The sequence below is a fragment of the Oryzias latipes genome, chromosome 13, assembly GCF_002234675.1.
Source record: "Oryzias latipes chromosome 13, ASM223467v1".
NCBI lineage: Eukaryota > Metazoa > Chordata > Actinopteri > Beloniformes > Adrianichthyidae > Oryzias > Oryzias latipes.
Window position 1 is genome coordinate 6,059,223 of NC_019871.2, and position 281,766 is coordinate 6,340,988.

At 38.7% G+C, this 281,766-nt stretch overlaps 1 protein-coding gene across 2 annotated transcripts; it reads left to right on the forward strand.

Annotated features, from left to right (window-relative positions):
• The first annotated feature begins 57,789 nt into the window (after positions 1–57,789).
• cntn5 (contactin 5) lies at positions 57,790–236,579 on the forward strand. 2 transcript variants are annotated; one of them, XM_023961649.1, is made up of 24 exons: positions 57,790–58,147; positions 102,442–102,560; positions 130,108–130,317; positions 137,620–137,743; positions 137,846–138,021; positions 157,455–157,550; positions 163,502–163,705; positions 175,700–175,802; positions 185,543–185,724; positions 189,925–190,061; positions 190,188–190,317; positions 194,353–194,497; positions 204,176–204,303; positions 204,666–204,853; positions 211,453–211,573; positions 215,087–215,245; positions 219,269–219,418; positions 219,848–219,918; positions 233,047–233,281; positions 233,513–233,622; positions 233,743–233,929; positions 234,014–234,126; positions 235,059–235,227; positions 235,655–236,579. In XM_023961649.1, exons 2-24 carry the CDS (start codon positions 102,506–102,508, stop codon positions 235,744–235,746), a joined length of 3,285 nt encoding a protein of 1,094 aa, XP_023817417.1. In that variant the 5' UTR covers positions 57,790–58,147; positions 102,442–102,505; the 3' UTR covers positions 235,747–236,579. The 2 variants fall into 2 exon arrangements, with proteins under 2 accessions (XP_023817417.1, XP_023817418.1); XM_023961650.1 differs by lacking the exon at positions 130,108–130,317.
• The last annotated feature ends 45,187 nt before the right edge of the window (positions 236,580–281,766 follow it).

Consider the following 281,766-nt stretch of genomic DNA (forward strand, 5'->3'; position numbering starts at 1 on the left):
CTCTGTGCCATTGCTGCCCAGAAAGATTTCCAATAAGCAATTACCTTCAACAACGCACTAACGTTACCCTGTTTGGATAAAATAGAGGAACATTGTAACACATTCTTGGTACATTTGATTTACCCTCCTTTACATAAACCCACATTTAAAACATTGACAGGATGTATTCTGATAGGTTAAAATAATTTCATAAAATGAAATAAAAACTACAAATCATACTAGATATACCGGTATGTAAAAAACAAAAATATTTTAATATGGGCGGGGGGCATTTATTCAAGATAAATCTGAAAAAGTGTTAAAACAAACTTTCACATAGTTGCAAATGTGGCTGTCACTGTCATTTCTATAAATCACTTAAAAATTAAATACATAGATATTACTTTAAAATTGAAAACAAAAAAGCAAAAATCAAAGTAGTTAAAATTCAAATTCAATTCATCGACTCTTTATAATCGATGTCCTAAACTATTAATGTAATTTTTTTTATATATTTCGTGTACGTAGGGAGGATGATGTCGTCTGATGCAAAGATCGACAAGGAAATTGACTGCAGGCTAGCAAAGGCAATTAGCTCTTTTGGTCGCCTGTACGAGCAGGTGTGGAACAACAAACATCTAAAAACAATTATGAAGGTCAGTGTCTATCGAGCAGATGTCTTCCCCACTCTTCTCTATGGCTCACAACCTACCAAAACACCAATAAGACATTTTTTTATGACATATGGATACCTAGCGCAGTCCCTTACGACTACTTGAACGCTGCTTAGAAATGCAGCATGCATCATTACCATCAGTGCTATTCGACGTACACATAAATGACTCATATTACTAATTTAGTAACTGTCCTTTCTGACGTGGAAAAATTGTTTTGCTACTACCTGGAAATAACCATGTATTTGATAACAAACTCAGGAAAATTAAATTGGACCTCTCCAAAATACGTTTGCACAAAGGTTGCCCTCTGACTTAAATGGCTCATTCCTCATCCTAGTAAATGTTACATGAGTGTCTGGGTGAACATTATGGTTATTGATGGCTTTGATGGGGGTCATTATACGTGCTGTGGGCAGCATATGCTCTTCCACTGCTCTTGAACGTCCCCAGGGTTCCAAGTGGAAAAAAAGAACATAACGGAACAGCTTATCAAAGGACATGCAAGTCTTAATCTCAGCAACAACTTTGAATCAATAAGTGCATAATTGCTTTTAAGCAAAGTGAAAAATAAGCATTTCTTTGCTTTTCCTTCGGCATTGAGATGTTTACGTTCAGAAATCTTACAAATATAAAAGACCCAATCTGATGAAAATAATGTTTTCGGTGTTTTTAACATGTTTTTGTGGCATTTTGATGATGGAGGACAAATGTAAAGAAAATTAAGCTTAAAATTGCATTTCTGAGTATTTCGTAAATTGAAAAATGGCAAATTAGGATCATACAAAAAAATGCTTATTAAAACCGATTGTATTTGTGACAGAAAATACGCAGGATGGGCCACAAGCTCCCTGTGTGACAGATTAGAGTTCAAGAACCCAGATACAGAGAAAGGCTTGGACGCAAAGGGACAAGTTGAAGATTGTTTAATGACAGCAACAAAGAATCACCTTACAAGAGGGGAAAAAGGGACAAGGTCAATAAATCAAAACTAAGAAGCAGTGTGTGCAACATGAAATGATAACCAAACAGAATGGAAAGGGCTCCAACACTGAGAAATAAAACAAGGTGACTTAAAAAGGGGCAGACAACTTAATCAACTATTACAGTGCAGCTGTGAACTCCAGCAGGAAGCACAGATGAGTGGGTGAAGCAGCAAGGAGCAGCCTTAGCAGACCTACACAAGATCAGGAAGTGAAAACCAAGAGCAAAACAAGCAGAACGTGTCACCCTGCTCCACGCTATTGTGACGCATCTGCTTGCAGACAAATAGATTAATGTACGTCTTTGTTTAAAAGAAAAAAAAAGTTGTTAGCACGGTGTCCAAATTGCTTTTATTTGTAAATCCAGTGAACTGGATAGTAGTTTGGGATCAGGGGGGAAATTTGGACACATGGTATGTTCTCGAAAACAACCGAGTTTTCTTTTTTTTTCATTTTGATGAAAAACTACACAATCAAAGACCACTGGGGACGTTTTTGAAATAGATCCAAAGATGATTGGAATCGGATTTGAATCTTAAAAAAAGGTGCTGCAGGATAGTCAAATGTGGTGTTAAACACTTCTGAATCAACGAAGCAAAGAAGAGGTTTAGTAACAAGAGCTGGACATTTGTTTGAATAGTTTTATTTTTGGCACATCATTAGCTGCGCTTTCATTACACGTGTGTGCAAAACTTTGTCGAAATTCTAGAATTGTCCAAAAAAAAAAAATGTACAAATAAATCATAATTATGTGAATAAACACCAACTAACTGACACAATAAGTCATTCAAAAATATTGTGACAGATGTGAACAATACTTTGATCAGAAGTATGTATGTACAGTATATATGCATTCTGTGTCATTCAGTGTTACTGAGGCAAAAAATACTATGATAGAGCCCCCTGGTGGCTTGGAGGTCCTGTAACACATGATCACAATACAACAAGTGTTCTGGCCTTTGGTCACTGTTGCATGTTATTTGATTACAGTCAGAATTCAAAAATGTCACATTTGTGTATTCTTTGATATGCAGTACTGCAGCAGCAGAGCTAAAGTTCCATATCACCACACAGGAGAATGAATTCTTCTCTTGTCAGGAAAATGCCCCCTATCCTCTTAGCTGTGTTTGAAAGTCATGACGACTGTCAGTTATTAATGCCTAGAATGTGTGTATCTATTTTCATGGCTGGTGATTTCCAAACACTTGTTCCGTTGGGGAGGAGACAAAGCAATTTCAAGCTACGTTTGTCGCACGCAGTCTTAAAAAAAGCTGTGATCTTGTCAATATGGATGACGGAACACATAAAGTCTCTGGTGAGCCGCAAGCGATTATTTCATCCGTCTTTTGGAAGAACATCCTTAACTTTGATAAAGATGCCTGATGTGAGCAAACCATGACAGCCAGAGTTATGAGCTTTTCAGGCCTGTACTACAAGACAGGAAGAGTGGGACGCATGAGTAGTCCTAAACTTTTCTGGGTGATGGTGTGTTCCCCTATTAAAATTAGCCACATGCTGCTGGATTTTTTGTATGCATTTATTTATAGGTTTATTTTTTTAACAAAAACATACCATGGCGAAGGAAAAACATTTGGGAGTTACTTTTCTCCTCAGAGACAGGGGCAAAAAGTGGCTTTTAGCCTTTTAGCAAAAGACTGGATAAATCTAATGCATACATTGAACATACAGAAAAGAACAGAAAAATTCAGATCAAAAGTAAATTTATACTTTTTCATTAAAAATAATTTTGACCTGTTTTTTCTGTACATCTTTTGAGCTAAATTTCTGTATAAAGATGTGTTATTATATTTGGAGAATGTTAATAGATTCTTTAGAAACAAATGAACATGTTTAACTTGAAATTAGAGCATATGTTTGGCATGTTGGAGCAATTGTTTCAGTAAGTACATGTTTATTTTGAGTTTTTACAACATAAAAAAAGATTAAAATAACTGTAAAACTCCTCTTTTCAATAAAACCTAATTTTCTATTTATTCTTAGCAAAAATATTTTTGCTGATTTTTATTTATTTATTATGGTGCTGGTAGAGTTTTCTACCAAAAAAAATAATTGTCAGTTAGCAGTGGATGTAGCTCAATTTTCCAGACAGAAATAGAAAAGTGGAATTTGTGAGTTATTTTTGCTCTATTTTAAAAGGCAATTTTGTGAACAAAACCATACATAAACCTAACTTACCACAAAACTGCTTTTATTAGGTCATGGAATGAATACGGCAGAAGCAGGAAGTGGGTTTTTATAATAAGAGTCCGGTAGTAAAGTCTCTAAAGATGCCCCAAAACCAAGGAAAACTATTGTAAACAGAAAGCGACCACAATAAATAATAAAACATTCACATTAAAAAGGGACTGCTTCAGATGTTTGTGACTAGCTAAACAGTTCTATGGCTGTTTTTTGACATGCAACATTATAAATCACAGGTGTCAAACTCAAGGCCCAGTGTTCTGCATGTTTTCTAACTATCCCGCCATTGAAGCTCCTCATTTGCTAAACACACCTGATCCAGGTAATCAACAGCAGATGAGGCAGAATTTCTGAAAAACCAGCAGAAGGTCGGCCCTCAAGGCCTGGAGTTTTACACCCCTGTTATAAATCAACCATTAAAGGCCAAATACTGAAAAGTTGAGGCAAATTAAATTACCACCTTTTCCTTCAACACTGACATATTTCAATCAAAACTGATTACACTTTCTTGCTTGAATACCAGGGCAAGGGCAGCTGTCCCATGAAATGTTAGACCATACAGGGCCCAACAGAACACACATATTGATTGAGTGATATACAGAAATCCCTGCTTCTGTAGACTATGACCCCATCACTGAGTAATGTTTTCATAATTTCATTTTGATAATCAAAGTGATCAATAATCACGCTCATTGTGTATGGAGTAACGTGATAATTGGATCCATGTGTTTGCTGTGACCTCCTTCCAGCTGCTTTTACCTGTAAATTAGGCCGTCCTGTCACTGCCTTCACCTTTTTGCTTGACCCTGAATTTTGCTTGCGCTTGAGTTTTGTTTCCTTCACTGACTGACGGCCCATGAAGGACCTTGAGGTAGAATGAATTGGCTTCTGATTTTGAGCTTATCAGGCCCTGATGTGTGGTCATTGCATCTGAACTTCACCACCTATGAAAGATGCAGAATTAAATATGGTCCTTGCACTCTGTGAGTGCTGCGGGCCATAATTAGTTGATGTCTAAAAAGTCTTGAAGACCCACTCCAGTCATCTTTTCAGCCACTTTAATTATGATTATGCTGTTTTTAGTAGGGGTGGGCGATACTGGGAAGTTTCACCAATATCGATATGATACATTTTTCTTGAAATGTATGATTAATAAAGGGATAAGTAAAGTACAATTTATACATTCATTCAGTCACCCAAGAATTATTTTAAAAATACTTTTTTTTTGTTAATTGAGTGTATAATGAAACACAAGTAAGAGACTTTTGGTAAATGAAAATGTTAATTAACTAAATACCACAGTGTGAACTGAACATTCATCAATTATAGAACATATATATTAACAATGGTATTAAACAAGAAGAAGAAGAAAATGGTAACTAGTGGAAAATTTAAAAAAGCAAGAATGTAACAAAAATGTTAGTGTAACAGCACCACAAACAAATATTAAAAAAGAAAAACAAAGACAGTCATAACATTTCAAAGTCGCTAGTGAAAAAAGTAAACAAAAGCAACACTGTAATAAATATAAAAATATATACAGCAATCCTACATTTAGTGAAAATGTGTGGCTCTTTAATGACTCCATTTGGACGGGAGGGGCAAGGTGTGAGCAACAACGAGAGAGGAGGCAGTGCGCTTTTTACACAGACAGTGTTGCCAGATTGGTGCAGTTTTTCACTCTAATCAGATGGGTTTATGCTCAAATTGGGCAGTTTTTGCCCAAACTGTACGTGTTGAAGAAAAACTGTGAGGAAAGTATGGAAAGTAGTGATCTCATCATGTAACTTCACCTTGGTATTGATACTATCAATACCCAGATAGATCTGCCCACCCCTAGTTTTCATCCTAAATTTAAAAACAAAATACTGTCCTTTTCTAGGGCATAGTTTCTGCGGAGCGGCAGTTGCAGACAGGACCATTTGTGTGGTCCCTTCCCATCACCCATTACTGAAAACTCTCTGTTTACATGTTTACAGCCCTTCATAACCTTACATTACCATTGTAAAAAAAAAGCTACACCGGTAACATTGAACTATCCAGCCGTACAGTTTTGAGCCAGATGCCAGCTCAGACGAGAAAAACAAAGTCTACAAGCGGATGCATCAGAATGGAGCAGAGCAGGCAGCCTGTGGCCGGCCAGCGTATTTTTCGACATAAAAAATAAGATCTTTTTCAAACAACAATTTTTTTCAGTTGCTACTGATTCACAACAACTTAGAAATGCAACTTTGAGATTAATTTACCTATAATTTTTTCTTAATCATCAGAAAAACGTTAAAAAACAAGAACATGTCAAAAACACAATTTTTATTAGAGTGGGTCTTTAACAAACTTTTACTGTTCATGTTTTATTTAGAGACACGTGTTACAAAATGAAATATGGTGACTTTATTCAGAACAAACACTAAGCGGCAGGTTTAGATGTTTCTGAAATTTGATTTCTACTTCCTGGCCTTGCTGACTTCACCACAAAGATGCTCATGGAGCTCCTTTTTTGTAGTTGTATTTCACTTCAGCAGTTCTGAGTTCAAGAGCAAAGGGTTGGGATTTGGGGGATGTTGAGAGCCACGTCCAAGCTTGTTACAACATTGTGACACGTTGGTCATTTATAATGCATTTAGAGGTTGTTTTATGGCATGACGTCAGCAACAAAGGTAACCTTTTGAATGGATTATTTATTTAAAAAAATGCTGATTAAATTTCCTCCAAGACTAAATCCGAAAAAATCTTCCTATGTTATGAACCCAGGAACTTAACATGTGATCTGAAAGACCCTGCTGTGTTCTGGATGGAAAACCTTATGCGTTTAATATTTTTTGTATGGTTTTCAAATCAAATCCAAAGAGCAGATTGTCTTTTTGTCTCTGCATGTTATTCCAGACGTTCCTGCTTCTTTTCCCTTTCATGCTTCTTGACACCAAACAAGATGTGCCGCTCTGCACTGTTATCACGGAACAAAACAAAACGAGGAACGGTGTGTCAATAAACGTCAAAAGAAAAAAAAAACACTGACACTTCTGGGGAGAAAATGTCTGTCGTTTAAAGAGTCAGACACTTATAGCAGTAACAACCTGGAGCAAGAAGCTACAATTTCACTTGGATTCAATCTGAATTTGATCACATCTCCAAGAGAAGGAGTTTGAGTTTCTGTTCACATGTGGGAGCGTGGGATTGAGTGATGAATTAGCGCTGCTTCCACAGAGATGTGGACTTTGTACCAGGCTGTTCTCCTAGAGCTGCATCAGCCACTTAGAGATGTGAGACTCAGCCATCCTAGAGGACATGTTTAGAGAGCCGCTACTCCTTTACATTGAGAACAGCCAGCTGAGGAAGTTTGGACATCTGGCACAATGGTACACAGATGGCCTCTTGGTAAGGATTTATGGAAATGTCAAACTGAAGGCATGGCGGTTGAGCCTGGAAATGCTTGAGATTATATCTCAGATGGCCTGGGAACACCATGGTGTCCTTCTGGAAAACCTGGAAAAAGTTGCTGCAGAGACGGAGGTCAAGGCCCTTCTTCCTGAAACTCCTGTCCTCATAACCCAGACCTAGATAATGGATGAGTGAATTTAGTGGAAAAACCAAGTGAAGTTTTAACTCTTCCTTGCCCTCCCTCATTTCCTTTTTTTGTGCCCCAAAACTGATCTTATTCGTGTCACACAATCTGCCCTGAGGAGGAGTTAGCTGTCCTGTAGTGGAACATACACAAAATACAGCAAGTTTGATTATAACATTAATACAGTTATTACAATCATACATAAAAAGTTAATTTTTGGCACAGATTAGACAACCAATTTATTTTATTATTAATATTATTATTATGATCATTGTAAGTATACATTTATGATGGCTGCTTCCCCGACTCCATGCGCCTGATACACTTGTTTGTTTTTTTATCGGAAGTTGGACGTTTTAATATCAGACTCAACTAACAATTTGAAACCAACTTTAGGTTATATAAATACGTTCTAAAACAAATGAGACAGCAAAACAAATCATTGGCTGATCTTTTCACAAACATTTCTCATTTGTTTGCTTGCAGGCAGCTGTCATGTTTTCTCTTTTAACTAGATCTGAAAAACTGATGGTTTCAGCCTCAAATTCAACATAAATTGAAACAATTCTGACTTAGTTTCCAAATGTATTCCAAACTGTCGCGGGGTTCTCTCAAGAAATTCAGAAAAAATGCAAAAAACAAAAACTGGTAGGCAAGCCAGGAGAGATTTCATAGGGTTTTGACCCTTTTTAATAGAGTCTTTGGGAGACACACAAAAAATAAAGCAGAGATGAAAGTAAAACAACATAAATTCATCTGGCTTCAGATCATATCACCTTCAATTGTGAATTTGAATGGCACTCCTTCTGCCCATTTCTCTCTCAACCTCTCAGTCCCTCTGCAATGATGAGAGTGAGGCTTCCTCTGCCATTGTGAGAGTGAGGCGCCTTCTTATGTACCTCTTGCCACTCCCACATAATTAGGCCTTTTACTTAGAAAATTGTAAAGAAAGTTATTCTCAAAACATTTCATATTTCCTTCAATAATTAAATAATGTCCATCACATTAACTTCAGCCACAAATAATTCAACTTAAATTATACAAAGAAAAAACGAGAAACAAAAACAAGATAAATTAGGAACAGCTGTTTCCTAATATTTACAACAATATATAAACAAAAAAAACAAATCCCTCGGTTTGGCTGTCAACGGAGGGGGCGTGGCTAAGACGCCGCCGCTGCTGAGCTGCTGCTGGGCTGCCGTGAGTAAGCGGTTCTATGTATGTGTATGCTTAAAACTACTGATGACCAAGTGTGCACCCGAGGTCTAAACTGTAAAAATGAAAGGTGAATTGTAAGAAACTATGGTTTCACAGCGAAATGTTTGATTGTGACGTGGACGCGCGCACCAACATGTGGGTGTGTGTGTGTATGTGTGCTCACGGTGTTCGCTCAGCCCGAGAGACGGAGCCGCTCCGTCACACAAACATATCGTGTTGGCTCATATGTTATTAGGAAAAGGTCAGTGTTAGTTGTGATTTACATTTCTGTCTATAGGAGACATAAATTGCCAGTTGCAGTTTGGAGCTTCTGCTCTCAGAATGAAAAATATCAGAAAACTGTGCCGACACACTAAAGTTATGGATGAAATGGTTTGTTTTATTGAATTTGAGGCTGTTATGTTGGCCGTTATTGGCTTCCACACATGCATTTGTTTCCTAAATGGTCATATTGAAAGCGAAGGATATGATAAATTCTTTTCTAAAAAAAGGACCTGGACACCAGAAGAGATTGCACTCTATGTGCTTCAAACAGATTAGCAACTTTGAAGCAGTGTTATTAAAGCCAAATGGTGATGTCCGTTTCATTGCAAATTCATTAAGTCACACTTGTTAGCAAATGTATTAACACGGTTTTAGGAATTTGCATTACTTACACACATATTTGCAAATTCTAATTAACTGAGAAGCGGTTTTAATTCCTTCTTCACAGTTTCACCTTCGTTTTCAGTTTTTTTAATGAAAACCTCAAATCAGTAGACACAGGCAGTTTGTGGGGAATCTATTGTTAGAGGTTTCTCAGAAAAATAAAAGCTGCAGGGGTGAGAAAATTAACACAATAACATTTGTATCTTTTTTTTTTTCTTTTTAGGTTAAGGGACATTTTAATGAACTGGGTTTCCAAAGTGGGCCACAGGTCAAATGTATTGATTTATGCAGTTAAGCAATGGAGAAAAGAAGTGTAGAATAGAATAAAAAAATGGACATGTGCCCCTTGCTCTATAAAACAGCAAATATCTATTCAGATCAATTTTATTTATAACACTTTTTATACTTCAAAAAACGAAATGTACGCATAAATAAATAATTTAAAACAAGCAGATTAATTTGGAAATAGAACCCCATCTTTTCCTGCGGACCCACAGACAAACCCCTCCTGCACCTCCACCAATGGAAATAACTATTGGGAAACATGCTGAGCAAGGAACGAATTGGTTGGTGGACCACTAGTTGGGACCTCTTCTCTTGGTGATAGCCGCATACCCAGCCAAGCACAGCTAAACACAGCAGGGTGGCGGTGCAGGTCCCTGTCCAGAGCTGCAGGGGCTGAACAGCAGCCGACCTAGAAGCAGAAGTGTTTATACTATGACTTTGGAGACGTTGCAATACAAATGGATTTGTGTTTGTGCATGTGGCCAAAAACCTGACTCAAAAACTTGAGATAAAATGAAAGTAAAATGATCAATAACGAATACCACTGGTTGCTTTGCTGTTGTGAGCCAACTTTCTTACTGTAATTGTTTACATTTGCACTAATTATTCTGGATACTATGTTCCCTCGTGTATCACGGGGCCATGTTTAAAAAAAAGACCTGCGGTAGATATACAGTTATAAGGCTGTAAAACCCTTCACTACACACTTTATAAACTTCTCTCTGATACGCATGAACATTTTCATGCAATTTTCTATGGTTTAAACTCTTGATGTACAAACATTTGCAACAAAACAAGTCCAGTATTATAGAATGAAAAAGATCTGATAACAATCAAAATTTTATGTCAGTTTAGTGAACGGAAGCTCTTCTAGACAGGAGACACACAGTACGAAGGACAGTCATTGACAGGACACAGTATGTTGCAAAAAGACAAAAAAAAAAGTTGCACGTGAATCAGCAAGAGAACTTTAGTTTTAAATGGTAACAACTTTTTCCTAATTTTTCAGCTTTTCTCTTTAGGGTTGTCCGTCACCAGAGACAATCGCCCAATCCAACCCCATCGTCTGCATTCTCCTCACTCACACCAACTACCCTCATGCCCTCCATTACACCCTTTCACACCCACAAATTGTCTTCTTGTTCCTTTCCAACCCATCAATGGGTCCATCCAGTTGTCTTCCTGCCTGTATGACCAGCAGAACTGTGAGTCCACAAACCAACAATGAGAGCTTTTAAACAGCATTTGTTAATGCTAAAGGCCGTTTTCATACATTTGCTCCTACTGGGTTGTAAGGCTCCTCAGAAAGTGGCAGATTCTTCGTCTTCTGTCTACATCAGACCCTATTTTCTTGTTCAGTGAAGGGAAAGGTTCAGCGCTGTTTGCTGATGTGACACCAAACACTTCTCACACAAACACAATTAGACCAATGTTTGGTTCTGTTGTGCATATAATTGATTGACAATTTGGAGGCAGCCTCAGTGAGATGCATTCTGGAATCCCATAAGCTTTGCTGTGGTGAAGAGCAGAAAGACAGGGTGTGTTAACAGAAAAGAGACTTTTCTTTTCATGCTTATATGCAAACTTTAGACTGCTAGGATTGCCTAATTGGCAACATTGCTGAAATACAACCAAATATTCACCCTTTTGCTTAAATTTAGGCCAAAACCGATTAAAATTTGTGATCCATCACTTTGTAAGGAGAAGAAGTGATCATTTTCACTGTTGCTAACCCACTTCTGTCTTGCTTTGTGGACGGTTTACAACCTAACCGTTTAAATTATATATATATATATATATATACATATTACATCCAACACTACTTAACAACCACATCGCCTGGAAGTGTCTTTGTGAAGTAGGAAGCCCTGTGTGTATTTCAATTAGCACTGTTTTTAGTGATGTGAATAAAAATAAAAATAAATAAAATAAGGCCACCAAAGGAGAAACAGGATCTTTTACACTGGCAAAAACAATCCTGGAGCTCAGGTACAACTCCAAATTCAAAAAAGGTGACCGTCCCATTTCTGCCAATGTCTTTTGATCTCCCTTTAATGTGAAACTTATCCCAAGTCAAATATTTGCCTGGAGATGCTGTTGAGAGGGAGCAGGGAGCCGGAAGATGATGAGAGACAGCTTTCTGCAGGCCACTCTGTTTGCTCGATACTCATGGGAAGTCCTGATACACACAAGTCAATAATGGAGGAGGCACCACGGCGAATGGCTGCTAAGTGGATGAAGCCTGAGAGGCAGTACTTTCAAATTTATCTGAAAAAGATTTGTCTTCCAAGAAAGGCAGTTTATTCCCACACGTCTCATTTCAGTGCAGGTGTCTCTCTGATTGAGGCACATTTTTTTGTGTGAAAATTATTTTTAGCTGTGAAATATAGTCAAACACTCGCTGCTTTGACTTCAAGAAACAAACATTTTCGACTTTGGGAGGTTTTGGTGGTTTGAAGTGTGGAACACTTCTTGAAAACAAGCAAGAATGGAAAAATCTAGCCTGGTGGGGGCTGTTTGAACTGACATTAGGTAAAGTATTCTCTTTAATATGCAATGGTTTGTCACGGTGCCCCTGTCTGCCCCGCCTCCTCCTGCTCTGTTCCTGATTCCACCAACTGTGACCACTTCACCTTCATCAACCCGTCTGCTCTTAAGGAGATCCAGTCCATCCATTCGACGCCAGATCGTTACCCATTATGGTGACTACGCCTGGTCTGCCTGCTCATGCCTTGTTTACTCTCGTCTTGCCACGTTCTAACCCTGTGTATCCCTGTCACAGGATTCATCACGACGAAGGTCACCTGTGTGGAAAACCTCGGCTGCTTACCTGTTGCTACGACGAAATCCGGAGACGCTCTGCCGCTACTCTGCCTCCAGCCACGCCACGAGCCACGCTTTCGCCAAGGATCATCTTACAGCCAAAACAGAATTGACATTAAAACACTCTTATGATCATTCTGGGTTTCAGCGTCTGGGTCTGTCCCGCCTACCGATCATGACATGGTTGTTTGAAAGAGAAGTTATTTTGAGTGGAAAAACAAAGTCCACAGTGCCAGACTAGAATTGAAAATAATATAAGAAACTAGACATATTTCTTGCATCTCAGCAAAAGTGCAGCGGTCCTATTGCCTAGTGGTAATCCTCTCAGTAGCAGTTTAACACTTGGTTCACACTAACAGTGATTCACATGGTGAATTCCCATCCTCCCCCTCCATTAAGACACACTGCTCGTTTGTCCAAAATGCGTTCATAAACTAGATGCTCAAGGAGGAGCTCATTTCTCATTTACAATGCATGGCAGAAACAGATTATGTTGAGAGATCAGGTTTATTTATTTTAAAGAACTCTAAAAACTTAGACCCCACCACAGCACGGAAACTGCACTAGTTAGAGTCTCTAATGACTTGTTATTGGCCTCAGAAAAGGGTCTACTTTCTATTCTGGTCCTGTTGGACCTCAGTGCAGCCTTTGACACTATCGACCACGGTATTTTACTCCATAGACTAGAGCAGGACATAAGGATCAGAGGATCTGCTCTCCAGTGGTTTAAATCCTATCTGTCCGATAGGTATCAGTTTGTTAATGTAAATGGCCATTCCTCTCAGTGCACTTGAGTCAACTATGGAGTCCCACAGGGCTCAGTCTTGGGACCGATCCTGTTTACGCTTTATATGCTACCCCTAGGAAACATAATCAGGAAACACAGCATTAATTTTCATTGTTATGCCGACGATACGCAGTTGTATTTATCCATGAAGCCTGACCAGAATGACCAGATAGAGAAACTGAACGCCTGCATCAGTGACATCAAGACCTGGATGACAATTAATTACCTCCTCTTGAACCCAGAAAAAACTGAGGTCATTATACTTGGTCCTAAAAACCTCAGAGATACTCTGTCTGCTCAGATAGTCTCCCTGGATGGCATAAGTATAACCCCCAATTCCACAGTTAGAAACCTTGGGGTTTTACTTGACCAGGATTTATCATTTAAGGCTCACATATCTCAGGCGTGCAGAACTGCCTTTTTTCACCTGCGGAATATTGCGAAGATCAGAAATATACTTTCTATGAGTGATGCTGAAAAACTCATCCATGCATTTGTTACGTCGAGGCTGGATTACTGTAACTCGTTGTTAGCAGCGTGTCCTAAGAGTTCCTTAAGAAGTCTCCAGCTTGTTCAGAATGGAGCAGCTAGATTGTTACCTGGAACTAGCAGAAGAGATCACATCACTCCTGTGTTAGTTTCGCTCCATTGGCTCCCAGTTGATTCTAGAATCAAGTTCAAGATCCTCCTGTTAACCTATAAGGCCTTACATGGAATGGCCCCGTCCTATATTAAGGACCTCATAGTCCCTTACCATCCAATAAGAACACTTCGACATGTCCGTCCTGGGGGAGGATCCCTCCTTCATCTGGGCACCCCTGAGGTTTCTTCGTTTTTTCCGGAATCCGTTTTTTTTGGGAGTTTTTCCTTACCGCGAAGGGGGGTCTAAGGGCAGGGATGCCAGTATAGCTTAGTCAGTTTGTTAGTTCATTTTAGTATTTTCCTATTGAACTCTTTCTATTCATGATCCTTTTGAGTTCATGTTTTACTTCGAAGCCCATCGAGACGACTGTTGTTGTGATTTTGGGCTATACAAATAAAATTGAATTGAATTGAATTGAATTTAAAAAGCATCAGTAAGCATGTCTCCATGTCTGGATTCATGAAGAGCAATACAAATAAGAGAAATATTTTAAAGTTCAAGAAGAAAGCATTCAGATTCACCTTCATGTTAGTTTTGCACTCCACCCACTAATCGCACCATCATCAGTAACGAAAATTCTTTGCCAAAGTTCGGATATTTGAACTTCGGTAGAGAAATATTCGCTGCACGTCAGAATTTTCCCAACTCCACATTGTTGGCAGACAGCCGAGACCGATGCTGAAATCGTGGCGCAGGACTTGTCACTGCATCTGCACTTTAACCTTAAAGTTAACAGCATCTCAGGATGCACAGCTTGATTTAAGATCATTAAAAAAATGTTAAAAATGTCAAAGATTTCAAACAAATTTTACAACAGCTTTGTGTAAATCTCAGTGAGAAAAACAGAGAATCACATCTCCAAGTTGGAAATAACTCATTTCAACAGGTGCAGTATTTCAGCAGTTGAAGGAGGGTTGATCTGTGTGATTGATAAACCACCACCCCTGTTGTGGTTTAGAGAGAGCTGAGTGGAAACAGAAAAGCTTTGAGTATGCAGGCAACAGAAATGAGCTCTCCTTCTAGAGAGGCTGACATTTTCCTCTAAGAGTGCGACGTACAGCCCTCTGGGAGGAGCTTGAGGTAGAGTCGTGACTCTTCCAAATTGAGATTGATAAGCTCAGGTGGTTTGGAGATATTCCATTCCATCCAGATAACTTCCCGATGTGACGTAACACACATGTAGAACCAGGAGGGGTCCCCATGGACGACCCTGGAGACACTTGAGAGATTATCGCTTAACACCTTTAAAATCCAGATAAACTGGATCCAAGGAAAATGGCATCTGCACATCTCTGTTGTGACCCAAACCCAAATGGGTGGATGGATAATGTACTTTCCTAAGACACACTGTTGCAGAAGATCAAACTAATAAGGAAATGCATCTAAAACCAGAAAATTACTATTAAAAAAGATAGCTTCAATTCAATTTCAATTTTTCAAGTGTGTTAAAAGCCGAACCATGTCAAACTTTGACCAATCAGGGATTTGGATTTTGGTATTGAAGTGTCAACGGTTTGAAAATTGATCATGGAGGATAAATTAATAATTGCAGGTTGTTGGTTTTTTTTTTAATTCCATGACACCAAGTCTTTCATATATCAGAATAGAGCTGTGAAAGAAAAAAAAAGCCTGGATAAAGATTCACAAGATTTGCACCACCTTGACATTTCACACCAAAGTCTCTTCCAACTGTAGATGGCAGACATGGGCTGGTATACAATAAAAATAGTAGAAGCCCCTCCCTGCTTGTCCAGTGTGAACACCATATGCGTTCTTGAACGCGCCACATGCCTAGTGTGGATGTAGCATCACATGTTGTTATTTTTTAGGCGCAATTGAAGACAATCCCTAAAACTAAATATTTTGTCTGTTTTGTTTTATATATTTTATGACTGGAACACACATTTATGATTATGTTTGAGGCCGGATCAATGATCTCCTCCCTCTGCATACATCCTTGATGTTTTGGGATAATTGCAGCTTCTAAAGGTGTTGTTTTATTTATTCAACAAAGAACTACAGTGAAGGCTCAGGAGACACTGGGACAGTGCAACACATTAATCTCTACTGGGATGCAGGCCTCCTATTACTCACATCACATATTTTTTTATCATTAAGGCTCACATGTGTATGTAACAAGCATTATAACACTGCTATATGTTATAGGAACGTCCCCTGGTAGACCTGCTTTCTTTGCTGGCCTGCAGCTGTTGCTAAAACTAAAAATGGCAGAGGAGAAAATAAAATGTGGGCAAGTTACACTATAAAGTCTCAACAAAGTTCAGCTTAATTCCTTTAACACAAAACATCACACCTAAACATAATTTTAGTTGACAATCTTTCACACTGTAAAGATTTTTAAAGGTTCATTGTCGTATACACTGGTGTTTTGAACATGTTCTTGTGGCATTTTTCTGATGGAGGACAGATATTAAGATAATTAAGCCTAACATTGCGCTTGTGAGTATTTTTTTTTTCTTTATTGTGAAAAATAAATAAAAATAAGAGCTTGTGATGAAGGCAATACCCTGGACGGGCCACAAGCTCCCTGCTTCTCTCCATTTGTCAGGTTGAGAAAAACAGAGTAAGCACAATGTTCAGAAATCACAGGAAAATAGTTTTTGTATAAGTCAGAGTCTTATGAAACCAATACAATGCATCCTTAATCCAGACGGGGGTGTCAGGCACACCAGGTAGGCACCTGTCAAGGTTATTTCTGAAAAACTAAGACAGTATTAAAAACAGACACAAGAGCCCTGCACAATTTCTCACGAGGAGAGCCAAAACAGAGAACTGTTCAACACCTCTGTCTCCAACAGCTCTCCTGGAAGTCTGTCCGACCTCCTATTTTATTTAGAATTGGTTGCCCTGCCTGGTTAGAGAAAATAATAAATGTATCTAAGAGATGCAAGGTCAGCAGTTAACAATACACTCGTTTAAACTTCTTGCTGCAGACATACGAGTTTTGGTTCACAGTTCCTGCTTATCTTTTTGTATCCCAAAGTCCATCCGCTTTCTCAGACACTTCTTCCTCCAGAAGGCATGTAGAGAAGGCAAATAATTCCCAACACAGCAGCCTTCAGTGTGTAGGTCAGAGTTGAAAAAGCAGTCTTAGAAAAATCAGCAGTTAGAATGAAAACAAAGATAATGTATACACATTCAACAGCACTCCCAGGTGGAACACCGGGAACTACAGGCTCACAATCCAAGAGATTCACTCAAGAATGCACAGGGAACGTCTGAGGCACAATAAAAGGCCCAGGCAAAGTCCTTTATCCAGAAAAGTGAAGTAAAAAATTCCAAAGCAGGGAAACAAACGAGGACTGGAAACCATGAACAGGAGGCTGGAGAGTCTCTGGAGAGTCTCTTGCATAGGTGAGAGTAATAATGGGGTTACCTTAAAGCATTTCACTGATGGAGAAAGGAGGCAGGATAATGACACCATTCTGAAGGCTGATTTCCACGGGTCCGTCTGCGGTCCGTCTGCGGTCCGTCTGCGGTGCGTCTTTGTTGCGTTGACACAACCCGTTGTTGCGTCGCCTCCGTCATGTCAGCGTGTGACATCCAATCCTCCATAACCAATAGTTTTACACAGGAATTCTATTTCCAGTCCGCTGATACATCAATGGTGGGGAAAAAAGCCAGAGAAACAGGAAACGTAGGCAGGATTCACTTGCAGACAACTAAATCCATGTACGTCTTTGTGTTGGAGCGGTAGGACCTCTGATCCGAAGATTGCAGGTTTGATTCCCACCTTTTCCATCCATAAGTCGAAGTGTCTTGCTCATGTGTTGGTCACATTGTGTCACATATGGCCTATGCCATCAGTGTGTATGAGGTAAGTAGATAAAAGCACCTTCAATGAAAAAAGTAAACGCCATTTACCATTTAAGGACCCACACTGGATTGTACGCCCTGGGAAGCAAACCCAGGTTTCCTAAATGCCAAACCTACACCCAGCTAACTAAACCATTGCTCGCTGTATAAATTGAGGGGCTGTAAGCTAGCAGGTGAGCACGTAAACAACTCTGCAGAAATTGCAAAATTCTGTCTTAGAAAATGACACAAGTTTTCTGATTTTCATTAGAAAGAGCATAATCATCATTAAAAGACCAAATAGATCAAAAAATGATTGGAGTGCCACTTTAAGTTTCTAAAAAATCTTGACTTAGTTTAGAGTAGTTTGCTGAATTAGTAAATTACAGCGACTAAAGCGGAAAGTCCCCTTAAAAGACTAAGGATTGTTCTGAAAAAGGAACAGGAAAAACTTTACTGAACACAAAGCTTCAGGAACTATTGATCCAGACTACATTAAAATTACAATAGAGTCTGACTCTATGGAAGCATCTATAAGAAACGAGACGTTTGCACTGTTCTGAATAAATCAGGAAAATGTCCTGTGTTTCTGTGGCAACCGCCTCTTTGGTTTCATCCTTGGGATGCGGTTTCGTCTTGTCTGCCACCTGTCTCAGGTTCTGTCTTTATGATTCCTGACAGTTCGCCCATCCTTCGCCACTCCGACTTGTCTTTTTTTTCCCCTGTTTTTTTCTGCAACAGAGAAAAACAGAATCCAATCTTTTTCTCTTCATCCTTTTCTCTCTTGTGTGCCAGCATCCTAGAGGTTTAAAATGATCCCCTAAAAGCTTTCAAATCATTTCAATTTCCAAGTTGATCTTGCATCCCATTAGTCATAAATCATTATTGCAGACATTTAGAAAAATATATATAAATAGAATATATGGAAACACATGTGAACTTCTCCACTAAGTGTTCCAATTGGTTTTGACTAATGGGACCACCTCTGTTGACACAGCAGTCTCCTGCAACTTGACATTTCATGATGTCTGCTTGTTTTAGTTTATTTGTGTATAAATCTACTTAATTTTCCCTGTCTCTTATTTTTTATAATAGGCACTTTGTTTTTCAGTAAAAATATATTGTTTTTTGGAAATTCAAAGAAATTGTAGGTTTGGGGTAACTATCAAGGCCCTTGTTAAACACAACTATGAGCTTTTTGCATCTAAACATCTACACCATTTCTGTTTGGAAAGCTAAAGTTTATCCAATACTGTCAAAATATTGGAAGCCACATGTTGATAGTATAAAAACAAACTATTTGAATCTCCAGGCGTAAAACCAAAAATAATAATAATCCAAAGAACACAGAGTAAAAACTGCTTGCATTTTTTATTTTTGGAATGTATTTTATTGTACTTTCAGTATTTTAGAGAAATGTAGGGAAATCTATACAAAACAAATATTGATCCAAGGACTATAATTCCAAAAATGAGCTATTAGAGCTATTAAGCTGTTTTTTGTGAATCTACAAATTTACTTTTTAAAAAATGCCTTAAAATGTGTGGATATCGTCTATCCATACCAATTTTGGGGGAAAAGAGTTTGCCCTGAAGAGCACATTTTTGATAGAAGTAAAAACACTGTAATTTCAGATAATTTTTTTTTCTTTTTTTGTACTTTTTAAAATGTATTATAACATTTGTTTCTTGTGTTTTTGGATGGTTTTTACTAAGAGTGATGCTTCAGCCCATTCCATTTTGTTCAGTGCGATGAGATAATAAGTGCATTTCTTTCTATACAAAATTATTATTGTGATTATTATAAATTACTTTTAATTAGTTTCGTCTGAAGGTGAGAAGAAACTGAGCAATCCTAAGATCATTTAGATCATTAAAAAAAGACTGACATGTCTTTTTTTTTCTTTCTCATCCCTTTTGGTGGTGGTGGTGGGCCAGACACTCAGGATTGCGAGTTAAATACTCTTAAATCTTGTTTCACCGTGCACAGTGCTGCTCTTCCACATCAACACGCTGCACAAGGCTTAACAGATCCCGTCAGCTTAGTGCTCATTTCAGCTCACTCGCTGAGTGAGACCAATGCATTTAGTGGTAAAGTGGTAGAACACTCAGCCCTGCAAGATCCCCTGATGATGACTTGTTAAGTTCACCAGCGAGTTGCAATATTCTGCACAAAAGAGCTATTTAAAGGAGCAGAATGCAAAGCAGTTCGCGGCTGCCCACGGGTCAGGTTCAGGGATATTAGTGCGTTTTGTTTGGGGTGTTCCACCTTCATCTTTAAAATAAGACAGGACAAGGAGACATGTGCAGTATCCTCCCTAAAAGAGAGATGAAAAGAGGGTATATTGATTTATGGCCTCCTGCAGCTTTGCTCCCTCATTCATCATGCTGTCCGTGTGCACGCCGCCATCACTCCCCTGTAGGGAACTTGTCTCCATCTCCATGCAGTGGGTCACTCCTCCTCATGTCTGAGGTAACAAGCTGTGTGCTCTGCTCAGACCCCCCGGTATCTCCTTCAAACCCTCTTTTCTTTGCAGACACTCTTAGAGGCCCTCCATGACTGAATCACTTAGTGGGCTCTTAAATGTGCCAGAAACACACATGAGCGTACAGGAAACCTCCTGTCAGATCAACAAATTACAATTTCGTCAACAGAGCATATACTGTACGTGTTAGCCAGATTCATTTGTTATCTCAAAAATAAATCCTAAAATTGGTTTTCCTTGAGAGAATTTCTGACTAATATGTTTCCTGTCCTCTCGTCACAGAATGATGATTTGATTTCAAGCTCAAGGGCTAACACAGAAACCAGGCTAGCAGGACAGAATTCTCTTTTTCTGATTATTATAACCAAACCACACCCTTCCTGTTTTGAAACTTGTATTTTTTACAACTAAGGTGAGTTCCACTTTGTCTCCTCACCTGGGCTTCCTCTGCTCGGTCACAGAGACTCAAACTGGCAAGATTCAGAACCAGAACTGATGATGACATGAAGGAATTATACATTTCTGCACGACCCTCAAAACCTCGGCTGCTGAGTTCCTCACTCAGCTTTCTCAACTCTACAGATATGCTTTTATCCTTGCAGCTTCTAACATGTTTTCACTTTTTCCTATAGCAGATATTTCATTGATTTGCGTCTTTGTGTGTTCCAACCAGCAGGCAGATGACCACCGTTACTGCATCTGGTTTTGCTGAGGGTTTGTTTTTGTTAGCGGTGAGTCATTCTTCCCTACGGTCACCTTCATGCATTCTTAGTGACATAGAGTTGCTATAGGAATCTATTGGTTTAATACATTAGGTTAATAAAATTCAATAATACAATCCGGTTTGCTTAAATTGAACAATTAAATGTGACTAAATTGTTTTAGGCGAAAAATTCCATCCATCTTCTGAACCTGTTTAAATCAGTTTTGGGGTTGCTGGAGCGTATTTTAATACTATTGTTGTATGAAAAGTGCTTCCAGTTTGATTTGTAACAAAAGTGAATCAAATGGAACACCCTGACAGCTTAACAGAACTTTTCAATTTTAAGCTTTACGTTTTTCCAGAAAATGAATCAAAACAGAAAAAATTGTTGATTATCAATTTCTAAAACTTAAAAAGGTCAAAATCTTCTGCTGAGAGTTCCTATCATAGGTCAGCATTGATGGACACAGTTGGAGTAAAACCTTTCAGCACTGTGTAGACGGGGTATTTTTTGCCCCTCTCATCGTAGACGTGTGTGCTCAGGTTGCTTGCCTTCTGACTTCTCCGCATCGCGTCTTAACAGCCTAAAAGCCCACACTGTCATGTGTGATCGCTCCATCACCCGCTAAATAGTACATGCACACAAATCATCCAACAGCTCTGACAGGTCATCCTGCTGCAGCCGCCTTCTCCCCGGTGTGTGGCTGAAGTGGCTGGTCACAAACATCGTAAGTGACGTTGGCAGCTTGATCCATTGTGTTTTAGTGACTTCTGGATTTTGCATTTGTCTGCACCCTTCAGGTAAACCACACAAGTAACTCTGCATTGATGTGCAAACATGTCAAAAGTCTTGTAAACAAGGTTAGCATCATCGTGGCAACATTCTACCGTTGCCATGCCAACACAAGAGCCGTGGTGTCAAACCATGAAAATGGTAAATACAAATTCGGAGACCTCGCCACAGGAGTAACCTTTAAGTCCCAAGACTTAAAAAAAAAAATTACAATAATTTGAAATAAAACGTTTTGGATTCTTTTTTTAAAACATAACAGGCTTTCCCACTAAATATGTGCACAGTTTTACGGCACAGTTCCACAGAACAGGAACAAAATCTTACAACTAAGGGTGTCAAATCACTGTATTAATCGCATTTCATTAATTACAGACAAATTAGAACGTCTTTTTTATCGCGGTAATCTCACTTTATTATACTATTGTCTATTATGTAAAGCATAATGCCAGACGAATTGTCTGTCAAAAGATCAAATAAATACACAAATAATAAAATGATAGACGACACGAAGGCCGGGTCATGTTGGACGGTTGCTTCTGCAAAGTCCAGTTTTTCATTAATGGAAAAAAAAAAATCCCTCAATGTTGTAAAAGTAAAGGTTGGAAGCCTGTTGAAATTAAAAACTTAAAAACAAAAGCTAGCCAAATACTTCAAAATCAGTCTTTTCACAAAAACTATTAACTTTGACTAAAAGTAGATTATTTAGATTAATTAATTATTGATCGGAGATTCATCTCATTACAGCAGTACTTACAATTGTCTTTTTGCGGAGAAAGTAAATATTTGGTTGTTTGTGTAAACAAAGAATAAAAAAAGGAAATACATCGGTTAGAGATCATAAAAGTAAAACAAATTTAGGACATAGTGCAAAGAGGGAGCTGCACTCCTATGAGTAGGTTAATCAGTTTATTTTGCATTTGGACCTCCTGATTAAAAATATATCATTTTTAAACAGTTAGAAAAAGGAAAAAAATCAATTAATTGTACACTTCAACTTCTGACACAGCAAAGATGTGGGAGCTTGACCCCTGAAACTAATTACAGAGAGCTTGGTATGGACCTGAAAGCAGTCCTTTGAGGATAAAAACAAGAAGTGGACGACTACGTTATATTAAAAGAAAGGTTGATTTGAACCAAATTTGCATATTTCTAACGAAATTAACTAATTTTAAATAACCTTTTGGGGGGAAAAGTAAAAAGCTTGCTCTGACGGGAAGTGTTTAAGGTTTCCTGACTTATTCTGTAATCTATTCAGTTTCACTTTAGAGTGATTGATGTTTTTTATATCCTTGTTGTTCATGAGCAAAAAAAAAAATGCTGAAAGGGACTATAATTGCTGAAAAACAATATTGACTTCAATTATAGAACCATAGTTGGCCTTCTTGTGCATTTGCAGTCCTGGGGAAGTGTAGTTATAAAAGTTCAACTGGTGTCATTTATGAAATAGTTCAGGATAGAGGCTACTGGGATGGCAGAGGTCATGTGACGGAGTCAATATGAATGTGATCAATGCAAAACACTGAAAGCAACAACAAAAAAAGTGGATGTTTTTCCCTATAATTGCTGTGTTTTGGGCCTTGCTGCTGTTTGTGGTGGGTCATCAGAGGGCTGGCTTGACCTGCACAGCGTCCTGCAGCAGGAATTACACAGATATTTTGCATGCGTGGCCTTTCCAAGAGCAAGTCTGGCTCTCTTGCATACATTTTAACAAGCCCTTGGAACAAGCAAGTGTCAGCTCCTTCATTATTCAACAAAACACAGTGACAATTGCACCTGTGTGATACTGGCTCATCTCATCATGCTAAAGCAGTCTGATGCTAATTAGCACCATTTGTCACGGTGGGAGGTCTAAATAATTAAATTACTTAACTTCATCTTTGCGCTCAGAGTCCTCTGACTCTAAAAGGATTTTTTATTTTTTTATTTGATTACACCACCACCACCCCCCACTATTGAGAAAGTTCCTGCTTTTTTGTTAATAATGTTGCATTTGTTTAAAACATTTTGTGCTTTTATTAATGCATTCAACCACAGAGGTCGACAGAAAGTGCCGTTTATGAATATTCAAATTAGACATTGCCCTTTTAAGGGGGAAAAAAAGATGCTGCAGCTTTTAGAGATGTGCTGTCAAAAAAAAGGGGGGGGGGTCATCTTAGAATGTCGCAAAGCAAAGCTGGGTTGCTTGTTGTCTTTTTCTCTGTCAAGATCCTGTTTTGCATCTCAAACCTGAGAGTATAAAGACGTTTTTGTGGGTTTGTGTTTGGCTGTTAACCATTAATCAAAGAAGAACTTTTCTCTTTAATATAACCGCCACCAACCAGGGTCATCTTCCTTTCACCTGTACAAGAGATTCATGGAGCTTTGCAGCCTCATTCGCTTACTGCTGCCTTTCATCTTCCAGGAATATAATCCAGCAGCGTAGCGGCGCCGCATTCTCATTCTATTCCTTTTCCCTTCCTTCAAGGCCCTCACAAAGTCAACCCCAATTTATTCGCCAGAGATGGACTCATCATCACTCTGGTCTGCCTCTCTCCGAGCTACGTTCTGCATAGGGATTACCCACCCTGCTGCTCATTCGCATGCTGCTGTTCCTTCTGGATTCCATATATCTTGACTCGGAATCGCTGATTCTTAGTCAGCTGGACAAAATTCAGGAAAAGGCGCTGCATTCAAATGAATGATTTTCCATTTTCCAGATCTTACAGCTGTTTGAGATGCCTGTAGTTTGGTAAAATATTCCCTTCTAACCGTAGTTATAATTCAAAGTAATTCAAAGATCATTGGCTTTGATTCTGATTTATCCTTGTTTTTTGAATCTTGTTGATTCTCTTTAAATTGGACATCTAGATTAAGTTTCAGCTTCTGTTTTTTTGGAATATATTCTGTCCAGCCAAAAATTCCAATCATAACAGCTGCTTTTAATTAGTGAGTGATGTCCAAAACATAAAAACACGTAGGGTTTTAGCTGCTGCAGCTAAAATCTCCTTAGTTTTGGTTTTGTCTTGTTTATGTTTTCCTTTTTTGGATATTTGATTTAGGGTGAAAAGCTCGGGCACCCGGAGAGAGACAGAGACCCACTTCTCCTCCACATCGAGAGGAGGCAGTTGAGGTGGCTCCCTGGAAGCTTCCCTGGGGAAGTGATTCGAAAGAAAGACTACGTCTCTTGTCTAGCCTGGGAACACCTCAGGGTCCCCACAGATGAGCTGGAGGAAGTGGCCGGGGAGTGGAAAGGCTGGGCATCTTTGCTGAGACTGCTGCCACCGTGACCCGGTCCCAGATGAGCAGAAGAAGATGGTTGAAGGACCAGCCCATGCCATTTGACCAACTGTAACTCTTTGTCTGTTTATCCAATCAACAGGAATCAGCTGATTCTGACACGAAGAAAGCAGCTTTTTCCCGTGTCAGAGTCCGCTAGAATTACAATAATAGTGTAAACAGTTGGAAAGTTTACATTAGTCAAAGAATGTCAGCACTGGGGCTTAAGCTTTGTTGTTAAAGGTTTAAACTCACACAGATTCAAACCACTCAGTCTATTACAGTAATAACAGGGCAAGGGTTAGACAGCTCTTTTCTAGGCCAGCAATTACAAAGCTAAAGGCATAGCAAAAAAGACTCAGCTTTGTAAACTTTGACTGAGGCTTTAAGAAATAGAAATATTTTTATAAACTACCAGGGTTTTGTCATGACTTTAACATCACATATTGTGAGGTTTGGTTTTACTTATAAGGCAAAATAAAGTTGAAATTGGGTAACAAGTGGTAAAACAAAAGTATTTCCCAAGTCAAGCAGACAAATCTGCCAGTTTAACCATTGAACCACCAACCTACTCCTGCATTTTTAGAACTGCACAGCAGCTACGACATGGCTTCTTACTGGAAAAAAAGATAAAAATCATATGCAGAAGTATGAAGGAGGAGAGAATCATGGAACAAACCTTTTTTAAAATTAAATTCCAAATCACTGGAGGGGTGACCATTCAGAAAAATAACAAGTGAACATGCTTTAGCGGATGTCTGAACCTAATTATTATTGACGTGAAGCAGAGGGCTACTAAAACTCAATAGTGTGGCGCGTTTGTCAAAGTCAGGTGCTTCAAAATGTGTGCAGAGTAACACAGGAACATCTACATGTGTGCCTGCTGCTGGGAATAAGTGAGAAAATGTGCTTTTTCCAGGCAGAAACAATCAATCTTCCATCTGCTTTCAATTTGCAATTTGCAGCTATAGGGTTCCTTCCTCACAGAAACGAAACAACAGGTATGAAAAAAAATGAAAAGCCGGTTTATGCTTAACAATACTTGTGGCCCACTGCCGATTCTCTTTTGAATATAATGTAACACCACCAGAAGGCTGATCATTCATTGGCTCTTCTGGTTTTTTTGCTCCTTTTTTAAATGAACAGCCTGTGTAAGGAAGAAATGCAACCCAGAACTTAATGTTTTTCATTTTTCTACACCCATAAAAAAAAAAAAAATCTTCTCTTCTCCGTCTTCATATAATCTCTCCATGAACAAAAATCTGAGACAAAAAATGTCCAATCTTGTCAGAATAGAAAGCTCTGTGTCTGGATGCTTCTGTTTTGGGCTTCTTCTCACTGTTGGTATTGTCAGAAAAGTATCAACCTGGTCCAGCAGCTGCTGCCTGTAAGGTTCCTATGTTTGCTCACTGACTTCCAGTAAAAAAAAAAATTATACAAAGAGGAAGTTCAGATTCTCCCAGAGACTCTGCTGTGCTCACATCCAGTCTGGCTGTGCGTTTGGTGGGGTTTCATGCCCTTCAAGACCCACTCGGATCATCTTTTGATCTTCTTTCAAAGTGTTCCTAGTGGTCTTTTAGTCATGATTAGAACATTTATAGCTAAAATAAAAAATAAAAAATAAACTGCTATCACAGTTTCTGCAGAGCAGAAGTGGTTTATTTGAAATTCACCTCTGAGTTGTGAGTTGTGTTGAGTAGCAACCTCGCTCAAAGGAAAACAAATGTTAGGATCCTGGTGTCCTACCACACCTACCGGGGGAGGATCTTTGCACCTTCTACCTATCAACTCATCAGCCTGCAGCCTTTATCTGGATACTCACCCTTCAGCTGACGTCTGTCTGTCTGCTTCCTGCGGAGTAACTGACTCATGCTAAGCTCTCAAGCCAAGCCTTATGCCAAGCGCCACATGCCACGCTTTCACCTGACCTACTCTGTGTTTTGCTCCTTCAGCAGAAACTATCAGCTCACTGTTAACTACTTGTCATCCAACGGGACACCATTCAAGGCTCCACTCTACAGTCTTTACTGCTTCCACCAGACCAGCAGCTCATCCGTTTTCAACATCCATCCAAGCCACGTGTCTTTCAAGCCAGAACCCTCCACCACCACTGCAGAACTCAACAAGGACTTTTGTTTTATAACTAATAATAAATACTCAAACGCAATTTTGAGCGTTATTTTCTTTATGCGTGTCCTCCATCATCAGAAAAATGCCACAAGAACATGTTCAATGGAGCCACGCTAAATCAATTGTCCAAGCTGCTCAAACTCTGCTCGGCTTTGTTTCTAGGCCCTCTTACAAAGCTCTCACTGAGATTCCATGAACCTTTGACCCCAAAAGCAGAAAAATGCGACTCAACAGTTCTCAAAACTGAAAACAAATCGGGTCCCACTTTGGCCCCGATGTGACTTTGAGCTGCAAAAACTCTGAACATCTGCTCACGGAGGCTAAATGTGAACACAGACATTTCAAATGTGCAGTTCATGCTGTCCACGCCGCAGTTGTCTCCGGGTGATGGAAAGCATGAGTCTGTGGCCATGCGTGCCGCTGAGCGCTCCAGATCACCCACTGCAGGCTTGACCTTCCCTCTCTGGCTGCTTAACCTAATCAATTATGGTTCAGAACAGAAGCCAAGAGAGTGGGGAGACAGAATGCCCACGACCTTGTCAGAGCCCCGAGGAGACTGTGAATAATTTCCTTTGAGTCCCATAAAGAAGTATCCCATTACAGAAGCAAGGGAGTGAAGGTATCTCGTTTAACAAAAAAAAGAAAAAAGAAAAAAAAAAGGTGAAAAAATAAATGTCAAGTACGAAGATTAGATCAGATACAACTTGGTAATCTGAAGGAAGCCCTCTTATGTCTGGTATTGTCAGACTGAGGGAAACAAATTACTTGAAGAATTCCGCTTTCACAGCAACAGCCTCAAACCTGTCGGAAAGAAAGTAAAGGATGGAACAAGGACAGCTGAAATAACGGAGGATATTGGCTCAATTCCGATCTGTTTAGGACCTCTAAAGAGTCTGACATGAAACAATCATGTACAACAAAAATAGCCTCAAAATTTTTGTACAAATTTCATGTAGATTAAGACACATTCTGAGTATGTATTTAGAGTTATCTAACATACCAGCAGGTCTGAAGGTCACAGCCTCCTTTTAAGAGGATTCTGCAGGTGTGACCTTCAGGGAAAATACAGTGCCTGTTCTTTTTTCAGAAGTTAGAGCTCGTAGTTTGATAAATGGTGGATGGTTAGGAGAAAATTTACAATTATGGATCCATCATTGATTATTGCCCCATTTTTCTCTAAGAATATCTCCAAACATATAATCTTCTTTATGCTTCAAATCAAAACAAAACTCCTTGAAGGGGCCCAAATGTATAAAAGAAAAATGAATGTTTCAGCTGCAAAAAGAAAAATCAGACATTGCATTCCTATCAAATAAAATGTAAAGCTTTTAAAAAGATGTGTGAACGTTGTTTTGTTTATATCCACACGGTAAAATAAATTAGAATTCCATTAATAGGAGCCAACATTTTCTTCACCAAAGCATTAATTGGCTTTTACAGTTTTCACAGCATATTTAATATATTTGTGATTAAATCTTTTCTCTTTTCGTAAGAAGAGATTTACAATACTGAAACAGACTGGAGACCTGTCTGTGTCATCTGCTGCCTTCCCCGCGAGTGGCCAGGTTGGGCTCTGGCGGCCCCGTGACCCCGAAAGGGACAAAAACGGGGTTCAGAAGATGAATAAATGAATGAATGAGATTTACAGTGTGATGGTATTTTTAAAGAGCCACTCAGATGAAAATTGTGCCTTTGGTGTTTCCAACGTGTTCTTGTAGCATTTTTCTGAGGGAGGACATTTACAAAGACAATTAAGCCTAGAATTCCATTTTAATCAGTCAACTCATTCAGTAAAGAAGATTTATTTCCATATTTCTTTTACTTTGGCTTAAGGCTCCGTTCAGAGACATAAAACAAAGATCTCCATAGAAAACTTTGGGTATTAAACTACCCCTAATGGAGGTCACAGGTGGAAGCCAGAGAGGAGGGTGGGGTGACGAGCACAGAGCTTGTGGAAATGGATGAAGAGGGATTGGACCCCACAGCTGGAATTTAAGTAGGACTCTGAACAGGTGAGTTGATTAGACTGAACCGCCCGCAGGGAGGAGTTACCAGGTAAACGCACTGCTCGAGCTGCCTGCCTGAAATACTCCCAAGGTCGTTCATTTCTGAGTATTTATTTATTCAGGTTGTTGTGAATCGGATACAGATGAAAAAAATCAGTTAGAAAAACCTTGTAAATGTTGCGCACAAACTACAATCATCCACTTGCAGATAGAAGGATCTAATAAAGTCTTTGCTTTTGCTTTCCTTGTCCGAGCTGGCATCTGCCTCAAAACAGTACAGTTGGATTGCTCTTACAGTCAGGACCATAAATATTTGGACAGAGACACATTTTTTCTACTTTTGTTCTGTACATTACCACAGTGAATTTTAAATAAAACAACTCAGATGCCATTGAAGTGCAGACTTTCAGCTTTTGTTCCATGGGTTGAACAAAAAGATTGCATAAAAATGTGAAAAACTAAAGCATTTTTTAAGCACAATCCCTTCATTTCATGGGCTTGTAAGTAATTGGACAAATGAAATAACTGAAAACAAAATGGTCATTACTAATATTTGGTTGAAAACACTTTGTTGGCAATGACAGCCTGAAGTTTTGAACTCATGGACATCACCAGATGCTGGGTTTTTTCCTTCTGAATGCTCTACCAGACCTTTACTGCAGCAGCTTTCAGTTGCTGTTTGTTTGTGGGCCTTTCTATCTTTAGTCTTCAACAAGTGATATGCTTCTCAACTGGGTTAAGATCCGGTGACTGACTTGGGCATTCAAGAATATTCCACTTCTTTGCTTTAATAAACTCCTGAGTTGCTTTGGCTGTATGTTTTGGGTCGTTGTCCATCTTTATTATGACACGCCGCCCAATCAGTTTGGCTGTATTCACCTGGATCTGCGCAGACAGTACGTCTCTGAACACCTCAGAATTCATTGGGCTGCTTCTGTCCTGTGTCACATCATCAATAAACACTAGTGTCCCAGTGCCACTAGCACCCATGCACGCCCAGACCATCACACTGCCTCCACAGTGTTTTACTGATGATGTAGTGTGCTTTGGATCATGAGCTTCTCCACGCCTTCTCCATACTTTTTTCTTGCCATCATTCTGGTAGAGGTTGATTTTGGTTTCATCTGTCCAAAGAATGTTTTTTTCCAGAACTGTGCTGGCTTTTTTAGATGCTTTTTAGCAAACTCCAATCTAGCCTTCCTATTCTTGAGGCTTCTGAGTGGCTTGCATCTTGCACTGTACCCTCTGTATCTACTTTCATGCAGTCTTCTTTTTATGGTAGACTTGGATATTGATACGCCTACCTCCTGGAGAGTGTTGTTCACTTGGTTGGCTGTTGTGAACGGGTTCCTTTTCACCATGGAAATGATTCTGTGATCATCCACCACTGTTGTCTTCCGTGGACGTCCAGGTCTTTTTGTGTTGCTGAGTTCACCAGTGCTTTCTTTCTTTCTCAGGATGTACCACACTGTTGATTTTGCCACTCCTAATACTGCAGCAATTTCTGGCATGTTTTTTTTCGGTTTTCTCAGCTTAATGATGGCTCCTTATACCTGCATGGAGAGCTCCTTTGACTGCATGTTGTCTGTTCACAGCAAAATCTTCAAAATGCAAGCACGAGTCCTCTAATCAACTCCAGGTCTTTTATCTGCTTCACTCATAATGACATAACAAGGGAATTGCCCACACCTGCCCATGCAATAGCATGGAAGTCAGTTGTCCAATTACTTACGAGTTGACTAAATGAAGGGATTGTGTTTAAAAAATGCTTTAGTTTTTCACATTTTTGTGCAATCTTCTTGTTCAACCCATGGAATAAAAGCTGAAAGTCAGCACTTCAATGGCATCTGAGTTGTTTTATTTAAAATTCACTGTGGTAATGTACAGAAACTAAACTAGAAATAATGTGTCTCTGTCCAAATATTTATGGTCCAGACTGATAAAAAAAAACTGAGATAGGATACAGTTCACTCCACCAGCTTTTCTGCACACTTTTGTTGAAACCTGAGCAAGTTTATTTTTCACACAGCAGTTATTTATTCAAAACTGATTTGCTCAAGGGTTGGGCAGTAAGGCAGCCACGAGCTGTTTCAACAGCTTGTCTCTGCTTGAATTCTTGTCTTTAGAGAAGCCTTATTACCTTTCACTGCTGTGTTATAGCCTGGAGAGGGCAAAGTGTTGAGTTTGCATTACTGCAAAGCACACGACTTGTGGGTTTCTCATCCCCATCATCTAGTGGGTATTTGAAACCACCCAAGCCATTTGAAGAGAGAAATACAACCGCAAATCACACTTTAAAGACCCCCGAAAAAAACTGTGTTGTTAACATGTTTTTGTGACATTTTCTGATTATACATAAAGCAAATGAAGGTTAAAATTGCATGTCTGAGTATTTCTTTGTTCAAATATTTGTGAATCAGGAGCAGACAAAATAAAAAAAAGCTGTATCAAAAAGATTGTACTGGTGACGTAGAAAGTACGGTGGGTGGGCCACAAGCTGTATTTTTATGCATCCACTTGTAGACGACTTGATCCCTGGACGTCCTTGCTTTACCTTTTAACGTGTAGCGTGTTACAAACAAGTTCTCGAGTTACTGTAAACACGGCTAAATTCTGACAGACATTTCTGACTCGTATCTTGCTTAATGCATCATTTTGTTTGGTGCGCCTTATATACATCATAAGTAAGAAAATAATTCATTGGCGGTGCAGCTTCTGATCCAGTAGTACAGAAAATACGGTAACTCAAAAAAACAAAAATCGTAGTGGGTCAATAAGAGAATGAAATTGAAAAATAGTTTCAGACATGCACAAATATCGTTCAGGCTCTCCCTTCTGCCCAGTTTGCTGGTTGGCAGCTGAGTGGACTGAAATATGATCGGATCCCACATCGGATCTAAACTTTAATGTTTCCCTCAACTCTGGGATGCGAAGCGCTTTGACACATAAAAGATTGAAGCTCGTCATTTTCTAAATACTTTTCCTGCACACACTTCTTTTGCTGTCAGAAAGTAAAATTCTCTGGGGGGAAAAAAAATAAAAGTTGCGAAAATAAAATCCGAAGACCAAGTAAGTGCTTGTTTCTTAGGGAAGTCTTGTAATTTGACATGCGTGCTCTAGATTTTGTTTTCCTACTTACATTTGTTGTCCTCTGTGCCCAGACAGTGCTTAGAGCTTTTTTGCTGGCTGATGCTATTACTGAGGAAGGATCCCTGCTGCATGTCCTTTATCCAGCCGAGTGAGGAAGGTAACCTGCTGCCTTCTCGTTTGGCGACTGGAAAATGCAAATACATTCTGAGAAGCTTTTTTCTTTTCACGGTCATCCGCTGCAATGCTCGTCACAACGTCTGTCAGACCACAATCCATTCATTTCTATACAGGGAAACATTAACTCCATGAAAGGATGCTGAATGTTACTGCAGTGAAATCCCTCAGAGAGAACAAAAGGCTTGTTTGAACAGCAAAACCAAATGTGGATGGTCTGTCGTGCAGGCAGACAATGCGCATATGGTGAAATCAATGCACCGCCTGCAGTGGCTTCACCTGCAGTTTGCAGTCTGGCCTCTTCGCTGATTCCAACAGCAGCTGATGGTAGCTTGTTTGTTGCTAACACATCAATCATTGTCACCTTCTAATGACTTATTCATTAGCTTCGCCAAAACACACATCTTGATGATGAGACTGGAAGGAGTATGTTTCAAGACCCGCAGTTGCAGAGTCTGCAATCAGCATTCTGTGGAATTAAAGCCACTATTAATCAATTTTAGCTGAGCTGGAAACGATCCCAGATGCATGATCCTGTGAGGAAAGATGGGAGGAAGCAGTTGTGTGTCAGCGTTTGAAAGAGACCGCGTGTACGGACTAATACTGTTACACGGAAACCATGACATCAGCAGAGGGGCTGCAGATTTAAAACAATTTTTTGCTGATAAACCTCCAGAAGTTTTTTTCCCCTCTCATTCAAGTGCAGGTCAGATTTATCTGCACCCACAGATTTTTGAGTAAGGTAATTGGAATTTATTAAAAACAAAAAAAAACAAAAATGCAAATTAACCAATTTGGTGAGGTCTAAAAATCTCAAAAGAAACAGTCCAAGGTTACTGAACAACAACAAGAAAGACCTTCAGAAGATGAAATGAAAGGAAAAACAAGAAAAACAGAGAGTGAAGCTATTTTCAACCTGCTGTATTTAAAAGACTCGCTCCACTGAAAATTGTGTTTTTGGTGTTTAATGTGTTCTTTTGGCATTTTTCTGATGACCGAGGACCAAAATAAATACATTAAAGTTTTAAATTCCTTTTCTGTGTTATCTTTATTTAAATTGTGAATCACGAGCAAAGGAAAATAATGCAGTTTGAAAAAGATTGTATTTGTGACATAGAAAATACACTGGTGGGGCCACAAACTCACTGCTCCATTCTGATGCATTCGCTTGCAGACAAAAAGATCCATAGTACGTCTTCATTTTCCTCGTCCGAGCTTCAATCCTAAGCAGACCTCTACAGCTGGACAGCTCCAGTATTGCTCGCCAGTTTTGTTGCACCGGTTATTTATGTAAGAGCCTAAAACCCAGTGTAACACAGAGCTCAGTTATAGGTGACAGGAAGGGGGGCGACGTTGCTCCACACCAATGGTTTTGCCTGCAACTTATAGGTGAATTTCTAATGTATGTCCTAGAAGCAACAGGTTTGTTGATTATGGCAAAAATGGCATAATCATAATTAAAAGACTACTGGAAACACTTTTACAAGAGATCTAAAGAGGATCAGAGTTGATCTTTAAAGATCACACTTGGAGTAAACAACCGCACACAAAAAGAACAATAAAAAGGAAATGTTTGTAACACAGGAAGACATTTGTCATCAGATATGCGCTGAAATTAATTTTAGAGTCATGTCTGCTTTGGAATTATACATTCATGCCATGAGATCATGAGATGTAGAGTAAGAACACAAGCTCTGTAAAAGAAAATGCAACTTGAAAAGAGATTACGAATGTACAGTAGTTTTATTTTCATATGAAGAGCTTCACCACAAAGGTAAATGCGGTGTGAGGGATAACCGTGGGACATTGGTCAAAAAATCAAATGCTGCGTATCTGTAAATAACTACAACCCAGCTGGGTAGATTTTCTTTATTTATTAATAAATGTAAGAAATATGCCAAAATATTGATTTAATGGTGATGTTTGCTTTTACACGTCGGATGCTCCAGCTACATCAGCTCTTTTTTTTCGTTTTATGTATTCTACCATCCCTGTGTGGAGATCAAAATCAGGGAGAAAAAAATGATGGTTCTGTTTGATATTTCGTTGGGGAGGTGCTCGTGTGGGTGTTGCTAACATGTGAGGAGAATTGTTGCAGGCAAACTTCGATAGTGGTGAACATGAACCAAAAAAAAGTCTGCCTTGATATGTACATGATTTTGGCCTCATTATCTCAGAATTCTATCCAGATCAGTAGCATGAGGAAGAGGAGGCAGTAAAATTCTTTCAGGCACCAAAATCCACTCATTTTAATTGAGGTTAGAAACAAAAGGCGTGCAGTTTCCACATACACAAAAACCCACAAAAGAAAATTGACACAAATTACATGAGGGTTATAAAAAACTACTCCTTACTTCTACCACTAATCAACCATAGGATGTAGTAAATTTAACAAGAGGGGAATAGTACAATGTGCCAGATGAAAAGCTGAAGGAAATATAATTACACACAAATCCATGTGCTGTTAAGTGTGCCAATCACAGCATCTCAGGAAAAAATAAAAACAAAATTAATAATGTCTCATAGAATAGATTCGGGAGGAGAACAATCTGATTTATCTCCACGTTTGTTTAGTAAAAAAAAAAAAAAAAAAAAAACACAAATAAGTATAAGTCGCACCCCTGATGGAAAAATGTGACTTACACTCCAGGAAACACGGTAACTGGAAGTGTTGCTTAGAAGAAGAAAAGTCGAAACTTTTGGTTGTTTTAGCCTCAGAAAACTTCCAGCAGCACAAAGGAATGATTAACAGTGAAAGGAAGAAAATAAAAACAGGTGTGAGGAGGTGTGTGGTTTAAACAAATTGCATTCAAAGCCATGGAGATACAAGATCAAACCTGAAATTGAGCAAATGAAAGTAGATTTCTATACATTTGCCAGCAGGTTAATCTTCTTTCATGCTCATTTTCTTTGTCTAACACTGTTCGTCTTTTGCCTCTCTTCCTTTCTTTTTGTTTTTCTTTATCCTTTTTTTTTCATTTCTTTGCATCAGTCCTGCGTCCTTTCTTCCTGTGACCATTGACGTTGCTGTATTTCATAATTTGTTATTATCCGATAGAATCAGAAGAACCCCGTACCTGTATTTTAGTTGAACAGAAATGGGTGTAGTAATGCAGACAAATGAGGGGGTTGAGCCTTCCTCTTCATAAACCTGACCTGAACCTTTCCACCTGCAGACCCCAGGGAGCTGCCTGCATTCTCAACCCCCCCAAAAGAAAAATTAAATTTTACTGCTGAGCATAAATAAAACTTTATTCTTTTTTTTTTTAGCACATTGGTGTTTTTTTGTACAAAAAGAGGTATGTTTAGTCTCTTTCTCCAGCATTGCAGCTGAAATATAGTGACACAAGTGATCAGCGGCTCCTTCCTAGAAATCACACGACAAACAGGCAGAAAACATTTGTGTGATTGGCACTGCAGGAAAGCTTCACGCTCTGCTTCTCATGCCTTTCCAAATCTGGCGAGTAAACACATGTGTAATCAAGGATGGATCCAGAACCCAGGCCCAAGGCTGTGCTGCTCACCTCCCAAGCTGCACGGCATGGAGGGGACGACAGCATGTGTCCAGGTGTTGCGCACAGCTGCGTGCCTCTGAAGAAAGACCCTGGATGTGTGCAGCGGGTGGTTGCAGCACGACTCCAAAGGTTGCCCCATCAGTTGGGTTGTGACAGCACTGCAGTCCTGTTAAATATCCAAACCCTCTCAAATTGACTGCTGCTGTTATCCCCCTCACTCTGAAAAAACAGAATTGCATTTAGCTCCTGCAGAAGCGACTGAATACATTGGAGCAAATGGCTCCTTTAAGAATTGTTTTTTTCACAAAAAAGCTAATTCAAAGGAGCAATTATTATAAATGCTAGCGTGCCTTTTTAGAGCTGCGGGAAAAAATTGGTCAGTTTTTCTCCTCGGTGGCCAATTTTCCTGTAGACTTTTGCTGGAAAATCGATTCTGCTGCACACTCAACTCTCAAAAACAGACCTCTGGCAGGTTGACTGATACCCTTGGGTTGTTGAAACCCTGGCAGTGGCTGTCACACACTCCTGCACTTGGTTCATCATCTGTAATTTAGAATGGAGGCACAGGTGGACGGAGCACTGCCTCCCTCATTTAAGATGCTCTTGGCTGTTCGGTGACACATGGATAATCCAACAAGGTATCAATCATTACTCCGTTATTGAGGTAATAGGAGAGACTATATGTTTCCTGGTCACTGTCCTTATTATTCTTGGGGTAGTGGGCCCCCGTGAGACCGCAGAGCCAGATGGAAGTGAGGTGTTGTCACCACTGAGTGAGCAGGTAATGGATTAGTCCAGCACAAATGGGCTCCCACATGGGAGATGAGGAAAGACAAAGAGACAGAGGGTGAGTGGCAGCATCTTCCAAGATTCCTTTCTTCAACTTTCTCCTGAGTGTGCGAGGCGGCTCTCTTTCAAAGTGACACAAAGTCCGCCAACAGTGGAGCAGCCAGAAGATGGGATTAATGAATTTCGGAGGGCCTTGGAGAGAAAAACAAAGGCGGAAAACAAATATCTTCCAACCAATTTGTCATACATTTCAGTCAGTGGAAGTGAGACACAGCTCTTTCTGAATTGCATATTATTACATGATGCATAATAGGGCGTCTGTCCAATTAAAAAGACCATCCCCGCCTCCTTTTTTTTCCTCAAGCTCCTGTTCTTGAAAGAAACTGATTTGTCCTGACATAAGGGAAATAGTGCTCCTGTGACAGTCGTTGCTCAGGGATTGTTGTTATGATTGTTGTTGTTTTTTTTTGTTTTTTTTTAAGCAAAGCTGAATGAAGTGGAAGTGGATTATTTCAGCAGCATCAGAATGACTAAGCTGGATAATTCTGTAGGGGCCCATTTCAGATACAAGTATTCTGCTGGCACAAGCACAGACAAATGCACACAGCAACTCTACAGGGAGGCCAGCGACAGTCCTGCAGCCTCTGCAGGCAGATCTGTTCACATCCAGTGCTCCTCTCTGACTCCAGCAATGCAGACATACCCTGGTTTCTGTCACACTACACTCAAAAGAATAAAAACTAATGTGATTTTTGTATTTTATAAATAAAACTCATAAGATAAAACATACGTTTCTAATATTTCCAATCTTTTTAAACATAAAAGACAATGATTCAAACCTTTAAAGTCCCATTCCGATCATCTTATCTATTTTCAATGCTTTCCTAGTGGTCTTTTAATTATAATTAGGCCATTTTTAGCTGAAAATGAAGAGAAAAAAATCCTTTCTTAGGACAGTTTCTGCAGAGCGACAGTATTTCAATAGAAACTCACCTCTGAAATGTGGGTAGGACCACTGGTGCAGAACAACCCCGCCTCCCTTCCCATCCCCATTGCTGAAAGCTCTTGGTTGACGCAGTCTCCAGCAAGCTTACAGCCCCTCACAACCCCCAACCAAACATTAACCATGGAACAAAAATGGCGAGCAATATCAGAGTGGTCAAGCTGTACAGTTTTGAGCCAGATTCCAGGTCTGACAAGGAAAATGAATATATGCATGTATCTAGTCATCTAGAAGTGGATGCATCAGAATGGAGCAGAGCAGGATTGCGGCCCGTCTAGTGTATTTTTTATGTCACCAATACAATCTTTTTCTTGTTGTTGTTCACCTTTCAGTATATCCCTTCGGACAGCGAAGCTTCCACTGATTCGCACAGGTGGTTTGGCAGACATTGTTACGCCAATGCCCTTCCTGTCTCAACCCTGTATTTCATCTTGGCTGGGGACCGACACAGGGGGAGCCAGACTTGGGCCCCATTATGGTTTCATGGTTAGGCAGTAGTGTGAAGGGCTTGCCCAAGGACCCACATGAAGCTCATCGCTCCCCCTGAGAAACAAACTTTCCATGCACAATCAGCTGAGCCATCCATACAAATACAATCATTTATAAACAGCATTTAGTTTGTCTGCTCCTAATTCGCAATGATTTGAATAAAGAAATACTTAGAAATGCACTTTTGAGCTTAATTTTCATTGGAGCGGGTGTTTAACTCCATCAAATGGGGTGGTAAACTTGGTTAAACTGTATTCTGTGACTCAGTTACTTGTTTTCTTGGCTATTTTAGTGTTTTTTTTTTTGTTTGTTTTTTACCAAACAGAATTCTGGCTCTTTTCATGCCAGATGCAGCGGCCTTTAAAAAGGGATCCGACATGAAAAGAGTTCTGTTTTAATGCTTGAAAGCACATATTTGTCTGAAGTCTCTTTCAGCACAAACACTTTTATCGTCACACAATTTCAGTTTCAAATCACGCTGCATTAACTCTGTACTCCAGATAGGAACTTTCTCCTTGTTTTTTTTTCTTTGCTTTTGTTATCAGTTGAAAATTCTAATGACCAGACTTGCAATTAAAAAAGATTTGAAAATGTAATCCGAACTTCAAAAATGTTTGTGTGCATCCAAAAAAATAAAAAAAATAGAGAAATTGGAAAATTAGAAAATTAACCACATTCTTGTTTCAGCTTCATGTTTTTCTTGAGTTTGGAACTTTAATGTTACTGGATGCAAAATGATTTGCATCAATAATAGTTAATAAAAATAATAAACGAACTCAGTAGCATCATTGGATAAAAACCTGTATTATATTGGAAGCAAGCTTCTGAAAAAAAGCAAACAACCTTTGGAAAATGGACATTGAAGCTTACTTAGCTTAGAGTCATTTGTTAGGTGTTCCTGTATGAGTGCCAGAACATGTTTTTGTTGTTAGTCATTGTAATTTGTGTCGATATGATCTTTACTTTAGGCATTAAAACTGAGTCTATACTACTGTATGTCACATGGAGGAAACCTACCTGCCTAAAGCCTCAGTCCCAGCTGCCCATCGAGCTGGATGTGGGCAGTCTGTGGGATAAAAATGGGCATACCTGTACGGGCCACACAGGTGGCCCAAATATCAAGGTTGTAGAGCACTCTGTGAACCAGTAGAGTGAAAAAGTTCATTTCATTTTCGTTTCATTCAGTTCATTTTTTTAATGCAGCATGCAACAGGTTATAGTGAACCCTTAACCTTTGTGCTATCTTAGATGACCCCACCCTTACATTGTCGTGTTCTCCCTACCATGAAAAAGGTGGATAAAGGTGGAAAGATTTTATGTAATCCATGGACACCAGTGAAGATCACAAATCATTGAAGAAAAAAGGTTCAACGCACTGTCTAGTGGGTCTAGATGACCCAACTCCCAATGTTAAAGTGCCTAGGATAGCACAAGGGTTAAACAACACGCAAGGGTAGGGGTAAAGTAGGTGAGATGCAGTCAGGTCGTAAAAATAAAACAAAAGTATTTTTGATTTTTTGATTTGAAATGGTTTATTTCAAGCAATCAAATAGAAATAATACACAAAAACAATACAATCATCAGTTATACATGCATACAATAACTAATCAAACTTAGGATAATTAGACATATTAATAAATATTGCTTGAAAGGGAGTGGAAGGAAGTGAACTTTTATAATCCCACCCCTGTTCTACCGTAACCATTTTATCACATGATTTATCATTATCCGGTTCCTAGCTTTATCAGACAGGGTAAAGACACGCGTCCGTGCTGTAACCCGGAACCGGTCACGTTCAGACCGGTTCAGTATCTCCTATGTATGCAACAAACCAACAAAGACAATGCTTCAAGCAGTCAGCTCCTGTTTGATTTGATCAGTCTGTTATTTTGCTGTAGAGAAAACTGTTTTTTTTATTTTTGCAAAATTGCTTTAGTCCATTAAATTGGAGGACAATTAACAACAAAGTGTATTTCATTTTTATTGTTATAGTCTAAAAGACACAGACAGATCAAGCCGTGTGGCCCGATTTGGACCAAGCTTCAGTTGTCAGAAAGATGGCTTCACATGTAACAAGAATATTCGGATATTCCAAACGTTTTGGGGTGACTGTAACATGGTCCAGTCTTGAGGGGCTGGTAAGAAGCTGGAACCATCACCCCTCTAGCACCAGATTCACTGTTGTCTTGAGATATTTCTGATGACCTGCTGATTATCCCTTTGGTTTCTCCTGTCTGTAGAACACTGTTCCGGAGGTTTTTGAGGTTGGTATTCCGTGAGAACATCAGTCATGCTTGTGCGTTCTTTTTCAACGGAATGCTTTCTCCTGCCAATCCCAGTGATGCAAACCGTATTCCTTCATTCTTCTTTCTATGATCCTGTCATTGTGTTTACCATTCAACATGCTCAGTGAGTTGTAAAATGTAGCTCTTGGTCTTACAGTTTTGGGCATTCCATGGTGTGACATTGAGATAAATTTGCCTCAAGATCCGTTTCTGGGATTTAGACAACTTCCTTAGATGCAGTCAATTCACAAATTATATTTCTTGCTATGAAACGATGGACTTCAGAAAGTCACAGGATGGTTTTGCTACGTTTTCTCTGTGAATGTGCTGAAAATGTTATCACATCGTTTTTGAGGTCTCTATGGCCTTGTCATAACCAATAGGTCGCTGATGTAAAGCTACGTTCACACTGCCCTTGGAAACGAACGTTCAAGCAGACCCTTCCAATGAAAAATCTATAGAAATGTATATTTCAGGCCTCCTCGTGCAAATCTCTAGCGGCCGCAAGTAGCTACTCAAATTTTGACCATTTTTAGGCTCTCTTCTATTAAAGGCTTGTCTCTCTGTACCAAAGCCAACTGGAAATATTTTTGTTGATCTCACAGGCTGCTTTGATTCCGTCATTGGTCTGTGTTATAATATTTATTTCTCATCTGCATGAGCAACACAACAGTGTGTCCCAGTTTGGAAGAAAGCTTAGCTTCTTTAAATAAATAATAGCTGGCTTGATGGCCTTTTTCTTTTTTAGCTTTTGGGATTCATTTTTGGGGGCTTTAGAATAACAGACTTAGTGACACTATTGACACGTTGCGCATATGATCACTTTTTTGGCAGAGTATATTTAGTTTTTGCTCTATCCTCAAGAGGCAAGCAGCACCTCAACCTCACTGTGCAAAAACCTCATATAGTTCAGTAACACAACTACATGGAAAAACTCAAAATAAATAAATTAAAAAAGGAAAAAGAAATGCACCCAACAGACTGTAAATAATTTTTTGTCCAGGTAAAATTGTCACAGGATTGTGTTCTTCTGGGCAAATTGAAAGCAGATCCAGACATTTTACAGCTCATTCTGTGAGCGTCTTTAATATGATTATTTCTAAAGCCAACTTGTAAATTCTGTATGGCATGATGCTTGAAATGGTATGGGCACTGAACAAAGCAAAGTCTGAAGCTTTAACCGGTCCATCTACAGTAAATGACTCAACCCACCTCCTAATCCAGAAGAAAGAAGAAAAAATAAAAAGAATTGCCCCATACCGTAGTAAATTTCGTGGTTTAGGTAGACACAAATGGGAAGGAAGATTTTTTTTTTTGGACCTTTAAGGGAAGAAAAAAAAAGGCATTTAAATAGCAGCTATGGCAACTGCTAAAATGAACATAAAAAAACTATAACCATGGATAGGATAACCATGACAGAGCTTCTGCACCATTGTGAGAAAAAAAATGTGAGAAAAAAAAAATAATAAAAGAAAGAGGAAAAGCAGTTTCTGCCATTGCTCCTCAGCCTGAAATAGGCTGTGAAGCAATCATCTGAAAGAGAAACAGCTGTGGACAATTAAAGCTAGAGTCTGGTGTGTTTGGAAGAAACACCTTAGAACATGATCAGAACAGAAAATACAGCATAACCTAATCAATATTTTTAAAAAGACCAAACTTTTCAAAAGTTACCACCGATCACAAAGCTTAGAAAAGGGAGCATTTATCAGCGACACCTCCCTACTATTAGCCATTTGTCCCATTTTTTTTATCAGTATGTTGCTCACAAGTCTTTATTTGCAAGTCCAAGTCAAGTCTGAAGCCATTGACTTTAATATCAAGTCAAGTGTCAAATCTTAAAACGTAATTTGAATGAATATTTTCTTATCGGAAATCAGAACTAAAAAGCAAAACTCACAAGCAAATGATGTCACTCACATCAAAAAACTTCTTTTCGTTTTGTTTTCTGTTAACAATGAGCATAATAAATCAAGATGAAATTTAAAAAAATAAACTGCCATCATAAATAACTTAAGTCTATTTACAGGCTACAGTATTAGCGATGGATAGCATGAAAAAAAGTTTATCAAAGAAAAGTCTCCAGCTTGTTCAGAATGGAGCAGCTAGATTGTTAGCAGGAACTAGCAGAGGAGATCACATCACTCCTGTGTTAGTTTCACTTCACTGGCTCCCAGTTGATTCTAGAATCAAGTTCAAGATCCTCCTGTTAACCTATAAGGCCTTACATGGTATGGCCAATCCTATATCAAAGACCTCATAGTCCCTTACCATCCAAACAGAACACTTCGCTCGCAAAACGCAGGACTGCTTGTGGTTCCTAGAATTAGTAAAAGTACGGTTGGAGGTAGAGCGTTTAGCCACCAAGCCCCTGTCTTATGGAATAAACTCCCAGCTCATGTAAGAGAGGCCGACTCAGTTTCTACATTCAAAGTTAGACTGAAAACATTCCTCTTTGGACAGGCTTATGTCAGACTAGCTAGATTATTTAACTTAATGTTAATGTGTTTAAATTAAGCTTAATAACAATAACAATTAGTTGTTAGTAAGCTGCTAGAAGTTTGAAGCTGGGGTAGCTATGGTGCTCTGGGGTTCTTTCCTCTTTTCTCATCTACTTCTACCCTTCCTCTCTTCTCTATTTTTGATCATTATTCATCATTTAGTTCTCCATGCCTCTGTTTGGTGCAGTGTGATTTATGTACTCTCCCTCCCTCTTTTGTCCCCTGAGTGGGAATGCTTCCAGATTCCAGTTGGCTCATCTGTGCTCCTGTTCCTGACCGTGTACCTTGTCTCTGGCTCGCCTCTACTACTGCTGCTACACCTGTCTGTGGATCCTTCTCTGGCTCGTCTCTGCTCTGTACCTGGCTGTGTACCTCATCTCTGCTCCTGCTCCTACACCTGGCTGTGGTTCCTGTCTCAGGCTCGACTCGCGCCCCCGACTGTCCCCCCAACTCCGTCTGGATAAAGCTCGTCTGCTGGGCTTTAAATATGTAGTTGTAGGGTTAGATAAGTTAATTCTTCTCTAAGAGTTCTGGTAAATCGCCTGTCCGTCCTGGGGGAGGATCCCTCCTTCATCTGGGCACCCCTGAGGTTTCTTCGTTTTTTCCGGAATCCATTTTTTTTAGGAGTTTTTCCTTACCGCGAAGGGGGGTCTAAGGGCAGGGATGTCCAGTTTAGCTTGTTCAGTTTGTTAGTTCAATTTAGTATTTTCCTATTAAATTCTATGTGTTCATGATCCTTTTGATTTTATGTTTTACTTTTCAATTACCGATACGAAACTTAAAAAAGACCAATTAGAGTCACAAAAAAGTTGTTTTTCGTGAATTTACAAACAGACAATTTAAGGAATCAAATACATTAAACTGTCTGGATATTGTGCGTGTAAGAAAGTTGGAAATTGTATTTGTCCCTATAAAAGTAGTTTGCATGACGGAGTTTTAGGGCAACCAAAAAAAATACGAAAACAGTGAAATTACAAGATTTCAAGTTGTAGATTTACGAGAAAAAAAAGTGTAATTTTATGAGTTTAAAGTGGAAGTGAGCATACAGAGCAGCAGGTGAACGCCGCGCAGCACGCAGCAGAGCAGACCGACTAAACTCAATGGAACAGGTGAGCTGAATGTTCATTGATAACGTTCCAAATGTTTGGAAGCTCATTTGTTTGATTAACGATTTTTTAATGTTTTATTTATTGATGGGTGCTTGCAGGCTCTCTGCAGCCCGAAGAAGCCATCGGTATCCCTGCACCTGTCAGCTTGAATCCTTTCTTACTCCACCAAAGGCAAAATCTCTACCTTTGTGTGATGCTTCCGTCTGAGGAGGAGCACTTTTCAAAGTTGTAATGCTAATATAACAGACTGTTTTCATTCCTCTTTATTGTTTTATGTTGAAGTGGGATGTTTCATCTGGAGGAGGGGGAGTATGCAACACTGTTTACTTCCGCATTGGTGTTTGGATGACAGGTTCATGACGTAAGGTGACAGATGAACTTCAGGGTGTGTGAATGAAAAGAAAAATAAAGGCTGCAGCGGTCCTCTACACCCAAACGTGTCCCTGAGCTCCTAATTTTACATATGAAACTGCGTTTTATTGACACCGAACCACGGAAAGCCGGCTCCACTGAAAATAATCTGACTTTGAGTCGCCAAAAGGTTCCGATTCTCTTTGTTTTTTTAAACCTATCCGGAAATAAAGCTTCACATATTTCATCTTTTAGCTAGTCTCTGATAAACGGAAAACTTTGGTGATTTGTCCTCATTAATGTATGACTTTTTTTCTTGTAAATTTATGAGATTTTACGTCGTGCATTTACGACGTAAAATCTTGACTTTCTTTTTTGTAAATTTACGACTCAAAAGTCGTAATTTAAAAATACATTTTTCTGTAAACTGGCCCTAAAACTCCGTCGTAAGTTTGTAATTTAGAGCGCAGTCATTTTTTTTTGTACAAAAGGGAAACGTAATTATTTTTTTTTAGCCATGTACAAGAACAACCTACATCAAATTCACTTTTCAATGCTTGTCTAAAAGTATGTTCATAAACTCTCGGCAGTATGGAAGGAAGTACAGTCAAAACTTTTGCCCTTTCACGGAAGACAAATGATTTTGAGAAATCAGCTTTATTCTTTTTGAAGAGCTCTACAAAAACGTCAGTAAACACATGTCCAAGTCTGTGTTCATGAGATTCATTCAGGTTTGCCTAGAATGGTGATGTTCACCATCTACTGCAGGAGCTACATCTGAATGACGATGCTTTCAGCAGTACTTCCATCTGCCTTGCACAAACGTCAACGATCAGTTTCTCCTCGCTGTTGTTTTTGGGCTCCACTTGCTGATTACTTCATCACACTTTACTGCCAAAGCTGAATTTCTAACTGGTTGATGCAACACAAAGTTTTGCCAAACTCCAGATATAAGGGAACTCTGGAATACAGCGCCAAAATGCGTCGCTGCAAGAGACTTGTGCCGTGCTCAAAGTTAATAAGACAATGCAGAAGCTCTTATCGTCTCTGTACATTAACTTAAAAATGGATGCCACTATCACGCAACTCATGTTTGCGGATTCATGGATGTGTCTGGTCCCTAACCCCTGCACATTTGAGGGGACTACTGTATATGACACCAAGTCTTTCATATATCGGAATAGAACATTGAGCGATATTTGTCCCACTTCCACATTTTGCTCTTCCAACTGTGAATACATGCACTAATATCAGGTAGCAACAGTGAGCACTCTATGCCAAACGTTTGTTCAAGAAACGCACAGAACGTATTTCCGCATCACATGGCCGATGTGTACGTTGCATGAGACTTAAATGCGACAAAATTACCTGTGTCAAATCCAAGTCCCCATCTCTGTTGAGATTTCAATAACTTTCATTTTACTCTTCCCCCACACTGTTTTTTTTTGCCTGTACCAGCAATTGTTTTTTTTCTAATAAGGGGGGAGGGGCCAGCCCATTCTAAACTTTAAAAATGAGACAGGCCTCCATGTCCATTCATTCTACAATTTTTGGTTTGGACTTTCTTTCTCCAGGTTTCCTTAAAATTCTTCCATCCATCAGTTGACTTTACACCACTTGCATACATTAACGCTCTGCCCAGCAGATGTTGGTTATACCAATAATGGGAGAAAAAAAATCAGTCTAGCAAAAAAATTATAATTTACCACCTCTACCTAGTCAGCATCTGCTGAGAAATAAATACAAATTGCCTAAATTTGTTGTGCATGTTAATGTAAGTCACCATCTGTAGGCATTTACCTTTATGGTTTTTCAAAAGCAGATAAAGGAGGAGGCTTCTCGTCTGTTCAGCAAACACATCAAAATCACTTTATTTACTGCAAATACAGTATGAGTAAAAATGTGTTCAGTAATGTCAGCAAAAAACACAGAAATAAATATTTTCTCTCATTCAGCTCTAGTTCAAATAAAAAGCTTTCCAGTAAATTTACCAAAATAAAAAAAGGAAACATAGATTCAATAAAAACACATTGGATTAGAGTCTATTACAGAATATGGGCTATCTTACATGTCAACGCACAAATTGTTGCGGCAATCAGAGCTTCACTGAAGCAGAACGCTGCCCTACACAACGCAGCTCTTGGAGTGTTTAATGAAGACAAATTAAGATGTTTGGATGGGTGGGGTGGGCGTGGGGTACTGCTGTGTTAGCTCAAATGGTGAGGATAGCCATCTCTTTAGCTCTTTCTTGGGAAATTAGGTTTCAGTCATCTGCGACATTGCGTACCAGCCTGCAAACCACAAATGTGGCACACTTGGGTTGTTACAAGTATACAGTGTTCTCTCCCTAACTGGCACAAAAAGAAGGCGTTGATTGATGGTAGATAATGTAAACAAGGAGCTCTGAAATGCTGATTTGAAAAAAAACACGGCTCCTCTGACTGACTCCTGAAAGCACACCATGTGATTTTACTTACATCATGAAGAACAACAATTTTCAGCTTTTTACCCGCCATCCACTCAGACTCACTGCTTTTTATGAAGCATGCCAAGATCATGTTTGAGAATTGGTTTAGAGATGAAAGTTATTTCCTTATGGTTTCCCCATCTTCAGCCGCTCACGCACTGTACCTGCCAATAACAGTTTGTCAGAGCATTCCTTGTCACTGCTTTCTACCGTCTGTCAGGTTGTAATTTCTGCCACTTTCCACCTCTGCAATTACAGGGAACAGTTGTCTGGTTACCAACAAACGTGTTGTCAAGCTGTCCATCAAGGATTATGGGCGCAGACTCTTTTTCATAGGAGGAACATAAACTAAGAATAAAACTAAAAATAACACAGAAGTAAATACAAAATATAACTTTTGGAATTTTGTTAACATAGTGTCAAACAGCCACTATGTACATTTTGCCCATATTGCACGGATGAAAACTGGTTATGCGTGAATATACGGGGAAAAAGTGAGAAAATTATGGTCTGTATGTGAAATCTTCATGATAGAACCATGTTACCACCACTGAAGAAGTATGAATAAACCACGCAAAGAACTCGTAAATTAACTGAGAACATACTCGTGCATGATTATTTTGCTGTTTATACGAAATGCATTAGTGATTTGTGTACAGATTTTGTAACTTGAATGTAAAATCTGCGCTGTATACGTGATTTAAAAGTTATACATCTATGATACATGCGTGAAAAGTCCGTTAGACATATGTAGACATATGTGGTACCGTCGTGGAAAGCCACAAATTTGCATATGCATCTTGCAAAGAAAATCAACGGTGTAAAAATGATGTAATCATTGTGCATAAATCATGTAAAAATGTACACTGCCCACATCTCAACCGAGCAAAAACTTTGAACAGCTCTAAACTAAATTCACGTAAAGATCCGCAAGAAACATTGATGAAATACAGCAATATATCACGCATGTATCAGGAAAAAACAAAATGTCATTCTGGGAAAATGCACAAAATGTACCTAGTGGCTTGTGATAGATATAGTATTTAGCCAAATGTATCTACTAGTTGCGGAACTACTATAAAAGTATATCAACTACAGTGATCCAAATAAGAGGTATAGTATCTAAAATATAGATTTTGGAATACGGGTTTTCTCTTTTAATGCAGTTGTTACATCTAAAACCAAAAAAAAACGCAATACAATAGTTAAAATCTGCGAAGAAGAATTAAGCCTGGAGATGTTTTAAGGCAGTTAAACTCCTGACTACGCAAACATGTTCGCACTTTTCTCTCTTGTTTAATTCCAGAATTAAAGAATGAAAATAAAGATCTTATCAAGATCAAACAAACTGAACGCATTCTGTACAGGAGACACAACACAAAGGACATGATAGATGAGGTTTACAGCCCATGAGGATGCAGAACAACAGTGTACTGCTTAAAAAAAGAAAAATGAGTCATGCAAATATTGCACTGAAAAAAATCTAAGAAAATGCAAAAAGTGAACCGTGACACAGCAAAGAAACACTGTAGTTAGTCAATGGAGCTAAATAATTTTTCTGTCTATAATAGCAATTGTCTTCATTCTTGAGTGTAAGAAACCTAAATTAAAGAGAAGCAAAGGCAGGTGAAAACAAATGATTTTTATAGTTGAAACATCATCTGCAAAATACAAATATGATTGAGTAGAGGCTTAAAAGTGGAAAGAAAAAGAGAGGAAATGAAATGCAAGCATCAACAGCGAAGGAAAACGGTGAAACATACAGCAGCTGTGATGATTACAAACTGAAACCAGGTGTGATCAGCAAACATGTGGAGGAGCAGAAATTCTTACACAAAGAAGCAACTCTTTTCTGCTCATATAGCTCATGTTATTTCTTGTTATTTTCTCCTAGTACTATACAGTGAATCAACACTATAGTTTTCACAACAAAAGGCTGATCCTCTCAATCAGGCTGCTGTTTCCAGTTTCCAGTGATGCCTAAACAGTCAGGTAAGTCCCAAAGATTTTTTCAGTCTGTGTTACTAAGATTCATGTAAAGTGTGTTTTGTTTGTGCCGTTAGTTAGCTTGCGGGATTGAGGTGTGATATTCCTGGAATGATTGACTATTTGAAGGAAAAGGGAAGTGTCATCTGCATATTTGAGGAATATTATAGATAGAAAGTTAAGTGATTTCTTTAGTGAAAAAAGTATAAGTAGAGCTGTGACTGATTTTTGTTAGATCCTGTACAATTTCCCAGACAGACTTTATATAGATCAGCAGTGTAAACTCAGTTTATTGTCATAAAACTGTGTATGTAAATAATACTAAAAACAAAACTGATTTGCAAAGTTAATATGAAGCTGTTATCAATGGAAACAAGGAAGCCATGGTTTGCTTATCCCCTTTTTTTGCTTTTTTAAAACCAGAGCTTCAGCTCCAGTGTTGAAATTTTCTTTAGCCATTTACACAAATGATGTGATTGCAACGTTTTCAGAACACTATACTGTCATGAAGCGTTAACTAACATAAATCTGCTGATTCTGTTGTGGAGAAAAAGCAAAATCCACGTTAGTAACTTGTTGTAAATCGTACAAAGCCGTTATGAATAGCCACATTTCCCTGCATCAAAATCAGCGTATTCACATTGATCACATGATTGGTCGAGGAGCTATGGTTGGTCAAATAGCGTGTGTAATTTAGGTGTCACTGGCAACGTCTACGATGTTAAAGGGTTAAGCAAAATGTGTTGGAATATTTTTTTCATCATGGACAAAGGGATGGTTCTTTAACCCTAAACTTCAAGTACATTTTTGATAAATAATTGATTTCTGGACTTGATACTTTATCAAAATTATGCGTTTCTTCTGGAGGTTTAATTACTTGTGGAAATCCCCCCAAAATATTAATTTGAAGATGATTTTAATCTTTTCTATAGTCTTTCTCTTACCGGAAATCATATGAAGAAGTGAAGAGTCTAATCTGCACTTTGCAGCTCGCGCTCTATTAAATTATGGTCACTGATGGATGCAGCTCTGAACAGCTGATGCCAATCTCTGTAATCCATTTCTTTTAAATGTTCCTTTTTCTCATTGTCCTATGATTTTCCTTTAGAGTCGTTTTCTCTCGATGCATTCTGCTCAGTGTGTGTGGCTGATTGACAGTGAACAAAAAGGCAAAGTGCTCGATTTCTATCACCCTGCCTGAACAAAGCCGGTGGTGCTGAATTCCTCCTTCACAGACTACAGCGGACAGATCCATCTTGCTCTGACTTTGACCACAAAATTGATATCTTGAACGTTCTTTCTCAGGAAAACTGAACTTATAACCTCTGACAGTCCTTGAAAAAGAATCCCTGCACACATAGTGGAGGATAACATCAAACTGATGCAGGGATGTTTGACCAACTGGATTATTTTAAAATAAGTATTCTTTTTGAATTATGCAGCCAAGGAAACAGGAAAAATGACTGACTGAGAACCTTATCAGCCTTTCAAAGAGAAACTTTCAGAGTCTATAAACCGTATTTTTAAACATGAATCTATTTGGACAACAAAAAATAAAACTAGATGTATGTGTGCACAAAATAGTCAAACATGATAAAAGCTCAGAATAACTGGGATATGAAAAACATGATCACAAATGACACAAAATTATACAATAGCACATCAATAACATTTACATTCTCATCTTATTACGAGAAACTTGAATCCTGCAGGAGACGGTGCCATGTAAAAATGTCTGATCATCATGTCAGAAGAGCAGAGGCGGATTCAATTTCACTCCCCCTTTTTTTTAATCTTTTTATCTTTCTTTTTCTTTAAGCAATACTCCAACCTAGCCACAATAGACTGTTTCTCTTGTTACTTTTTCTGTGTGAATATTATATTCAAACTTTATTTGTTTGTATAGCTCCTTTCATTTTGACAGAAAACACAAAGCGCTTTACATGAAAGCAAATAAAATAGCCATTAAATATGAAAACTAGTTAAAACAATAAACACAAGACACTCACACAAAATTGGCACCCCTCCCTCACCAGATTCCTCCCTCCACCCTCCCAGTTCCCCCAATAAAACCCGGAACTGCATCTTAAAAAAAGGTCTACATTATACATTTGTACCTTTTTATTTGAGGGATTTTATTGGCTTAATGTCAACATAAAATAATTGGCATCAGAAAGATTTCTGTCAATAATTCTGAATGAATAATTAGGCTTAACTTTTATAAACTGTCTTCAAACTTGCAGTTTGTATTTGAAAGGCTGCACAGAGGCATGGGAAGGCAAAACAAGGTTTAACATATAAAAAATCATAATTAACTTTGAAGGGCCTATATCATGCAAAATATTTATTTAGCTTTTAAGTGTAATATAATCTTAATTCCTCACAAAAAACAAACCCAAAACAGTATTTTGATCCATTCGTGCATTGTCCTCTACAAACCTGCGCTCTGAGCACCAGCCCCTTCCAACTAACGAATACGAGTGGATTCTCACATTGTGACGTAGATAAGTGAGGAACAGCTCCTTCCAGGAAGAGTCAGCGCTGCCAGCACTGCCCCCAGGCTAACACCTTCACACCAACTACTGTGGTGATATGCAGAAACCCTTTCCTTTTAAATGCACAATATGCACATCCATATTTTCAAAAGTTCCAATATTTTTTGTGGACAAAACTGCCGATGCCAGATCTAGGTTGACATCCTGAAATGGCCGTGCCCACAGGGAGAGAAAGGCGGAGCCTCAGAGATTGAGTCGTCTTCCTTCTGGGTTGGAAAAAGAGCTGCAAAAGCAATTAATAATTCTTTAAAGATTGTTCATTAGAGTGCCAGAGGTAAAATGTTTTTTTTACATGGATATAGTTTACTCTGAAAGGCTTAAGAATAGCATGATAGAGACCCTTTAAAATAGAACAAAGATTCAATGAATATTAGCACAAATAAAGTCTGATTTTTTTTAATTTGCTGATCTAACCTCTGGTCACTTGGTTTTGCAAACTGTGCAGGCATGTGTGTGACTTGTTTATGTACGTATTTATCTATATACATCATTGTTTTACAAAATGTGTCATAATCCTGCTCTTATGAAATGATTATCGAAGGTAACAAACATGGTCGACAGGTTAAGCAGCAATTTGCAAATGGGTTTAAGGGCTCATTTCATTCCATTTGTCTCAAGTTCTGTCAGTTCACATTGGAATAGTTTGAATCTAATGTGCCTTTTGAACCATTTGCCTTAATGCTATATGATTGAGAAGAAAATAAATGAGTTTCCTGGGAAACACATGCCCACTAATACATATTCTGAATAGAAAATACAGAGACCGTGAAAGGCGTTAAAAAATTCCCCAGATCTTCTCAGGAACATGTTTCGTGTAGCAACACAACATGATGTCAGTGCCAATAAGGAAAGCTGTAAACAGGTCCCTCAAAATACAGCTCTTAAAAGATGAGATCTAAGAGCTGATAAGAGCTACAAGCGCTGAGATGGATCAATTGTGCAATAGGAAGAGCACTCAGTCTTGGGTACTGTTTAATTAATGACGGAGGATCGAGATAGGCTGTTAGCTCCATATTGTCAGTCAAAGGCTCACAGCAGAGGGTGGCAATATGAGCTATGTAACTGATAGCAGAAACAGAGGCAACTAATCTATACTCTCTCGTCTGAGGCCATTAGTGTTCTGTTGGGAGGGCAGGGCTGCATGACACACATCTCCACACTTTTCTGAGCACACAATAACAAACCCCTGAACCTAAACGATAAAAGACGTCATTACAGTTTTCTATCAACGTTTAATGAAATACAGTGAGATAAGGACAGCCTATTTGTTTTTGTTTCATTTTAATGACAGATAAGTCTGTCTTTTTAAGCCTAATGTTGATTATTGCAAAGAAATGCATCTTTATGTGTGTGCGTTACTTTTGCATTTGTTATCAATAGTGGTTAATTAGTGAAATTCAATTTTAATTTCCTAATTTCTCCTGTGGCCATTAGGTTATCTTCCTAAAGGCATGATTTCCTAAATTAATGAGAAATTTTAAAAAGCATATTGATGATAAGAGCGTGAAATGAAAAAGCAGAAAATGAATGTGTCCCTTTAGGTTACAAGCTGGTTTTATAGCAAAGTGGTTGATTGATTCAAGACAGTCTGCAACCAATTGTAATCATCAATGGATGCTGCAGTTGTTCTGTCAAACAGTCCTTAGACGTAGAATTAAAAGCTCTCCCCACCAATCTCAGGAAAAATGTTAAGACTGTTTGTATGAATAATGAATAAAGAAATAACTGTCTGAAAGGCTTCCGTCCAAACAACACCCCCACATCAGCCAATGAAACATTGCAAAATCAAAAACACCAGGAAGGAAACGCAGTAAATACTGGGCCATTAAGATCAACATCTCCAATTATGTTCTTTCATTTAGAGGAAGTTTTTGGCAGAAGTTTATAGACTTAAATAGATTTTTAGACTATTGTTGTCATTTTTCAGCAATCCTGTGTAAACCAAGCACAGTGTAAACCAGTGGACTTCAACCAGGTGTGTAGGGAAACTTACACACATTAAAAAAACAGCTCTCTTAAAAAGAAATATATTCACTTAAAAATGGTGTATACTTATACGGCGCCTTTCTACTTTCTTTGAAGGCCCAAGGTGCTTCACAGTCACAGTCCCATTCACCCATTCACACACTGATGGCAGCTCTGCTGCCAAACACTGGTGCCAACCTTTCACCAGGGGCAAGGTGGAGTTCAGTGTCTTGCCCAAGGACACTTCGACACATGGGTGGGCAAAGCGGGAATTGAACCTACGATCGTCTGATCAGAGGTTGACCGCCCTACCACTGCAACACCGTCGCCTCACTAGGTGGGAACCCAACTTTGGAAATAAAATCAACATACAACATAAAATCATTTTTAAAACAGCATAAGTTTGAAATAAACATAAAACAGTTATTTGACTGACCGTTCAATCCTCATTAGGCAGCTTCAACATCTGTCCAGCTTGTGTGTCGTTTTTCATCTTTGGAAGAAAGAGGAAGGTTTGGATCATGTGTAGATCAGGTGGCAGTGACTAAAGGTCTAAAAACTTCAAATCAGTTCAATCCAAGTGTATTTTCTTTTTCTTGGAAGCCGTTAGCCTTTCCGTGAGACAAGGTGGACAGATAGTGATAAGGATGGAAAAAGTAGGAGGACCAGAGGGCGGGAACCCATTACACCAGTTTTAAAATCACTGCATTGGCTCCCTGTGTGTTTCAGGATTTAAAAATTATTTTAATGGTTTATAAATGTTTTAATGGTCTTGAGCCTTCTTATTTAAATGATATTATTTTTAAATACGAGCCCTCGGGGACCCTGAGGTCCTCTGGCACTGGCCTCTTAGTTGTTCCTAAGGTGAGGACCAAGACACACGTTGAGGCCTCGTTCTGCCATTACGGTCCTCGTCTGTGGAACAGCCTGCCAGAGAAACTCAGGGCCGCAGAGGCTGTAGAGGTTTTTAAGAAGAAGCTCATGTCTCACCATTTTAGTCTGGCTTTTACATGACTTTGGTACTTGCTTATGTCTTTTATTATTTATCTATTTATTATACCATGGTCTAGGTGAATACTCGATTCTGATTGGCTGCTGTGTGTGCATTAAAAATGTGTGTGCACCACTGGCTTCACCTGAAGGGGGTGCTGTTACTGCAGTGGACTGGCTGGGGTCCCGCTCTGTGGCCTAATAGCTGTAGAGTGGGCCCTAGGCTGCTCTGTGTTGGCGGGCGCTGTAGTGATGACCCACGGGGTCGGGCTGGGCCTTGGAATGAATGGATCCCCATGATATCGTTTCCACAGCAGTACTAAGCCAGACCTTCTCTAAGCTTTAACTTAATGTTAATTTGTTTAAATTAAACTTAATATTTGTTTTAAAAGGCTGCTAGAAGTTGAAGCTGGGGTAACTATGGTGCACTGGGGTTCTGTCCTCTTTTCTCTTCTACTTCTACCCTTCCTCTCCTCTATTCTTGATCATAATTCATCATTTAGTTCTCCATGCCTCTGTTTGGTGCAGTGTGATTTATGTACTCTCCCTCCCTCTTTTGTCCCCTGGGGAGTGGGAGTGCTTCCAGACTCCAGTTGGCTCATCCGTGCTCCAGTTCCTGACCGTTTACCTCGCCTTTGCTCCCGCTCCTACACCTGGCTGTGGTTCCTGTCTCCGGCTCGACTCGCGCCTTTGACTGTCCCCACAACCACGGCAGGATGAAGCTCGTCTGCTGGACTTTTATATATGTAGTTGTAGATTTAGATAAGTAAATTCTTCTCTAAGAGTTCTGGTAAATCGCCTGTCCGTCCTGGGGGAGGATCCCTCCTTCATGTGGGCACCCCTGAGGTTTCTTCGTTTTTCCGGAATCCGTTTTTTTGGGAGTTTTTCCTTACCGCGAAGGGGGGTCTAAGGGCAGGGATGCCAGTATAGCTTAGTCAGTTTGTTAGTTCAATTTAGTATTTTACTATTGAACTCTTTGTATTCACGATCCTTTTGAGTCCATGTTTCACTTCGAAGCCCATCGAGACGACTGTTGTTGTGATTTTGGGCTATACAAATAAAATTGAATTGAATTAAGCTGCAGTTCTTTGTTTCTGTTCAGGGTTCTACTGGGGTAACTGGGTGGGTGGGGGGAGGAATCTGGTGAGGGAGGGGTGCCATCTTTGTCTGATTGTCCTGTGTTTTCTGTTTTTAATAATTTTCATTTTTTTTCTTTTTTATGATTATTTTATCTGCTTTCATGTTAAGCACTTTGTGTTTTTACCTGAAATGAAAGGCGCTATATAAATAAATAAAGTTTGAGTTTGAACTAAAATAACAGACCAGAACTTTATCTGGTTTTGATCCATGTACTCATTTAACTTATTTAAAAGATCCACCAGCTAATAATAAAAAAACGATTTTTGATCAACAATAAAAAAGACACATTGAAGTTTTATTGCCTCAGGCTGTTTCATAGTGACCCCTTGGGGGCGTAAATGTCCCACTCTTGCCAGCCCATTCGCAGTGCTCCACACTTTGTTGCCAGAGGCAGAAAACTAAATGACAAACTAGGAGGCTGCATGTCTATTTATGGCTCATTTTTCCCTCAATACTGCAGACAGACAGTTCTTTTGTCTGCTCACTTTAAATGCCTGTGATCAGACTGGATTATTTTTTGAAGAGGGTAAAAATGCCGGGCTCAGCTGTGTCTGTGCAGAACTGAGGGTGGAGGCATGAACTTGAGCTTGTTTTGAAGGGAAAAAAATGGATATAAAGTCTAAAACTTGATCCGACTGTCTCCATGTCGTTCTGTACTTTTTTTTTTTAGCTATTTTCTTTTATTTCACCAGTGTCTTTGATGGTTTGATCTCCCAATAATCTCACAGACACAAGAACTGAGACTCAATTCTATTGTTTGCTATTAATAACAGAATCTTAGGCTGGTGGTGAGTGACGGGAGAGCATGTAAACAGAGAGCTCTCAGCAGTGGGGAGGGGGCAGGGAGTGGAGTTGCTCAGTGTCATCGCTCCTGCCCTCAACTCAGTGGGAAATTTCAATAATAAGAGAGATTTATTTGTGATACAAAAATGTGCATGGAATAGTCCAGTCTTTTGGCAGTTTCGGCTCTGGCCAGATGACGTCTTTATCCTGGTGAGATAAGCTTGGACCATCGATGGATAAACCCCGGAGCCCAGACGCTGATGCTGGTTAAGGCTGGTCCATGACGCAGTATCGGTCCAGGTGGAGAAAGGGGGGGAGGGAGTAGGGCCAGCAAAACCGTCTATAGAACAGATTTTAAAATAGATATATGGTTGTTATGGGCTGAGAAAAGGCAGGGAATTTAGTTATAGGTTTGGAGTGACGGACCTAATTGATGCGTGGCGTGTAGATTGAGTGACAGAAAAACCCAGTTTCCCCAGGAGTGAGGTAGATCCTCCTTATTGAAACTGCACCAAAGCTTGATGTCTAATGAACTCCAGCGGCTCTGTCTAAACTAAACGACACAGGTTTTTGGATTTTGCCTAAAAACTTGAAAGACCACTGGAAAATTTTTACAATTTTAATGCAATAAAAACTACAATAAGTAGGATTATTTAAAGGGCCTGCATCAACCAAAATCAGCTTTTTGAGCTTTTAGGTGAATCATAATGTTCATTCCTTTGAAAAAAAACAACACAACAGAAAGCAGGATTTTGATCTACTCACGCATTTCTGAGTATTCCTCTGAAAACCTGCGCTCTGAGCACCAGCCCGTCCCAATCCACGAAAATGAGCGGGTTCTCACATTCATATGTATGAAAGTGAGGAAGAGAGAGTCCTTGTGCCAGCACTGCCCCCAGGCTTTCTCCATGGAGCTAGCAGTGATCGGCAAAAACTCTTTTAAATTACATGCACAATATTCACATCCATCTTAGCAAAAGTTCGGATGTTGTTTGTTTCCGTGGGCGAGACGCAGACTCGCGGCCGTGCGAAAGGCGGTTCCTCAGAGATCGAGTCATCTTACTTCCAGGTTAGGAAATGAGCTGTGAAAATAACAAATGTTTCATTGAAAATTATTCTTTAGTGTGCCAAGGGTAATCATATGTGGATGTAGTTTCCTCTGAAAGGCTTTTAAAAAAGCTGTTTATAGACCCTTTAACTATATATTCTGCGCCTTTTTACATCTGAGTAAGAACTAATTTAACGAGCTATCTAGTGGCTTTTTGGAGAAGTGAAAGTCAATTTCTTTTTCAAAAGTGGTTCAAACTGGAAGTGGAAACTGTAGATCACTAATAAGTAACCGCTCTGTGAAGTACTGCCCTCTAGTGGTCAAAGCATGAACAAAAGGTTAAAATCGCGAGGATTGAGTCCTATATAACTTATTTAGACCATTTTGCGCGATACATTTTGGCAAGAATATATATATTAGAAAAAATAAGATAAATGATTAAAAAAAAGAAATTAAACTTGTTTCAGCCTTGAAACCCTTGACTGCACAGTGTGCGCACAGTGTCGGCGTGCGCGGGGACACCAACCCGTGCGCTGCCACTCCTCTCAAGTATGTAAGGGCCACCTTCTCCGACGAGCAGCAGAGAGATGGGATGCTGCGCTGCAGAGAGAGCCTCAGCCGGCCGCAGCGGTGGAGGCAGACAGTGAGGAGACCCAAACAAACCCTCAGTCCGCCGCGACGCACGGCGCAGACGGAGCTCCCCGAAGAGGAGGAGGACGCGGACGGAGGCTCCGGCAGAGAGAAGCATCCAGCTTTCCGCTGTTTTTACGGGAGGATGCGCCGCTTGAGGCTGAGCAGGTGAAGCGGCTGACAGAGAGGAGGACTTGAGAGTGGATTGTATCGGGAAACGCATCGCAGACGCATCTGGATCGACGAAGAAAAAAAGAAGAAAACTGGACTTTTTGTTTTTTCATCTGCGTGAGTAGTTTGCTTTCCTTTTTGCCTCAGGTTGCAGTGCGTGCGTGGTGGTTGGTTAAACAGTTTTCTTGATTAAGCTGATCCTCTAAACCAGAAATGTGTCGACTTTTATTTTGACATCTAACATTTTATCCAATCATATCTCACATAGTTGTAGTCACTTTCCTGCTAGGAATGAATGGAGGCTGAAACGCGTGTCCACATCACGCACCGTGTCTATATTTATCACGCCTTGAGCGGGTTTGGATTCTTCTTTTTTAGTTGAAATAAAAGCAGCAAAACGCCCGAAACAGTGGAAACAAAACGGCTTTGAGTGGGACTTGAAAGGGAAAGGTCTAGCTGCGTTTGAAAGGAGCTTTTAGTTATCAGAACAAAACCAGTTTTTTGTAAGGAAAAGGAGAGAAGCTGCGCTCTTTTTTGTGTTTTGAGGAGCGCAGCTTTGGCTTTGCAGAGCTGCAGGCTTCCTACACCACTTACCACACAAGTGGACCCACAGGAATTATCTAATCATAGATATGCAAATCTACCAAACTCTAATTTTGCAGCTTTGCTGCAGCTGAATGTTTGGTGTAAGACGATTGTACTGTGGCTTGAGGGTTCCGGCTCCTTGATTTGGATCGTATTTATATTATTGCACATCTTTTTGAAAGTTTCTCTAAGTTATTATGAGGTACAATCAATAAAACACTTAAACATATATATATATATATATATATATATATATATATATATATATATATATATATATATATATATACATATATATATATATATATATATATATATATATATATAAATTTCTTTATTTCTTTTCATTTCCACAGCAAGAAAAACAAATGATTTTGTGTAAGTTATTTTACAAAATAAGATGAAAAGGATCAGAATGAAGAAAACGTGCTCGCTTAAAGCAATGGAATCAATCACAAAGCAATCAACCCCCCCCCCCCTCAAAAGAAATAAAATAAAAAAATAATTAGAGATCAAGACAAAATTCCAGAAACTAAAACACGATTACAAACAATAAATAAGTAAAAAAAAAAATGAAACAAGAATGAAATGTTTCAAAAAAAGTAATTTCCAAAAATCAAAATGAAATGTTTAAAAATAAAAATAATCAAATCAAATTTTTGCATAAAACCAAAAGCATGACACTAAACAACAATATCTTTGTTTTTTCCATATGCTTTTTTAATCTTTTGGCCACAGCTGCCACAAAACTTTGTTGATTGCTTAATCAACTCTTTAACACCCCTCTGTGATGTCAGAACAGTTTCTTATTTTGTTTTAGTTTTTTTTTAAATCTTTTTTATTTCTTGAAATTATTTTGTTTTCCAAAATGTTTTGATTTCTAACATATGTTTTTTTTAAACTGTTTTGCTTTTTTAATTGTTGTAATCTTTGTAATGTTTTTGCGTAGTGATGTGATTTGCTCTTTAGAGCCACTGTACAAATCTCCCAGTCGCTCCTGCCTTTCTTTATTTTTAAGGCAAGTCCATTTAGAGGCATTAAAAAACAATGGTGCACTATTTGTTGTTCCTACTAATAAAAACCTACTAATGTTAGTACAATATTGAAATAAAAATCATGCTGATTTATTCTTTTTTTTTTTTGGCCTGTGGTCTTATTCTCCACGTTTGACATGAGATTTTCTGCAGATCAACTGAGGAAACTCTGCTGGCAGCAACATTACAGATGCAGCATGTGTCAGAGAACATAGGAGGAGCGCTGTGGTACAGTCGGAGGCAGGAGGTTTCGAGGGAAAAAAATTCCAGGAGCGAGCAGAAAGAGTGATAGTAACTTCAGCACGCAGGGATAAAGGTGTTTCTCTGGTGTTGCTCCGGTAATTTTAGCACTCCAAGTTCTCCTCTGACACATGCTGACCTGCGGGTTGTGTTGGCTCCTATATGGAGTGTGCAGTTTGTGTGTGAGCGTGGGATATCCAGAGATGAAAGAAGCCTACTTCGCACTCTTTGAAGGTTTGGGAGTTTATCACATCTACCTCACTGTTATGTCAATGCACTTTGCTGTCCTGTATTGACTTTGATGTATTGTTTGCAGAATGGACACAGACGATTCTCAGTTTTTGCCAGTTTAACACGAATTCTGGTCAGTTCAGCAGACTTCTTTGAGCCCAACTGTTAGCTTTCTTTTTTCTGGATATCGAGGTTTTGTCGCCCAGCATATGGCTGAATAGATGGATGTTATATTGATGGATTTATGGATAGATGGATGGAAGAACAAATCAAAAATAAGATTGTTGATTAGACGGATGGATAGGTTTGAATTTATGTATTTTATTTTTTTTAGATGGATGGATTAAAGATTGAATGTATCAATCGATGGATGATCGATGGATAAATCAATCAACTGATGGTTAGATGGATGAATGGATTTATAGATAAATGGATGGATAAATCAATGGATGGATGGTAAGTTTCCTTGATGGATAAATAAATGAATGGATTGATGGGTAGATGAATCAATCAATGGATGGATAGATAGATGGTTGGATCAATTGATGGGTGGATTTGTGGATGGATGGATGCGTGGATAGACAAATTCAGGGATATGTGGATAGATGGACGGCTTGATGAATCAATGAATAGATAGATGGATCAATCAATGGATAAATGCAGTCCCAAGAGTATACAAGAGAGTCATCAAAAGCATTAAAAAAGAAGAATTAAAACAAAAACTTGCACAAAAAAAGTAAATAAAATGACATAAAACAAAATTTATAAAAAGTCCAGCATATGAGTTAGTTAAAAGGACACAGGCAGTTCTTGAAGTGTTTCCATATCAGACTGAGAGCATATGACACTAAACACAATAGGAGTTATGGACAAGATAAGAGTGTGTTCTGATGTATTTAACCTACTGGTAAACTTGAATATGACGGTGCGTTGTGAAGCTAGTAGAGTGTTAATTTTGGAAGAAACAAGCAACTCTCTAGCACTCACCCACCTTGTTTAAAAAAAAAAAAAAAACACTTAGCACATCATTGGATGCCACCTGCAGCTTCCGCATACTGGCACTTTCATAGTTTTCCCAAAGATGAGCTGTGCAAAGAGAAGTGAGAGAAAGGATTCATCAAGAAGCACCTTTTTTCAACTAGAAGATGTCAAAAAGTCCAAAACAAGCTTTTGTTACAAGAATAGTTTACATGAGATAATTTATGAACGACCATGTCTCTCATGTCCGCTGAAAACGCCCCGTTAGTTTTTTTTCCTCCGACACTAGGTTTAAATGATAGCAACTCATCTTAATCATGTCTCCTTGTCTCTTTGCACTTAGCTGCTAATCAGGGACATAGCACTGGGAACCCCTTCAGCAGATCCAGCATATGAAACCAAGTCTTCAGACCTGAGACTCGGTTATGAAGCTCCTTCTATATAAAGCCCGCTGACTAAATTAAAGCCCTTTTTCATATGAATTCTGCCGGAGTAATCTCTTCTGTTGTTAGCTGTTTGTTAGATTACTGGAACATTTTATACGTGGGGGTTAGTGGGTCCCCCGTTGCTCGTGTCCAGATGGTGCAAATTGCAGGTGCATGTCTTATACCTGGGCCATGAAAGAGAGCAGAATTTTTTTTGTTTTGTTTTGTGTACTGCCCTCCTACTTGTTTTAGGCTACATTTTTTGACTGTAAAATCTTTGGGGTTTAGGCTCACCAATTCTCAAAGTTGCTGTTTCTTTCCTTAACCAACCTTGAAGCTTTTGTAGGCTCAGAAGCTTCATATAGTTCAGTTTGACAGACGCTTCTGAAACTCACCTTTACTTTTTGGCCCAAATATAAAATATTGCTTTCAGTATATATATATACGAGCTCTTTACATTGCAAGCGGCTACAGATGAAGCCATTTTGGGAAATTGTGGTCTGTGATTTTAAGAGCTGTGGATCCAACAATTCCACATGACACCTTCAACTGCTGATGAGCTATGTGATGCTGTGGGAACTCTTGTGGCGCCCGCTGTGCAGCCAGTTCCTACCGAGAACCGCATCGCCATCCGGTTGTAGTTCACGTGACTAATTTAATTCTAAAAAGGTGTTTCCATTGCAGATTTGAGAAATATGTCAATATTGATACGCCTCAAATGCCACCTCCTCCAAGCACAAAAACTTGGTGAAAAAAAGTTTTTTTGAAAGTTTTGTCTTTCCATTTGTCGAATTTACTATTGCAAATTCAATTTGGGCAATTTCATAGTCAATGGAAACACAGCTAGAGATGGGGGTCTGACACATTTCCTGTCTTCTTTTTTTAATCAGAGGGGGCACCTGGGTGAGGGACACAGCTGTACCGATTTCATTTCCCACCAATTAGAGACTAGTTTTGCCCTCATTGGGTGTAAATCAGTGATTTACTTGCAGCTCTGGTTTTAAAATGTCTGCAAATCCACTTGGGGACAGGTGTGAGATGAAATGCTAATTAGCATAGCAGCTAATCTCAATCTAAATGAAATCAATCTTCAAGTTACAGCTGCCTCAACCTCTTAAATGGAAATTTTTATTGACCTGGGCCAACAGTCAGGCTTTTAAGAGCACGGCTAATTGAAAATGACAACTCTGATGATGGCAAGCCTTTGGGAAACTTGAAAAACATGTATCTACTGTGACAACACTGACTAGAGATGGAAATTGTCCCAACAGACACCCGAGGGAGCTCCTTTTTTCAACCGATAAAGAAATGCGGCTGCTGTTATGAGGTGGAAACAATGTAAAATGTCTGGCAGAGATGTTGGTTCTCTCCGTGTTTTTAGAATATTAATATAATAGTAAAATGTTATTTGTGTTTCTATAATGTGACTACACTAAAGCTAGGCCGACCACACTTGATTGTGCAAATAAAATGTTGTCCGAATTCAGCTCATGCAAGGGTGTTATTCTGCTCTCAAAACAAAGCAGCAGATAAGAATTTGCGCCCTGGGAATCTTTCCCTGTTAAGATTTGAGATGACATACATTTGTTAGATTAAAGATAGCTCTTTTAAGCTTCGTTGGTAATCGTGACAGAGGCATGCCCTTCCTCGGCTTCCTTCCTATCAGGCACTTTGTCTGGAAGGGAGGCCCCGTCGGTATGGCACAGCCTGGAAGACAAACGTCCCTCATGACCCATCTGACAGCTTAATTTATGTAATTGCCTCACAACATCTGCCTATGAAAGACTTTCAGCACCCATCTCCACTCGTCACTGTTATGGATGACTTAGATTTGATGTCCAATGAGTCAAACAGGCAATCTGATGTCACACTCTTGTCATCCTAAAGTATGTGTGAAGAAAATCATGCATTTTTAATTGGGCTACATTGAGCTACGTGTCAGGTATCATGACTTGTCTTTGGTGTTTCTTTTGTGATTTTCACCACATCAGGTGGCTGTAGATTGAGGCTGTGCAGCGTGCCAAGTGCGTGCATCTGTTAAGAGGTAATCTAATTAACTCGAGCAGCATGACACCAGAAGTGTTCGGCCTTTCTCTCTAGTTTTCTCACCTTTTAGCATCCAATCTGAACGTCTGAAATGAGTTGTTGCGGTTATCTGACGTGCCCTGCTGCCTCAGTTTGGCTAATTAAGCAACCCATTTAACTTATTGTCTTTGTGCTGTCCTCACTGGTAACTTTGCAAGTCAACTGCAGACAGCTTTGAGTGTCCTTGGAGCAATCTTTCAAAATTCTTTTTACAAGTATTTTGGCCAAAAATACCTGATGGAAAGTTTGCTTTTTAGTGGTTCAGATAGTAAAAGTAAGCAGTAAACTTAGAAGGGATCTGTATATATGTCACTTTTCCCCATATACACTGACCAAAAATATAACCGCAACACTTTTGTCATTGCTCCCATTTTTTATGGTATGAACTCAAAGCTGTGAAACATTTTTCTCATACACAAAATAACCAGTTCTCTGAAATATTGTTCACAAATCTGTCTGAATCTGTGATAGTGAGCACTTCTCCTTTGCAAGACGATCCATCCCACCTCGCAGGTGTGCCATATCAAGATGCTGATTAGACAGCATGATTATTGCACAGGTGTGCCTTAGACAGGCCACAAGAAAAGGCCACTCTGAAATCTTAAGTTTTGTTTTATTGAGGGGGTCAGGGGACTCAGACAACCAGTCAGTATCTGATGTGACCTCATTTGCCTTTATGAAGTGTGACACATCTCCTTCGCATAGAGTTGATCAGGTTGTCTATTGTGGCCTGTGGAATGTTGGTCCTCTCAGATGGCAGACAGCATGTGTGGCGTTGTGTGGGTGAGATGTCAATGTTGTGGATCGAGTAGCCCATGGTGGTGGTGGGGTTATGGTATGGGCAGTCGTATGTTATGGGTCAAATTATTTTTTGTATGTGTTATGACTAATAGGGTTGGGACTTGTAGTCACAGGAACTTTTTTATTAGCTATATTTGTTTGCTGAATCCAACTCCCCATCCCTAGATCTACGGCTTCTCTGTATCCCTACATTTATCCCTTCAAACATCTGTGCTCCCTGCCACAGGCGTGTAGTGGATCACCTTACTGACAAAGGGATAGCCAGTATTAGCTGATAAAACACATTAGGACACCACTACAGCTTCAGATACCCCTACAATTGGCGTTTGTCTTTTTAAATGTTGAAAATGAGGTTGGTTAAATGCATTATGAATATGCTTCTTTCTCTTTCGGCTTTTCCCATCAGGGGTCGCCACAGCGAATCATCCTTTTCCACCTCACTCTATCATGAACATCTTCTACCCTAACGTTAGCCAACTTCATGTCCTCTGTTAAGACATCCATATATCTCCTCTTTGGCCGTCCTCTTGCCCTCCGGCCAGGCAGCTCCATCTCCAACATCCTTCTACCAATATATCCACTATCCCTCCTCTGAACATGTCCAAACCATCTCAGTCTGGCTTCTCTGACTTTGTCGCTAACACAGGCAACGTGAGCCGTCCCTCTGATGTACTCGTTCCTTATCCTGTCTAACCTGGTCACTCCTAAGGAGAACCTCAACATCTTCATCTCTGCTACCTCCATCTCAGCCTCTTGTCTCTGTCTCACTGCTACCGTCTCTAACCCATAGAGCAGAGCTGGTCTCACCACTGTCTTGTACACCTTTCCTTTGAGTCTTGCTGGCACTCTTCTGTCACACAACACTCCTGACACTTTCCTCCAACCGCTCCAACCTGCCTGCACTCGCCTCTTCACCTCTTTTCCACAATCCCCATCACACTGAACTGTTGACCCCAAGTACTTAAACTCCTGCACCTTCTTCACCTCAGTCCCCTGTAACCTAACGCTTCTACCTTGATCCCTCTCGTTCAGACACATGTATTCTGTCTTACTACGACTGACCTTCATACCTCTTCTTTCCAGAGCAAACCTCCACCTCTCTAGCTGTTCCTCCACCTGCTCTCTACTCTCACTGCAAGTTACAATGTCATCCGCAAACATCATTGTCCAGGGAGATTCCTGTCTTACCTCGTCTGTCAGCCTGTCCATCAGCATAGCAAACAAAAAAGGACTCAAAGCTGATCCTTGGTGTAGTCCCACCTCCACCTTGAACTCCTCTGTCTGACCTACAGCACATCTCACCACCGTCATACTTCTCTCATACATGTCCTGAACTACTCTGACATACTTCTCTGCCACTCCAGACGACCTCATACAGTACCACAGCTCCTCCCTCGGCACCCTGTCATACGCCTTCTCTAAATCTACGAACACACAATGCAGCTCCTTCTGACCTTCTCTGTACTTTTCCATCAACATTCTCAAAGCAAAAATGGCATCAGTGGTGCTCTTACGGGGCATGAAACCATACTGCTGCTCACAAATCTCCACCTTCTTCCTAAGCCTGGCTTCCACTACTCTTTCCCACAGCTTCATTGTGTGGCTCATCAACTTTATTCCTCTATAGTTGCTGCAGTTCTGCGTGTCACCCTTGTTCTTAAAGATCGGGACCAGAACGCTTCTCCTCCATTCCTCAGGCATCTTCTCACTCTCTAAAATCCTATTGAACAACCTTGTTAGAAATTCCACTGCTGTCTCTCCTAAGCACTTCCATACCTCCACAGGTACGTCATCAGGACCAACGGCCTTTCCGCTCTTCATCCTTTTCAGAGCCTTCCTAACCTCATCCTTTCCAATCTCTGCTACTTCCTGCTCCACAACAACCACATCTTCCTCCCTTCTTTCCCTGTCATTTTCCTCGTTCATCAGCTCCTCAAAATACTCCTTCCATCTTTTCTGTACACTCTCTTGGGTTGTTAGCACCTTTCCATCTCTGTCCTTAATCACCCTTATCTGTTGCACGTCCTTCCCATCTCTGTCTCTCTGTCTGGCTAGCCTGTACAAGTCCTTCTCTCCTTCCTTTGTGTCTAACCTGTCATAAAGCTCATCGTAAGCTTTCTGTTTGGCCTTTGCCACCTCTCTCTTCACTCTACGCTGCGCTTCCTTGTACTCCTGTCTACCTTCCTCAGTCCTTTCTACATCCCACTTCCTTTTTGCCAACCTCTTCCTCTGGACGCATTCCTGTACTTCCTCATTCCACCACCAAGTCTCTTTACCGTCTTTCCTCTTTCCAGATGACACACCTAGCACCTTCCTACCTGTTTCCCTGATAATCTCTGCTGTAGTTTCCCAGTCATCTGGAAGTTCATCCTGACCACCCAAGACCTGCCTCAACTTCTGCCTAAATTCCTCACAAGTTTCTTCATTCTGTAGCTTCCACCACTTGGTCTTCTTTTCTGTTTTCCCTATCTTCTTCTTCCTGACCTCCAGAGTCATCTTACACACCACCATGCGGTGCTGTCTGGCTACACTCTCTCCTACCACCACTTTGCAGTCATTAACCTCTCTCAAATGACCTCGTCTACATAGGATGTAGTCCACCTGAGTACTCCTACCTCCACTTCTGTATGTCACTCTATGTTCCTCTCTCTTCTGGAAGTAAGTGTTGACTACAGCCATTTCCATCCTCTTCGCAAAGTCCACCACCATCTGTCCCTCCAGATTCCTTTCCTTCACACCAAACCTGCCCATCACCTCCTCATCACCTCTGTTGCCCTCACCAACATGCCCATTAAAGTCTGCTCCAATAACAACTCTCTCTCCTCTGGGAAAACTCTCTATGACCTCATCCAACTCACTCCAGAATCTCTCCTTCACTTCTAACTCACAGCCAACCTGTGGCGCATACCCACTGACTACATTCACCATCACCCCTTCAATTTCTAACTTTAGGCTCATCATCCTGTCTGAGACTCTTTTCACCTCTAGAACACTGTTTACAAACTCCCCCTTCAGAATCACACCTACCCCGTTTCTCTTCCTATCAACACCATGATAGAACAGTTTGTATCCTCCTCCAATACTACGTGCCTTGCTGCCCTTCCACCTTGTCTCCTGCACACACAGTACATCTACCTTCCTTCTCTCCATCATGTCTGCCAGCTCTCTGCCTTTCCCTGTCATTGTGCCAACGTTAAGAGTCCCTATTCTCAAACCTATGTTCCTGCCTTTTCCCTTCTCTCTCTGGCAACGGACCCTTCTGCCTCCCCTCTTTCTTCGACCAACAGTAGTCAAATTTCCACCGACACCCTGTAGGTTAACAGCATCGGTGGCGGTCGTTGTTAACCCGGGCCTCGACCGATCCGGTATGTCTAAAGTGTTGTGGATGATTCGCATGGTTATTTTGGCAATTTTTACGCCGGATGCCCTTCCTGACGCAACCCTCTCTATTTATCCGGGCTTGGGACCGGCACAGAAGTTACTGGCTTGCAACCCCTGTGGCTAGATTACATTATGAATATGCTAATATGCTAACGTAATGATATGCAGCAGTGTCGAACTGTGTTTTCTTTCTTGAGCGTTACTATCAAGGTTAGAAGTTGGTATTGTCACAGTAACGTTTGTTTTAGTCGTGATGGTTTCTTTATGTGTTGCAAACAAGGTTAGGAGTTACAGGCATTGTGAATACTCTGGCAATGTCGGACTGTGTATTTTTTAAAGGTGTTACTAACAAGGTTGGGAGTTAGTTTTTTTTTTTTTTTTTTTAAGCAATATCATGTTTTTATGTGTTTATGTGTTCAATATTAGGAGTTACAGGGATTGTGAACAGGCTAACGTGTAGAATGTCAAACAAATTCTAGAGTTACTGTGAAGGCATTTATTTTAATAAAGTCTAATTGACTGACTGTTGAACTTATCTACGATTCTTTTGTCTCAGTGAATGCACCTTATATTTATAATTATAATTTATTACAATGTAGGAAATAGACCATTCATTAACAGAGCACTTTATAATCAGGAGTCCCCTTAAGTTTGAAAAATACATATAGGCTATTGAAACTTCAGCATTTCTGTTTAATTGCATTGGTGCAGAAATGTGCGGTTGCATTTCCTGCACAGATAGTTTGTAAGTATTTTAGAGATGGTAAAGATGATGGTGGGGATTAGCCTCAGGATGGAGGCTTTTTTAGCAGGCAGCTCCTAATTTCTTATGACAGTTAAAGGCCTTATCTTCCACAGCCAAGATGAAGCATAAAACTCTTTGATTTTTCTTTTTTTTTTTTTTTAAATCTTTCCAAAGTCTAACAAAATCTTATGTTCTGCAAACATTAGCCAGATGAAGACGTGAAAATCGGGCGAAGCAGTTTCGGGGGAGTCTTATGCAGAGTTTAGGGCAACATCTGCATCAGGCTGATAGCTCAAACTGCAAGATTAGATTCAATTAGTGACACACACTTGACCTTCTGATTTAAGAGAGTCAGAGCATATGATTCATCTTAGAGCAGGATGAAACCTTTTTGCATTCATGTAGTTTTGGGGTGCAGAGGGCCACTCAGGTGAAAATGGGCAATTTACATTTCTCTGAAAGAGAACTCGGTGACTTCAAATTAGATTTATTACGTAGAGTTGTTTCCAGTTGAGCTTAATTACATACTTCTCACATGGTAACTATTTAAGCAACTCTTCTAATCAAAATCACACATATTCAATCAATTTATGAATTTGATTTGATTTGAAATTGTTTATTTCAAGCTATCAAAGCAGGAATGATGCACAGAACAATACAATCAGCTGTTATACATTCATACAAAGACGTATCAAACTCAGGATAATTAGACATTAAATCAAAAATTGCTTAAAGGGGAGTGGAAGGAAGCAAATTTATATAATCCCACCCCTGTTCTAACGTAACCATTTTATTACATGATTTATCATTATCTGGTTCATAACATTTTATCAGGTATCTTACCAACCTTCCCAACACAGTTTCATTTCATTAAGAATAGGAAAGTATCAATAATCACATGACAACGATGAATTACTTATTAATTATGTAAAATAAACATAACACTATTTTGAAAATCAACATAGCACATGCAGATCAGTTATTTAAAATAAAATACGCAGATTATATTCATTCGAAAAATCAACACAGACCCTGAAGAAAAAAAAATTGTTTGATTATTAAAAAGAACCACTAGAGCTTTTCCAGTAGCAAAGTTTTGACATAGGCTTGAGTGTAGCAGAGGAGTCTACATGCTCTGCACCAAGATTTCAAATCTGAGACAGCTCACTGACTCTGGATGAAGCTGTTGAACATAAAAAATAAATCAAAAACAACCTTCTTGGCACTTTGTGAATTAAAAAAAATAATTAAAAAAAAAGATTAAGGTGGGAGGCATTATTTTCCTGTCCAAAAGAAATTTAAAACCAATGCAGAAGAGCAGAAATCAATGTTTTAGGTCAAAAGAAACGTTTGTTTTTATCAAAAAAATAGATGTTTGTGATGTTTTCTACAGAAAATTGAATTTGCTCAAATAAAAATTGGCAATAATCCCCACAAATCATTCATTGTAGTCTCGCAGAGAAAATTGGAATTTCTTTAAGAATTATTTATTTTTCATACCTAGTTATGTGAAAGCTGCTACCTTTTAACTTCATTACTTTTTTTTGTATAATCATTCATTTGTTTGATGTGTTCATTGAAATTTACGTCTTTTTGCTTTATTAAAAAGGTGATTAGACAAAGGAAATATTTTATTAAAGGAGCCTTAATTATTTTTCCATTTTTCTTATCATATTCTTTTACAGAGCTTTCATTGAGCTGGATATTCTAATACTGTTTAAATTAAAACATGATTTCATTATCAAAGTTTTCATTTTACAAAAGGAAAAATGAAATGAAAACCCCACAAAGAAGTCGTCTCCGGCTGCTCACCTTTGCTGCTCTCCCTCGCCGTCCTGCAGGGCTGAACGCTGACACATATGTCACTGCACTACAAGAAAATTGGTCTTCGCTACGAATCCTTTTAATGTCATTGTTGCAATGACAGGCAGAGAGGGGTTCTCTTTGTGGGGAAACTGTCTGTTTGCGTGACGTTGCTTAAAGGCAACCATGATTCCCACTATTCCACAGCTTTCTGTTCCATTTTCATTGCAAGTTTTCTTTAAGTTTGCATTTGGCTGCCAGTGGCTAACTTTATCACAGATGAGAAGCGGTGGTGACTTGACTGGTGGAGCGTGACAAGGAGTGCCTAAAAGTTGGACATCATTTTCCGAATGTCAAATATTATACAGGAACAAAATAAGAGTAAATTTTTCTAAACCCCTATGGTTGACATACTTTCAACTACCATAAAATTTCAACCGTTTACATACACGTAATTTCAGCGGATTCTGAAGTTCTTTCGAATGATATGCAACACTTTACAGTGATGAAGTGTTTATGCAATCAAAGCAAATCAGCGGATTCTTTGCATACCACGCAAAGCTAACAGGAAAAGTCGCTTATCTCCACGTCAGTATCAGCTGATTCAAGTTGATCTTGTAAACGGTAACAATATGTCGAACACAGAGCGCTATATAGGTATCGCCATCAACATCTCTGGTCTTAAAAGGTTAAGTTATGTTGTCTTTTAATATGTATACTTTATTTTGATTTGTCTTAATTCAAGAACATCGCTATTCAAGTTAAACTCCTGCCTATAAGACTAAATAGAATTGGGGATAAATAAAGATGCTGTAATTCAAAAAAAAACAAAAAAATAAGCCAAAAATGCATTCTTCTGGGCTTGAAGTGTGGGTCTTATGTCTAAAGCTGCATTCATACTGGCTGCATCGACTTACGTTCAAGCGGCCATTTCCAAATAAAAGTTCGATGCAAACGCGTAAAGACCAGAATTTTGGGCTTCTGCATCCGGAATGCTCTTGATCGCATGTCCCCACGCAAGGTTTTCAGTCCGGTCGCAGGCTCTACGTACAAATCGGGCGTTCAATGATCGCGTGCTGAAAGTTCAACCAGTTGAACTTCTTCGCTCATAATCGTGGCACTGTGACCAATCAAGGACTCGGATTTAATAGTGACATTTATGTAGCGTCACTTTCAAAACATGGAAGTACCAAACATGATGAAGAAAGACAAGTCAATAATTGCGTTTTGTGCCTGGCCGGATTAATGTGACACCAAGATGAAAATGTATAAGAACAGAGCTAATGAAAACAAAAAAACCTGGAGAGAGATTTGCAGGATTTGCACCACTTTGAATTTTCACATCAAGTTTCATCCCTCTGTAGGTAGCGGACATGCACTAGTAAGCAGTAGAACAACAAAAGAAGAAGAAGCCCCTCCCAGCAGGTCCGGTGTGAAACACCACCGGTTGAATATGCGTTCATGAAACCGCGTGTAACGTGTTCCTGAATGCACCACAGGCACCCGGTGTGAAAGAATACTGATAGCATTTGACCATTTCTACTTTTGACACAATCTTTTTTAAACAAGGTAAATTGTTGGAGCGAAGCATTACATTAGTTTCCTCTAATACTGATTTCACATGGCTTTACGCTACTTGTTATAGCAGATATTGTAGGTTTTTAACCGTTTAACACCAAAGATGTCGCCGGGGACCAACAACAGTCAATGAAGAGTTAAGGTAGTCGACAACATGTAAACACTGGAGCAAAGCGCTGATGTTAAACTTTAAGAATTTGTTTGTTCCAAAAAATCAAGGGGCCACACAGCTCCCAAATATAGTTTTACAAATTTGGAAAGATTGTTGCTAGTATGATTTGGAACCAGCATGCTGCGTTTTTGTGAAATTGCAAACGTTTTCCAGCAGCCACAGAAAAGATTGTTGTAGCAAAGCTTTAAGAGTTTGTTGACTTCTCAATGCAATCCAGCCAAGCATGATGCTATTCTGACACGTAAATATATATGCAAATGGAATGCACATTCATTTTGACCAGTTTTATATTATATGCCTGTTGGGGGGGGGGGGGGGGGGGGTGCATGTGACCAACTGACAACCCTTTTAGCTTCATGTGTTCAGCATTAAAGAACTCAGAATCCATCCAATATATTGGCGTTTGCACTGAAGCTCTCAAACGGTGGCTTTTCTTTTCTTTTTTCTGTCTTTCCTGCGTGTACTTCATAAAAAATTGTCAGATTTCTCATATTTAAGTGTGCATTTGTTGATGTTGGTGTTTTGCTTTCAGCAGCACCTGAACTAAAAAAAGGGTTTTCTTTGCAATCAGGGTTGAATCTGCACAAAAGCCGCTAATTAAGGAACTGAGTGCATGAATAAAAAAACACACTATTAGATATGTACATAACTAAAACCTGTGTCGTTGTTTATCACACGTTGGGTTCCTGCTTGATGAATGAGTGTGTTTCACCACAGAGGTTGGCCCGCTCAGCTCAGTGTTGCCTGTTGTTCTGGCTGTGGCGTTCACGTGCTCTGCTGTATCAGTATGTACTCTCATGCGCTGAGCCATAACACTTCAACATAACAGTTTCTGTGCTGCAGCCCTCTGGACCAGTGCCTCTGCACAATACTTCAACATGCTGTACATTCTTTCATTTCTTTTTTTATTCCGGCTGCCTAGCAACCAGTGTTCCCTCATCATTTAATTGCTTCTGAACTCCATTTTACTATTAAAGACCCACTCGGATAAAAATTGTATTTTTGGTGTTTTTAACATGTTCTGGTGACATTTTTCTGATGATAAAGGACATGTTTTAGGAAAATTAAGCTTAAAGCTGCACTTTTGAGTATTTCTTTATTCAATATACAACAGGAGCAGAAAAAAAAGTGTAAAGAGTGTATTTGTGATGTAGGTAGTAATATGTTGGGCGGGGGCACAAACTCCCTGCTTTGCCCCATTCTGATGCATCCACTAGTAGACGACCAGACCAATGTTCAGACTATACGTTACTCTGTGTAGTTGCAGATGGCAAAACAATGCAAAAAAAGAAGAAGAAAAAAACAGTTTTGTTGCACTTTTAAGAAAAATTTTATTTAGCAAAATATAGGACAAAAACGGACATTTCATATTGAAAGTGAAATCATAAAAACGGAATAAATAAAAAACATAAATAGAGTTACCAAAACTGTATTTAGCTGCATAAAGGGAATAGAAATACATGTATATTATATTAGCACAACATATGAACATTTATTTAGATAACCAAAACATAGGGGAGCCGGTTTAGCTCGTGCTGGTTTGCGGCGCCTTCCGTCCGTTTAACCAGGGCTCGACTCCGGGCTGCTCCCTGCTACCTTCTCTACCTCTATGCCGGTCCCAAGAGGATTGGAGTAGGATAACATAAAAGAAATTTATTAGATTCATTTGACAGCATTTATGGAATATAATTCATATCCAAAAAAATAAAAAATAAAGTATGAGCAAAAAAAACAATTATCAGCAACGCTGAGTTAGTAATACATAAACAATAACTGTCTCTGGAGTTTTATTCCTTTTATTCTTGATCTAAAACTGCATGATAAGATAACATGTTGTAGATGAAATGTGTTTTCCTTGTTAATAATGATTTTCTGTATCCTATCATCATTTGTTTTTTCCTAAGAGAAGAAAAACAAGTTTAGAAATCTATCAAAACTCTGGTGTCGCTTATTAGTCACACCAATTTGATAAGAAAATTAATTATCTGCAGGGAGGAGGTTCAGCAGAAAAAAAAAGATAAAAGCATAAAAAGTATGCCTGATAAAAAATATAGAATTTTTTTATCCAATGATTATTTTCTAAATATTTTGTACCTTAACCATTCTGATCCTTCCTTGTGCTATCCTATGACCCCACCCTTACATTGAGGTGTTCTTCCTACCATGACAAAGGTGGATAAAGGTGGAGAGGATTTCATGTGATCCATGCACCAGTGAAGATCACAAATCATTGAAGAAAAAAGGTTCAACGTTCTGTTTAGTGGGTCTAGATGACCCAACTCCCAATGTTAAAGTGCCTAGGATAGCACAAGGGTTAATGGAACAGAAATCCTTTCTGCATCATGTTTGTTTTGCATCCCCAGTATTTCAACACATATTTATTTATTCAGATGGCTTGCATTTTCATTTTTAAGTCAAACTTCTGCTTTCTTGGAAATGTCTCTTTGAGTTATCAGCTCCTAATTACATTATACTGAGCTGTCATTTCGCAGAGTTCCAGTAGATCAATTTATTCAATATTAATGTGACATAAATGGAAGATGTGATTTCAAGTGTTGGCAGCGCAAATCAGTTTGGAGATGTACACATTTTAATTCAGAGAAATGACTTCCAAACAGCACGAGGTTGGAATCTCTATTTTTATTTTTATTTTTTTGGAAGTACAGCAAACTTTTTAAAAGTTGTTGGTTTGAAATCAAAGCGTTTTAAAAAGTACCTGTAAAATGGTTGGGATTTGCTGCACAAGGCTGTGTGGCATTATCTGCTCTGCATACATGCAGGCAGAATCTAAATAATTTAACTCGTTGTGCTTCAAAGGGAGTTCATTTGTGAAATGGTCCCAAAGGGTTCAAAGAATTCCTCTTTTTTTCATGTCTCCTATCTACTGTTAAACTTTCATTCTGTATTAAACGCTTGCAGAACCCATTCTCGGAAGTCTTCAGCTTTTACCCATAATCATTTAGATCTAGGGTCTGCAGAACTGATGTCCGTGTAAAGAAAGTTTTTTATTTAGTGTCTTCATGTACAGATATATTATCATCATAGCAAACCACCACGATTACTTTGATGGACGGTTCAGTGATGTGAATCTGTGGTGATGACTTCCATTTTTTCTAATTTGCAACTCTACATTTTTGATAATAGTCCATTTCTTCAACCCTAATGTTGATATTTATAAATTTGAAGATTTGTCTTTTTTTCCAACAGACTACTTTTGTAAAAAGCAGAATAAGTTCTATCCTAAACCTAGATTTTTTCTGTGGTTTCAGAAGACAGCTCCTGTATTAGAGCCGTGTTTGTCATCAATCAGCCAGGTTCAAGGTTGGCTCGGGTCCTCCAGTTCCCTCTTTTATTAGCAGACTGATTTGCATATTAAAGTTGTTCAAATACACGTGTTAGAAGTGCAAATTACATCTGATCCCACATATTTCACGAGTGAGCAATCTGGGAAAAGGTATATGGAGGGAAAGTAAACTCCATTAAGAGCCTTGTTCTTCGCCATAGTGGTGTAAAAAAATGCAGATTTGGTAAAGACTCATTTTTACTCAAAGGTTAAAGAAAACATGAAGTGTGCCAATATGTTTTTAGCATCATTAACATGACAGATTAGTCATTAACTGAAATGTATTCATCTCACTTTTAGTTGTATCTATGACTGTTGGAATTTCTTTGTTGTAAAAAAATTTTGCCCTAAGAAGAATATGTTCAGAGTCCCTTATGGGACATTGAGTTTGATTGGACGAATCGTTAACACTGCACTTTTAAATAGCGGATTCTTACGTACATCACAAAAACAAGAAATACCATAATGTATGAGAATAAAGTCATAAAGTTGTTTAAAAACTACATTAGTTCAAATGTAAATTGTACAACAATAAAGTCGTAGGAAAGAATTGTACTAATTTTACTAGTCATAATGTATGTGGGCTAAGTCGGCATTTAAAAAAAATTGTTTTAAAATTTTGAGAAAAAAGTCAACATATTACGGGAATAGTCTTAAAATGACTTTTTTTCACATTTTCAAACATAAAGTTGTAAATGTATGACTTTATTTTCATGAAATTACAACTTTATTTTTGAAAATGCATTTTTCCTTGTAGAATTTAGGCTTTTTAACTCATACATTTACTAATTTCTTTCTCGATTTTTTTCTAATAAATGTATTAATTTATCTTATTAAATGTGTTTCTTTTTCTCATAATTTTACTGCTTTTTGCTTATATTTGTATTTATTATTTTATGATAGCCATAATACTCTATTGAACTATATTAAAGAAAAAAACCTCCATGTGGATAAGCTCCTGCACTGCTTCACTGCTTTTGTGTGCTGTCAATACAAAAAGAAAAAAACAAAATCTCATCTTTGCTATGTGCTTCATTTGCTTTATTGTTTTAGTCAGACGCACTATGAACTAACTCCATTTACTCTCTTTGCATTTTTCTTCTTTGGACTGTTACTGAATGGCATCATCTTTTGCAAACAAAACAAATCCTTTGGTTCTCAGGTGGATCCCTCTTTTTTTTCTGCAGCAGATTGCAGATGAGCGTTCACAAATGCCAAATCCAGCAGACTGTCTGTCAGATTAGACACATTTACAAACTCTGGGCCTGCTGTAAATGGAGTAGACTCTGTTCTGTTCTAGTGGGTGAGAATTCCTACAAAAGTTCACACCTTTGGTGGAATTGGTTTAGGTCAAGTGTCCACTCAGAGCAGCCGAGACATTTCCACAGTCAAAACAGCAAATAGAAAGTTGTACTTGTTTCTTGTAAAAATTTTGTTTTTTTGAAGATCTGTGTTGTGGAAAACTGTCAGTTTTGTTGCTGAACTGTACAGACATAAACTCAGAGGAGGGATTATGTCTGACATCACCCATAGGATCCTTAACTACTAAAATAAAGCCTGAAGTCGCACCCCTCAGTTCGGTTCCCAAATTCATTTATGGACAACTTTGGGTCAGCATTTCTGCTTTCTCCTTTGTAGAAATTAGAAGATTGTATCCCTGCTGGTTGTGACCATCACCATCAGGTAAAGTGAGGATTAATTAGACTCATGAATCATTGCCACAGATGTTCCTCAGGATGGTGCGTAATCGTGTTACCGCTGCCGCACATGTGACACCGAACCAAAGACTACCTGTTTGGAAGCCTCCCTTTGAACCTTTGAGGTTTTCATTTGTGTCAACTTATAAAACGCATTAGTCACTGCCGCAGCACTAACGCATGAAAGCAAGGCTTTCCACAAACACCTTTTACTACCAACTTTTATTCAGCTCACCACTCTGTGGTTACCATAGCAACTTCTGCCCCATGGTTTAAATACAGGGATCAGGTCAGATTTTTTTTCTCCGTGCTGGATGTGACCTTTACCTCACTTATCAGATCTAACAGTTGTTTTCCTGTTTCCAGCCCTCTGTTAGAGGTGCGTCTGTGCTCTTAACTTCGTCTCTCTGTTAAAATGAATCTGAAAATTACTGCATGACATGTACAAACAGAGATGCTCTGCAGCCGTTTCACTCAAACCCAGAGGTTGTTTTTTTTTTTTTTTCTCCTTTTGGCAGTTTACTTCTGTGAAGCTTTCTATCAGTTAAGTTTTACTCTCTATTATCAAAAATATCAAGAAATCCCTGAACATTTTAATACAACTGCAGATAAAAAATGGGCAAATCTGTACGGGGCAAGCAGGTGCCCACATGAAGAATCAAGGCTTTAGACCATTCAGTGAGCCTGTAGTGGAAATGTTAATGCACTTTTCTTTTTCCTATGGGCATGCTGTTAGTGACAGGTGATAGGGACCAATCAACATGTAAGGGTAAGATTGAAGTAGGTGAGATGCACATCTGCCTAAGGGGTCCGTTAGTGCACTTCACACAATAAATGTTGTTTGTTTTGTGTGCACAGCCTGGTGGTTAGAAATTAAGAAAATTAGACAATCAGAGCGTGGCTCGTGTGTGCATCCTACCAATGGCCAGAGGCCCTTATCTACACAGTGTTAAAGTGACACTGAACACAGTGTTGAATTTTCAGAGTTGGCATAACTCTATTGGGTGTTATTAATTGGTATGTGTTAGGGCTGCACGATGTGAAGAAAACTAGCTACATGCGATATTAGTGATCAATATTGCAATGACGGTATAACTTGCGATATATGAAAAAATGGCAAAACAACCAAAACATAGTTTCCATTTCACTGCAACAGTTTAATTTAAATAAGAGTTAACCCTAGTCTACATAGGAGGCCAACATATGACATAAAAGAGCTCCATCTGATTGGTCAACACATAAAGGCGTCCATCTGATTAGTCAAGTGCATAAAGAGATTTATTTGATTCTTTTTATACTTCAAGCTGCCATAAGTTTATTTTAGCACTTTTAATTTAACCATTTATTGCAATTTCTGCCGTCTTTTTGCCATATGCGTATTGCACATAACGATAAATTTGCAGTTTATTGTGCAGGCCTATTATCTGTATATCTTAACACTAAAAAATGTTGAATAACCTTACAGAGTCATTTTATCACTGGCCTGGAGCCCAAAACTTGCTGTTGTTGTTGTATTAACTCTGAAGGAGTCTGATCAGTTTGACCACGAAGATATGACACTGGGAAATTTGCTGTGATACCTTTAGAATTCAGATTAATGGAACAGAAATCCTTTCTGCATCATGTTTGTTTTGCATCCCCAGTATTTCAACACATTCAACATATTTTATTTATTCAGATGGCTTGCATTTTCATTCTTAAGTCAAACTTCTGCTTTCTTGGAAATGTCTCTTTGAGTTATCACCTCCTAATTACATTATACTGAGCTGTCATTTCGCAGAGTTCCAGTCGATCAATTTATTCAATATTAATGTGACATAAATGGAAGATGTGATTTCAAGTGTTGGCAGCGCAAATCAGTTTGGAGATGTACACATTTTAATTTAAAAAAATGGCTTCAAAACAGCACGAGGTTGGAATTTTCTTCTTTTTTTTTTTCTTTTTTTTTACGAAGTACAGCAAACTTTTTAAAAAGCACCTGTAAAATGAGTGGGATTTACTGCACAAGGTTATGTGGCATCACCTGGTCTGCTTACATGCAGGCAGAATATAAATAATTTAACTCGTTGTGCTTCAAAGGGAGTTCATTTGTGAAATGGTCCCAAAGGGTTCAAAGAATTCCTCTTTTTTTCATGTCTCCTATCTACTGTTAAACTTTCATTCTGTATTAAACGCTTGCAGAACCCATTCTCGGAAGTCTTCAGCTTTTACCCATAATCATTTAGATCTAGGGTCTACAGAACTGATGTCCGTGTAAAGAAAGTTTTTTATTTAGTGTCTTCATGTACAGATATATTGTCATCATAGCAAACCACCAAGATTACTTTGATGGACGGTTCAGTGATGTGAATCTGTGGTGATGACTTCCATTTTTTCTAATTTGCAACTCAACAGTTTTTGATGAAAGTTAATTTCTTCAATCTAATGTTACTATTTATATATGTTTGTAAAAAGCAGAATAAGTTCTATCCTAGATAGGGTTGTGCCGATGGACGATATCATCGTCCATCGTGATGGGTGACTGACAATTCAATACAAAACAAAACAAAAAAAAAAATTCAATACAAAACGATAACAGCGCAGAGCGGCTATATACATTGACATTTCAGCTCGGTAAAATACGAGATGATCTTCTAAACGTGCTTTTAATAATGTTACGGTTATTATGAAACGCCTGTTCGCTCATCATTTGAATTTTAATCCGTGTGGTCAGTGCTTTTTCTGAACGAAGCCAGGATTAGCAGTATGCTAACACGGGCTAACAACATTAGCTTTGGGTGGCGCTGCATCCTGTGAGTAACATCAGCCTTTATTTAGTCGGGACACGACTGGAAACACAAATCCACGTGATTGTTTGAATGTTTTCTAAGGACTGAGCGACATTTCTGCTTTGATGCTCAAACCGCTGTGTGTCTGCTGACAGATGATAGCTCGTACCCCTAGAGCTGCGGGACGGATCGCAGTCTTAAATCTCCCACACATACCGTTCATGTACCCCCCCCCCCCCTTCCCATCAAACACAAAGCTGTAATCCGCACTCCGCCGGTCCACTCCGCCAGTTAAGTGCGGGAGCGGACTACTTCTTTTCTATCTTGCTTGTTACTTTTTCTGTTAAAGTCACTTCCCTCAGTTTATACTGGATCATCGCGGATTAACCATTAGTTGGGAAATAAAATGAAAAAAGCAAAATAACGAATAGCAGTTATATAAGAACGAAAAATGCAAAAATACCCCCCCCCCCCCCCCCCGACGATGTCATCGTCCATCCCGATGGTTGACAGCAAACATCGTCAACGGCCAATTTAGGGGACCCAACCCTAATCCTAGATTCTTTCAATGCTTTCAAAAGCCAGCTCCTTTATTAGAGCCGAGATCAGTTCACGTAATAAAAGCCAGTTGTTTGCTCTTTGCGCACAGCCTGGAGGTTAGAAATTAAGAAAATTAGACAATCAGAGTGTGGTTTTGTGTGCATGTAATGGCGTCCCACAGACACCTACGTACTACCGGCATACCTGGTGCGTGCAGCATTTGAGCTCAGTCAGTAAGGAACCAGCACTCATAACTTAGCACAGCCTGGAATGTTTTCTTACTGTGATGAACTTGTTTTATGATTAGCCATAACAAAATCCTTCAAACTGCCAACTTTCCAGCAAAACAGACACTTACTTTTGTTGATCATCGGTTTATCAAGTGCATTTTATTGGTAGTTCTTGGCAGCTACTCCCCTCATTAAGTCCAATAGAGACTGCAGCACATAAATGCCGCGATTACCTCAGACCTCATCAACCTGAGAGTTGTAAATATATGTTTATGATTATCTTGTCTGTTTACATTCTGTCTGTGGCAATAAAACATTTAAGAATCCTCCGTTTGCTTTTGCCAACTAAGTATTGGGGTTATTTGCTTGTTTGACCCGAACAAATCTTTTCAATATTAGCTCTTTTTTCTGAATAATTATTTGCACATCTTGATGTTTACACTAAAAACCAGATTATTTTTATTATATTATTGTTTATCTTTTGACGGCAAATCAAAGCAAGACGTTGAAGTTGATGGATTTCCTAGCAGGCATTGTTCTTTTTAAATAAATCTCGAATCATTTAGGTTTTGGGAAAATGTCTGTTGATGTCATGTCATAAAAAAGTTAGATTTATGATCCATAATTTATAACTCAGTCACTTTGAGAAGTGTGGGTTAACTGTGCTGACCGATGCTGTAAGAGTCGGACAATTAGAGTAGTGACAATCCCCTGGTGGACCGGATCACACACTCATTAAATCTGAGTTTTCAGAAGAGCTCATTTGAAGCATAATTCAGTGACACACAGATACAGAGAACTGGCAAAAAAAAGCCAATGTTCCAACTGCAGATTTGAGGGCCAGCTGGAGTTCAGAACACTGAGTGAGCACAAGTATGCCAGACGAACTTTCTGGCTCTTAGTACAGTTAAGTTTGAGTACATTGATCCTCACAAAGAGAGATAGAGGCAGTGAAAACAATGAAAGAGTTCGAGGAATAAAGATCATTTCCATATACAAAGCCCTTTGTTGAGCTCTCCGGCTGTAGCCTCTGTTAGTTTAAATGAGGGTAAAGGACTAAATAAAAATCTTCTACCAAGGTTTCACATCACCACCCCTTTGGCAGGTGAGTACAACGAGCATGGAATCAGTCACTATCCTGACTGATAAAATTTGGTCCATTCCGCATTCCTTCACTACTCGCATCTAAAGTACTGCACAATGCATATAATTGCATATAACATATAACTATCTAGTGCCCTGAATTTCAATGCAATTCGGACACCATGCCCACTGTTGTCTTAAAAAAAAGCAGAATATGACGTCACCCATTTGTCCAAATTAAAACCTACTAAATAAGAAAGGGTTAATGGCTGACGAAGTATGCATCATTACTTTTTAACGCACGCTATGGAAGCCTGAACCGTCCGACGCCCAGCGCTAAAAGGTAATAGTGCACACTTCGAAAGCCATTAACCTGCTTATACCATGGTCACTTGCAAAAGAAATAAATATTAGCCAGTTTTTAGTTCTCAATCTTATTCTTATCTCAAACTTATTTTTTTCCGATTCGGATCGCTTTTTTCACAAAAAGCTGATAATTTGTTATGTGGTGCAGCGCCTTGTCATGGTAACGTGGCAAGGTGCCGCACCACCTCCGCAGTCAAGATTCAACGCTATAAAGCGATATATATATATATATGCTGATCATCCCGATGGGTTGAATAAAGCATCAGTTCGGAGAGAAAGTTCACCTCTTACTGGTTGTTTTTGTCCAGATGATGAAGCTAAAGGTTGTTTTAAAGAAGCCGGCGCAGTGATACAGAAGATTTGAGATAGATGACCGGAACTTCTTTTTGGGGCGTGCGTATCACTTTTTAATCCACACCCAGCCCACCCAGCCAATCAGAATAGAGTATTCACCTGGACCATGATATAAGAACTATTTATGAATCTACTGATGATTAAAACTCACATTCTCTTACATTCATTTCAAATGACAAATTGTTCAAATGACATCATTTATATTAAAAAAAAGAAAAGTAGTGCGCATGTGTCCAAATTGTATTAAAATTGTAATCACTGCCACACATTAGCTGCATTAGCGTGTTCAAAATAACACCCAACCGTGTTTGCAACTCGTACAAAAAAAACAGACTGGCAATTTACCAGAGTGCCGTGCGCTTCTTAAAATCTCTTTGACATCAGTAAAAACAAGAAGAATTAATCCATAATCCATCCTGTTTTGTTTAAAAAAAAAAAGGCTTTTAAGATTGTTTTCTACAGCGAAAAATATGATAATATAATATGAATGTTTGTTTGCAGTACTTAAATGCAGCTGATTGTGAATAAGCAGACTTGCATTTCTAACTAATGAACATAAATCCCTCAAAAAAATGTTTTAAATCCTTTTAAAAAAGGAGAACTTTTATCAAGAAGCAATCCTAGTTTATTTAGCCAAAACATTTTAGGCTTTTGCCTTATTTTCTTATTGTGCAATTTTGTCTGCAGCGCTGACAAAAAGGTATTAAACTGATATGAAACATTTCTCGACGATGACTGTGCCCGTGGCAAAGCTGTGTTTTGTAACAGTGTTGAGGTTACACTAAATTGATTCATTCATTTGTATTCTCTGCGGAAAAGAAGATATTAAGATTCTTCAACTGCAGTCTTTTAGGGATTGTGGCCTTTGGCATATTTGGATGTCATGTAGAAAATGTGTTTCATTTCTGGAAAGAGAAGAGTTTAATTACAGCTTTTAAGCAAAAAGCCAAATATAATTTATAATGAGCTCCCTCTCTACAAATCAGGCTCACAATTGTCTTGATTAAGTGCTGACCAGTCTTTTTATGTGCAGAAAACTCACCCTATTGCTCAGTTTTTGTCTGCACAAACTGAATCTTAAAGACTCTTGTATCAAAAAAAGTTTTATTTTTTCCCTGTCTTGCAAGAAAAACCGTCTTATTTATAGAGTTTTTGAATTTTAAACAAATTTTAGTTTAGAAAAATACGTCTTAGTTACTCAAAATACTTTCTTAAAATAACATTTTATTTAAAAATAATTTTTTTACCCAAATGATGGCATTTATCCCTTTTTTCTAAGGAGGCGTTTTTTTGCTAAAACAGAAACTTTTTTGGTTTGTTTGAAGCTTGTTTGGACTACTTCTGTAAACTAACATCATGGCAGTTTTTACCAAGTTTATAAACAAGAACTCTGTCAAACTTTAGCATGGAAATTCATAAAACACAGAGTCAGAGAGTAAATTATGTCCAACTTACCGAATGCCACGCTTTAAAGTAGATGTAAATGGCTAATCAATGGAGGCCAATTGAATAAGAGGCAGTAATCCTGCTGTGCTTCAGTTTTTCTATAAATACACTCTGACTACAGAGATCGTTTTAAAGGATCTATAACAAGTGTTATCCCTTAAGAACCCATGGTGACATCAGTGTAACAGAAACATATCAAAAATTGATTCTGTGGTCCACTTGGTTTGTGGTAAAATATTTAATTTTTATGAAAAAATGGTTGTGGGTTGCTATGGGTTAGATGAGCGATCAGCTTTTCTCCTGCTGTTCTTTAAACAGGTGAATTGTGGGCTCTCGTGTGGGTGGCAAACAGGTTTGAAAGAAATGCCAGAAACAGCCTCTCGAAGCCCTTCCAGATGAAGCGTTGAGTGCAACAGGGTAGAAACCAGCTCGGCACGCCGTGGTGACGTGTTCAGGCACCGGCATAGGGAAGTCTGCTCCATCACACTTGGTTGGCTGACCATCAGGGGGTTCTAGCATCCCCATCTGCCGGAATTTTATTCTGGCTGGGTGGAACGAGCATCCAGGGAAAAAAGTCAGGACGTCAATAAATCTGGAAGTCTTGTATTAATAATTTTACGTTTTGTGCTGCCATCCTTTCCTTTGTTTCTAATGTACGAAGAGTACGGTTGAGCCTTTAATGGTAAGATTCACCATGTTTTTTATGTCCGGATTTCCTAATTCTTCTAGATAAACACAAAGTGTTTTTTTTAATGATGAAAAAATGCAAGTTAATCATTTTATTAACCCTATCCATTCATATCAAACTTGATACCCGCCTGAGACCCCTTCCTCATTACCACAGTCAGCAAGGTCATTGAAAACCCATTGTGTATAACTTTGTCCATGTTTTCTGCCCTGCATTTCATCATCATTCCACTAGGGGCAGTAGAAGGGCTTTTCCCGCTAATTTCAAAATGGCTACTTCCATGAAATCTCAAAAACTCTTTTGGAGGGCAAAGTTTTGCTGATTATCAAAACTCACATTAATATTATATTATTATCATAAGATCATTTATTGTTATTGGGATTTTTAATTACCGCGTGCGGTACTGAAATAATGTAAAAATTGTTATTTATTTATTTGTTATTTAGTTATTTCTTTATATTACAGTTACACAACCTTAAAAACGTGTGGATCAAATTTGAGAGACTGTGTAAATAAGGTGATTTTTTTTTCAATGTCAATACTTTTGCATCTTAAACTAACATTGTTGTGAAAAAAACTTACCGAATCACCCAAAGGATCATACCTGATACGATCTATAAGTCATAAAAATACATTACAATTTTTTAAATAGATTTCATCAAAGGGTGTTAAAATATTAATTCTGAAAACGAAAACAAAAATTGTTTTTGCCAGTTATTTGTTATTTAGTATTAAAAAAAAAAAAAACTATATATATATATATATATATATATATATATATATACACTGTTGTGCTGAGGGGGTCACAAAAGTTTAAAGTCCAAGTGAAAAATTAAACAAAATGAAAAAACAACACAATAAAAATAAAGATAATTCTATATTAAGTCACAACATTTGTTCTAAATATGAAAAAGAACCAACAGTACAGCAATGAAGTTTCTTAATTTTTTACTGACAGCTGCTTCTTTTTTCAGAAATACCCCTCATTATTACTAACGCACAACTGTTATAAATGCAAGCATGCGGTTCAAGTTTTAAAGTTTTAATTTTTTTTTAGTTGCCAAAGTAATTGGACAAAAATGTCACCATAGTAACAAAAGTCAATATTATTTTCTTGGAGTAATTGTCTTGCATTGGTTTTCATAGTTATGTCATTTTTATTTTATTTTTTTAGGTTTTTAGTGTTTTGTCTGATTCTGATTTGAATATTGTTGCACGTATAATTGCTTCGCTTTGACTTCATGTTTTGTTCCTATACCTAACTCATCACACCATGTCTTTGTGTATATTTTTATCAGTTCTTTACCAGTAAAAAAGAAGAAGCCCATGGTAGAGGACTAGTTCAGATGAGTTGCTGTCTCTTTGGGGTGTCGGTAAGAACTCGCTGAAGCCTGAATACAGTTTCCACAACTGAGTGCAGATTTATTTGAATCTGTTCACATCCATTCACATAAGGTCCAGAACTGAGGCACACAGGTGAGCATAATTGTGCGTTGTTTGTGTGCTTGGTCGATCTAAAAGGAAAGAAATGACACTACGGTACTTAGGATGACAGTGGAATTAATAGTAAAATAATATAAACTACTTTTACATGCTTCCACATATAAATGAAACCAAAAATGAAGGGCAAAGCATAAAGCAATTTAGTTAGATTTAATTCGCAACAGTAAACGTCACTGCTATTGCTTTACAGATTATTAACTATATAACATTTGTTAACATTACGCACATGATACTCAACCACAGCTCTCCTGCAGGTATGATGTAAACATTAACATGTATAACCAAAACACTTAACTATCCAGTTAACATTGTTCATAAATTATATTGTGTTTCAGTGGTTAAATAAATACAATCTAACCACATTAACTTACAGAAAACCATCAGAAAGGGAATTTCACAACAAACATAAACTTATAGTTTGTTAGTGACGCACACTGTAACATCCACCTGTACCTGCGCTTATTAGTCCCCCGTTAGCAAACAATAAACTTCCATAACTTGCTGCATACATTGTTACTACTTTCACGTTAGCTTCAGATTAACGTCCGCAGGTAAAAAAATAATAATAATGGGTTTGATTTATCTGTGCTTTTGCAGACGCTCAAAGCACTCACAGTGTGTCCATTATTCATTCACTCCTCATTCATACTTGGTGACGGTAAGCTACTGTTGTAGCCACAGCTGCCCTAGGGCAGACTGACAGAGGCGTGGCTGCCAGATCACGCCTACGGCCCCTCTGACCATCACCGGGAACATTCACACACATGAACATGCCAGTGGAGCCACACTGGAGGCAAGGAGGGTGAAGTGTCTTGCCCAAGGACACAATGACGGCTGGCTGGGGGGAGCGGGGATCGAACCGCCGACCCTTTGATCATTGGACAACCTGCTCAACCGCCTGAGCCACTGCCGCCCTATATATAGGTATATAGACCCGTTTAAATTAGCGGTCTTTATGACAACCAGATTCTCATTTTCCGGGTTCAGGCTCCTTCTGGTTTACATTATCTTGTCTCTGTAGTGCGGCTCACTCGCAGTTTATTTTCACCTGGCGGGTTTTATCGCCTGAATTCTGTTCCTCCAGTCTGATGGAACTGTGAGTGTCAAGAAAAAAAACAGGACAAACCGCTAAAAAAAAATCCTGCTAGTTTGTTTGAAAATAATAGCTCTGGTGGTTAGGAAAGGAGATGACTTTATTAATCCGACATTGTGGACATTTCTGAATTTCTTCCAGCTGAAACTCCTGTCAGATTAAGTTACTGTTAGCTTATTCAAAGTATAATGATTTCTAACTGATCATAAATCTTTGCTAAAAGAAAAAAAACATTTTCGTTTTTGTCTAATAAATAGAAAAAGTGGAGCAGTTTTCTGCTTAAGTCCTGCTGGATCATCAGTCCAGTGTCTTACCTGCACATTTCTGCCAGGCGACACCTGGATGTAGACCAGCTTTTTGATCAGAGCCATTTGGTTCATTTCTTTTTTGAATACTATCAGTTAGTTTGCTCACAAATGAAATAGCTTAAGGACTTTTGTTTACTTGTTTCTTAAGAAAAAATAAATATAATGATGTTTGATGAAAAAAACACTTTACTTTTTTCATCTCAAACTACTTTTGGCAGTGACGCAAACCTCTCACCAAAACCCGCCCCTGTCAACCCTAAAAGACAGAAGTAAGCAGCAGACAAGTTTTGGTCTCATTAGGTCTGGGAAACATGAAGTTCAAGGATCCCGAGAGGATTCCTTTAGTGTCCAGACAAGCTGACAATGTTCATAAATAATAAACAAGTGAGTCTCCTCTCACAGGAACACTATTTTACACAACTAATTGGTGGGTGAAAGTACATATTGACAGTGTGCATTCTTGGAAAACTGAATGTAAACCTCCATCAAAGGAGCACCGTATATAAAAAACTTGATCCTGTTGTTGCGGCAACGGTATTCTTTTCTATTTGCAATAAATAACTTTCTGCAGCGACGTGACCTGGCCCGTGAAGGCTGTACAGAATGTGTGAATAGTGATGGAAATAAACTATAAAAGTCATGCATATGTGATGGATCATGTTTCTAACATAGGAAGCAATTTACACGTTTAAAAAAAAAGAAAAACAGGATAGCAGCAGAGGTCCTGCGGATTTTTTGCCACAGTTACTTTTCCATGTTCATTGCAACAGCTTTTTTTTCTTTTCTTTTTATTCACCAGATTTAATCCAGCATGCTATCACAGAATGGAGATGATTTAAAGTGTGGGTGTACATGCACGCTAATCTCCCAAACAAAACCATGGGCTTAAAAGACAAAATGCAATAAATGACCCTGCTTTAAATCCCTGAATGGTCTAAACTCAACCTGGTTTAACATTTAATGCATGTTTTTAATGTAGTGCTCGAAAATGGCCCTAAAACAGTCTGATAAATGTGCGTAGCAACCCCTGAATATGAAAGTTTTGAACACGGAAGCCAGAAACGCACATATACGCGCCTTAACGTAGACTTTTTATTGAAAGTGATAGCTTGATAGCGCATTGGCGAGGGGGTTGTCAACGTAACTTGAGAAATACGGTAATCTTCCCCTCAAATAATTCAAGAAATAGTGTGTGGGATTAACCAAACTCTATTTTCAAGAATCAATAAAGGTTGAGTAATGGTGTTTGTTTGATCCTAAAAAATACAAATCCAGCAAAACAAAGTCCAGGAATATCTGCAACGGTGGTATTTTCTTGCTGAATTGTAAGTTATTTTACGCAAAAAAATGTACCATATCCTATCAACAGCTGACGGTAAATAATGTAGGACCATTATTTGGACTCTAAATTTTCCAGAAAATGTTCCTGGTTTGGAATATCTGCAGAGGCCTGTAGCCCCGACTATGTGAAAGCTGTTGCAGACCTGGTCCGTTTTCCCCCATCAGCAGCGCTCTTTACCACAACAGCTGCTCAGAAACCACTCAGGAACACAGAATGTATCTCATGTGGTGGTCTCCAGATCCTAATCTGATCCTGCGTCTGCAGGGCGTGTTAGAAGATGTCAGATCCGTGGAGGCAGCGCTGACCTTTCGAGATGCATACGCAGCACCTCTGAGGGTGTCCTGCAGTTTTTGCAACCTGAACAGCTATATTGGAAATTGAATTATTTGTGTCAAGTCTGCTGAAGGGTAGGGCAGATCAGGCGCCATAAAACAAGGACAAGATGTCACTAGTTATTTGTATGTGAAACTCATTTAAGAAATCCAATCCAAACCAGCACCCGTCGGAGGAGAGGATGTGGTACGGAGAACAACTTTCCCACCAGCAGCCATGACAGCTGCATCCACTGAGCTGAAGATGAAAATTGAGGGCTGAGTAAACAGAGGCAACCCTCGGCTGTAACTCCCCTCGCTGTTGTGGTTCCAGCTGAAGAGATGCTCGCACTGACACGGCTCTGCTGTCTATCCCCCATGTCCTCGTCAAAAAGGCCCATCAGCTTGCATTTTTCACTGCCGGGGAGATCAAAAGAATCAAAAAAACACAGAGAGAGCCTGGCAAATATCTTGTAAAGGTGCAGAGGTGAGTTATTAGAGGCAGGGTTGTTGTAAATATTAGTCGGACTTAGAAAATAAATTACTGCACCTTCACTTGATCTGAGAAAGCAGACCAAAGTGCCCCCCCTGAACAGACTCAGGTGTGTGTTTTTGGGCTGTGCTGCAGGTGCTGCATAGCCCGTTAACAGCAACTACACTTCCCCATACTTTATACTATATAGTGTTGAATATCACCTCAAAGCTGCTTTTCTCAGCTATGGAAACCACTGCGATAAAGAGTTACGGTAGTTGAACGATTTCAGCACTGGAGCTAAAACTCGTCATTTAGCAAGACCCCTTGCATGTGCAACTAAATCAGTCCAAAACCTTGATTGATGCTACAATCATGATTGCCTATCCTACAATGCACTTTCTTTTTCTTCTGCATCAGTTAAGTGACCTATTTGATGCACCCTCTTTGAAAAATTCAAACACAAGTCCTTCTGAAGAAAAAGGTAAATATAAACCTTTTTTATCAGAACCTGAAGTAAATGTAACTCTTCACTGAACATGTCGGCTGTTTCAACTAAAACCATAGGTCACTTTCAATGTTGCTCTTAAAAATGAGGACAACAGCAAAAATGATACAAAAACTGATGGTTTTGGATAAAGGAAGGTCTTTTGCAGCAATTCTTAAGTTCAAATTCAAATAATGCACTCATAAAAATAAGTAATTATTGATGTTAAATTAGTAAGGCAAGCTCTGCTTTTGAAATTAGTCACTAGTGTTGAATTAAAAAATATTTCTTTGATACATAAAATAAGAAATACTGAAAATAAAATACTGAAAAACGTACGAATAAACTATGCAAAGAACGTGTAAATCAACAAAATAAAAATATAAATAAATAAATGTGAAATAACATTTTGTAACTTTTTTGTTTGACAGGTCAAAGGAAGTTTTTTATTTTAGAACCCAAACACGTTTCCCATTTTCCAGGTTTTTGCCGCAAAATCAACATGTTGATGGACTGGACATGAACTCCTGCATAAAGCTAGCATTGCTTTGCGGAGGGAAAGACGTCAGACATGATGGAAGCGATGAAAATATTCCGATTGATTAATGAGTTTTCTATTTTTTTGGGCCTTGCGTGTGAACTGTAGTTGTGTTGAGTACATGTTGACATGATTGTATATGAAGATTTTTGTATGTTTGTGACACTTGAGTATGTGTGTGGACAGGCCCCGCCCCTTTTGACTAATATTTACACCAAACAAATCCTCCACCATCTTGTTGCTTAATGATTGTACCACCACTTTTAGAGTCATATCTCAGAATTCCTTAACTCCCCTTTGCCCCCATAGCCCCCGTTTCCAATATCCCTCCCATCTTTTCTCTTCTTCTTTTCTGTCCGGTCCAAAAAAAAAAGAAGAAGGATACAAATGTAATCAATTTAAATAAACTTAAATAAGCTTAAATTACAAAAAAGGGCTCACAAAAATACACACCTTGTGTGTCAGAAGATCCACAACCTCCTGTTAAAAATATGTTAAAGAAAAATCTGCATGAACTTTTTCCCTCCACGGACTCACAGAGAGGTCTAGGACCTTGATTTTTTGTGCGAACCAACTGCGTGCCTCGCACAGGTTTGCTTATTGTTCACCCACAGACAGGCCATATACACCTGCAAGCCAGGGCAGCTGTGACTAAGGGTTTTATCCTTAAAAAAATAATTGACCCGGAGGCTTTTTTTTTAGTAAACATGTCCAACTTTACTTATTTCGTCATAAAACTGCCACAATCATTTTGTACTTTTATCTCTGTCTTTATGCCATTTATTGCTTGATTGCTCAATCTATTCTAAAAAAAACACACTAAGCAACCCATGTTATTGTTACCCATGTTACCTACAAATACTCACAAGAATCATTAAGGGTCAGACAAATAACTGGATTTTTGCGAAACTGAGTTTTTTTCTCAAAACACCAACATGACAATGTATTTGTTTGTTTGTTTGTTTGTTTGTTTTTTAATAAAAGCGATTTTGTGCGCTTTTTCCGATGAAATCCAGGCTTAAAATAGAATTTTAAAACAAAATGCAAAAGAAAATAAAAAAATGTTGAACTGAACAAAATGTTTTCTGGTTTAATGTTGTTTGGATTCTTGAATTTAATGACATTTGGAAAGGATTGATGATCTCTTGTTGTTTATTAGGCTATCTGACTGTGCTTGGAAGCAGCAAAATTATAAGTTTCATTGCATGAAGTTTCCAAACCTTCATTTTCTCTGTTCATTTGTATTAAAAATCGATTGTCCATATCCTCATAAATACACAGACTAAAACATTGGCCTTCATATGATCTCCAACAGATGCAGAGATGATAAACTCTGTTGTGGCTCAGTCCCAGAAATGACTGCCATTTTTACCCGGCTCGGCGTTGCATTGATTCTGAGAGCTGTGATGGATTTTTGTGTTGTCAGACCAAACATCTCATCATGATAGGGGTTCATGGAATGCCTCATTTTTACTGCAGTGACAAAGCAGCCGATCAATAATCATCAGACTGAGAAATCCTGACAAATTTTTTTCATTTACTTAATAGGGGGGCTGTGCTAATGTTAAAAGAAAAAAAAAACAGGAAGCTTTCAGCCCCTCTTAACCTATTTTTCGAATTCATCGCCCCAAATTCCACCACAAAGCTTGGTACCGGGGAGCCACCGTCCTCGTTTTGGCTTTGAAGTGTCAGTATCTTCTCAAACTCAGTCTTCAGCGAGGGCGCATAAGCATTTCAGCCGTGCACCTAATGCACACTTTGTCATCACGACAGCCGGGCGGCACATGTCATTTTATCACTGTGAGGGGAGGTAGCTCCATTCAGGTGTACTCTATCTCATACTGAGGACAATAATTGCCTGTGCTGCTCTTCTCTTTGGTAATTGTCTTTTGATTGAGGTCATCAGGACAATTAAAGCCATTGAGGGGTGAAAAGTGGCAGCAAGAGACTTTAGTCAGCTATGTTAGCTGGTGGAGGGGGTGAACAAAGCGAGTCGAGGAGATAATTGTGAGCGGAGAGAGCTGGTGGAGGCAGCAGAAGACATGCAGACACGAGTGTAGTGCTTTGTGATAGCATATTAAATTTAAGCCTTTTCAAAAAAAAAAAAAAAAGCAGTTGAAGGTAGCGGGGGGTGTCATTAGTGGCTCCGGGTGTTTGATTCTCTGGGTTGTGCAGTGAATGTGCTGAAAGTTTCACGTTATTTGAAATTGGGGTTCTGTGTTCAAGACTAAGCTCCTCAGTTCCCCCACCTGGAGTTTCAGTGATAAGAAAAGTCTGTGCTGAACACAGACTACAAGTTCATGAAATACCTAAATACTCAAATGTAAAACATAAATTATCCTTTGAAAAGATAGCATTTTGAAATGTTAAGTTATAGGTTTATCCTAACAGTTAAGAAAATGGAAGAGATGAAGAAAAAACAAACTTTAATGACAGAGAGGATTGGCTTTGAGGAGTGTGAAAAAAAAATGTTCTTTCAAAGCGTCCCAGTGGTCTTTTAGTCATGATTAAGCCAATTTTGGCCAAAAAAAAAAAAAAACTGTGTTTTTTTTCAAGGACATAGTTTCTGCAGGAGTTCATTCGAACTTCACCTCTGAGTTGTGGGCAGGACTGTTGGCGTGGAGCAACCCCGCCCCCTTTCCCCTCCCTTTTTGCAGAACGAAGCACGGAAAGTGCTCTCCACCCAGCGTATTTTGTATGTCACAAATAAGCCTTTTTTTTAAAGTTTTCTTTTTTTCACATCTGCTCCTGATGGATTTGAATAAAGAAATACTAAAACATGCAATTTTGAGCTACATTTTCTTAATAAATTTTCTAATGCTAAAAACACCATTTTAAGAAACATCTGACCTCAAGGACTGTCAAGAGTTTTGCATGAAATTCCCTTTTTTGCTGAGCATTGGAATTATTCAATTCAATGATTTGTTCCCAGGAATAAAAAAACAAGGTAAAAAAGACAATAAGAATAGAAATACATAAACAGTTTGAATATGTTTGAGATATTCATCTAGAAATTGATTATAAAAAATGAATAAAAACAAATAATGCTATTTTATCAACATATTTGCTTGTCATCATAAAAAGACATATTTGCACTTATACATAGAGTAAATACATATATCACATTGAACATCGTGATTGTCAAAGAGAGTTTGATTCTTTTGGTTGAAGGGAATTTTGAAGAAGCACATTAATAAAATCCCACCCTTCAACTTGTTAAATGCATTTAATTTTCATTTTCAAAGTTTGTCCTAAAAAAAATCAAATTTCCACAAAACACTGAAAGCTTAATGTGAAAAAGTACTAAGAAATAAACACACTATTCTAAACGGTCAGAATAAAAGATAGTTGTTATAACAAATAACACTCAGACATTCAAAAAGATGTCAAATGAAGCAGGGAAATTTGAGTTAATGCAAAGGATAGTTTGTTAGATAATTTATCATGTTTTTTTTTTTTGAACATATAATTTAGAATCTAAATTTTAGATTATAAAACAGGCACTAATGAATATAATGTAAACCGTGTTTTTAATCTCTCTACTTAGAAGCTCTCATTAAAATGTATTACTTTTCGGGTACAAAGGTATGAAATTAAAGTATTTTTTGTAATTTTTCCAAACAGAAAAATGATTTAATCCATTTTACTTCTCTGTCAGCTTTGTGCAGAATTGAAAGAAGCGTTGGTGACAATTTCTCACATATTCAGGTGGTATAAGTCTGAAAACAAAGAAGAGTTTGAAGGTTTCTCTTTTAACAAAGGACAGTATCGGAAGGATGAAAATGCAGGTGGGATGAGTTTGTCTCAGCTGTAGCAGTCACCTTAATGTCATGTTGGTAAGACAGTTCCACTTCTATTACCAGGTTTCCTTTGTGGAAGTGGATCAGTGACAGAAGTCCACGGTCTCTTCCGTCCCCATATGGGAGATGGTGCACATTTAAAAATAGACGTGTCCTGTGACATGTCAGTGATGGTGCTCAGCTTACAACCACCCAGTGCCTGTATTAACAACCGACTTCAAAAGGAAGTCTCCTTATGCAACATTGTACACTTTCAAAATTTTTCAATTTAATTAAATTTTATTTATATAGCCCAAAACAACAACAACAGTCCTCTTAATGGGCTATTTTTAATCAAAATAAAGAAAAGCTGGTCAAACAGGTCATTAAAGTCCAACTCCGATCATCTTTTGATCTATTTTCAAAGCGTTCCCAGTGGTCTTTTAATCATGATTATGCCAGTATTAGCCAAAAGAAAAAAAAACTGTGTTGTTTTCTAGGACATAGTTTCTGCAGAGCGGCAGGAGTTCTGCAGAAATTTGCCTCGAAGTTGTGGGCATCGCAACCCCACCCCCCTTCCTTTTCCCCTTGCTGAGAGCTCTCTGTTTACACCATCTCCTGCTGGTTTACAGCTCCTCACACCCCCATTCTAAAGCCAAATCCAGATTATTCCCCTAAGCCTATGGCTTCTCCCTACCCTCCAAACGGAGAGCGATTGAAAAATAGTGTCTTCTTATTTGGACATCACTTCTACTCGATGACATCATCAATAGTCACCTGTCATCAGACTTTTTACGTTTACCTGCTCTTGATTCACAACGATTTGAATAAGAACAACTCAGATATGAGACACTATTTTCATCAGTCAGGTTTCTGACTCTCCCTTCCAAAGACGGTCTTGAATTTGTTAAAAAATGTTCCATACTGTAGACCACTTTTGTTTGCATGCATCAAAATGGAGTAGGTGATGATTTAAAGCCAAAACCTTTGTGCAGAAATACTAAACAAATAAAGAAAAGGCTTGAGTTAGTGGTAAGTTAGTGGTAACACAATAACAAACGGTTAACTTAATATGTATTATAGTGAATAATTATTAATAAAATAAATCATCAGATTTGTAAAACCTATTAAGTCATAAAAAAAGGTTATGTTTTGTTCAAAGCGCTTTACATATATCACACCATGGCATGGGAGTGCATGGATCTAAAGCCACATATTTACAATATAAGTATAAAAACTTGTTAAAGTCAAACAGTGCATTAACATGGATTTATACCATGGTCCGGGTGAATACTCGATTCTGATTGGCTTCTGGGTGTGCATTAAAAAGTGATAACTCCACGCCCAAAAATAAGTTCCGGTCACCTATCTCAAATGTTTTGTCACGTTACCATGACAATGCATGCACCACGTCATGAAAAAAGCGATCCAAATAGGAAAAAAACAAGGATAAAGGACTGAAAACTGGTTAATATTTATTTCTTTTGTAAATGACCATGGTATAAGCGGGTTAATGGCCTTCAAAGTGTGCATGAGCATTTTTTAACGCATGCCGTGGAAGCCTGAACTGTCCGATGCAAAGTGCGTTAAAAAGTGATAATGCATACTTCGAAGGCCATTAACCCTTACTTAACTAACCAAGATAAAATCATGTTTCCTTTTGACCTAGTCTAGTTGTTTGGACTTTTGGCCAAGTGCAAACAGATATATCTGTATTCACCTTTTATTTAATTATTTGGTAATTATTAAATTATTTGTTTTGAATCTGCCTCATTTAAAAAGTTTTAAAATATAAGTCACATTAAAAATGTGACTCAGTATTTGTTTTGCCTAATCGAGTGCTTGTAAATATATGCAGCACGAACGTGGTCAGATAAATGGACAATGAAAAATAGGTCTCAGGATACTGTACTGTCTTTCCAGGATTGTGACTTTAAAGTGTTTACTTTTCCTGCGTGGAGCACTCTCATTTCCTTCTTTTAAATTAATGGACTGTCTGTCCAATTTTGCCCAGGAGTTATAGTCGGTATTGTCAGAGAGAACTGCTGTAAAAGCCTTCAAGTGTTAAGCTGTCATGTCTGGGGATGACTAATAAAGTGCCTGCTCGGTTAAAAGCTTGTTTTCCAAATCAAAAAATAACTGACTGATTAGAAAATCCATGTTTTTTTTGTCCTGCATCATAAGAAACCCTAATGCATCTCACTCCATCGGTTTGCGTCTTCAAACAGGTGCATTAAGGAATTCTCTTAGCCACAGCACTTCTCATCATGTCAGAAAGACTGACATGATGAGAAGTGCTGTGGCTAAGAGGATTTGGGTAACCAATGCTGCATTTAAAGAGCTGCAATTAAAAATATGGTTTTGTGATTCAAAAAGTTGTCCCATATGTCTTTGTAAAACCACCTCCAGTGATTCCGTAGTTTCTAAGAAACTGTGGCTTGTATGTTTCTTTTTTTTATTTAAAAAAAATTGGCTTTGAAAGGACGGGACACTCATACGCATTCACACACTGGTTGAGCCACACTTGAGGCAGAAAGGGTGAAGTGTCTTGCCCAAGGACACAACAACCGTTGATTGGGGGAGCAGGGACCGAACTGCTGACCCTTTGATCATTGGCTGACCTGCTCAACCTCCTGAGCCACTGCCGCCCAAAGGCGCCCAATATTAAAGCTTCATCTCAATAGGTTTTGTTTTTTGGTGACATGCAGCAGATAGCGTTTTGCACGTCCTCCTTTAATTGCTGCTGGAATTTGGGACAAGTTAGGATTGCTGTCTGAAACAATAAGCTGTAACTTTTTTTCTGTGCTCTGCTTTAAACCATCCAGTCTGTTGATTAAAAAAAAAAAATGCTAGAAGTGTGAGTCTCTGCAGTTTCAAAAGCCATTAACCTGCACAGAAATTCACACAAAAATTCTTGCAAATCATGAACCACAAACATGGTTTAGCTCAAAATTCCCTTAGAGTCCATGCAGTGATCGTGCAATACTAATTAAGAAGAACTCTGCATAGAGCCTGTCACTTTGTCTTTGCAATTTTGTCTCAGGCTTATTTATTTACAACTTTTTCAAACAGATGGCCTGTGTTTTTCACAGTCTGCTTTAGCTTTTCATTTTAGGTTTTGTACATGGATCTTTCCTGGCTCGCTCAGGGGTAATCATGGCTAATAACACAAGCTATGCATATTAACCTTTGCTTTGTCATGAAAATAAAGAACTGATTTTTATAATCCATATTGATGAGAATGTGCACCACAACGATGAACAAGATGAGGTTATTGGGGAGGGAAAAAAAAACCTGCTTGTCTTCTTAAAAGGATTGAAACTACAGAGAGATTAATCCTGGGATTATCAAGTTTTAACTCAAGTCCTGGCACACAGATTAAAACCTCTAGTGTGTAAATTCTTATTATAAAGAGCTTAGCGGCCTGAAGTACAAACACCTCAGAGGTATTTTCTGTTAACTATTTTGATATTTATTGGAATAAAATCTTTTTTAAACCAGGTGGATGAAATATTAATATTTTGAGGGTATTACTTTTCAATGCACAATGATAGTAATACTAGTTAATGAATAAAAGGACAGCTGTATGTGCTGTTGAATAGTATGAAACCTTGGTCGCATGCACCTGTACAGGTGTTACAGGTTCTTGGGTTGTCTGGGCTGTGTAGGGATGTAGAGAGGAATGGTTGCATTTTAAAGAGAGTGCAAGTGTCTCCCTTGAAGCGGGTATGATCACCCCAAGTGACGTAATGAAAATGTAACGTACCATTGTCGTGCTTGTGCATCAGTATTGGCTGATGCATGTTTGCGTGAACCTTTCGTGTCTTAATGTGAGGGTTATCCTTGTCTTTACTTTGTTGTCATACTTTTGATTTCCGTGCCTTTGTTTTCACACTGTGGAATCTTTGTGGTAGTGGTCCTCGCCTAAAGAAGACTGATGTCTAGACTGCAGAAATTTGGCTTTCTGCAGTCTAGACATGAAAAAAACAGATGAAAATTCTGTTTTTGGTGTTTTTACCATGTCTTTATGGCATTTTTCTGATGGAGGACATAAATTAAGAAAATAAAGGTCAAATTTGTTTTTCTGAATATTTCTTTATTTAAATCACTGTGAATCAGTGGCAGACATACTGTTTGAAAGTATGTCTACCACTGATTCACTGATTCATACTTGACTGCACCACCGCTGCAGTCAAGGTCCGGCGATGAAAAAGCGAGACATGCTGATCGATGGGTAAAATAAAGTATCAGTTCAGAGAGAAAGTTCCCCTCTTGTTTTTGTCCAGGTGATGAAGCAAACGTTTATTTTAAAGAAGCCAGCACAGTGATATGGAACATTTAAACTATGTGACCGGTGTAGGTACCATAACCGTTCGGGGGCCTTTCAACTGAAGGTAACGTCACACTACAGTAACCGCACTTGGACAAACTAGGTAGCATCCACATCTGCTCGGACTCTACAAATTTTCATTTCACGTTCCCTTATGTAACCTAAAGTTATTTTCCCTCATAAATTGTGTCTGACAATATTCTTTGTAATTTTTATAAAGACATGTTGCCACAATCCGCTTGTTATTCCAGTTTAAGTTCAGCCGTGGCTGAAAATGTTGTTAGCACGGCTAAATGTTGTTCTTTCGGGAACGTTCTGCAGATAATAAAGCACTGGGCGCACGGATTAAAAAAACTATAAGCGAACATGCATTCAATAATAATTGTAACAATGATAAAGGCACGTTTAGAAGACAATCTCGCTTTATGTTGGAGCTGTGTTTGTTTACAACAGACTTCATAATATTTTCTTCTATGGTAGTATCGTAATTTGTCCAGACCAATCACTATCTGACACGTCATCGGACCAACAGACAGCCACTCACATAATGTGGCGTCAGCATTGGTCCCCGAACAGAAGTTCCAGGCCGAACGGTTATGGTACCTACACCGGAACTTCTTTTTTTAGGTGTCCATTATCACTGTGGTCACTGAAGGTCACTTTGCTTTATTGTCATTTTAGCTATTTGAATGTCACTTTTGGCACTTGGATGTCTTTTTCGCTGCTGCAGGAAAAATAATTTCCCCATGGTGGGATAAATAAAGTCTTATCTTATCTTAACTTAACTTAAAAACATTGTTTTTGTGACGTAGAAAATACAATGGGCAGGCCAAAGAGCTCCCTACTCCACTCCATTCTGATGCATCCACTTGTAGACGACTGGATCTATACACATCCTTGTTTTCCTCATCTGAGCTGGTAAGCTTGCAGGAGAGAGTGTAAACAAAGAGTTCTCAGAAATGGAGAGGGGAAGTTTATATGATATTGGCTAAAAACAACAAAATCTTAATCAAAAGACTACTAGTACGGCTTATAGAATACTGCCAAAGATGATCAACGTATTATTCTAAGTTTTATAATACAAGAAATTAGTTATTTAGCTTTTTTTTTTTTTGTATTTCTTCTCCATGTGTTAAACAGTTGACAAACATGCAGCAATTTGGTAGCTAGGAGGTGGATACACCCGTCCTGGCAGGAAAAGAAGTAAAAAGATGGAAGCGTAAATGTTGAATGTTTATTGACTCCAACAGGAAGCTGAAGTATTTATCACCCTAAAAGGCTATGAACCAAATGCTGTAAAGAGAGACTGTCTGTCATAAGAGAGGAAAAATCTGAGGAAAACCCTTTTTTAAGTGGAGCCATTTTGAGATGAAGATAACTGCTAATGTGGAGTTGAATGAGGTCAGCAGTATTTAGCCAAATGGAAGTAAAGTGGCAGTGGATGAACATCTAAAGCAAAACTAAATTAAAACGTTTTTGTATTTTATTAAAACAAAATGTCAATCCTGAAAGTTTGGACCAGGGAAAGCAATCCTAGATATTTGGACAAAGCGCCTGTTGATCCCCATCTGTCATGAGTGGAATCAAGTGAATCACTGAGCAGGAGCCTCGCTGTGAAGGCTTAGGAGACACACTGTTGCAAGTGTTTGGTCCCAAAAACTTGTTTTTACTTTCTGATCTCCTTGGGATGTAGCTGGCCTGAGAGAAAAATGGATTGTTTATGAAGGACGACTCACTGCCTCAGAAAATGATCACCGCACATGAGGTCAAGCCGAAATCCCACATCCCACATCATCAAATCCATGAATTAATCCATGCATTACACTCTTAATACATGCACATACAAAGCGATTTGTTTAAAAGAAAACAGGGAAAAACTGCACACAATCACATCCGTTTACCCACTATCACACACAAATGAAATTGAATCTGGTAGAAGGGGGGAGGGGCTGTAGCTCATTAGGTGGAGCTCATGTGCTTATTTATTGAGTTTCAAATTCCAGACTGTATAAACAATGTGTCCTCATGGTAAAGACTGAATGCATGGACAAAGATATATATATATATATATATATATATATATATATATATATATATATATATATATATATATATATATATATATATATATATATATATATATATATATATATATATATATATATATATATATATATATATATATATATATATATATATATATATATATATATATAGAACAGATAATCAGTGATGCACTGATGTCACATGCTGTTTTGACCATTAGCTGTATGAAAACTGGACTGAGTTACCCCCTCACCCCTTATTCAGTAGGTACTCGCTGGCTCCAAGAAACCAAAATTTCTTGAAAAATTTATTGAGAAACAGACAGCTGTCACAATTTATTAGACAAAACAAATAACCAGTAATCTGTTTTGGTAATTGGTATCAAATATTCTATGTAAAAAGTAATAGCTATCGAATTGGATCTTAACAGGGTGGTATTGCCCAACACTTTTAACCCTTGTGCTATCTTATGGGGTCCAAATGACCCCACCCTTACATTGACGTGTTCTCCCTACCATGACAAAGGTGGATAAAGGTGGAGAGAATTTCATGTAATCCATGGACACCAGTGAAGATCAAGAATCATTGAAAAAAAAGAAGGTTCAGCGCACTGTCTTGTGGGGTCCAGATGATCCCACTCCCAACTTAACGTGCCGCGCATAGCACATGGGTTAAATATGGGACTACGGTAACTTATTGTAAGTTGTTTAAAATTAGGAAGAAAAAAAAACTCAGGTGAAATAGCAGAAATTGAGTTAAAGAGCAACCACTACAACTTTTTGGCTCTAAAAGGTCACCGAAAAATATACTGCACCCCATCATCAATAACCCAAAAAATGTAATTGAAGAGTTTTTAAAGTGTAAAGGGTGAAGCTCACCATCAGCAGTACGGAAACAATGAAGAAATGGTTCATAATATTAATATATAGAGTATTTGTGCAAGAGATACAAACGTGAGATAAAAAAAGAGAGAAAATATAAACAAACATAATTCAAAAATCCATAGATTTAAGGTTCAATTGTGTTTTCCAATGTTGCTTGTGAGGGTGTGATCAGAGAGTCCTTGTATGGAGGTAAAAATACTTTAAACTTTCCTGCAAAACGTCAAAAGTGATTGAAATATCAAGTGCCATTGAAATGGTGCAATTGACTTAGTTTGTGTTTTGTTTTTTAATGCACAGCTGCAGCAGATCATTACATGTCTGCTCACACATGAATGTGAAGTTTCAATCGTTTGAGTGCCTGATTTCCTGAAGCATGTATGATTTTTTTATTACCAAAAATACATTCTGGAAATGAGGAGTGGGGAAGTCTCAGAATAAAATCATAAAGCATGAGCACAGAATCCATGAAGAGGTAGTGGAGTGAAACTCATTGTATAATTTTCAAGAAAGCTGTGAAGTGGGAGCAGTTTTGTTATCTGTGACTCTCCTGTGGGTTTGGATCTTGATGTGTGAACATGTCAGTGGATGAAGAGTCCGCTTGCATGCGTGCTCGCATGCCCGCCCGCCTGCATGCATGCGGGAACTTGCAGAGTGGTTTGGATTAACAGCTTCCACAGTGTTTTCTCGCAGATGGATGTTGGTACATCCTCACCCCGGTTCATTTTCCTCTCAATCTTGTTTACAGGAGCAGCTTTAATGAAGGAGGTGACCTGCTGAGAATTCTGCAAAAGGGACCCTTTTCAACAAGTATGGGGTCACCATGGAAACCATTTCTCATCCTGTCTGTCATCAGTGGCCTTTCAGGTAAGGAACTAAAAGGATGATTGTTGGATATGAATGCTGTGAATAATCTTCAGCATTGGCATTTACCATATACCTAAGATAAATAATCTGAAATATTAATTTAATATTAATATATAAATATTAATTTCAAATATAAATCATGTTTTTTGGTTGAGATTTAGGTGGAACGATTACATTTTATGTCATTCAGTTTCCCTCATTATTTTTTCTTCTGTTATTTATATGAATTGTACCTGTCTGGAATGACTCTAGCTTAAATTTGTCAATAAACAGTCATTTTAACCCGTCATATCTTTAAATGACTAACTAATTGGTTAATTAATTTAAAAAAACAACTAAAAAGTCACTTGAAAATTATTTTGAACACAAAACTACATTTTACTAAAGATATTTGATTTGTAATTTCTATATTTTCCAATGTTTATTAAATATATTTAACTTAATATTTGAAAATGATTTGACTGAAAACATTTTTCACACTATACATATTTACAAAGAAAGACGGTACACCGAAAGAATTTTTAAAGTTTTAATGATATACCTGAACTTTTCTTTCCAAACAGTGCCTAGATCAGAGTTGACAGATTTTTGCACTTTTTTAAAAAAAGGTGAAAAGAGGCCTGCAGGAGGATAATTTTTGTTTATGGATCTGAAGCTTTAATATTCAGAAAAATAAGTCATTTTGGGCCTAAAAGCATATAAAAACTTTAATAACCTAAAATAATATGCAACAAAAGTTAATTTGCAATAGTCTTACATTGTCTGTTGGGAAGGGGGCATGTCTAATCTGGTAACCCTTGTACTGTCCAAGGCACTCTAACATTGGGAGTTGGGTCATCTGGACCCCACAAAACAGTGCGCTGAACCTTTTTTCTTCAATGATATGTGATCTTCACTGGTCTCCATGGATTACATTAAACCCTCTTCACCTTTATCCACCTTTGTTATGGTAGGAATAACACGTCAATGTAAGGATCGGGTCATCTGGACCCCACAAGATAGCACAAGGGTTAAGTGTTTAAGGGAATCTACACTTTTGACTTAACTCTGTTTCAAACTTTTTTGGTTGCAATTTAATGTTTTGGTTTTTTTTGCAGGTGTGTAGAGTGTTTTAGTTATCCACCTCACAAGAGAAAGAAAACACATGGAATCTGGACAAAAACATCCTTTCATTCTGATTAAAAATGAACACATACATTTTAAAACAGAACAGGGCCCAGGCCCAGAAAGCCGGCACACAAGGCACATTCCGTTGCCGAGGTCCCTGGTGCGAAATGTTGTAGTGGTGCAAATCTTGCTCCAGGGTTTTTCTTTCACACCTCTATTCGTATAGATGGAAGACCTGGTGTGGCACATACCACAATTACCAAGTTATCTGTCATGAAAAATTTTCCTTTTTTCTTCTTTTTTTCTTTTTTTTTTTTTTTTTTACTTGTCCTGTCCAACAGCTGGGAAAACAGATGAAAGCCTCTTGTGTTGGACATATTTTACTTTAACAACAGGGGTTATGAATCTTTTGACAAACCAGAGGTATGTCTGAATAAACCCCTTTTGCAAACGAGGCCAAACTTTATTCATTTTAATCATAATTGAAAATCTTTTGTTTTGAACCGGACGGAAAAGGGAAGAAGCGAAGAAGAGAGAGGGATGTTAGAGAAAAGGGGGGGGTAGTAGGGGGGTAATTATAGAAGGGGGGGGGGGGCGGTAAAACCATGAAGTAGCATAAAGCAACAAGTTTCTGGATGGTTATACAAGTCTATAGGGGCGGGGCCTCTCCACACACACACCCAAATGCCACAAACATACCTGTTGGCTCCAAAAATGTTCACATGTCAACATGTACACAATACAAATAATGTTCACACACACATGCTCATGCATTCAAACCAACTAGTGTGAAATATGTATTTAATTCGATCACGCAAAGTATTTGTGCAAAGGTGAGCTAACACCTGTGCTCGAGTGAGAAAGGATGATGGAATATAAAAAAAAGGAGGGAGAGTGCCCAGTCATCCCCACATCAAGACCTCCGCTGCAGCAGCAGCAGCAGCTAGAACCCCCCCCAACACAGTAGCAGATAGAGAACAACCGGCCCCTGAGCGATCACATCCACCACCCAGGCCAGGGACAGCAGGACCGCCAGCATGACCAATTTTCAATAGTTTGCACTTCTGCGAATGAACCCATACATACTTACCAAATCCGAGGCCCTGATTTGTCAAAGTTCAACTGGTTTAACTTTCAGTGCGTGTTCGATTGCTGAGGGTTTTGTACATAGAACTGAATTTGCATCAATGCGTGTTGCCGAGGTTCACGCACTCAGTGGCTCACTCTAAGCTTTGATTCTTGGATCCAGACACATCTGACTTGTCTGCTTGTTCAACTAAACTGTTAAAGGAAAAGAACTGTTGTGTGACCTGTAACTATTCTTGGAAAAAAGGGAACTAAAGAGACCTGAACAAAAGATTCCTACCTCCAAAATACAGTATAGACAAAATTAGGGAATAACTTGAAATAATTTCTTTTTTGTTGTTGTTGCCCCACAAAAAAACCCTGAAACTATTATTTATGCTCATAACATATATAACATTTATGCTTACAGAATATCTCCTTTAGATGACACAGATTCCCTTCCTCACACTGGGTTGTAATAGATTTCAGTGCACTGCAAAACAAGGGCAGAATGCATCACAGAAGCAACAACAAATAAGGGAAAGGAGTAAAATGAAGAGCTAACAAATTGTTTCATGTTAAATCAGGAAGCTATACTTTCCAATCTTTCTACTGGGGAAGAGGATGAGCAGTCTCTGTGGTGTTTATTGTCAAAAAAATAAAAAATAAAACACCGTCTCACAACGAACAAAACAAGTAATGAGTAATTTCTGATAAAAGTCTATTTGGGTCAGCCCTTCTTCCTTGTAGTCAGCCTGTTAGGCTGCATCAACATGAAGGGATGCTGACACATGTGGGGACAAAACAGAGGGAGAAGGAAAATGAGCGGTACACGGAGCGGAAAGAAAAATCAAAGTGCGGTTTCTTAACACTTCGAATTGGCCATTTTAATAAGCTGTGTAAGAACAATGCAGCATAGGACTTTTGTTGTGGCAAAATGAAAAGTTCCCCCTTTTATTTAGGAAAATAAAACTTCAGAAAACTACTATTTTGCCCCCAAAAAAAGTGATTACTTTTATTCAGAGGGTTAGGTCTAACAAGCTCCTTGTTATTGTTGGTTCAGAACTGAGCAGCAGATATATGCTTTTGTTTTCTAAAGCTCATGAAGGATTGTTGTCATTTAATCATGAACAATTGAAACCGTCTGCAAAGCGTAATGAGTTCCTCTCTGGAGATCTTCTAAGTGATTCATGGGATGCAAGGAAGTGTGAGAGAAAAACTCTGAAGTTCATTTAACCCGATGATCATGACTTGGGTTTGTGGATGTTCATAATCAAACCTTTTCTTCATTAGAGGCGCATCGCCAAGACTTTTAAGTGTTTTTTTTGGATTCATTGCTGTCAAACAATATGAAAACAGATTTTCTGCAGACACCTGATACTGTACAAATAAAAAACAGGCACATAAAAAGATGAGGAAAGGCCTTTGACACCTGAGCTTTAGCTGCTGGGTTGACAATCTTTCAACTAACGTAACTCTAACCATTTATGCCATTAACGTAAATTCAGCAGATTTAGGAGCCTTGCACGGATATCCAAAACGTTAAAGTTGCAAAGTGTCTACGCAGTCCACCAAGCCACTTTTTTCTGCATCAAATTCAGCTGACTTACCTTGATCGTGTAAACCAGAGGTGCTCATTATGTCGATTGCGATCAACCAAGGATGTGACGGTAGCTCAGGGGCCAACAAAAATAAATAGACAAAAATAATACAAGCTATGTTAAAAAAAAAAAATGCCGTCAGTGAATAATGATCCTCACTGTGAAGTATGTCTCTTCAAATCGGACATCGTCTGAGACAAATGTCATGTTTAACTACACTCAGCGATAGGGGTGGGCGGATTGATCCAAGTATCGATACCAGGCTGAAGTATTGCTACTAGCGTTATGACATCCATACTTTCGGTACTTTTGTTGCAGTTTTTCTTTATTACGTTCTGTATGGAGCTTGAATTTACTCATGGAGTTCATGCAAGCGCGATGTCTTTCTGTCCGCGTTAGGAGTCTACTCAAGCCCACCACAGCGTTCACTGAGGCCCAGGCCGGCTCATGTGCCTTCTGAATTGGAAATGAAAGTTCGATCCAATAAAATGGCAGCGATCCAACTTTCGCACACCCAGCTCCGTCTGAAGTTGCTAATGCTGCTTAATTAAATATTTATTTTAACTAAGCCATAGTTAAAACCATTGAAGGACACCAATAGAATGCCCACCAAGTTTTCTTAATTGTTTTAGCTCCTAAATATCATTTCAACGTAGTTGAAAACTGTTGGTGAGGTAAAGTATCTGCAGTGGATATTTTAAGGCTGGTAATTACTGGTTGAGGCATGAGTCCATACTGATCATAACCATCAGTTTTCACAGCCCTAAAACTATTTAATTCAATAAACTGTAAGAGGAAAAACATCAACATGTACAATATCAAAATATCATTAACTTGGTGCAAAAATAATTAATAAAAACAACTTTTATTTAAAGTCATTAATTGGATTCATAAATAACTTAAAGAAACAGGACTCCACTTACCTGAAATGTTTGTATGACCTTAGTAAAATCACCTTGTGGGGTCGTTGAAACGGTTGCAAAGTAGACATGACCTCTACATACAGCAGATATCTAATGTTTAGTTGATAGGAAGAAAATAGAGCAAAAACATTCCACAAATAAACTGTAAATTAAAGAAGGAGACAATTATCTTTTCTCATCATTTTACCAACTATTTTATTTTTAAAGTCTTCTAGGGTATTCTTGAAAACAAAAGATGATGTCTTTATCAGTCGGTTAACCTCTTTTTAATAAGCATCCCCACATCTGTGGGAAGGAGATAATTAAAAACTTGATGTCGGCAGTAAGCACACAAAGCAGGATGGGAAACGGACAAGAATTACATGAAAAGAAAGAAAGCTCCGCTACGTGCTTTTAAAGAGCGCGGCACGAAGACATTCCAGATAACTTGTCACATTAGCTCTCATTAGTTGAAACCATTCAGTCTGATGTGTTCTCAAAGGATACGGCACATTCAAAGGGAGAAAAGAGGAGCATTTAAAATTATAAACTATCCACAGTCTTTTCAGAACGAGACTCTGTTTAAAAAAAAAATAACTCTCAGGAGTGCTTTATCTTTAATTAGTTTCTCAACTTTTTTAGTGGTTTCCGCAGGAAAGCCGTGACTGATGTAGCAGCTCGTTGTTGTGAACATGAATAAAAGAAACGTAAAAAGTGGTTTTGGTTCACAGAGGTCCTCTGTGGGAAATCATATTGTTTTTCTCCCAGAGCGTTGGTGAGTTTTCAAATTTCTAACTGAACTTCTGTGTCAGCGCTTCTAAAATTCATTAGACATCAGCTAAAAAGATAGCAAAGGTTCAGGACCATGCACCACTTTGATGTTTTATTGTCTGAAAAATGCTTTTAGAAAAAATAAAAAAAGTCTGAAAACCAGGAAAAATCAAAAAAGGTTATATCCCAGATATTACCATGCATTCACTAAATTAAAGTGGCATTCTAAGTTTTTATGCTTTGTTTTGGTTTCAATGTACTAATAGCTAAACTACATCAGAATAAAGGGAAAACAAATCTGTGTTGCAGGTTTCACTGATTCTGACCAATTTTGAGATTCTCTGTGTTTACAAAAATCGGTCTTAGAGTTCAGGCTGGCAACACAAATGGTTTTTCACATTGTGTCCATTGTGAAATAAAAAAATACAGGCCCATTTAACGTGAACCAGTTCTGTTATACGCACATCAAAATATCTTGTGAAAAACCTGAACACACTAGGATTTTCAAAGAAAAATAAGAAGTACACAGCAATAGAAATATAGAAACCTTATCAATTCAATCATATTTTGATTTATTTTCTAAGCGTTCCCAGTGGTCTTACAATTATCCTCACACCGTTTTTTGGCAAAAAACAGTATCTGCAAAGTGGCAGCAGTTCATCAGAATTTTGTGGGCAGAACTGCTGCCTCGGAGAAACCCTACCCCCCGTCCCATCACCCAAAACTGAGAGCTCTAGACCCCGACAGGGATTCAGCGGGTTCTGACGATGGATGGATGGATGGATGGATGGATGGATGGATGAATGGATGGATGGAGGGATGGATGGATGGATGGATGGATGGATGGAGGGATGGAGGGATGGATGGATGGATGGATGGAGGGATGGATGGATGGATGGATGGAGGGATGGAGGGAGGGATGGAGGGATGGATGGAGGGATGGATGGATGGATGGATGGATGGAGGGATGGAGGGATGGAGGGATGGAGGGATGGATGGATGGATGGATGGACAGGGATGGAGGGATGGATGGAGGGATGGATGGATGGATGGATGGATGGATGGATGGATGGATGGATGGAGGGATGGAGGGATGGAGGGATGGATGGATGGATGGATGGACAGGGATGGATGGAGGGATGGAGGGATGGATGGACAGGGATGGATGGAGGGATGGAGGGATGGATGGAGGGATGGATATTTTTATATCCAAAATAGAACCCATTTAGGCATTTAAAAGTAAGCTGAAGCAAACCAAGAGGAAAACTGCGCTCATAAAAGTCAACATGCTTTTCCACCAAAATCAGGATAAATATTGTCTTCATGAACTGTGTTTTGATACGTATTTATTTCTAATAGAATAAATAGGATGACATTTTGATGTGGATTGGTATATTTTCCAGTCAGAGCTTTCCGATATTCAGCTATGACAAAACAAGTTTCATTTATTTGTGTTTAAAAAGCTACAAGCAGGAAAATAACTTGGACAAACTAAAATTACAGGGAGGATACAAATGCATTTGCAAACTAAACATTATCCCCCTATTTTTTTAAAAATGTGTACGCAAACAGTTACTGAGACAACAGGGCTGAGCATAACAGGAATTTAAAACAATAAAGCGGGATTATCAACATGGGTTTTACAAACTAAATTAATGCAAACAAAATGTCATATAATCCACAAGACCTGTATGTTATTAAATGAAACACAGATTCTAATGTGTTTTTCATACTTTTGATTGAATAGTGATTGGAAAAGCAGGTGTTGTTGACCAGCCTGGTGGGCTTTGGCTGGCTCTTTCTGCAGGTAATGTGTGCCAGTTGGCTTCATCCAATCGAGTAGTCCATCTTGTTCTGCCGCGCCTCGCAGCTTAGTGTGAAATCGGGGTTCTTGGCTAGAAAAAAAAGCAGATTGCTCACTCCAGTTGGGGTTAAGTTATTACCTGAAAAAGAGGAGTTCAGATATCTCTGGAGTCTTGTTTGCTTTTTGGCTTCTCGTGGTGACTTGGAAAAATAGAGCGGAACGTATGACTCCTGCAGTGACCTTAACAATAAGATTTGAAATGAAGTGAGTTTTCTCTCAGAGGGGTGTCTGAGCATATCTGCTCTGTTTGAGTCAAGGTGGCTGCTGGGAAAACTAGGTTTGTTTAATGGCCGTAGATGAGCATGGATAGGCAGGTTTGTTTTTTTTTGGGGGGGGGGGGGGGGGTGGGGCATTCATTTCACACAAATGGTCCCCCACTTTTGGATGGAGTGCTGCTTTTCATTTCCCTGCGTGAACAATGCGTGGAAGTAAGTTTGCTTTTATCCCTTACAGCTTTCAGTAGCATGTCATATTTCACTACAAGAGACACTCTTCAGACAGATTTTCAATATTATCAGCAGCAGGAGGCTGGAGCAGCAATCTCCACTGATATGACACTGTCTTTGTCTATTTCAGTACATTTGACATGACAGTAGTTTAAAATGGATTATAAGGTGTTTCTAGTTCTCTAAAACTTTGAAGGCAGTTCGCCCCATATTCTGCCGGCTTCCCTTTTGCAGCTGCCTCCTCTTGTTGAACCCTTATCATTCCATAGATATTTAAATCACACATGGGCACAGAAGGGCAGCACTATTAGATTTCTCTCATGTTCCAAAGTGGATTGCCGGGACGTCTGTAACCATTTTCCCTCTCCCCCCTCAGTGAGCCGCTGATTGAAATAAAATGTTGGAGTGTCAAGTCTGGAAGGGTAATTCAGCTGTTCTTTGCCTAAATCTAAGGAATCTAAATCTTAAAAGTGGCTTGCGGGTGAATATGGAAGCGTGGTGCTGTATAACTAATGCATGAAGTCATTTTCATCAAGGGCAAAAGAGTCACACTCCAGAAATATGGCTGCAAGTATTTGTATGCACTACACAGAGCAGGACCATGCAATGAATATTTTTGCTGCAACTGTACACATGAAAAAGTCAAATGTTAAAATATTGAGTAGGGTAGTGATTAAAAAGTCACCTGAAAACCCATCAAGGGTTTTGCATTCCCCGTCTGCCGCTCTTGGAAGAGAAGTCAGTGACAAGCAACGACCAACAGAAGGCTCTAGCAGATGAAATGTTTATGAAAAATCTGTTTTTTGGTGAAACCATAAAAGGATGAAGAATTAAATCCAGCAGAAGGGAAAAAAAAGTCAAAACCTGGTGCTTTATTAAGATATGAATCTTTTTATATAGGGATTTAATTTTTTTCCCCCTAAGATCGCTCATGTTTGTGAGTTATTTGAGTGTTACTTAAGTAATTGTCACTTAATTATGGCCCGCAGCAGTCATAGACTGCAAGGACCATATTGTAATTGTGATTTAAGTTCTATTTAATCCATCCATCCATCTTCTAAATCCGTGTGATCCCTTACGGGGTCATGGCGCTGCCGCAGCCTAAAACAGCCACTGTTGAGTGAAGGCGGGGTACACCCGCCAAAGGTCACCAGTCTGTTGCAGGGCCACAATCTCACACCCATGCACACACACACATTTACACCTAGAGACATTGTAGAGTCATTAATTTACCTGTCAAGCATGTTTTTGGACTGTGGGACGAAGCCGGAGAAAACCCATGCATGCAAAAGGAGGACCTGCAAACTCCACACATAAAAGGTCCCCGGGGGCCTTCTTTGCCTCTGTGAGGATAGCGCACTAACCACTGCACCACCATGCAGCCCCTATTTAAGGGTCACTTAAATGTCATTTAAGTGTTACTTAAGTCTTGTTAAATAGCAATTTAAGTGTTATTTACGTGTTACTTAAGTGTGAAATAAGTGTTAAGACAGAGAAATCTGAAGTCTTTTTTAATGAAATCTTAGACCAACATTTCTAAATTAAGCATCTTCCCCCTCTGATAAATGTTTGACCAGTCACAGAGTGTTAAACCACAACATGAAAACTTCTACACTGGCCTAAATGCTGTACATGTCTTTATCTCTGTTGCTATTTTTTGTTCTTATTTATACTTTGTCTTTGTTTGCGCTGTCCGTGTACATAATAGCATATTCGCACTCATACTTGATTTGGGTACTGATTATCCGTATAGACTGATTTTCGTGACCCAGAGCTTCTGGCTATCTGATAAATATCGGGCTGAAAGTGGAATTTTATCTCCACTTTATCCCATACAGCTCCACCCAGCTAAGATTTTTTAAGACTATTTTTAGATCTAGATCTGCACTCAGAAGCATTGAAACCACTTTCTTTAAAGAAAAATTCTTCACATTTTTTCGTTGTTTTTTTTCTTATGAATGTTTTTCTTGTTTGACATTAGAGAAGAATTTCTGATTTCCATAGAATTCTGTGTGACCGTAGTGCCCTGCATAAAGAAAGGTCAACAGAAATATTGTTATAACAACAACAACACGCTAAAAAATGTCAAACAGAAAGACACTTAAAACTGAATCAGCAGGATAAATAAATAAAACCGTAACTGTGAAAATACAAAAACCTTCCTCAACATTGACCATAAACATTTTCACATTTTTGTTTTGAACATGTTGAAAGCTTTTCAAGCGTCCTTAAAAAACACATTTACATTTTTGTTTTAGTACAAAACAATTCAGTGAAGATATTCAAGTGTGAGCTCTGTTTATTTTTCAGTCAGTTAATATTAATCAATGATTCATTCATTCTTTATAAGCTTCAGGTAAGGGCAGAGATGCCCAGACCCCCCTTTGTTCATCCTTTCCAGCTCCTTTGGGAAAATAACAAAATATTCCCAGGCCAGCCAACAGATATAATCTTTCCAGCGTGTCCAGGATCGTGTCTGGGTGTTCTTCCAGTTGGTTATGGCCATAACTCCTCACCATGAAGAAGAGGCATTCTTGCCAAAAGTCCAAACCACCTCAACCAGCTCCATATGATTTGAGGGAGTAGCAGCTCTAATCCCAGCCCCTTCCGGATGACTGAGTTTCGGAGCCTTTCTAAGGGAGATCCCAGCTGTCTTTCCCAAAAAAATATTTTCCCACAAATATGCACAAAAATATGCAGACGTATCATGTAAAGCAATCATAGAGGCTCTGTTTTTATGAAGAAATTCCAAATAAGAAAGAATAGATTGATAATTAGGAAAAGTTTTGAAGAAAAGTTTAAAAGGAGACATTTTTTAAGAACCTTTTGGGATTTCAGCTTCCCGTTAATTAGTGGCAGCGTGATAATTCAGCATTTAACTATTTGAAGCCCACTACATCAATTATTTTTTGAATTAAGATGTCTTTTTTATGAGATATAAATATCATATAAAGATCCTTTGGATGATTTGTTTGTTTTTTGGTCACAATTATGTAAATGTAAGATGTAAAAATATTGACATGAGTCCTCGAGAAAAAGCATATTTTAACCCACTGTATCAATTTGATCCACACAATTTTAACATGGTGTAAATGTATTATAACTAATTAATTATCAGCAAAATTTGCATCCTTTCAATACAGCAAGTAGTCATTTAAAAATGAATAAGAAAAGATAAAATATTTTTCTCACCAAAAGTGTTTTTAAGATTTCATGGAGGCAGCCATATTGAAATGATCAGGAAAAGCCTTGAGTGGAATGATAATCCACTACAGTAGTGTTGCCCAACATTTTTCAGGCCACGGACCGGTTTAATATCAGACAAAATTATTATGAACCAGCCTGTATGAGGCTAAAGTTTCAGTCAGATTTTTTTATAATTATTTTTTAACCCTCATGCTCCCTTAACTTTTGAGGGGAACGTTCATCTTCATCCCCGGTAAAATACATACAACTGCTTTAAACTTTATCTGCACACTAGTTCCTATGTGGGAACCGTTAAAATGTGATAAAGATTTCCATTAATCATTGACTCTCAAAGTGTGAGGTAAGTTAATTAGATGCCGACTCTAGCCTCTTGTTAAAGTGTGATGGAATAAAAAATAAATTAGTAAAAAAGGTCCAACTTCTATTTATGATAACAAGTGTGAATCCACCACATGATAAACTTTATTAGCAGCATCCTCGTAACATTAGACAGCCAATCGCTGATTATTACCTTTATGTTGTGGGAACAACTGTCACAATAAAACCACTTTTGGAATAAAGACTGTCAGATTTTGCCTGTTAAATGCTGTTTTCTTTTAAGTTGAAGTTGAAGGCTCTCCTTCCGTTTCCTCTCTGGGTCTTTTCTGCTTCTTCTTTCTCTTTCGGCTTTTCCCATCAGGGGTCGCCACAGCGAATCATCCTTTTCCACCTCACTCTATCATGAACATCTTCTACCCTAACGTTAGCCAACTTCATGTCCTCTGTTAAGACATCCATGTATCTCCTCTTTGGCCGTCCTCTTGCCCTCCTGCCAGGCAGCTCCATCTCCAACATCCTTCTACCAATATATCCACTATCCCTCCTCTGAACATGTCCAAACCATCTCAGTCTGGCTTCTCTGACTTTGTCGCTAACACAGGCAACATGAGCCGTCCCTCTGATGTACTCGTTCCTTATCCTGTCTAACCTGGTCACTCCTAAGGAGAACCTCAACATCTTCATCTCCGCTACCTCCATCTCAGCCTCTTGTCTCTGTCTCACTGCTACCGTCTCTAACCCATAGAGCAGAGCTGGTCTCACCACTGTCTTGTACACCTTTCCTTTGAGTCTTGCTGACACTCTTCTGTCACACAACACTCCTGACACTTTCCTCCAACCGCTCCAACCTGCCTGCACTCGCCTCTTCACCTCTTTTCCACAATCCCCATCACACTGAACTGTTGACCCCAAGTACTTAAACTCCTGCACCTTCTTCACCTCAGCCCCCTGTAACCTAACGCTTCTACCTTGATCCCTCTCGTTCAGACACATGTATTCTGTCTTACTACGACTGACCTTCATACCTCTTCTTTCCAGAGCAAACCTCCACCTCTCTAGCTGTTCCTCCACCTGCTCTCTACTCTCACTGCAAATTACAATGTCATCCGCAAACATCATTGTCCAGGGAGATTCCTGTCTTACCTCGTCTGTCAGCCTGTCCATCAGCATAGCAAACAAAAAAGGACTCAAAGCTGATCCTTGGTGTAGTCCCACCTCCACCTTGAACTCCTCTGTCTGACCTACAGCACATCTCACCACCGTCATACTTCTCTCATACATGTCCTGAACTACTCTGACATACTTCTCTGCCACTCCAGACGACCTCATACAGTACCACAGCTCCTCCCTCGGCACCCTGTCATACGCCTTCTCTAAATCTACGAACACACAATGCAGCTCCTTCTGACCTTCTCTGTACTTTTCCATCAACATTCTCAAAGCAAAAATGGCATCAGTGGTGCTCTTATGGGGCATGAAACCATACTGCTGCTCACAAATCTCCACCTTCTTCTTAAGCCTGGCTTCCACTACTCTTTCCCACAGCTTCATTGTGTGGTTCATCAACTTTATTCCTCTATAGTTGCTGCAGTTCTGCGTGTCACCCTTGTTCTTAAAGATCGGGACCAGAACGCTTCTCCTCCATTCCTCAGGCATCTTCTCACTCTCTAAAATCCTATTGAACAACCTTGTTAGAAATTCCACTGCTGTCTCTCCTAGGCACTTCCATACCTCCACAGGTAGGTCATCAGGACCAACGGCCTTTCCGCTCTTCATCCTTTTCAGAGCCTTCCTAACCTCATCCTTTCCAATCTCTGCTACTTCCTGCTCCACAACAACCACATCTTCCTCCCTTCTTTCCCTGTCATTTTCCTCGTTCATCAGCTCCTCAAAATACTCCTTCCATCTTTTCTGTACACTCTCCTGGGTTGTTAGCACCTTTCCATCTCTGTCCTTAATCACCCTTATCTGTTGCACGTCCTTCCCATCTCTGTCTCTCTGTCTGGCTAGCCTGTACAAGTCCTTCTCTCCTTCCTTTGTGTCTAACCTGTCATATAGCTCATCATAAGCTTTCTGTTTGGCCTTTGCCACCTCTCTCTTCACTCTACGCTGCGCTTCCTTGTACTCCTGTCTACCTTCCTCAGTCCTTTCTACATCCCACTTCCTTTTAGCCAACCTCTTCCTCTGGACGCATTCCTGTACTTCCTCATTCCACCACCAAGTCTCTTTACCGTCTTTCCTCTTTCCAGATGACACACCTAGCACCTTCCTACCTGTTTCCCTGATAATCTCTGCTGTAGCTTCCCAGTCCTCTGGAAGCTCATCCTGACCACCCAGGACCTGCCTCAACTTCTGCCTAAATTCCTCACAAGTTTCTTCATTCTGTAGCTTCCACCACTTGGTCTTCTTTTCTGTTTTCCCTCTCTTCTTCTTCCTGACCTCCAGAGTCATCTTACACACCACCATGCGGTGCTGTCTGGCTACACTCTCTCCTACCACCACTTTGCAGTCATTAACCTCTCTCAAATGACCTCGTCTACATAGGATGTAGTCCACCTGAGTACTCCTACCTCCACTTCTGTATGTCACTCTATGTTCCTCTCTCTTCTGGAAGTAAGTGTTGACTACAGCCATTTCCATCCTCTTCGCAAAGTCCACCACCATCTGTCCCTCCAGATTCCTTTCCTTCACACCAAACCTACCCATCACCTCCTCATCACCTCTGTTGCCCTCACCAACATGCCCATTAAAGTCTGCTCCAATAACAACTCTCTCTCCTCTGGGAAAACTCTCTATGACCTCATCCAACTCACTCCAGAATCTCTCCTTCACTTCTAACTCACAGCCAACCTGTGGCGCATACCCACTGACTACATTCACCATCACCCCTTCAATTTCTAACTTTAGGCTCATCATCCTGTCTGAGACTCTTTTCACCTCTAGAACACTGTTTACAAACTCCCCCTTCAGAATCACTCCTACCCCGTTTCTCTTCCTATCAACACCATGATAGAACAGTTTGTATCCTCCTCCAATACTACGTGCCTTGCTGCCCTTCCACCTTGTCTCCTGCACACACAGTACATCTACCTTCCTTCTCTCCATCATGTCTGCCAGCTCTCTGCCTTTCCCTGTCATTGTGCCAACGTTAAGAGTCCCTATTCTCAAACCTATGTTCCTGCCTTTTCCCTTCTCTCTCTGGCCACGGACCCTTCTGCCTCCCCTCTTTCTTCGACCAACAGTAGTCAAATTTCCACCGACACCCTGTAGGTTAACAGCATCGGTGGCGGTCGTTGTTAACCCGGGCCTCGACCGATCCGGTATGTCTAAAGTGTTGTGGATGATTCGCATGGTTATTTTGGCAATTTTTACGCCGGATGCCCTTCCTGACGCAACCCTCTCTATTTATCCGGGCTTGGGACCGGCACAGAAGTTACTGGCTTGCAACCCCTGTGGCTAGATTCTCTGGGTCTTTTCTGCAAAAAGATAATTTCCAATATGTTTGTTTTTGTTTACCTTGCTAGCTGGGGTGATTCAGTTTAGCAGTCGCTTTAAGAAAGTAGCGGATGTATTTTCAGCTTGTGACCGAGCGACTTGACATGCGTCGAGAATGAGTCGGATGTAGTGGAGAGAATCCAGTCGTTTAAAAAAAAAAAAACTTCCCTCAGAATCAGGTAATAAATAAAACGGAAAAAACACAGGTTGTGTTCTTGTTTTCCCCTGTGGCCCGATACTAACTGACCTGTACTGGTCCACGGGTCGGGAGTTGGAGACCAGTGCACCATAGGGCAGAAAACACGTACCAGATCTATTACAGTGGACTTTTAAGAAAGATTTTCATCCCAATGAGATAGGGGTCTCTCAAATGTGATACAAATGGTTATAGGCCTTTAGGGGTTGAGTTTCTAATAATTGGGGCTTAGGGAACTTGGTTTACTTGTACATGACTGCATACATCTTGTTCCAATGCTTGTTATTCTAGTAAGTCTGTTATTTTTCATGTAACATCAATGCTTTAAAAAATGTTTTAATGACTTTTTTTTCCAGACACATAAAACATTGTTATCTTCTCTTTTCAATAAAGAATAGAAAAGCAGAGCATGCCGGAGACTCCCACACTTCCCATTAGGAGGCATGACACATTAATACAATACAGTTTACAACACCTCTGCTTTTTCACTGTCACTCGTACTATTCCCTTTAGTACAACACGAATCAGGAAAATTGGGCTTTATTGAGTGGTGTGCCGTGACGGTGGGTGAGGTGAGGTTGCATATGATGTATGGATTGTTCTATCTGTAATGATATTCTGCTGAATAAATGGTCTCAAGCATAATCAGCTTCAGTCAATATAATCTCCCTGCGAAGGTCTTCATTAATCTTACAGGCTATGGCTAATCATGTCTGTCTACTTGAGCTCTCATGAGCGTCTCACCTACTTACTGTATGCTTTTCTAATTAATTTTTTGTGTGACAGACCAGGTGAAGCTTCAGGAAGCGAGCCCGCCTTCTGTCATGTCAACAGAACAGGTTTTCAATGTTGTTTCGGCCTTTGTCTGGCGGGAAAATGTCGCTGCTGTTTGGCCTCACCTTCACCGGAGTTGTTTATTTGTTTGCATTTTAAGTGATTTCATTTGCCCATACAGCATATCAATGTAACCTCCATTAAAGCACATCGCCTCTGTGCCCTAGCAGGGTATCAAGAGCCTGCCTTTGTTCTCTTCTCAAGTCTAAAACTGCAATTTCTGCTTTAGTTGATATCACGAAGGTGATGTTGAGACATAAGATGATAACTGTTAGCGAGTTAGCGCTCTCAGAAATAGAGCAGGTTAAGCCCTCTCTACAATAATAGGCGTTTCTGATTTTACCTCCTCTGAAAGATGGAGATCATTGGGATCCACAGGAGGTCATTGATTTTATCAGATGAAGGCGACAGCTGACAAGAGCAGGTGCCTGTTAGCGTCAGTAGTCAAACGAATAGAATGGAGTGCTCTATTTATTCAGGATAAAGTTGTTTTGGTTTTTTTACTTCCAAACTGTATACAGAATGGAAATGTTTCTCCTGGACTGTATACTGTATTTTCTACTCTATGGGGCGCACTGAACTGTGCAGTAAGCGAGACAAAAGGGTCAGAGATAAGTTCATCAGTCAGTCAGACTTTATTGATTGCATTTACAGCACAGTGTTCCCTTGTTCATCGCGGGGGATACATTCCATAAATAACCTGCAATAGGTGATATCCACGAAGAAGGATTACAGATCTTTTTAGGTTGTAAAACCCCACACTGCACATTTTTTAGTTCACACTTTTCTCAGACAGCCATGAACATTTTCCCACTTTTCTCTCTTGCTTAAACTCTCAAAGTTCCAAACCTTTGTAGAAAAATAAGTTCAGTATTATTGAATGAAACCAAAGATTTGATCGCGATAAAGATTTATGTAACTGGCCACGTCTCTGTACAGGAGACACAACTCAGACAGAATCAATCAAACTTTATTTATAAAGCACTGTCATATATAAGAAGATTTGAGTGACAAGATAAACAATCAGGACACAGAGCACAGTGCGCTGTTAAAAGAAAAAAAAAGCGTGCAAAGTTGCGCTGAAAGGGAACACTAATTGTAAAACTGTTTCATGACATGTTACACGTTAGCCCCATTATGCTATGTTTACATTGGCAACGCATGTTCAAGTGACCACTTCCAATGAAAAGTCTATCAAAAACCCACAATTTGGGCCTCCAAACTCTAGCATTCACATGTCGCTACGCAAGTTTCAACAGCTGTACGTACAAAATAATGCGCGTCACTTGAAGGCGTGTTAAAAGTTAAACCAGGCTTCTTTGACCAATGAGGGACTCAGATCTGGTAGTGACACAGGGGTAACGTCATTTTTCCTTCTCAAAAGTGCCAACTGTTTGAAAATTGATCATGAAAGAGGAATGAATAATTGCGGTTTGTGCCTGAACGGAATTATATGACACCACGTCTTTCTATCAGAATAGAGATGTGACAGAAAAAGCCTGGAGCAAGATTTGCAGGATTCGCACCGCGTCGACATTTAACACCAAAGCCTCTTCCATCTGTGAGTACGTGTGCTGGGTAGCAGCAGTTCAGTGCAAACACCACAGAGCGCCGTGTACCTCTCAATCCCTTCAACATCTGTAAACACAACCAGACTTAATTCATATATAAGGCGCTCCGGATTATGAGGCACACTGTCGTTTTTTGAGAAAATATTAAGACTACTAAGTGCCCCTTAGTGTGCAAATACTGTGCTTCTTTTAATACCTCAGCAATGGTGTGGGAGACTTAAAGCAAGAGATTTTGTTTTTTCTTTAATAATAACCTATAAACCATTGAGTGGATAAAAATAAACCTGCAACATTTCTTTATGTTTGCTTTTTAAAATAATTTTAAAACATCTTGCATTTTATGCCCGTTTTGGGCCGTAAAAAAAGAAATTAGATTCCCTCCGCGTGTCCTCAGTGACCCATTTCTTCCTCAAGTCAACCTTGCAGTGAGAAATGATTACTTGCATGCCAGTTTATCACTGTAGGGACTCTTAATCCACTTTCAAATGTGCACCACAGCAGTGAAACGGTTTGAGCCATGGGTGGCCACCCTGTCCAGCATAAAGAACTAAAAATATATGACACATTTGTAAAGAGTCTCACAACAAATGCCCTTTTTTTCCACAACACCAGATCCTTGCATAAATACTGTCACTAAAGAAATGTTGAGCATCTTTAGAGTTTGTTCACTCAGCTGGATACCTGGGAGTCTTTTCGTAGCGATTCAAAGCATTTTCTTTTGTTCTTTTTTTTTTACATTTCTGTCAGAAAAATGAGGCATGACTCGCAGAAATCGGTTGATCATTGACTTAAACCTGAATGTAGCTCATGTGACAGTTGGAGATCAATGTGGGAGAAAAGTTTTTACAAAATTTGTGGACTTTTTCTTTTTGTCTCCAAACACATTGAAGTTTAACATAAAAAGTTTGTTCCCAGCTGGGATGATACTTTTCTGCAACCAAAAGAGGATTCAAACACTGAGCCGTGAAACAGCTGATGAGAGCTGGGACTTTAGCTCCTTGTTTTTTGATGATGCCTTTTGCAACAAACTTTCAAACACTGCTTCGTACCACAGTCTTCTACCTTTTAAGGTCTAATTTTATTCCTGTTTATATTTAGAAAGTGGAGGAAAATTGTGCTTTTCGTTATTAAGATGACTCTAAAAGGCCGAAACTTTAAATAGTAGGAAAGTAGCTATTTTTTTAAATTTTTTTTCATAAAGAACCATTTAAAAACTGGGGTCCTTTAAGGGCACAACACAAAAAGTGCATCGGTCATTCCAATAATTCCAAGCATTTTCCGCCTTACCCCTCTGTATTTGGCATGGAATTAGGCAGATGTGGAGTAAATCAATTGCTTCTAATTGAACAAATTGTAGGAATTTCCATCTTTATAAGGTGGAATTGTCGTAAAGGTGACCATCTATGCTGACCAGAAGCAATTAAAAAACAATAGTGGAGCTTAAAATGTCAGACAGGGGGTAGGACTGGGTGAGGGGAGTTTCAAAGACTCTTTAACTCTTTAACTCCAGAGATGTCGCCGTTGACATCAAAATATAACACATTCTTTGACGTATCGCAACTCTGTGTCTGTTTACGTGATCTCCGTGAATCAGCGGGTTTTGAAGTGGAGAAAAGAGACTTTTCTTACACTTTGCAAGTGTATTGACATTAACTTGCAATACACCACCAATGTAAAGTGTTGCATAACAGTACAAAGCCACTTTTCTCCATGACAGAATCCGCTGATTTACGTTGATTGTGTAAACAATTCACCACTGTAAAGTGTTGCGTGTCAGCATAAGGATGCTTTTCTACTTGCTACACAATCAGGTGGGATTACATTAATTAACAGTTTATTACCATCAGTTGACAACTGAAGAGTTACGGTAGTTGAAAGTATTGTGGAAGATAGGATAAGAAGCATCCTAGAGGGTGTGTCTTGCAGGCGTTCCCGAAACAGGCAGTAAAATTAGTTTCTATGAGCCAGCTCAGAACCGGATAGATCTTGGTCAGCAGGACGATCTGAAAGTAGCCTGATGTCTGCTAGGCTACAGAGGTTTCTGATAGCAGATATCAGGGCTGCCAGTGAGCAAGCTGTGAGAACCACAGCAATAATGTCTCCTGCTGGGACGTGAAGTCATTCTGTCACGGTGTCATGAAGATAAGGAGCTGAATGCAAAAAAACAGAAGATGTTTTAGGCCTTAGTCACAACTGCCCATGCGGATGGATACAGGCTGTCTGCTGGCCAAAAACTGGGCAAACGTAATTGGGGCACGCAGGTGGCCAGTAGGAAATATGATGGCCGTAGACCACTCTGTGAGCCTGTGGGTGTGAATGTTCATGCACGTTTTTCTACAGGCATGCCGTAGGTGACAGGTTGTAGCAAGCACATGTGCAAGACACAAGGGTAAGTAATTGGGAGTTGCAGGTGTGTGGGCCGAATTTTTTATTTCTTTTATAATGTCCCCCAACCTTGGACACAGCACAAGGGCCCCGATAGTGCTGTTTAAGCGATAAGTGTGCGCTCTCTTCTTACAGCCTGACTGTTAAAAATGTGAAAATTAGACAATTAGGGTGAACTTACATATCACCTGCACACCCCATTTGTGCAGCAATTGCATAATTAGTAAGGAGCGTAGATTTTTCTAACGACTAGAGCGTGACGTAAGGCCAGCGTAAGACAGTTTCACCAAGCAACTTAAGCATCCTTTACAAAGTTTAAACAAGAAACGGAAACATTACGAGAGCAAATAAACCAGAATGACATAAAACCACGACTGCTTTGAAACATGGTTAGATGCAGAAAACATGGAGACCGTTGTTCTTAGTGTTAAGGTAATCAACAAAACACAAACGGCTGTGGTGATTAGAACCTGGTGTGAACATGACTCAAAACAAAATGACAAGAAGAAAGGAGTAAAAATAACTTACCCATTTTAGTTTTGGAACACTCCCCAATCCTGGTGACTGTAAGGATTTTAGAAGACACTATGAAGTTTTAGGGAATATTTACAAAGAATGTTGAATTCTGCTCTATTTTTACAGGAAGAAATCTGTGAAAAAAAAGATAGTCTTTTAATCAGTTCTCCTTAAGAAACTCTGCCTGCCAAATTTTGGACCAGCTGAAAGCTTTTCAGAGAAGTTGGAACAGCTCAACAATAAAGAATTGCAGTAGTTCAGACCGAATTAATAATTCGCTGGGCTTGGAAATATTCATATTTTTTACTTGCAGATGGCGATTCAGCTTGTTCATATGATTAAGAGTGTTAGACAAAGTGGGGAATCCACATGGGTCGCCAAGCTCGGAAGAGTTCCTCCTTTTATTTCTGAAGCCGCTGTACTCGGTTCAAAAGTTAGATGACATAAAAGAACAGCATGTGCCCTCTTATTAGCCGTCTCATGGCAAAGGAAAGAAGCTAATCACTGGGGAGGTCATCATCAAGAGCAGCCACTAGGTTTTTTTTTTTTTTTTTTTTTTAATTATCTGTGATGATGAGCTGAGTGTAAATGCAAATCAAGACCAAAAATAAATAAGGAAGAAATAAATACAACATTTTTTGTTTACTTATGGCCACACTTGCCTGGATTCCCTGGGAAATCTGGCCTCAAATTTGCTTTACATTAACAAACATAAGTTTTTCATATGCTTTGGTAGCAACAGTCTTCTGAGATGCAATCCTTAGGGTTAGACCTCACTTGGCTGCAACTACTAGTGAAAAATTGCCAACAGAAAAAGATCATCAACCGAACTCCGATCATCTTTTGATCTATTGAAAAAGTCTTCCCAGTGGTCTTTTAACTATGATTATGTTGTTTTTTAGGCAAAATTATCTGTTTATCTGTGTTTATAAACATTTTCTGCACATTAGATGACTAATGTTATTAAACTATGTTAGTATTGGTGCAAAGCTGACAAGCTTCAAGCTGGAATTTTTTGAAAATAAAGCAAAGCATCTAAAGAGCATATATTTTTCAATAGTTATTGAGATGAATGAGGGTTTTTCTAATCTAGAAGAAACTCAGCTGAGCTTAGAAAACTCTCAACAGTTTTTCAACAATATATTACAAATTGCCATTCCAAGAAAACCAAATGGGAATTAAAGTATTTCTGAAAGATTGCCAATTACTTCTAGTTTTGCAAAACAAATAACACAACAAATGGGGATGTAAAGCATTGATACTGTTTTAAACCACTGCCAGCCATACAGGATAGATTCATATTCATCTCATATTTCTGAGATATTTAATTGATTAGACGACTCAATGTTGTACATTATATTTATGCACTTGGGATTTTTGTATGTATGTTAAATAAAGACAATTGTCATAAAATATGAGCTGCAAAGTGTTGTAGTGCCTAACTCTCACCTCACAGTGAGAGGGCCCTAGTTCAAATCTCAGCTGAGTATTTTCAGTCTGGAGTCTTGCAAGTTTTCCTCAAGCATGTCTGCATTGCTTTCCGAGAACTGCTCATTTATAGGTTCAGTGTTGTCCGTGACTCTGAAAGGGATTCGGTGGGTTCTGTTGATGGATAGATGGATGGACATGAAATACTGAGTCTACACAACAGGCTGTAGCACATCCATACCCAAAGAACTTTCAGAATTAAAGTGGTTCATTCGGAAGTTATATTTAAAAACAGAAATGTGGTCCATAAATCGGTTGCAGCAGATAATTTGAGAACAAAAACTTATAGTTTTTGTTTAGAACAAATAAAAAAATAAATAAAAAATAGTTGCCGATTAAACATGAATGAATAGTAATAAAGGCATAAATTGATAGATGAGCTAAGTCAAAAAAGCTAGTTGCAACCCTAATTTTAACATGTAGATTCCATGTTGAATTGAATTGATTTTTATTTTAGACAAGTGAAAACAAGTGTAAAATAACAAACTAAGACAAAAACAAGACAAAAATTATATAAAACAAGAAAATTATATAAAAAAAGACAAGACAAAATTATATAAACACAAGTCCAAAGGGAGTGAGAAGAAGAAAAATCTTATAAACTCTCACCCCCTTTCCTTAAGTCCTTACTTTCCCAATTAAACCCAGTAGACCCACCATCAAAGTCCAGTGCCCTACCCAAGTGTATATTTGGTTACAGCTGCACATATAATTCTCATTTCCAAAAAACATGCAAATGAATAACAAAACGTATTCTCAAAGTATGCAGATTTACAAATGCTGATGTTCTGTATTTAATATAATATATATTAGCACTTTATATAGTCAAAATAGGTGTGTTTTTCTTTTTATTTTAGGGGTGTATGTAGACTGGGCACATTTGGTGCACTCAAAGTGAACCAGAGTTTGTTTCCCCCGATAATCCGGAACAAAGTTTCAGTCTCACTGCACCCAAGCAGACGCTGTTCCAAGAACCGCTCTTTGACCCATCTTTCGAGGTGATTTCGGATCTTTTCCAATCACACTGAGCTCCGGTTTGTTCTGAGGTTTTGTACGTCTGAACAGTCTCTGTGCTCAGAGCAGAAATACTGAACCAAGCGCAAAGTTCAGGACCTGATCCAGACCAAAATAAGTGGACTCAGTCCAGACCAATGGCCTTTTCCAGTCTGAATACACCCTGAAATTACCACCACAAAAAGAGTCTGTGTATTGTAGTAAGCTTTTACTTTAACAGCTAAATGAGCAGTTAGTGTTGAGAGTGTTTTAAATCTTGTTTAAATGAAAACAGTGCAGCTTTAAAAAAGCAAACAGTCCCAACCTGCTGTATAATAAGCTGCTTCCTTGTCATCACTCCGCTCTTCTCTCAAACAGACTCCAACTGTCACATCACAGCTGTCAGTGGATGAATTTACATGTGTGACAGGATCATACAGGAGCCATTCTCTGCTTGGTTCATGCATTTACAATGGACCATGTAAAAACACAAGATTTCTTTTGTATTCTTCTTAGGATCTTTTTCCTGTTTTTTTCCCCTTTTGCTAACTGTCTTGGTGAATTGGGGGTTTAGTTAAATTAAAAGAATGAAAACAGAGCAGCCTGACACCAGCTGCCTCATGTCTTTCTTATTATTAGCTGCTAATGATGTTGTGAGCTACAGTCTGCAGTGCATTCACACCACCAAGAGGCAAAGTCAATTGGAAAGCCATTGTTCATTGTTAGTGTTTAGTTAATGTATATTAAACATAGGAATCTCTGCTGTTTTGGTCTCATTCTTAAATGAAGATGCTATTCAATTGTACTGCAGCGGCGAGGAAAAGAGAGGATAGAAATCAATGGTTTTGTTTGTTTTCCTCCCTGAAACAGCTTTCCTCTGTGGCATTTTTACTTTTCATTGGAAACATAAAGTAAAAGAAAAAAAAATTTAACTTCTACTCTGATCATCTTTTGATCTATTTCCAAAGTGTTCCCTGTGATTTCACTTAATTATAATTTTTGCAAGTTTTAGCCAAAATTAAAACACTTGTGTCGTTTTCTAGGACATAGTTTCTGCAGAGCTGCAGTATTAGAAATTTGCCGCTGTATTGAGGACGGGACTGTCAGCTTAGTTTCCGTCACCTTTAATTGTGAGCTCTCTGTTTACATGATTACAGCCCCGTTGCCGGTGCAACTAAAATGGTGAGCAAAATTTGAGCTATCCAGCTGTTCAGTTTTGAGTCAGATTCCAGCTCAGGGGAGGAAAACGAAGATGTAGATCGTTCTAATCATCTACAAGTGGATGAATTGGAATAAAGCAGAGCATGGAGCTTGTAGTTATTTATGTAAGTTATTTGTCCCACACAATTTTTTTTTGTCTGCTACTGATTCACGTTTGAATAAAGATATAGTTTATTTTTTTGGAGTGAAAGTCACTGTTTTTGGCTCAGTTTGGCTGGTGGTGCGACTTATACTCAGGTGCGACCTACATGTAATATAAAAAAAAAAAAACATCCACTATAGGGCACTGTAGGTGTGTGTATCAGTATTTTCTACTGACAGGAATGCAGAAGAAGAAGCACTGCTCAGTCATAGCTGGGCTTGGCAGAGTTGATCCAAAGCGACTCAGAGGATGAAGAATTCAACAGATTTAGTGATTTGAAGTTATATAGAGTTTACTTGACTTGTTAAGATGTTCTTGATGCTATGATTATCTCAATAGTTGTTCACTTGTTACGTGAATATTTTATTTTTCTCCTATGTTTTATAAAGCTTAATGAAGCGTACACATATTCAGTCTAGTATCTATTTTGTTGCTATATTTGCCTTTTAAAAATGAAATGTCCATTCTTGGTCATGTATTCTTAAATAATTTCCCCCTAAAAGTGCAACCTATATATTAATTTCCCTTGTTATTATTCTTTTCTTTGGAACGTGGCACTAAAACGTAATCTGTAGTCTAAAAAAGACAAAAAATCAGAACTGCAATTTTCATTTTCTTTATTTATGTCCTTTCGCGTGAGAAAATCCCTTAAGCACTTGTTTAAAACACCAAAAACACCATTGTCATCGCAGTGGGTTTTAAAAAACGTCAACGGAGAGGAAGTGGTTTACTCCCCTGTCAACCAAATTTCCATACTTTATGAATCAACTACCGAGCTGTCACCGATTGCTATCATTTGCTTTAAAAACTCTCAATAATTTTAATTTCAGACATGCTTTTATACCCCGCTGTCCCTCAAAACATGTTATATCCTAATTACCCTCTCTCCGTTTTTAGACAGCCGTATTTCTGCAGCTGTGACAAGTCCCCTGGGATACATAATTATTTCTCAGTTTTCTTCAGTTCACTTTATCAATCTTCCCACCCTCTTTTTTTTTCTTTTTTTTCAGAACTTTGATAAGACTGTTGCTGGGCGGATGCTTCTAGTCTTTTGCGGTTCAGTTTGAGTTTGGTGAATGTCGACGTTTCCATCACACATATTTTATGAAGACATGAACGTAGCTGGTGTTAGAGGAGACGATGCAGTAGACGGCGTTAGATGGAGGAAACTGATTCGCTGTGGTGACCCCTGAAGGGAAAAGCCAAAAGATGATGTGATATAACAACTGAGTACAGACTTTTCATATTGGAGATAATCAACTCCTCTAACGGTGTCACTCAAAACTTTTTCTAAAAAAGTAAGTGGTGGGAAAACATACTGACCGTAATGCCAAGTGATAGCATGAAATGTGCTTGGGAGAGAAGGATTTTATGATATGAGCATTTACCCTGGTTTCCACTCAATCTGGAACTTTGATGATGTACTCTGCAGTGTACCTTTTACTTCCTGGAACCACACAGTTTCCCATAAAAGCAAAGATAAGTGTCTTTCATGAACCGTACATAAAATGGTTCGCATGGAGCAAATACTGCTGTCAGATTGTAAAGAAGAACAAAGAAAAAACTAAATACACGCTATGCTGAATAGTGTCTTTTGACAGAGTAAACAGGGTTTCTGCTTGTAGGTTTGGCTTCCTGTTCAAATCCCAGCTGGGTTCTTTCAGTGTGGAACTGGTCCCGCTGTGACTGTTTGTGTTTTGGTTAATTGGGTTTCCTCCTTGGGTCCAGAAACATGCCTGTTAGGTTAACTGGTGATGCTGGATTGAGCAGGAGGGTTATTGTGCATGGCTGTCTGGTTTTGGACTGTTCTGAGTCTAGCCTGCCTGCCACACGTCTGATGTCAGCTGGGATAGGATCCAGTATTCTTCAGTGCTGAAAGAGATTTAAAAAAAAGTTTTGCTCTTTAAGGAGAACTTTAATCCTTTCTGACACTTGCTTTGGGGTTCAGCTAAGGATTGTGATGTTGATGCTAATTCAAAGGTTTTTATTTGGGGTTTCATACAACTTTCCAGGGTTGTTTTTTTCAACCTGTTTTTTTACATTTTATGTGTCTGAGCTTTTGTTTGTTTGTGCTGTCTATACATTTAGAAAACTTAATGTTTTATCTGAATTTTGTCATTTTATTGAAAGCAGTTTCTTTTTTTTTCCTGTTTTCTGGTTTTCAAGTCCCAGATGGTGGCAGATCTCTCCCTGTGCAGGTCCCCAGCCCGGATAAAATATATAAAAACTCTCTGCCAAATCACTTGTGCGAATCACTGAAAGCTGATTCACTGTGGTTACTCCCTGAAGGGATGTGCCGAAAGGTGAACATCATCACTAAATGAAAAGGTGGTTTATACTCAGAGAGAACCTTCCCACACAATAGGGCTACATTAGATTCTGACTTTCCCTGACTTACTTTTTTCTAATAATCTTGATCAGGATATTCCAGACTGATCTAATGAGCTCATCTGATTCAGGTATCTAGGTGGAAAACAAATATAATAGTTGATCTGGAAGGATCATGATCGGGCAGGTCCACCCGTCAATATCACATTGAGACGATCAAATGTTAAGGCAAGCTTGTATTTATCTTTTTTTTTTTACTCAAATTTTACCCCACAGAGACTTATAGGTTTGGCTGAATGTTTCTTAAAGACCCACTCTGATGGAAGTTGTGTTTTTGGTGTTTTTAATGTGCTCTTGTTGCATTGATGGAGGACATATATTAAGCTCAAAATTGCACGTCTGAGTATTTCTTTATTCAAACTGTGGTGAATCAGGAGCAGGTGAAAAAAATGGGGTTTGAAAAAGATCTTATTTATGACGTAGAAAAGACGCTGGGCGTGGCCACATGTTCCCTGCTCTGCTCCATTCCGATGCATCCACTTACAGACTAACAGATCCATGAACGTCTTTTTTTTCCTCGTCTGAGCTGACATCTGGCTCTAAACTGGTCGTCTGGATAGCTCTGATATTGCCCATCATTTTTGTTCCACCGTAATGTTAGGTTGAGGTTGTGAGCGGCTGTAAGCTAGCAGGGGAATGGGTAAACATTAAGTTCTCACAAACTGGGAGAGGAAAGGGAGTGGGTTTAGTTTCACGGTTCTGCCTACAACTCAGAAGTATTTGTCTTATGAACTCCTGCCGCAGAAACTACATTCTAGAAAACGACAGGTTTTTAGATTTTGGCTAAAAATGGCTCAATCATGGTTAAAAGACCACTGGGAACGGTCAAAAAAGTGGGTTTTTAAATTTGAATCAATCCTACTCACATTTACCAAAATAATGTTTTGAATAGTACCTTTAGGGTTTATTGTCATCAAATGTTACAGGTTTTTGCACAGATTACATCAAATTCATACCATCTAATTTGCTGCTTTTTTGTGACTGTAGACAAAATGACAGAGAAAATAACACAGGTCATTTTGTCATTTATTTTCCAGACTTTGCCAGAGCTGTTGCAGCACGGCCCATTTCTTATGCAGCCGTGTTACGGATGAAGCAGGACAGCTCTTTGTCTGTGCTCACGCCGCGCAGCAGACTTCCACACAGCCACAGCGGTGGTCTGGGGAATCCTGGCTGGCCTGCTATTTCCATTCTACCTCCGTCTGCTCTGACTTTGCTCAGTTCTCAGGAGGACCACAGGAGTGAAGGTGAAATCAATGCTTAAGCCAAGCCCATCCTTTGATTGTACAACAGTGCCAAAAAAAATCAGTCACCCAAACTGCTTTTTAATGGGTCGATTTTTGCCGAAGGGTTTTCTTGAACCAATTTTTTTGGCTAAAAAAATAATGAACCCCTGACATTATTTACACATATTATTTATGTGTTTATTTACCAGATATTTAAGTAGAGGGGAATAACTATCAGCCGCCTGACGGAAAACCTTTTTTTTTTACAAATCCTTGTGTTTTATTCTTCTCATTGGACTAGTTTCCTGCCGCTCTGAACTGGACTGAAACCTGAGTTTTAACACAGAATTTTGTGCAAATGCGTCACCTGAGCTGAGATGGAGTTAGCCTCACCTGCTGAATTGAACCAAACCAAATGGGCAAAGACTTCAGAGCCCGTCTGAGCTCCTCCAGACATGATTGGTGTGACTGACTGCACTCTTTATTTCTCAGCACTCTGCCAACACACCTCCACTTCTGTTCTCACGTTTTTTATTTTTTTATTTTTTTTTCTGCAGGCTTCCTGTCTGTTTAGATCTGCTCTAGAAATGAATCTTACCCACCTATTATCACTGTGCAAGGTCTGCAGTGACTGGGGTCGAGCCCTTTGTGAAATTGAAGTGGGATCACGCCAATATCCAGCTCTCTTTGGCTGCCTGTCAGTATAGAGGTTATAAATATAATGAAATTCATTTGAAAAAGAAAATATTTGATACCTCACATGTAAAATGGAAACAACAACTTCTGTTGTGGTTCAAGAAATGAATTTTAGTGATTATAAGGACACATCTGGACTGTAATATTTGATGGATGACATCATATTCCTTGCATCTGGGGAGCTTAATTAATATAAATTGATAGGCATTTGCTAATTTGAAAATAAGTATCAGCACATTATGCATTTATCCACATTAAATCCGCATTATTACCTTTATTTCTTCATTTTATTGCCATTTTTAATTCACACAGCCTCATTTTTGCCTCATTTTAGCTTCTTTTTCAGCCTTTTGGGGATTTTTCTTTGCTTTCTGGTGTCATTATCCCCGTGTAGCTTTAATACGACACACATCTCTGTAAACCAGGCAAAGGTGATGCTTCTGCATTGTCAGAATGACAAGCCCATTACAGCACTGCACATGACTGATGTTCAGAGGATGACAAAAAAAAAATAGGTATGGCTGCTTTGGTCCTGTGACTGACTGATGGCCATGTGCACACACTTGTAGTACAACTTGTACTCGTGTGTGTGTGATTGTGGTTTCTGTTGCAGAGTTACACACATCACTACAAACAAATTTAGAGCTGTAACCTTTTTTTTCTAGCTATTTTTAAAAGACAACAGAATGTGAAAAAATTCATTTCAGTAGGTCAGTAGGTCAAATGCAACATTAGACACTTTTAGATCCATTAGACTCAATTTAGTTTTGCCAAAAGCCTCAAGCTGAACTTTGTTCTTTAAAACTCTGTAAAACATTTATTAAGATCTGATTTGATGAAGGTTGTTTTGTGTTGTTTGAGCTTTTATGCCCAGACTATATTCAGGTTGATGTGCAGAGGTGTATACCCATTGTTGATCATAGTAGTAATAGGTTTAGGGGCTGTCATCTGGACTAGTTTTTAAAGTTAGAAGACGTTTTACCTCTTGTCCAAAAACTTTGTCAATTCTGCATTAGCTGGTTAAAGAGCTGGTAGATATGTGCTCATGGGGGAGGAGTCAGACCTGAAACTGGAAGAAGGAACAAGATCCAAAAGGGAACAGTATTTCAATTCCTTATATCTCAGGTCTGTCTGGAAAACTAAAACGGATTTTCAGACAACATATTATCCCAGTTTATCTCAAACAGTTAATACTCTCAGACAAAAACTGGTTCATCCAAAGGACAAAACTCCTAGCTACAAACAGAGTAATGTTGTGTACTCTATCCACTGCAAAGAGAACTGCAATGAACAGTATATAGGAAAGACAAAACATCCTCTACACATACGGCTTTACCAACATCGCAGAGCCAACCCAAGTGGACCTGAGTCTGCAGTGCACCTCCACCTGAAGGCCACAAACCACTCGTTCAAGGATAGTGAAGTTAGAATTCTAGCCAGAGAGAAAGGATGGTTCGAGCGAGGAGTGAAAGAAGCCATCTTTGTCAAGAAGGATAAACCTTCTCTCAATAAGAATGGTTGTCTCAGGTTTATTCTTCCATCCATCTACGGCAGTGTTCTGAAACCCAAACAAACCGAACCAGTTCCACCTGGGTCGTTAACAGCTGAAAGAGATGACCAGTTTGGGGAGGGAGTCACTGGCTCCCCAACCCCCAGCTGAGGACAAAGGACTTTCAGGATGATCCAAAACCATGTAGGCTAAGTTGACAACACCATCCAGTTTCAGGTCTGACTCCTCCTCCATGAGCACATATATACCAGCTCTTTTACCAGCTAATTCTGAATTGACAAAGCCTATTGGATAAGAGGTGAAACATCTTCTAACTTTAAAAACTAGTCCAGATGACAGCCCCTAAACCTATTACTACAATCATGGAATCAACTTGGATGAATGAGTCTTCATCGACATACCCATTGTTGAGTATTCAACAACTAGAAGAGCCTTGTACTGTAGCTCTAGCCATAAAGATAAAATAAAAAAAATTAAGTGTTTCTAAAATTAGCTGGTCAGGTGTGGGTGAAGCTAATTTTTCATTATGAAGCAAAGCAATAATTTTATAGATGTCTTAAAAAGAATTAGAAAAAAAAAGTCATTGATTCTAAAAAAGGGATTGTTTTTTGTGAATATGGTTCAAATGAACAAAAATTGATTTGTGTGGTTTTACAAAGTGATTTTAATTCTATATATCAAATGATATATGATGTAAGGAATCACATAAATGTAAATAAGAAAGGTACATTTGTCTCATCAGGCGGAGCAGCAACCTAACGCTGATCATTTTTCAATTGGATTTTACTTGAAATGCATCTTAATTTCCCTGCAGAAAACTAAGTTGATGAAATTACATGCGCCCTGAAAAGCCACGATACTTATAGAGACATTAGATCCTCTAAGCAGGTAGAAGAGAACGGATGAGGTCGTTTAAATTGTTGTTGCTTGTTGAGCAAATCAAACACAAGTTGAAATTGTGTCTGCGTAATCATCCATTGTGCAAAAGCCAAGATACTTGTAGAAAACTGAAGTTTCAACTAAATTCATTTTTTAGGCAGAAGCTATATATTTAGCCTTTGTCACACGCGCCACTACAGGGGTTTGACCCGTACTGGTGCTGGAGGTTTTTTGGGTTGTTCGGGCCCGTAGAGGGTTGTACTATTGTTGTGCGTATCGGTAGTGTATCATTAAGTATTGTTAAGGATAATGTAAGTTGCTCGCACTGATGACTTATGGTTGATGCTGTTGTACAGTGCCCTCACGTGGCACTTTAGTCTTTAGTAAGGCACGTATTGGCTCCTAACTGACTGTGCGCAAATGCTGCGTGCACGGGGTGATGCATACGTGCCTGGAATAAGCCCTCAGTATGTCCACACAAACTCCCCTCTGATTGTCCAATTCTAACAGTCAGGCTGCATGTAAAGAGCGCACACTTATCACTTGAGCAGCACTAACAGGTTCCTAGCATCGTGAGCAGGGGTTGAAAAAAAAATCTGACCTTCCATCTTATCACCTTCATCCTTACTTACATGTTGTTTAGGTGTTTAGGCCCAAAAATGGGGACAAACATTTTCTCCCTACAGGTTCGCCAAGTAGTTTGTGACCTTAAAGTTGTCCATTCTATGCCCACAAATAACCTGGGCAGTTGTGACTAAAGCTACGTTCCTACTGCCCTCGGCAACACACGTTGAAAGTTAAACCAGGTCAAACTTTGACGTATGGTTAGGGTTAGGGACCGTTGGAAAATTGATCATGGAGGACAAAATTAATAATTGTGGTTTGTACCCGGCCGCAATTACGTCAGTCATAGAGCTGTGAAAGAAAAAGCCTGCAGCAAGATTCATGAGATTTGCACCGCGTCAACATTTCGCACCTAACCTCTTCCAATGGTAGGTGGCGAACATGTGCTAGTAAACAGTAGAAAAAGAAAAAGAAGAAGAAGGCCCTCTCTCCCTCCCTTCTTGTCCGGCAATAAAAATGCTTGTTTAGCTCATTCTGGAAAGCGTGTCACATCTACGTTGTTTCCGTAGTTTTCAGCGTTTACTAAACATGTGACTCTGCTGCTTTTCCACAGTTTTAGATATTTACTAAATAGGGAGCCGGTTTAGCTCGTGCTGGTTTGCGGCGCCTTCCATCCGTGAAACCAGGGTTCGACTCCGGGCTGCTCCCTGTTCCCTTCTCTACCCCTGTGCCGGTTCCAAGCCCGGTTTGAGAAGGTTGCGTCAGGAAGGGCATCCGGCGTAAAACATTGCCAAGTTTACCATGCGACTTGTTCGCTGTGGCAACCCCTGATGGGAGAAGCCGAAAGAGGAAGAGATATTTACTAAATGTTTAAAGTGCATAAGCACTTGTCTGAGTTTTCAGTGCATTCCTTGTTTTTCATTTTATAATCATTTAAATGCATATTAAGCCATTATTTGGCTGTTTTCTAACCCTAACTCAACCTTTCAGCTCCTTCATTTCTTGTTTAACATGCCTTGGCTCTTGCAGTTGCTGTGCTTTCTGGGTTGTCTGGGTGTTTAACATTAAAGTCTATTTCTTAAGGGAGCATTAATTCTATCGTGCACACATACATCTCATTTCATACTGCCACTTCATGATAATGAACCCTATTTCTGCATGGTGGAGGGTCGTTGTTTGTGCTTGGAGATGACACATCAGCCTTTACAGTGATGCAAGTTTAATGCCAGAATTTTTCATGCATGGTAGCACGGGATGTGGCAGTAGAACACAGGGGTTGATTTGCTTGTTTGTTTGGTGCAGACAAAGCCTAAATCCATATGATGTGGTTTACTGAAGGCACAATTGGAATTGGAAATATATTCATAATACATAACAAGTGATGCTAAAGCGTTTGTTACAGTTAAAGCTTCAACAAGTCAATGGTTTATGATAGAAGAAATTTGTAAACACATTTTTTCTTCAATGTGTTATAAAAATGATGCAATTGGAGCTTCAATGAATTATTTAATAGATTCTTTCAAATTATCATAATAGTGAATTACTAATGCTGCAGTCACATGTACAACAGCCACCGCGCAATGGAGAGAATCTCCAAGATTAGCTGCTGCGTGGTCATGAATGCAAACGGCGGCCGTCAGTCAGGCGGGGATGATACCATTACAAAATCGGGCGTCAGCTGGGCAGCTGGATTACCGGCCAGCAGCAGCTCTGATTGGACAATGTGTAAATATTTCCTGGTTGCGGCCGTCCATATCAAGTGCCGCCGCTGCCCAGTTACCTGGGGGTATATATGAAGCAGGCCATTCTGAACCACTGGTCATTTGCAACTCAGTTTTTAATTATTTTTTTTACTTGTTCTGTCCAACAACTGAGCAAACAGATTAGCGCTGAGGGCCTTTTGTGTTGGACAAGTTTTACTATTACAATAAGGGGTTATGAATCTCAGGTTTTGAGCACACTGTATAATTTTGTCAGTTTACAAATGTACACATTTTTAGATAACATGAAAGCACAATGTTCTGTCTTCTTTCTATACTTCTCAGCATCAACTGCAATTTCCGCAAGATGCCGGTCTCGTAATTGCCTTCCTGCCACCCTGGACCATGCGACCTCTAAACATGTCTGGGACTGATGACTGATGACAAAAAAATGTCTGGTCAACATTAAATTTGACATTTTTTCCTAAAAACGTGGCAGCAAACCCTGCAGCATACAAAAATGCGGCTGCCGCATCCCGATAACAAATGCTAATGCTCCAAGGTTTTAGGCCATCCTTGCGCCAAATTTGCTGAAAAAATTGTATTTAGGTCGCTGCATGGTGGCATTTTGGGATATGTGATCGTAGCCTAAAATAAGTGTTTCATCAAAACAAAAAAAACAGCTGGCAAAAAATTATTGTATCGAGTCACCCGGATTGAAATAGTCGTTTAAAAAAAAGAATGTTGATGTATCAGCAGAATTTACAATTCAAAAACTTTCAGTTTGTTTCTCCAATGTTTAAAACCTGAATTTATTTGAAATATTTTATTAACCCCCTCCAATAAAAATCTTTTTTTTGGTTTTTAACATGTTCTTGTGACATGTTCTTGATGATGGAGGAGAAATATGAAGACAATTTAGTGTAAAATGCATTTCTAAATATTTCTATATTCAGATGAATCATGAACAGACAAAAACTGTCATTTGAAAAGGAGCTTATTTGAGATGTAAACATCTCCTTGCTCTGAGCTTTCAGTAACTCAGAGGAGAATTGCAGTACAACAGAACATAGTTTCCGCTGCTCTGCAATCAAAAACGACACCATTTTTTTCATGTGGCTTTAAAAAACCTCATAATTCCAAAATAGTGTTTTCAAAGAGATTTGGAAAGTAAATTTAAATTAGAGAATGGACACCAGCATCACACTAATATCAACACTGCTCAATGAGAAGGGAAGCTGAGCCAAAGTGGGAAAGCAGCCAAAGAGATGTTGGATTTGCAGTCTGTGCACTGCACCTCCAGACCGAGCTGGTTTATTCATCCATATTCCATTCAGCTTCATTCTGTTCAGGGTCGCACAGAGGCTGGATACTATCCCAGGGTAAGAGGTGAGGCAGTCCTGCCAGACAGGTTGCCAGTTCATCAACAGGCTGCACAGAGACAGACCACTGTGCATGCTCACATTCACTCCTACGGTGGGCCAATTTAAAGCCACCAGTGCATGGATGTTTTTAGACTATGGAGGAAGCTGGAGTGCCTGGGGGCGACTTGGAGGATCATGCAAACTCCACACAAACCGATGCTTGAATTTGCAGTAGGAGCCTTTTTTTTGGCTTTGAGGCGGCAGGGACACCATTGTGTAGCCGCAGCCAAGACTTATTACTGAAAGTTGGAACTCTTTTATTCAGGAAACCAGCTGCAGGTCTAAACGTGTAAAGTAAGAGTAAGATTCATTTAGAGTTATGCTAAAATCTCAGAAACTGTAATTTCAAATCAAAATTTATTGGTCAAACTTTAAATTCTAAAGTTAAAATCATCCTTGCTTGCTCGATACATGGAGTCTAGCAACTAGACATAACAAGATACCAATGTGTAAAATGTATTTATTTGGAAACCGTGGTGACAGATATGACGGGACATTCTCACGTAGTTGGACTTTTTGTAAGCCTCAGCTTGTGCTTTTTTCCTCACAGAAAGCCTGGAGTTTGGCCCCGTTTTCATCCAGGAACCAGATGACATTATTTTTTCTTTGGGTTCTGGTGAAAGGAAAGTGATGCTGCACTGCGAGGCGCGGGGGAACCCACCACCCACATACAGGTGTGTGACATTCATTTTTCTGTCTGCACTCCAGCTTTTCCCCGCTCATTAGACCATCGCTCATCACAAGTATATTCAGATCTCTCTCTCTTTTCTTTCTAGCTGGTACATCAATGGGACCAGAGTTGACTCAGACACAGACTACAGATACAGCTTCATTGATGGAGACCTAATCATAACCAACGCTAGCGAGATCACTGACTTTGGGAAATACCAGTGTAAATCTGAGAACAGCTTTGGAAGCATTCTGAGTCGAGATGCTCTGCTACAGTTTGCTTGTGAGTATTTAAACTTTTTAACCGTTCTGTTGTTAAAGATCCACTACAATTTAACCTTTTTTGAAAGCATCTCTAGCCTTTTAATTATGATTATGTTTTTAGGCTAAATCCAAATGCTTGTGCCATTTTCTTGGACTTAGTTTCTGCAGAGCGGCAGGAATTCATTAGAAATTTGTCTGTGAGGTGTGGGCGGGACCATTGGTGTGAAGCATCCCCCCACACTCACACACACACACCCTTCCCACTGCTAAGACCTCTCTGTTTAAAGGCTGTGTCACAGGGTCACTACGTACATTTTGCACATTTTTGACGTATGAAATGTCGGTCTTTCGTGAAACATGCATGATATACGCAATTCACAAGTGTTTCTTATGTTCGTCATTTTTTGATGTGGGCAGATGTCGTCGAGGGTTCCAACCGACAGGTCTTTATGTCAATTCAGTTTGGAAATTTTCAAAAGTTTTTGGTCTGTTGAGAATTACACGGTTTACACATATTTTACATAGTTTATATGCAATTATTACGTAAATCTTACGCAGTTGTGTGTGATTTTTGTGAGATGCGTGCACATGTCTTGGGCTTTCCACGGCCCTTCCATATGTCCAAGTACAGTATGTCTAACGGACTTTTCATGAATGTACCACTGATGTAAAACTTCTATATTGCTTATACGTCGCACATATCACGTTCAAATTATTTATTACATGGTCCGGATGAATACTCGATTCTGATTGGCTGCTGGGTGTGCATATATATATCGCTGTCCTTTGGCACTACCATCGAGGTCGGTTATCGTGACAACGCGCCACACCATGTACTTGACCATGGATTAGGCGGGATAATGGCTTTCCAAGTGTACATTATCAGAAAAAGCAGAACATTTTGCACGGTTTCAGCAGCCTTCCGCTGTGTGTGTTAATTTCTGATATGTACACTACATTGGCCATTATCCCTTACGTAATTGAAGCATGAATGACTCCTGTTTTGCATATAAACAGCGCAATAATCACGCAAGATTCATGTTTGCATGTTCTTTGTATGGTTTCTTCTTTCATGATAGATTTGTGAAAATTTTACAAAAAGACCACATCAGCTGACATTTTCTACGTATATTCATGTAAGACTAATTTTCATCTGTGCAATATGCACAAAATGTACGTAGTGGCTGTGTGACACGACCTTCACATCATGGAACTTGTGGCCTGTCCAGTGTATTTTTTAAGTATCAAATAAGCTCCCTTTTCTAACTGCATTTTTTCGTCTGCTCCTGATCCACAACAATTTAACTAAAGAAATACTCAGAAATATGCAATCTTTAGTTTAATTTTCCTCATGTATGTCCTCCATGATCACAAAAATGAAACATGTTAAAAACCCTGTTTTCCTCAGAGTGGACCTTTAAGGAGTTACTCCTAAATACCAATAGTCACATTTTGCGTCACTCAGTCTGCTTCAGCATAGGAGAAATGGACTGTACGCTTTTTGTCCCGTCATGTCAAAACACACCTGTATGGATTCAGGGATAAGGAAGCACAGCAGTCTCCGTTATGAGGTTTTGTTACAGAATATACTTCCCAGCGGCAAAGCCTTATGTACTATTACTACACTGCTAACAGGCCTTGTCCCCTTAAATGCGTCTTAATGGTAAATGAGAACAGAAAGCACATTTTTTACTGCAGTAATCCCCTGGCATGCCTCCAAAGCATCATTTTCAGGTCCAGGCGACAAACGCACAGTGAGAACCGGGCAGGAAAAAAATGCATTGTTGCTCTCTACTGTTTCCTCGGGACTGACTGCATCCGTACTTTTGTTTTTTCTGGGAACTTTGTGCTCTGGGTCACTGAGTTGTGGCTGTGAAGGAAAAGTGCACCATCTTCTTTGTTGTTTGGCAACACACAGTTGTGAAAGCATCGTGTTGTAAACAAATGGCTCGATTAGCCTAAAACTAAACATAAAACATAAAAATAAAAAACTAGAGGCTTTCTTTGACTCTGTTTTTATACAAGAACCAATCGTCAGACCAAAAGCTTTTTGGTTGTATTATTTTTGCTTCACAAAGTGATCACAAAAATCAGTCCGAATACTTTTTAAGTTTGAGCCAGACTGCACTGGCAGCCTGATACACCCAGATGGTTAAGCACAGGCTCAAGCTTCAGAAAAGCTTCATCTGTCCAGATCCTTGCCTCCTCCTCTTCTCCTCTCCAGAGGTCATACATAAAAAAAGAAAAAACACAGCTTGAAAAATGCAAGTGGCCTGAAAATGAGCAATGTAACATTTAGATGTTCATTTATTAGATGCAGCCCAGAGACTTCAGCAGCAACAAACACTTTCATGCAAAAACCTTATGCATTATTCGCATATGCATTAAAGACTTTATGATGATGTGCAGGATGATGTTTTCTGACATTCTATTATACAAAGTCCCCTCTCTCCTGTGTAATTTTGTGACAAACTTCTTCTTCAGCATTTATTCTTTGTCCTTTTAAGTATTAAAACTTTTGTAAAGAATGAAATTAACAGCTAGCAAAAGGCTCCAGCTGTATGAAGCACTAAACTTTGAATATACACTTTTCTTTGAATTTCTAAAGGTACTGCAGGGAATTTATTTATTTATTTATTTATTTATTTATTTATTTATTTATTTATTTATTTATTTATTTTAGCCGCTATGACTTTTTCAAATAAGTTCACCTATAATCTGCAGGCGGTTTAAACTGTTAGCTTTATCTTATAGGAATTGTTTTTTTGACAAATTGAAATGAATCTGCAGCACAATGATTTTAAGCAGCAAGCAGCAAAAGCCTTAACCTACACATTGGGCATGTGTTTTGCGTTCAAGAACATGTGTTCAGCGCGTTCTTGTCTTTTAGCATAAGGTGCCCACACTGCACTATCGCTACTTGATATCAGACCATGTAGCGGTGCAAATCGGGCCAGTCTCGTTCCAGGCTTTTTCTTTCACAGCGCTATTCCGATATATGAAAGACTTGGTATCATATGATTCCAGCTGGGAATAAACTGCAATTATTAATTTTATCCTTTATGATCAATTTTCAGACGGTTGGCACTTCCCTGAATTAAAAAGGACGCTACGCATACCTCACTACCAAATCCAAATCCCTGACTGGTCAAAGTTCAACTGGTTCAAATTTTAACACGTTTAACCCTTTATAGGGCACTCAATGAAATACTCTAAAATTCAAAAATTCAACCTTAGAGTGTTATTGGAGAACATAACAAGACTTCATATCATTGGTGACATTCTTCAATTTTTTTTTATTTTCATGTAGAAAATCAATGCCAATGAAGTGACCATATTTGGTCACTTGCCCGTGAGTGGTAAAACAAATTCCAATAAGTATACATATATATATAAATATAAGAAAAACACATATTATGTATTTGAACATTTGAACATCACTTTTAGAACATAAAAGTGCTAATAACAAAAAGTGCTGATAACAAAAGTGTTGAATAGACCCTCACACAACTGTGTGTGAGGGTCTGGGAATGTCCTGGTTGTTGGTGGGTGGGGCGAAGTCGGGGTCTGACACGTCATCATCTTGATCCTCATCATCATCACTAATGTCAGGGTGGACTGGCACAACAGCAGTCTCCCTCCTCTTGCCATAAAAGATTGATGGAAGCTAAAAATTAAACACATGCAATAAAACAACTGTCATAACATCATAAACTGACAAAAATCACTCTTTATCACTATTCATAAACTAAAAACAGTGTTTAAATTCTCTCTGAATCACTGTATAGTGATATAAAACATTTGGCAACATTAAAACATAATATTCTAAGTTGTATTTCTTTATTTGTAAAGAAAATGCACTTATATGGTTTGTTAGATGCATAGGGCATATGTCCAAAAACAGACATACCAAGTAAAATTTTGTTTTTAGTGAAAAGGGCATATGATCAAATATGGTGCCTGCATTTTTCATGCCGTATTTTCACTCATTTCAATAAATTCTCCGCAAACAACTTATATGTCAACACTTAACACAACTATTCAACAATAAAATGTATGAGTTTCATCAACTTACCATGGTTAGTTTTGACGATTCCTTTGAAAATGTCCAGTGAACTGAGCTGCAAAAGCAACTTTTTCTCATTTTGGAGAAAAAGGGAAATTTGATGTGACCCTGCTCTCTGCTGATTGGTCAAGTTGCACAATTGAGTAAGCTATAATGGAGGATGATCTTTACTGAGTCATGGGGAAAGATCCCATGACTCTTGAACTCACTGAGACGGGGGAAGGGCGTGAAAAGTAACAGGTGCGGAAATGACCAAAAACAGTCACTTGCCCTAATGGCACATTTACTGTTTAATGTACATTTATGGGTGCTTACATTTACTTTACATCTAAAGTGCTCTCCTTAAATGTGCATACCTTAGGCTGGTGTAAACGTAGCAAAAGTCACATGCACCAGTACAGGTCAATCCCACATATGGCTGTGGGGTTTTGGGTTGTCTGTCACAGAGGAGTGTCTGCATCTTAACTTGTTTTACACCAGAGCTTTAGCTTCAGTGTTTAGATACGGTACTTTTGATTACCGTAACTCTTTAACCCCTCTACAAAATTGACATAATTCTGAAGTACTGAAAAGCAGCCTAGCGCTGACATGCAACACTTACAGTAGTGAAGAGTTTACGTAATCAACGTACAACATCTGATTCTGATGCAGGGAAAAGCGGCTTTACTAACGTTAGTAATGTATTGCAAAGTTGATATGAAAAACCTCAAACAATTGTGTAGTAATGGCATGTTAAAGAGTTAAGGGGAATGCAGGTGTGTTTTCCCTTGTTCTCTTGTGGCTCATGTAGCCACCTAAAGGAATGTCATGTGTGTGGAAGTGTATCATGAAGTATAAATTGTAGGTTGCACTTATACTATTCTGCTGTCGTACAGGACCATTATGCCACACTAACCGTTAGTGAGGTGCGAGTACTGGTCTTTTAAAAACCCGTTAGAAATGTTGCATGCAAGGGGTGTGCAGATTATACATAAGCGACAATGGGATGCTTATAGAATGCTCCTACAAACTACGCTCATCAGGCTGCACACGAGGAGTTCACACATCTTAGGTGAACAGCAGTCACAAGCCCCTTGATCTGTCTGCAGGATTTCTGGAAGTTGAAAAAATATAAGATTCCATACAATACCCCTTATTCTTAACCACTGACTGTATAAGAGAACTGAACTAAGCAACCCCTCCCCCCTGGCGTTCCAACTAGGAAGTACCTGCTGGTTCTAAAAAGAAACAGAAAAATGGCGACTGAAATAACTTCTTTCAGTGGAGCCAGAAGTAAGTAATTTTCTAAGGGTGACTTCGTCCAGTTCTCCATGATCTTAACCCTTATGTGTTGTATAAGTGTTCGCTATGACCAGTCACTCGCAGCATTTCTTTAGAAAAAAATTGTGTAGCATTTTTACTTTGTGGTCTGCAATCTTGATACTATTTCCTGTGGGCCACCTGCATATCCTGTACAGGTTTGCCCAATTTTCTCCTAAAAACGGCCCGTATCGACCAGTAAGGACAGTTGTGACTGAGGCTTTAAAAACTAAAAGGGAAGTGCCATAAAATACTGTAATCTGTGACACCAATAAATTCATAATAAACTAGTCAAAATCTATTAAACAGCTTTTTCTGCCTTTTACTTTAGCCGTTTTTCATGTAAAGATTACTTATTGTTTTTGTTTTTTTTATGGTTTGTCTGGTGTCATCATAAAGTGAGATTTGAATAATTGAGTTTAATCTACACTGGTAGGGAAAATGTCAGCCCGCCTGTCTGCTAAAGCTGGGTCAAAAATAGTTGAAGCAGTGCAACAATGAAGCAAAACGCAGCAGCAAACCTACATCAGGACAGGGACAAAAATCTATTGAAATTCAAATCCTAGTCAAAAACGAATGTATTGTTTTCTCGAAGGGGGAGAGTACAGGTTTGGCGTCCAGTGTGACGCACAGAAGAGGAAACTTGACTGGACTTGACTGCAAAAAAACAGAACTGAACGCTCTCTGCAGAACATACAAGTAGGCAGGTGCACACATGGAGCCCTAAGGATGCTTGAGCACCTGGCCTTTTGCCTCATACTAAAAAGTGCCCCAAGTGTCTGATTCATTTGAATTTTAATAACATTAATACATTTCTTTTAGAGATATAAGAAAAAAAATATAGCTACAAAATTGTTAGTAATAGTATTAGTACTTTATGTTAAAAGTTTACCTAACTTCCATAATTTTTAAAGAACAAGAAAAGGAGTTTTGCTGCCCTTTTCTGATTTTGAGCCCCTGCCCCTCTAAAATCCTGTGCACGACACGTCCCTGCGTCCAACAGACTAAGAATATTTTAGACCTCCTGTTTTACCGGTCATTCCTGAAGGAAGCTAATTACAAACATCCAACTTGTGATGAGTGATTAAATAGAGTTTAGTTTACACTCTTGGGAAAAAATAGAATTTCCAAATTAAACTGTGTTAAATTAAAGTAATCAAAGGTAAAGTGATTGGAATTGAATTTTATTAAATTTTCATTACCTTTGTTTAATTTACCAGAGAAAATGTAGTGTGATGAACTGATTTAAATAGAATGGATTGAATTGAACTGAATTGAATCGATTTCCATCAGACTTACCACATTCAAACTAAAGAGATGTTGCTGAAAATTTGCCTGGGTTACATTTAAATAAATTTTTTTGAATTTATCTTGCAAATTCTGTTGATCTTGACTGGATTGAACTGAAAATATTAGAATGGTTTAAATCAATTGAAGTGAAATTCAGTTATTTTAATTTAACTTAACTGAAGATAAATAATTTAAAATGAATTTAGTTGACCTTGTAAAAAATGGGAAAATGTTTATCTTAGGTAATCTTCTTCTTACGACGGAGTTTTAGGGCCACAGTGAGGAAAAAAATTCTGGCCAACATGACGAGATTAAAGTCGTCATGTCGACTATAATCTCGTCATGACGAGAAAAAACTCGACACAAAGTTTCCAGAAAAAACTCGTCGTGTCGAGATAAAAGTCGAAATAAAGTTACGAGATTAAAGTCCCAATGTTGCGCGAGAGAAGTGAAGCTGTCTTTCAGGAGTATTCAGTGTTATGGCTAATGTTAGTGAGCTAGTGGCTTTGTACTTCAGAGTTTACGACAGAGTTTTATGCCCACCAAAAACTCGTAAATTTACGAGAAAAAATTCATAGATTAAAAAGGAGAAAACACCGAAGTTGTCTGTTTATCGGAGCTTAGCTTGAAGATGAAATATGTGGAGCCTTTTGTGAAGCTTTATTTCCGGATTATAGTTTTAAAACAAAGAGATTCTGAACCTTTTGGTGATTCAAAATCAGATTATTGTCAGTGGAGCCGTCTTTCAGGGGTTTGGTGTCAGTAAAGCGGAGTTTCATGTGTAAAATAAGGAGCTCAGAGACACGTTTGGGTGTAGAGGACCACTGCAGCCTTTATTCTCCTTTTCATTCACATAACCTGAAGTTCATCTGTCACATTACGTCATGAATCTGTCATCCGATCACCAATGCGGAAGTAAACAGTGTTACATACGCCCCCTCCTGCAGATGAAGCGACCCGTTTGATCATTAAAAAACAAAGATGAATGAAAATAGTCTGTTATATTAGCATTACAACGTTGAAAAAGGCAAAAAGTGCTTCTCCTCCTCAGACGGAAGCATCACACAAACATAGAGATCTGGTCTTTGGTGGAGGAAGAAAGGATTCAAGCAAACAGCTGCAGGGACAACCGATGCCGGCTTCATCGGGCTGCAGTGATCCTGCAAACCAACCATCAATAAATAAAACTTTAATAAATTGTAAATCAATCAAATGAGCCTTCAGACATTTGGAACGTTATCAATAAACATTCAGCTCACCTGTTCAACTACGTTTAGTCGGTCTGCTCTGCTTCTGCACGGCTTTCACGTGCTGCTCTGTATGCTCACTTCCACAATAATCTCGTAAATTTACGAGTTTTTTTCTTTCTCGCTCAACATTGCGACTTTAATCTCGAAACTTTATTTCGACTTTTATCTCGACAAGACAAGTTTTTTCTCGAAACTTTGTGTCGAGTTTTTTCTCGTCATGTCGAGATTAAAGTCGACATGACGACTTTAATCTCGCCACGTTGGCCAGAATTTTCTTTCCTCACCGTGGCCCTAAAACTCCGTCGTATCTTCTTCACCTTTAGGCTTATCCCATTATGGGTTGCCACAGTGAATCAGGTTTCATTGATGGTTTGGCAGAGAGTTTTACGCCTTTCATGACACAACCTCTGTTTTATCCGGGCTGGGGACCGGCACAGAGCAACCCAAACTTGGGCCCCCTTGTGGCTACAGAGTTAGGTAGTAGCGCAAAGGGTATTGCCCAAGGACCGACCCATGATGTACTTCACATATGTCAAACTCAAGGCCCGGGGGCCAAATGTGGCCCTCCATGTCATTTTATGTGGCCCCCCGAGAGCATAAAAGTTTTTGATTTCTTAAAATAAAAAATAAAAATTGGTGTGTATTTATATATATATAGGGGGAATCTGCCTTGAAATATCAGATTGGGCAACTATACATTAGGACTTAAACACTGTCCATATAACCTAACCTGACAGAATCAAATTTAAAAGGATTTATGATAGAGTAACAAGCAAACATATGTTTTCTACGCAACTGTAATTGTCACTTTCAAAAGTTATAATAAGTAAATAAATTAGTTGTTTAACATTAAGGAGTAGTTACATGTATGTTTCATTACATTTAGTTACATGTATAAGTTATATCCGGCCCTTTGAGGACAGCTGCTATACTGATGTGGCCCTCGGTGGAAATGAGTTTGACACCCCTGATGTACTTCATTTATTCAAGGTGTATGGAAACACGGTCTCAGACCCACCAGAACTCATCTGATCCTGGTAAATAAATTATGTCAGTGCTGTGAGTTATTGTAACCACATGGGGAACTCCTCTGTGTTTTCATGCGCTGGTCCCAAATCCAGGTAATCAGTTATTCCGCTTTTAAAAACTGATGCTAAGACACAGGCTCTCCATTTGTGGTTAATAGTGTAGCAGATCCTAAAGGGAGGAGCCAAAGGAAAAACAAACAATAAAAAGCCACGAGAGCTTCGTGGTCAACTTGACAAACGTCCCATTTAACGTCCCACTCAACTCATTTCATTCTATTTGGTTCATACGTATATGTAATTGTTTATGTACATTTTTGATTAGAGATGTGAGTTACAGTATTTTTATTTTATTCTATCTTCACCACTCCAAGGCGGCTACAATTGTATTACCATGTACAATGACAATAAAAGGATTCTGATTCGGATTTGAACTGAATAAAGGGGAATTTCATTGATTGAAATAAATCTATGTGAACTGGCCTCTTCTGTTTAGAATGAATACATCTAAATTAACTGCATTTGTTGCATTTAATTTAGGAATGTGACTATAATTGGACTCAAAACTAAATTAAATCAAATATTCCAGGTATGAACGGAAAGGAGTTTTGACAGATTCAATTGTACTGAACTAAACTTGGCAGAATTGAACTTAATTAAATGAGAATGAACCGTCAGTCTGATTAAAAATGTCCCAGTTAACGCTCTCTCTTTTTTAAATTGTGGATGGTTGACTCACAGAGGCCATATCCACATCAGATAATGATGTAATTATTTATATTTCTGCAGGTTGAAAAATGTCAAGGCACACAGTTTCCCTCTTTTAAGCTCATTTCCAAAGTATTTTTACGATTATTGCCACCAAAAACCATTTGGTGGCAAGCCCTAAGCATTCAGTGATAAAAAAAAAGTTTAAAAATTTTGACTTGAGAAGCAGAAGTGTGTGCTTGCAGATATGAATTTACCTGGTATGATCTCACTCTGCGCCTTTGGAGAACCTTTAAAATTAATTATAAAAGACGCCTCTGGGGTGAACAGATGATATGTTTGTGGTCATGCTTGGTTGAGAGGCAGATGTGTCAGCTGATATGAGGTCCACTTGTCACACATCACCTTCACTCATCTTTACACAAAATTGGATTTTCGAGCAGACGGGTCATTTTCTGGCAGTGTGGTGAGTCAGTATCCTGCTGATGATGGATGTGTGAGAAAGATGCTGCACACTTTCAGTGGCAAAGTTCAGAGTCTCCCTTTGGGAAGTGCTTCCATTCACCTCTGTAATCTCCTTCAATTGTTTTAGTACAAAATAGTTAAAAACCATGGCAGTCTTGTGATTTTGAGCTGAACTGTGGTAGTATATCACCCACTGGATGAACGTGTAGCCCAACTGCCATGTTGTGTCAGCAGCAAGTCTCAACTCTCATCTGTCCAAACTGTTGTGCCGCCAACCAGAAAACGATCCAGGATTGTCCATGTTTAAAAATTGATTGTGTTGTGTTGTGAGTTAATGTGTTGTGTGTTAAGTTAATGTGTTGTGTGTAAAGTTAATGTGTTGTTTGTAAAGTTAGTGTGTTGTGTGTAAAGTTAGTGTGTTGTGTATAAAGTTAATGTGTTGTGTGTAAAGTTAATGTGTTGTGTGTAAAGTTAGTGTGTTGTGAATAAAGTTAATGTGTTTTGTTGTGACCCTTCTGGGCCACCGTAGCGTCCAGCCGGAATGATTTCACAATGAAGAAAACACGGACTTTAAATAATTGGATTCAAATAACTATTTATCGGTGGACTAAAAATCCTGAGTCTTACTGTTTTCTCAGAACAAGCTACAGCCTTGCACACACTCTTCTACATTAGACAACAAAGAGCAATTCCCCTGAAGCTCATTCATATTTATTCATGTGACATGATGGTTTCTGAAAGAGTGGTGGGTTTGACTGCAGGAGGAGCGCAGACTTACTGCAGGTCCGGGTGTTCGGCGGTTGGCTGATAAATTGCTGGAGCTGTCTGTTTCCCCGTCAGGTTTTGTTGGATGGAGGAATAACGAGCGCTGCCTTTTTGGGCTCCAGTGATACACGCTTGAAATGGAGTGTGAAGTCTTGCACTGTGACAGATGTGTGTCCTGGTCTCTGCTGTGTTTGAGAGGAGTACCTCTTTCACAAATGGTGTCCTGAAGAGTATTTTTCTGTGTGAGAAAGAGTGAAACAAGTAGGGAAAATGTGGATTTTCTCCTGAATATTACTACATGTTTAGTTACTTTATTAGAAATGACTAAAAAGACATTCAGTCTTTTTATTTTTTGAAAGCGAACAATAAATGTTTCAAAAATCTGCCATAGTCTTGTAGAATTCCCTCCACACTAAGACATGAAGATGTTGTCCAGTGTGTTTCTTTTATTTACAGTAGATAATGTAGGCTGTAACCAAGGTAACGTAAAACTCAAATTCTGCACTAACAATTTCACTCCCAAAAACACTGTGACAATAAATACAGGCCATAATATACACAACGGCCCTGATGGACGGATGTGGGTTGTCTGTGGATAAAATATGGGTATACCTATAGAGCGCATGCAGGGGGCCCGCACCAATTATCAAGGTTGTATACCACTTGATGAACCTGCAGAGCAAAAATGTTTATGTACATTTAATATTTAATGATGCACAGACGACAGGTTGCGTAAAACGGAGCAGGATTTTACCCCCCCCCCCCCCCCCCCCCCCCCCATCCTGTGAATTGCTCAATGAACCCATTAATTTTGTTCATGGGATAAGTGTGCACTCTTTGGCAATTAGACAAACAGGGCATAGTTTTTGTCTACTTCCTACTAGCACTTTGGACAACCCTAAAACTCACATCACTTGTATTGGTCAACCCCCCGTTACATGAAACAACCAAAAAACACTGGATGTCCAAAAGCCAATTAACTCTGACTTACTCCACCACACACCTACTATGACTTTAGTTGAATCAACAGTTTGGGGGTTTATCCCTTTAATAAGCATAGTAGCATAGGGTTGCACGGTGGTGCAGTGGTTAGAGATTTTGCCTCACAGCAAAAAGACTCCCGGCTTGAGGATCTTAACCAGAACACCAATGGGGGACCCCCCCCCTGTGACTTTTCTCCAGCTTTCTCCTGGGAGTGTGATTTGTGGGATGTCCCTTGCCATCGCCCACGAGTGGCCAACATAGGCTCCAGCAGCCCCATGACCCCGAAAGGGACAAAACAGGTGTGGAAGATGAATTATTGAATAAGCATAGCTAGACCTGAGAGCTTATAACTCAACACTAACATAGTCACATGCTATGAATCTAGACCAGAAAAAACTATGTGACGGCGGTTCTTTGTACATTCCCCTGTGTAAAATGTGTCTTTTTCTGTGGCTTTCTTTTTTGTACTGCATTTGTGTGCGACAGTCCACTTTTCCTCAACAGCCCCCCCCCTTCCAGAAAAACAAAGAAAAGTCCGCGCCAGCACACATTTGAATGCAGAACCTTCCCTCCGCATTTCCACGTTTCAAATGGTGGACATTTATCACTCAGCGTGGCGCCCAACTTTTTCTTTCCTTTTATGTCGGCGCTGCACATTTTCATGCAGCAGCACAGTTGTTGATTGCTTTACCTGCCTCAGATACATAACATTACGATGCAGCTGAATATTTTAAAGCTGTAATTGCATGGCCTTTTGGCTTAAAACAAATTGGGCAACCTATTTGACTTGTGTGGTGCCATATATCTAAATGAATAGAGGGCAGCGGTATAATTGCCCCAGTTACAAATACGGACTGCTATAAATTCCAGCAGAACATGCTAAATAGTTTACACTCAGTAAACTCAACTTTATTTTAAAAAAATACACAATTTGCTGTTGGAAAACTGGTGGAATGAACAATGAAACGTTGCGGTTTTTAATTGTTGATGAGAGTACTGACATACTGAGCACCCCAGTTTTAGGGCTACTTTGGTGGGCCGCCCTTCTTTTCCCTGCTTACTTGACATTATTGGTTTATTCACTAAACAATTATCTGAAGGCCGTGTCACACAGCCCTTACATACAGTTTGTGCATTTTCTACGCAGATGTCTGTTGAGGGTTTCGGAGAATCGGTTTTTACGCGAATTCGGTTTTAAGCTGTCAAAAATATTTGGCCAGTAGAGAATTACGCAGTTTACGCGTATTTTAAGTAGTTTGTAGCAAATTTGTGGCTTTCCACGCTCCGTGCATGTCTAACAGACTTTTCATCCATGAACCACTAATGTATACGTTTTATATTACGTGTATGTCGCACATATCCGGTTTAAATTACGTAATTGGTGCATGAATCATGAATGTATAAACATGTAAACAGCACAATATTTTTGCACTGTTTACATTTAACGTTGATTTACGTGTTCTTTGCGTGGTTTGTTCGTACTTCTTCCGTGGTTTTAACCACGTGTAACATCTGCGAAAATTTCACATAAAGACACAACTTTTGTCACATTTTCCTCGTATATCTACATATTACCAATTTTAATCCATGCAATATGCAGAAAATGTTCGTAGTGGCTGTGTGACACGTCCTTACAGGATTACAAAAATAATTTTCTCAAGTCCCATCTGTGCATTAAACTTATAACTTAAAAACAGCAATCAGAGAAGATCAAACTGGATCTGTGCATTCTGGAGAAATGTTCAAGCACAAGGCCTCCTGATTTAGTGTAAAGTCAGCAGGGGTGTAAAAACCTAACAATTTTCCTTACTGTTCTAGGAGCACCTCAGCTGTAAATGTATAAACCATCTGAATCTAAATTAGATCAAGGCTAACTAAGTATTTTAATTTAAATGTTAAAATTAGAGCTACATAATTCAGTTTTCTTCAGCCACAGAGCCAGTATGGAAGGGTTCAAATAGCCACATGTGGCTCTGGAGCTTCAGGTTGCAGATCCTTGATCTTTTCCATTATAAAGTTGTTTTAAAATGAAATTCAATTCAATTCGATTCAATTTTATTTGTAAAGCTCCAAATCACAACAACACTCATCTCGATGGGCTTTGTGCAGATTGATGTAGGGTAAAACATCGAGACGACTGTTGTTGTGATTTTGGGCTGTACAAATAAAATTGAATTGAAATTGAATTAAAACATAAAATCAAAAGGATCATAAACACACACAATTCAATAGAAAGATTCTAAACTGAACTTACTAAACTCTGAGCGATAACTTTACAGATTTATGTTTAATGGTGCGGTGGGGACGGTTGCATTCTCCATGCTCCTGTAACCCCCTGATCTCTGGCATTGGGGGGCCCCTGTGGCAGTTCCGTCGGCCCTGCTCCTGTGGTAGCTGAAGTGGTTCGCCCGGTGGGCAGATTTCCTCCATCTGCTATCCCGTGTGGGTGGCTGGGGGACCCCGGCTACCAGTTCAATTCAATTCAATTTTAATTTATATCTAGCCCAAATTTGCAACAACAGCGGTCTTAGTGGGCTTTGTATCAGTAATTGTAAGGTAGACATACAATGAAAAAGGATCATAAATGCATAGAATTCAATAGGATAATACTAAAACTTTAACTAAACAGACTAAACTGGCATCCCTGCCCTTAAACCCCCCTTCGTGGTAAGGAAAAACTCCGAAAAAACGAAATCCGGAAAAAACGAAGAAACCTCAGGGGTGTCCGAATGAAGGAGGAATCCTCCCCCAGGACGGACAGCCGATGTACCATTACTCTTAGAGAGAATTAGCTCATGTAACCCTACAACCACATGTTTAAAGTCCAGCAAATGATCTTCATTCAGATGAAGTCGGGGGACAGCTGGGGGCGTGAGACGAGCCAGAGACAGGATCTCCAGCCAGGTGTAGAAGCAGTAGTAGAGGCGAGCCAGAGACGAGGGATACGGTCAGGTGCACGGATGAGCCAACTGGAGTCTGGAAGAACTCCCACTGAAAGGCATGAATCGCACTGCACCAAACAGAGGCATGGAGAACTAAATGATAAGTAATGAACAAGTATAGAGGATAGAAGGTGGGTAGAAGTAGATGAGAAAAGAGGACAGAACCCCAGTGCACCATAGCTACCCCAGCAGTTAATTAACAGTAAGGTAAATAATTTCTGAATACTAGCTATTCTGACAGTAAGCCTGTCCAATTAAGGAATGTTTCAGTCTAACTTTGAAAGCAGAACCTGTATCAGCCTCTCTTACATGAGCTGGGAGCTTATTCCATAAAACAGGGGCTTGATGACTAAAGGCTCTACCTCCAACTGTACTTTTACAAATTCTAGGTACCACAAGCAGTCCTGCAAATGAAATAAATTGATTATATTGATATCGGGAAATACTATTTGGATTGACACATGGTAGGTTTATTTTACTATAATGTAAAAACAAACAAGCAGACAACACACATGTGATGGTAGCAAACAATGATCAATCTATCATTACAGTTCAATGTGTGGAAACACTTTGAATTTTGCAAAGACATGTGACCATACAGTGTGCTAGAATGTTCTAATATTCTGTTTGTATTAATTTGATGTGATAAAACAAGCTGAACTTTATGAAAATAAATGTCAGTGGACTTGACATTCATCCTTGTTAACTGGTTTGTTTGGACACATATTTAATTCCTTCCTTTTTATGCCTTTTTGTGAAATGTCGATTCTAGAAAAAATTTAAATATAAATAAATATGTGTACACATGTTAAATTTACACTTGATTAAACACAACAAATCTGAAAAACTTTACCTGTACTGTGCAGTCCTCAGGGATTTTTCTCTAAGTCACACTGGTTGAAGTTTTGGCTCAAGATGTCCTGTATCGATTTAACATCAGTGAATCAGCTCGTTCAGAAAGAACCAATATCCTGCTGCCGTGCGGGTATTGGCGGGGTCCTGGCTGCCGCTACTGCCATAGCGGGGGTGTCGATGTGGGGATGGCGTGGTACTCTCCCTCCTTCTTTTTACATTCCATCACCCACTTTAGAGGAACGTGGGGACCCACTCAAGCACAGGTGCTATTTCAGCTTTGCACAGTTTGAGTGATTAAATGAAATATTTCACGTGTTGGTCCGAATGCATAGGTATGCCTGTGTGAACATGAGTCGTATTGTGATGTGAACATGTTGACATGTTTTGTATGTGGGCTTTTTTGGAACCCACAAGTATGTTTGCGGCATTTGGGGGGGGAAAGGTCTATATTACTTATAGACCTGACTGTCTTCTTCCACTTTCGGCTTCTCCCATCAGGGGTCGCCACAGCGAACAAGTCGCATGGTAAATTTGGCAATGTTTTACGCCGGATGCCCTTCCTGACGCAACCTTCTCAAACCGGGCTTGGAACGGGCACAGAGGTGGAGAAGGGAACAGGGAGCAGCCCGGAGTCGAACCCTGGTTTCACGGACGGAAGGCGCCGCAAACCAGCACGAGCTAAACCAGCTCCCCCTCTTATAGACCTGACTGTAATGATTGTAAACATCCAGCAACTTGTTCCCTTATGCTGCTTCATGGTTCTACCCCCTCCTCTTTACCCCCCCCCCCCCCCCCCCCCCGGCAACCTTTGCTCGTGTTCCCTTCTTTCCTTTTCCATCTGTTCCAACAAAACCTGTTACAGATATGAGTAGGATGAATAAAGTATAGCCTAAATTACAAAAGGGGTTTATTTAAATATACACCTAGTGTATCAAATGTTTCATAACCCCTGTTGTTAAAGTAAAATATGTCCAACACAAGAGGCTTTCAGCTCTCATCTGTCTGCTCAGCTGTTGGATAGGACAAGTTAAAAAAAAAAAAAGAAAGAATGAACCAATATCCACTATGAATCTTATTGTCAAGCACTAATTATGATATAAATCGTTACACCTCAAACGCATACACAGCAGTAACATCCAGTTTCCAGGTTTGTTGTGTCCAACTTGTGAACCTGTACACTGAAGATTCATTCACGGAAAGAACAAGCACTCACAAAGAAAAGTTGAGTGGAGGCTCCCTGCATTATATCTACTGGCCATGTACTCTGTTCCAGAGATGTTTCAGTAGGATGCTTTTTCCCCTCTTTTTTGTTTTGAAATTCACAGACTAGGGCTGCTTTTCAGCCGTGACTTTGAAGGCAGCAGGCAGAAAGGAGGGCCTCTGATCTTTTTCCCCAAAGAGTTCTTCACTCTCTTCAGACGTGAGGCCGACTTAGGCTCAGGTATCAAGCCAATCTGAGCAGTACTGTTGTTAATAAAATTAAAGAGTTGGTTTGACTTGAAAGATCTGCAGCTGCATGTCCCACTCTGAAATGTCATTTGCTTAACACCGATGATGGATGGAATAAGCATTTTTCCTCATTTTTCTACTCTTCCTTGATGCTTTCTGTACATTTAATAACTTAAACCTAGTTGCCATTTTCATATTTTATACACACAATTATTGATATCTCTATCACATTAGCATGATCCAAACTTTCCACAAAAACCTTTAAAAATTCAAATTGGTCCCTGCTTCCTGCTATGTAGTTCATCATCATTCCACTAGGGGCAGTAGAAAGAAAATTAAATGGCTGCATCTACGAAATTTCAAAAACACCTTTGGCGGGAAACGTTTTGCTAGTTTTCAAATCTTTTTTGGTTAGAATAACTCATCTATTGTTATTCTTTGTTTATAATGATAACTGTGTTAAAATACTTAAATTTTCTAAATAATTATTTCTTCATAATACAGGTACACTGTCAAATTTTAAACAGTAAATAAGGTGCCAATGTTTTGGCATCAGATGCTACATACACACTGGGCATGTGTGGCACATTCAAGAATGCGCTGAACGTAGGTTTTTTAACTTTATGTTCTTCACACAGGTCTTTTGCCACTCGATATATTTACTCACAGTTGCAAGAGGTTTGGTGCAAAATTTCAAAGCGATACAAATCTCTGGAAGTTTGCTTCAGGTTTTTTATTTCACTAAAAGACTTGCTGTCATTTAATTCTGGACGAGTACAAACCACAATTATTAATTTCTCCTGCATGATCCATTTTGAAATGGTTTGCTCTTCCATGTAATGAAAAGGATGCTACCCATATGTCACTACTAAATCCGAGTTCCTGATTGGTCAAAAGTGGTTTAACTCTCAGCGCATGTTCAGTTTTGTATGTAGAGCCTGAAAACAGTCTTAAGACTTTCATAGTGACTCGTAAACCCAAGAGTTTCCATTGGAAGCAGTCGCTAACCTCATTTCCGAGCCTGGTGTGAACGCGGCATTACACTAACACTGTTGTGAGCAATATCTTAACAGATCGGCCAACGTATCAAATATGAAACTATCAAAAAAAAGTGATATTGCAATTTTTTTCTGTCATCAAAGAGTCTAACAAACATCGAAATTTAAAAAAAAAAATTGTTGATGTTGTGGACTTTACATTTAATTTCTTTTTTGTTTTACATTTATTGAAAAATGTTAAGTCATCACGCTATTTTACATTAGGAAGAAGTCATTACTTTTGACTGCAAGATAGATGTGATTTGCATTCAGTTATTTTGAGCCCCCCTTCCCCCTTCACAAAAAGGCAACAATTGGCTGTGAGGACTGTGAATAAAAACACTTCTCATTTTAGCTCATCAAAGTGCACCCTACTTAAGTTTCAGTTTCTGATTGTTGAACACCTACTTTGCTAAAATTTCCCTCCTATATTCCATCTGCCGGATGTAGAATTTAAAGGCATCTTTTAGGAAGCTTTGCTGCTTCCACCTCAAATCCAGGATTTTCCGATTCCGACAAATGTTTCTCTGTAAAGATATCACCTTTACCGGCTGCTTTAATGAGCCAACCAAACTGGATTCTGTTCTGCTGTCTGAACTGTTATCATGCTATAGCGGTTTTATGGGAAAGCACATTTAATATGTAATAAATGAGGCACCCTGCCTAGAACGACTCTTGTTTACCAAAAGAAGAAGCTGAAGGGAGTATCTGCAGTAACACACATTCACAGTGGGGTGCTGCCAACTGAAACAGCCGTTTTGCGGGGCGGTGGAATATGAAATATGTATTTTTCTCTGTTCTTTTTTTTTTCAGCATGATCTCCTCTGACTGTAGCTTCAGGATTTTTTTAATGTTTCATATTAACCTTCGTTTTTTTTGTTGTTGTTGCATCTTTGTTTTTTTGCCTATTTATGCAAAAGTCCTTTGAAGTGCATAAGTGCGTAAGTGGTTGGAAAATGATTGGCCAACAGCTACACCATCATTTAAAATGCTGCATTTCTCAAGTAATTGAACCAAAACTATGTCGATATAAAGACCCCTGCTGGGTGATCAACCCACTGCCACTTTGGCGCTTTGATTCAGCAGTACATAAAGATATTTTTATCTGTTTAGTTAACTCATGAGCACTAAACAGCTGTTTAATTATTAATAAATAAGAAACTTTTTTATTTTATTTATTTATTTATTTTTTTGTAAAAACTAACATTCTAGGATGAAAACCAGCAGTGACTATGATGCATGGAGGAATGAACCTTGAGATTCGTAATGTTAAATGTGCAGGTTTGCTAAGTACAATGTCTTTCTATGTTGTTTTAGATCTGGGTGCTTTCAGTACAAAGAGCAGGGGAGCTGTGTCTGTGCGAGAAGGCCAAGGTGTGGTGCTCATGTGCAGCCCTCCTCCCCATTCTCCAGGTAAGAACTCCGAAGCCACGGAAAAAAAGCCGCCTTTTCTTTCAGGTATTCCATTAGATCACAGTTGCCCACAGCTCTGTGGAATGCAAGTTACTTTCGGAATCATAACTATGAACTAACATATGTGGAATTATATACATAACAAAAAAGTGTGAAACAACTGAAAATATGTCATATTGTAGGTTCTTCAAAGTAGCCACCTTTTGATTTGATCACTGCTTTGCACACTCTTGGCATTCTCTTGAAGAGCTTCAAGTGGTAGTCACCTGAAATGGTCTTCCAACAGTCTTGAAGGAGTTCCCATAGATGCTTAGCACTTCTGGGCCCTTTTGCCTTCACTCTGCGGTCCAGCTCACCCAAAAGCCATTTTGATTGGGTTCAGGCTTGGTGACTGTGGAGGCCAAGTCATCGGGCCTCTCCTTCCACTCTCCTTCTTGGTCAAATAGCCCTTACACAGCCTGGAGGTGTGTTTGGGGTCATTGTCCTGTTGAAAAATAAATGATGGTCCAACTAAACGCAAACCGGATGGGATAGCATGCCGCTGCAAGATGCTGTGGTCGCCATACTGGTTCAGTATGCCTTCAATTTGGAATAAATCCCCGACAGGGTCACCAGCAAAGCACCCCCACACCATCACACCTCCTCCCCCATGCTTCACGGTGGGAACCAGGCTTGTAGAGTCCATCCGTTCACCTTTTCTGCGTAGCACAAAGACATGGTGGTTGGAACCAAAAATCTCCAGTTTGAACTCATCAGACCAAAGAACAAATTTTCCCTGGTCTAATGTCCATTTCTTGTGTTCTGTAGCCCAAACAAGTCTCTTCTGCTTGTTGCCTTTCTTTAGCAGTGGTTTGCTAGCAGATATTCTACCGTGAAGGCCTAATTCACACAGTCTCCTTTAAACAGTTGTTGTAGAGATGTGTCTGCTGCTAGAACTCTGTGTGTCATTGACCTGCTCTCTAATCTGAGCTGCTGTTAACCTGCGATTTCTGAGGCTGGTGACTCGGATGAACTTATCCTCTGCAGCAGAGGTGACTCTTGGTCTTCCTTTCCTGGTGCAGTCTGCATGTGAGCCAGTTTTATTTGTAGCGCTTGATGGTTTTTGCGACTGCACTTCCAATTTTTCACAGACTGACTGACCTTAATTTCTTAAAGTAATGATGGCCACTCGTTTTTCTGTAGCTGCTTTTTTCTTGTCATAATATCAAGAGTGTGCAAAGCAGAAATCAAAGCAAAAGGTGGCTACTATGAAGAACCTAGAATTTGACATATTTTGAGTTGTTTCAAACCTTTTTATATTTATATATATATACAGTGGTGGATAAAATTGTTGGTACCCCTCAGTTAAAGAGACAAAGTCCACAATGCTCACTGAAATTACTTGAGACGTTCAAAAGTAACAATAAATTAAAATTTATTGAAAATGAAATAATCAATATTAGCCATTACCTTTGAGTTTTTGATTAACAGAATTATTTAAAAAAATAAATTAATGAAATAGGGCTGGACAAAAGTGATGGTACCTCCATAAAAGACTGAGAACTAATTGCCCAGGGGGCCATGATGAACTCAGGTATGTCCTTTAATTTACATCACAGCTGTTTTTCAAACCCATAATCAGTCAGTCTGCCTATTTAAATGGAGACAAATAGTCACGTTGCTGTTTGGGGAAAAGGTGTGAACCACACTGAACATGGACAACAGAAAGCCAAGGAGAGAATTATCCCAGGACATAAAAAACACAATTATATACAAACATCATAAAGGTAAAGGCTATAAAACCATCTCTAAGCAGCTGGAAGTTCCTGTGACAACAGTGGCACATATTATTCAGAAGTTTAAGACCCACGGAACAGTAGCCAACCTCCCTGGACGTGGCCTGAAGAGGAAAATTGATGACAAATTGAGGAGACGGATGGTTAGAACTGTATCCAAAGAGCCCAGAACAACCTCCAAAGACGTTAAAGGTGAACTCCTAGATCAAGGTACATCAGTGTCAGATTGCACCATTTGTCGTTGTTCGAGCCAGAGTGGACTTCATGGGAGACGACCAAGGAGGACACCAATGTTCAGGAAAGGAAATCATAAAAAAGACTGGAATTTGCAAAAATGCATGTTGACAAGCCACAAAGCTTCTGGGAAAATGTCCTTTGGACAGATGAGACGAAACTGTAGCTTTTTGGTAAGGCACATCAGCTCTATGTTTGTAGACTCAAAAATGAAGCACACAAGGAAAAGAACACTGTCCCAACTGTGAAACATGGAGGAGGCTCAGTTCTGTTTTGGGGCTGCTTTGCTGCATCTGGCACAGGGAAATCTCAAGATTATCAAGGCATTCTGGATATAAATGTGCTGCCTAGTGTCAGAAAGCTTGGTCTCAGTCGCAGGTCATGGGTCTTCCAACAGGACAACGATCCAAAACACACAGCCAAAAACCGCCAAGAATGGCTAAGAGAAAAGCGTTGGACTATACTTAAGTGGCCTTCTATGAGCCCAGATCTGAATCCCATTGAACATCTGTGGAAGGAGCTGAAACATGCCATTTGTAGAAGACACCCATCAAACCTGAGACAACTGGAGCAGTTTGCTCATGAGGAGTGGGCCAAAATACCTGTGGACAGGTGCAGAAGGCTCATTGACAAATACAGAAACCGTTTAATTGCAGTGATTGCCTCAAAAGGTTGTGCAACAAGATATTAAGTTATGGGTACCATCATTTTTGTCCAGCCCTATTTCATTAGTTTGTTTTTTTTAAATAATTTTGTTAATCAACAACTCAAAAGTAATGGCTGATTTTGATTATTTAATTTTCAATACATTTTAATTTATTGTTATTTTTGAACGTTTCAAATAATTTCAGTGAGCATTGTGGACTTTCTTTCTTTAACTGAGGGGTACCAACAATTTTGTCTACCACCCGTTATCTCTTTGATGGCCCGCGATCGACCCACATGTCCTTTGCGATCGACCGATCGATCATGATCGACCTGCATTAGATCATTACTGTTAACTCTAATTTTTTTGTTCATATTAATTTTGCAGGATGAGTGAATAATTCTATTTTGCATTTTGACAGGTTTTGTCAGTTCTTTTGTCGTTCAAGAACATTTAAGACTGAATGTGCTGCATGTAGCAAAAGTAAAGCTGTTTTTTTTATTTATTTTTTTACTTTTTCCCTTTTTTACACTATAGGCAAAAATGTTCACGGTCTATTTCTCCACTTTTTCTCATTTGAATGGCAGAGCTGTAATTGACATTGGAGATGATGTTATGCAGTTGTATCAGCATGATGAAACTATTGATTTTCTGACATTTGCAGTTTGCTGCAGCCTTGCTCCTTCAAGCTGTAATTGACAGGTGTTTCAGTCATAATGACATAGTGTAAGACCCTTATGTTCCATCGCATTATGTTGACCAAGTGGATCAATATAGTATTAAAAAAAGAGAAAGAAAATTCTTCAGCATTCTAGGACAATGATAATAAACTTCTTTTTAAGTCATGCGCATCTTTTTTATGTAATTGCTATTAGTTATATCATATGCATACAACTATAGGGTTTATAATGTTTTTAAAAAAATGTAAGAGTTTTAAAAGTGGTCAAGGTCACATTATTCTAAGGCAGATCAGTTTTGCTTCGTTTTCAAATCACATCGAGTACGTTAGTAAAGTTCAGCACCTGAACGTTCTTTAAGGAGCCTTAGTCACAGCACCACATTTTGTCTCAATAATGTGCCTTTCAAGTGCATAAATATTTTTTAAAAGGCTCTTTTCTAAACTATGAACTTCAGAAAATTGTAAAAAATAAAAATCTTAGTGGCTTGTCCTTGCAAGATTTGATACTTTGTTTTTTTGCTAATACATTACAATTTTTTTCCAATGGGTAAAAAATCCATCTGGTACCTTAACCAAGGATGGTCAAACTTATGTGATTGATCTCCCGCATAGATAGGTAAGCTACAATTGTGGTAAAAGGTCTACAATAAATCGCACATTATGAACATTTAAATCAACCATTTGAAACAATCTACTAACAAGTAAAAGCTGCTCAGTTTGGTAGACTATATATTTTATAGATGCATTTCTGAAACCCCTATCTCATTATCATAATCCAAACCGCCCTATTGTTTATAACTCTGTCCATGTTTTATGCCCTGCATTCCATCATTATTCCACTAGGGGCAGTAGAGGAGCTTTTTCCTGCTTATTTCAAAATGGCTGCTGAAATCTCAAAAACACAAAACAAAGTTGTGCCAATTTTCCAAACTTTATGGTGTCACACTCCACTCCAAAGTGAGGACCAAGGGACAAACCCATAACAATATCTTTTCTCTTTAGGTTTAACAAAAAATATAAATATCCAGTGACTTAAACAATATAACAATGGTGAATAAGGGGGAAAACAAGAGAATTGAGCTTTAATATTAATACAAAATTCCACAGATAAACAGGCTTTTAACAAGCATAACTTCTCCATGTGTCTGATACAACGAGATGGGCTTTTTATAAGGTGTGGCTGCTTCAATCCGGCTCATTTGGGTCGGGCACCATAGAGGCCTGCCAAAACAATTCTTGTCCTTTAACCGACGGAAGGAGAACTGAAAGAGTAAAGAGAAAAACAACAAATCAAACAAGTAACAATAACCAAACATCAAAAACCATAAAGAATGAATCCAAATAACTGTGTGTGTGCTTGTGTATCTGTAATATCTATGTTTACAGGGTAATGGCTAAAATGTTTTAGTGTATGAGGTTAAATGTGTCAGCCTATCCAACCAGCAGTAGGGCAGCCCCCCTGACCAAGTGCATGTGAATGTCCATGTCAGTGAGTTGGGGAAACTATCACACTAAGAATAACTGATCTTTTGTTATTCATTTATAAAAATGACTACTTGTTTCATTAAAATAATGTGAAATTTATTGATGATTTACTGATTCTTTAAATAACTGTTGCACCATGTTGAAAATGATCAAATTTGAGACGGTGGCTAAATAAAAGGCTTCCTTCACGTATGTCAATATTTCTGAATTTGAAACTAACATTGTTGTGAGAAAAAATACCAAATCACCAAGAATATCATAATTGATATCTCATTAAACATTATATTATGTGCAATTTTTTTGTGGATTTCATCAAAGGGTTAAAAATCCTTTTAATTCTAAAGAAAAATAGAATTTAACCTCAATTAGTGGGCTGTACATGATTAAAAAATGAAAGAGAGAAATGGAATAAAAAATCCCAACAACTCGTGTAAATGTAACCCAACATAACCTATCATTGCAAACCTCTGGTAAAACCAAGATTATTATATGCATTCAGTCTTAATCTTGTAAGTCTAAAAATTAAAATAAACTATCGTTCTTAGAGAAATTACAGCAAGTTTGCCCTTGATGCAATTACCTTGATAATATTTAAAGCCTAGCAGCTTTGCCATTGTTTGCATAATAGACAGAAAAACCTGCAGCCGGGATCTAATGCTGCTAACACATGCATACACACATTTGTACACAAACAAGTTTTCTGGAACGAGTCCATTACACTGGACGCCTGTTTTATCTGCAGATGATATCACCTGTTAATTAAAATAAGCCCACAGCAAACAACAGCTCAACAAGGCCCGCTTTAATTGTTGCTGTTTGTTCATTATGAGCTTCAGCATCATTTTTCTTGACGTTGCAAAGCAATACAGACTTTTCTTTTTTGCTTCCCAAAAGCTGTCCACAGCTCAGATAAGAAAAGAAAAACCTCACGGATGCCTCAGTAATTATTAATAATGCTTTGCCCGAGCTGCCATCAACTTCCAGAGTATTTCCACATTAAAAAAAAGTTATTTTTTATGTGGAAATACTCTTTTCTGTGTGCTCAAAGAGACAAAGAACATAAAAAGAAGGTCAGTAAATAAAGGACACATATTTCTAATACATGTATGTTGTCTTTTTTTTTTTTTTACAGAGATTATCTACAGCTGGGTGTTTAATGAGTTTCCCTCCTTTGTTGCTGAGGACAGTCGGCGCTTCATCTCCCAGGACACAGGGAACCTGTATATCTCCAAGGTGCAGCCCTCTGATGTTGGAAGCTACATCTGTCTGGTGAAGAACCCAGTGACAAATGCAAGAGTTTTGAGTCCACCAACTCCTCTGACCCTAAAAACTGACGGTGAGTAATGTGTTGGTTTAATCACGACATTACAGAATAGTGTCTTTGCTGCTCAGGTGACCTTCTTTATGTGGCCGTGCCTTTAAGATCGATTCCACTGTTTGCTTTGTCTCACTGGTTTGAACATCTAAGAATTGCTCTTATTCTTTTTTTTCTAAAGTTTGGTTTTATAAAAATATATTCAAGAAAAGTTCCAGTCAGATTTGTTCTGTGAACCAGGGCAGAGCCTTGTTGTCAGAAGGCATCTCAAATAGCGAACACTGTAAACAGACAGTGAGCGGTGCTTAAACGTTAGTAAGAGGAGCCTTCTTTGCTCGCCATGTGTTGTGGTGAAACTGGCCATCAGGGAAATCATTTTCCTGCATAACATTAACTGAATCAATGGCCCTTGCTGTGGATGGGATTTGGCTCTTTTATACTTGCCTCTCAGGAGCCGTGCTGCAGAGCAGTTCAGGTGTGAGTTTCACCTACAAGCTTTTATGTTTGACTTCACAAAGAAATGCCCATCACACAATGCGAGGAGGGGCTGCGTCTGTCAAAGTCTCTCAAAACACTAAGAATGGAAAAAGGCTTTTTAACAGCCTTTGACATTTTTGAATTTTATAAAGTATTTGGCTTTTGAAAAGCTTCCAAAAAGGCTATTGTAACTGGATTTTGGCAGGGGTGTTTTAAAGAGTTTATGGGTTACAGGGCAAAGGGACTCTGTGGGCCCCCAGACCCACCCACACCATTAAGTAAAACCACAGGAAAGTTTGTTAAAAAAGTTTATATTAAAAAGAAAAAACATTTTTTCGTTTGATTAAAAAAAAGTAAAATATTTTGATGTTTTCACTGATATTGTTTTGGTTTTTAAACCAATTAGAAAAGACTTGCTGTCTTATTTAAAGGACTTTCCTGAGAGGTAATGGTATAATTTAAGAATTACTAACAAAAACTTAATGGTTGAGGTCTATAATGGTTCTTTAGTGACTAAAATAACAAACAAATCTTAAGAATGAAAAATGACCAAGATTAAATTGTTTTTGTCAGTGTCTTTTCTTTTAGTTTTAGGTATAAAATAAATTGAGTTCATATTATTTTTTTGAAGCAATTAAGCTGTTTTTCAACTTTTAACCTAAATAAAATTGTAAAAAAAAAAAAAACTTCTGACAGTTTTGACTGGTTGCAAAACTCAAATTGCTGTTACTACGATTGTTTGCATATATTTTGAATAAAAAAAAAAACATTTCCAGTTAAATCAGTAGCAGATTAGTAGTGTTCAGTGTTCCTTTGCAATATCGCGGCTCACCTTTTTTGGATTTTCTTCAGTGTGAATTGTATGCTTTTTTTCCCCTCCTTTTGTTTCTTTACAGAGCAGTGTGTTCTGCGTCTTGATTGTCAACCAAATTCATCAGTCCGTGTCTTTCTTATAGAGAGTTTGTTCAGTTTGCCAAATGTACATAATTCTTAGATTGTGAGACAGTTCTGGTTTTCATTCTATAATAATAGACTTAGTATTTGATTGAACTTGTCTAAAAAAAAAGGTGTATAAAATGTGTTGTGAGGGGTTTTACTGCCCTAAAACGAAGCTGTATTACACCTATCATTATTTATTTTTAGAGCATTACCTGTGCGATAAATGAGGGACCACTGTAATACAATATTATTAACATTTTCAATTAATTACAGATATATAAACTTCACAAAAACAAACACAAGTTATGTTTTTGTATTAATTACAATTAATACAAACAACAAAAGAGCATGAAGCAGCAAAAAAAAAAAAAAATCAAATTAAAGCTGGAAAATTCCAGCGTTTTTGTTTTAATTAAACTAAAATTAATTCAGTGTTTAAATCCTGGTTTGGATGTGGATTTGAACAGTTTTTGAAGACTTAGACATCATCTTTGTCATTTTCAGAGGAAATTATTTACAGGACGACTGTAAAGTGTTTTTTGAGCGAGCTCTAGTAAAATTAAATAAAGGGGTCAATTCAAAGTTGCAAGGCAGACACTGTTTTTGGCTATAAAATCTGGCATCCACAAAACTCCCCATAGTTTTTGGAGCCCTTTGACACTTTCCAACAATGCATTTGTGACACTTTTATAAAAAACGAAATGACCAAGCTTTTCCTGTGATAAGTCTGTAAAACCGAGTGTGGACATAATGGGCTTGCATCCCTCTGCAGATTATTTTAAAAATTAATGTTGTTTATTTTGAAATGCACAAAGATGCTTCATTTAAGTTTAATAAATAATGACAGAGGAATAGGCTTTTAATTAAAAATAATTTTTAATTTTTAGACATTATAAATAAACTTGCATAAAAAAAGTGTGGTTCTATTTAAATTTAGATGTCATAAACTCAAAAGATAACAATTTTATTTTAAAATCAAACTTTGTTACTATTTTATTTATAATATGCATTTAATAAACAAAGTACTCACTTGAGATAGAAGATGTGCCATATATTAAATTAACCCAAAAATATTTTAGATAAATATATTAATTTTTCGCATATGTGGTTTGCCACAATATAAATTATGATAAAACAAGTCAAGTTTTATAAAAAATAGAGCTCCAACAAAAGGATTGAGTAGATATTTGTGCTCCTGCATGACAAAAACAACTTTCTGATGTAGATTTTTCGTTTTGTTTTGTTGTCTAATTAGTGAGACTTCTTTTTCTACAACCTAAATATTTCCCATCTTGCCATGTGGCTGGGTTTATTGGTTAACAGAAGAATTTTTAAATCACTTTGGTAATGAATGGTTGAAGACAGAACCCTACTTAAAACAAACCTCTATTCAAAAATGTCGGAAGAATGGTGGTGAAAATGCTTTCATGAAAATCCATCGCTTTGAGATAGATGGGCCTTTTCTAAGGGCTTGCTGTCTTTAACGCACCACCATATCCGTTAAGTACCAGTTCAGAAAGGAGAAACGAAGGGCTGTGGAATAAAGTGGCCAAAGAGACGACTCCCACACAATAAAAATAAAAAATAAAAAAATAAAAATAAAAAATAGAACATAAGTTAACCCTGTAACATTTTGTAGCTGAAAGAATGTTGCATTAAAAAAGACTCACATTTATCAGCCACCAAACATCACAGCCTTGGTGGACAATTAATTATAGAGCCCTAAAACATGATTAGTGTTAAAGCGAGCGGCTAAACCTTCTGAGGCCCATGTGTCCTGGTGTTTTTTTCACAGCTGAGAAATAGCATCTTGATACCTTTTGTGCAATGGATTATTTAAAAAAAACAATGTAATTTTGAGGCAGGATTCAGGTCCTTCATCTATGCTGGCACTGCTTCATACGTAATGAAATTAGGGCTTTACAATTCATCATTTCTGCACTGAAATAGCAATGTGCGCCAGTATTAATTTTGGCGTGCATGTGTAAATTATTGTAAGTCATTTAAATACTTCAACAACAAAACAAAATAAAACATTCACATCTTTTCTGTCAGTTGGACTCAATATGATTTTTTCAAAGGATGTCAAAATATGTCGTGTTGCATTTCTTTATATTTTTTACAGTTACATAATGCTATTTTTGAAAATTTAATATGAAAATATTTGTAAATTTACCGTAATAAACTATCACTGAATTCATAAATAGGGGTAACATAAACATATATATTATTTCACTATAACTATTTACAACCAAAATTGAAAGAAAAAAAGTTAAGCTAGTTAGTAAAAGGTCCTTCAGACTCTTTTTGAAAAACTCTTTAATTTTTTTTAAATTAAAAAAACAAAGCTCAAAATTAGTTTGGTTAATTACTGTCCTTATCTGAAATTCTTCTTGGCTCTAAATCTTCTACCACTTAAAAAACTGTTTATTTTCCATTTAATTGGCTCCACATTTGTAAAAAAACAAAAAAGAAAGAAAAAAAAATTTGCATTTGTTGAATGAACAAGAGTTAAGTTTGTGGGTTGTACTCATAGCAGAAATTCAATTTAAAATAAACTTATTTTGGACATAAATGATTTCTTAATGATTTATTTATGAGATATTCTCTGGCATGAAATGTTAGGGGTTTTTTTTTGTTTGTTTTTTTAAACGTCCTTTGGTTTTAATTTAACCCCATAAATCTCACTACATTCAAAGAATTGACAGAAAATTACTTTTTATTACTTCAGATGTTTTTTCAAACCTTTTGATCCCTAAAAAAGAGTAATATATTTTTTTAACTAAAATATCAAATCGTTTTTGATACGTGGTAAGGTTTTGCTCTGAATAATGTAAGTTTAAGATACAAAAATTATCCTACCATAAAGTTTGAAAAATTGGCTAAACTTTTCACACCCAACATTTCTTTTAAGTTTCACGGGGGAGGCCATTTTGAAATGTGCAGGAAATGAATTTCTACTGCCCCTGGTGGAATGACAATGAAGTACAGGAAAAGTGGTTATCTATGATGGGGTTTTAGGAAAGGTTTTGATCACGTTAAGGGGTCTCAGAAATGCGTGTATCAAATATGATATGAATTATTATATGGGATTAATTTACTATTATAAAAAAAGACAAACGTTTGCATCATATTTTTTCGTTTTTCAGACCTAGATTTCTAACAGTGATTTTGTCATCACTCTTATTGGCTCGTTTTAGACAAGCCTGTGATTGGCAGTAAAAAACAATCAGAACTCTATCCCTGTAGCTACAAGATCCTAACAACTCTTCTTTACTTTCATGCCTCTTCCCTTCATGTCAGGCAGCCTTTGCTTTGTCTTTGCTAGTAAAATTCAGAAAAATGTATAATTGAATGTCACCAAGGTGATTTTAGGTGCAATCACCTAAATGTTGTGCTTTGTGACCCCTTCAAAAAAAGCCAAATAAAACCAATTAAACCATCTAGTCTGTGCATCAGTGTTAGTAAGTGATTACCAAACAACACACAGGTTGTCTGCAGCTTCAGTCCTTCATCAAAACAAGTATCTCGGCCCCATCATACTCAGCTGGAGACCATTGAATGTTAACCTGTAGAGTTCATCTCCAGCCTAATCTATAATGTCTCACCTTCATTTCAGTAGAATGAACAGCAAACTGTTTTCTACTCCTGATAAATACAAAGGGTACACAATTTGTTGGAACAACAAAGAAATGAGTGGACGGCATCCATTGATTATTTTTGGTTTCTGCCGCCTCTTCAGAGGTTTGAACTCATAGATGGGTGGGCATAAACTTTGTTTACAGCAGGACAAAAAACTATTTAGACAGTCACCAATTGTGCAAGTTCTTCCACTTAAAAAGATGAGAGAGGCATATAATTGTCATCATGTAAACCTCAACTATGAGACAAAATGAGAAAAAAAATCCAGAAAATCACATTGTCTCGTTTTTCAAGAATTGATTTGTAGATTATGGTGGAAAATAGGTATTTGGTCAATGAAAAACGTTGAACTCAATACCCTTTGTTGGAAATGACAGTAGTCAACTGTTTTCAGTAAGTCTTCACAAGGTTTTCACAAATCGTTGCTGGTACTTTGGCCCATTCCTCCATGCAGATCTCCTCTAGAGCAGTGATGTTTTGGGGCTGTCGCTGAGCATCACAGACTTTCAACTCCCTCCAAAGATTTTCCATAGGTTTGAGATCTGGAGACTGGCTAGGCCACTCCAGGATCTTGAAATGGTTCTTATGAAGCCACTCCTTTACCCGGTCAGTGTGTTTGGGATTGTTGTCATGTTGAAAGATGCAGCCACGTTTCATCAACAGTATTCTTGCTGATGGAAGGAGGTTTTCACTCAAAATCTAACCATACATGGCCCCATTCATTCTTTCCTTCACATGGATCAGTCATCCTAGTCCCTTTGCTAAAAAACAGCCAGAGAGCATGATGTTTCCACCCCCATGCTTTACAGTGGGAATAGTGTTCTTTGGAGGCAACTCTGGAGGAACAAGCCCTGAGCACCAGAGCGATAGAGGCTCAGATCTATTACACCAGACAAGACCCAATGTGTAGGCTGTGCAAAGATAAATGAATATATATATATATATATATATATATATATATATATATATATATATATATATATATATATATACTATACTGGAAACTGTGAATGAAGCATTGAGGGCAATTTCTACCACAACCATCACAGAAACCAATGAACTGGTTTACAGTTCAGCAGCAGTGATCCTTGAGCTGCTTGGCTACAAGAGCAACCATGGAAGAAAACAGTACCCACCATAGAAGCAACGGTTAGAGGCCAAAATCAAGGCAACTCGGAAGGATATGAGTAAGCTGACAGAGGCTCAAAGAGGTACAATGAGAAAGCAAGTACCTAAGAGATACAGCCAGATGCCCATACCTGAAGCACTGGAAACTGCCAAACAAAGGCTCCTAGCCTTGAGCAGCCGCCTAAAGAGGTACACAAGAGACAATGAAGCCAGACGAATAAACAAGCTCTTCGCAACTCAACCTGCAAAAGTGTACGCTCAGTGGCAGGGTCAAAACAGCCGAGCAGACCCACCAAGGCTGGAAACTGAACAGTACTGGAAAAGTATATGGGAGAAAGAGACAGCACATAACAGCAATGCCCAGTGGCTGGTCTCTCTGAGAAAAGAACATAGCAACCTCCCTGAACAGAATCCTGTAACCATCGCAGTGGCAGACATCCAAGAAAGAGTCTCAGCTATGAAGAACTGGACAGCACCGGGCCCTGACATGATACATGCCTACTGGCTAAAGAAGCTTACCGCGCTCCACGAGCGCCTGGCAGCACTAATGAACCAGCTGCTAAGAGATGGGACTCACCCCGAATGGCTAACGGAAGGGCGAACGATCCTGATCCAGAAGGATCCCTCAAAGGGTGCAGTCCCATCCAACTACCGGCCAATAACCTGTCTGTCCACAACATGGAAGCTCATGTCAGGCATCATTGCAACAAAGATAAATAGGCACATGGATCAATTCATGAGTAACACAAAGAAGGGCATTGGTACAGACTCCAGAGGAGCCAAACACCAACTCCTGGTCGACAGAACAGTCGCTCAAGACTGCAAGTCACGACACACCAACCTGTGCACAGCCTGGATTGATTACAAGAAGGCCTATGACTCAATGCCACACACATGGATCACTGAATGCTTGGAGCTGTACAACATCAACAGGACTCTAAGAGCCTTCATAGGAAACTCAATGAAGCTGTGGAAAACCACCCTTGAAGCCAATGGGAAGCCACTTGCACAAGTGTCCATCAAATGTGGGATATACCAAGGTGATGCTCTGTCCCCACTGCTGTTCTGCATAGGTCTCAACCCCCTCAGTCAAATAATCACCAAGACTGGCTATGGATACCGACTCAGAAATGGGGCCAACGTCAGTCACCTCCTCTACATGGATGACATCAAGCTATATGCCAAGAGCGAGCGTGACATTGACTCCCTGATCCACACCACCAGGATCTACAGTACTGACATTGGGATGTCATTCGGGCTCGAGAAATGCAGCCGGATGGTGACAAAGAGAGGCAAGGTAGTCCACACAGGAGGGGTCTCACTCCCAGAAGGAACAATAGCAGACATCGAGGACAGTTACAAGTACCTTGGAATTCCACAGGCAAATGGCAACCTGGAGCAGGCTACAAGGAAAGCTGCAACAGCTAAATACCTCCAACGAGTAAGGCAAGTCCTGAGAAGCCAGCTCAATGGCAAAAATAAGACCCGGGCAATAAACAGCTACGCACTGCCAGTTATCAGATACCCTGCAGGAATAATAAGATGGCCAAAGGAAGAGATACAGACCACGGATGTTAAGACACGAAAGCTCCTCACCATGCATGGAGGGTTCCATCCCAAATCCAGCACCCTGAGACTGTATGCTAGCCGCAAGGAAGGAGGCCGAGGACTAGTGAGCGTAGAAGCCACTATCCAGGATGAAACATCCAAGATCCATGAGTACATCAAGCTCAAGGCCCCAACTGTCAGTGTGCTCAGTGAATGTCTCAGGCAATGGAGAGCAGAGGATACAGTGCTGGAGGACAGATCCTCATGGGAGGACAAACCCCTGCATGGGATGTAACACCGGACCATAACTGAAGTGGCTGATATCAAGAATTCCTACCAATGGCTAGAAAGGGCTGGCCTACAGGACAGCACCAAAGCGCTCATCCTGGCAGCCCAGGAACAAGCCCTGAGCACCAGAGCGATAGAGGCTCAGATCTACCACACCAGACAAGACCCACGGTGTAGGCTGTGCAAAGAGGCGCCTGAAACAATCCAGCACATAACTGCAGGGTGTAAGATGCTGGCAGGGAGAGCATACATGGAGCGCCACAATCAAGTGGCTGGAATAATATACAGGAACATGTGTGCAGAATATGAACTGGAAAGCCCAAGGTCAAAATGGGAAACACCTCCGAAGGTGGTAGAGAATGAGAGGGCAAAGATCCTGTGGGACTTCCAGATCCAGACTGATAGGATGGTAATGGCGAACCAACCAGACATTGTAGTGGTGGATAAAGAACAGAGGAAAGCCGTTGTGGTGGATGTATAATGTATAATATATATATATATATATATATATATATATATATATATATATATATATATATATATATATATATATATATATATATATATATATATATATATATATATATATATATATATATATATATATATATATATATATATATATATATATATATATATATATATATATATATCAAAAGTAGCATTTATATATAAAAATATATCAAAAGTAGCTCGCATGCCAAAAAAGTGTGGGCCTCCTGCAAAAGAGGCAGTAATACCAGCTACATGTGACTTTCACCATAACGTCTCACCTCTGTAAAGGGCTGTTTTCCAATATGATTGTAAGTGTTGGCAGAAATAACTGAGAATGAGTAGAAGTTCCCTTGATGAAAGTGATTAGTTACAAGGGGGTAGCCTCTGAACTGTGAAAAAAGCTAAACAAGACCTCACCAGATGGATTTAGGAAACTTTAAACCTCAAAGTCTTTAAAAACTGCCGAATACCTTTTATGTTCTCATAAAGCTTGTACCTGGCTAGTGCAATAGAACAGATGCCGTTCTTTGCACCCCGTTTTTTAAGATAATTTGAACTGCAATGCTTTTAATGAGAACGGGCTGCAGTTTTACAAGTGTCATTTTCTCTACCTCCAAAATGAAATTATGAAATTAGGCAAAATTTAATTTGAACCAATTAAAAGAGCATTACCAGACATCATGCGTTTTATTAGATCATTTTCTGTGATATTAATCATTCTACTTGGGTGCAGCAGGCATGCAGATGGAGTGTCAAACGCTGTAAGGCGACCTCCTGGGGGAGGTATCATTCCAGTTACAGTTAAAGCCGCCAGTCCAGCTGGCTGGGAATCCATTCAACCAACTAATATGTAATTTAAACCAAATCACAAAATTTATGTCGGAACTCTTCTTTTTTCTGTATGTTTGGAGTCGTCTTATCAAATTTCAGAGTTTTATTTCTCTTTGGAGCTTACAGCATAAAGCGCCCTTGTTCTTTTTAGTACTATTAGCTGGAGGTTTCACTTATAATACTTGTAAATTACTTGTGAGAGAAACAAAGCACAGAAGTAGAAGAAAAAAACCTCGCATGAATAATAAATAAACTAAAAACATAAAATATAAGCTGTAAAGGAACTTTGGTAATGCCGTAGCACCCTGGCTTTAAACCTTGTTTCCTGCAATTCTCTTGAGTCCAGCCACTCAGACTGAATATGTTATATTAAATATACTGCAGCAAGACCCAATGACATATTGCAAATTCATTACATGTGAAGGGCTGCTTTGGAGCCATAAATGGAGAGAATGAGATTGAAATTGAAAAGTTCTTTGAAACAAATATCATAAAACTCCTTTCCTGTACATACTGGGACACACTTGAATACCTCCTCTCCTCGATTGCGCTCATTTTATTACATATAAAGTGTCAGGTACGAGTAAAAGAAGTATAATTATGTTTTTCATGTCACGTTGGTCATTTTTCTCACTGATCAGCTGTTTTATACCCAAGCGAAGCTGTAGTTTCAATAGGAAAAAGTATAGTTTGGCGTGTTCTCACACAGGACTACCGTTTGCCTGCTCACATCCAATAATTGTGCGCGCATTTCACATTCTTTCGCAATATCAGTATAAGGCTCATGTAATATTCATGAAGTAAACTCGCATTTAGTAAGACAGATATTTGTAATTAGATCCCAGATGACGGTGTTTGCCTTTGTTTTACTAAATTTGCTCAATGTCATCCAACATTTTGTCCTGGAAAATAGGGGAAACAAAACACTCCGGTTAACATACAGATGAATAAACAAAAGTGTGTCCTCTAGCTGTGACTTACACTGAGGTATGAGGCTTTATGATATCAGCAGGACTGATAACGGCCTATCAGTTTTGTCCTTTACAATGTGTGTGCAAGCTGTCGAATGGAGTGGTTCCATAAACTCCCATTTCCTGATCTGGTAAAGGAATACTTAGTCCGCCTGAATGTGTTTTTTGGGTTAGCCTCATTGACTGTATATGAGAACTGGACTGAGTGACCCCTCACCTCTTACATTCCAAACAGGAAGTACCCATTGGTTCCAAGAAGTCAAAATCCCATAGACTTCTATAGAGAAATAAACAGCTATTACTCAGAATAACCATTCTTGCTCTGCAACCTTCTGTTCTTGCTTATCCTATTTTTTTCTTTCACGATATTTTTTTTCTGTAGCGCAAATTATTAAAGTTATAAACTGACCAATCAGATGCCTTGTCAGATGTTTGATTGACAGAGTTTGTGTACCTCACTTCTGATTGGCAAAAGTGTTGCTGTAGAAACGTTGGCTCAGGCCAATTCAGACTAATTCCAACTTATTGACATTGTCTGGCTCCAACATGGTGACATTCCCATCATGAAAAAATGGCGACTGAATTGACTTAATTTTGTTGGAACTGTAAGCAAGTTGTTTTTCTATGGCTGAAATCACAGTCACTCGGTCCAGTACTCCTATACAGTCAATGGTTAGGCCACCTTAGGGGATGTTTTGCCATGTGTTTACTGGTTCTCATCACATATATAAAACAAACAAAAATATTTCTAATAAGAAGGTCAAAGATGTTGTATAATTATTCAAATCAAACTCTATTTTTAAAGCACTTTTCATACAACAGTCATGCAAAGACTTTAAATATATAAAACAATTAAAAATGACATTATAAAACACACAGAATGCCTCCCACTCTATTAACACAAAAATGATATTTTAATAAAACTCAATATAGAAATAGAAACCAAAGTGGAAACCTGGTTTAATGCTGCTGTTAGGAAATTATATTTTGGGGATCTGTCTACACCAGAGACCCACCCACTCATTATCTCAGAGGGTGTCACCATGGGATACACCCAGATTACGGCAAGCAGGCAGACCCCTGCAATGAGGGTTAGTCATAAAGGAAATAACTGGATTCAAAACTAATTTTAAAAAGACAAAAATGCATAAATGTAAAAGCAGAGATTAATAAATCACAAAAATAAATATAGCCAGAAAAACAACTGACTATGAATAGAACATTGAAAAATATTAAACATCAAATAAAAATATTTCTAATTTTTAGCTAAAAGTCCAAATTAAAAGAAAGGTCTTGAGTCTTTTTTTACATTAAACATTATTTCTAGTTTACCCAAATTTATATGTTTATGGTATAACATTTTTTTGGGCAGAAATGTGAAGCTTTCAGTGTGTTTAAACATTTTTGCAGACGAATTGACAGTTTAAAAAAAAGTGCCAGATGGTGTGGATGCTGTGCCAACCCCACCTAAACCTTCCCTTGGAGAGATTTAAACTAAAAAAAGAAAGAAAAAAGAAAAGTCTTGCATCTAAATTTGATTAATGGCTGTCTGCATTTGTTGCAAAACCTCTCGATCATGATGTACCGTGCGCCTCACAGCCTGGATTTAGCTTCTTGATGAGTAACAACAAAAAGCGCGTTAACAGCTGGTGTAATCTACCGGGTTCTAACTTCTTTTTTTTCTGACTGTTTTTAGGTGTGATGGGTGAATATGAGCCGAAAATTGAAGTCCATTTCCCTAGTTCGGTTCTGGCGGCCAAAGGAGTGACTGTCAGGCTGGAGTGCTTTGCTCTGGGGAAGTAAGTAAACAAGGACATATTGGACAAACATAGATAGTTGTTTATTATCGCAGTATCATATTAATCACTAGTACAGCAAACAACAAGCCCTCATTGCTCTGTTGCTGTGAGATCCTTTAGATTATGCTGCCTGTGCTCCGTCTCTTTTCTTTAAATTTCATTATTCCATCACCTGAATGGGAAGCAGGCATATCTTGACTTCAGGCAGTATGTTAAGTGAGTGGAGAGAAGTGCCGCATCGTAATTTTGCTGTTAGATGGCATGTTAGTGTACGGGGGAGGGAACCAACAGGGAATTCAGCCCTAGGGAAGCATGTGTTCTTATAATTGAGAGCCCTAATGTATCTGTGTTTCCTAGTTGCTTTCAGGGCCTGCTATGAATTTATAAAACCGAGGTTATGGGTTTAAAAAAATGGAATTGATGATGGTTTTTTTGCCAAGAGGGAAAACATCTTTTGTCCACAGAGAATGAATTCAAACCGCTTGGCACAGTTCCTAAAGTGAGTTCAGTTTTTACAAATGGCTGCTTTTGACAATGAAACGAAATGGTTCTTGGATGTGAAAACTTTTACTTCTAAAACAAAGGAACTAGTTTTGCACCTGGAACCACTTAACATGCCGGCCTTACGGCCATGTCACACTGCCACTACGTACAATTTGTGCATTGTCCACTGTGCATTGTCCGCATTTACTACTGACATATAATTGGATATACAGCGCACATATCACAATAAAATTACATAATTGGCACACGAATCATGAAAAAGATTGCATATAAAGAGCGCAATAATCACACGCAGTTCATGCACGATAGCTGTATTGTGTGATTTAAATTGGCCGATCCTTCACCTGCTTTGGACGGGCGGTCAGGTACCCCCCACCCCCTGGCGGACTGCGTCGACTGGCGCCCAGCAGCCAACTTAGAATTGGTGCGGACCAGTGGAATTTGATTGTTTATACAACTAAAACATCGCTGTGGCTCCTGACAGACACTGTCCATGGTGCTGACGCGATGTGATTTCTGCTCAGTGCTCTGAATTGTCAAAGTGAGGAAATTAAATGAAGCGGGGGTTTACATGTTCTGGTGGTTTATTCATGATACATCTGTAATAATATCACATAAAGAACATTTAATTGATGTATGATCAGTTTTCATCTGGGCCATATGCTCGAATTGTATCTAGTGTGACATGGCCTTAAAACCTGTGTTTGCATTAATTCAGATTACAGTTGAATGTAATAGCTTTCAGCTAAATGGAGGATAAAAGGTACTTTCTGAAGCCACTGTGGGTTTTAGTGGGGCTATCATTTGGTACTTTTTTGTCTCCATTCAGGAGTGTCTTTGCATCAGGCCATTTTTTGATGTGAAGTCACCAAAGCCTTTGTCACAACTGCTCTTTGGGCTAGATACGGGGTATATGCGGGCAAAAAATGGATAAGGACATAAGGACAGCGTACAACAACATCATCCATATGTCAGAAGTAGGGGCAGCTTACAAATATGTCACGATACCTCACATACAACAACAGGAAGTTCCATTTTCATGACGTCTCTTGTGATGGTCATACAAGCCTTAAGGAAACTCAAGACACACCTGCATTCTCCATAAATTGTCGCCCCTCCTAAGCTGTTCCAAAAAATATAATTCATAAATAGACTGTTTTGTTTTATGCTGCCAACAACGGCCAGACACAAGTAGCTCCAACACTCCTGAAATTGTTGTGGGTAAAGCAAGTGTGGAAAGAAAAAAGAAGATTAATGCTTTGAGACTGAATCTGCTTAAGTCACTTTGTCACAAGGGATTGTTATTCTTCAAATTCCACTTGCAGATTAATACATTTTAGGCTAAATAGTCTGTGTGACAAGCAAAAATTAAATGTACTATAAGTACTTGCCCGCTCCTGCTAAGCGTGGCTTTAGGCAAGTGACGATGAAAGTAAAAACACTCAGATGTGGGTTTATTTTCCACATGTATTTTTTACAAAATGTTAATCATTTCAGGGGCTTAAAGCAAAAGGCAACTAAATTTATTTTGACTTAATTACTTATTTATGCCAGTTGTGGAGTTAATGTATATTTACATCATCAGCTTATTTATTTTTTGTAATGCACACAGTTGGGGGTGTCGCCTTTAAACTCATGTTTTTAGCTCTAATTTGATTTTAATTAGCATGTTCCAACAACTGTTATTTTTTCAAACTACTTTTTTTTCCCTCATTTTTTGGAAACAATAATGAGACTAATGTAGTTTTATAGTTTGAAATGAATGACACGATTCATATATTTCTGGACAGGTTTTTGCATTGAGCCTTTTTTACTATTTCAATGATTTTATCTGGGAAGGAGGAGTTGTTTTTTACACAAATACTTCTATAGCAATAAATAAACCAAACTCTCTATTATATTTGGAGTAGATTGAAGGGATGCATGGTGGGGCAGTGGTTAGCATTCACCTAACAGCGAAGGCCCTGGTTCAAATCCTAGCTGGGTCCTTTCTGTGTGTTTGCATATGTCCCCCATGCATGTGCGTGGGTTCTGTCTGGGCCCGGCTTCCTCCCACAGTCCAGAAAAATGCTTCATGGGTTAAATGGTGACTCTAAATTGCCTCTAGGTGCGCATGTGTCTGTGATGTGTGGCCCTTCAACAGAGCGGTGATCTGTTCAGGGTGGACCCCACTTTCACTCAACAGTACCTGGTTTGGCAAAAGCAACCCTATGATGCTGAGAGGGAGTCGATTGGTTGGTGGGTGGGTGGGTGGGAGGGGGTGAGGGAGGGAGGGCGGGCGTAGTCCTTTACGGTTAGGATGGCCACAAACGGAAAGATTAAAAGGGAATTCAAGTCAATTTAGTAGAAACCCGCTTGACCGCTTCCAGGTAATGCTTGTTTGGCATTTACTTGCTTGTGATTAAACGTGGATTCTTGGACTGCTTTCCTCCTCTTATCTTCAGCTGACATTTACTATTAAACAAATCAAAACAGCAGATTTTTTTTGTCGTTTTTGTGTTTTTTTTTTACTGTACTTAAACCTAAGTAATGCATGGATCTCTTGTTATTGTTCAAGTAATGGTAAAAAAAATAAGGTTTCCAGTAAATGTCAACTAAAAGAAAGACATTGACATGTCTCTGATTCTTTTCTTTTACAGTTATCCCTTATTAATCGCAGGAGTTACATTCTAACAATAAGCCGTAATAAGTGAAATCTGTCAAGCAGGCAGCTTTGTTTTTACTATTACTATAATGTGTTAAAGTTGTAAACCTCTCACTCATACACTTCTCTTAGGCAGACATGAACATTTTAACACTTTTCTCTCTTGTTTAAACTCTCAAAGTTCAAACCTTCATGGAGAAAAATAAGACCAGCTTTATAGAATGTAAAGAAAGATTTGCCAGTGATTAAATATGTATGTAAATTTGGAAAACTGAACTCATTCTGTATAGCAGATACAGCCCAGAGGACAATGATTAACAAAGGTCTAGAGCCAATCAGGTCGCAGTACACTACACAATGCACTCTTAAAATAAATAAAAGATGCAAAATTACCCTAAAAAAATCTGCAAACTGGGGGACCATATTACGGCGAGGGACTACTGTATCTCAAATGGGAAGCCACAGAACAATCAGCACCATAGTGTTTATTGATTTTGTGTACTGTTGTGCGGTTTGTGCTGCTCCAATACTGGGACCCCACCAGTTGTTGAACGTACTCTGTTACAACTGACCTTTGTTTATCAACAAATTATCAACATTAAATTGATGCACACTGTCCTTTCATTTCAGGCTCTCGTGTCTATTGTCCATGCTACGCACACACAGGCTTGGTGCAAAATGTAAAAGTTGTGCAAATTTTATGAATCTTACAGGACAAACTCCAATTATTGATTTATTTTTATCAGTTTTCAAATTCAGTGGCTGTGGGTTTTGGTCTTAAAACTTGCGTAATGAGGAATAAACACAAGAGTTTTGAACATGGAAGCCTGAAACACACACTACATTGAATTACATACAATTTTGGTTGCTTGAACATAGATTTCTGAGCCCGGTGTGAATGTCGCATAAAAGAGAGAGCCTAATGCTGAACAGTCCAGTAGTTTCACTTCTCCTGCCTTCATTCAGGCAAATTATATGTGATGACTTTCAGTCAGACAATGATCCCACTGTCTGCTCCTTTTACTCAGAGATGAATGATTTATCAATGTTCCCCATTAAGACATGCTCGTTTTTATATAGTGCTGAAAATGAAGTTAAAATGGGGTTTGTGTTCATGTTGATCAATATTTATGATGGTACCGCTATCTAGTTAGGGGCAGTTCTTCACTTGTTCCTGCGAAAGCTCCTTGTCTGTTTGATATTCACCAGTGGTGATGCATTAAAGGCCACCTTCAAGGACAAAGACAGAATGGGTGCAGCAGAGGAAACTCCTGAAAATGTAATTTTATGAGATTTTTCACTCTAAAGTAATTCCAAAGAGTTATAATACTGTCACTCCGTTAAGGCCTAATGAGGTGATGAGGTAAAATTACGGTTTTATCCAAGTCATTTCTTGATAATGAAAGAAAATATGTAGATTCACAGTTGTTAACTTAGTACTTGAAAGTTTAAAACTAAAGGCAACCGTCTGTGATGAGAACGGATGGTGAGAAAACTCAGACTTAGACTGGGATGGACTGATGGTGATTGATGCTTTCATAACAGCTGAACAGACCATTACTGTCTCACTTCCACTTCTATCATAAAGTTATAGTAGTCTGTAATGCTCCCTCGGGCGTAAGATTATTTACAAAATCCAGACCAGTCTGTTTTGGAGAAAGTAATGCATTCATTTATCTTTTTTAGGTTGAAGTCCTGCAACTCCCTTGATTAAACTCAGCTAAATGTGCCTTTGTTATTAAGTTACACCTTTTTAAGGCTCCTAGTTAAACCTTAGTCACAGGGGGATTGGCCTGTACGGATTCTGTGGGTTTTTGGGTTGTCTAAGCCAGTGGAGGGTTGTAAATAGTTGTGGCCCCATCTTAAAGGGAGCGCAGGTGTGTCTTGAGGTGGCTAGTTCGGCCACCTCAATTGACGCTCTGAAAATGGTACGTACAATTGTCGTGCATGCGGTAAGTGTATTGTGAAGTAAGATGAATATAAGTTGCACGCACTTATGTCTTACGGTGCCCTTTCGCCACACTCCAGTAAGGTGCGTGACCTGGCTTTTACTGACCGAGTGTAATGCGCCACTCGCTCACACTCATCCTACAAGTACTTGATATGCAAGTACTTGTAGGATGCCCACATAAACTATGCTCCGATCATCTAATTTCCTCATTTCTAACAGTCAAGCTTATCATTTGAACAGCACTGACAGGCCCTTTGCACGATTGATAGGATTTGGGGGGTTGAAAAAATGAAAGATCCGTATTGTATGCCTGCATCTCATCCTTACTTACCCTTACGAGTAGTTTAAGTGTTCCTTCTGACCGTTCCCCAGCATCGTGCCTGCAGAAGAAAATGTGCATGAGCATTTTTACTCTGCAGGCTCACCAAATGGCCCACGACCTTGATTTGTTTTTATGAAGGTTTGCTCATTTTTCACCCGCAGACAGCCATTATCCACCCGTAAGGGCAATTGTGACTAAGGCCTTATGTATGTGAGTTGTTAACCCCTTTGGAGATACCCAGAACCATAAGTGAATCACATTCAACTGGAGTTTAAAGGAAGTCAAGACTTCATTCTGTCATCAACTGATGCCATCCATTCATTGGAACACCACAGATCAAAAACAACTACTTGTTTAGGAGTTACATTGCTTACTGTAATATAACCATGACCAGGACATGGAGTGTTCAGAAAACCAGCTAGTCCTTCATCTTCTCACAATTCTTTAATCAAAAGAAGTTTCACATTTTGGTTATTTGCCCTTCCCTGAAAATCACACTGAAGGCATTGTTCTTTCTTGAAAAATATAATTCAGATATTTGTGTCCATTCCTGTCTTTAAATGGCTAGATAGCCTGTGTGAATTCATACTATAGGGAATCACTCAGGATTCACTTGCAAGTCAGCCAAGTCCTTTCACTGTTAGGCAGACCAAAGTTAATCTGTTTGGTCCACAGCATAGTTATATTATACATATACCAACCAAAGCTAGCATTCTAAAAACATGAATTTTGATTTACAGCAAGGAAACAGCTTCAAGATAACAAAAAAAACTTTAATTTTGGAGACACTTAGCTTTAAGAAAACTTTAAAACCTGCTTTTATACAGACACTTTAAAGTCAACTTCAAACCTGTTTCCACATCCTGTCTGTATAGAAGTTATATCTGTTATGATTTACTTTAATAATACCTATTATTAACTGGTTTATTTTCCTGAACTTGCCTTCTTTGATGTTATCTATTTTACAATAACGTAAAATAAGTCACAAACTTAGTGAAAAGTAAACAAATTGTTTTAAATAATACTTGAGTAATAACAAAAGGATATATGTTGTCTATTATTATTTTTGACCCTTTTGTGGGCAATGAACCACAAACATTAACTACATTCTGATTAACTCATAAAATAAAAAATAAAAAAACAAAGTTCTATTTTGCTCTTAAAAGTGTCAAAATTGAACTGCAGAACTTTTATTTAATAGCACAAATAAATTGCACAATCTTTTATGACAGAAATAAACACGCTGTGACTCAGCCTGCTGCTAATAACATTGCAATACTTCTTTGTTGTCACACATAAAGTGGAGCCATCTATGTAAAGTAACAATTATTTCTCCGAGCCGCTCCGGAAGAAGAGATGAATCAATAAGTAGGAGTCAATAAAACTTAGAGAGAAGGTCCCAGAGGTCCAAATGTAAACTACACTCTTGGCTTTCATAGGAAGGATAGCAGTCCAAAGAGAGAATGAAAGAAAGCCACATTGTTTGTCTAATTATTTTCTGTGACAGAAGGGAGAAAAAAATGTTTCTGTGGGTTTATATTCAGTCATATAGGATTTGATCCAATGCCTTTGGTGCTGGTTCAGCTTTCCTTCTTCTCAATTCCACTTCTAATATAAAGTAATAGATGTAACCATGCGTCGCAATTTTGACTTTTGGTTTGATAAAAAACCAACAATTGAAAAGAAAACACATTTTTAAATCCTCTGTCATCGATATAAAAGCAGCTGGGAGCCTAAAACGCTGTTTTTTGAAGGAATATTAGGGTGCAAAGTTCTCTGCAGTTCAAAGGGCTTCATTTAATTGACTGCCCATTCAACCCACTCAATTCTACTCAAAATATCATGACATGTGTTGGATGCTTTTATCCAAACAGCCGTAGAGGTGTGTGGATATACAGTACTTACAGCTTTCGCGACCCCAGAGGGAATTAAACTCTTGAATAAGCGCTAACGCTCCTCATGGAGCAGCACATTATCAGCGGCATCATGAGGAGGCTCTTAACACATCTGCTGCTTTGGGTAATGCGCTCGAGAGATAGTTGTTTTAGCTGAGATCATGAAGGTAAAAAAGGATCATTTGGATCTTCTATATTGTCTTTTTGCATTGTCTATAGTTTAATAATGTAAAGGGACTTGGTTCTCGTATGTATTCTTCATTTTCATTTTGAGCTTTTATTTTTGAGGGCAGAGCACTTGTATGGAAGTCTAATTAAGATGTAATTTCAGATTGGCCCTTGGGCTCAAGCTTTAATTGAAAGCGGCAGCACCTCTCAGTAACTGGAACTATCTCACAATCTGGGGTTGTTGTGTTGTCTTGTTCTAGTTTGGGGATATTTTGAGTAAAAAGTTGTGATATTTAAATGTGTTTTCTAAAGAACAAGTCAATTTGTCTTAGAGAAATGTTCCAACTTAAGCCATTGTGTCTTTCATAATAAAAAAATTAATTTAAATCAGAAAATAGACAGATATTTCTGTTAAAATGTAGTTTTTAAGTTGCAAAATGTATTTTTATGGCCTACAACAGTCCTTGACTGCAATGGCCGTGTTGTTTTCGTAATTCCTTCTTACTACATGTTTGATTAAAGACTTCAGCCCCGCCACGGCATACTGAAAAACTCATTAAGTCACACCTAGAAACCGGTGAAAATGAATTTAGGGCAAAGTGAAGCTTTAAAATTATTATGGGATGGCCACAGGACCTATGGCTAGAAAAACCATTTTGTGGCAAAGTGTGAAATTTGGCAGTTTTTACATTTTGACCCAATATGGTAAAAGAAAATGTTTTGTGCACACACACACCACCAGGATAAGTCTATAACCACAAAACAAGTTTCATTGACCTTTAACCTTGAGAAGAGGCTGCCATCTTGACCAAAGTGGCAGGGACAGAGGGGTGAGTGAGGGGCTTGAAACAGCTGCTGAGGGACATTGGGGGCGGGTCAAAAGGGGGCACTGGGTAGCTGCTTGTGGCCTGACTTATGTATGTATTTAATGGAAAAAAATAAATAAAAAAGGACCAAGATGGTCAGGATTTTTCTAAGCCACTGACTTGAAGAGTTTCTTGTTTTCAAAGTGAGGGCGCCGGCCCCTCCTGGCTGCTCCGCTCTCCTCTGAGCATGTGCCGTCCCTCATTACTCAGCCTCCAAACCGAAAATCCTGCCGTGGACTCACAAAGATTCACCGTCATGTTCCAACCCCTCCAGGTCTCTGCGGGTTTCCTTTGTTCTCGGGCTTGTTGAGGGTTTAGTCAGAGCAAAAGGTCTCCAGAATTTTTCATTACTAACATACAAAGTGTTTCACAGCGACTCCATGCTGTGCTTGTGAATTCAGATTCCATCAGAGAGGACATTGTTCTCTTTACTTTCGGATGAAATGCAGAAACACAAAAATAAAACTTTTTTTTTTTTCAAATGTGGTTGTTCTGCAGGCATCATATTCATTAGTCAGGAGATGAAAAAAATCACTTTTTCAACCACATTGTGGCATTTTCAGCCTCAGTAATATCAAAAAATTGTGTTTGCAAATTAAAAATCCAAATGACAAGCTTCAACTAATGTTCTATGGAACATTAGTCACACAAAGCTCTGATCCTAAATGAAAAGTAACACCTTGTTTAATTCAAAGCATGTCTGGAATCCTAATTTGAGTCTTGGTTGAAGCCAAGGGCAGTTCCTTGTCCTTGCGAATGGATAAGAAAGCTCAGGGATGTTACATTTCCATCTCCACTAAATGATTGATGGATTCACAGGAGGTTCGTGTGGTGTCACATTTCCATCTTTCAGAGAGCTGTCAACTCCACTTGTCAGACAAGAGAAGACTGACACTGAGCACATTATAGGGCGTTCTGTCTCGCCGTGTGAAATTCATCTGTCGGGTGAAACTGAAAGGATAAAAAAAGGACGTGAGAGGATGATTTGATAGTGTTTGGCAGATAAAAACAACAATAAATTCTCATTTTTACGGCTCGCTGTGTTGCAGATGAAAGACTAGCACAAATTATAGACAATTTCTTTATAATTAAATTGAATTATGTTTTAAATTAATCCTAGAAAAGTTAGTTAACTAGAAACAGTGATGAATAGATCAGTCGTTAAACATAAAGGCTGGCTTTTTTTACATCCATGAGTTGAAAACAATCAAAGTTTTTCTTTTTTACTTGTGTTTTCTCGTTTTATGCTCTATGGGTTTGTCTGCTGAAACAAAGCCCTGATAAGTCTCATTATGCAAACATGACATTTTTCAACACAGTGTTACAGCGCCAATCCTTGATTGCTTATAGAAACCGCTTGTGTTTGTGTACAACTGTTTTCTTCTCACAGCCCGGTGCCGACAATTACATGGAGGAAGATAAATGGCAACATTCCCAAAAGAGCCCGACTTCGGAAGTCCCAGGCCGTATTAGAGATTCCCAACATTCAGCAGGATGATTCAGGAGTTTACGAATGCAAAGCTGAGAATCCACGAGGAGGAACTGCTTTCAAAGGGCATCTGCAGGTCTACAGTGAGTCTCACGGCACTAGTCGAACAAAAGAGAATCGCTTTGTGTTGTTTTGGAAATGTGGTGTGACCATTCAACAGAAAAATAACTCAAACTCTCAGTGTTTGGTCTTTTATTCAGAAACGATTTGGCCAAAATGATAAGACATAACTTTGATACAGCTCTGCAAAACTCCTTTACTTTCTCTTTAAAGCATTGTTGCTTATTTTGTTCAAGCCGTTTAGATTTAATCCAGTTTACGTTTATATAAAATGATCGATTTCTGGTTTACAAATGTAGAAAATAAACCATGTCAAAACTTCTATTCAAAAGGTTGCCCATGAAGTTGCATGACACAAGGCGATTAAAAAGATGAAAATTGTATTTTTGCTTTTTTAACATGTTCTTGTGGCTTTTCTCTGATAATAGAAGACATACAGAAAGAAAATTAAACTCCAAATTGCATTTCTGAGTATTTTTTATTCAAATTGCTGTGAATCATGGCTTTAGAGCTTATATTTGTGACATAGAAAATACATGAACTCCAAGCTCTCAGCAACAGGGAGGGGAAGAAGGGGCACGGTTGCTCACGGCCAACGGTCTGCAAACTCATGAGATGCCACTTGGATTTTGTCGTCACTCCCAGGTGCAAATTGTTAAACAATTTTAGAGTTTAGAAAGCAGTGTGGCTAAACTAAGACAAGCTGGAAACAAAAAATATATATATTTTGTCTGTGTGAGATTGAAAAGGCTTGGTCTTACTCTGAACTTTTTTATATTGATTGCTAATCCCTAATTCTCCTACATTTTTATCACATTCTGACACTAAAAATAAAAACAATAAGTACAGGTCGGGAGAGGTTTGAGGCGCCTGAGGCAAATCTGTGACTATTTTGAAAGAACATCCCAATCTTTTTTAGATTTCACCAACACAAAACCTTTTAACGCACACACCATCCATACATACATTTTCAACACCGTTTCCCGGGTTACGGAGATGCTGGGGCCTATCCTAGCCAAAGTTGGGCAAAGGTAGGGTACACCCTGCATGGTAATGACTCACACACTTGTCTTTTACAGCTTCTAACATTAGTTTCTAATCCAGGTTTGGATGTAAAATCCCTTCTGCAAAAGATATATCCTTCTTGTTTTAAAGCTTTTTTAAACAAACATTTACACACACAAAAAAAGTCTGTGATTCTAAACTAATCTAAGCCGGTTCATGTCTCTTCATTTCTCTTTGTGCCGTGTGCACAAGACCCAGATAATGCACTGCCTCAACCTTGGGAAAACACATTTCCAAGACCCTGGACTTCTTGGCAACCTCCATTCTGTTGACATCACAAGGAGAATAGGGGGACTAATTTGTTGCAGCCTCGCACTAAATGTAATTTACACAGGTCAGCTGGTGGCTTGAACTTCCATTGTGAGGGGAGACCTCCATGACCATAATCACTCAATCAAACCAGGCAAGCAAAACCAGGCAAACCTACAAACCAAGCAGGTTCTCCTGAAAATGGTGTATACATGGAGGAGAAAGGAGTGTGTTCACGTGGGACAGCTTTGAATAACTTCTGTGGACTGAGGGTGAGCTCTGCCCACAAGCTCCAAGAAAGAAATGATACACAACACCAATGAGTTTGATTAGGTGTTGACTTTTCTGACTGGTAAAAGGTAAAAGTTTTACTGTTAAAACTTTAAGTTTGGAATCTTGTTCCCATATCATGATGTTAACTTATTTTTTGCTCTATGCACTAGATTATAAATGCACCGTCAATTATTGGTCTATTTATGTCTTATATCAGACGCACAAAACTATAAACCGCATTAAGAGATACAAAAGAGTCAGAGATATGTCAGTCAGTACGACCTCATAACTGCGTTCACAGTAACTCTAGAACTTGTTTGTAGCACGGTGCACATTAGCCACGTTAGAAGTGTTAGCATAATAACACTTCCTGTAACCCCTAGCCTTGTTTGCAAGATGTAAAAAAGACAGACTAATACCCCTAAAACTAACGTTACTGTAACAACACTAACCGGGGGGGTGGAGCTGGCTGAATGTGAGAATCCACTCATTTATGTGGGTTTTGAGGGGCTGGCGCTCAGAGCGCAGGTTTTTAAAGGAATGCTCAGAAATGCGTGATCGGATCAAAATACCGCTTTGGGGTAGTTTTCAAGCCGAATGAACAATAAATAAATAATGTACTTAAAAGCTCAGAAATGCAGTTTTTTGCATGACATTAGCCTTTAAAAAAAACTGTAACTCCCACCTTGTTTGCAATACGTAAAAAAAAAGAGATTAATGTCGCTAAAACAATCATTACTGTGATGATGCCAACCCCTAACCTAAATGGCAACTCTTAAAAAAATTAAAAAACGTCTAACACCGCTACACATTAGCTGCATTAGTGTATTGACAACAACCCCAAATCTTGTTGGAACTAAATAAAAAAAAGCAGACTCACATTATAGCAGAGCACTGTGTACCTCTCAAAATTGTTTGGACATCAGTAACTACAACCAGAATTCATCCCTATAGAAGGGGCTCTGGATTACAAAAAACTACTGTTCTTTGGAAAAAGACTATGGCTTTTAAGTGCACCTTATAGTGCATAAAGTCTGGTATTTTGAAAAGGTTATCAAACTTTGAAAATAAATTATTTAGAAATATGTTCTTTTGATTGTTTTTTTTCTTTGCTATTAATTCTATATATTTCATATCTAATATAATTTTTTTTGCAAAACGACTGGTAGGGCAGTAATGCTCCACCTCTGAGTAGTTTCTGTAAAAGTTTGAATTTGAGATGGAAGGAAAGAGACTTGAAGATTAAAAGAAAACCTCTCTGCCTGTACCGTGTTCAGATCTTAAGTGTCTGAAGTATATGACCGACATATTCTGTAGCGCCTGAATTTGAGCAGAACATGAGGAGGGAGGACACACAAAGAAGCAGACAGTGTGAAAAATTGAAGAAAAAGGAGGAAGAGGCTTGTTTTTATGGGAACCCTCAGGAAAGGCGATTACGTAGTTTACATAGATCATGGACCAGTCTCATGAAGTAAAAAGGAAGAAAAAAAAGATTATCCCAATGTGATACAAGAAGGCTTCACTTGTTATTCAACTGCAACTGTTTTTTGGCATCTTAATTTTCCGCAGATCTTATTATCTCCCCACAGTTTTGAGCTTGCAAGCTGCACAGTGTCACAAACAAACATGAAAGTGAGCGGCACTCGGAGGAGAGACAATGCTTCCCTCTTTATGACATCTATGCAACTCTTGGTCCCAGAAAGGCCCAGGCTTCTTTTTGTTTTATTTGTTTTTGGTGTGCATTGAATACTAATTTATTATTTACAATTTCACCAAATAGATAGAGTGAAGTCAGTCTGTTTGGAAACAAATGTCTCGTGCTTTTATTGTGGCATCTCAAAATTTCTAGAGTGACAGTTACGGCAACAATTTAACCAGAATGAATAAAAGACCCACTCTGATTATCCTTTGAACTATTTTTAAAGCGTTACCAGTGTTTTTCTCTAACTATGATGAAGCGGATTTTAGCCCAAATAAAAAAAACCTGTTGTTTTCTAGGACCTAGTTTCTGCAGAGTGGCAGCTGCTCATTAGAAATTTGCCACCAAGTTGTGGGTGGGACCATTGGCGCAGAGCGGTTCTGTAAACCCACCTCCCCTTCCCCTCCTCGTTTTTAAGAGCAGTGACGTATTTTCTACGCTCTTTTTCAGACTGTGTTTTTTCGTCTGCTGTTGATTTAAAACAATTTGAATTTAAAAATGCATATAAATACAATTTTTTGCTTAATTTTCTATGTGTGTGTCCCTTAATCGTAAAAATGCCACAAAAACATGTTAAAAAACACCATTTTTATTGGTTTGGCTTTAAAACATGATTTTATTCCACACATCTGGTGCATTTGAATAATTTATTGACTTTTTCTATTGATTACCTGTTGATCTAAACTTTGTTTTAATACCTGCATATTTTAATGGAATATCTGTTTCTATTTTTTAATTGCAATAAAATTAATAATATAGACTTTTTTCAAATATTGCAATTTTTCCGTTTTAAGAATTTAAGTTAGCTAATTTTACTAAGATTAGTAAAATAACCAGTTTTTTAAAGCTGTAATTCTGTTTTTTTATGTTAGCACAATGCATTTCAAAGATAGATGTATATAACTTCTAAATTGTTTTTTTTTGTTTGCTTTTAAAGCTCTTCCTCAGTGGGTTAGAATGATTAATGACACTCAGATGGACAGCGGAGAGAAACTCCAGTGGGAGTGCAAGGCCATCTCGAGGCCGCGGCCCACCTATCGCTGGCTTCGTAATGGTTTGCCCTTGGCATCCCAGGTAATGCAGAGCAACCTCTTCTTTGTTGATTGCACAATGACACGTCTAATTATCCCTGTGAATGCACACTCAGGTTATGCAGCATTGTCTCGTGAAAGTCCGTCCAGACATTTCTTCTCGTTTCAGGGACGAGTGGAAATAATGAATGGGGAGTTGTCCATTCACAAAGTGCAGCAGACGGATTCTGGGATGTACCAGTGTGTGGCAGAAAACAAATACGGGGCCATCTACTCTAATGCTGAACTCAAGATTTTAGGTAAGAAGAAGAATTAAAGATGATAAGAATAGCTAAAAGTTGTCCTTCCTTGCAGCATATTCCATTATTCTCTGCAAACCGAGCACTAGCGTGCGACCAGTGGATGATAGGCAGGGGAGATTGAAATGCAAGCAGGCAACGCTGTGCTGTGAGATATGCTGATTGCCAATCAATGGTCCCTGATTTAACCCAGGCGGCGGACAGCATGAATAAAAGAAGGGCCCTCGTGGTAAAACTCGCCGAGGTGTCTGTGATCTGAAATAATGCCGGGATTTTTCCGCTCAGTGCAGAATGAAAACCAGAGACTTGGAAGTATGGATCTGCACTAATGGTACCGAACAGTAGCAGAGAAATGAGTGGTCCCTTTCATGGATTTTAATGAGTCCATTACGGGTTTATCTCTGTGCAATCCCCAGTACTTTAAAAAATAAATAAACAAACCTGCACGTCATTTATTATTTCCACCAGGTATTCATTATCCAATGATTGCCATTATCATTTAGCAATCAGCTATAATTATCAATAATTGCCCAATCACACGTCGCACATTCTTTCAGTTTGAATGAGGCCAACATCACTGGGGGGGGGGACTAAAACCCCAGAAAAAAAGCTGTGCTCTCCATCTCTTTGCTTCAGGCCACAAACGGAACAGTCACACTGAATAGCTGTCCACTATTCTGTGCTGATGCACTATTTTCTCCTTGTCATCCTCTGCACTGGGACACATCTGGTGATATCCATTCCCCTTTCATGTTTCCCCGAGGCACAGCTTGATTTACTGTCTTTATGACTTACCCCTTTATATTTTTTTTTTTTGAAGGGGACTCTATGGCATTTTAAAAATCTTACTGCAAATGAACAAAGTTTGTCAGTCTCAATTTAAAGCCACTGGTTCAAAGCTCCCCTCCGATCACCTTTTCTGCAATTTTATTAGCATTCCCAGTGGTCTTTTAATTATGATTCTGACAATTTTAGCCAGATATTAGCGAACATCAAGGCAAAGGATACTATCAGACTGATCTAACTGATAGAAAGGCTGGACTGGTTCTGGGCACCAAACTACCCCCCCCCCCCCCCCCCCCCCCCCCCCCCTGGAGGAGGGAGAGGACGAGATACTTGCAAAACTGGTAGCAACCATGGACAACTTCTCCTTCCCCTCAAAAATACCCCGACCTCTATCTCATTCTTTAGTATGGTATTGTTTTATTGTTTTATTAATATAAAGCACTGTCAAAGGAACCAAATTTCCCACCAAAAAACGTCCTAAAATGAGTAAAACAAAGATGATCGTGGATCTAGCAGGGAGCTTGTGGCTAGCTGTAGTAGCTTCTATGTTTTTACATCTGCATAAAGAAATACTGCTTTATTTTTTTTTATATGTGTCCTCCATCATCTGAAAAATGTCACAAGAACATTTAAGAAAAAACAAGAACACAATTTTTATCTGAGGTCTGTGCAAAAAAAAACACTTTCAAGTTATATGCAAGGTGTTTTATTTTTTTTATCATGACTTTAATCTAAGTTGATGGGGAGGAGCTTTTGCCCCGCTTGGAGTCAGAGTAATATTAGTGATACTGGGAAGCCGTTAACGATTGTTTTCATAACTTGACCCTCCAGCGGCATCTTCCCAGTGACCTGTGCGCCGCGGATGTCCAAAAAGCAAATGCTATCCGGACAGATTACATGACTAATCCCAGCCTGCAGATGAATGATCACTGGGGGCTACGCGGGGGCAGCGGCAGGCTTTCCCTTATGCGGTGCTGTCCCATATCCAGCTCTTCTGGGAAACTGACGGCTGAAACTATAGGGCACCAGCTTGGATTAAAGCTAACCCACACAGCCACTGCTCCGTTTTCTGCTCTTTTTCATGTCTTGAGGGACGTCTGGTGCTAAGACAACTACTCATCCACAAAGACACAAGTGTTACCGGGGGAGGGGTCAGCCTGTAGCCACAGATGGGACTGAATTGTCATTGTCTATAAAGTCACCTATGCGGCATCATTCAGCATTTGAATAATTGGAGATGACAAAGCCCTGCAGCTCACTCATGGCCTTGTTGTAATGTATGGTTGCTTACTCGTACCAAATACACTATGGCGCCCAAAGGCTTCGTTTAGGCCATTACTCCTTAATTCATTCTCTTGAGCAAGACATAATTGCCGGCAATGATTTTAGTATGTATTTATTATCCACTCATGCAGTCTGGTTAAAAACAAAACACGGAAAAGCAACACAAATCATTCAACTGGGGCAGCATTAAGTTGACATTTAGCCACTAATTAGCCTGTACAGCATTAAGTGTATCTACTAACTGTTTGCTGTTACTGAATTTGCACAAAGCAAACAAAGTGCATTGTGTTCTACTGTACATTTAAGGAGAGCATTTTATGCTGTTTTGATGCTTTAACCCTATAAATCCAGAGATTTAGCTCAAGTGTCGACATTTTTTTGATTACCATCAAATAATGTAATCTAATGGATCCTGAAGCGGAAAAAAATCTACTTTGCGCTGATGTGCAACACTTTACAGTAGTAAAGTTTATATTAAATTTTCATTACCAAACGGATTCTGAAGCATCAAAATCCATTGTGTTATGGAAATTGTGCAAATGGTCAAAGATTTACGGTAGATTAAAGAACGTGTGGGATATCCTTTCCGCCAGTGAACGCTGCAATATTAAAGGGATGATCCTTCTATATAAAAGCAAAAGTGGTTATAATAAACTATTCCAGTTTAAGTCACCAAAAACAACACTCCCCACTCGCACATTCTAATACATTATTAAACAGAACCATACAAACATTTTTGACTACAGACATCAAAGTGACACAAAATGGCTTGCAGGAGTTTTTCCTGGTCAATTAAAAGGCTTCTGGCATTATATTGGATTTTTAATCACAGTATGATTCCAATGAAGCGTCACACCCCAATCTTAAACCTTACAGCTGGGGTTCAGTTTGTGAAAAATAAACTGCATCCACTGCTGCATGGCATAAATACTGTAACTTTTAAGCGCCTAAATTGACTGTCAACCTTCACAACCAAAAATGACATTTCTTTTAGGTACTGAGTTCTTTTAGATGCTGCATCTTTGACTTAACTTACTTAGAATTCCTCAGGTTAGACACTCTGATCGTCTTCAAAAAGAATCGTAATGGGGTCAATGTTGTTTAGAAATGCAGCGAGTTGGAAAACTGAGGCAAGGCTAGACTCAGAGACACAGAACACTATTGATTTTGAACTCTAGACCACATTCATTGTAAATACACCAACATACCAGGATCTTTAGCTGGGAAAAGTTTAAAAATCGTAGCAGGTCTTCTTCAGTTTCTGAGATGGAATTCAGACAGATAAGATTTGTTGACAGTTTTTCCTGTCAAGAACACCCATTATGTATTTTGTATGAATTTAATTGGAGCATTGGCTCACAGTTCATAAGACTCACGCATTTTTTTTATGAGGTTTATTTAAAAAAAATAAAAATTTGCCATTTACGTTACTAAAGAGTTGGCTTGAGCTGATGTGAAAGCATCTGCTCCACATTCTGTCAATGTTGACTCTCAGTTCTCATGAAAGCACTCAGTGTGACTCCATCTTCTTTTTTTCTGGACTGCAACGATTTCAGTACAACAAGCTTTTGTTTATGTGGGTTTCTCACACGGTCGCACAACCGCAGATACATTCTGGGACCTCTGTTTGCACCTCGCACTGCTGAAGAACACAAAGAAAGTTCCCATGCAAAGGCTTTTAGAAGCTGCTGCCAATGAGAGTTTTGACAGCCTAATTGCAAAGTGTTGGAGACAGAACAGTGCATAAGAAAAAGCAGCGGCCACCGGTTTTGCACACAGCCTTAAAAATGAAGCCCAAAAGCAACACACATTCTCAGCTGACTATGATCATTTGATGCAGTTTGTTTACATCTCTTATTGGAATTGCAGATGCCATCATTCAGATTACTACAAACATGATGTTTTAACATAAAAAAATGATCAACTTCATCCATAGAATGTCTGTTTGCTTGTTTTTCTGCACAGCATCAGCACCCGTCTTTTTTCACAATCCTGTACGGGTGATAGCCACGCTGGGAAAAGATGCGTTCCTGGAATGCAAACCGAGAGCTTCGCCCAAACCGCGAATTACATGGAAAAGAGAAGACAGAAGGATACAACCAAACAAAAGGTGGGAGATACCTTTGATTCACTTAGAAATCAAATTCGCCCTGCGATGGACTGGGAAACCATCCAGGATGTACCCTGTCTTTGCTCGACAGTGGCTGGGTGGGGCTCCAGCATCCCTGTGACCCTGACAGGCTATTGAGCATGCTTGAAAACTGAATGAAATGAATCTTTTCAAATGTTCCTGTTATGATTTGGGTTGCCTGGATGTACGTAAAGCAGCTGCTTTGTGTCTTAAAGCCTGGAGTGCTGCTCCAATACACTGAAGGAGCACAGATGTTCTCACACTTGAAGGGAAACACCTGGGTTACTTCATTCTAGCAAACAAAAAATAGAAGCCAAATTTAGAGCAACATGCTGTCTGATGCACATTTTTTTGGAGTCTTTTTAAGGACATAACATATTTTTAAAGAGAAGGCAGCAGCAACTTCAAGCATTTTGCCAAAAACATTCAATATCAAGTAAACAAAGTATTTAAACAAACACTAATAGTTTGTTTAATTTCTTTATATTTTTTGCACTTATAAATAGGAAACTTATGTGTGCATATTCTTAGCCATAGAGGAAGAATTTCAAGCAGAAGAACTAAATGAAGCATATATTTTAAAATCAATGAATCAGACTCCAACTTCTTAACTGGGGCAATAATGAGCATTCATACAGCAGTGGATCTACAGTGGATCAATCTTTTTAGCAGACGAGGAAAAACACTAATCAAGTGTGTGCAGGATAAAAACTTGGGGCGGGCCTTCTGAATCACTCAGAAAAAACTTCAGTCAATCAATTCATGGAATGTTATTTAGTCAATACTTGGCTGTTTGCACAAATTAGTAGACATATTGAAATACTGTTAAAATGTAGGCATTACTCTATAATAACTCACAGATTATTCATTTTACAGGCAGGATTTTCATAACTTCTCTTAAAGGGCCTATGTCATGCTATTCTAAGCCTTTCAGAGTAAACTATATTCATATAAATGATAATATATATGTATATATATGTATGTGTGAATCAATCAAAATAGTGCTTTGTTTTTTTTGTGAGGAATTAACACTATAATACACATAAAAGCTCAAAAGCTCAAGTGTTGTCTTGGTTAAAGACTTTCTAAAAGATTCTCTTATTAGCACAATAAATTTCTAGTAAGATACATAAGCCTTGGTAAAATGATAAATGTCTTACAATTATTATTTTTTTTAATTTTTCCTTATACAAACATCATTTTGAAGCAACTGCTCTAAAAAGTGCGAATACAGGAGTCCTAGAAGAATGCCTTGTGGAACCTCTATATTTAATAGTTCATGCGTTCTTACTTAATAAAAAAAAACACTGTGCTGTATTTGTCATGTTATTAAGATTTAAACCAAATTGGTTAATATATATTAATATGTATATACAATATATATATAATTTATTTTTTGGGGCCAGCTTAGCTCGTGCTGGTTTGCAGCGCCTTCCATCCGACCCCAGAACCATAACCTGGGTTCGATTCTGGGCTGCTCCCTATTCCCATCTCTGCTGCTGTGCCAGTCCCAAGCCAGGTTGGATTGAGAGGGTTGCGTCAGGAAGGGCACCCGGCGTAAAACATTGCCAAGTTAACCATGCGACTCATCCTCGAGGGAGGGTTGTTTCGCTGTGGCGACCCCTGATGGGAAAAGCCGAAAGTGAAAGAAGATATAATTTGGGAGAATTGGATCTAAAGATGATGTTTTATTTTCTCATAATGACAGACATACTTATATTTAAACTCTACTAAATAATTTTCCTACTTTTTCCTCTTTTGAGCGGCTACAACAGCAGCAAGTACTTTTCTGCCTTAATCCCTTAGCAGCGTGTTAGAAATAGCAAGAGGTCCCATGGTGCATTTCAGAGTCTGAGGTGAGATATAAGACTTTGAAAAAGGATTTGTTTGTGATGTAATCAGTGGAATAACAGCTTCGTTTTTATTCTTTGGAAGCACTTTTAGATTTCAAATGTAAGACCACACAAAGAATCACTCTTTTGCTGATTGACAAAAAGGAATTGAAGAAACTTAATAGGAAAAAGGACATAAAAATTGTTTTAAATATATTATTGTTGCTCCTTGTTTACCTATTGAATCCAAGTGCTTTAGATCAGATCTGAGACTTTCAGAGGGTGTACATGTCTTGTTGCAAACAAAACAGTTTCATTACTGTTCCTAAAATTAAGTGTCACTGCTATAAAAAACACCTTCGTTGCTGGCAAAGCTCCAAAGATTCATTCCCAGTCCCACCTCCCTTCCTAGGATGCTGACAACTGAGACCACACAATTGCATTTGAAATTCACATGCATCATCTTTTATGAGAAACATCTCTCCTGTGCACCTGCAGGGGCCTGAACGGGGCCGGGACACATCAATCAAACTGAGCGACAACGCCGCTAGAATTATCAGCCGCTGCAGAACATCTCGTACTTTGAGTCAGGAAACAGGCGCTTGTATATCAGTGAAGATTCTGCTGACTTTTCCTGAGATTTACAGGCAGCTGATAATCAGACGCTCTCTATGTGGATGGTTGACATGGGTGGCAGAAAGCTCCAATGGGTGGTTAGAGGTTTAGTTGTGATGGAAACCAGACTCTAAATATCATTCTTTGCAAGACAGACGATCTCTAATCAAAAGACCAGTGGGAACACTTTTAAAATAGATAAAAAGATTTCCGGATTGGGACTTAAGTTAGTTTGAATTTTTTTCTGACTCCGGTAAAATTTTGGGCAGCAACAGCATGAAGTTGTTTGGAAAACAAACAAATTGGCAAGACTATTAGCCTATCTCTTGCCTCAGAGCACTCCATCCTTCACTATTAGACACTGACATTACAGACGCCTGTGCTTCATTTTCCTCATGATCTCTTTGTCACTAATCCTAAACTAATACGCCATAAAAAGTGCCTTTAACATCTAAAACTGAAATCCATTTAGAATTTTCCACAAATCTGCAGGTTGTTTTACATCTTAAGGCCACCATAGTGAGTTAATGAAGTGGGTGAATGGGTTTTGGAGACCTGCTGTCCACCTTGTGAGAGTATGATGGCTATCGGAAACGGCTGAAACAAAGACGAGAGACCATGACCCTTCAGGTCTCAGCCAGGGTGACACCCGTAAGGATTTTCTGACATCCTCCATCCCAGACTTGCTGGATGGAACGACACGGCCTTCTTGGGGAAAATTTAATCTGCCTCACGTTTATCTGCCATTGACAGCTGTGCCAACTTAATGAAGGTTTGTAATTAACATGGATTTCCAGTAATGTTTAGGGCTTTTGTCTCTTAAATAGAAGGTATTAATCCCATTAGTTTGGACTTTCGAGGCAGCCTCTTTGTTTAAGACAGTAATTTGGCAGTTTTTACGTTATCGCTGCTGATTATCTTTATACCATCTATTCGATTTCACATTGGCGACCTTGCTTTGAGTCAGAGAAAACAAAGGTAGAGGTGAAATGGGAAAGGTCTTCTGTGGTCTACTGCTGTTTTCTCCAGATGTCCCAAAGTTGAATTGATTTGCATATTCTGTAAACCCGGTTGTCCCTCTCTTGTCCTTTCTGCTTCAGTGTCCTTGTCTGATGTGCATTTATTTCTCTCTAATTTGAAAAATGTCTCCTGCTAAACTGCCGCTGAACTGTTTGTGTGTATTTTTTACCACCGTTTTAAGTTTCTTGTCATCATTTTCAGCCGCTTTGCATGTGTCAAAATGACTTAGTGTTTCAAATAAAATGCTGCAAATGAAACAAAAGACCCTGCTCACAGTTTATAATTTAAATTTTTTGATCCAGAATCCAGATGATTCCTTTGTTTAGAGAGATAATTTAACCTTTTAACGCCGGAGATGTCAACAGCAACCAAAAATAACACAGGCTTTTTGAACGACCGTGACGTTTCGATTGTCTTTGCGATTAAAGTCAATCCAGTGGATTCTGAAGCAGAAAGAAGCGGCTTTTGCTGTTGCCCTTTGGTTGGTTTATGCCTAAACACATTACCAATTGTCTTCTAACTGTACGAGACTGATGGGCGTCTGATTTTTTTCTTTAGATTCCAGTTTCTCTTAACTTTTGAGGGTAAAGTTTATCTTCATCCTCTAAAATAACTGCAGCTGCTTTAAACTTTATCCATAGGCCTACATTAGATTTAGTGTAGGAAGCATTCAAATGTAATGTAGATTTTCCATTAACCCGCAATTGTCAAAGTGTAAGTAAAAAAATCAAAGACCAACTTCAGCTTCGTCTGACTTTTAAGGATAAGTAACTAGTCACTAAAACTGGTATTTTCTATACATGTATTAATATTAATGTTGTAACAACTTTATTAGCAACATCCCTGTAACTTTAGACAGTTGCTGAATATAATAATAATATTAATAATAAAGTTTAAAAAATAATAATACATTGTATTTATATGCCGCCTTTCTGCCAACCCAAGGTCACTTTACATGTAAAAAGCAAGAGACAAAAAATACAAAACAGGAATAAGACAAAAGTTAAATTCAAAAGGTTATAAAAGACAGTAAAATATGGACAGTATGGATAGTGGGAACAACTGTCACAATAAATCCAGATTTAGAGAAAAGCCCCCTGTTTTTTGTTTGTTATATGCAGCTTTCTTTTATTTTGAAGAAGAAGGATATTTTTCTGTTTCCTCACTGACTCTTTTCTGTAAAAAATAGACTTTCAAAATACGTTTTTTGTCAACTTTATTAGCTTGGGGTTTTCAATTTAGTAAATTGTATATTCAACACGTGAACAAGCGACTCCATGTGTGTCAAGGAGTTGGATGTGGTGGCGAAATCTTTGTAATTTTTAAAAATAAAGCGTCTTTCAGAATCAAATTATAGATTAAATGGATAAAAATGTAAGTTGTGTTTTTTTTTTCTCTGCTGCAAGTCACCAACTGTAAAACGGACCGGTACTGGTCCACTGCTGTAAAGTGTTGCATTTCAGCACAAACGCACGTAAATGGTCAAACAAAAAGCTACGGTCATTGAAAGAACATCAAAAATGGAGCTACAGCTCCGGTGTTAGAAGGTTGAGCGTGTTTGTGGAAACCGAAACATTTAGATCCACACAGATTCCTGTCTCATACCATACCCCTTCCTATTTTAAAAATTACTGGCAATATTCTGCTTTTCACATCAACATCAGTTGTGATTTGAGTCTGTTGAAGCATTTCAAAAAAAACCTGGGGAGGAACAGAAGTTCACTAAGTTATACCTTAAATGCAAAAGCACAAGACACTGTGTTTTTTAGATAAAACCCTGCAGCATCTAATGTCAAGCAGCTGTTGCGTGTCAGCTTTTACAAGCCAAAGTGAAATGTTTGTGCCCGTCAGCTCCGGAAGGGTTTGTGTACAAATGTTAGAGTGCTTTTTGCAGGTTTGTTTTCCCTTTTCTCATACTCTTGGATTTCCCCAAAGGACAGCTCGGTGATGTGCGCTTCCAAGTTGGACAGTTTATTTTTTCTTTTCTTCTTTTAGATCCGTTGAACGCAGCGGCGCTCTGGGTTTGTCAGGTGGGCTCACGGGCGCCACGCACGATGAAGGCGTTGGTTATTTAGATTTATGGAAATGCTGATGCAGAGGAAGAAAGAATCCCAACATCAGTTTTATTTCCCAGTTGTGTTGTGCTCTGCAACAATGCTGTATCGAAAATTTTCTTTGATGATTTTTGAATATACCGTAATTATTCAAATTGCAGTCTATTATGCTTGTTCAAAGGTACAGAAATGGTGCCGCATTGTGCTTGGTACTCTGAAAGGCAAGAAAATATGTGTTTTCTCTGTTATTACATAAAATCTCTTTTTCTGTGTGTTGTAATTTCCTTAAACTCTCTTGAAGAGTGATTTATTCAGTGGGAAAGAAACCCTCTGTGTCTGCTGGTTTTGTCTCTGACTTTGACTGACATTATTGAGGTCTTTGTCCAGACTTCAGTCCAATTTGTTTGTCCCTGACAGCAGGTTTTATTTTACATTTAGCCCTAGCGACAGCACCAAAGTCCTGGCTTTTCACACTTGATCCTTAATTTTATTTTTCCATGTTGTATTTTTACAATTATACTTCCATGAGGCTGTTTTGTCTCCCGTCCAACATGGAAATTTGGTTGTGGACAGTTCAATTACGATGCATTATGGAGTCAGACTATTGTTGATGTGTTGATTCATTGGTCTGCGTAAATGTTGTCTAGCACTCACTAAGAGTCCTGCAAATGCTCTTGCATGCTAATCTGCTTTGTTTAGTACTCTAAGCTGACGGGTTTCCTTTTCAGTAACAGCCTAAAGGCTTACTCTTTGTTAACTCATACGGGTCAGGCAAGTTTTTGGGTTGTCTGGGCCAGTGGAGGGTCATAGAGAGGAGCGACTGCATCTTACTGGGAGCCCAGGTGTGCCTTGCAGTTTCCTTGAGGCTCATGCGCCCACCTTAACCCTACAACTACATGTTTAAATAGTCCAGCTGATGGGCTTCATCCAAACGGAGTTGGGGGACGACTGGGGCCACGAGATGAGCCAGAGGTGAGATCCACAGCCAAATACAGGAACAGGAGCACAGATGAGCCAGAGGCAAAGTCTACAGCCAAGTACAGGAGCACGGATGAGTCAACTGGAATTTAGAATCACTCCCCTGGAAGGGAGAGGGAAAGAGACACAATACCCGCCACAGTCTGCCAGATTTGTGGGGGTTGAAGGAAAAATAATAATGTTCTACAATCTCACCAAGAAGTCTACAACCTTAAGATTGCATAAAGGTTTGCCCATTTTTCCCCTGCAGACAGCCCCTATCCTCCCATTAAGGCAGTCATGACTTTGGCCTGAAATCTACAAGGAAAACCCTGTTCTGTCTTGATACCCAATCACAGACGTTAAACTTTGCATGTGCACATCCTTCGTTTGCTGTATTTTGTTCTATTTGAATCATACAATTTACCACTAACAACCTTAGGTGCATATCATTGTTTGGGAGTGGCCTCCAACCAACAGCTCTGGGGTATGGGGGCATCTTGGTGGTGCCTGGCCCTTTTATGGAGTGTGAAAATGTTTATGGGATATCCCTGCATGGTGGGACAATTTATGAATGTAAGCCAACCCATCAAGACAGTAAAATAGTACCGTTGTCAAAACACCTGTGTACAATAATCCTCATGGAGGCACGCGCAAATCGCCATGTAGGACTGATTTACAGCATTGGCCTTTTAAATGGAAATGCATCCAATAAGCTTCTGTTTTCTCCTTTTTCCCTAGCCCCCCCCATCTACTACCCAGTAAATAAAAGAGTTTCAAACTGAATACTTTAATTACTTTAATTTACTTTATATTGGAAGTGTCCAAACTTTTTGGAAAGAGGGCCAGATTCGGTTGAGGTGGAAATGTGTGAGGGCCAACCGTCCGGCCTGACTTACTTTTGACTATTTTAATAACATTCAAATTTAAATAAACCTTTAATTAACATTCTAATGGAATGGCATCATTTCATATCATAGAACAAATACATCTAATTGCATTTTTACCAAATTCATATATTTTACGCACCGTTCATTCCCAGTTAGCTTGTCGTAGTTAACCTGTGTCATCTGCTATAGCCTCTTCATTGTGAAAATGAAAACATAATTTAGCCTGGGGTTAACACTCACACTCTTTCTGGAAGGGGCTTTTCTCACTTGTCTACGTCAGCTGGAGAGAACCTGCTCATATTCGTAGGTTGGGAGGTCTGGTGCTCAGAGCACAGGTTTTTAGAAGAATGCTCAGGAATGTATGAATGGATGGAAATACCACTTTGGGGTTTCTTTTCGTGAGGAATGAACATTATGATTCTTAAAAGCTACAAAAATTTGCTTTTGCATGGGATAGGCCATTTAATACTCCAATGTGAAGCTTTGTTTTTTTTCCGCAACAATCTATTGATTCCGCAGCTGGTGACTCTGCCCCTCCCACAGTCAGCTGACACACATTTCTGCAACCGTGCTCACAATTACAGGAAGAGAAGATAGAGGTCAATTCCACTGCCAAACTGGTTTATTTGTCATGAAAACTGTTTTGCAGACACCACGGTAGATGTGATCTTTCCTTCTTACTCACATGAACCAAGTTAATGGTTTGAATCCCGTCTAGGTCCTATTTTATACAGAGTTTGCATAGAGTCCCAAGTGGATATTATTCTACTTGGCATGTTACAGTAAAACTGAAAAGGAGACAACTTTTTTCATTGCTTTTTTTTTAAACTTTTGAATAAGACAGAGAAAAGAAGAAAACTGGCATAAGATGACATCTACCACTTGCTCAGTGGGAGCTCAGTTGCTCCGTCAAACTGAGATTTCGCTTTCAAGGCTACTAGTCACAAACAAGTCTTTGTTTTTGTAGCGAAAACATCCACCTATCCACTTTTTGTGATGAAGAAAACAAAGAAAATGGTCACATCCAAGTGGCTTCACTTGATATTTTTCTCCTGATTCTCCTCTTAATTTTCTGTTCTGGGTATATGGGATCAGGTTGGTGCTGTTCGACGAAGTTGTTAAAAATGAATTTGAAAAATAACTGATACTTCATTAAAACAATTGTTCTTTTGTGTGCTAAAGGTGATATATTATCACATGGATATGGTTTACTCTGGAAGGCTTAAGAAAAGCATGAAGTAGGCCCTGTAAATCAACAAACGTGATCAGAGCTCCTGTGGCTCAATTTGGCCGTAGTGTAACAGCAGCATGTTTGAAGCATCGTGGAGCAAATCAGGTGTCTCGGCACGCCAGGAGTTCAAAGATCTGAACTTTGGCAAAGAAGACGCGTCGCGTCAGTCAGGCACTCAGCTTTGGCACGTGGCGTGTTGATGATGCAGTCCAGCAGGTGGATTCCAAAACCAACATGAATGAAAATCAGAATATTCCCCTCTTGAACCTTATAACATTTTTCTTTTTCGAAATCAAGATAGTGCTTTGCAAAGAAGATCTTCAGTCAATTTGGCAATGAGGCCAAAAACCTTTGCCGGTAGCTCCGCCTACATGCGACAAGAGCATCAAATATATGACCTCATTTTTGGACAAGCGACCTGCAGCAAATCAGATTAGGTGTGAATGCAAGATTAGAGTTTGAAGCCCAATTTGTTTTTATTTAAAGGATGGATGAGTTTTTGAGGAAGATGTCTCATCAAGTAAAAACTCATCAATTCAGATCAATTATGTATTTAAGTGGATTTCATTTAATTTTAGATCAACAGTTTTTTTTTCCACATATGTGCCCAAAGGCGTACTAAAAAATGCAATTTTGTTTAAAAAAAATAAAGAACTCTTGATAAGTTTAATTGTGCTGCTTAAAAAATGTTAAGAGGAAAAAAGTTGACTGATTCTGGCATAAAAAATATTCTTTTGTAGTGCTGAAAAACTTTCACAGCTCCTTTTTTCAAATCTTTATACTTTTTAGCAGCACTGAGAATGTGTGAAGGCTTCTGTAATCCCTTGCCTCAGTGGTAACTTGTTAGGTACAAATAAAATCTTATTTTAGAGAGTTAACTGGAATCGCTGCCAGATAATCTCAGGATATTGGTTTAACTTCTGTTTTCTCGTTCCTGTTGTATATTTCTATTCCTGTAACCCTACGCAACCAACTATGTGACCTTCAACTTAAACTTGTGCTGGAGCCACTGGTACGTGAATGTCTTTCTCATACCAGTATTGATTTTTTTTTTACAGGATTATTCTGTTACGGAACAACACTCTGAAAATTGTCAACTCCAGTCGAGCAGATGAAGGCAACTATGTGTGCCGGGCCGAGAATCAGTTGGGCTCGGCCGAGCTGACGGCCGTACTGTGGGTAAAAGGTAAGTGACGCCCTGGAGGCCTTTATTTTCTGGCAAATTAGCAGAAGTCAGCCTCCAGTAAATAGTCCCCAATGTCATTTTCTCCCCCACCTTTACGCGGTTGCCAGGAAATTTACTGTGCTTGCTCAGCCGTGAAGAAGGGCTTTCACATTCAGGAATCATATTACAAGGGCAGGTTTTAATGGCGAAACAGTCTGTCTCCTAGATGCACTGTAAACAGTCTAAATCAGGGCTAACCAGGATATTTGTTTGACAAAGGTGAGTTTTCCCTGCCCTCCAGTTAAATTCGCAGTTCAGTGCATCTACTTGGCGCTAGCTGTGGGTTAGCCTGAGGTGACAGTGCAGCAGCTTTGTGCTTGCAGAGGCCATGCGTGTGGTGCTGAGCCCCAGCAAGGTGGAGGTGACGGTGGGGGAGAGCGTGGTCCTGAGCTGCAAGGCGACGCACGACACATCCCTGGACGTGGCCTTCCAGTGGTTCTTCAACCAGAAACCAATCATCTTCCAGCAGGACGGAAATCACTTTGAGTACATCCAAACCGTGAGAGCAAAAGTAAGAACAAAAAAGGTTCTATTAATGTAGAATCCGCTACAGTGCAGCCTTAAATGTGCAGAATGAGAAGTGAATGAATTTATGCTCATTAATGTCTTAGTCACAACTGCTCTTATGGGTGGAAACAGGCTGTCTATGAGCTAAAACATAGGCAAACATATACAGGGCACGGAGGCGGCACGGATAAAATAATACATTCCTAGAACAAAAAGGTTCGTGCACAGTTTTTCGAACAGGCATGTGTCACACGTTCAAGAGCCCCATGAGTGTGGGTTCTTCAATGCGCTTTTAGCATTCAGTGTTCATGCTGGACTGCTGCTACCTGATACTAGCGCATGTATCTACACTCGGAAGAGGCTTGGTGCCTCTCCTTCATGATCAATTTTCCGATCGTTGGCATCCGTGAGTTAAGGACGCCATCCATACGTCGCTAACATAGCCGAGTCTTTGATTTGTCAAAATTCAACTTAAGCCTGAATACGCTATTTCAAACTTGCTTAGCAAGAAGCCCAAAACACAAATGTATGCCCATTCACATAGACTTTTCATTAGACATGGTTGCTCGAGCATGCGTTGCAAAAGGTCAAGCATCTCAATTCGTAGACAACACTTTTAAAACACGTAAGGGAAGTAGGGGAGATGCACGCATGTCATACTGATATTTCATACTGATATTTCACGCAAGCAAGGTGCCCGTAAGTGCCTCTACAAGTTATGAGTGTGCAGTTCGTCCTTGCAGAAATAAAGAAATTAGACAATCAGAGCATTGTTTCCGTGGACATCCTGCCAACCCCCATACAGGTGCATGTGACTAAAGCATAAGAACCTCTATGGGTATTCCTAAACAATTCCAGTCTTTACCCCTAAACAGCAGAGTTTGAACATTTTTGGAAGAATCCAAATGAATTTGACTTTGTCCGCATTGTGGTATTGTCATCCTTGATACTTCAGCCTCCACAGTGCGAACAGCCTTGCAAATGTTTTTAGGAATCTTCCAGAAGGTTACAGGTAAGCCCACAGCTGATGCAGGTCTTCAGAAGCAAGTGCACTGAGCTGTTGCGGCCATTTGCAGCTAAAAGTTTGAGGGGTATCTGGCCATTATTTTTAGTTTGAAGCAGTAGAGCAAGATGAAGTGCAGTTGCTGTGACCTCCATGATGGCTAGCAGGCAACAAGAAAAAAAAAACAAATCGGCGTCAAATTTTTGACCTCACACAATCCATCACAATGTCCTTACATCTAAATGTTTGTTGGAAAGTCATCCGGATTGTCCCAGTCCAAGATTTTGCCACTACTGGTCTGATTTTTAGCCGTATCCCTGATGTCCTGCTATGATCAGCATTTTCTGCAGCATTCCTGACTGATCACAGAGCAGTCTGTTTGCAAAGAATACACACACAATCCTAGTTTTGTTTCAGGAATTGATGATTCATTCACTTTCCTGTGTCTGACGTAGAAACTATTCCCAAATTACATGATGTGCTTCCCCTAACCTCTCTGATCTTGAGAGTACTCTAGAGGATGTTAGCCTCATGCTCACTGATACAGTACTTCTCTTTCTTTGCTTATACATCTCCTATGATGAAGCTGATTTTAGATTTTTTTAATTTGCATAAAATAAAGTATCTGGTGTGCCTTTCATTACCAAAATAAGCCATATTATTTATCATAGTCCGTCTAAAACCTGTATACCTAAAACAGGTACATTGTGCAATCCACAATGGTTTCTGTTCAAAATCAACTAACTGCTTTTGGAAATCTTTAGGAAATCAGCCTGAGAGTCTTTTTTAGTGCATCTGTACTGTGGGTAATTAAAAGGCATACTAGAAATAATAAAACAATAAAAGCAATAAAAAAATATCTAAAAAAAAACCAAAAAGCATTAGGCATGAGTACATTTATTATGAAAATGTTGGGTTTGGGGACTTGGGGAAATCTATTGCGACAGTTTGAGAGTTCTTTTTTTTAATTTTAAATAGAACATCTATACAAGGGGATATAACGTATACATGTAACTTAATGTAATTGAAAAATAAATGTACCTGCTCCATAATGTTAAATAACTCATTATGCATTTATTATAACTCTTTAAAGTGACAATTGCTGTTGCATAGAAAACACGTATGCTTGTTACTTTACCATAAATCCTTTTAAACTTGATTCTGTCAGGTTAGGTTATGTGGACAGTGTTTAAGTCCTAATGTAGTTGCCCAATCTGATATTTCCAGTCAGATTCCACCTTGATATGAATAAATACACACCAGTTTTTATTTTTTTTATTTGAAGAAATAAAAAACTTTTATGGTCTCGCGGGCCACATAAAATGACATGGCAAACCACATTTGGCCCCCGGGCCTTGAGTTTGACACATGACATATACAATTAGATTGTCATAAATGAATGATGAGCGGTAACAACCTCACGCCTGAATGTTTAAATGAATGTTTAAATTATTTCAAACTTCTATGTAATTCGATTTTATATAATTTGGCCGAAAAGGACTTCCAGTAGACAACCAAAACTTGTGGCTTACATGAATATTTTTCTGATGATTGTTTATCAATGTTTATCATGTTTATCAATCTAACGAAAAATGCGACTGCTTTTTAATACAGAAACTATAGAAAAAAAAGTTTCAAACATTCTACCAAAAATATTATTAACAAGCCTTTTTTTGTAAGTGCCACATGTTTAAGACAAAAAAACCTGTCTTGATTTAACAATAGAAATTAAAAATAACTGGAAGATCAACAAAATAATTAACAAAAAAACGTTATATTGAAATAGATTTGACTAAAAAAACAGTATAAATGCAGGTTTTGATCTTTCCTCCTTTTATAGAATATATTTTAAAAAAGTAATGTTTATTTCTATAAAAAACTGCAGCGGTGCATGGTGATCATGTGTCAGAATAATTGCTTTGCTCCTGCAGAAAAACCCTATTTTAGTGTGAGAAGTGAGCTAATAGTTGACCTGATTTCTTAAAAGCAGACAATAGTTGACAAACATGTGCATCAGAAGAAGCTTTGATGCTTGTTTGCAAAGAAGTTTCTTTTTTCTTCTCTCTCTTCCTGAAGTTTTTTCTTCTAAGTCATAAATCTGTTTGCTTTTTTCTTTTTAGTTCTCTTGTTTGTTGAAGTGAAGCCACCAAATTATAGATTCCCCTTTCCTCTAACTCTCAGCATCTGGGTTTTAAGCTTAGTTGGTCAAACTGAGTAGCTGCTTTTTTCATTCTTGTCAGTTCAGCTGCTGTTGCAAAAAATGATGTTCTTTTAGGGAAATGACTAATTAGAGGAGCTGCTGCACCAAATCATGACTAAAAGATTGGAGTGGAAATCCGACAATTAAAATTTCAAAAGAAGACTTGAACGTATGAACGGCCATAAAAACAATACATTTCTCCATTTACTGTTTCCTCACAACCTGCTGGCCTGTATGCTGGAATTATTGCTTCACACACTGAAATGAAACACCAGACGCTATTTCAAACCAAGTAGAAATCAGAGGAGACCCAGTTGCAGCAGTAATCAGTGGGTATAGAACAAGCCATAATACCTCTAATCAGAGCTGCAATACCTGTCTTCCTGAAATAATGCGACGGACAGGCTGCTATTTTTACAAACAAGGTGTTCAAAAATTAAAAAAACACGAGTCACTCTGCTGCACAATAACAGGAAGGACCAGGAAGCACGAAAGGTTTTACGTAAAAAAAATATATATATTGGTTCTAAAAGATACACACCGATAAAAATTGTGTTATTGGTGTTTTTAAAGTCCCACTCCGAACTACTTTTGAGATAAAGTAAAAGGGTTCTCAGTGTTCTTTTTATGATAATTACGCCGTTGTTATGCAAAATCAAAAAATGTGTGTCTTTTCTTAGGACATAGTTTGTTTCTGCAGAGCGACAGGAGTTTATTAGAATTTTGCCTCTATGCTGTGGACGGGACTGATGGCCCCCAGTAAGCCCTCCTCATTTCCCATCATCCCTTTGCTTACTCCAATGAGTTATATAGGCTAAAGAGGGTTGAGCCTGTTACCATTGTCCGATGTACGTAAAGAGTGAAAGGTCAGTAAACAATGAGACATGGCTTAGCAGATACTGTAAAATGACCATAAAATGCTTTTTTTCTGATCATCACAAAAATAAAACCCAGGCCTTGGTTTTAATTTTTGCTCAACAGATGAACGAAATTTCAAACTTTCTACAAATAAATATGTCATTACATGGCAAATGCAATGCATACCTGGTAAATGGTTGTGATTTTAATCAAATCTACACACAGACTAAAGGCCCGTTCACACCGGGACGAATTTCGCCGGCGATTTTCGCCGACGTTTAACGCCTCGTGACTTAACAAAGGGCACCAATGTGAGTGTGCACACCGACGCGAAAAAACGCCACGCGCCAAAGCGTCAAATAAAAAAAAAACGCCTCGGGTTCGTTTTTTTTTCCGACGCGTCGCGTCGAAATCTATTCGACCAATGAGAATTGCGCTTTTGCACACGTGTCTGGAGCTTCTGAAGTTACAGTAAAACACAACTTGGGGGCGCTCAAACACCAAACTGCCTTGCTGAGCACACATACCAGCGAAGAAGATAGACGCCAAGTAGCGTCTACACTGCCGCGAAGAAATAATGACGGACATTCTTAAATATCCCCGAACCAACCACCAGTTGGAGCAACTGGTGCTTGAAATATTCATGTTTTCTTTGTATTATTCTGACAAGCGCGTAAATACTCGTTCTTCTTCTGAGTGAAAAGCGACTTTAAGAATCGTAAAGTTGCGCAGCGCCACCTTGTGTACAGGAGTATTTCTGTTTACATTAAGCGCCATCTAATGTCAGGGAATGAAATTGCATGTTCGCTCGGCTCATCGTCAGCGAAAATCGCCTGGGTGTGAACACAAAAGACGTGGCGAAAAACGCTGGCGAATAACGCCTGGCGAATATTCGTCCCGGTGTGTACGGGCCTTTAGATTTACACAAAGTGTTAGACTCCTTGGTCTGTGTTTCAAAACGGCTCGTGGGGAACCGACATTGCTGTAGAGCCCTTGTGCCCGACGTACGTGGACAGGTCGGCGCCAGGGGTGGTAAGATGCGGTCGGAATGCTCTGGGAACAGTTCGTCCTGGTTGACAGTCGCGCCGGGACTGGGGGCACCATCCCTCCTGCAGACTGGAAAGAAGGGCGTAACGAGCACTTCAATTCACAGCCCGTGTGAGGCGAGGTCCGGGTGGCGTTTGTTGTAAAGCACGCAGCAGCCGGAGGTTATTTAGCGTGTTATTTAGTGTGAAAAGTCACATCCTTGTTTCTCCAGCTCTGTTTGTACAATTGCAGCACAGCATTGAGTCGCCATCTCGACCTGTCCAATATGGTCTCCAACTTTACGAACGCAGCAAGCTACCGTAGCGATTCTAGCTTATATAAATCATTTGTTTATGCTCTCTCCCACTAGTTTACAGCCACTCACACCCGCAACCAAACATTACTGGTGCAACAAAAATGACGAGCGATTTTGGAGCTATCCAGCCGTACAGTTTTGTATCCAGATTCCAGCTCAGACAAGGAAAACAAAGACGTCATGGATCTTTTTTTCCATAGGTAGATGCATCAGAATGGATGAGCTTGTGGCTCACCGTAGTATGTCAAGATTCTTTTTGAAACGGGTCTTTAAACTGTCATAAAGAATTTACAAGAACTGAACAATTATGTGTAAAAGTTCTTTTTTTCATTTACCGTATTCATAACCTTTTAAACTACTTATCTAATGAGGAATGCTTTTTTAGCCTGTTGGTTATAAAACTGCACAAAGATTTCTAAATGTGCCTAAAACTGCCACATTGTTTGTTTTTAAAACCCAAACAAAAAGGTCAACAATACAAGCAAAGAAATTACTTCAATAAATGTTTAAAATACTAAAGACTCAATCAAACAGGTAGAAAAAGAGCACAGAAGACTTTGTAATTGGATCTTCCTTTTGGCCCAAACATCCTAATATGTGATTGAGGTAAATAACCCCTTTCCTCTCTTTCAAACAATGGCGTTTTTGTCTGTAGCTTTTGATCAAATGGTAATTAAAAAATGTTCCCATTTCCCCCTGAAGACTTCTACCAGTCACTTACTGATACAGGTAGGATTCACAAAGCAAGTGACTTTCTCCGACCGCAGGACAAAAAGCCTTAAAAAGAGGTTTACAATCAAACTAGCAAAAGAGAAAAAGTCCTGCTGTTGACAAATGGGTGAAATCAGATCTTTCCTCCGGTTTTCTCTGCCACAACTGTTTTACGGAGAGCAAATGTTTGCAGTGACAATTCTTCACAGACATTGCAGAGGCCAAGCTGATGCATGCTCTGTAATTTTAATCAGGTTTTGTGCTAAACAGCTGCCTGTAGACCTTGGATTATTCCCAGTCTCGCCTCAGGCCTATCTTATTTCAACAGCCAGAAAATACCAGTCGCTGAAAAATGCAGGACCAAGCCACCACCTGCATTAAATAGGAATTTCTTCGAGCCACAAGAGCCTCTACAAGATGTAATGGAATCGCATTTCCTGTGTCACGCTCATTTAGGCTTTTTCTCGCCTCTCCTTTCCCCAACTGCAGCAGTCGTCCACCGTGGATCTGATGATCAGGAGCATACTGCTGAGGCATGCTGGGAAGTATGGCTGCAGAGCACAGACCAGTGCTGACTCAGTGTTTACGGAGGCTGAACTTCTTGTGCGAGGTAAGATTGAATCCAGCGGTACACCGTGATACCGTCCATTCCACCAGGGCTTCAGGAACTCGCCCGCACCAGAAAACAGAATTCATTCATTATTGAATGCTGAATTACTAATAGAGAGAATGGTACTTTGGAAAATTATTTCAGGTATCAGAAAACTGTTTTCACAAACCATTTCTGCAAACTGGTCGACCGAGTACAAAAGGTGAAGCTTTGTCATTTTGTTGTTAGCAGGTGGAGGGCTCCCACTTTGTGTGCAGTGGATTTGTTGACAGCAAGAAAGATGCATGTGTCCCCTGCGAACAAAAAAGCTAGCTTTTCTTTCTTTCTTTCCCTTTTCGTTTTTATCGGTGAGGAAAATAATGCCCTGAATGTGCCAAGCTGTTCTGCAATCATCAGCAGATCTGTGATGTGATTGCCAAAGTATATGTGCACTTTGGGGAATTCACATACAGTCATGTTTTTGGGGAATTTACTTTTATAAGCACTCCTTGGGAATGGAAATCTTTTCAAAAGAAAATACAAAAAAGAGTGAATGCACTCGCTTTAAATACTGCACATCAGGGGTGGGCAAACGTTTTGACTCGAGGGCCATAAAAGGTTCTAAAGTTTGACAGAGGGGCCGGACCAGGGAGTTTTTTGGTAATCCACCCTAATAAGAGAAAGACATATGGAATCTGAACAAAAACATGCTATGATTTTGACTGTAAGTTGATATGCATATACTTTAAAACAGAACAGTTTGGAGTTTTTATTTTCCAACAGTCTGTCCTCTTAATGCACCAATGGGTTGATGCCCATCAGGGAAAAATGCTAACTTAGAGAAATGCTGCATTCATGTGGTGTTAAAATGGTCAAAAAAATGACTTTCCGACCTGAAAAACCCACATGAACGTCAAAAAAACAACAAATCTTCCAAAACCACATGAATACAGAGTAACTTTCTGCACCTAAAGGTCAATTAATTGGTAGATACTAGATTTACAGGGAAAATAAAACAGAAATGAGAATTATCAAAACAATTTATTTCAGCTTAGCAGGCCAAATTAAATAGTTTAGACAGCCACATAAAGCCTGTGGGCCGTAGTTTGCCCAAACCTGCTTTACATGAAATTCAGAGGTGCATTGTGGGCTTAAAACAGGGTTTGTACCATAACAGAAAATTTAACATTAAGATTTTAAGGGTTTAAAAAACATTATTAAAATGTTTTTTTTCTTTACTGCTTAACCATTTAAAACTGAATACATTTAAGAATTGACAGATATTTTATATTATTTTAAATTTTGATGTTAGAATTAATTTTAAACCCCTTAAAAAATCTACAAAAATGTCAATATCCCTTTTCATGAGATATAGATAATATCAATTGCTATACATTGGGTGACTTGGTTGTTGCTCACAACACTGTAAGTTCAAGATGCAAAAACATTACTGTTCAGGAAACAAAAACTTGTTAAAAGAGTGCGATTTTAAAAAGGAAGATCAGGATTATTCTTGGTGGGGACCAACACACAACTGTTACAGCATATTTACAATTATAGTTCAAAATATAAGCCTATGTAAAGATGTGGCTATTTTTAAATATTACTGTCATATAATGACCATGCAGGCCTTTATTTCACTGTGATGCATTCACAGGATTTCAGGCTTGTTATCATTTCTTTCTGACATTTCACTCATGCCCCATGGCCTCCAGAGTATTCCTTATGAGATTATGAGAACATTATGAAGTCCATTCATCCAAGAATTCTTTCATTTATTTCTGTTTTTTTTAATTAGGTATAGTACGGCTCGCCTGCTGATACGATCTTATTGTCCTGAGGCGTTATTGATAGAGACACTGGACAAAGACAGGAAATGCGGCAGGGGAAGGTAGTGTGAGTGACATTTAGTCTGTTGTCTGGTCAGCTGGGGCGCGCCGGCTTTCTGCTGAAAGCATTAATATTTGTATACACAGATACCGGGTCACCATTGAGTGATAACATTTACAGAAATGACAGCAACAATATTTTTTAATGTATTCAGGAGGAAATGCAGCCCAGTCTTCAATAACAATTTTCCATTTTTATTCTACCCGTTTTTATTTTCTATATTCTTCTTTATTGCACTCTGGCTAGGTCATTTCATATTTTGGAATAAGAAAGTGCTTGTGATGTGTGCAGTTTGGACTTTTCCATATGTACAGTTGCTATTGTCCTTTTTTATTTTTCTGTAGCCTAGATGCACTCTCTGCACCCTTCTTTTTTAAAACGGCAACTAATACTGGAGGAATGAATACTTTTTAAAACGTTTTAGTACATTTTGGAAAGTTCCTCAGAGATTATATTGGGTCTTTGCCCACCTCTGCAACCAAATGACACGCGTGGCTCCCATCTTTAGTACATTTTCATGTCAGAAGAATTCGTTATAAAATATTTTTCTGTCAGAGTCAAAAACTAAAACATAAAGTATTTTAAAGCCATTGTAGTAGCCGTGGTGCAGTGGAAGAGCGGTCGACCTCTGATTGGAAGATTGAAGGTTTGAGTCCCGCCTTTCCCGCCCATGTTTTGAAGTGTCCAAACCCCACCTTGCCTCTGGTGGAAGGTTGGGGCCAGTGTTCGGCAGTGGAGCCACCATCAGTGTGTGGATGGGTGAATGGGTTTGTGACTGTAAAGCTCTTTGGGCCTTCGAGGAAGGTAGAAAAGTCCCATTTACCATTTACCCTCGCTACCCCCTTTTTGACCCGTCCTCAATGGCTGATCAGCAAATACACGCCCATCCCCCATCACCTTCTGCCTCTGCCAGCCTGGTCAGAGCAATACATGGCAATCTATTAAAAAACAAAAAAAAACAACTTTATTTTCATAATGGCAGCTTTGCTGTATCTTTAATCTCCATAGCAGCCATTTTATGCAGGTTTATATATTTTTAGAGGAATCCGGAAAAGTACTTTTGAATTTCCTCGTCAGCAGAAGTCCACATTCTAATTTAACATTATAGCCGCCAAACCGTAGGATCTGTGACCATCCCATAATATTTTCAAAACTATCTTTGGATATCACCGACATGTGGGTTTTGGTTTTGCTAGTGGATTTTCAAGTTTTTTTTGTTTGTTTTTTTGAGCCTCCTATGAGATTTGGATTTTTTGGGATGTTTTTTCCCTCTGTGATGTCATTGTTTTTTGCGGGGCGGTTGTTCACGATGTCAAAGATTTATTTTCATGAGATACTAGGTGCATGCAAATTTTGATGAGTTTTCTAGCATGTGGTCAAAGTTAGAAAGAAGAACCGCCAAAACAATCTGGTCCTTGCAGTGCAGGACTGTTGCGCGACATAAATATTAAACTAAATATAACAGCAGCACATTAAATGCTTTAATAAGCTGTGTTAAAAAAGAAAAATTAGCTGAGAATCGCTTCAGACTGCAGCTGACTTGTCTGTGCTGACATTTCTGGACCCTTTGTGCCTCATTTGTGATGCATAATCCAGATATCCTCTCTTGTAATTTGGTCTGTCTTGTAATTATTTCCTCACCAGGCCCTCCTGGACCCCCTGGAGTTGTAATCGTGGAGGAGATCACAGACCACACAGCTACCTTGTCTTGGACTCGGGGTCTGGACAACCACAGCCCCATCAGCACCTATAATTTACAAGCCCGGAGCCCGTTCTCATTAGGCTGGCAAACTGTCAAAACAGGTAATCATTTAAGAGTAGACTGCAGGAAGTGGATGCAGGGCCTTAATTCCATCCCTATAAAGATAAAGGATCGATACAGTCCTTACTGTAAGAATGTTTGACGTTATCTACTTAATAAAACAAGTTGTTTAGTAAAAAAAAAAAATCATGTTAGATGTCTCTTATAAGTGGAAATCCACGCTGAAAGGATACATTTATTTTGAGGGGATCCATAAAAAGCATTAAGTGTGTGCTTCTAATGTCCCAGATGCGAAATGTATTCAGTGTCGGATCAGCACTTAGTGGATAATTGACCTTTTGGCTTTGAAATATAAGAGTGATCCATGTTCATTTTGTTTATCATGCTTTAAGCACCCAGGAACAAATTATATCATTCTTTTCTTAGCTGTAACTTTACCAAATAACCATCAATTATGATCATTTAGCTTTAACCGATAAAGGTTTGCTCAGTCCTCGGTGTAATCCATCTTAATGTGCCGTGTGAAAATAATAACAGAGTCCAAGGTGTGATAATGATACATCCCCACACATGAATTAATCACACTTTGTATAAACTCCTCTCACATCATGTCTGTTCAACTACATTTGTTTTGATGAAGCATAATTATGACTGTGATAGATAGTGAGCGCTGATCATGTTTGGAGGAGCAGGAAGATGTGTGGCTTTTCGCTCCTTTTTATAGCAAACAGATGTTTGAACAGCAGCTTCCCAGACAGAGGGATAGCAAACAGCTCCGTCAGATGAGACTCAGTCATTATACTTGGATTTGGTTTGGTTCTAGCTTGCATGACCCGCTTTGACCAAGCCTGATTATGGAAGGACGCTGGTCCTGAAGTACAAATCACATCAACAAATCAGGCAAAGCAAAGACATAATAATGATCGCAACGACAATTTTAAAAAATCCAAATAAATGATAAAAAAGGCAACAGTACATTTTAAAAATCAAAACAAAATTCCAGAAACCAAAACACTTCTTTTCCTTTCAGGTTTTGCCTTCAGGGGTCGCCACAGTAAATCAGGGTCCTCTACTCTCTCTTGCAACAAAAACGTCTTCCTCCTGTCCTTCTTTAACTAACAGTAGTTCAATTTCTACCAGCACCCTGTAGGTGAACAGCACTGATGGTGGTAATCGTTAACCAAGGCCTCGACCGATCCGATGGTTTGTAAGACATTGTAGGTCTAATTCACATATTTGGTTTGGCAAAGATTTTATGTCAGATGCCCTTCCAGACACAACCCTCTGTGTTTATCTGGGCTTAGGATGAAAAAAGGTAGGTACTAGGGGAGAACGCTGATTGGCTGATGACATTTGATATTTGAGATTTTTTCAAATGCCTCTTCAATATCCCCATACTTATAAAAGTTTTCTGATCACTACCGAGCAAATCCAGAATCACTTCATGTCAGATAAATTTAGTTTACTTTATCTATTTACAACATTTTATTTAAAAAAAAGGAACAAAATATAAACATATACACTCACTGCTAACTATAGTCAATTATTCAAGTCTATGTAACAGATGAAAAAACATGTTTGAAATGGAAATAGGCAGAAGCTGCCGATAACTTTCAGCTGAATTGATGGACAAATGTTATCATCCAATCAGTGATCATAACCCATAGTCCCTACTTTTTTCCAGTTTCCATAAAAATGAAGAACAAAAAAAAAACACAGAAATCAAAGTGAGATTTTAAAAAATGAAAGAAAAGGTAGAAATAAGGAATCATAATTATAAGACTGGGCATGCTTTTACAGAAGCTCAAAAGATTACAGAGTGGGATTTTAGCAACTTTCTGTGTGAATTAAAACACTGACATAATATTTATTGGAATTATATCATGTATTTTGCAGCTTTTAACAAACAATTCTGTGATATGTGAGTTCAGCGTACCTTTCAGAAGGACCAACTCAATCAGTTCAGTGGATTACGTTACGTGTCATACAATACAAAGAAATCAGAGCTCAATACGTTCCATTGATTGGTTGACTTGTAGATCGTCCCTTTCTGTTATATGAGAATTTTAAGAGGCGACATGTCATAAACAAATAATAACCAAAATAGATGCACTTTTTTTTTTTTACCAAGTTACATGATGACACAATGTCAAGAGAATATGATGCAATATGTGTTAAATAACTGACACCGATTTTTCTACCTGACCCAAAAAAAAAAGCAATATTTCTCAGAAATGTTACACTTGAACTTTAATGGAAATCTGTAATCTGAAATGTTGTGGCATCATCAACTCCTGCTTTAAAAAATGTTAATTGTTACAGGGAAGGTCTCACCCAAAATCTTTTTATTTGTTATTGTCAAAAACAAGCGTGCAGCTGTGCAGGGAAATGCAATGAACAAAGAAAATAAAAACCTGAAAATGTAGACATTAAAGACTGAACAACCTTTATGAGTATACATAAATAAATGAATTAAAAGAATACAAATAGAGAAAAGATGAAAACAAGAAGATTAGAAGGTGTGGGTGTACACAGCTGTATTAGTTTTACCATCAAGTGCCAGGCTTTTAGAAAGCGGGAGGTAGCACATCCTTGAAGTTGTCACAACAAAGCTTTGCTAGTAGCAGTTTGTTGATGACAAATGTCTGATGGCCACCATCCAGTTGCTCCTGTGCACCTGCACCACTTCTCACCTCATTCAGTGTAGCGTGTAGAAACGAAACACCTGCTCAGTTGCCATGACAAAAGAAAAGGTCCACTTGTTAATATATGGTTCGTATTGATAACACAAAACTACAGGTACAATGAAATGAAAATTCATACTGCATATCTTATTTTGTTTCATTCTGGGGTAAAAATTAAACTTTGTGTTTTCGTTCCTCTCTTCAGGGTTAAACCGCAGTAGATTTTGCTCCGGTCGCTGCCTCTTTTATAACAACAACCCCTTTCAGGACTTCTTTCAGTTTGTTCACAAAGCTCCTACTTGGTGCATTTTTACTCAGTAATGTCGATATGAATTCTTCCCCCTACCCCTACATTTAGCCCTCCAAACGGAGAGTTATGGAAAAATTGTCTTCAAATTCAGACGTAACTCCCACTCCGTGATGTCATCAATAGTCACCGGTCAGCTGCATTAGCACAGAGCTGCTTGGAAAAGATATAACATTGGTTTTATAACTGTAAAAAGGTCATGCTAAAACAATTGACTGTATATAAGAGCTGGACTGAGGGACCCCTCGCCCGTCATGTTCCAAACAGGAAGTACCCGCTGCCTTTGAGAAGCCAAAATCTCATAGACTTCTAAAGAAAACTAAACAACTATCACTAAGTCATTAAATTTGTCAGAATAACCATTCTCGCTCCAAATATTTTTTCATTATATTTTTCCGTAGTTCTAGGTATAAACTGATCCACCAGAAGCCTCAATAAAAGTTGATGGTCCCACGTCACGTTAAGAACGTTTGACAGATTTTGTGTAGACTGCTTTTAAGTTGTAGGGGTGTGGATGTCCAACATGGTGACGTCCGTACCACAAGAAAAGGCGACTGAATTTACAGTACTTCACTTGGTTCCAGAAGTGTCATTTTCTATGGGTGACGTCACACTCACTCGGTCCACTTCTCATATACAGTCGATGTTCCATTCTTGTCCTACATTATTGAAAATTTCCGCACTTTTTAATCTGCGACTTCAGCCCTTCACCCTTTTGTTTACATTGCCACCTTTCACATCCACACACTGGCAGATGTTCTTCTTTCAGAAGACATTTCTTAAACCACATAATAGTTTGTCTTCATACATCTGCTACTTTCTCTGTCACTGAGCTTCCACCTCCATGCTGAGTGTTACATTTCCCAGCCACTCATTGTTTCTCACTTTGCTAGAAATGCAAAAGACCTGTTTGCTTTCTTCTGAAGTAAGAGCCTAAATACTGTCAAACACCCTTGAGTTTGTGAGTTTGCACTCATGCCGGCGCATTTCGTGCACACCGGATGTGGTGTAAACTGCAGCCTAATGAGTGTGGAGAATGCTCAGACTTAAGCCAAACTGCTCTCTTGTTGTAGATCCAGACCCAGTCACCGGGGACATGGAGTCGGCCATGGCCGTGGAGCTCAACCCTTGGGTGGAATATGAGTTCCGAGTTGTTGCCAGCAACGCGATTGGGACTGGCGATCCGAGCGCACCTTCTCGACGTGTTAGGACTAAAGAAGCTGGTAAATTCTTCAAGCATGACTAACGTTCCTTTTATATAAGCCAGTTTAGTAATATACATCATTTTATTCAGACAGAAGCTGAAAATAATCTCGTTCTGTGAATTTCAAGAGTTATTTCTGCTAAATTAAGCAAACAAAACAGGAAAATGTTGTTTGCAGTGAGCTAAAATTCCCTCTGCTGCTTCACCAGCTGCTTATTTCTTATGTAAAATGCAATAGTTACATAGGTCAATTGTCATTACAGCACAGCTTTATAATTTGTACACTTTCTTAATTGTGAACTTAGTTACTTTTAAATATGGACGAAAGGCTTACATTGAAAAAAACTAAACTGTGATCTCCACAATAACAAATCAGCAGTCACCACTGTTCTCTGGGGTATTAAAAATGAAATAAATCATGCATTTTTTTCTTTTTTTAACCTTTTAGTGCCATCAGTGGCACCATCCAATGTGAGTGGGGGCGACGGCCGAAGGCATGAACTGGTCATCTCGTGGGAGGTAGGTCCTCTGCCAAACTCCTGTGATGCAAGCATAAAAAGAAAAAAAGATGATGTCAAACATGTTTTGGTTTAGTTATGATCTCCAGAGAGGGAAGCAAGCTCCTAAAATATGTCAAATTCATGATTTTTAAATCTTTTCTGTGGAGAAAAATGGGCAGTGACACCAAAGCTGTTTCCTTTACTTTCTGTTTTATTTAGGTGTTCAGAAAATAGGAGGCAAATTAAGCCCAGGAAAATCTCAACATTCAAAGTGAGATGTGAATCTCACTTAGTTGTATCTATATTCACAAACTTCCATCATATCCCACATTTGCCTGTTTATGCTCTTAAAATTATTCAATTTATCTCTGAAAAAAAAAAACGTCATTGCATATGTCGCCATTTGCAAAGTACCATTAATTCTTTTTCTCTCTTTTCAAGATGTGGATTTAATGTACAAGAAATGATACATATGTGTCCAATTTGTTTAACGATATCATCCAAAGGTTATCAGAATCAGAAATACTTTATTGATCCCACACGTGGGAAATTTGTTCGTTACCATAACAACTGACAGGGGAAAAAAAGACTAAGAATGATATAAAATAAAAATAAAAACAAGAGCAAGGAAAATGTGGTATAATTTAAAAAGCTATTTACAAAACAGTGCAGGTAAAGAGATGTGCAAAAGAAATGTGCAAAATAGAGAAGAAGAGAAAAAAAAATGTGCAAAGGTTATCTTTTGCATAGTGAGTTGTTTTACAGGGTTATTGCATTGGGTCTGAAGGATTTCTGGTTGAAGGATTGATGGTAAACATGGGTTGTCATTTATATAAACATACAAAAGTGTATAGTTACTATCATTATTGTATGTTAACAATGATGATTAATTATTATTATATTACATAGGTTAAGTAGACATCCTGATAGTAAAACTATAGTTTCTTCAGGCGCAGGCTTCAATAAGCTAAGCTTCTGCATGCTCCCTTTTAAAAACATGTTTTGCATTATTATTATTTTTATTATTACATGCATTTGTATCCTATTTATTATTTTGTAAATATGAACCTGTTTGAAATGAACAAAAAATACATGTGCAAAAAAAACAGGAGAAAAATATTAATTTATGAAAAGTTTTTTGCTAAGATGTAAAAGTAGAATAAATCTACTTGTTGAGAAATCCTTCACAAGTTCAGAGGCAATAATGTCAAAAAAAAAGTCAACCATAGGACAGAGGAGCTGGATCTTCCCCCGTTATCAAGATCTAAATCACCCAAAATGATAAATCCCACAGCTAGTGCCTTAATAATGATATATCATCTGTTAATGGGTGTGCTCTTCATTAAAAACAGTCCCTTTTTTTGCCCGGGAATCTTTGTCATACATTATTAAAGTGGAGGGAGCGTGGCTGATGGATTTTGTGCTTCTGAGCTTGAAGGAAATGGACTGATGACTTGGTGTTTCACTCACAATGGCATCGGTTTGCAGTCAGCTGCATTGCCTTCAGCTGAGATAAAGATGACTGGCTGCAGTTCCACTCAGTGTGCGCTGCCGAGCTGTCATCCTATTCCCAAAGCCGCCAGAATTGGATCTAATTAAAATGCAGAGAAAAGCTTTTGCAGCTCTTGATGAGAAGAGACTGGAGATCATTTCAAAATGAAGTCTGAGCAACATTATTGATGCATTTCCTAAAGGTTTCATAGAGAAGAGAGAAGGTTCAAAGTAAAAGCCAACATTGGTAAAATAGTCTTGGTACCTTTACAAATAAAATCTGGCAAAGCAGAGCTTTTTTGATAGACAGTGATGGTGATGTGTGAGGTAAGAAAGTAAGGAAAGGCATCCAGAGAAATGTCCAACCAGCCAAGAATCAAACAAGTGACTCACTGTTTCCTGGTATTTGTTCCTGGGTAACATGAACCCAGTAAGACACAAGTACGCCAGAAAGGCTTTGCTGCTTTTTATAACATCACACACCTCCACTCCAGCACTCACCTTGTGGGGGTGTGGGATTGTTGCAATTTGTTACCTCACCCAAGAAAAGTGTGTTCTTAGTTTTGGCTGTTTGTAAAAACGGATTATTCAAAAAGTAGATTAATGTGAAAGCTTTGCTAAAAATTAGATCTTCTGGGTGTTCAAAAAGTACCTTTTTACAAAAAAAGAGTAAACTTGTGAAATTAAGAGGGTCTGAACATTGGACAAAGGTGGTTTTATATATCTACTTTCTTAAAATAAGGGTAAAAAAGGCTTTTGTGTTTTGGCAAACTTGAATTTTCTCATTTGGGTCAACTTTGGAACCTTAGTTGCAACTTGTTCATATATGCCAATTTTTTAGCCACATCATTGCTTCTATGCTTTCTTCTACCTTCTGCCACTTGTGTTTATTTTTCCACACATTCTAAATTTTTTGTTTTAGCTCTTAAGTGTTTCTACCCTACAGTTAATTTTGTTTAATTATTAAAGTTCAACCACTCCGTCCTTCCTTCCTCCTTATTGCTTGGATACCTAACTCCACAACACTCAGTGCACCCGAAGGACTCATTCTTACTTCCTGCTTACGGCTGGTTTAAAAAAAATGGTTAGCTTAGTGTCAGGTTAGTTTAAGTAAACTTTGAGAGACAGATTTGCTAAAGATTTATGTGCACAAAAACGTGTCAATTTTTATAACTGACTTTAAAAAATATGCAATATGTCAGAAAACACAAAAATGCAAGAGGAATAAAAAAAATCTACTTATCGTCACCTTCTTAAAATAATTGCCTGAGTCGTTTTTTCAGATTTTTCAGGAAACGCAAAAAACTGAACAATTTGTTGAATATATGATAGTTACTGACAATTTTAATCAAAATACAGTAGCTGTGACAACAAATGCCTGTTGACATACAAACAACAAAGTTACACAAACATGGAACATGCCAGAGCACAACGATCTTATCCATACCAATGGCCCATTTTACATCTGTACCCTTTGTGGCAGTTCTTTCCATACAGAGGCTTCTGAGAAGGACAGTCTGAATGGACTTTGCCATCACTGAGAAACTGAAGAAACTGTGTAATGCACAGTTGGATATCAAGCTTTTTTGCCTGTAGCCTTTTGTGCCTGAAGCCTGAAGAAAGATCTATTAAGTTTCACATGTTAAGGGGATAGCCTTATACTATAATTAAGTATAATGAAGTATAATTGACATGGTTTCTTGGGGTGAAAATATCTGCTAACTATTTTTTGTTTAATTTTACTATGAATGCTGTCACACTTCATTTGTAAGACCTGCAACAGGCATTTCTGAGTTATTAGTACCCCATATTTCCTTGCAAGCTCAGAGTATGCATTTGACACACAAACATTGGGATTCTGATAATGGCAACCATCACTTCATACTATGGTCTCCTTGAATTCTGGATAGCCTTTGACCACACCTTCAAAATGACAATATTAAAGATGAGCAAATACCTCACGACACATGTCACCTTCTGATCTGTCTCAAATGTAGCAGTAGCTTTCTTTGAACCTAAGTTGAAAAGGGTAAAGGTATGGACCTGGAGTTTTGTTTTGCCTTATAGACTGCTGGCTGGGGTTTCAGGACACAGTAGCACAAGTTTCATTGTCCAAACAGTCTGCTCTTCATTGGCCGAATCCTTGACCTGAGACTTCTCTTGCCGCGCTTCATCTTCTTGGAGGCACATGAGTCAAAAACATCCCTACTAATATTCTCGTGTTGGAATGAAACAAAAAAGTCCCACTGATCTTTTTTCGAAATATATACATAATAGTTCTCATGGAAAACATTGGGAAATATTGGACTCCAGCAGCCCTCACCCCAGAAGTTGTAGCGTTCTGTTAGTATTCACAATGTAGTTAGGAGATGGTTGTACCTGGGTAAAGGAACGTCTAGTCTTTGTAGGTCAGCCTCTGCAGGATAGTGTGAATCAACACTGGGGAGGTCCCGCAACCCAGTCTTAGTGAAATCCTTAACTTCAGGTTCAACCTTTACCTGCTAGTCTCTCTTAGGTCCAGATTTAGATGGGGCTTGTGCATGTTTTTCACAGTCAATGAGATTGTTCAACCATTTTTTTATGTTTTTTTCAAGAAGACAAAGAGATGAGAAAAAAAGTGCCTTGCACACTTTTTTTTTTCCATCTTTAAGCTTCAGTTGGTAGAAAAATGTTGAGTTGTACCGGGATCTTTCAGCAGCTCTTTTTGTTTTATGTTAATTTTTGTGACCAAAGTAATGGCGACTGGCCCTATAACTCTTCAAAAATGTATGATTACTCTGAGAAACATAATTTTGCGGTCTATTTTATTAAGTTACATTTAGGATTCCCATAATGGTTTGCAAGCTGCTTTTAGAAATTGCAGTACAGCATACAATTACACCAGTCAGTTCATGTTGTGATAACTCATATTACATCTGAGTAAAAAAGCACAAAAGTGAAGAGTGTCCTTTGGGATTCTTTTTAGATTGTAGATTGCAATACAGTATAAAAATGTTAACTGGCAAAATATAATGCCTAAGTCACAGTCTTGACATAGACAATTATACTAAAAGAGTTAAATGGCATGTAAGGATGTAGGCAATTTTCCAGAGGTGGCCAGCATCATGAGGAGAGGATTTAGGCAAAAAAATCATTTTTGTCAAAAAAATGACTAAGGCAATTATTTTAAGAAGGTGACAACTTGAGATTTTTCAAATGTGAATTAGGATTACAATAGCTGTAAAATAATTCAGTTTATATATTTACTCCAAATGGTAAACAATGGTAAAATGGTCTAACTTCACTGAAATTAACATATTTATCATCTGGTTCAAGGTGAATTTTTATGAATGGGGTTATTTGATTTAAAAATTTACAATTCAAATTTTGGTAAAAATAGAGGTAAAAATGTGGGGCCTTTTGATTGACAGGTGAGAATTCTGGCCGTTTTCCAACAGTCCCTCTTATTTTTTAATTTTGGGGAAAGTTTGGGTTCTTGGCATCACATCCTGCAAAGATGGTGACCATCATGGAACAGAAAAAAAACATTTCCAATTAGTCCAATACAAACAAAAAAAATGTTTTTTAACATCCACCATGTTAAAGTCCCACTCCAATTATCTTTTGATCTATTTTCAAAGCATTCCTAATAGTCTTTTGATTATGATTATGCTGTTTTTACCTAAAATTTTAAAAAAATTGCATCATTTTCTAGGACAATGTTTCTGCAGAGCCGCAGTAGTTTATTAGAAATTTGCTTCTGAGTTGTAGGTGGTCTGTTAGAGTGGAGAAACCCTGCTCCCCTCCCTATCCCTGTTGCTGAGAGTTCTCTGTTTACATGTCTTCCAGCCCCCCTTTCTAACATTATCTGTACAACAAAAAATGGCGAGCAATATTGGAGCAATGCAGCCGTACAGTTTTGAGCCAGATGCCAGCTCATGGATCTAGTCATCTGCAAGTGGATGCATCAGAATGAAGCACAGCAGCGAGCTTGTGGCATGCCTGGCTTATTTGCAATATCCAACTTCCAACTGCATTTCTTTGTCTGCTCCTGATTCACAACAATTTGAAGAAAAAAATTAATTAATCAAGCAATAATTTTCCTATTTATGTCTTCTAACCATCAGAAAAATGCCACCATAACATGTTAAAAATACCAAAAACCAACATTATCATCGGGGTGGGTATTGAAAGAATTTTGTCTTTGTGAAGGTATTTTATGTCTGTTATCCCCTTTATGAGCTGAACTCTTATAGGGCCACGCAGTCTGCACCTGAGACCTGCTCTGGTGTAGAAAACTCTGATCTCCATTGCTCCAAAGAGCTGTTCTTGAGCTGCCATCATTAGCTCCTCTGTGCTGTCAGACCACCTTCTTGATATCAACCACCTCTTCAAACCAGCAGCTGCACATGCCGTGCTGAAAGTTTGTGCCACTTACAACAGCTCCTCAACAAAAATGCCATTTACCAGAATTCAAAACAATTCATTCCTGACGTCTTTTACACCTCAGAAAGATTTCAAAAGTGAAACTTTTAAGCAAAGAAAGAAAGAAGAATTGTGTTTGTTCTACATGCATGCTTTTAATCAAACTGTTTTGCACCAAAATATCACAGCTGCACACCGGCAAAAACAACTGAAAAAAACCCAGGTGGTGGCACGCAAGCCTCCATGAAGTCATGACCCTTTTGATAGAAAAAGACAAGTGAGACGAACATTAGATCCAGGAGGATATCAGAAAGGTTGAGGTTGTCCTGTGGGGCTCAAAGGAGCACTTATCATTTAGGCACAGTGACCTTTTTCCATTTCAGAAGGGATGAATGGTGGACCCGTCGTCTGGGCTCTAGATGTTGAATGTTAACTCAAACTGAAGGACTCTTAGCAGGTCAACATAAGGGGCCTCGGCTATTCCATCAAAAGAACAAACCTTAAAGGAGCAGTCAACTGCTGGAATTCAGCTTCTAAAGGCCCTGTCACACAACCACTACATACATTTTGCTCATTTTCCACGGATGAAATTTTGTTTTATTTGTAATACATGTGTGATACACGTAATTCATAGGTGTTTCTTGTATTTGTCATTTGTCGATGTGCTCAGATTTCCACCTAGGGTTTCGTGCGATGGGTGAATTACGCAGTTTATGCGTATTTTATGTCATTTACAGTATAAGCACTTATTACGTAATCCCTACGCAATTGTGCGAGATTTTTGTAAGATGCATACGCAAATGTGTGGCTTTAAATATCCACGTATGTACAAGAAATGGTACATCTGTGAAAGTTTCACGCAAGAAGCAAAACTTTTCTCATTTTTTCCACGTTTGACCAATTTGTTGTGGATGCTATATGCGCAAAATGTACGAACTGGCTGTGTGACACGGCCTTGTGACAGTGAAACTGATTGGTTTGTAAAAATTGATGTGGTGGATAAAACCGTATTCCAGTGGAAATAAACTTACAAAAATCTAAACTTTTAAAACAGGACAATTGATTCTTGTAAGCAATGTAAATGTATTCTATTTTTTCAGTACAGAACATATTTGTTTGAGACAAGTATGTTTCGTCCATCTTCCACACTTGTATCAAGCACCTGTGCGGGGGATTAAAGTGTCAGTTATTGTATCCTCCTGCTGAAATTGATTGGGCATTTCAAATAGAAAACCACAAGCTGTGTAGATTTTACCAGCGGGGGGAAAAAAAATCTTCTACTTTAATATTGACAAAAGCCCAACAGTAGGTTGAGCTCACAGCTTATTACAATTTAAAACGAGGTTCAAATTTATTCCTTTCACCTTAACTCACCCATCCAGGATCTTGAAGTCAAAGGGCTCAACTTGATCACAGTTGGACGACGTGCTGATAAAGCTCAAAACAGGCCAGCTGGGTCTTGTTCTACACAGAACCGCATCAGCAGTAGTGCGGGTGATTAAGTGTAGTAAATTTAAAATTGTCTCCCTCTACAGAGGCCACACTGACTCCCAGACTCATTTCCACTAAATCCTGGGATTTCCATTGATATGTGCTAGTAGCCAACAGAACACATTTTTGAGATATTAGTGAAACATTTTCATGAGAGCAGCTTGCCTCCCTCCCAGATTCAGGACAATGCATGTCTGGAATTACTATGAAGGGAGTTGCAATTAAGATGGGTTGAAGGATATATTAACAGGGGAATGGCGAACAGATGTGGAGGCGACTGACAGTTATTCTTGTATTTATTAGGTATGGCTGCCCAACTGCCACTGGGAAGATAACCTTCACATCAGGGGAAGTGCACCTCAGTGGCACATTATGGGAGATAATGCCCATTCCAGATGGGATGGTGTTTGCCACTAGATCATTTCCTATTTATAACTCACAAGTGTTATTGCTGTGGCCAGTACAACACAATGACGCCCTTGTTAAATGTAATCTAGAGTCCACTGCTTAGAGAACAACCACAGGAAGCCAAAATGGTGATTGCCATTTGGTTAAACATACAGTGGAAGACAAATGAAGACACTTTCCAAGTCATGCATACATTTGAATGATTGAGGGGCTCAAAGTGAATTAGCTGTCAGTAACTCTGAGCCCCTTCTCAAGATTCTGATTTTATTTAAATGTCAATGACTGGAACTTTCACTGTTTTTTGTTTGTTTTGTTTTTGTTTTGTTTTAAAAAAAAAATCAAAATGATGTCACAGTTTTCTTTTTAAAGGGACCTTAACTGTGATGTAGGATATAAAGCCTTTTGTCACAGGTATCTGTACCTGTACAGGTGGTTTAGCTGTAGGGGTCTTGCTGGTTGGTGAGTTGTTCTGACCCATGGAGGGTTGTAGACAGGAGCGACTGCAACTTAAAGACACAATCTAAACATCTTTTGATCTATCTTCAAAGAATTCCCAGTTGTCTCATAATTATGATCATGCAGTTTTTACCCCAAATTCAAAAACTTGTGCCAATTTCTAGAACATTGTTTCTGCAGAGTGGGAGTAGTTCAGGGTTGTGGGTGGAACTGTTGCTATGGAGTGAGCAACCCCGCCCCTTTCCCTGACATCCATCTGTGTACGTACATGCTCTCCAGCTAGCTTACAGCCTCTCACAACCCCAACCTAACATTATCGGAACAATCCAACCATACAGATGAGAAAAACCGAGACGGACATGAATCTATTTGTTTGCAAGTGGATGCATCAGAATGGAGCAGAGCAGGAAGCTTGTGGCCCACCGACTGTAGCTACAAGCTTTTTACAGCTGCATTTTTTTCATCTGCTTCTGATTCACAACAGTTTGACTAAAGCAATACTCAGAAATCAGACTAGACACATTTGGTTTGCTTAAAGTGAACCAGAGTTAGTTTTCCCTGATAATCCAGAAAAAACTGCGACTACGGCTTAGGAACCGTTTCGTGTGCCCTGTTATTCTCATTCATTTTAAGGGTCCAGGTGATAATGTGCCCGTTCATAAATACATTTTCGGGTTTAAAGAGTCAAGCAAAAAGCTGAAAGTTTGAAAGTCATTTGGTCGATAGGTCATCTTTAACGTTCACATCTCAGTTCCCTCAGGCAAAGCCCTAAACTCCACATTCTCCCAAGTGGGATTAGGCTTGTTAGGTTATGGTGTTATCAGTGAAAATATTGAGCACACAAATCAATAGTATATACAATTTAAAACTAGGTGAAATAAATTGAAGTGATAAATCAATTTGTTTTTTATTAAAAACATGTGATTAAAAATAAGCATTGTTCTATCATTTTGCCATTTCTTACATTGGTTTAAAAAAAACAGAAAAAAATGATTATTTGTCAATTACAGAGCATTTTCTAGAACTTTAAATCAATAAAATGTACTAAATTAAATGTAATCATGATACAATTTGTGTAGGTAATGTTAAAGTCAGTAAAGAAAATCTAAAGTAAAGGTTTTAAATGCTGACGAACTCATAAAAGTGATAACTTGAACCTTTTTGGTCAAAGAGTGTTTCAACAAAAACAAGAAGTCCGGCCCACTTTATGTTTTTGTGTGATCCTTTGCACTCTTAATGTTCAATGAAAGGTCTAAACGGACAAATGGAAAGAGACACAAAGCCGCTTGAATGAGCAGCGAAACATTTAAAGAAAGAAGATTTCAGTTCCTACAACTTCAAGACACCAAAGAAAAAACATTTAATACCACTAATATAAAAGTAGTTATCTTTAATGAAAAAAGAACATATGTATCTGAAGGTAGAAGCTAAAGAATAATGTCAAGTAGGCATCAAGGAAAGGCCATTATTTAGAAAAACTGAATTGAGACCATGGCTTTGGCTTCCTGCTCTTACGAGCTCTTGTGCTTTCCAAACAAGGAGTCAGTTCATATTTTCATCAATAAACAATTCAAACCTCTTTAATTAAAATGTTTTACATCGATATGTTTACCTTGCATGCCTTTCTGTTCCTTTAATTGGTTTAAATAGTTTTATTCTTCTATAATAACCTTGTTTTCTGTCTTTTATTAAAGAAGGGGGGACATTTTGTTGTTTAATTGAATCTATTTAGCTCTGAGAGAGCACAAAACTTTTGAATGTTTTAAATCAATACACTTCCACATTTACTTTTATCAATTCAAAGAGACTTTTTCCCAATGATTTTCATCACTCCCTTATTTGTGGCTTTTACTCCTGATATAAAAAGGTGAAATAAGTGCAGGAATGTGAGTGCATGGGTGAATGTGGGTTACAGGGTAAAAGCCCTTTGAAATGGTAGAGTCTGGGAAACTGCCTTATAAATACAGTCCTCTCAGCAAGCAGCATCAAATTACAATTCTTGCTCCCCCTACTTAGATGCAGTAGCCTCCTTGTGGTATCTGGCATCTCAAATTGGTTTTGCTCTGCTCTATTTATTCTTTTTCTGCTAAATGCTTTTTAAAATAAATCACGGCTCCGTCAGTGATCAATGGAGATGGATATTAAAAGAGACGCTGGAGGAACGTTCACCCTTTTTGCAGTCGAGCCATGCGAGCACGTGGCAGCTCTGCCTTTCCAATCATCTGTGGAGAGTTGTCAAAGCTTAGATGGCCATGGTGGGCAAGGTTATTAAGCAGGATGAATGACTAAACAGTCTCCGCAGCTTCATTCAACCATCTCATTAGAGCCGGCTGTTTGACTGCTTTCTCTCAAGGAGTCATGCGGAGGACCATTAGGGATGCCCCCGTAGTCACCGTCAGTGAGCCCAGCAGGTCCAATCATTTCATCCGGGGGACCTAACTTACACTCCTGTGACACCCTGTTCATACTTATCCAGCGCTATCTTACTCCCCACAAGTAATTGTAAATCTGGGAAACTAATTTGCGCTGATTTGAGAAGGCGAACATTAATTGGCATGTCTTTAAGAGCACTGCCTCCTCTGATGATAACGTTGATGAGAGCTCTTTTTTCCCCCACGCATCATCCTTATAATTTGGCAGTTGCAGTGACTGGTCCTGTTGAATGAAATGAAAACTAAATCTGTCTCCAAGCAGCCTCCCCATAAAAAAAAAGGTAACATAGACAATACCTTCAGGGGACAATGTTTTGCTTTTGGAATTTGTCCTATTAACCCTTTAACACCACAGATGTCGCTGTCTAACGCTCTTTGACATTTTTTTTTTAGTTTTTTTTTTTAGAGATATTTATTTCGGTTATGTTAAACAAACTAACTTAAAAAAAACATCAACATAAGTATTGACACTGAACGATGTCAACATAAACATTGAAAAAAACATAAACATTGAACAAAATGAAACGAAAAAGGAGTTGGGTGAAGCCAAGGCTCATTTCCCCAACCCTGAATACAAACATCACATCTACCTACAAATTGTTAGAACCTTAAATAAGAAAAGAAAAAGGAAGAGGAGAAAAACAAAAAACAAAACAAACACTTCTCAAAATTACCTCACAACCACCAGAGTCTCTCAGTCCAGAAGGTATTTTTGATTTATTTTAAATTTATACATTTTCTTAAACTGAAATATGGAGTTTGCAGTCTTCAGATCGTCGGATAATAAATTCCACATGTTGACCCCGTGAACAAAAATACTATTCCTTCCTTAATGCATTAGTTCCGACCACTTTCTTTTTAAACATATATTTACCCCGAAAATCATAATTATCAACTTTTATTTCAAACAAAGTCAGTATTTTGGCAGGTACACATTGTTTTTTAACTTTAAATTCCAGTACTAAGATCAACTAAATCCAAAAATGTAAGTGCCCTTAATTTTGGAAATATTTGTTTTGTGGATTGATTGTATGAAGAGTGGTTTACCATTCTAATTGCTTTTTTTTGCAGAATAAAAATAGGTTTTGTGTTTGACTTGTAACTATGCCCCCAGATTTCTAAAAAAATAAGTCAAATAAGGAATTATGAGGGAACAATATAGAATATACAATGTAGCTGTGTTTAAAAAATACTTGACTTTATGTAGAATGGCTAATGATTTGGACAATTTAGAGAGAACATAAGTTATGTGTGGTTTCCATGATAATGTATGATTCAAAATGATTCCAAGAAATTTTATTTCATTTACTCTTTCAAGAACAACATCCTCAATCATCCATGCCGAACCTCTTCAACCGTTAAAACAATTAACTGATTTTGATGATAAGAAAAATATCTTTGCATGTAGCTTTGCCACAAGAAGCAACATATTACTAATGTCACATTAAATTAACTAATGTAAAGTACTAACATAATGTAGTAAGGTGATGCAGTGACGTGACGCAGTGACGTGAGGAAAAATGAACAAATGTTATGGACTGGCGTAATGCAATAGCACAACATAAAACGTGCTAATGTGACATACTAATGCAGGGGTTACTAACTAGTAGACCGCGGTTCAGAACCGGACCCAGACGCTGGGTTATACTAACTTCACTTTATGTATGACTTTATCTAATAACTTAACGTACTAACAGAATGTAAAACAGTGCAAAGCCATTTTTCTCCTGCACAGAATCAGCTGAGCAGTGTACAGTTCAGAGTAGCTGAGAACTAGCTACTATGAACTGTTGCATATCAGTGCGAAGCTCCTTTCCTACGCTCCAGAATCCCCTGGAATTACCTTAATTGTGCCCTTGAAGAGTTACGGTAGTCGAAAGAATGTCAACACTGGAGCTAAAGCTCCACTGTAAAAGGGTTAACGCCCCACCAGCAGACTTGTTGCCAAAACCAGATATACAGGTGTCTGTCATTTATTAGGTCTAGCCAAAGATTTAATCCCCGCTGCTCAAATTTTAATTAGATTCTCCCTGGCTTAATAAATTGGCATTTGATTTGATTAGGCACAGAGCAGCTGTGGAAGACGGCTCCCAGTTTCACCACTTTAGGAAAACCAGAGATAATCACCGAAGCCAGCACACAAAACCTGTGTTGCAAAAATCCCCTTGTCAGACACGGAGAGATAAATGGCTACATAATGTGTGGAACTGAGCTAAATATGATTTGTTTCCATTACTCAAGGCTGGCTGCATCTTTATTAATAGTGGCAGGCTGTTACAGTTAATGGTTGGGAAAGCAGAAGTTTGTCACAGGGGGTTATCAAGACAAAAAAAACTTTTCTGTCCAAAAAAGATCCTCGATTGCACTGAAGATGCTGTTCAGATGGAGAAATGTGCAAATGTTCAGAGTTTTAGTGCTGTTATGTTACATTTACTAGACACTTACTGGTGATTTCCTCTTCTCAGCCCGTGTCAGAGGAATTCCAAAATGGTGAGGGGTTTGGCTACATTGTCGCCTTTCGAGCCAACGGCACCCGAGGCTGGAAGGAGAAGATGGTGACCTCAGCGGACTCTACCACGTACAAATACAGAGACGAGACTTTCCCACCACTAACTCCATTTGAAGTGAAAGTGGGCGTGTACAACAATAAGGGGGACGGCCCCTTTAGCCAAGTTGTTATTATCCATTCTGCAGAGGGAGGTGAGGTTTTTTCCTTATTTTTTAAATGGATTGATAAAGTACAGTTGTTGTCGTTCACCTTTCGAATCAGCTTTCACTGATTTGAACAGGTGGTTTGAGACTTTTACGCCGGATGCCCTTCCTGACACAATCCTGAATTTCATCCGGGCTAGGGACCAGCACACGATATACAAAGTACAGTGCAGATTGTTTATATAATCTTTTTTAACCTTTCTTTGTTGGGTTCCACAGAGCCAAGGGAGCCTCCATCCGATGTAAAAGCTTACAGCATTTCATCCTCAGAAATCAGGGTGGCCTGGAAACCCCCGAGTCCCGGGCCTGGAAAACCAAAAGGATATGAGGTCTGTTCATATTATTTTGTGATTTAGTGATTGTCTATGAAAAATGTACTTTTCCTAATAATGAATAGACTTAAGAAATTTGTTTGTTAAAGTTTTTTTTTTTTTTTTTTCTGTGAACAGGTTCAGTTTTGGAAGGAAACAGAGCAGGAGGAGTCAGGAAAAAAACAGCGTACAGTGAAAAATGAAACTTTCATGATCCTAACAGGACTGGATGGGAACAGTCAGTATCTCATCACGGTTAAAGGGTTCAACAACATCGGTCAGGGTCCTGCCTGTGCTGCCATTGAAGCCAGGACCAAGAAATACCGTAAACGAAATTTTGGCTTCAGAAAAACTCTAAAACGTAATTGTTGTCTGGAGTTCTTCTCTAAAACTGGTGTTCCCTTCGCAGCTCCAGTTCAGCCCCCAGTGAACCTCGCCTGGATTCAAGAGGGAAACAATGTTTCCTTAAGCTGGGAACCAGTCAAGGCAAAAGAAAACGAATCTGACGTCATCGGGTACATGGTAATGACTCCTCTTCTCATTTGTCAGCTTCAGGGTGCAGAGTTCTGAAATGTCTTGTTACTTAATTACTGATGTTTACTTTATGGTAAACATAACAGTTATGGATGGATGGATGGATGGATGGATGGATGGATGGATGGATGGATGGATGGATGGATGGATGGATGGATGGATGGATGGATGAAGCTCGTCTGCTGGACTTTAAATGTGTAGTTGTAGAGTTGGATAAGTAAATTCTTCTCTTTGAGTTCTGGTAAATACCCTGTCCGTCCTGGGGGAGGATCCCTCCTTCATGTGGGCACCCCTGAGGTTTCTTCGTTTTTTCCGGAATCCATTTTTTTTAGGAGTTTTTCCTTACCACGAAGGGGGGTCTAAGGGCAGGGATGCCAGTATAGCTTAGTCAGTTTGTTAGTTCAATTTAGTATTTTCCTATTGGACTCTATGTATTCATGATCCTTTTGAGTTCATGTTTCCCTTTTTCAATTACCGATACAAAGCCCATTGAGACGACTGTTGTTGTGAATGTGGGCCATATAAATAAAATTGAATTGAATTGAATTGGATGGATGGATGGATGGATGGATGGATGGATGGATGGATGGATGGATGGATGGATGGATGGATGGATGGATGGATGGATGGATGGATGGATGGATGGATATAGAGAGAAAAAAAGAGAAAAAGTGACAAACATAAATAAAAAACTGTTCATAATTTCCTTTTTCTAACATTTTAAAAAGCATTGTTGCTTTTCTGTTAATTTCAGTATTTAGTCAGTACCAGTATTTGTTGGATGAAATTGAACCAACACAGCCTTTTCGTACAGTTTCCATAATTGTTTTAGAAAAACGAACCTCTGAAATACCACACCATATACTGTAGTGATCAAAGCAGAAGTCAGATGTAGTTAAATGTGTGCTCTGGTCCTGCAGGTGTTGGTGAAACAGGAGGGCCGTGGCTACAACCAGGTGACACGAACCATTAACCCGTCCACCGTGCTCTCACTGCCGGAGGGAGGCACTTACATCATTGAGGTGCGCTCGCTCAGTGAAGGGGGGGAGGGAGCCGCCAGCGCCCAAATTCGACTTGTCACCTCCTCCGGTAAGCTCACAGCGAGTTCGCTGCCCTCCCCCTCCATCCCCCACTCCACTGCATGACCTCTAAAACCCAATCTGCAAGCTGTTCTCCTGCACAAAGTCGCCACATCTGTTGCCTGAGCCAATATTTCTTTGGTTAATGCCGCTTTAATTACTTCGCCCACACAAACCTTTCTACAACCAATTAACTTTTTTCGGAAAAAGGACGACCAGGCCGTTTACGATCCTGCATCTGCCGAGGAAGCCTCTTAGACAAGATGCTTCCTTTTTTTGCAGTTTCCATTTTCTTTCAGTTTTCTCCTCTATCTTTCAGGATAACAACTATTACTTTAAAGCTCCAAGCTTCACAAGATCATTCCTTGGCGTTAAAAAGGAATCACTCTTTGTGTGTACTTGTTTTGACTTAGCGCCTCCCCTTTGTCTTCTTTTAGGCGTTCGAGCCAAAAGTCGGCAGTGCTCAGTGCACCGAACACCTCCAAGCCTAACATGGACAGCGCTGCTCCTGGTTCTCTTGGTGCCTTGAGCTTCCTGGTGAGGCGGCTGTGCCACCCTCACCTTTATAACGGGAGACACCAGTCTTTTTCTCCCTAACTCCCTATGACTGCCTGCTTGCTCTGGCCTTAACCAACTGAAAGGGCCTGAGGCGTGCCGAGGGGGGTAGAGTCTGCCAGCTAACATGCAGCTCCTTGCAGCTTCTTCTTCTCAGTTTCCTGTTCTTTTTTTTACTTTTTTTGGTTTCTTTTTGCAGAGGCCCTGGATGTTTGATTTGTACACTTCTTTGGAACATCACAGTAATGTTGTACTGTAGTGTACTTTGTGCAGAGAGGTTTATTTAATTACCTTAACGTTGTGTGTTCTCCTGATTGACTGGCACCGAATCACTTCCAGGCGGGTCTCTCTTTGGGCTCTGCAGAGCACCAACAATTCCTTAAAGCCACTGTGGTGGTGGCAACAGCCGACCTGTTTCTTTTCATTATTTATCAGCATCAATTTCCCCCCTGGCTGCCTAGCAAGCAATGCAGCAGAAGCTCAGTAGAGATAAGTGCATTGTTTTCTTATTCACACGTTTAGGAGAAAAACACGTTTTTTTATGGAACCAAAACTCTTACTATTTCGAGACTTGCTTTTTTTGTACATTGTGTTACCTTTAGACAAATAACAGTGGTGTGTGTCAGCTATGTCCAACTCTGTTTTTGGTAGCAGTTCAGCAATGCTTGATGACACAGTTTGATTGTTGGATACATGAAAGTAGGAAGCAGGTACTCACCTGTAGTGCCCAAATACATGAATAGACAAAGACAACTCTGTATGAACTTCTGGTGTCGGTACAAATAAATGTGATGTATATTTTTAAAATGAGTGCTGTTTGTCTTTTCTGATGTGTAGAAACAGAGATGTGAATCCCAAAATTCAGTTCCTTCATAATAGAATGATCTAAAGTTAGAGAATCCTAATTTAACCCTTGTGGTATCTTAGGCACTTCAACATTGGGAGTTGGGTCATCTGGACCCTACTAGACAGTGCTCTGAACCTTTTTTCTTCAATGATTTGTGATCTTCACTGGTGTCCATGGATTACATGAAATCCTCTACACCTTTATCCACCTTTGTCATGGTAGGGAGAACACGTCAATGTAAGGGTGGGGTTATAGGATAGCACAAGGGTTAATTGTGTTTTGTAGGCCTAACGTGAAAAATAAAGTCTGTGGAGTTGGGAGCTAATCATTACCCAGAACAGATCTCTACAAATGCAGAAGATTTCTTTATTTTATTAAAAGTTATTTATCCAGGAAGGTCCCAATGATATCCGTTTGATCTCTTTTCCAAGGAATCCTGGCCATCATGCTAAAAGTTACACGCCTTTTATACGAATTTAAAAATATCAAAAAGTTAAAAAAAGCTAGAGGTTAATGACTTTACTTCTAGGTCCTTCATAATGGAGTCAAACTGAGGCATAGATATGAGATTTGGGAGTCTAAGTGTTCTTTCGTAGGGAATTCCAGTCTGTAGGTGCTTCATACTGAACTATGATCCATTTAATGTTGCAGTTCTTCAAAAGACCACCGGAGGCTGTTTAAGAAGAAAGTTGTCTGCTAAACAACTAATTTCACACTAAAAATAACCTTATTTATAATCCGGTTATAAATCTTTTTTGTCTGTTTAATGCTTCATCATCTATTAATGATAACTGTGTGTTTGTGTGGGGCTTTTAAAAATATGCTATTTAGATATAATCGTGTGGCGCTGGGGGAATTCCGGCTGCCGCTGCTGCTGCGGCGGGGGTCTGGGTGTGGGGGTGGCTGGGCGCTCCTCCTCCTTCTTTTCACATTCCACCATCCATTTTAGAAGAACATAAACACTCACCTGAGCACAGGTGTTAGCTCACCTTTGCACTAATAGTTTGCATGATTGAATGAATGAAAGATTTCACACTAGTTGGTTTAAAGGCATAAGTATGCGTTCGTGAACACTATCTGTTTTGTGTGCATGTTGACATGTGGACATTTCTGCAGCTAGCAGGTGTGTTGATAATATTTGAGTGTGTGTGAACAGGCCCCGCCCTTTTTGTACTACATTTGAACCGTACCGTAACGATAAACAACCAGTAAACCTGCCTGCTCTATGCTGCTTCATGGTCTTACCCCCCTTCCCCTCCTATTATCACCCTCCTACCCCCCCCTCTCTCTAACGTCCCTCTCTCTTGTTCCCCTCTTTCCTTTTCCGTCCGGTCCAACACCAAAGATTTTCAAACATGATTGAAATTAAAAAATTTTGGCCTCAATTACAAAAGGGGTTTATTCAGACATACCTTTGGTTTGTCTGAAGATGAATAACCCCTCTTGTTAGAATAAAATATGTCCAACACAAGAGGCCCTCAGCTCTCATCTGTTTGCCTAGCTGTTGGACAGGACAAGTTAAAAAAAAAAAAAAAAAAAAAAAAAAAAAAAAAAAAAAAGATATAATCAGAGCTGAAATTGCACTTATTTAGTCGTGTTTTTTAATTATTATTATTATTATCATTACTTTCGAGAGAACTAAATGTTCACTTTACAGTCAGGCAAATAAGTATTTGAACAGCCTGTGATTTTGCAAGTTCTCCCACTTAGAAATCATGGAGCTGTCTGACATTTTCATCTTAACTGCATGTCCACCGTGAGAGACAAAATCGAAAAAAATATCTGAAGATCACATTGCATGATTTTTAAATAATATATATAAATGCTACTGCTACATTTGTATTACAACACCAGAGAAGATCGATGTTAGCCTTTGGTACATTAGCCTTTCTTTGCGATTCCACAGGTCACACGTCCTCCACACAGATCTTCTCTCTCCAGGTAATCCAGCTTCTTTCAACAGTCCGAAAACATGCTTAACAGGTTAATTGATGAATTTCAAGTGTCCCCAGGTGTGGATGTGAACGTGTGTGTGGACCAGCAATGATCCTGTTCAGGAGGTAACCCAGTGTTGCCCAACAGAAGCAGGGATAGGCTCCAGCAACCCTGTGACCCTAAAAAAGGATTAGGCGGGTTAAAATGGGTGGAATAATTTCTATTTTTTAAGACCATCTTTGTGTTGTTGATGTAGTTGCAAATTAGGAAAAAGAAATGCTACAACTGGAGTGTCACAGGTCTAAATGGAGCAAGCAGCAAGAAGAAACTGGTAGGATGTCACATTTAAAAAAAAATCTTTATTATCAGGGTAAGACACTGACAAACTAAAAACTACATATAATTTTGAGATAGTAGAAAATAAAAACTAATACAACTGAAAATAATTATTTGTTAAAATGATACAATAAATGTTAAAAGTAAAGGAACAACATTGCCAGCAAATTGTCCCAAATACAGCGCTTTTTAGGACTAATTAGTTTTAAAGAACTTGATATTGAAGCAATACTTAAGCAAGCTTTCATTGATTTTTAAATATAACCTGGTTTTTTAAATATAAACAGGGGATTTGATTTCCGTGATCAGATTAAGAGATAATTTGGGCTTTTTTGCGTTACTTTTAGCACAACCAGGTTCCTCCTCTACTTCCTGTGAGACCTTAGCTGCATGACAAAACCTGCAAATGCTCTGCAGACGCATCTAGATGAGACACAGTACATTTATTTAGCCTTAAATCAAGCTATTCAAACTACAACCAGAATGTAAATAATACAAATTTGTCTTAGTATAACTTTAAGGAGCCCTTTGTTATTGTTTCCATTTCAATCACATAACTTGATCTCAGAATGAAGTTAGTGAAATGAGTTTGCTCTTTCTCACAATTTAAAATAAGACAAGAAAAACAATTTCCAAAGTTGACCTTATATGTTTTAAGTGTCAGATTCCATTACCTTGCTTTACTAAGTCGATATCCTCATAATTAGCCTGGTTACTCATGGTTACATGTTTGCGTGTAATGGCTGTCACCCTGAACATTAAACTCCCCGACCACTGAAGTATCCACAGAACAAATGTGAGGCTGTCTGTCTGACAGCTCTGATTTGGCTGAATATGGTTCATGCAACATTTAAATGAGCCAAAGCCAACCAGAACGTCTACATTCAAATGTCTGATAAGGAACATTAGGAGAAATGTAAGCGAATGCCCACAACTCTAATGACCCAAAGCAAGGATATTAAGAAGAACAGGCTGAAATTCCTGAAATAATAAATGAGGGTATTTAGAAATCCGATGCTTCAGATTAGCACTGCTGAAGGTGAAACTTCAAGTACTGCAGGGACTTGGTTATTCCCACAATATTTTATTTGGTGCCATTTTTGGTACAAATACAAACACCAACATAATATAGACTATTGTTGTTTCTTTAAAGACAAATATGATGGTTTTTAATCATAACTTGACACAAAAACTATGCGCTTCAATGAAAAGAGTATTTTTAACTTGTTCTTGTGGCATTTTTACTGATAATATTAAGAAAATTGAGCTTAAAATAAGAATCTCTTTATCAAATTGTTGAAAGTCAGAAACAGACAAAAAAAATTTGTTTGAAAAATATTGGATTTGTGAGGCATTACATAAAGCAGGCCACAAGGTCCCTGCACCTTTCCATTGTAGTGTATTCTCATGTAGACAAATAGATCCGTGTACGTCTTTGATTTCCTCGTCTGAGCTGACATCTGGCTCAAAACTGTATGGCTTGATAACTTCAATCCTGCTCACCATATTTGTTATGTTAGGTTGAGGGTATGAAGGGCTGCAAGCTAGCAAGTAGTGTAAACAGAGAGCTCTCACTTATAGGTGACTGGATGAGGGGGCGGGGTTGCTCCAATAGTCCTGCCTGCAGCTTAGAAGTCAATTTCTAATGAACTACTTCCACTTTGCAGAAACTACATCTAGAAAACAATACATTTTTTATTTTAGCTAATACAATAGGGGGTTATGAATCTTTGGACTCACGAGGTGTATATTTGTGTATACCCCTTTTTTATTTTAAGCTAAACTTTATTTCTATTAATAAAACATTGAAAACACTAAAATAAAAACGATTAATGATGGATGAAAAAAAGAAGAGTGAGAGGGATTTTAGAGTTTGCTTTTTTTTACTTTTTTTCAATAAACATCATTGCACATTTTTCAATTTACAGAAATTCCCATTCAGTTTTACAATAAAGAAACAATTGTTAATAAGGGATTTTAGAGACGTGGGGGTGTTTGAAGGAATTGAAGGTTGAACAGGAGGGGTTGAATTACAAAAAAAGTCCACCAGTTTCGGAAGGCTCATCATTATTACTGTCAAATGTGGATGTTTTTTAAAAGGGTTGTGCCTGTCTACAGAAACACTTATCCACACACTAACAATTTCACTGCTGTAACACCTTTGCTAATAGGTTTTAAAGATCAGAGCAGCTTCAATTGTACATGTTGTGTAAGAGTTAGATGTTTTTCCTTTGATGAAAAGAGCAAAAACCGGCAGCGTCAAGCCTATCGGTTTTTCCTCTCAGGCCACTGCGTCCGCAGCGCATGCTTATCTCTCACCGGGCAGAACTCCAAAATGAAGTTGCCTGAAGTGCAATTAATGTTGGGTATGGAAATGTGTAGATTTCTTGCTTAAGCAGACCTTTTGCCGGAGTGCCTCCAGCTCTGCGGACTCCATTACAGAATCAGTCTGTAATCTGGCTCCTCAGCATTGGTTCAGACAAGGGTACCGGTGAAACCGCAGGAGATGGAAACGCAGAGCAGAGGAGGGGATGAAAACCGCTCCAAGCAGCGAATATCCCACAGATCCTCCATTCAGAGCTTTCTGTTTTCATTGAGTTCAAAGAGGAAGGATGCTGAGGTTGATCTCCTCTTTCTAACTAGTGGATCATTTCTGCATGCGGCGCAGAGCATTAAGCCATTTAATGCGGATGGAGAGGTTTTGTGGTGCTTTTAGCACACTCAGTGACGTCTGCTTCAACGCATGCCTCCGTACAAGTGCTAATGTAGCAACATTTAATTATTCATGCAGCACCTGCCTGTGTTGGTGCATCTGATATATAATAATGGATTATGTATCCAGCAAGGGAGCCAGTTTAGTTCAGAGAGCCTGGAGCTGTAGTGTCAGCAATTAAAACATGAACTACCCCTAGATAAATGTCAGTGTGTCTGCATGCGAGGGTGGGACGCACACTCAACTTTAATGTCTGCTGTTACACAGCATTTGCACCTTTTTAGATGCCAATTTCATGTTGTTGAATGTTTTTTTCCATCAACTGATGTAATCTTTTAAAGTCCTTGTTGTGTTTATGCATTGGAGACTTGTGCCTGGTGTACCCAGCCTTCGCCACATGGTGGCCAGGACAGGCCCCGGCAACCCTTCACCCCAAAAGGGATATAGCAGGTTAAGAAAATGGATGTTATGTTTATTTGGTTCTCTAAAAGGCAAAAACTGATCTAATGTCCTGTAGTTGCAAGAAATAGAAGTTAACCTGCTGCACACATCAGCTGATGGCTAACACCTGCGCTCTGAGCACCAGCCCCTTGCAACTAACGAATACGAGTGGATTCTCACATAGTGACGTAGATAAGTAAGGAACAGCCCCTTCCAGGAAGCACCGCCCCCCAGGCTAATGCAAACACACACTTTCTCTGCGAGGTGATCTGAAAAAATACTTTCCTGTTTAAATGGACAATAAACACATCCATAGCAGCTGCTCGCTTTCAATCCTTTTTTCTCGATCTTTTGCTGTTCTGTTTTGCACTTGCCGGGCGGCTTTAACGGAAAGGGAATACCCTTATTACCAGAAGTGACGCAAAAACTGCTAAATATTATTGTAATTTTTACTGCAGTAATACAATTTTAAAAAATGCTTTTGGACTGTCTTGTGTATTTATAATGTCCACATAAGAAAAGAAAAACAGTAATAAAACAAATTTAAAAATCATACCCGGTTAGTTTTATGTTACGTCACTTCTGGAATTCAGGACGTTCCCTCTCCGTTAAAGGCCGTTTCTCAACTTTCGTTGTTCTGTTTCCGGATTTGGTCATTTTTGCCAGGATTAGCTTTTGGGTTTTAGGACTCGGTAGTTTCTTCTTTGATTTGCTGTTGTGTTCCAGTATTTGTTAATTCGTACCGGGATTGCTTTTAGTGCCTCGGAATTAGTTTGTTTGTACCGGGATTTGTTCTTGTTGTATTGTCAATGTAAATGTGTTTAGCACCTGTCCGTCACCGTTGCATTTGCATCAATCGCTGTCACTTAACAGGATTTGGAATTTGAAAGCAACAGCAAGCTTAAAAGTTGCATTATTGAGTTCATAATGTGAAATAAATTAAATAAACGGCTTCCATATAGACCAGGGTTTTGTAATGGTCCCATTTCCATAGTCAATTCGCATTTATCTGACCTAGAAATGATTGAAAAATTAAACCTGGTGTAAACATAACAAACAAATAAACCAAGGAACACAAGCAAGATCTCAGCTGTAGACATCTCTTTAATATAAAAGTTTGTCATTAGCTGCTTTGTTATCAGGGAACACGTGCTTTCTTTGGCCATCTTTTTCCCATGCAGTCCCTACAAATTTTCCTGATAGATTTAGTTGCTTCAGATGATGAGAAATGGCAAACGTCTTCATCATTCCTCATTCCTGTGACGCAAATGAATCTTCAATTCATCTGTCCGAGCAGAGCTGCTTCAGACCTGCTCAGACTGTTTATTGTTGATGCCGTATTATAGGATAATATGTCTTTCTGTTCTTGAGCCATAAAAAATGACTTTCACCTCACGCTGAACCCCTGGATGCAAAATGACTAAGAACATGCTAGCCTGCTGGTGTCAGGGATGTTGATCATATGACATTATGTTTCATGTGCATTTTTACAATTAAAAAACATATTTTTGATTATTGAAATTCTGAATAAGTTGCTTACATGTGTTGCACAAACAAAAACAGTCCTGCTTCTGAGTTTTTGATCCCATCCTCAGAATAAAGCATCAGAGCCGGTGTTGTTGTGATGCAGGACCTAAAGACCCACAGTCTTGTTTGTGTATAAAACTGCTTTCAATGAGAAGTTTTTTTTTTTTTTTTTTTAACAAATACATTAAAGCATAAAGCATTTATGTTTTTCTGTAAGTCCCACATGTTTGTGAGTTTGCTATGAAAATGTTCAGATGACCCATGAAGGAAAGGGTTTGTTCAGAAAACACTTTCGGCTAATTGATTGGAGTCACAAAAACCAAAACAGGGTATGAACCAAACACTTTTACATTTTTAGAAATAAGATGTTTGCATTTGAGGATATTACAAAAAAGAATCGCAGACTTGACTTCCTATCTAGGAAAGGTAAAAAGATGGACTTTGAGAGGGTCCTGTTGTCTAGTTTGGTTATGTTCTTAGTTGCCCTTTGTCAGTCACGCCAGTTTCTATGGAAGCGATTCTGTAGTATAATTAAAAATAAACGTCAATACCAGAAATGCTTTTCATTTTCAAAATGAAACTGCATTTTTTGACTCAAAATTAAAATGAAAAAGCATTTTGAAGGATTGATTTTTCATTTTAATTTTGAGTCATTTGATAAAATTACATTTTGGAAATGAAAAAGTATTTCTGTTAATCCATTTTCATTGTCAAATTAGACATTTCTAAATGAATTTTGCTACACATTTATCAGAGAACTTTTTTCAAATGAAATGTCAAATACCATTTTCTTTATCAATTTTAATTAAGTGACAGAATAAGCAGTTTTGAAGAAGAAGAAGAAGAAGAAGAAGAAGAAAAAGAAAAAGCGGTTTGACGGATTGCGTTTTCGTTTTATTTTTGAATCAAAAAATGCAGCTTCATTTTCAAAATGAAAAAGCATTTCTGGTTTTGACTTTTATGTTTACTTATGCTACAGAATTGCTTCCATAATTCTCAAGTTAATCATGAACCACAGCTGTCTTCATTTCAGTTAATTGCCCTCAGTCTATTGAAGTGCCCGGTCTTCAGTTTATTCTTGTTGGGGGCAGGGGGGTTCTGCTTTGGCACTTTGTTTTTGTCATGGTTCAATTGGTTTTAATAAATGTTTAATTTCGTCAACATACCTGGTCCCCTGTATTCTGGGTCCTCCACCACCAGTTCCTGACAGATTTAATTATTTATTTAGATTTTTTTTCTTTAAGAAAGAGAATTCAAGGAAAGAAGCTAAAGTCCATGTTTGGGAATTTGGGAATAAATTTGGGAAATTAAGTTCCACTGTATGCCTGATGAATCTTAATCTTTTTATTTTATGGGGATTTGTGCATCTTTTTACTTGAGTTGTTCTTAGTTTCTCCCAGAATGAGTCATGTTTTGTGTTCAGGATCTCTGATTCTGTAGTCACTGCACTCCCACTTTCCGTTTTAATCATGTTCAGCTGTTTGTCTCAATTCATCATCCTTCCGCCTCGTTAAATCCATAGTTTTCAAATGGTCAGTCAGATTTTCTGTTTTGTCCTCAAGATTTATCCCAAGTTTGGGTGTTTTTGTGCTTTGTCAAGTCTTCTGAATTTGGGTCCTCCAATCATGATACATTCAGCTGTTAGGTATGTAGTAATTCTTTTAAATCATGAATCTTTTGTTTGTTTTTAATGATATTTTTAAACATGTTTACCTATTTTTTTACACGATTTAAATAGATTAGGCATTAATGACTTATTTCTTTAAAGGTTTTGTTTTTTCCCCCCGACACACAACTGGTCATTTTAAATCTTTGCGAGTTTAACTCTATTGTCCAGAATAATATCCTGAAATTGACTTAACATTTATGAACTCAACATCATCATAGTATCTTGTTTCCCATCAAATCTGAGCTGTTAGTTTTGAACTTATCATCTTATGATATATAATGTATATTTGTTATCAAAGCGAGTGACCTCGGTGCATGAAATGGTTAAATTTCCTCAGTTGTTCAAGCTGCACATGTCAAACAAAAGGCTGTTTCCACATTGTACAATGCAATTTTTATTTTGTCATACAAGTTTTAAATTAGATCTGTGTTTGAAAACTCAAACAGGTCAAAATTAACCCACCTTTTTTATGTATTTATTTAATTTAAATCTCAACTGGTATTGAACTGTTGATGCTGGATTTATAAAATAAGTATGTTGTGTTTTTTTGGTTTTTTTGGGGGGGGTTTTAATACGAGGAGAAACATTTTTATGCTACAACTGCAGCATTTTGTATTTTTTTCTAATACATACTGAGAGAGACCATTCCAACACCTTGGGTATATTCTGAGGCAAAAGCAGAAATGGTTGCGTCAGTAAGTAAGGCTTTTTATGCTTTGACTTTTTGAAGTGGAATCAACTTAAGCTCCGGAGTGACGGAGTTACAGTAAGCCTACGTGTAATCAGATGGAATAAAGCTATTGATGTTTGGAACGCACAAGTCAATCAGTAGCCTTAGCGCCTTCAAATGCAAACAAAGGAAAATCACATCTGTGGTAACCCTGTGGAATCCAAAGTTCATTCTCATGAATGCTGAAAATGTGATACACACGTTTCCTACTAACAAATGTTCGATCTCAGTTCAGGGGTTTGGTGGAAAAGTCAGGAAAAAAAGGTCGTCTTTTAACTTCTGAACTTCTTAAACTTAAAAAAAGTGAAGAAAAAATCTGTAAAATCTGTTTTAGGGAAAGATGATTGGAACTGAAATTCTGGAATAGGTCAAATTCAAGTAAACAAAGCAAAAAAAAGCAGAGAAAAAAATATATAATATTGTGCAGCCTTGATTAAGTTGTATTTGTATATAAATATAAGTTAATTAAGATACATTTTCATAAATTGATTGGGAAACTAAAAGAGGATGTATACTTATATTCATAAATATCTCTATATATACGTACATATCCACATGTATAACATATTTTTTCTTTAAAATTAGACATATTTGCAATTGTACATACAGCACACACTAACATTCTGCAGTGAGTCTGACAGATCACTATGACAGGTCTGCAAGAACTTTACTATATATCAATAAAAAGTGAAAGTTTGTTCAATATTTAAACTTTCAAATCCAAAAAAAGAGAAATAAATGTGTGTCACATAAGGAAAAAAAACAATGAGACTATGAAACAAGGAATTGTGGGGGAAAACCCTTGTGCTATCTTGTGGGGTCAAAATGACCCCACCCTTACATTGACGTGTTCTCCCTACCATGACAAAGGTGGATAAAGGTGGAAAGATTTCATGTAATCCATGGAAACCAGTGAAGATCACAAATCATTGAAGAAAAAAGGTTCAGCGCACTGTCTAGTGGGTCTAGATGACCCAACTCCCAATGGTAAAGTGACTTTGATAGCACAAGGGCTAGTGGACTTCTTCTGACATTTCTTGAAAATAAAAGCTCCAAATTTCCTCAAATCTGTGTCTGTAATGAACTTTTCATTGGCCCCTTAACACCGGAGATGTCCCAATGATGCCTAAATAACACACACTCTTTGACAGTTTACACAATCTACAGAAATCAACATGAAAGTGGCACGGATAAACACTGCTTCTACAATGTTGCGTTTCTTTGCAAGGCCGCTTTTCTCAGTTTCAAAACCTGCTGGAATTACTTTAACATTCGTAAAAAGTGAAGGAGTTCAAGTCGTTAAGTAAGGGATAATGGCCGACGAGGTGTTCTTTATTGGAAATTAACGGATGATGTGGAAGCCTGAGCCGTCCAACGCGAAGCTTTTGCGAAGTCTGTTAATTTTCTGATAATGGACACCTCGTTGGCCATTATGCCGCTCATACCATGGTCACTAACAAAAGAAGTAAATGTTCAATCAATTTATAGTACTTTATTCTTAATTTTTTCCTGTTGAAATGGCTTCTTCTCATAAAACAGACTATTTGATTCATGCTGTGGCGCGTTATCATGGTAACGACTGAGCCGGGACTGACTTCAACTTTAGCGGCAAAGAAAAGCGTTATTCATGCTGATCGTGCCGATAGATTAAATAAAGCATCAGTTCAGAGAGAAAGTTCACCTCTTACTGCTTTTTTTTTTCTAATGGATTAAGCAAAGGTTTGCTTTAAAGATGCCCGCAAAGTGATGTGGAAAGTTTGGGCTATGTGACTGAAACTTCTTTTTATGTGTACTTCATCACTGTCCATTATCACTTTTTAACCCACACCCAGCGGCCAATCAGAATCTAGTATTCACCCTGACCATGGTATAAAAGAATGTAAACGCTTGAGTGTGAAAGGGTTAAACATTGACATAAAGATGAACTGCAGAAACAAATGGAACCAAGATAGCCCATGATTTTTAGTTTTTGTTTTTAAGTTTACGTATATAGTTAACTGCCCCCTTGTTGTTTCAGGGAAGGTGCAGCAGGAGCACAAACTTTTTGTAATAAAAAAAACCCCTTAAACTCCTTGAAGTGCTCATCTCTGTGACTTTCCAGCATAATTGCAGCACATTTATCTTCTTTTTACAGGTCATCCTTTAGCTTCTTAAACTTTTCCAAATGGTCCCTGTTGGATCACTCCTCCTGGTCCAGGTCAGAGCTGTGACCTTGCTTGTCGGGCAGGTTACAATTTAAGTCGCTCTAAAGCTGGGAGCTGCAACAGATGCTGCCGTCTGAGGCCAACTGTAACATTACGCTGTCAGAGACTTTCTCTGCGTCATAAAAAATGATTTTCCTCAAGCGCTAACAGTGTTCATGTATGAATGGTTGAATATAATAATGCTGAACATATCATGCTGCTTTGACATGTTGTCAAAGTCCTTGCCTGTGGGTGTTCAGCCCAATCTGCTCAGTCTGTGTCATCCGTTTCTCCTCCCTCTTTCTAAATGTAGAAGCAGTTTTGGGTGCACCTCCCTCACAAGATCCATAACCATCACAAACCAGGTCACCTCCTCAGATATTCCCATATTTCACAGTCTTTGGTGTTCCCACAACAGGCCAGGGAAAAAGGACAGACAGCTGAGTTTATCACTTTTGACGGGGGTTCGCATGACTTCTTTTCAAAATAAAAGGCAATGTAGTGATAGGTATTGTCAGCAGTGATTTTTTTTTTTTTTTTTTTAGTGCACAGTTTGTTTAATCGTTGTTGGTGAATCTCAGCCAGATATTTGTAAATCAGGATTAAGGGACCCCCTGATGTATTTTTATCACCATAATGCAAATTTTCAATCCTTGAATTTTGTAACAGGACATCTGTCTTATAATCTGGCGTGCCTTACAGCCGTGCTGACTGATCTTCAATTGATTTTCTGTGGTACATGAGTGCATGAGCATTATGGGTACTGTAGTCAGGAGGCTCAAGGAGAGAGGTTCCGTTTGTGAAAGACTGGAATAAAGCTTGACTCTTTTTGCTGCACCTTGTAGCACACAAATAGTTTAATTTCTAAAATTAAAAACATTTTTCTTTTTCTTTAACCATAAAATCACAAAGAACAGTGGTAATAGATTCACATGTGGCTCCAGAGCCTCAGGTTGCAAACCCCTGCTTCAACCCAACTTTGTGTTTTTGTTTTTAATACTGTAGCTAAACCAGAGAAATCCCACAAATCTTTGATTCAGAGCACCGAAAAGGATTTTTCTTTTTCTCAAGCCTAAAATAAAATAGTCTGAATGTCATTGTTCTTTTGTTTGCTAAATTTATCATTTGAACAGATATCAACACATAGCTAACTTGTTACAGAAAGTTGGGGGGAAAGTAAATATCAGTCTGTGTGGCCTTAGATGCTGAACAAATATATATTTTTATGCAGTATTCTGTGACATCTTTTACTTTACATCAGATCTTGTGTACAGATTTCTCCACAATTGTTAAGAAATCCTCATCTTGAGTTCTCCTTCTTTGTCCTTTTGGTTGCCCCCTTTAGGGACCGCCACAGAGAATTCTATGGATCCTCTCTTCTGTATCCTCCACTTTCACCTCAACCACTCTCATGTCTTCATTTACTACCCCCATGAAACTCCTCCATGCCTCTTTCCTGGTAGCTCCAACCTCAGCATTATTTCAACAACATCATCCCTGTCCTTCCACTCAATGTGTCCAAACCATCTCAATCTGCTTCCCTGCTCCCATGAGCTGTTCCTCTGATGGATTCATTCCTGATCCTATGCATCCTCGTCACTCCCAAAGAGAACCTCAGCATCTTATCCACATCTTGAGTTACTGATGTGTTTTTCTAGCATGTCAGACAATTTGTTTTCTGATGGCTTGTTGCTTGGATTCATCCATTCTTTTTTACCATGATCTTTGCTGAACAACGCTGACACTGGTCGCTGTTTCCAGCAGCAAATTCTGATACTGAGAACTCTTGTGGAAAAAAAAGAAAAAAATGGAATACAGAGAAGCAATGCCACTGGTGGGTTTGATCATACAGGAGAAAAAAAAAAAGGGAAACGAAACAGTAATATTGACTTTTAGATTAACCCCGGTGTTGTTCAACTTCAGATTTCCACATTCCTTCATTTCCATGTGATGAATGCCATTGACTGGCGGAAAACTGGAGCCAGTCTCGGCACCAATCAATACAATTCTCTTATTTGACCTTCAGTAGATTAAATTGATTCAGCAGAACTGGAATATATGAAATGGGCCCATGATGGACAGTAGCCGTGTTTCCATTACAAATATGCACAAACGTTATAGAAATTCTAGAAATGTCAAAAAACACAGTTTTGCAATTATACTGTTTCCATCAAATCATAATTATGTGAATAAACAAAGACCAACTCACATGATAAGTCATTCAAAGACGTGGCGAAGGATGTGAACAATACTTTGATGCATTCAAATTTCTGTCTGTGTACAGTAAACGTTCCAAAAAGAACCCGTGATAGGCAAAATCCGGGAAGTAGAAACCTCTATTTTTTTTTTACAAATATTATACAATTAAATACTCTTTTATACATTGAAAAGAAAGATCAAACCATTTTACAGGCTCAAGCATTTCTTTCACTAATCAAAGTACTTTAAAACATTTTTTTCAACAAATAACTTCTGTACTGTACTGTCATATAATAATTTCAATCATTGATGTGAACAGAAGGCTTCAAATCGCGGAGATTAGCCCCGCCCACCGCAACCCGAGTAATTGGATTAAACGGGAGGAAATTTTAAATGATGATTAAAAAAAATACAAAGTACAGTCGGACAAATAGTGACTCAGGTGTATTTCACTGCTTTTCAGACTTAGCTGCTGCATCCTGACTCCGCTCTGCAGTGTTTTCTTCTTTTGAAGCCCGCGGTGCAGCTGTGTTTGTTCGGGAGAAGAACACAGTCATAGGCAGTTGTTGTCGCTCTTTTTTCTTCTTGAACCGACATGCCACCATCAAGAGAATTTGCACGTACATAATATAAATTTGACAAGCTGTTTAACGTACGTATACATATTAAACTGCAACTTTATTGACACACAGGTAGAGAAGAAGCAGAGTGACTTTTTAGCCAATCAGAATGCAGAACACAATGCACGATTTAAATCCGTGAAGTAGCGAAACCGTGAAAAGTAAACCGTGTTATAGCGAGGGATCACTGTATATCTCATTACAAAAACCGGCTGTGCATTTTGCATGTACAGCCTGAAAACAGACTGAAAAACTTGCATAGCAACATGTGAATACAAAAGTTTGGAACACGGAAGCCTGAGATGTGCAAATAAGCACGTTTACAAAGAGTTTTCATTGAAAATGGTCATTTGAAAGCGCATCACCGTGGTTGGCTTCAACATAGCATAATGTGTGCTTGTCAAAGTGCAAACTGAGGTCTACAGTTTGACATCCTCACTCATTTAAGTATACAAGCCAAGACCAAACTTGCATTCATTATGTGTTTATCATATTTCTTTGCAAGTATTACTTGTCTTCTTTTCTTTTTTTCAAGTTTTCATCCAAACCAGAGACAAATTAGATTTTAAGGCTTCGTTTTGGTTTCGTCTGTTAGCCTGTAACAAGAGTCGGAGCTGCAAAATGCCTAGCCTACACGCAGCTCACTTACCATTAAATAAAATAGCCCGCTTGCATCCAGGAGCCGAGAGTCACACTGAGCTGTTCCTGCTGTACTGTCAAAATGATTTTTGCTAAATCTTTGACTCTTGCTGAAAACACTGTATGCTCAGTGCAAAACAATTTTCAATAATGTACCGTGTCACGCTGATCAAAAGAACATTTATTTCCTTTCAGGATACAATGCCATGTATTATTTTTTTCCCTTTAAGAGATGCTGGATATCGGCTAAATCCCTGTAGACTGAAAATGTGCCGATTGCATTTAGATACAAGCTGCTGTTATTTTATTTTTTTATTCTTCTGGACCCATTGAGGGAGGATATCTGGGATGAATGTGTAAATCTGGGGATATAAAAGGAGGGGGCTGCAGGCTGGGATTTAAAGTTCAACCAAGAGAGCAGTTGGATCACTGCAGACCTTTTCCTGGACCTTATAATCTTCCGTTTTAGCTGTTATTGTCACAGTCAGTCATAAGCACCGTTCAGATTTGTGCTGCTTTTGATTAATCTGATGGGCGCTGAATGGGCCTCGTGCGAATTACCTCCCGGTGCTTTTCCAGAAACATTACGGGATGGAATTTGTCACCACACCTTGACGCTTGTAAGCATCATTTTTTCGCAGAGCACAAATCTGACCTACAGTATTCACATTTATAGACTGACTTGCACTGTGGGTTAATTATAGATTTCTGCGTTATACACCTCCTTTTGATTTAATGTCCAATTTTGTGAAAATGGCAAGTTCTGCAGTCTGGCTGCGCCTCTGTCCATCACTTTCCCAGACGTGTCTGACTGGTGCATAAGGAACATGGATAGAAAAGTGGCAATGATTGATGAATTCATTACAATTAATGTATACCGGATATGCTGAGCGTTTAAAAAAAGGACGAATAATTTAAAAATGTGAATATGGGCTCACAGAAGCTTCAATCCCAATATTCCAAGCATGCAAAAAATGTCACTTTTTTGCTAAATGTACGTACAGGAAAACAAAAACTGTCCCAACTGGTCCTTATTATCTCTGTCTCAACTGAAACTATTTTATCTGGGATTTATTTTGGAATGTGTTTACTGGGACACCGTTTTTGCTTCAGTTTTAGGTTGTTTTGGGGTAAAAGCCTTTACTAAATGACTACATGAAATAAAAGTTAAGTTCAAAGCACTTAAAGAGCACTTTGGAGATTCAAAAGGATAAAAAAGAAATGAATCAGTGAGAAATTTTAATTTAAATCACATTTGGGAAAAAGCAGAGACTGATGAAATGCTGTAAAATCTCCTAGAGTTTGGTTTTTGCGCAGTTTTTTGCAAAATATGCCAAAATAAAGTGGTCTCATATCGGTAAGATTTAAGTTTTTTACAGTTTGGCAAAGAAAAACTTTGACAATCACTGATTCTGCAGGTTGTCTCACTTAGATATATGGGGGTCTATATGAGTTGGGCCGGCCGGGCACAATGCCCAAGGAGACCGTTAGTGCCGTTCATTGGATGAGTGCGCACTACTTGTGCGGTATTGTGATCCGTTCACGCATTTCTGGGTATTCCTCTAAAAACCTGCGCTCTGAGCCCCAGCCCCTCCCAACCCAGCAAAACAACCGGGTTCTCATGAGCTGACGTAAACCTTTTAGAACAGCCCCTTCAAGGAAGATTCAGCATCGCCCCCAGGCTAACATACACACCCACTATCTCAGTGGATCAGCAAAACGCTTTCCTTTATATGCACAATATGTACATCCATCTTTGCAAAAGTTCAAATGTTGCTTGTTTTCGCGGAACGAAATGCAAATACGCTGCCGAGGCCGGCTCTAGGCTGACGTCATGAAATGGGCGAAAGGAGCAAAAGCCGGGGTCTCAAAGTGTGTCAAAGGTAATATATTATCCTCTACGTGGATATTGTTTACTATAAAAGGCTTTAGAAAAACATGCATGGGCCCTTTAAGATGCAGCCGCACCTTTCTACAACTCTCCACAGGCCCAGAAAACACAAGAACCCACAACACCTATACAGGTCAACCACCCTTACAAAAGCAAAAAAAATGTCCCCCTCCCAGACTTGTTAGTTATCCCAGCATTTTTCAAAATCTGTAATTGACAAATGATGTTTTGCCCAACTGCAGTTTACTAGCACCACACAAAGCTGTTTCCTGTTTCTCACACTTCCTGGTAGCAGATTTGAGCTCCACTCAAAACAAGTTTAGGATACCTGACACAACAATGGGATTATTTAGAGCATCAGCATCCTTCCAGTGAAAATAAGACACATTTAAAAATGTGTTTAAAGACCCACTCCGATGAAAATCTGGTTTATTGTGTTTTTAACATGTTCTTGTGGTGCTCCGAAAATATTGAGGTGTTTTCAAAAAAGAATTTTAGGGCTTTAAAGTGTGTCTTATAGTGTGGATGTAATGGAAGTTGTTCTTTACTCAGAAACACATCAAAATAAAAATAATGTTGCTTTTTTGTGGCATCTGTGATTTTCTGCATGTTTTCTTTTGTTTACGAAAAAAAAGTTATTTATTTTTTTTAAACCCTGAGGTTCTTTAAGGAGATGGAAAACCCCAAATTGCGAAGCATCTCTTGCCAAACTTCCAAATGGTTCCCAAAACAAATCCATCCTCCGATTGAGCATTAGAAACAACGTCAGTGGGTAAATAAATGTCAACTTTTCACACAGCAGATGCACACAAAAGTAAGTCAGCGAATGACTTTGGGTGGGTTTGCTCATTTCCACCCTCTAAATATTGAATGGCTTCTGAAGATTGACTCTGACTCCTAATGGTACCCGTGGCATTAAAATTGGACATTAAAACAGTATTATTCATTAGGAAATAAAGTGGGGTTGGTAGAAACTCGACCACTCATTCTAAAGCCAATATGCTATAAAAATTTTACCTGCTTTTCCACGGAGCATTAACATATGTACCAAGGTTTATTGCAGTCGCTTCGTTAGATTGAGATCAAAGAGTTGGACATAATAGTCGACCGCGTTGCTACTATGATCCAATGTAAATTATGCATCTGCTAGAACTGGGTGATATGTACCATAGTTTAATATGTGCAGTAATTATTTCATTGCAGATTTCCTTTTAAACTCAGATGTTTTATTACCCACATGAAGAAAAGTAGACTTAAAAAGTAGATCCACAGAAAACTAGAAGATTTAAAGACAACTTTACTGAGTTTCTTTTTTTTTCCTTTTTTAAAACACCATTTGTTTACTGCTAAATGGCTGAAAGACCAAAAGTGACTGGGGGAGCTGAAGAAACTAAGTGACAGGATTTGAATCTATGATTTTGACTCAAGTCCGTCAATCAAATTTGTTACTTTATCAAGTTTTGCATAGATCCTTGTCTCAAGGGGATTTCAGAGGCAAAACTTAATGTTTTATTCATTGCTTTTAAAGGCAAATGAGTCCAAATCTCATCTGTGCCTTTTATGCGCCGGCTTCTTTCTGGATTGAACTGTCCTGACCCGTCACATAAGACCTTGCAGCAGCCTTCCTTTTCCATTTTCAGCGGCCAAAAAAAAGAGAAAAGTAAATGTTAGATTTATCCTTGGTCTGGAGCGTATCCGCGCAGAAGAGCATCCAGTTCATTTCTTGGCCTTTTACAGAATCGTTGCTTACTTTATAGTGTGGCCGGGTGCAGTGGTCTTTAGATGCAACTGACACATCGCCTGACATAAAGGTTCCCTGGGTGGCAGGCCTCAGTAAAACCTGGATCAGTTGGGCAATTTCAGCATTGCTTCGAGTTGAAACCAAGTAATAAAACATCACATAGGACACTTTTTTTTCCAGCTATTTGAGTTTCTACCTCAGACTTACTCTGGAAAAGACTGTCAGAATTTCTCCGAATGTTATCGTCCAGGACACCTGCACTGCAACAAAAAAAAAAGCAGAAATAAAAACTTTAAAAAATAAAATGGAAAAACAGAAAAGTTGTCCTGAACTACACATAAAGTATCTACAAAGGGCTAAAAAATGATCTTACCAAGAGGTGAAGTCGTTTGAGTGCAACGTTCACATCACTTGTGAACTTGAACATGCTTTTTACATACGATGTTCACACTAGACTGTCGTTACCTGATACCAGCGCATGAACTCACAGTTGGAAGAGATTTGGTGTGAAATATCGAAGGGGTGAGAATCTCATAAATCTCCTTCCAGGCTTTTTCTTTTGCAGCTCTTTTCCGAAATATGAAAGACTTGGTTTTTATAGAATTGTGTCCGGGCACAAACCGCATTTATTAATTCCTCCTACATGGTCGATTTTCAAACAGTTGGCACTTTCATGTATTAAAAGGAAGCTACTCCTAAATCTGAGTCCCTGATTGGTCAAAGTTCAACAAAACCTGAAAAACGGACTTAAAAATTGTGATGAAACTTATGAACGCCAGAGTTTTGAATGTGGAAGCCTGAAATAGACATGTATGTGCGTTTACATAGACTTCTCACTGAAAGTGGTGGTTTGGACGCGCGTCTCCGAGCCTGTTAGATAGCCTAATGGATTTTCAAATTCAGGAGTGGAATAAGTTCATTCATTACAGTGAGCCCTGATGTGCAGATTACTTTAACAAATCACTTAAAACAAAAACATTAAAGACCACAACAACAACTGAAGAAGAAAAAAATAAATATGAAAAGATAAAGAAACGTCTTTATCCCGTCAGTGATCTCCCATAATGCCTCCAGTTTCTTATTTGTTTCAATTTGATTTCTGAAAATCACTTTTGTTGTGGGAAACATTTCCTCTATATTTATTTTTTATTAAATCTTGTTTTCTGGAATTTCTTTTTATTGAATTTTGTTGGAATGTTGCTTCTTCATTAATTGCTTTTGTGTTAATTGTCTTTTTGATCTTTAACTTGTTTCTGCTTTTAGTGATGTGGTTATGTGATTTGTACTTCAGGGCCTCTGCACTTCATGGTTCTTTTTAGTGGTACCAACCAACAGTAAATTGCAAGTTAAATCCTTTCCTTTTAACAAAACTGTTCACTAATATCAAACGTTTATTGAACTATTTAATTGTTTTAGCTTTTGAAATAGATTATTTATGCAAAAAGGAAGTCAAACTTACTTTTGAGAATTAATGTGTCATTTGTTTTACTGATTTTAGTGACAAACTATAATTTCTATACCGAACAAGGAAAAATGCAAGAATTTTTGAATTTAAGAAATTAACCTTTTTGGGTTGAAACTAACTATGTAAAAACGTTTTCTTTTTCCATATTTTTGGTCATGTTATTACGTTTTTTTACTTGATCGTACTATTCAACTCTAATTTTTTGCACCTTTGTTTATCAGATATGTTCCCATCTGCACAGCCGTTTTGCCTGAGACATCTAAGCTTTCTGCTTTTGAGAACTAAAGTGCTTCTTTGTTTGATCTGTCTGAATGATCTGACGTTTTTTCTGCCCCTGACCAAGTTTCCTTGTTTTTCACAAATTCTCTTCTGAATAGGCTCATGAACTGAACGGGATTTGAGCGTGTAAGGACGTTTGTTTAATCATCTAATCTAGAACAAGTTCATAACTGTGAAGACTTTATTTACAAGAGCAATCATCAGAGGAGGCGAAATACATTTTATCTTGTTGATCCATCAGAAAAAGTGAATGTAATTCGATTCTGTGTAAAAATGAACCCAAAAAGAAATTCTGATTTACTGCAAAGATATGAAGAGGTGTCAGAGCATTTCTTGAGTGAATATTTACGTGACGTTTGAGAATCTCTTTGTTCACGCTGTCCTGTTTCAGAAAACCGACCGATTTTTCAAATTTGTATCCTGCCTTTCCAAACACCTGCATGAGCTAAATCATCAAGATGCTGGCAGTCCTGTGGATGTGTTCCTGCAGTCTGAGTCCTCATTCTCCTGTCACTGGTTCCTGTGTCCTCACATTGTGTGATTTATTTCTCCGGCCTACTTTGGCTCTCCTCTGCAAAAAAACCCTGAGCAGAAAAACATTTTTTAACTCCTGGCTCTGTGCTCATTTTGGTTTGTCCATCAGCCAGTCATTAAACTAAAAGGCTTCCAGACAAAATGTAATAAAAAAAATGTAAGAGTCGAGTTCTGGACAAGAAAAAACCACCAGAGTCTTGGTAAACAAGTAAGTCAGACACTCCAGGGTAAAATAGTAAATTCTAGTTGAATTGTCACTATTTGTCACATACCTGAATTCAAAGTCTATCTTCACATGACCCATCAACCCCAAGAGTCAAACAAAAGTACTTTCTGTTATTAAAAACTTACTTCATTTTACTGGACCTGGAAGTAAACCAGCTTCTTTGAGTGACGGCACACTGGCTCAGTCCAGTTCTCATGAACAGTCAATGGTTTGGAATTAAGCTGTTTGATTTATTTAACTCCTATCGGTTTGGTAGTGCTTGAGAACATAAGTGCATCATTAAAATGAGTGAGAAACTGATTTAAATAAATTCAGATCCTTGCAGCCAATCATTATCTAAAAGCTGAACCCAACAGTGACACGAAGAGGTCAATGACATCTATCGATACAGCAGGGACTGCCAAAAAAAGCTCCCGGCGTCAATCATTACCCTCCAATGTTTTACACGATGAGCTGTCAGTCAGTGCATGACTCCTGTTTGACTGCTGCACAGCTCTAAACCCAGCAGCAACCCCCAAGTCCCAGACGAGCCCTGATGTCCTCACTGAGCTGAGCTTCTGCCACGTGTCCCAGAGAATCAATACACAAGAAGACTGCAGCTGCAAGTGAGACTCATGACGAATGAGACAGACTTAAAGGTGATTGAGCATGTCTTCTTCAGTGGTGTGGAGTTTAAATTGGGCTGTGCATGTAAATGTTTCCCTTTAATTGGTTGCCAGGAGAGGTTTATTAGTGGAGGTGAATGCAGATCTGCAACTGGAATAACTGAAAAGAACATCCAATTCACTTTTAATGAGGTGTTTGCCAATTTCCGCTTGTGGTACACAGACCTGCAAATTTTCTCTCTTTTTTTATATTTATTTTTCTTCAAAAAAAAAAACTGTGGTGATTAATGTCCTATGCCTGACCTTATTGGCTCAAGGCTCAAATGAGAAAATTGCTCCCAAGAGCAGTGCACTTTATTCTTCATTCAGACCAGCACGTCACGTGGGGACTGGGTTTCCTCGGAGCGCAGTTCTGTCAAACTGATCTCTCCACTCCTGTAACCGGCAGGCTGAAAAGAATTATTTTACCTCAGAGCGGGAAAGAATCGCATGCCAGCGCTGTCTGTTCAAGTAGACAGAAAATCAAGGTCTTTAGTCCTGAAAGAGTTCCTGATTAGAACATTTTCATAAAAGATGTGGGCGGTTCTGTCATGGTTTTCAAAAGGTCCATAGAAAAGGAATACAGTTGTTCCCCGCTAGAACACATTCCACCTATCAAATTTGTTCATCTTGCCAAATATACATTATCTTTGATGGTAAGCAGGTGTTTGGTATCATTCTATAATACTGAACTTTTTTTTTATGAAGATTTGAGAGTTTAAAAACGAGAGAAAAGTGTGAAAATGTTCATGTCTGTCAGAGGAAAGTATATAAAGTGTGTAATTTTATATCTTTAAAGATCCACTCCAATGAAAATCGTATTTTTGGTGTTTTTCAACGTATTCAGCTGGTTTTTCTGATGATGGAGGAGATATGTTAAAACAATTAAGCTCTAAATTGCATCTCTGATTATTTCTTTATTGAAATCATTCTGAAGAAGGAGCAAATGAAAAAATGCAGTTTGAAAAAGATTTTCTTTGGGATGTAGAAAAAAAGCTGGCCCACAAGCTCCCTGCTCTGCTCCATTCCGATGTTTCGACTTGTAGACCCATAGATCCATAGACGTCTTTGTTTTCCTGGTCTGAGCTGCAATCTTTCTCCAAATTGCACAGCTGGATAGCTCCAGTATTGCTCGCTGTTTTTTTGAACCAGTAATGTTGGGTTGGGGGTGTGAGGGGGTTGCTTTTTTTCGAACTGGACCTCTTTAAATTTTAGCTGAAGACCCCTGATCTAGAATGATTGTAGAAAATGAAGTTGACTACAACTTCTCCAACTGCGGGTTGCTTTAAGAGCGAATGAATGAGGAAGCACTGTACTTAAAAGACAAAATCTGCAGGAAGTCAGAGAATACAAAATTCCACAGTGGGGAGAATTTGACAAAAAATGGTACAGAATGGCTGACACTATCATTACAGGGTGCAAACTCCACAACATGAAGGACATTTCTCTTTATAAAGGAGCTCGTGAACATGCAAGATGCCAACTGAGAAAAGACAAACACGTTGTTGAGAGGCCATTTTTCAACCCTAACAAGTATGACGTCCCTTCTGATTCGGGACAACCTTGTGACTGATGAAAGGGAGAAAGATGAATGGATATTCTTGGTATCTCAGCAAAATCTAAATATTCTGATGCTCTAGAAAAATGATATAAGGGTACTGCTTGGAAGCACCAATGACAAGCTCATCTACTGATGAATGACTGTAATAAACTGGAGCCATGGTGGGACATTTTTATAACCTATGTTAAAGTTTATGAGGGTTAGAAGTTAAATTGTGTTGTTGTTTTTTTTCAAAAAGAACATGCTTGAAGTAAATATTACCATTTATTCAGCTCAATCATAAACATGGGAATCAATAGAGCCAATAGTAAATTTACTATTCTGTACCTGAATGAAGAAAAAAATCAATCCAAAATGGGTTTTATAATGTCATCTGAACAAGTCAATTGATGGATAATCTGCAAGTATTTCTTTGGGGATCTTTTATGTTTTTCTTTTTGATCGACTGAACAGTTTATTTTAAGTGTTTTGGTTCCAAGGATTCCCACAACATTGAAGCAACTGGGTTATAACTGTAGTCTCCTCTGCTTGCAGACTGGAGTGAATCTTAGTTTAGCATTTCCGACACAAAAGCCGTCTTTGTGGTTAATCACACAGTGACAGACCTCTGGAAGTCTCACATGAGGCTGTTTGTGAAAGCAGCGACATGCTGTTCTCAGTCAGAATCCGAAGGAAACTGAAGTTTACTCATGTAATCCGAGGCTCAAGTGGTTCCCAACAGACTGTCCCTCAGGTTCTGACCAGCTGGGCCGAGCATCTCCATATTTTTGATCCAGCATGCACAGATTGTTCTGCCCTAACATGTACTTCTTCCTCTTCATGAAAAAAGTGCATAAATGTTTTAACATTTAAAGGTTTAGCAGGAGTTCAGCATTGTATTTTGCATGTAAGTGGAGTCTGTGCTCCATGAAACAACCATTCTTAGCCTGTAATATGATCACAATCAAAACACATTCATTTTCAGTTATTGTATTTTCATCCACTACGGTTAGGAATATATTAGCTCGGTTAAGTCGTAAAGTCCTTTTATATTTTGATCCATCTTCAAAGCCATTACAGTCGTCTTTAACCCTTGTGCTGTCCTAGGCACTTTACTATTGGGAGTTGGGTCATCTAGACCCACTAGACAGTGCGCTGAACCTTTTTTCTTCAATGATTTGTGATCTTCACTGGTGTCCATGGATTACATGAAATCTTTCCACCTTTATCCACCTTTGTCATGGTAGGAATAACACGTCAAAGTAAGGGTGGGGTCATCTAAGATAGCACAAGGGTCAAATTATAATTATGTGGCAGTAGTTCACATACACAAGCCGCCCCCACTTCCCATCACTCATCTGTACACGCTCTCTAGCTTACAGCCCCTCACATACACATCAGAACATTTTTCCCACTTCCCTCCTGTACCTGACCAAGTACCTTGTCTCTGGCTTGCCTCTATTACTCCTCCTACACTTTGCTGTGGATCCTGCCACTGGCTCGTCTCTGCTCCTGTACCTGGTGTGTACCTCGTCTCTACTACTGCTCCTGCTCCTGCACTTGGCTGTGGATCTTGCGTCTGGCTCGTCCCGCGCCCCCAGCCGTCCCCTGTCTCCATCTGGATGAAGCTCATCTGTTGGACTTTAAATGTGTAGTTGTAGGGTTAGATAAGTTAATTCTTCTCTGAGTTCTGGCATTTTGTAGCATTGCCACACAAATATAGGATTGTCATTTCGCTGTTGGGGAAAAAAAAAACAGTAAATACTTTCCAAATTATCCACCAATATTAATGGTCCAGTATGTCATTAAGTTTCCAGGTGAGCACATTATAATAGTTTGATTTGTATTTGGTTTTGGATTATGTTTTTGTGGACTACAAATATGGCGGCCAAGAGACTTCCTGCTGGTGACTTCCGGTCACTCAGGTGTGTGGCTGATGACAGCTAATGACAGCAGAAAAGAGAGAAAGATGGAGCCAAGCAGGAGGAAGGGGAAACAAACTGGCTGGGGTGATGTTTGACTGCCGCTTGAAGGATGGATTAAAGCAACGGATGGTTCTATGGATTAAAAAAGCTGAGGAATATACCGGAACTTTCTGCCACACTTCCTAAGGTCTTCCTTCAACAGAAAGTCTCACGATTTCCATCACAGCTGATCCGGTAAGAAGTCGTTGACCATCAGAAGGCGGACGGAGCTTCACGGGCCCCACTATCTTTGAGACTGCTTTGTCCAGAGGGACAAAAGACGCCAAAGAAACTTTAAAGTACTGTGTAAATAAGAAAAAGACTGGGTGTAGTTGGGTGGTGGTTTCTTCTAAAGGTGAAGTTGTAAGTATATGTGTATATTTCAATATACCACCATTACCTGGGAAACCTCATTGTGTTGGAGTTGTTTTGAATAAATGGAGAAAAGGAATCAAGCACATTCAGTTAAAGAAGTAGATCCCTGATTAATTTTTTTGTAAATACTCTCATTTAATGCTGAGTGTTACAATTTATCTCCGTCCTGGGGGAGGATCCCTACTTCATGTGGGCGCCCCTGTGGTTTCTTCGTTTTTTCCTAAATCTGTTGAGTTTTTTCTTAATGTGTAGGAGGGTCTAAGGGCAGGGATGTCCAGCTTAGTTTAGTTAGTTCAGTTTAGAATCTTTCTATTGAATTGTGTGTGTTCACGATCCTTTTGATTTTATGATTTGTCCTACATCTATCCAAACAAAGCCCATCGCAACGACTGTTAATGTGAATTTGGGCTATACAAATAAAATTGAATTGAAATTGAGTTGAACATTGCGAGTCATTGTTGCCAGAACATTGCTGTCTTGTCTACAGGATACATCTTGGATCGGAGCAGGGACCTTGTGGCTTCTACGTCACATCTTCAGTCTTTTTTCCATTGCATTGTTTCGTCTGTTCCTGATTCACAATCTGTTGAAGCAAAAAAAAAATACTCAAATGCAATTTTGAGCTTTTTTTTTTTTATTATATCCTCCATCATCAGCAAATACCACAAGTGTTAAACCCTTCTGCTATCTTAGATGACCCCACCCTTACTTTGACATGTTATTCCTACCATGACAAAGGTGGATAAAGGTGGAAAGATTTCATGTAATCCATGGACACCAGTGATGTTCACAAATCATTGAAGAAAAAAGGTTCAGCGCACTGTCTAGTGGGTCTAGATGACCCAACTCCGAACGTTAAAGTGCCTAGGATAGCACAAGGGTTACGAACAACATTTTTAATTGGAGCGGATCTTTAAAGTTATCTCCTCCATTTGGGTATTTAAAGTAGTATCTATGGTCTTGTAAAAAACAAAAAAAATAGGCAACTCTGATAAAATGACAGGTATCTCTTTTTAATCATAGAGACAAATACAAATACATTTTCTATTTTTTCCAGATTACTTATATCTCTGTCACCAATCCTGCTTTACAGCTTTTTGTTGACGTGTGTCTTTCCTAGTGTAATCTAAAGAACCAAACATTCACAACATTGACTGTATATGAGAACTGACTCATCAGTCATTTAATTGAAGTCGATCACAAAAGTGCACAGGAGAGCAACAAGAGAACAAGATAGTCACCAAATAACAGCAGGCAAGGGATTCCTGTTACAGAAAAAGACACAAAAAACCTGTAAAAGCAGGACATTGACAGAAATGACAACACTGTCAAAAGAGGTGGACACTGCAGCATAGCTAAAGGGATTTGCTGAAGTCAGCTTTGCTATTTCAAATTGGAAATTTTAAGCCTAATGTTTGAGATCTAAAAGATGTCTGGATCTTAAATTTCTACCTGGTGCTGCTTCCACCAGACAGAAGCTTGGAGGCTTTGACTCCCACGCTGCTTTTGGAAACTTCCGGAAACATGAGAAACCTGCAGTCTGAGCACAGCAGACAATGGGGATGGTCTGGATGCAGGCGGAATTTATAACTTTTGTCATCAAAAACTATAGAGGAACTAAATTTGAAGGAATGTGATCTCGACTGCAAACCTAAAAACTATTGAAAGGATCGTGGAGTCAGATAAAAAAAAAAAACGATTGTATTTTCTGCACTATAGGATTATGAGGCACACCTTCAATGAATGGTCAATCCTCCACCTCATGACATATATAAGGCACACCAAACTATAAGGTGCATTGGGCAAGACAACAGAGTAAGAACCCTCTAGAAGCGTTACAATCCCTGTAACTCCAAACCTTATTTTGCAACACATGAAAATAGAGCTTTGCCGCTAAAACAAACGTTACTGTGACTATGCTAACTCCCAACCTCGTTTGTGACGCATAAAAAAAGAAAAGTCTGACACCGCTACATGTTACCTGGGTTAGCACGTTCACATTAACACTCAACCATGTTTGCAACAGCACAAGCAGAATTAATCCCCTATGCGGTGCTCTGTATTAGAAGGTGCTCTGTCATTTTTTTATCAAAAGAAAAATAAACGTAAGTGCAGATAGTTATAGTGCAGAAAATACAGCCAAAAAAGCTAAGTTAAAGACAGAAAATAAAATCAACTCTAACAGTGAACCTGAAAATTAGAGAAATTTTCAATATTACATTAGTCCTGATACATTTTCTAAATTTTACTACAAAATAAAGCATTTTGAATTAATGCCCTTTTTTGTTATTATTCCCAAAAACTTTTTTTTTGTTCTAAGAAACACACAATGATTCATGTTCAGAAAAGTCATTTTCAATCCAAATACGTTTTCAGGTCATTCAGCTGTGTCCATCAGGTTCCCCTCGGAGCAGCTCGCCATAATCTGCAGGTGTTTCCTGACAAATTCACAAAGGGATTTGTCACGCCTGAGAGTCTGAATATAAGGTGTCTTTTCTCCTCTGCTCACAACAATGCCTCACTTTCAGGGACAGAGACATTCGGCAGAGCAGCAGGTCACGTGACATGACATTAGAAAGCTATGATAATCTGGATTCATGAGGAAAACACAACCAATCCAGCTACCTGAAATAGAAGCAATGACACTGATGTCCCCACAATCCACTATTCTTCATATGTCTGCATAAATACAAGCCTTTCAAGAAAACATGAAGCCTAATTGAGGTAAAATCTGTAATTTGAGCTTGTTGTAGTTGAACTGGGAATGCCATAAAACCCAGACAGGGAAGCTTTTACATTTGCATAAATCATTCAGTTTGACTGGCATTGACAGTGATTTGACGTAAACAAAAAGTGGTAAACTAAGCCTTTTCTCTTTGTCTGTTAGGTGCTTGACCTTGGATTATTGAGCTTCTGTCAGACGAGACCTCGGCACCCTGTTGCTTATTTACCAGCATCGTGGTTGTGTAAGGAAATGTACAAGTGAGGGCGGAAGATGACAATTCTAATGCTGTCTTCCAGAGCATTCAAGGCAGTCATTAATCCTGACCTGTCTTGGCACTCAGAGGAAGCCTGGAAGGCTTATGTTGCAATGTTAGGCACAATCTGGGAATAAAAAAATAATGGCATCTTGGACGCTGCTCAAGCTGCACCGTGGGAGCTGGTTAGAAACGAGAAAATGCAGTCGTGTTTCTTTATTTTCAACAAATAGTTTGGACCCATCGAAAAAAAGTCAATCACCCTTACATTGACGTGTTCCCCCTACCATGACAAAGGTGGATAAAGGTGGAAAGATTTCATGTAATCCATGGACACCAGTGAAGATCACACATCATTGAAGAAAAAAGGTTCAGCGCACTGTCTAGTGGGTCTAGATGACCCAACTCCTAATGGTAAAGTGCCTAGGATAGCACAAGGGTTACGAACAACATTTTTAATTGGAGTGGATCTTTAAAGTTAATCTTCTCCATTTGGGTATTTAAAGTAGTATCTACGGTCTTGTAAAAAACAAAAAAAAATAGGCAACTCTGATAAAATGACAGGTATCTCTTTTTAATCATAGAGACAAATACAAATACATTTTCTATTTTTTCCAGATTACTTATATCTCTGTCACCAATCCTGCTTTACAGCTTTTTGTTGACGTGTGTCTTTCCTAGTGTAATCTAAAGAACCAAACATTCACAAAATTGACTGTATATGAGAACTGACTCATCAGTCATTTAATTGAAGTCGATCACAAAAGTGCACAGGAGAGCAACAAGAGAACAAGATAGTCAAAGTTACTAATACTAAAGTTATGACATCTTGAATACAAACCTGTAGGAAATATTTGTGGTTAGTACTAATTTTGGATACTTCTGAGGAAAAAAAAAGTTTTTTTTGGTTTGCAATGGCTGCTTAGAACTAGTTTACAATTTAATGTTTTTGAAAACTTATTCTAATGCATCAATAAATCATCAAATTGAAGAAAAAATAATGTGAAATTAAAGCAACGAGCGGCATTATATACCCTGGAGGCACTTCTGCCCCCTGCCCTCGCCACTTTCTTTTAACTGACTCAGTGGCTGCAACTCGCCCCTCACTCTCCCTTTCTTCCCCTTCCACCCAGGTCATAGCTGCACATGACAAATTCATAAAAATAAAAATAAACTTTTTTCAAAATGGCAGCTTTTCTTTTTGTTTTGTTTTTTTCTCTATAGAACTATTTTATCTCTTAGTCGCCTGGAGAGGACACATTTTTATTAATTTTTAGAATTGCCAAAAGTAAACATTTGGATTTCCATTGGCTACTGAGGTTTTTTTAAACCACTCCCACATTCCTAATATGTCCATGAAGTTTATCACATTGTTTCACTCAAAGTTTATATACTACATGTAATATCATACATTTACGGAGCCTGTGTCCTGACATTAAAAAAATAAGATATATCTTGTTCCCACAAATTAATATCTTGTTCGCACGAAATAATATTCCGTTCCCAAAAGAAAATATTCCATTCCCACGAAATACTATTTTGTTCCCCTCGAAACAATTAAGTTGTGCAAAAGAAATAGTATCTTGTTCCCGCAAAATAATAATCCGTTCCCACGCATTAATTAATCCGTGCGAACGAAGTAATTATTTATGTCATAAATCATTCATAAGTCAAGGATTGGTGCTTCGCCTACCGGACATAGCTCCCAGCTCCTAGCTTCATAAACACGGATGTGAGCAATAGTTGGATTCACAGCAGATACCTTCACTTTTCTGTCTGTGTGTGTCTCATTACATTGCATTGAAGACACGGAAGGCTAGTAGGCCACATGCTACGTATCCCATCATGCATCACGCATCACGACCAGCCAATCCTTTGTCTTGTTGTTACACTACAGTTATTGGGACACAGTAATTGGTCGAGATGCATTATGGGGAAAACGTAACACTAGCCTTCGGATGTAAACTGATTGCTAAAGAGTATGTTAATAAAAGACAAGTCCTGAATATTATTATTCCTATTCGACCCTATACTACAATATCCCGTACCGCACTTGGCCCGAATGCCGGCAAGACAAGCTAAAGAGCTCTGCGGAGAATCACTGCGGTGTGGCGAAACAGCAAACTTTAGCATCCTAAATCTTATGATATTTTTCTTATATTCATTGAGACAATAATAAATTGATCATTCTAGTTTTTCTTTTTCCTTTCTTGAACGTAATTGGGTCACAGAGACACGGAGGTTATCTCTGAGAGCGACTTTTGCGTCAGGACAGAGATCATATTCGTGATTATGAATGACTTATGACGTGAACAATTATTACGTTCGCACGGATTAAATTTTTCGAGGGAACGAAATAGTATTTCATTGGAATGGAATATTATCTTGTGGGAACGGAATATTATTTTGTGCGAACAAGATGTTAATTTGTGGGAACGAGATATATTCTATTTTTTTTACGTCAGGACAGAGGTCCAGTATACATTACAAAAGATTACTCTATTTTCACAAACAGACATACGGCTTGGCGGCCGCAAGCCATCTCATACTAATTACAAAACATTCCTTGAATATGGGGGGGCTTGGGGGGAACTTTTACCTGAACAAAAACTCATTGTCTTCAGGTGTGTGCAAATTTTGGTGAGTTTTGAGTTTGTGGCGGGGGTGAAATTTTCAGAAAGAAGAATTGTTAAAATAATGCGGTCCTTGCTGTCATGGACATAATAATTATTGTTAGATGATGGCAAAGCTACAAAAGAAAGGCAGTTTGTGAGCTCCCTAGTTCATTCTTTGCTTTATCTATTTATTTATTTATGAAAATTCTGCATGAGTTTGGAATGTTTTTAGAGTGACCTAAAGGGTGAAAGGCTCTTTCTAAAAGTGAATGAAACTTGGTTCGAGTTTTTTGGCTCGTTATGATGTCTCACTTAATTATTTTGTAAAATGCATGCATTTTGAATGGAATCATGGTCTCAAGACTATAAAATGTAGTTTTTACAATACCTCCATAAAAGTATTCTGGGGCGGGAATATGCTTTTTTGCTTAGCAAATTTTATCCTAATAGACTCCCTGAGCTTCTGATGAAACTGAGTTAATTGGAGAGCATCATGGACTTTGAGCAGCCGTGCAGCGTCACGCAGTAGATTTTTATGTTTAAAATGCTGAAAGTTTTTGGCTCGGTTTGGTTTGGAACATTTTGCACACCAAGCAGCTGTGGAGGGAATGTGCAGTACATTTTCTGCTGAATTTACTGACCATTAGGTGATTCTACAGGTTACTTGCAAACTTCTTGCAAGTCACAAGTTGGCCTAACAATCATCTGAAATTATTTGGGGAAATACTGAAGTTGTTGTAGACCTCCAGTTATTTAGGATTCAGAACTGAGGACCAGAATTAATGTTCACAATCTCAAGAAACTAGCAAAAACTTTACAAAGAAACTTTTGGGGATCTGGATCCTGAGAAGCCCACAGGGGTAATTTTGCAAACCATGTAGTCATAGGATGCAGTTATTTTCCTCCATTGCTACACCCACATTTTGGCTCACATTTACTTAAAAAAGAGGATGTAGTAAACCATGTGTTGATCCTAGGAGATCTCATTATCTCAATAACTTTGTAATTTTTTTGGTCGTATTTCAAATTGTTCAAACTTCTTCTTCTGAAAATAAATCCCTTTTAAAGTTATTCTAAGTAGCCACATCAGTGCATCAGACTATATTTAAAAGATTAAAACAACTTTATAATTAACTTTGCGAGGGGAAAAAGGGCCCTGAATTCAGAGCTAAAGTTCATTTTTTATCAGCCAGTGACAGCAGTGGAGTGTGTGACTTCTGCTTCCAAAAAGGGGCTCCCTGCAATAGGCTGTGTCCTTGCCAACTTGCTGTGACCATGTCAGCTGCTGTCCTCCAGGTGAACATTAGAGGAACAAAAACACGAGCGTGGTGCTCTGTGATTTTATATATGCTGGCATGCACCCAGTGTGCTGCTGTGACACTGTGGCATGAGACCGAGGCTGGACAGGAGAATAAGGGCTGGCGAGGGATGAGGTCAGTTTGACACAGACACATTTTATAACAAACATGGCCTTCGTGTCGACTGTGGCTTTCTAAAGTGGCATTCAGTAACCTCGAGTTTGTCTTTAGACCATTTTTGTTTTGTTATTGGGCAACAAAATGATGGCTGAAATTCACCAGCGACAATGACCACCATTTACAAAACTTATGAACAATCCTAGCTTCACGAACTTTGAGAAACATATCAAGGTTTTTTGAACTAAAGCAAAAGATGTGCAGTCCGTTATACCATATTTTGAGGCACTTTAGCAGTTGGTAAGGCAGGCCGTTAAAGACCCACTCCAATGAGGCATTATTTCTGCTCATAGACAACAAAGACAATTAAGCTTAAAATTACATTTCTGATCATTCACATTATTGTCAGTGAGATGCAAAAAGATGTATATTAAAAGGATTGTATTTGTGATGTAGAAAATACGCTGGACAGGCCAAAAGCTCCCTGCTTCGCTCCATTCTGATGCATCCACTTGTAGACGACTAGATCCATGTACGTCTTTGTTTTCCTGGTCTAAAGTGGCATCTGGCTTAAAACTGAACCACTGGATAGCTTTTTAATTTTTCTCGTCCTTTTTGTTTCACAAGTAATGTTGGGTTGCGGGTATGAGCGGCTGTAAGATAGAAGGAGGAGCTTGCAAAGAGATCAGATTTGGTGAGGGGAATATTTGGGAGGCTCAACCACGCAGCTTGCATTTGTTGAACCATTATAATAACATTAAATGCAAAAAAAAATATTGAATGAAATTATATTTTGCAATAGTATACTTTTTCTTTTTTCACATAGAACAGAAAAAAATGTGAATCCATTTTTGTAAACAAAATTACTGTGAATTTTTTATTTGAAGACCAAAAACAAAAGGTAGTCAAAATCTGTCTGGAGAAATACTTTTTGTCCACACTAAATCTATAAGCTCCTAAATCTGTCATTCTCATTTGGCCCTAAGGGCTCTAATGGTCAAGTAGCCACAGGTTGTAGCCACAGATTTACAACAGCTTATAACATAATTGAGCCAATCACAGTTAAGAAATCGTAGAATCGCAGAACACCATTAACCTGTCTATATGGAAAAACTTTTCCTTGAATACATTTCTTTAGCCAATTCATTACCTTCTTCCACCGACACGAGCGAACCACTATCTGTATGGTCAGCTCTCATTGAGTTCCTAAACAAACATTACGTTTTATCTGAGAACCAAATATGTGACTGTCTTGGCCTCTATGGGGGGTTGTCTCCCCGCCTTTTTCTCTCTACAATACCCTATTCATCTCATTTGCAGGCGTCTGATAGTTATGGCTTATTACTCTCACATTTTTATTTTTATTCATTATTATTATTTTTTTTATTTTTTGTAATAATGACAAGATGATTATTTCTAGTGTGGATTTCATGATGGTTACTGCTATTGATTTTTCTTGTATCAAGAATATAATGAATGCATAGTTATATATGTCACGAGCCTTTCCTATCCATCTATATGAATCTCTAATAATGTAGCCCTAAATATGTATACTTAGCAGAATGCATGATGGTTAGTTCAAGCTTGTGGATGGAATACACTCACGTTGTCTTTACATCACACACACGCACACACTTTTCCTTGTTATTATTTTTATATATTTTTTAGTTTTTTACTTCTTGTTTTTGTGTGTCAGTATTGGTAGTTGTCTTTGTTTGTCAGATCTGTTTTTCCAGTGTATTTTCATTTGTTTGTTGTTGTTTTTTTCTGTTGTCTCACTTCAATAAAAATTTATTTAAAAAGAGAAATCAAAAAAAAACAAATCGTAGTTCTTAGAAAGTTCTGGGGGCCGCATATTATTGATTTTTGACAGAAGACCGCGGGTCACATTTGACCCATGGGCTGGACTTTGGACATACTTGATTTAAACAGTAAGCAGCGTTATGGTTGACAGGAAAAAGGGGTGGGGTCGCTCTGCCTCAACAGTCCCACCCACAATTCGGAGGTGAATTTCTGAGAATCTACTGCCACGCTGCAGAAACTGAGTCCAAAAAGGGTTTTTAAGTTTTGTCTAAAAATGGCACGATCATGTTAAAATGACCATTGAGAATGCCTTTACATCAGATTAAAAGATGATCGGAGGGGGTCTTTAGGTACTTTATTTCGGATGTTCTGTCTAGTAATGCCGGTGTGGCTCAGGCTAAAGTATTCTTCTGTCAGTTGGAGGATCAGTGGTTCAATACTTGACCTTTGCAGCTTTCTTGTCAATGTGTCCTTTGGTAAGACACTGAAATCTGCATCCGCCCTGCTGCTTCATCATATGCTTCATGCATCTAAAGAGCTGCGAGAACTTAAAGGGAAAATGCAGCCGTTCAAATGAGTTTTAACCCTAGACCACTATTGCCGGTTGATTTTCACCCGAGCAAAACTATTTACATGAATTTCAATATGTCGGGTGTTAAGGAGTCTGTGCCTTCACCAGGGAAGTCTCACGTGTCCCAGGAATGGGTGGACCAAAGACCAAGTTTCTAGTATCATTTTATTATTTTTTAGGATTTTTTTCTTCTCAAATTTCTAATTCTTTAGTAATTTTTGAGCATGTATTTAGGAACCCTAAATGATTTTCTTTTTTCTTTTGTCACACTGTAACTGTTACCACAGTTTAAAATAAAAGACAAACACTCTATTGTAGCCTGTGTTGTGATGTTTTTTTAATGACAAGTGCCTTTTGTTGGGTATAACTTGTTATAGCGAAAGTGTTCTAGGGTTAAGAGACAAGGTCTGCTATAAATCAATTAAATTTATATAAACTCTTGTTTTTTGTATCTTCTTCTTTCTCTTTCGGCTTTTCCCATCAAGGGTCGCCACAGCGAATCATCCTTTTCCACCTCACTCTATCATGGACATCTTCTACCCTAACATTAGCCAACTTCATGTCCTCTGTTAAGACATCCATATATCTCCTCTTTGGCCGTCCTCTTGCCCTCCTGCCAGGCAGCTCCATCTCCAACATCCTTCTACCAATATATCCACTATCCCTCCTCTGAACATGTCCAAACCATCTCAGTCTGGCTTCTCTGACTTACTCTTGTTTTTTGTATACATATAAATTATAGCCAGCATAGGGTTTAATGCTAGCTTTCTTTGTTAAATATTGGCAAAAATGAGACTATGAAGCGTAATTGTAGTATAAAATATGTACTATTCATGAATAAAAGAAATTATTTGCATTGTAATTGACCGTCTTGGTTTTGTAGATGATGGTTGCCCTGATTGTGTTTGGCCAAATGTTAAATGACAATAGCAAACTCTAGTAGGCCTTATTTGTAAATCATTACACTGTTAAAACTTTAACACAAGATCTTTAGCCCGTGTTCTATCAATTACTCTTCAACCATTTATTAATATAATTCCAATGAATCCTGCAGAACCTTGCACTGATATGCACAGTAAAGTGCTTGTTTAAGTCATTTCAATCAACTGATTCTGAAAGCTGTTTTTCTCCATATCAGAATCCGTTGGAATCACATACCCTGTATAACCCTTCGAATCATGTTTGATTTACACATTTCTTTGTTCCCCACTTATTAGCGTGGTCCAAACTTTTCTTAAAAACTCATTGTATATAACTTTGGTCCATGTTTCGTGTCCTGTAGTTCATCATCAGTCCAATAGAGGCCGTCAAGTTTCTGCTTATTTCAACATGGCCGCCTCCATGAAATATTATAAACACTTTTTTTTCAGACCTTTATGGTGAGAATAACTAATCTATAGTTCTTTATTGTTTTAAATGACTTCTTGCTGTATTGAAAGAAAGCAAAGTTTTTTGATAATGAATTATTCATATTGTAAAAATGTGTGGATTACATTTGAGACAGAGGGTAAATAAGGCTCTTTTTTCCTGAACACTCATGACAATTTATTTGCATCATATACTAACATTGTCGTGAGCAAAAAATTTGCCAAATCCACCAACATATCATATTTGAAACTCTCAATCAATTATGATATGTACTTTTGATCAAATATAGATCAGCTGTACTTAAAATGTTGGAAGTTTGCAGAACTGCAGTTTTCAATTATTCAGCATCTGGGAACTTACATTGGCTGCTATATAGTCTCAGTATATATATCAATGTCATTAATGCCAATCATGTTTTTTTTTCCAATGTTGATATTCCTGATTATAGGAGCTGTAGTGTCTTGGTGCAATTAGCCAGTTGGAAATGGAAACTACTTGCCATTAAATTCCTCCTTTCAGGATCTCATTACAGACTGTCCAGAGCTTGATTGAAAGGCACATCTGCGATGCAGTCTGGCACATTTAATGTGGTCTGCGAGACAGGACTCTGTTGAGCGCTTCATGCAACTACCGATGAGGCCGCCGCTATTATGGAGATGTTGTCTGCCATCATAGCCAATGCTCAGGATTTAGCCTTTGTTTCTGCTCTGTGGCTCCAATTAATCTGTCAGATGATATTCTACGGCTCGTGCTGATGGACTGTGAAAGTCTTAAGTTAATTGGAGAGCATTATAAGCATGGAAGAGTAGGATTTATTAATATCGGCGCCGTGCTGAAAATGGTTCCAAGTGGTGTGACTTTCGTCTGATTTGAGTTACAGCTTCTTTGGAGGTGTGACCCACACAAAGAATACTTTTCTTTTCCTTTTTTCAATTACCTGGTACACAAAGCTACAGAGATCCCAGAGAGAGCAAACAAGGCTGCTATCAGTCAATCACCAGCTGTGGAGGCATGTACTTGTGGGCCTTTAAAATTGAAAGCTTCATAGTTATTAAGCCTTTCCTTCTAAAGCACATCTATCTCAGAGAAAAGCGATCTTTTCAAAGGGAGCTTTCTTCAGCCGCCTGATTTTGTTTCAAACATGAAAGAGCCCCAATAACAGTTTTTTAGCCTGGATTTCAATGTCCTTTTTTTTTTTTTTTTTTTTGTTGCCCATGGCGACTCACAGTTGCAACAACTCAAAAAAAGCTTCCAGCGTGTCTTTTGATGTTATTACAGATGTTTCACACAGTGGAAGGGGGAAAACAAAAGACAAACTTAGTTTCAACAGCTTGCTGTCACTTAGTGGGATCTCGTGGAAGTGAGCACTTACTGTATTTCTTCAATGTCAAAGACAACATCCTTACCAGCTCGTAGGAACCTACATTATTTTGGTTCCCAATTTAATTTTCCCGTCTGCTCCTCGTTTGATTTTCTTCCTCCAAATTTCCTGCAGAAGTGTTTCTGTCTCTGTTTCTCATATCACTCTGAAATATATTGGATGTAGAAACTTCACCTAATGGGCTTTAAATTTAACCATGAGTAGGAGAGATGATTGGAAAACTTTTTGAAGGATGTAAAATTACCAATCGGCTTCCCAGAGGAGTATTCTGAGGCATCGAAGGACCTGTGTAATTCTCCCTCTGATGAAAACCGTTAATACTGATTTATCTTATCAAGAGTGTCTCAACAGCCTTTTTCAGGACTGCTGGAGGAATACTAATAAAGCGTTCAATGAAGAGGCTCACCCAGTAAAGAAATGAACGGGACATGGCCTTTAAAAATGACACCTGATCAGCCACAGTTCTGACCTCTAACCAGTGGAGGAATGTGCAATATCATTGTGTAACATATTTTTTCGTAATTTAAAGCATGCAACAGTTTTTAAAACACAGTTTTCTACCATTTTTGTCTGTGTCATTGTCTGTGTCATTTTTGTCTGTGTACCATTTCTGTCAAATAAAAAAGTGTGTTGCTACTGAAAAATTTTGATGCATTTAATCAATAATCCTAAAAAATTGTTTTTTGGTTATGTTTTTTTTACACACACTATAGAACTCTGAGCGCTAATATTCCATAATCTTTGATTAATTTTAGAAATGTACATTTTACAGTGCACTTCATCTATATTGTTGTTGAAGTAATAATGTTAGAGTATTTGAAAAGGAAATGGAAATCCTTTCTATCTTTAATGATTTTTTGTTTTGTTTATTCTAGAACTAGAGAGAAGGCCTTGGGGTCAACCTATGGGGTTGACCCATGGGGCTGCTGTGGGCTGCTGTGCGTTTTTGGGTTGTCTGGGCCCGTGGAGGGTCATCGAGAAGAGTGGCTGCATCTTAAGGGGAGTCCAGGTGAGTCTTGCAGTTCTTTTGTGGCTCGTATGGCTACTCAAGGGACTTCATGAAAATAGAACGTACCATTTTTGTGCGTGTGGTAAGTGTATTGTGAAGTATTTGTAAGGTTAATGTGAGTTGTACATAAACTTGACAACCCAGAGTGGAACTATGATGTGGGCAACAATGAAGGAGGTGTTCTCTGAGTGAAGGCAGTGGCTCGAAGGGTCGGCTCAACAACCTTTCGTGGCCAACCAAAAAAAACACGTTCTCTTAAACCACATGTGTCAAACTCAGGTGTAATTATAATTGGCCCACGAGATCATATCAAATGTGCATTAAAGCTTGCCCGCTCCATCTGGATCTGGCTCGATCTGGATCTGGATCTGGATCTGATCTTCTGTTTCCTGACTCTGTTTCTGACTCTGGTTGCATGCCCCCGGCCCAGACTCTCGTCTGGATCCTGACTACCCCAGTCTCTGATACTCTCATGCCTGTTATTGACCCTGATTTAGCTTTGTGGATTTTTAGCTGAGATAACAAACCTGCTGCATTTGGATCCAGCTATCTGCCTGTTCTTGTGACACTATGAAAACAGGATTATTTTTCAACAAGGAGTAAAGGTTAAAAATATGAATACGTATATGTTTGTAATAATTTGATATAAAAGCCACGTTTTTGGACCATATTAAGGTGGATATTTAAGGATTCTCTGAACCTTTTTTCATTTCATTTCAACCAATTTGAGTATGAGAATATTTTCATTGTTTTGAAATATTTGACATGAAGTACTAGCGCAGCTACTGGTATCACATTAAAAAATGAAAAATTACTGTGACGTTTGCTTCACTGCTTAAAAGCAAAACATCCAGATGGAACAAAAGGCAAGATGGAACGATCTTGTTTTACATGCAATCTGTTGTTTTCTGCTGGGAATAGAATATCAGCTGAATACAATCATGTTAACTCCCATATGGTTGAAATAATTATCATATAGCTTGCTCCAGTCAAGTAGACATGTCAACATTTTAACTGTAGTTATGGCAAACTGCAAAAAAAACAAAAACAGTTTGGATTAGACTTCCTCCTGTTGGTAAAAGTAAGCAACAAATGGAATCGGCCAAAAAGTTAAAACCAATAGGATGTGAAACCATCATTGTCACATCAAACGTTTCTAAAAATAATCTTTTGCATTACTTTTTTCAAGATCAATGGGCAAAAAATGAGAATCAAACATTTTCTAGTGAAAACTTTAATGTGAAGTGTTTTAGTTAAAGCTCAAATGTCATCAAAGTATTTTCCACTCAGAATAAATCCAAAACGGCTGTCAGTTCTGGAGGAAATGAACCTGCCTCTGCCTTTAAGAAAGAAGAAAAGCTTTTCTTTCTCTCCATTGTAGCAGAAGAGTTTAGCCACGGATGTTCACATCCAACCCAATCACTGATGATGCACCAGAGTGTCCTCACAGTGTGCGGCCAGCAGATGAAAATGTCAGTGGTTTATTTGAGAGGGGCACGCTGCGCCTCAGACGCCTCTACTTGCTGTTTTAAATTAAAGACAAAGTCCCAGCAAAGTAGCCAAACTATGCTTACAAAGCGAGCCAAACTGCTCTTGTAATTTATCACCCAGGCCTTAATTTGTTACTGAGCTCCGCTTGGACAGGTATCACCTCCTGAAGGTCAGCGAGGCAAAAAATAAAAGCGCTTCGCTCCCGAGGACAACCTTTCTTCTGCGTGCTGAGAGGATTTGTAAGTCAAAAGCTATAGGTGCAGAGCCACAGATGAGCTTTTCATGTGAGCTGGATTGCATTTACCCTCCAAGCACCAGCGCTCCGCACAGGACGTGTCCTTTACCTGGCGCCACATTCAACACATCTGCGGCCGTGGCATTTCAAAACAAAAAAAGAGCTTACCATCTCAATTTTCACTGCAAAAAAGCAATAAATGGAGGTTTAGACAAACTCCGTTTTATAAACAGCACATAACTGCACAAACTGGACTTCGAGTCATAAAAGGAGAGCATATTTGGCAGATTGTTTTGTCAGGAGGTAAACAATGGACAGAATGAGGAAAGGCTCATCTGATAAGAAATGTCAGAGCACGATTGGATTAGGAAAACGCCTAAATTAGGATCATTAATCATATGCTCTGAAAACGGAGACAAATCTGGTTCTGAAAATCTCTCCTCTGGAACTAAGCTGAGTGTCACCCGGAAATTATGCAATTTTCTTAGTACCTGATTTAAATGAAGAGCATACGAGGCTGTGTCACTTGTTAATTGGGGAAAACCGCTCATATCATTTAGAGGTAATTGCCATCACAACAAGACTAGCTATCTTAGTCTGTCTTTTCCTGTCTCACATTAGGACGTTAAACCTACGTGTTCAGAATGCGGAGACAAACCACAGAGAAAACTTGTTTTTTAAATCTTATTTCTTAACTATTTGAATGAAAATTAGCTTTGTTTGAAGTCACACTCAGATCATCTTTTGGTGTATTTCAAAAGCGTTTCCAGTGGTCATTTTTAGCATTTAATCATAGAAACGGTGTTGTTTCCTAGGACATAGTTTCTGCAGAGTGGCAGTAGTTCATTTAGAAATTCACCACTAAAATGTGGGCAAGACTTTTGGAGCAGAGCAACCCCGCCCCTCTTCCTCTCTTTGTTCAATTCAATTCAATTCAATTTTATTTGTATAGCCCAAAATCACAACAACAGTCGTCTCGATGGGCATCGCCGTAAAACATGAACTCAAAGTGATCACTAATACAAAGAGTTCAATAGGAAAATACTAAAATGAACTAACAAACTGACTAAGCTATACTGGCATCCCTGCCCTTAGACCCCCCTTCGCGGTAAGGAAAAACTCCTAAAAAAACGGATTCCGGAAAAAACGAAGAGCCCAGAGCTTCTCTTCTCCACCAACTGAAGTCGTTATTCATGCTGATCGTTATTGTTGACCACCTGATGAATGCGATTTTCCAAAAACCAAACAAACATCTGTCCAAATCCAAGATTTAATTGCCCATGTTCTAACAAATTGCACTATAAAGTGTCCCAATGGGGCTACACAGTGGTGTAGTGGATGGCACCTTTGCCTCACATTAAGAAGGCCTGCTTTGTGTTCTGGCTTTCTGTGTTGAGTGTGAATGTTTTCCTTGTTCATGTGTGAGTTTTCTCAGGGAACAGTCCAAAAACCTGCTGCACAGGTTAACTGGTGTTTCTAAATTCAATCAAAGCCCATCCAGATGACTGCTGTTGTGATTTTGGGCGATACAAATAAAATTGAATTGAATTGAATTCAATTAAATTGGGGTGGCGCAGTGGTTAGCGCTCTTGCCTCGCAGCAAGAAAAGGCCCTGGTTCAAGTCCCGGCTGGGGGACGTGAAAAACACAACATCAATGGGGGACTTTTCCGTGTGGAGTTTGCATGTTCTCCCCGTGCATGCGTGGGTTCTCTCCGGGATCTCCGGCTTCCTCCCACCATCCAAAAACATGCTTCATAGGTTAATTGGAAACTCTAAATTGTCCATAGGTGTGAGTGTGTGAGTGAATGGTGTTTTATTGTGGACATTCTACCCTGCGACAGACTGGCGACCTGTCCAGGGTGTCCCCTGCCTTCGCCCATGAGTGGCTGGGATGGGCTCCAGCAGCTCCGTGACCCCGAAAGCGATTAAACGGAATAGAAAATGAATGAATGAATGAATGAATGAATTAAATTGCATTCCCCTCTAGGTGTGAGTCTGGTGACTTGTCCAGGTAGTACCCTGCCTTCACCTGACAGTTGCTGGGATAGGCTCCAGCACCCCATGACCCCAAAATTGATTCAGTGCGATCAGAAAATGGTTTGGTGTCCCACTGTTGCTTTCACACCTCTCCAGATCTCTTTGTAACCACTGGGTTGTCAGAAATTAGGCAAAATCTAGACTCTCAACAGAAGGTGACAAACCTTTCTGATCCGTTGCAAACTTCAGTCCGGCTTTTCTGTGTCTCTGGCTGATGAAAGCTTTTGAAATGACTTGAGCTCTTCCTTTACACCCCTCTTTTCAACCTTTTCTCTTCACTTGTTATCATCCTATTGTAGTTGAGTGACATTTGAAAGAGTTGACAATCATCCAAGTCTGTGGAGAGTTATTTTCTTCCTATCCCCTGAGCTTCAGCTTTGTTTTTCCCCTAATGCCTGCACTTGATCTTGTTTTTACGAACTGCTGTCTTAGAAATGTTAAAAATAGGAGCATCCTGACTTTCACTTCATCCTTCTCCCAGTAAATCCAGAATATTACTCTGCCATCCATCACTCAAACCTTATCTTTTCAACTCCTTTGCCTAAGCCAATTGTTCATTCCAAGTTTGTTTGCTGTCTGAACTGTGTTGCTCACATTTTTAGAAAAGGTGGTCACTCAGTCAGTAATTCTTAAAAACCAATGCCTATAAAAATGTATTTTGGGGTTTTTAAGATGCCGTTGTGGCATTTTTCTTTTGATGGAGGGCAAATTTAAAGAAAATTAAGCTTGGAATTGTATTTCCTTCTTAAAATGAATGAGGAACAGAAAAAAAAAGTTGTAGGAAAAACTTTGTGTGTGTGACGTAACATACAATGATGCTCCATTCTAATGCAACTACTTGTAGACGACTAGATCCATGTATGTCTTTGTGGGGTTTTCTGAGCTAAAATCTGGCTCGAAACTGTATGGCTGGATAGCTCCAATATTGCTTGCCATCTTTGTTGCACCGGTAATGCTAGGTAGAGGGTGTGAGGGGCTGTAAACTAGCAAGAGAGAGTGTAAACAGATGGATGACAGCAATTAGTGGCAGGCTTACTCCACACCAACAGTCCCGCCCACAACTCGGAGGCAAATTTGCAATGAACTACTGCTGCTCTGCAGAAAATATGTGCAAGAGAAATACATGTTTTTTTTTTATTTTGGCCAAAAACAGCATAATCATAATTAAAACACCACTGGGAACACTTTAAAAATAGATCAAAAGATAATCATAGTGGGTCTATAAGTAGAAAAAGCACATGCTTGTGTTGAAATCCAACATAAAAACCTTGTCACACGTGTCGAGAGGCTGATTTTTGAGAAAAAGCTCACTGGTCTTTTCATTTCTGCAGAAAGGATGCTGAATTTGAATGCCAAAACTTTCAGCTCCATACTAACCATTACTACAAAAGGCTAATGAATAGCCTAAAATGTCTCTGAGGGGTTATTGAAAAAACAAGCTCAGAGCGGGACTTTCAGCTTCATCATCCCAACAGTCGTCATCTTTCGCCTAAAAAATGAATCTCAGCACTGCAAAGTTCATGCAGCAATTAACCAAAAGCAACAGGGTTTCCACTAACATCTCAGCTCGCTGTGCCAGTGAAACAAACTGCATCCCCGAGGGCCGCTCTAGAAAAAATGATGTCTGTGAGATGGAGCTGACGGGTGCGTGTTAGGGACCGACAGGGCCCCCAGCAATCCCACCACAATGAGACCAGACATTGCTGCACAATACTGGCTGGCCCACTGTGTGATGCAGTGGTTTCAGAGGAAATCTCATCATAAACTGTCCGACCTCTGCATAACTCAGTGGAGAGCTATTCGATGTTTTCACTGCTTGGATTATTGATATTTTCGTGAATTCAAAGTCTGCTTTAAGCTGGTGGTTCTAGACAAAACAGGAATGTAAGGGAGCGAGGCGATGGAACGATGGGCATCTCACATCTAATTTCTTCCTCAACTTGTAATGTACATAAAGATGTCTCCCTCACTTAGTGTGAGTGAAGGCCCGGGTGTTTCATCTCTGCATGCTCCAAAGTTTGGTCTCCTTAAAGCCACAGTGAATGTGAGCCATCTGCAGGCGTTTCCTGGCCCACAGGAAATATCAAAGTCATAGACCACTTGGTGTGCTGGTAAAGACAAAATGTTCATGCACAGGTTTTTGTACAGTCTTGTTGCAAGTCAGGTCAAGTGCACACTTAATCAACACGTTAAGAAAAATAATTTAGTTTAAGTTATTCATTTTATTTTATTTTATTCAAACACATTTTGAAAACAACAGCAGATAGGTCTGATAGCAATAATCATTCATTCTGCAAACCTTTTCCGTTAACGGAAAAAAAAACATCTTCATTTGACGGAATTTATGAAAAAATATCATGTTGGAAGAGAACATTATCTGTTTAGTTTTATCTATTTCAGATTTTTAAACTTCTCAACACGCCCAAATCCCCCTACTGCCAGACCAACGTGCTATGTTTAAATTGCACCGCAGGTCATTAGATTGCGTATGTACATTAACTTAACATTGGAACTAGTTACCTATGCCACACAAATCGCATTTGGTGTGGACACAGCTTAAAGTGCTTTGGGGCTTCAACGAAAGTAGTAAAG

Coding starts and splice junctions, on each gene's coding strand:
- cntn5 (XM_023961649.1), top strand. CDS start 102,506: ATGGGGTCACCATGGAAACCATTTCTCATCCTGTCTGTCATCAGTGGC. Junction 102,561..130,107: donor TGTCATCAGTGGCCTTTCAG/GTAAGGAACTAA, acceptor TTTATTTTCCAG/ACTTTGCCAGAGCTGTTGCA. Junction 219,419..219,847: donor TGTTAGGACTAAAGAAGCTG/GTAAATTCTTCA, acceptor TTAACCTTTTAG/TGCCATCAGTGGCACCATCC.